The 288,358-nt window shown below is 38.2% G+C and overlaps 9 protein-coding genes across 16 annotated transcripts in view; 2 read left to right on the top strand and 7 right to left on the bottom strand.

Annotated features, from left to right (window-relative positions):
- Positions 1-6,319, top strand: part of Shaw (Shaker cognate w) — a 23,032-nt gene extending 16,713 nt beyond the window's left edge. The window contains exons 5-9 of one of the 4 annotated variants that reach the window (XR_003656567.1): positions 85-765; positions 1,562-1,697; positions 2,064-2,192; positions 3,602-3,856; positions 5,229-5,397. Coding sequence is in view for 3 of the 4 variants with exons in the window: in XM_028315991.1 (XP_028171792.1) it covers positions 85-765; positions 1,562-1,697; positions 2,064-2,192; positions 5,229-5,623 (1,341 nt within the window). In the remaining variant the exon portion in view is untranslated. Of the gene's footprint in view, positions 1-84; positions 766-1,561; positions 1,698-2,063; positions 2,193-3,601; positions 3,857-4,325; positions 4,403-5,228 lie in introns of all 4 variants that reach the window. The other 3 variants (XM_028315991.1, XM_028315993.1, XM_028315992.1) reach the window with 3 other exon arrangements.
- An 86,088-nt stretch (positions 6,320-92,407) lies between these two features.
- LOC114361069 (ommochrome-binding protein-like) lies at positions 92,408-93,232 on the bottom strand. The gene has a single exon (XM_028315988.1). It carries the CDS (start codon positions 93,230-93,232, stop codon positions 92,408-92,410), a length of 825 nt encoding a protein of 274 aa, XP_028171789.1.
- A 31,906-nt stretch (positions 93,233-125,138) lies between these two features.
- LOC114361068 (uncharacterized) lies at positions 125,139-165,922 on the bottom strand. The gene is made up of 10 exons (XM_028315987.1): positions 165,539-165,922; positions 145,714-145,890; positions 136,862-137,022; positions 133,594-133,696; positions 133,165-133,353; positions 132,746-132,919; positions 131,559-131,692; positions 128,520-128,741; positions 128,308-128,439; positions 125,139-126,182 (listed from the first exon to the last, which is right to left on the bottom strand). Exons 1-10 carry the CDS (start codon positions 165,864-165,866, stop codon positions 125,979-125,981), a joined length of 1,824 nt encoding a protein of 607 aa, XP_028171788.1. The 5' UTR covers positions 165,867-165,922; the 3' UTR covers positions 125,139-125,978.
- Positions 165,923-167,853: 1,931 nt separating this feature from the next.
- On the bottom strand, positions 167,854-204,362 carry Dlg5 (MAGUK family member discs large 5). Its single transcript, XM_028315965.1, is given in 29 exon segments — positions 167,854-172,940; positions 173,668-173,887; positions 175,021-175,181; positions 176,852-177,072; positions 177,594-177,706; positions 178,347-178,508; positions 179,661-181,609; positions 181,816-181,882; positions 182,437-182,510; positions 184,115-184,205; positions 184,514-184,619; positions 186,009-186,139; positions 189,845-189,924; positions 190,801-190,979; positions 191,494-191,657; positions 192,979-193,125; positions 194,405-194,500; positions 194,875-194,999; positions 195,510-195,616; positions 195,720-195,832; positions 197,010-197,133; positions 197,910-198,055; positions 198,501-198,618; positions 199,228-199,350; positions 200,326-200,441; positions 202,054-202,337; positions 203,649-203,704; positions 203,800-203,842; positions 204,227-204,362. Coding segments are annotated over 27 exon segments (6,093 nt in total). The 5' UTR covers positions 203,695-203,704; positions 203,800-203,842; positions 204,227-204,362; the 3' UTR covers positions 167,854-172,110.
- A 2,655-nt stretch (positions 204,363-207,017) lies between these two features.
- Positions 207,018-233,816, top strand: chico (insulin receptor substrate 1 chico). Its single transcript, XM_028315986.1, has 17 exons — positions 207,018-208,102; positions 213,811-213,994; positions 215,296-215,421; positions 215,858-215,991; positions 217,200-217,301; positions 219,360-219,599; positions 221,951-222,043; positions 222,731-222,836; positions 224,611-224,808; positions 226,001-226,178; positions 227,543-227,629; positions 227,923-228,153; positions 228,196-228,336; positions 229,073-229,334; positions 229,469-229,726; positions 230,201-230,323; positions 233,545-233,816. The coding sequence occupies exons 1-17, from the start codon at positions 207,730-207,732 to the stop codon at positions 233,790-233,792; spliced, it is 3,084 nt and encodes a 1,027-aa protein (XP_028171787.1). The 5' UTR covers positions 207,018-207,729; the 3' UTR covers positions 233,793-233,816.
- Positions 233,817-237,453: 3,637 nt separating this feature from the next.
- On the bottom strand, positions 237,454-251,503 carry ball (nucleosomal histone kinase 1). Of its 3 annotated transcripts, none has more exons than XM_028316003.1 (7): positions 251,414-251,503; positions 251,098-251,324; positions 250,737-250,806; positions 243,161-243,357; positions 242,849-243,065; positions 242,551-242,724; positions 237,454-242,469 (listed from the first exon to the last, which is right to left on the bottom strand). In XM_028316003.1, the coding sequence occupies exons 2-7, from the start codon at positions 251,317-251,319 to the stop codon at positions 241,574-241,576; spliced, it is 1,776 nt and encodes a 591-aa protein (XP_028171804.1). In that variant the 5' UTR covers positions 251,320-251,324; positions 251,414-251,503; the 3' UTR covers positions 237,454-241,573. The 3 variants fall into 3 exon arrangements, with proteins under 3 accessions (XP_028171804.1, XP_028171805.1, XP_028171803.1); XM_028316004.1 differs by having other exon boundaries at positions 237,454-241,472; positions 241,569-242,469; positions 251,098-251,484; XM_028316002.1 differs by having other exon boundaries at positions 251,098-251,484.
- An 812-nt stretch (positions 251,504-252,315) lies between these two features.
- Positions 252,316-268,934, bottom strand: spz4 (Spaetzle domain-containing protein 4). Of its 3 annotated transcripts, XM_028315971.1 has the most exons (7): positions 268,833-268,934; positions 256,875-257,054; positions 256,328-256,577; positions 255,766-255,928; positions 255,344-255,505; positions 253,701-253,966; positions 253,083-253,115 (listed from the first exon to the last, which is right to left on the bottom strand). In XM_028315971.1, exons 1-6 carry the CDS (start codon positions 268,857-268,859, stop codon positions 253,702-253,704), a joined length of 1,047 nt encoding a protein of 348 aa, XP_028171772.1. In that variant the 5' UTR covers positions 268,860-268,934; the 3' UTR covers positions 253,083-253,115; position 253,701. The 3 variants fall into 3 exon arrangements, with proteins under 3 accessions (XP_028171770.1, XP_028171771.1, XP_028171772.1); XM_028315969.1 differs by having other exon boundaries at positions 252,316-253,115; positions 255,766-256,577; XM_028315970.1 differs by having other exon boundaries at positions 252,316-253,115; positions 255,766-256,577; positions 256,875-257,065; positions 268,833-268,913.
- A 2,139-nt stretch (positions 268,935-271,073) lies between these two features.
- LOC114361054 (toll-like receptor 2) lies at positions 271,074-278,134 on the bottom strand. Its single transcript, XM_028315968.1, has 3 exons — positions 277,926-278,134; positions 274,502-274,752; positions 271,074-273,427 (listed from the first exon to the last, which is right to left on the bottom strand). The coding sequence occupies exons 2-3, from the start codon at positions 274,736-274,738 to the stop codon at positions 271,091-271,093; spliced, it is 2,574 nt and encodes an 857-aa protein (XP_028171769.1). The 5' UTR covers positions 274,739-274,752; positions 277,926-278,134; the 3' UTR covers positions 271,074-271,090.
- A 6,405-nt stretch (positions 278,135-284,539) lies between these two features.
- Positions 284,540-288,358, bottom strand: part of SmydA-1 (SET and MYND domain containing, arthropod-specific, member 1) — a 32,104-nt gene continuing 28,285 nt past the window's right edge. Inside the window, exons 19-21 of the mRNA XM_028315985.1 lie at positions 287,790-287,977; positions 287,384-287,496; positions 284,540-284,717 (exon numbers count right to left, since the gene is read on the bottom strand). Coding sequence (XP_028171786.1) covers positions 284,562-284,717; positions 287,384-287,496; positions 287,790-287,977 — 457 coding nt within the window. The 3' untranslated portion in view covers positions 284,540-284,561. The remainder of the gene's footprint in view (positions 284,718-287,383; positions 287,497-287,789; positions 287,978-288,358) is intronic.

Raw genomic sequence — 288,358 nt, 5'->3', positions numbered from 1 at the left:
TTGAAATGTTCTTAAGTTAAGATAATACTGTACATAAATAAATACCTTAAAGAACTATTGTCTAATCAATAATTTTCTTTTCAGATAATCGGGGTGATATCAGTGTTTTTCATATGCGTCTCCATCATATCGTTTTGCCTGAAAACGCATCCAGACATGAGAGTGCCAGTGATTAGAAACTATACAGTGACAACCGCCAACCAAACCCAGAGCTGGGCTCTGGACAAAGTGCAGACGAACGCGCACGTCGCCTTCTTCTACATCGAGTGTGTTTGCAACGCGTGGTTCACTTTAGAAATCCTAGTCAGGTTCATATCTTCACCCAATAAGTGCGAGTTCGTCAAGTCATCTGTCAACATCATCGACTACATTGCAACGATGAGTTTTTACATCGACTTGATCCTCCAGAAGTACGCGTCTCACGTCGAGAACGCTGACATCCTGGAGTTCTTCTCCATCATCAGAATCATGAGACTATTCAAGCTCACGAGGCATTCCTCGGGGCTCAAAATTCTTATCCAAACCTTCAGAGCGTCAGCAAAGGAGTTGACGCTTCTGGTGTTCTTCTTAGTGCTTGGGATAGTGATATTCGCGAGTTTGGTGTACTACGCGGAGAGGATACAGACGAATCCGCACAATGACTTCAACAGCATCCCGCTGGGTCTGTGGTGGGCTCTGGTAACCATGACCACGGTGGGGTATGGTGACATGGCGCCCAAGACTTACGTCGGCATGTTTGTGGGTGCTTTATGTGCCTTGGCTGGTGTAAGTATATTAAAATTGCCTTCCAAAAGTTTCATTGTATTAGTTTTAAATTTTTGGACCAAAATGTAACGGTAATAAAACCGCAATTACGACTCATGAATTTCAAATCATACACCACTCAAAACATGAACCTTTTATGATTCAAGACAGCGAGACCTTTAGATATTTACATCGGGAATATAAAAATGGCACGACCAAAAATAATACTGACAACATGAAGGGCAATGTTGAATATTTTATACGATTTTGAAAGGTTTCGGCCGCAAAAGATCACAATTATTAGATACGGGTTAGAGTCTGATCGACAACAAATCAAAGTAAACCGTGACAAGTTATGTAGTTCTATTATGTGATTTGTTTCAATAAATATGCATTGCCTAATGTGCTGCTCACGTTGTACACACACTGCCACACTGTTAACTATCCATGTCCGTTTTTGCTCTTGCTCCAATCAAATGGTGATTCTTTGCGATACAACGAGATGACATGACTGGCAATGGGCAGTTAACACTGTAGCCAATAGTACATTAAGAATCTGAATTAGATCTTTGAAACCAATAGAGTAAAGTTAATAGTAATATTTCTGGATATCAGCCACGTTTTGGTCTAAAACCTTTGACTTATTTACCTATATCAAATTCGATAACAGAGTGATGAAGGCAATTAAAAATTTTGGTTTATTGTGTTTACTTATTGTTAAAACTGCATTTTGATATTGATTAGATAATATATTAGAAGCTGTCGCTGTTTTTGCTTAGTAAATTGAGTAATTTTCTAAATATTTATAAACCAACAGGTACTCACGATAGCCCTGCCCGTCCCAGTCATAGTGTCGAACTTCGCTATGTACTACTCCCACACGCAGGCGCGGGCCAAACTGCCCAAAAAGAGGCGGAGAGTCATCAACGTGGAGCCCACCAGACCTCCTATGCGTAAGTATTATGAAGTAACATCAATCTACGAATAGGAAAACTTCTAACTGCTATAAATTGATAATTATGTGAATTCTACGTCAACTATTGGTCATGATTTGTAACCATTGAAGAAATGAAAGATGTAGAAAAATTCTTCATAACAAGTTGTTATTGTCTGTACTCCTACGGATAAGGAAATAACAGATCATCATCATTTTAATGCTTACTTGTAACAGTCATGTTGATGTTGTTTTGATGTCATGATTAACTTTAACATTATCGCATGATGAAATTAACAATGTTAATAAACTTAATATCTTAACATCAGAATCGAGAACGTTCGATTCCAAGTCCCATATACCATGGCAATATTTACTTCTATAGGTACTCCTGGAGTCCCAGGCGCCCCCGGCGGAGGTCCCATGCCTCCAGGGATGGGACCCCAGGCCGTGAACCGTAGAATGAACGCCATAAAGACTAACCACCCCAAGGACATGATGGGACCCAACATGGGTAAGATGTTATAAGAAGTGGAAGCTATGAGTATGGAAATAGCGAATCAAGATGGTCTTTTACTTGTAGCTTTAGGAAAGTGCATTCAGAGATATCCTTATAAGATGAAAGGTACTGTCATTTTTTATTGAAAAACACAGATAAGTACTTTAAAACACATAATTACAGTTATCAATTTAAATTACAGTTAAATCAAACAACTTTTTAACTAAGAAGCAACTAAAGAATTTGGATTTTAATGTTAAAATCTTTGGATCAGATTTGTATTATTTTGAAATAACTGACGATTAATGATTATATTTGTACAAAGTTTTAATTTTGAACGATTTGAGTGCAAAATTTCCTGCAATAATAGAATAGTCGGATAATTTATCCAACTAACTGATCACTACCGTAGGATCAAAGGATCTCTCTGAATGAACACCAAGACAAATATAGTCCTTAGACGAGTACTATCAAAACATACAAATACAGAAAGAAACCTTACAGGCTAATTTGGTTGTGTAAATATTCCAAAGAAATCTACTCGTAAAATAAATAAATTAGTTTCTAAGGTTCCAAATGATCCACTTGTAGAATTGGCACAATAAGTGTTTGAAGTCACTATGTAGAATTAAATTAATAAAGTTGTCAAAATTATACGTCATTGGCAATCCAAGATATTTTTTCACTACACCTCTAAAAAGGAACTAAATTTTTAACTAATTTACTAACAGTTTTTGACACTAACAGACAGATAACATGATATTAAATAAGGATTAGTTTGATGTAAATGATAGTGATATTTTATTTCTAATGTATAAAACGATGTCTTGTACAATACTTACTTGCATTAGAAGTGAATTATCCTTAACATGGATAGATTTGATCAGTATTTATTAAATTCTGGAGTATTTTCTATCTAAATTGTAAAATATTTCTGTTCAAAATTATACTGAACAAATCTATTCATGTGTTCAATGCCAGTGTAAATTTTAAACTCACTTTACTAAACATAGAGATTACAATCCCAATGTTTCACTACACCAGTATTTCCCATAAGCGCACTAAGTTGTATGATAACTATTTTGATACAATAGCTTAAAAAGTTCTTGTTGTTGATTGCCAAGAAGTGTGATACAATAATAAAACTTTTATCCTGAAAAATAGAATACCCTACAGTTTGTTTTGATAGAGTGTCATATATTTAAAATGACACATCAAGTTTGTAAGTGATTTTTTCATGTGCCTTCATTCATGATCAGTTCGCCGACCACACATTTGTTGTAATCTTTACTACAGCCCTCTTCATAAATAAGCGACCTCCCATGACACTTTGCCTATTGGGATTGTTTTCTCTAACCTCGAGAACGGTCCTGAACTGTAACCCGTTACCATAACCGTAGCTTATGCAGTGTAATCGTCCACAGATGGAGATCGTAGCGAGCTTGAGGCTATGATCCAAACAACACCAAACAACTGCAAACGAAAAAATTTAAACATGCTTTAGACTACACCCTGCGGGTCTCCCCAAGGCTCAATATTACGCCTGCACACGGACTTAGCTTACAGGAATGCTACTAACTCTCTAGTCATCACATCATCATCATTCTTATCATCTTGCACAAGGCAATCTTCAGGCAGCACTGTGGAAACTCCTAGGTCGTTCGCTTCGTGTAAGGAAGGTTCGGGATTACTTTGATGATGTTGTGTGGAACCCCTTAGCTTAGCTTTGCCGCTTCGATGTCGTTGTAGATAGTGGTGTCTTAGATTATTAGTTACTTTAAAACTTGATTCACAATCCCTGCATAATAATATCCTTTATTAAATTCTTGATATGAATTTTAGAGCTATGTTATAAACAGAAACTCACTCATTGTATGAAACGTTTTGGTCCTTATTTTTTTCTTGCTTAATCATCTAGGTATTAATGCTACTTTTTATTTGATTCAAGTCAAAGTTAAATCAAATGTATTAAAATTGAAAACGGTTTTATAGATTGTGAATCAAAGTTTATGTGACTATATTCATTAGAACTTTATTTTTGTCTGTTTCCTGCATCATGTGGACGTCACATTTTATTTTGAAATTTTGGATTGTGCGTTATAATGTGCGTGTCCTTTAAGTTTTTAGTGACATGACGGCTTTTTTCAGGCTACAAAAAAACAACATGGGCATTAAACCAAAACAACATTACACCATCGGAACCATTGAAATCACAAAACACAGTGGTACACATTTGGTATTATGTACACTAACACATAAATGTATTGTGTATTTAGTTTGACCGTTTGAACTGTGCCGTTCATGTGTAATACTTTAGGTAACAAATATAGACGACATTCTAAATTATTAATATCGATTATCAATATTCAATTTCATCAATTATTCATAATGCATTTGCTTCTATTCTTATTCAACAGACATACTCTTACAATTGACCTACATTTTTGTCTCAAAGTGGTTAAAAATACCCAGACGTATTGTAAATAATATTGTAATACAATACAATCTAATGTTCCAAAGCCCATTCGCACAATGTAACTAAGTGAGACAGTAACTTCTTAAAATAAATCGATTAGACAAATTGTTTATCATTACAGATACTCGGTATATTGTATCGGTACCTCGTGTATATTTCAATATCTACATAACGGCACAGGAAATGGGGTCAAACTTAACAATTATATGTTTAGTTCGTAGACATCCCTAATCGTCGTGACCGGCTGTATTACTCACCATTATAACGCTTCAATTATAGAAAATTGTCTAGCAACAGCAATTTTAGATATTCTTGGTGTCGTATTTTATGTTTCATTTTTGTATTGTCCTGTTCTTAATTGATGTTGTGACTATAATCCCTTCTATGAACTCCCAATTTAATTATTTCTTCAAATATATTTTTGGAACTTTAAATACCTAACAATCGAGCATGCATTCGCATGTTTGTTTCTTCTGTTAAATAAACTCCTTTTTCAAACTCTTGATGTGGTCTTGATAATGTTTTCATTGATACCAGAGGTCAGATTAATTGATTTTGTCTTTTATTTCGAACAGTCGCAACCCTAATGCCGGGGATGGATCTCTCAGTGACAACGCGTCTGACACCAAGTCCTAGAGACATGAGTCCAGCTCTAGCCATTGCTCTACCAATGATGAAATCCGTCAACATCGTCCCAGCTCAGTGCTTCGATAACATGGCTTTCCACGGAGAGAAAACAGAAGATCGAGGCAGCGAGCACAGCAGCAAAACATCGAGTCGCCACGAATCGATAACCAGCGACAACACCGTTCGAGTGAACAACTACAAAAACGAAAGGTACATCGATAAAAGTGACGAGAAAACTGACGCTCGGACTCCGCTCTTGAGAGATCACAAAATCGAATCGTTGGACGAAACGAAGTTACGCGATAACAAGATAGAGAAACGGAAATCATCTGCTTCTACATAACAATCACTCATCGTCATTGTAAATGCTACTGCTAAATTAAACAAAACGAACGAGACCAATAGTACTAAGGTTTCTTTACTATATCATTGTCCTTTTCTTCTAGTGGTAAACAATATGAAATAGATAAGTTGGGAAATTATATAGAATTCGTACCCGACGTGCTTTGCAAAATCGTTTACGCACAAACTGTTGGTGACAAACAAAGCGAAGTGAAGTCAAGGAGTTATTAAATGCTCTATTATACAACACCTACCTTTAAGTGACCTTTTGTGGCTGTAGCTTTATTTTCCAAATCTTCTTTAGTTACTTCTTTAGACATTTTTGTTGAAGTTAATAAATAATTGATTTCAAAAACCTCGCACACACAAAGACACGTTGGTACAATTTCTATACAATTCCTTTCTGTCTACTTTCGCTATGTGAGATAAATATAAGATTGAAAAATAACGAAATTATTTGCGTCAAGTTTATGTTCTGCACGTCATAACGATGACGTTTTACTGCGTAGTCTTAATCTAGAACAATTTGAGATATACTGAAACTAAAGTGAGATAATGTATTTGCTTATGTAAGTGATTGTTTAAGTGTTTTGAATTTTGATGGCTGATGTCGACTGCTATAACACTGTTTACATGTATCAGGTTTTTCCAAATTTCAAAAAGATTTTGCTACAAGTGCACTTAAGTACCTACCTATATGCAGTAATTCAAATCATTTTAGCTGTTTTCAGGGCACCTAAGTATGTCCCAAATAACTTAGCTAACCCACCACTTTGGGACACCATATCGGTAGGTGCGGAGAAGAAGTGGCGTAAGAAACTCATGCCTGCTTTCACCATCAATCCCTAATTTTTAAGTGACCCCTATGAAAACAAAATTCCTGTTGTGTTACTATATGGGTCACTTAAAAATTAGGGATTGATGGTGAAAACGGACATTAATATGTCATGAGTGCGTACTAGGCAGTTAGTTATGTATTAATTTATATCCAGAAATCTGATAAAATTAACAGTCTGACATCAACCACCAAAGTCCTAACGCAAGTGGTGTAGGATTGCCTTTATAACAGTGCTAGATTCACACTTGTGGACTATAATTAACGTTTCGTATGTAAACCAGCATTCGAGGGCCGTGATAGATGTAAGCTAGCGTAAGTGTTTGGGCACTTATTTCACATACATGTTTATGAATAGATGCCTGTCACCAATTAGCTAAGTCACCTATTGCCACTTCAACATAGATTTTGGTTTCGTTGGTAAAATTTTGAAAAAGAAGATTAATTAAAAATAGGTTTTGAGATACTGAAAGACTTTGGCGTTTTGTATAAAAGGTATACCGAGCAAAACATAGGGGAAATTTTGCGAAGCTGAAAGAAGCCAAAATTGAGTTTAAAAAAGAAAATCATCTATGTATTTAACTAGTAAAATAAGATCACTATTGGTAAAAAGCCAGCAAGGAATAATATTTCTTAGTTTACTATAAAAATGAAAACGAATGAATCAAAATTCTAGTTGAAGTGGTAATAATCATTATTATAACCATATTGACCAGGATTCGTAAATAATAGATCGTACGTTTACTGTCCATTAGAGAACCAAGGAGGCTTGTCTAAATTACAAAGTTGTTTTTATGTACGAGTATTTTATTTGTCAAAAACTAAAAGTTATAACGTATTCTATTCAACAATAAGTTTGAATTTACTTTTTAAAATGATTACGAATCATAATGATCCACAAAATAAAACGCATTAATAAAAAAAACATTTGGATCTCAGTCATAATCAACAGGACTTTAATGCCAACAGAAAATATTAAATCACTGAGTGAAATTTTATACCACCATCGCATCATTGAATCAAAAGGTTTATCCATCATCCTTTGCTCTAATTAATTACCTGCATAAATAATGTAATTAACGGGGCCATTAATGCGCGTTTAATGTATTGCACGTTTGCGACCGCAATGCAGCTGCGGTGTTTTATGGAGCGGAGCGCGGTCGTTTGGTTATTTCGTGATCATTTGTGGTATTTATGCGACCAACTATAGAGGTACATTGATTTATGATAGACAAATTAGGGCTCTATGAGAGAGACGTTCTTTTCGGCTAGTTTTTGAAAGCGAGTAAAACGTCGACATAAACAAAATACGTGTTTGTCTATTCGTATACGAGCGAACCGCATGCGACGCGTAGTGTTTTATAAGCACGTAATACGCACAAACTTGCTACTATGTTCGTATAGCTATACGTAAACCGCCTGGCACGCGTGCCTATAGTTTTTGTAAGCTTCAACCACACCAACGCGTGCAGGTCGCCATCGCCAGCGCGATCATGGCGCGATCATAGGGAAATGACAGGTCGCGTGAACTGTCATGGGTCGCGCGACCTGTCATTGGGCTTTGATCGCGCCGGCGATGTAGCATAATACCCACAAGATGCGCATTTTGCTGCTATGTTTACTTATCGCGTAATCACGAATATACGCGCGTTCGACTTATTGAAACTTAAAATGTAGCGCGTACGCTCTTAGGCTAAAACGAACGTACTTAAATCGCACAAAATACGCTAATGTGAAAGAGCCCTTGAAAGATCAGCACGTGAGAACAAGCACGGGTAGGTACTTTACGCGGTACCTACTTCAGTTGGTTACATACTTTTGCCTCTTATTTAAGTTACGAACATACAAAAGTACCCACTTGTACATTTTGCGTGAGTTCTCACAGTAAAAAGAATAATTTTGTAGCTAATTATCATAAAAAGCTATTAAAATATTAATGAGTTACAGAGAAAATCGTCCATAATTTTATTCGAAAATTGTGTAATAAAGGCAAGCCTTTTCACAGTTCAAGTAAGTTATTAATCAGTAATAAATAATGTAAATAGCAAATATGATAGTAGCGTTAATAATTTTATATCTTAACATTATATAAAATTAATAATTATACAAATCACTAGAAAACACATATCATGGGCACCTTTCTTTCATTGTCGGTGTTATATTGGTTTTACTTGTATATAATGCAAATATGTATATTAGTTGTAAGTATGTTAAGAGTAGATAGAATTCAAAGAAATAATTTCTTGGATGGTAAACATTTGCTTGTTTTGTTACTTTACGACTAACAAAAACTGAAAAGTACGTTACAGAAACGGTTGTGTTTATATTAAACTTTAATAAACTAGTCACTTGATAGACCGCATTTATTTTTCGTTAATTACGACATAATGCAAGCAAGAGCGTGCGGTGCTTGTGAGAAAAATAAGTTAGGCAGTATCTAATATCAAATTTATTTGTAAGTACTTACTGCCTACCTTGAAATAAAACTAATAACAGCCTAATAATTTACTGGACACATTATCAATTGATGTAATATGAATATCTTTATAACAATGAGCTGTCATGAAAATGCATAATACTTAAGGCTGTAGAAATTTAAGTTGCGTAGCAACTGTATGTTTCCCAAAAATAAATAAATAAATAAATAAAAACTATGGACCTTATTAAGTTGGAAGAATGTATTTTATTCAAAATTAAAGTCTAAATTCAGGGACCCTAAATATTTTAATATAATAAATGTTGCTATGTGTCGTTAAATTTTATTTAAAATCGTTTTATTTCGAGTGCTCGGTCTGTTTTTAACGCAATGTAAGAAAGTATAGATACGCATAAAATGCAATAATTTAATATTATGTAGATAGCACGAAACTTACTTAAACTGGTATAAACTTGTATATATATAATTTTAGTGTGATAAACTATCAGTCTTATACTATTAATCATCTCGTATCGAACCTGTTTCATATCTTAACGCATCATATTTAATTTTCAGCAAATTGTTTTTATTTTGGTTTACTTATACATTACTGATGACAGTTAAAAGAAAAACATTCGTTATTTCAGTAGCTTTTCTGGTTAAATCAAGTCTCATAAAGGTTAAAATCAAAATTGTCCTTTCAGTAAGAAAAAGTAAAAACATACCTTAGAATTTTCTAAAACGGTCGCCACCTGGAACAAAATATTCGATTGTAAGTTCAATGAAGTGATAAAATGTTTCTAAACAGTGAATTTATCAAGTGTGGAACTTAGGCTAGATCTAAAACAAATAGTTCTGGCTAGTTCATCAGTCCATCGAGCAGAAAATGATCTAAAGCGCCTTCCAACACCGGGGTACCAGATGCAGGTTAGCGTATAATCTATACATTGATACATTAAAGAACACACACACTTGAAGAATTCACTGTGTTTAATGCGTATCAAAAGCAAAAGCGGACCACAATGAAATTATAAGATGTTGTACGTAATAAGAACATACTCGTATGTAACTTTCGGTTGACATAATTTTGCAAACCCAATTAACTCCGCTGTGACGGATACTCGAAAATAAGTAGCTTATTAATATTTTCCCTCGGCAACAGCAATTAACGTAATAAATGTTAATCCACAGCTAATGTTGTTGACTGTACCTACTCGCTATGTGAAGTACATTAATAACATATTCGTTTCTGCACCTTTCATCTCTTATGACTGCTATTGAAAATGAAAATGAGTATTTAGCAAACCGTTAAGCTGTCTGGAAATTACAGACATAATTTTATATCGTAAAAAGAGGTGGCATTCCTTCTTAAAGTGTAATCGGTGCGAACAAACAGTAACTGGACATATTCACAAAATAAACCAAATTGTGAAGTTAACCTAATATACATACTCGTACCTACCCTTCGATTTAGCTTAATCACAATATGCACAAATCTAAAAAAAACTTAAAAGGCGTTCGTGATAGGTATGTGTTATTTTCTGTACGGAATAACATTTTAGTATCGTAAACCTACCTCTTGTTTTTGATACAGTGATATTAGTTACTTAATATTATCATATCCATTTCAAATTTTCATATAACACAACATTAGAAACATCTAAAAACACTTTATGTGATAAAAATGGTCTTCTACCTTTCTTTTGATTTGCATAACTTTGTAAAAACAGTAATTAATTCATGTTAATTTTGTTACTTAATTAAAATAATTGGGTAAGTTTTACTGTAGAACTTCTCCTATTCCTTAATCTTTTTAGAAGTAATATTTTTCAGCATATCACAATAAAATCTGCCATCAGTGTTTGATCAGTCCCTCACACTTACCAAGCATTTGAATTAAGTAACAAAAACATTAAATTCTTGGTTTTACTGATGGTATACCAAAATAGGTATGATTACTTTTTTCAAAAAATACACTGTGTGAGTTTTGCTGACAGGATCACTACAATTATTAAAAAAAGAAAATAATATAATTATCAATAATTCTCAGTTACGTTTAAATAACTTACAAAAATAGGATGACAAACGAGCACAGTGTCTTATTTGAAAAATAAATTTTGCAACGTAGATAATAAGGCTTACACAGTAAATAAACAGGGGCTTTGATCTTATTGTATAGCGTTCTATATATACATATACAATTTTGAACGATACAAAAAAAAAAACAAATTATTTGAAATATTGTTCATTAAACATGTGAAACTTACAACTGCGTTTCATTTACCATTTAAAAAAGTACGTACCATTTAAAAATATGTTCCTGAACACTTGCAAAAATGTATACAATAAGTGCTTTTTAAGGTATTTCGTATTTGACCAGTGAACTCTGAAAACATAAAAGCATCCAGCGCGAAAACCGGCCAAGGCCGCGCTAGCAGAACTCACATTAAGCTCGTTCAAACTACTTTAGACTCAATCTCATTGTTTTAGGGTTTGGTTCACAATAATAAATGTTAGGTAGTGTTAACCCTAACTTACCTAACGCGATTACAGGCGTTTATAATCAAAAGGGTGCGCATAAACTTGGGTGATTCTGGCTTAAAAGCCTATTAATCTGTCTGTACCTGAGAATGGCTGTCCCTAATCATTCATAAATTTATTGTTAGTGTTTTAACGTTGAGTATTTTAAGCAAACGATGTGCGAGTAAATTTAAACAACAATAATTATTAATTATTAATTATTAATTTAATTTAATAACAACAATGTTAACAGCATTATTGTGTTCCGACAGTTAGAGGTAAGATAGCCAGTTCCTCCGTGGTTGAGGATTCCGGGTGAAGCTCGCTTCCACCTTCGGCCTGATCGTCACTTACCATCAGGTGAGATACAGGTCAAGAGCTTCCTCGTTGTGGATAAAAAAAAAAAAAAAAAAAAAAAAATTAGGCATTTTCTCTGAAATTAGGTAGGTACTGATGCTTTCAGACACGCTGATCAAAATGAGAAAGCATTGGAAAGTAAGCTTTAACTCAAGGTAATTTTAACTGTTGGGTGATTTAACGACTTTGTCACGCGGGTCAAGTCATTATCCACACCAGCACACCAGTGTTAACAATCCATTTTAATAGCTCTCACTATATTTAACAACCGATACCAAACCAAAGCTTTTAACCAAATCCAACTTTTAAAGTGGCTTTTAAAGCACGAATTCTTGTACATTATGATACATATCGCATTTCAAAATGTACCTTATGCCTAGGACAATTTTATCATTACCTTGCCGTAACACAGTCTTGTACTAGTACGGAAGGTAAAGGATTGTGTTTCTGTACCTACCTACATTTTCTCAATAAAATTGTATTGCTTTAAATTGGTTTTAAGTTAAATAAGAGATACAGTTAGTTATTTAACTATTTTTCGGTTTGTACAAATAGTAACATTATGCACAATAAACTTATTTGTATTTGTAAACATACCACCGCAACGTTCATGATTGCATTACTAATTTCTAGTCGCTGCTAAAAATGAAATAAAAGAATACAATATTATCCTACGTTGGCTTAAGAGCGAAACAGGGGCATCATAATATGATGACAGGAACATCATACTAATATTATTAGTATGCACGTATTACAACTCTACCCAACATATCTCTGACAGAGCCCGACTAGCTTAAGTTAGTGGGATATAATTTCCCACTTGCAGAAATCTATTTCTTTCAAGCTTAAAAATATAAAGTAAAAAGAAACTATATAAAATCGAAAGTAAACGTCCCAGGAACGGTAGTATAATAGAAAAATAATCTATCTTATCTACCGAACGTGTCACGATCGCGATGGAGGCACGTACGTAGGTGCGACGCCTCGGGTTGATTTCCCAGCGGTATCAGTACATCTAGCCTGGATTCACTACCCTTCATGTATGGAATAACGGTTTGGGTGAAATATGGAATCAAGATTAGTGATGCTATTTGATAAGTACAAATCGATAAACGATAAAAGCCCTGAAACTAGACACTGGCCTATGTGTTATATCTATACGGATATCTTAGGTATGATGGCATATTAAATTAAATATTCGAGAGATTTTGCGATATAAAAGTTAAAACAAAGGTTTACTACGTACCTGTAATAATAGTAATTTATTACAGGTACATACTAGTTTATTGATACTTTTGTAAGTAAAACTTTTAGCAAATAGAGTTCGATATCACTATCTAGCTAACGTAAAACAAGCCCTGTTTATGACACCAGAAAAGACTAAGTATACAAATAGTCCAAAAATGGGCACAATACACACAACTGACAGGACTATTTTGTGGTAATAGCGCAGACAACAGCACATCATGCTAAAAACTGAGGTGTCTTATGTGTTAACATTTGTGTCATTTTTCAGCAAAATACCTGAGGTAACATTGACTGTACTTTAGTACCACCAGTGTAACCCAACCAATTTAAAAGCCAAAGCCTCCAAAACATCTTCATCTCCAAATAATTGCTTCAAAAACGAATCGCGGCTAATAATAATTCTTGTCACCTCCAGTCACAGGCTGTGACAGCTACAGAAGGGCCTAATTTGTCCCCGAGACGGATGGGGGCGGGCATTGTTCGGCTGTCCCCGTTCTTGGGGCAATCTCGGCAAATGATTGCCCATTTGGGGACAGGTCGATATTAGTTGGGTTGATGTATCACTGGTTTTAGAGACGCATTTCTAGTTCTTCTTTTGTTTTTGAAAGTTGTCTAAATATAGGTGGACAGACGACCTTGCAAAGGCTGCAGGAAGGCACAGAATGCACGCCGCTACCAACCGGCCGATCGAGAAATCATTAGGGAAGCCGTTCAGCAGTGGACGTCCAGTGGCTGAAATGATGACAATGATATTTAAACATTGTTCCAAAGAAAAAGTAAGTGTAATAAATAGTAGTTTCAAACAAATAAAGTTGGAATGCCGTTGGCATACGGTGGATATTTCTTCGATTTGGGTCAAATCGCTCCGATAGATTGATGGACGTCTCAGTTCGATGAACTAGGCGCCGAATGCTTAGGACTTTCGGTTGGAACCATATTGTTGATGAACATGATTTGTCTACGTCGTCTGAAATTAACTATTAAGGTATTCTTCTTTCAATGCTAAACTAAACTAAAGCAGAGCTAAATTCGTAATAATGTTGCATGTTATTATCACAACATTTGCCTCATATTCCAAATCAGGCAGTCATCTATTTATTTTCCGGAGAACGCAAAAAATTTAATTTGGGAAGAGCTTTTAATATGATACTGTCTGATTTTTGTTATTGGAATAAGTATTAAATTAATATTTTTATTATAATTTCATGGGAGGTAATAAATGAAGTGGGTTTTTTTGTCCTTGGATTTAGATATTATGATATTTTATAAGGTACTTGATACAAATAAGGCCTACGTTCTAATAAGGCCTATACATCAGAAAACACAGATAAACAAATCTAACCGGGATAAAACTTTAAGGACACGTACTCATATGCCCTACAACGCGGTAGAGTGCAAAAGCGTCCCGATCCACGATCCCAGCACCAATTGGCACGCGTTCTTCTAAGGTAGTGGGTGATTTCGTGCTCTCTTATAAAAATCTGGCGATTTCATCTTAAGTTTTCGGTAAAATAACGCTGTTTTAGATTAAGCTTTTCTTAGTAATCGTTTCTAAATATTTCTTACTAGCTAATAATTACCTTAATTTGTACTACTGGCTATAAATGCATTATTTGTAATTTTTTAAAGACAACAAGAGCGAAATATCTAATAAGGCCTAGGCCTTATTTCAGCATGGTAGGCCATATTGGATACTTATGTCAACACCTGATTACGGACAAATTCATTAAACTAAATGAGTCAAAGAGTAACTAAATATTTATTTAATAAGTATGTTACTAACAGCACAGAAAATAAAAAGAAAACAGAGTAAAAAAAATTACTAAACCTGTAAAAAAAAGAAACAAAATACAAAACCAATAAAAAATAAGAAAAAAAAGCCGTATGTAAGTATAATCTAAAGGATTAAAGCTGATATTATCATGCCTGTCTCGAAGACAATGTAGCAGATATGCTACCATAAAGGACTGCTTTTGGTGGTATCATAAAGATTGTGTAGGAGTTCGTAAAGTTGATTCAGAAGCCTTTTTATGCCCTGGTTCTAACAAAAATTTAGATCTCATTTTGTTTACAAAAAATCAAGACTAAATGATGTTCTTAAACTGATTTATTTAAAAGGTTTTATGTGTAGGCCTTATTCGAACACGGTGTTTTAATAAGCCCTACACGAAAAAATAATATTGTTTGTTTTTGATATTTTTTTTGATAATTTAAGTAAGGAATCATTACTTTGTTACTATGAATATTTAATTTTATCTATAATTTATGTATTATTCTTAATAAGTGGAATTTATGTTTATCTAGAGATGTAGAGTATATTTCTGTTTACTTGGTATGTAAAATTTTGATAACGCAAACAAATCGACGTGTTTAATGTTATAAGACTGCATTTTGTTTAATACAACCTCAATTTTAAGGTCTACAGGCATTTGAATCATATAGGCCTTATTCCGTGTAGGTGATTTAATAAAGCCAAAATCAGTGGTTTCGTAATTTGCTTATTTTGGATAGATTTAGTTAAAAATTGTGTTATTTTTTGTAATATTGCTAAAATTAAAGGATGAAAGAAGTTAATTAACCTTGTTTTTGTTGACTGGCGTTAATATTTATTGAAATATAAGCATTTAAAGTTAGGTAGGCCTTATTTGTATCAAGTACCTTACTTTAGACAATCGCCAAATGGACAAAGTGACAGTTAAAATGTTAATTTTAAACGAGTAAATTTAATAGTCTCAAGATTTTTCCCTTTCAGTCCATTAGATTTAATTCGGCAATAAAAGCTATAATCTCGAAGCTATAGCCGCCATTGCGCTTACAAATGACACTGTTTTAAAGATGGCCGCTTCATTTCTGCGTTTATAACGTACCTAATGCGTGTTGTACATAGCATTAAGATAATATGAAATTAAGATTGTACGATAATTTCTTATCATGCACGAACAATAACGGACGGACTTTAAATCTGGGTTGCACCATCTTACTTTGACTTTGATAAACGTCAAAAATCTGTCAAACTCCATACAAAAAACACCCGTTATCGTCAAAGTTACGGTCAAAGTTAGGTGATGCAACTCAGCCTTAATGTATTAACATTGAAGTGGCCGAACGTCATGAATGAACGCGAGGCATGATTACAATTGTTTAGTATCTGACATGTACGTCATTGACAATTTGTTATCAAAATGTTAGTATCAAAATTATTCCAATGTATTTAAATAGTCATCTTTACTACAACTCTACCATCGCAAGAAAATTAGGGAATCGAGACATTGACTCATCTTGTAAATCTTGAAGGGGGATGAAATATGGGATGAATTATTATGTATCTACCATTAGTATAATTTTCGGTGTGATCTAATTTTCAAATACGACACACAAATGGGTGCAGATCGCCATTGCGGGCGCGATCAAAGGCCAATGACAGGTCGCGCGACCCATGACAGTTCACGCGACCTGTCATTTTCCTATGATCGCGCCGCGGCGGCGATGGCAATCTGCACGCGTTGGTGTGTTGAAGCTTTACCCTACAACATAGGTGTAGAGAAACGTCTCTGATCAAAATGCAAGACTAAATTATATTTTTTTAATGTATAAGATTTTAAACTTTCGCGTTCCATTTCAACTAAAATAGTAAGACACGGGTCTTAACGCGACGTTTATTAATCAGTTACAATTATGTACTCCTTCTACTACTAGCCGTGAGTACATAATATAACTCATTAATGAACGTCGCGTTAAGACCCGTGTCTTACTATTTTTTTATGTGATTTCTCGCTACTTTTCTCGCACTCGCATCGCACGCAGTACACTCGGCGCGGCAAACGTCTCGCGACATTAAGCCGAATGAGATCAATTATTTAAGCCAAGATAAAGTATTCACGGCGAACGTGCGTGTGAAATATGACCGGAATTTAGGTACGGAACCAAATTTGGGTCGCTTGAGGAGGGTTCCCAGGATGAAGCCATTTGGGTGTACGTAAAAAATAAGGCTGACTGTATGCGGTAAGTTGAGTACTCTACATGTAGAGGGAAAATGTACACTTGATATACTAATTTTTGTTGCCATTTACAGCACATTACTAAGGCTGGGTTGCACCATCTTACTTTGACTGTAACAAAAGTAAAAAATCTGTCAAACTCCATACAAAAATCACCGGTTACCGTTATAGTTACGGTCAAAGTTTGGTGGTGCAACTCAGCCTAAGACGTAATATTATGACGTCAGTCCGACGACTTGAAGGGAAAGATTAATATAAAAATCTTGAATTAATATAAAAAAAATGCTGTTTAAACTACTTGTAGGTTCCACTAGTATTATTAAATGTTTGTACTAGGTAATAATGTGGTATAATAACTACTACTATAGAATTAAAATGCCGTTTATATCTCTATGCAAAAGTTTACTCATAGATCATTTACAAATACAAAACCCTAAGCAAATCTATAACAAATCAATACGTCTAACACCGTTGCTAGAATAGAGTCTATATTACCAGATCTGTCGCCAACGATAACCAACGTAATTTTCTCACATCGAGGTAAACTATCTACTGACACAAAAGAATAACCGCGTAGGTGCCATTTCATTATTGTATTCCACGTATTTCAATGTATGTCACCGGCACGTGTGCTCCAGCATTCAAACAAAAATTATGTCATAATGATATTTTCCATGAATTCGTTATTATATTAACATAAATTCAGGACAAGTATCAAATATTTTCTCTTTTGTCCATTCAATTTAATATTTCGGGTAAAACAGAGCGTTTGTTACGCATTTGAATGTAAATGTGCTCAAAATTAGCGTAAAAGAAAACAATTTGATATCCATTTTGATATTTTTTCTTCCAATTGAACAATTTTCAAATGACGAAATATTTACTTGATACTGGCTAAATGTGCAAACCGCACGAAGCCATATAAAAACAAAAAAGAAAAATAGTAAAAAGAACTCTTAAAAGAACGAAATTCAAAAAAAGAATCTAAAAACTGGCCAGTGTTACTCCGAACATTGAATTTGCACATTCAATAGTAAAATCGATTGGTGCGAAAAACCTTGTCAAGATAAGCTCAACTTACATGCCAAATTGAACCATAGGCGTTTCAGTTTCAGGGTTTAAATTCGTCTGAAAGCTGAGTTCCCGTAGGTGCGAGGTTTACAGGAAGGATTGCGGTGTCGTCGGTGGCCATATAAGGTTATCAGGCGCTATGATTTAGTGCCGGTATTTGTTAGAATTTTGCATGGAAATTTGGATAGAGCCGAAAATACTGCAGTGCGTAAAAGGTTAACACGTGAAACGCGAGTTGAGAAAATTAGAAAAGGAAATATTGATACTTCGTTAACTAAACAAAATTTATGTAGACAAAGATATTCTTTAGATATCTCCGTTATTAATAAAAGTTACACCCTAGTTGAACTCTGGCTTACATTATCATTTAGTACATTTTGATCCAGTGCTAATCCTAGGTGTAACTTTTTATTAATAAGGGGATCACTAATCGAACACTAATTTTGGACTAAATAAAAAAAAATCTTTCTTTCTTTCTTCTAATCAAATCCTATTCAAACTGACCAGAAACATAAATTAAAAAATGTTGCAGTAAAAGTTTAGACATTTCTTCTAAAAGAAGAGCAGTCTGTTATCTGTTTTCATAAATAAAGGATGTTATTTTTTAATTAAAAGTAGCTAGAGTCTGTATAAGCCATGCTTCAATTGTTTTAAAGCAAAAATCACGAAAACTCACAATTAAAATTCAGCCCATATCCTAATGACTGTGTTCAGTGCAGAATCCTATTAATCTTATTTCACCTGTGTCTCAGTACAATACCAAATAAGGATATCCGTCTACTAAATAATCGCACACTTGTCTTTGCACGCGGGAGTTTGGTTAAAATTACTGTAACTCAAACAGAAATGGTGAAACTATTTATTTACTTGAATGTATTAATTACTACACTTCTCTTATTAATGTATACTTTTTACAATAAGTATACTGTTTCATCATCATCATTTCAGCAATAAGTCGTTCACTGCTGGACATAGGCCTCCCCTAATGATTTCTAGATTGGCCGCTAAGTAGCCTCTTCCTGCTTCCCCTATTGGTCGTCTGTCCACCTAGCTGGTCATTTCACATTTGTCCAAATTATGTTGTTTGAAGAGACTTATTTTCAAATTGTTTGTTAGGTTTATTACTCATTTACCAAAATATAGAAGACGTTCGAGCTATTGAAAATGAATTATTGAGTAACAAAAAACATCCGTTGTGCTATAACTTATAACGTGTAGTTATTAATTAAGGTATCAGTAATACAAACAGTTAAATATCAAACTCAATAGCTCAGTAAACATCGCACCTCGCCGCTCAAAATGCGAACTTGGGAATTAATTAAGAGGAAATTAGCCAAGTATTTAACGGCTGCGGCCCAACCGATCGGCTCGATTAATCTTAGAACACGTTTCAATGACAGAACCCCGCTTGTAAGGCCGTGGATTGATAAAGTGGCTTATGGCTACAATGTTTTTGGATATAAAAATTAAAAAACAAAACTTGAAATAATTATCGTTCTATAAAATCAACCAGAAATCTCATAAGTGGCACTGCGGGGCAGGACGCATTTTTATCCCAAAACTGTAAAAAAGTAGTGAGCATTTCTCACTCGATAAATCGAGTAGGATGCGCGCCATGTTAAAATCCTATTGATGATCTTAGACGATAAATGTATTAGATTATATCCCTAGGGATATAACTATATTACGGCTTTATCTATCTTACTGCGACATAAAGACTTATCGCATACAATCGATAAACGATGACAACATGGCATCTTAGGCCTAAGTGAAGGTCACGGGAAGCGTCTGGATGCAGGCAGCATATGACTAACTGTTGTGGAATGTGTATATGATGCGATATATTTACGCCATGGGTCTCTTGTAATAGCGAACCAAATATTCCTTTTTTGTCACATCTAACATCTAACTAATAAGATTACCTACATTCGTATTAACGTTAGTATCAAACTACATAGATCGTTAGTAAGTCTATTGTTCTAATTTCAGAACAATCCTAATTAATCTCGTACTTATAAAGTGTAACAATAATGACAAACAAACGATCTAGCCCACAAACTTCGGCTAATAACGGACCTCGGACTGCGCAGTGAGATTACTTAAACTCGGCCGTAGAGACTACAGCCTAACAACAACAGTCAGGCAACAACAAAAAGACTATGACCGCCCAAGTAAGTATTCATATGAATTCATCATCATCATCATCATTTCAGCCACAGGACGTCCACTGCTGAACATAGGCCTCCCCCAATGCTTTCCATGTTGATCGATTGGTAGCGGCCTGCGTACCGGAAAACGCAGCGTGGGACGTCCACCTACAAGGTGGACCGACGACATCGTAAAGGTAGCAGGGAAGCGCTGGACGCAGGCCGCTACCAATCATATAATTCTATGATAATTAGACAACTACTACTTATTTAGTCTAAGACTAGACTTCCGCTCGCCATTGATATACGGCTCGGAATCGTACCCAGCCTCTCACTATAGGCCTTATAAATAAGCTCAAAGTTGCACAGCGTGCAATGGAGAGGGCTATGCTCGGTTTTTCTTTCCGAGATCGAATCAGAGATGAGGAAATCCGTAAACGAACTAAAGTTGCTGACGTAGCCTGACGGATTAGCTAGCTGAAGTTGCAATGGACAGGGCACATAGTATGCAGAACTGACAGCCGATGGAGCAGCAAGATTCTGGAGTTGAGGCCGCGTACCGGAAAATGCAGCGTGTGACGTCCATCCACAAGGTGGACCGACGACCACATAAAAGTAGCAGGAAGGCGCTGGACGCTGGCCGCTACCAACCGGGCAACATGGAAAGCATTGGGGGAGGCCTATGTTCAGCAGTGGATGTCTTTGGCTGAAATGATGATGAACTTTTTCAATGGCTTATAGTGTACCAGTCAATGGATGCTACGAGTTATTAGAAAAGACCCCTTGAAAGTTCTTAAGAATAATAACTAACTAAATAACTTGCAACACGACATAATATGCTTATAAAGCTACTAGCTGTGCCCGCGACTTCGTCCGCGTGGAATAATGACTTTGGGTAGGCACTTTTAATAATTTAGTCTAATTATTTTACAAATAGCTTTTGCCCGCGACTTCGTCCGCGGAGAAGTCGAAAACGTTCTCATTCGATTTTTAAATGTTTTTAACGTTATTATCTAAATGTTTGAATACTTATAAAATATAAAAATCTTAAAGGTTAAATTAATAAACATAAAAATAAAATTTTCTTATNTTACTAATACTGCTCTACTCAACGGTAAAATTGTGTCGTACGCTGATGACACAGCTCTATTGTTTTATGGAAAGAGTTGGAATGAGGTATTTGAAACCGCTTCTAGTGGCCTTAACACTGTAACCAAATGGCTAGACAATAATCTCCTTACACTGAACACAAATAAAACTAACTACATAACGTTTTCAATTACTTCATCTACTCAACCAGGCAGCAGTTGTCAGCTTACGGCACACACTTGCGATGATCCTAATCCCAACCCCTTGAAGAAATGTAGTTGTCAACCACTACAGAGAGTCCCCTATGCCAAGTACCTAGGAATTTATCTGGACCAACATCTGAACTGGCAAAAACAAATTGATATGTGCACTCAGCGCGTCCGGAAATTGTTATGGATTTTTAAATATCTGAGACACATCACTGACCGCGATCTTATATTATATATCTACACATCTCTGGTTCAATCCGTCTTAACATACTGCCTGCCGGTTTGGGGTGGTTCCCACAAAACAAAAATGATTAAGATAGAGAGAGCACAACGCTCACTTCTTAAAGTAATGACCTTTAATAAAATTACATTTAGGACCTCCCAACTGTATCTAGACTGTGATGTTCTGACTGTGAGACAACTTTACCTCTTAAAGTGTGTCCTTAAAACTCACAAATCGATTATTCCTGATCCCAAAATAATAAGTAAACGCAATCCTTTTTCTGTGGCTCATGCCCCAACTGTAAATACTAAGTTTGCTAGTATGCAATTCAAATCTCAATCTATCATCGTATACAACAAAATAAATAGTAAACTAAAATATTACAACAAACCTTATTTTGAATGCAAATTTTTGGTTACATCTTGGCTAAAACAACTCGATTATAACGGCACGGAATCATTACTTACAGTTATTATGTAATTAACACTTCTATGGCTACTATCTACAGGTTAAAGGTGCGAACTGTGGACATAGTGTTTTTTGCATAAAAAGGGTTACTATGAGCCAACCTTAAAAGATAGACATATACTATCGCGGACTTTTTTTTAGAACTTTTAAAGGGGAACAATCCTGTCATACATGATTTTTGCAAAACTTTAACCGGTTACGCAGCGTCAGCTCTCAAAAGGAAAAAAATCACTGATTTGAAACATTCTTCATTGGTGCTCCGCTCCTATTGGTCTTAGCGTGATGATATATAGCCTAAAGCCTTCAGGAACTAACGGGCTATCCAACACAAAAAGAATTTTTCAAATCGGTCCAGTAGTTCCTGAGATTAGCGCGTTCAACCAAACAAACAAACAAACAAACAAACAAACTCTTCAGCTTTATAATATTAGTATAGATAGCTATTTTCCTACGAGTACCTATCATAAAGTGGACTGGCTGATCTACCTGAGCTACAATTCCCCAGAGCGTTGATTAATGATTAGGCGCAACTTTCTATAGAACACACGCTAACTTCTTCAAGGGTTCATATTGTAAGAAGTTTGCAGGAAACGTGGTAAAAACAAGGATATAAAACTTTGGATGCGGAGTTCTGATGTGTATCGTTAAAATAGTAAAATATATTAGTTCTTGTGTATCTGTACGGAAAACGCAGCGAGGGATGTCCAACCACAAGGTGTACCGACGACATCATAAAGCAGGAAGGCACTGGACGTAGGCCGCTACCAATCGCTCAACATGGAGCTCATTGGGGGAGGCCTATGTTCAGCAGTGGACGTCCTATGGCTGCAATGATGATGATGATGATGATGAGTGTATCTGTAAATCTTTTCTACCTTTGAAATCTCAGGTAAAGCACCTTTTCTAAGCTACTGACTCAAGTAATAACTGTCTAGCTCGATTCATGCTTTTAAAATCAAGTAGGTATTCAATAGGAGAGAGAACAAGGTAAACTAACAACCTCATAATGAAATAGACTGGATGCAGACCGCTACCAACCAATCTATGGAAATCATTGGCGGAGGCCTATGTTCAGCAGTGGACGTCCTGTGGCTGAAATAATGATGATGATGAATAAGAAATTACTAACCACTTAACAAAATAGACGGAACGCGGGTTCGGTTCCCGGCGCCGCTCGACTATTGTGGTAAGCCCACTCGTGACTCAAGCATATTTAGCTTAGTACGAGGGGCTAACGGGACTATTAGTAATTTGTGCAATACTAATAAATAATAAAAAATGTTTTCAAAATGTTACTCTTTACAACTTAATATTTCTTCTGGTCTTATTTTATGGCTTAATTCCCTGGTCCCAATACAGTTCGCGATCAGAAGCTGGTTTTTACGTTAGTTTGATACAGTTTTGTGTGGGAAGTTACTTGTTTTGTTGCTTCCTTAACTGGTAGATACAATCTTGGGAATTAATTGATTGTTTGGGAACAGGACGTGTTAGGGTGTGACTTCTCGTTTACTCATGGGGATATTTTAACTTCGGACGACTTTTTTGTCACGTTTTTGTCTAACTATAAAGGCTGAGTTGTACTATCTAATTTTAACTTTAACGAACGTCAAAATCATGTCAAACTCCATACAAAAACATCGGATATTGTCAAAGTTATGGTTATAGTAAGTTGGTGCAACTCAGCCTTAGAAGTGTACCGAGTAGGTACGAGTAAAATGATAGTACGGTGATGAACTCAAACCGTGACGTAATAACTTTTATGACTTTTTCTAAACCAAAAGCGAAAATTTTGGTTATTTTGTAAAACAGAAATTGAATCACAGGTAGTAGAAATATCAAAAACTAGCTGACCCGGCGAACTTTGTTCCGCCTTAATGGCAATAAATAAGCAGACTTTTTTTTATTTCGAACGGGATAAAAAGTATCCTATGTCCTTCTCCTGGCTCTAAACTACCTCCCTGTCAATTTTCAGCTAAATCGGTTCAGCCGTTCTTGAGTTATAAGTGGAGTAACTAACACGACTTTCTTTTATATATGTTACTGTAAAAGCTCGAATTACAGTAAATCCTAAGATATTCCAGTAAAACCTAAGATCTACCAATGTCTAATGGTAAATGTCCCAAAAGGTTTGCGATTCGAACTCTTACCACCATTTCGTTGGTAAATCTTAGGATTTACATTAATGGCACGGTAAACGTTGAAAAACAAAACATGTCATAACGTGCTCAGCGCATCTCATCATCATCATCATCATCAGAAATTACTTCAATTGGAAAAAAACGAATCTATCTTAATATTGAAGTTGCCCTCTTTGTATTTCTAGTCGCTCACTTAGTAATCGCACGGACAGAATTTTACTATCTAAAATGGATTAAACATAACCCACTTTTTGTAAGCTCGTTCTGCATATTTTGATTATCCTATTAACCTTTAAAGTCCCAGACGGCATACATTAATGCCATAACAATTAATTATCTATTGTGTCTAGATTCGCGGGCCTTGAAGGATTAATCAATATTCGTCGTTAGTTCACTCGTCGTCACTCGTCATGTCTGTGAACAGGCGCTGCTTTCGGGGACTGGTCAATCCAAGTTTTTCAAATTTATGTATGCGAGTCATTTCTACTAGTATCTTAATATGTAAGTCTAGATATTAGCACGTCACTACCTTGTTTAATATACCACGCAATCTTGTATACCCATTCTTATAAGATACACTATACAAGAATGCATGGTAAATTCAGTGAACTGCTCCTGAATCGAATGTACCTACTACTACTATTTCTATTTATTTATATTAACCGGCAGACAGTGGTGACTGAGTTTGTTGCGGCGCTTCTTCTCAGCACTTGCCAAATGTTGGTCTCGAAGCGCTGGTAGGGTAAAAAGATTATGAGACATGTAGAGGCTCCTTAAGAGCAAAATGACGATTTGTAAGAACTATTTATTAGTCCAAACAAATAAAGAAATTTTGACTTTGACTTTGACTTTGAGTTAAGTTAATTTTTCGCTTACTCAAATTCATACCGTTCAAGTTATTAAAACAGTAAGTATGCCATCATCAGTCGCTAAGTTATTTTTTAGTCGATCGTGTTATAATTTCCCATTAAGAATTATTCATTGTTTTATTCCTAAAACCAACATATACCAGCTGACAGAGGTAAAACCTAGCATATACTGAATTCGAATGGTAAAAGCTCGAAAAAATCGTCGTATTTTCAGAAATACTTACATTTACCAACTCATGTCGGTAAATCCTAAGACTTACACTTAAATCTTAAGATTAACCGTAGTTCGAGCTTTTACAGTAACATATATATAAATAATAATTTCAAAGTCAAAGATGTTAGAAAATCAGTAAATGTATGATTAATTCACATGAATTTATTTCAATTATTACTATTTCTTAATATTTTTTCTAATTTGTTTTTAAATTATAAGTAATTATACTGACTAACGCACGTGCTTCCGACTATGCGATTGGTGGGGAACACCCACTCCACTCGCCCACTCTAACGGACATGATAAAAGGGCCGGGTAGCACGAGCGTTCGTCAGTGTGCGACGAGAAGTCAAAGTGTAAAGAACTTTGTAAAAGTGTAATAAAGTGTGTGAAACTACAAGGAGTCTCATTCCAGCAAGATCCCTTTTAGTTCAGAAAGCGGGATAACATTGAGATCGTGTTATTATCACACTCAATGTAAGAACATAACGCCCAAAAAGGTACGTAAGTGCAGACTTTTATTGTTTTAATTATTTTATTACGGTCTTTATTTTCTCTTTTTTTTTAATTTTACTTATAATATACATTATTACGATTAAACATAATTTATAACTTATTGTAATGAAAAATAATGCATGTTTAATGACATTCTAACGACTAAATTGTCCTAATTTTATGAAATATAAATATTTAACACATTATTTTATACCTACATAATAACTTTTTTTACTGACCAATAAAATTAAAACTGTTATTTTTTTTATATAAATCTTGAAAATAATGATTCCGTACTGTGTTGTATGTACTATTATAATAATTCGTACTTTTTTAAACTCTTCCTTCAATATTAAATTAATATATATGCATGCATTCTTCATTCATTACACAATATTTATGAAAAGTCGACAGCACATCTTTACATTTTTATTGCAAAATAGTTCATATTACAATGAGTTGAGACGCCACTGTGTTTTGTTCGATGTGTTGTCATCCGCATCTACTACAAATAAATTTATTTCTTTTAATTTAACAAAGTTGCTTAAATACCTACATGACGTTAATTAAATACATAGCTTGTCGTATATTCGTTAAATATGTGCAATTAAGATACCTAGATCAAGAACACATACTTTTTTTTATTTTTATGTCTTCCAGGGAATCATGGACAAACGAAGACGCAAAAGAAAATCGGGCAGCCCTTTGACGAATGAACCTGAATCTTCTGTACGGGATTCACGGTCACAGCAGCGTCACCGCAGCCCAGTAAGCAGCAATGACTCGTCTGATAGCGAGTTCGAGTCTCCTGTGCGCAAATCACGTCGCGTTCATCGGCGTGATGACTCCAGAGGGCGTCATCATAGAAAACGACACCGACGCAGACATCGCTCGAAAGGTTCTTCACGGAGAAGTCGCCGCGACAGCACCAGCGAGGTGGACCAGCCGGGCGCCCCGGAGCCGAAGGACAACCGCGAACAAGAACCAGGCGCAGCTGCTCCACAGCCTACCACAGTGAGTGCACCTTGTCCTAGTACTTCTGATTCTAACGTTTTAGTTAATGCATTCAAAGACCTGATACAAACTATGAAAACAGATAGCGGCAGTGAAAGATATCCATCACTAAATGTAATTCCAGAATTCGATCCTTCAAAACGAAACCAAACAGTTGATATGTGGATCAGTAAGGTTAACGAATGTGCCCAAATTTATAATTGGACAGAAAGACAAACCATTCATTACGCGTTACCTAAATTAACTGGTTTAGCGCAGAAATGGTATCAAGGCTTGCCTAGTTTATTGTTTTCCTGGTCTGAATGGCAAAATAAATTAAAATTGGCCTTTCCAAGTGACGAGAATTATGCTCAATTGTTGACAGAGATGCTTGCTTGTAAAGCCAGGTTTGGCGAATCATTAGAAGAATATTTTTATGAAAAGATGGTTCTATTAAATCGCTGTAAAATCTCTGGAAAGAATGCAACTGATTGTATACTGTTCGGTATTGATGACAGATCCGTGAGAACTAGCGCTGAAGCAGCTCAATTCACGGAACCAGATAAATTACTTGTTTATCTTAGAAATGTTAGAGTACCTAAAAGAACAGATAAGTCAATCACACCTTTACAACCAAGCAACTCTGAACCAAAACGTCAGAAATTTGTTAAAAATGTTAGTAACTCTAAGCCTACCAAATGCTATAATTGTGGTGTAGAAGGACACCCTTACTATAGATGTGAGCAGCCAATCAAGCGGTGTGACACATGTCACAAAGTTGGTCATTTAACTAACGACTGCCCAAATAAAAGTGGAACACAAAAAAGTAACACGGTTTTACGCATATCTAAAGAGCAAGATAATGATTCTAAATATTTTAAATTAGCCTCGGTAAATGGTCAGAATCTAAACTCTTTTATAGATTTTGGAAGTCAATGTACCATGATACAGGAGTCCATTGCTAAAACCTTAGTTGATTCTTGGTCAGTATCTGATTTGCCCATTTTAAGAGGGTTTGGTGATAGTGTTGTAAATTGTTTGGGGAGATGTGAGGTTGAGATTGAAGTCGATTCAGCTAAAGCCACAGTGGAAGCACTTATCGTACCCGATAAGTTGCTGCGCGTACCAATTCTTCTCGGACAAACGTTTACAGAGCAAGATCATGTAGTAGTTTACAAAACTAAAAACTAACTTAAAATTACGTCAGATTCATTAAAAACGATTGAACTGTACGTATCAAATCCTGTTTATATTAATAAATATACAGAAGTTGATGTTTACTCTAAACCTGAATACACTGGAGATTTATTTATTGAACCTGGCTTATGTCAACATCATCAAAGGCAATATCAATCAATTCAAAGTGTAATAAGACTGAACAAAGGACAAGGCAAAATCATAATTAAAGGCCTTGCACCTTCAGAGTTTGAATTAGTTAAAGATACTTTGATAGTTCGAGCATTGCCTTTAAATGAGCTAGAGATATTAGATGTAAACAGAGTCGAACATAATATTCAAAATAAACCTGAGATTTCGCGTATTGATTCTACTATGATGCATATTGATGATAGTATTGAGCCAGAGTACAAGGAACAACTTATAAATATGCTTAATGAATACAGAGACTGTTTTGCATTTTCGGTTAGGGAATTAGGATGCGTCAGTGGTGCTGAAATGGAAATCAATCTCAACGACACCTCTCCCGTTGTCTATAGGCCCTATCGTTTATCTAATACCGAACGCGAAGTGGTGCGAAATATGGTCCAAGAGATGGAAGATTCCGGTATTATACAACAATCTTCATCGAACTATGCGTCACCAATTATTCTTATTCGTAAGAAAACTGGTGACTATCGGCTTTGCGTGGATTTTAGAGCATTGAATAAAAAAACTATTAAGGAACATTACCCCCTTCCACGAATAGACGATCAACTAGACAATCTATCTGGTCATAGATACTACACATCCTTGGATCTTGCGTCTGGTTATTATCAGATCCCCATGGAAAATGCATCTAAGCATTTAACAGCTTTCATAACTCCGGACGGTCATTACGAGTTCAATCGGATGCCGTTTGGACTCGTTAATGCGCCGTCTGTTTTTCAAAAAACCATCAATAATATACTGGGAAACGCAAGATTCAAGGATGCGTTTGCGTATATGGATGACGTCATCATACCGTCAAAAACCGTGGAAGAGGGTCTCCAAATTCTTAAAAACATCTTGGACCTATTTCGAACCTCTGGTTTAACTTTAAATTTATCCAAATGCAATTTCCTTAAACAATCCATTGATTATCTGGGGTTTGAGGTTAATGAAAATGGGATAAAGCCCGGGAAAAAGAAGATAGAAGCGGTAGATAATTTTCCTAGACCTACAGACCAACATAAGGTCCGTCAATTTATTGGCTTAGCTAGTTTCTTCCGTCGTTTTATAAAAGACTTTTCCATCATTGCAAGGCCCTTAACACAGCTTCTAAAGAAGGACACAAAATGGAAATGGGACAAAGTGGAGGAAAATGCTTTTAATACTCTAAAGAGTAAGCTTGTTGAACGCCCTATATTATCGTTTTACAATCCAGATTATGAGACGCAATTACATACTGATGCTTCAAAAGTAGGTATAGCTGGAATTTTAATGCAGAGACGTGATAAAGATTCACCTTTTAATGCGGTAGCATACTATAGTCGTCAAACATCTCCTGAGGAGGCTAAATTTACATCTTACGATTTAGAGACCTTAGCTGTTGTAGACTCCCTGAAAAGATTTAGGGTATACTTATTAGGTATTCCCTTCACCGTGGTTACTGACTGTAACTCATTACGATCCACCTTTGAAAAAAGAGATACATTGCCTAGGGTCGCGAGGTGGTGGAACATAATACAGGAGTTTGATATAAATATCGTTTATAAGCCGGGGACATCTATGACCCACGTAGATGCACTCAGCCGGAATCCAATTTCAAACACGATTGATGAATTCCAAGTTCGACAAATTGATACAGATTGGGTAGCTACAGTACAACAAAGCGATCCCGAACTGCAAAGAATAGTTCATATTTTAAATGATAAAGAAAGCGACAACATAACTGAAATTAAAAATGGGTTTATCGTTAAAAGGGGCTTATTATACCGAAAAACTGAAAATGGAGATCGCTGGGTTGTACCAAAAGGAGTAAGGTGGCAAGTAATGAAATCTAATCATGATGAAATAGGGCATTTTGGGTTTGACAAGACATATGAAAAGATAAAGAGTAATTATTGGTTTCCTAAAATGAGACGTTTTATAAAAAAATATGTTCAATCGTGTTTGGAATGCGCACATGCTAAGATTCCGGCTGGTAAAAAGGCAGGATTATTACACCCAATTGAAAAGGTCGACCAACCATTTCACACCTTACATATAGACCACTTAGGGCCATTTGTCCGCAGCAAAAAGAATAATTCGTATCTTTTATTAATTATCGATGCATTCACCAAATTCATTGTTCTTGTCCCAGTTAAGAGTACCAAGTCCAGTCATTCCATTAAAGCCATAAAACACTATTTTCATACATTTAGTGTACCCAAGCGCCTGATTTCCGATAGAGGAACCTCTTTCACGTCTAAAACTTTTCAAAATTATGTTAGCTCTCTTGGCATTAAACACATTATGAATGCGGTGGCTACTCCACGTGCCAATGGCCAAGTGGAGCGCTATAATAGAACCGTTTTATCCGCATTAACGGCAATGAACCACAGTAAGCCCGATAACACTTGGGATGCGTGTGTCTCTGAAATCCAATGGGGTCTTAATAATACATTAAACAAAGGGACAGGGAAGAGTCCAGCTCAGGCTCTTTTTGGCATAAATTTGGTTGGCACTCCAGATTCACTGCTTCAACTTAATGTCGTAGATGAATCTGTCAATTTTACACCACCCTTAGAAGAAACTAGAAAAGAAATAACAGATACAATAATAGTTAATCAAGAAAAACAAAAGGAACGATTCGATAAGTCCAGGAAAAACGTTACTTTCAAATTAGGAGAACTCGTTAGGGTAGAGAGAGAAGTCCCATCGGTAGGAAAAAGTAGGAAGCTACTTCCAAAAATCAGAGGGCCGTATCGTATCACTAAAATTTTAGACAACGACAGGTATGTCGTAGAAGACACACCATTGTCCCGTAAAGGAAATAGAAAATTTAGTGGCATATTCTCTGTTGACAAAATTCATCCATGGATGGTATTTAATAGGGCAGATTCACAATCTGAATCGTCTAATAATGATGACAGTGAATAAGTCTCACCGTTTGATCTGCTGCAAAACATGTAACAAATATTTTAGCATATTATTCATAGTGATCTATTATTTAAGACTTTATGAAAATGATTAAAGCTTAGATACATTATTTTGTTTTATATATTATCATATTGAATATCTACATACAATACACGAATGATGATATTCTTATATAAGTATACTAATAAGTGATTTTTATCTTTATCATAAAAGTGATGAGGGTTTGACTGAAAACATGAAGGGGTCTCAGTTAAATAGTATTGAAGACATGAAGGGGCTTCAATAAAGAATAGTTAATAGCAAATTGTAATTATCTTATTGTTGTGGATATGTAGAGGCCTCAACAATAATTAAGCTATAATATTACTATGATGCAGATGATTTAATATTGTTTATATTTTGTTGTGGATATGTAGAGACCTCAACAATAATTAATCTATAATATTATTATGACGCAGATGATTTAAAATTGTATATATTTTGTTGTGGATATGTAGAGGCCTCAACAATAAAATCAATAATATTAAAATAATATTATTATGTACCTAGATGATTTCATACTGTTTATATTGTGTAGAGGTTTCAACAAATTTATTTATAAGTGTAGTTATACGATGAAGATTATTTAATACTGTACAATGTATGTACGTATAATTTCCCGAGACGGGAAAAATGTCAGGAAAGGCCGACTGTTAGAAAATCAGTAAATGTATGATTAATTCACATGAATTTATTTCAATTATTACTATTTCTTAATATTTTTTCTAATTTGTTTTTAAATTATAAGTAATTATACTGACTAACGCACGTGCTTCCGACTATGCGATTGGTGGGGAACACCCACTCCACTCGCCCACTCTAACGGACATGATAAAAGGGCCGGGTAGCACGAGCGTTCGTCAGTGTGCGACTAGAAGTCAAAGTGTAAAGAACTTTGTAAAAGTGTAATAAAGTGTGTGAAACTACAAGGAGTCTCATTCCAGCAAGATCCCTTTTAAAGATTTGCACAGTTTCAGCCATGATGTCTTTAAATTTATTTAAAGAAAGTAAACAATATTACATTTAATTAATACATTATTATTTCTCCAACACATCCCATATAATTTGGTTCACACATAATATTGTCAAAACGTTAGTCCCAAAGCACCGGTGGCTGATATTCATTAACCTCCCTAATTAGCCAAACCACTGTAATTATCGGAATAACTGTCCAAATCACACGGCACTTTATTAATGTAGCAGTCTACAACATCAAACGCTACACGACGCTACATAACGCTACACGACGCTACGCGATGCTACAAAATTTTATACACACTTTAAGTTACATCGTGTCTTAGAATGACATCATCATTTCAGCCACAGGACGTCCACTGCTGAAATTAGGCCTCCCCCAATGATTTCCACAATGGCCGGTTGGTGGCGGCCTGCATCCAGCGCCTTCCCGCTACCTTTATGAGATTGTCGGTCAACCTTGCGGGTGGACGTCCTACGCTGCGCTTTCCGGTACGTGGCCTCCACTCCAGAACCTTGCTGCCCCATCGGCCGTCAGTTCTGCGTACTATATGCCCTGCCCATTGCCAAGACTGACGACGTATGGGAGCGACACGGGAGGGGTGACATTGACATATTATGAAGTGACGAGCATACAAGTCTGAAACACATCTGAAGTCTCGCTGACGTTTGACATCACAAAACATCCTCCTGTGCCACTCCTCATACCTCAGGCACCGATTTAGTTAAACGCTAGACAAGGAATGCAATCGTCACGTAAAGGTTCGGCCAAACCAACGCGATCAGCCGGCTTGCAGCGATCGCGATCAATGCATTTAGGTCTGGTCGCCATCGCTGCACGCCGGCTGATCGCGGTGTAATCGCGTTGGTTTGTCCGAACCCTTAGACATAATAATAATGTAAACCATGAACTGTCCACAAACGACAAATAACATTAAAACACAATGAAATAAACTTAGTATTGTACCTACTGTATTGGTAATTTCGTATTTCAATCAAAACAGTTAAAAACTAAACTAAAAACCACCAGTTCTTTAAATTTCTTAGCTACTCAGTAGATCGTACATCGTGTAATACTAATAATGTACATCTACGTAGTATCACCTCCCAATGATCCTCGGGACTCGGGTCGCGGGATATCTCAGGTGTTAATCTGATTGCGAGCCAGTCTTGCGGTCCGTTAACAAATTACAGCCAATGGCAGTTGCTTGTACAAACGAAGGTAGGGGTGGTACAGCAAGGTTAAAGACAGATATAATAAACTAGCTTTTCGCCCGCGTGGAATTTTGTCTGTCACAGAAAAACTTTATCGCGCGCGTCCCTGTTTCAAAAGCCGGGATAAAAACTATCCTATGTCCTTTCCGGGACTCAAAGTCTATGTGAAATTTCATTAAAATCGGTTCAGTGGTTTAGGCGTGAAAGCAAGATAGACATAAATTACTTTCGCATTTATAATATTAAGTATTGACTAGTATAGATGCAACTTTAGGCATCGGAAGCTTATCTAGGATAATTTCATTATATCTCTCTCTCTCTCTCTCTCTCGTCTTGTTGTTTGATAGAGTGACTATTAGGATTGAGGGACTGACGACCTCAAGAAAGATAATGAGGCTGGATGAAGAGTTCGTGATTTATTGCTAGAAGGGTCTAGCACCACAGAAAGACGAAAATATGATGAATAATACCACAATAGACAAACCAAGTAACCGCCATTTTGATACGTAGGTAGTATCTAAATATGTAGATACAAAACAAACTGTATACGATTGTACATCGTCTAGACACCATAAAAGAAGGAGGAAAACGCCACGCTCTAATTCCCGTGTTAAAAGCTATCACTCTGCCTCGGATCGCGCGAGATCTATTTTGTACCGCGCGCAAATCCGGTCGGAGCCAATCTTGCGGTCCCTCGACAAATTAGCGCCAATGGGAGCTTATTGGATTCATTAAGGCACAAAAGCGCCAATTTGGCGCTCAATTCTGTTATCTCACTGGATAAACTGAACTTTTATATTGTGTTTAGCTGTTTAATTGATGGAACAGGACAACAGACTGCTGTGGGAACCGTCAAATTAAACACATTTCACTAACTTGCCTATATTCGATACGTTATTTAATTATTTTTGTTTGCTCCAGTCTTCCCAATCTGTACGTTAGTTACTAAATCCACCAAATATTGCCTTACGGACTCTACACACCCAAATACGGTAGCTAGGTGTCGGTGGCTTTATTTCAAAAGAATATCGACGACTTGTACTTTGACAACTTGTCGCAAGGTCGGCATATCTGTAAACTGCATTAAGTTGCATCATCATCATTTCAGCCACAGGACATCCACTGCTAAACATAGGAGCCCTATGCAATGATTTCCACATCGCCCGATTATAATCAAATAAGCTAGTATGCAATAAACATCCAAACAGCCTTTGTACCTACATCGAAATCCCAACTAGAATTCCCACTAACAAACTGCTCTAATAAAAGTATCAGATTTCTTAGTTACTCTGCTCCGCTCAATTTTCAACAACACGGCCCCATACTGGGCACTAGCTGACTATAAACTGTAAATGCCGGTTGCAATATGCCCGACATATAAACAGGGAAACTGTGCTGTAATAGTAAGGGATAGAACGTATTTTCTAATGCACTGTCGATGGTAAAAGTTCTGACAGTAAAGGTGTTGGGTTTTTAGCAATGATGTAGTAGTTTTCTAGTATAAAGATGAGATTTTGATAAAAAGGAAGCCTAGATTCGTTCATACCTAATAAATAAATAAATACCTACTTTAAACGACTTATTCGACCGATCGTGGCTCCCTTATTCCCCTCCTCTATGGTCTTGTGGTAAGAAAGTGACATTCACGCGATTCGGAGGTTCTGAATTCTATTTATAGCTGGGACAGCTACCCCATAGAGTATGACTTTATGTATTTAATTTTGTTTCCAGTTTGGTTAGGACAAAAACCTAATTTCAAAATCAAACATGGAATTTTCTCTGCTTGGCATTACCATAAGGTCTAGAAGTGTTAATAAATTAGGTTCTTTGTTTGATACGATTTGCTATTATAAAATTATAAAAACAATAATTTTTCACTTCGATCTCCCGTCCAGGCAGGAGTAAAAAGTATTTTGACTTTTCCTGAAGTACCTCAAAAAAGCATAAATTTTGGCAACATAAGAGGAGTTACCTCTTACCTACCTCCTTCCAAAATCATTGTCTGCAACAACTAAAGCTGCACCGGTTTAACGCCGGCTCGTAACCGGCGAACGGCTTACATTGTGCCGGATGCCGGCAAAGTTCGCCGGAAAGCTCTGGAAACTGGAACTTTTTCAGAAATATTCCGCTGAACTTTGGAGCTTTTTTATAGGTACTTCTCGTATGTGAAGTTTGCGGTTATGCAGTGTGGAACTAAGACTCAAAAGCGAGAGGAAATACCTAACTAGGTAAGTACATAATATTTTATTTCTTGCAGCATTATTTCTACCTTAAAGTTACCGCCTTCCCTTTTAATTTAAAAAACCGTCTTCTATGGATTGTTTGGAAGAAATAAGACCGCTTAAATGGTGCCATTCGATTGTATATTTCTTTGACATGCTTGTTTTATGTGGTGTGCAATAATTATCTATCTCCCTGACCCAACGACGTATCTCTGTACCACAATAAAAGAAAACCTGGCAAGGCCCACGAGTCTGCCATTGGGGTCACACAAATTAGATCGTGGTCAATATACGAGTTGTGCATTTAACACGAAAAAAAAAACTACAATCAAAAAGCAGGCGTTAAAAATGTTAATTTGTGGACATGTCTCAGCCAACTAGTTTAACTAAGCTCATAGCAGATTTATCAACTTGGAAAGGGATCAACACTGTATCGCCTTTCGCGATGTCAAACGCGAAGCGAGGCGTTTACGTTACGGTGCGGATAAGTGAGAGTTGCAGTATGGAGTTTCATACAAAGAATACTGACCGCCTCGAGTTGACACGGTTACGACCCCTTTCTGTGTGACGTGATATAGCGGTTCCATCATCAGCCTCCTTTTTATAAAACAGCGCCGTTTAACTAGACGCCTGAATGCTATTCAGCCGTAGCGTTTGTCACAACATCCCAATCCCAACTAATATTATAAATGCGAAAGTAACTCTGTCTGTCTGTCTGTCTGTCTGTGTGTCTGTCTGTCTGTCTGTCTGTCTGTCTGTTACGCTTTCCCGCTTAAACCTCGCAACCGATTTTGATGAAATTTGGCATAGAGATAGTTTGAGTCCCGGGAAAGAACATAGGATAGTTTTTATCCCGGTTTTTGAAACAGGGACGCGCGCAATAAAGTTTTTCTGTGACAGACAAAATTCCACGCGGGCGAAGCCGCGGGCGGAAAGCTAGTTTAGAATAAAAGCCCACAAGTTCACGGTCCAAGGTCCGCACAAACAAACATTATTCGTTATTCAAAGTATTAACATTAACAGCCGGGACGCTGTTTGTCGAGTTTCATACGGGCGCCGTGATTTATGCGCTTCATAGCGGCGAAGAGGACGATTTATGTCTGCTGATGGAAATCCAACGAGTCTAAATATTTATAGGATATTACATTTTTTGTTAAGTAATATTGGGTAATTTCACCATCTACATCATTAGCATCGATTACCAGTTGCAATAAATTATTGAATGTAAGAAACCAAGGAGCGTGAAAGGGCATGGAGCCATCTAAGGCTGAGTTTCACCGCCTAACTTTGACCGTAATTTTAACGATGACCGGTGTTTTTGTATGGAATTTGACAGATTTTTGACGTTTATAAATGTTAAAGTAAGATGGTGCAACCCAGCCTTAGACTGCATCTCACTTAACATCATGCTTCATTGCAGTCAAATACCTGCTTTTTCTGCGTAAGAAACCTCAAATTGTTTTCCAGCCTTTGCTAGCTACATTTTTCAGCACACTGGTCTGTGGAACTGAGGGGCATTCTACAGTAAAATTATCACTTCACGGAATTTAGTGCAACAATATCTATTTTAACGGTAAATAAAATATTTACCCTCCCGACGTTTCGGCTCGGTTGCACGAGTCATGGTCGCGGGCAGACTGAAGAGATGCGGCGTCGTCTGCTCCGGCGCGATGAGTTTTCTTCACCCACCCGCATTTGCACAATATTTTCGTCAGTGGTACAGTCAGTCCGACAAACTACACTAACAGTGTCCGGGTTTCTCTGAGACGAAAAAAAAATGCAACATAATAGTTTAAAATATTATTCTACAGTAAGTACATAAGGCGGCACTAAATGACATTAAAATCAGGCTGGGTACAACAATAGGTACAACTGTAAGGCGAAATGATAATTCACCTAGAACTTCCATGAAAAATTCCAGGTTCATGTTCCAGGTCCAAAACTCTACATATAATCTCTAAACTTAATACAAATATATAAAAAAAATACTAAACAGTTGTGTGCGTCAACTGAAGAAAACCTTGCCTATAAGGCTGGGATGCAGCACCATCTTACTTTAACAATCGTCATCAATCTGTCAAACTTCATACAAAAAACACCGGTTATCGATATATTTACGGTTAAAGTTAGTTAGTGCAATTCAGCCTAAGTAATCTTAAAATTTTAAGTTCAATAAGTAGTTTCATCTCTCTTTTCGCTGTCATCCATGTTCAACTCTATGCATGAGTAAAAGGGACGATTATTTAAAAATATGGAAATCGCTTTTGGCGAGTTGACTTCATGCAGCTATAAAATATTCTAATTGACCCTAAATAGTAGTTAATATAGTACCTACGTATTTTACCTTACAAATTATGTTTCGCTGACAATATTTGTTTTTGTCATAGTAATAACGAGAGTGTAGGTACGATTTAGTACCACCCCTAGATAAAACTGGTTTACGAGGTATTGCTGTAACGTACCTACACAATTCATTGGTAAACCAGTAGCACCAAATTTTGGTCTTCTTCTTAGTCTCTTTCTCTCTCTTGGCATAAGGTTCGTCGAGGTGTCCACGTCGATTGTAGAGATGGATACAGTTTTTTTTCTCCATATCCCGCCATCTCTCCCAGTTGGCAGACTGCCTGGTGCAGTCAAATACGCTTCCCACTGCGGATGTTGTATGTTCCTATGTTCTATGTTCTTCTGATTAATTTCGTTGCGGGTCCAATGACAGTTTAACTTTCCCCCGGGACAAACTTGACCTTCACTGGTTGGGTTTTATAGGCGGTTAAGCTGTACGGAACGAGAGGTGGGAACAGTCCCGTTCCCATTGCGGATTTCACTTGATCAGTCCAGCGCATAGGTGACCGGTCACGCCATTGGCTTCCTTCAACTTTGCCCATAACGACCAAAGTTGCTCAATGGAATTGTCATTCCGCCTTGATAGTCAGTACTAAAAAAAAGTGCTTCATAATTTTCGGAATATCTGACCACTTCAGTGTCTGTTTCGTATTTATTTACTTCTGATGCTGCAGTCCGTAGCGTTACTGCATCTTCAACTCTATTATTTCTACTCTGTTGAGTGGAGATTTGCTAATAAAGTAGAGTTGTATCTAGTTTCCGGTTTTCAACTAAAACATCCTATGTTTCCACTCTGGACTCTAGCGCGCACAAAGTTATCTGATATATTCCTTAGGGTTGACAAAATGGCACATTATTATTTAACACACCTAATATTTTGCCTAGTAACTAATTGTACTTTAAGTCATTGAACGCCGCGACGCTAGACACAATGGAAATTGTATTGTTCGAGGCTCACCGGTGAGCCGCGTGGCGTCCAACGTGTTAAGAAGATAAAACCATATTACTATTTAAACTGCTATTTCAATTAACTAAGAAGAACGGAAAAACTGTGCTGTACCGATCAAGAGAACTAACAGAAAAGCTGTAAATGCACAAAGTTGCTTGCTTGCTTGCCGAAAAGAATAAGGATATTCTCTTTGTGACTGGTGCAAACAATTCAAACATTCGTTACGGCATGGCATAATGTTTTCAATTTTGTAATACACTAGTAAACGCCCGTAACTTTACTTATTCATGAACATGCGGTCCTAAAGTGTAGTGAATTTGTTGAACTTGCCTAACTCTGAAATCATTTACTGTTACCAAGTTCTTGGAAATAATCCTTCGATTTTTTTTATAAATACTTTAAATATGTGTAATATGTGGCGCTGAGGTGCGGTGAATTTGCTGAACGTAACTTACCGACTCTCATTTCATTTACTATTACTAGGGAAATCATTTGATTTTTTTAAATACTTTAAATTGAGTGACAGCCCTACCGCCGTCTCACAGCCACCGCATCGAGCTGTAACTTGTAACGCCGGGATTGATGCAGGGCCAGTTTGTAATTAAACTAGCAAATATTTACGGCTCCAATCTGGTTCGCTACTTTATGTTCGTTTTGTTCCATGTGTCAACTACACTCGCGAGCAAAAGTATGGAATCACCCCATTAGGTTCGAGTGATCATTAGAACTAAATGACTAAAAAATTAAATAAAAAATGGTACCAGTTTAAGGGTTATATTATAAACTTTAGCTTAACACTATAGATACATAGATAATCATTGAGTTCTTCAAATCATTCGGAACAAAACACAAGATGGTGATTCCAAACTTTTGCTCGTAAGTATACTTCATTCCCATCATATAAAACCAGCTTCGGCCCGATTCGACCAAACTTTTATCCGATAATAACTACTGGTATAACTGGCACATTGACAGTTTCAGTATGGGAAATGTGTCAAAACTGACGATTTATTCTGAGATTAATATTTACTCTTGTTTGGTCGAATCCAACCACACTAACCATGAACACTAACCATGACAGCATACACGTACTTGGCAAATTCAACAATGACAAAAAAATTGTCACAGATTAGAAAATAAGAGCTTCCTCGTTGTGGATAAAAAAAAATACAAAAACCACAGGCTATAAATTACACATACCGAAGATAAATATACCTACCCTGATATAAACGCACAAAAACGTTAAATAAAGGTCTTAGCATACGTGTCGTGCTTTTTTCTCGTGCCGGACGGAACGGGACGATTTCTTAACAATTCGTTGTATTTAAAAACATAGCAATAAAATATAGGTACCTGGCGAGAAACAATCCGAGGAATTACTACCCGTTCGCGCTAAGTTTGCCAGTCCGTGGAATGCGCGTCCCCTCTCCCAACCGCGATTAAACGCAATTAATTAGTGATTAAACGCAATTAAGTGTCTTATTTTACGCAAATACTAAATTTTTATCAATATTAATAAATAAAAAATATTTTGAATATACATAGTTTGCTATAGTTATAGACGTTTCCTTCGAGTGACGTCATATCGCCAGCGGCAAACTTATCGCGAACGGATAGTACCTGTTACGTATGCTAAGACCTAGTTAGGAAAAAGAACAATTCCTTGCCAAACCATAATCCACAGCCTGACACAAGCCTATTAGTTCGTCGTAGCCTAAGACTCTACTCTGAAAATCACTCTCTATGCTTAACATAAAATATTCCAATCTACCTTCTCTCACACCCCTTCACAACTGGCAAAGATAGACAGATCAGATTCCACAGCGTTATCTGGAATACGCCCCTACAGGACAAATCCAGACCCAACTAATTCCAGGATTATTCCAGGATTATCGGCGACTTCGGCAAAGCTCTTAGTAAGTTTTTGCGGGTATAGTGTTAATTTGGGTTCGCACCCGCTGCCTGGAGTCCTTTCATTAGGAAAATTAGGTAAAAGGCTAGATAATGGGTTCCACAAAGTATTTTGGGGGACTTCGGGGAATACTGCGGGCTTGTTCATGTGGAATTTTCAATTCGTAAACTTTCCGTGCTGGCTTTTTAGGGTTCCGTACCGCAAAAGATTAATTTCGTAGAATCACTCTGATCTTGGAAATCATTTGGGGGAGGCCTATGTTTAGCAGTGGACGTCCTGAGGCTGGTGATGATGATGATGACGACTCTGTTCTGTCTGTTGGTATAAAGGAGACCCTTTTACTTGAGAATACGTATACACGTAAATGTCAAAATGAAACTAATTTGAAATATTAAACATGTGTCTACTGAAACTATAAAAATCAAACGTGTACTGTACCTATGTCAAAGCAATTAAATAGTTAGATAGGTATGTTAATATAAGTAAAGAGATAAGTTTACTTTGGAATCCGACGTAATAATGTCGCTAGATACTTAGTGAAAGATAAACGATGTAGTCATATTACGGAACCCTCTATACACACACAGTAACTACTAGCTTATGAACTTTATTTTCAAAATTTAACGAAACAAAAAGAATGTAACTGCTAACAAAGTTTTTAAAAAATGGTATTTACGAGTAATTTGTTTGAACAATTAAAGAACAGCCGGACACTTGGAATTAACTTTCTTAGGAACTTCCACTTTGAGAAAAATGCGAAAGTTAAAATGCAAAAGTTTAAAGGAATTTATTTAAACGTATTTACGTCTATTAAAAGTATCGTAATAAAGTGATAAGTATTTAAGTACCTGTACACAGAATCGGAATATTGTAAATAAATAACAGTGTTATTATGAATTTAAAATTGTTAGCGCAAAAAATGGAAAAAAAATGTTCAAAATTACATAAAGGTAGTAAGGGAGAGTCCGCTAATTTGGACCAGTTTTTTTCAATCCCATTTTACACATAGTTTTCTTTTGTTTTTGCTAATGTCCATGGTATATAATAAAAGATACATTATTCAACTTACTATTTCATAAGTATTAATTAACATGATTGTTGTATATTTAGCACAAATCAACAAAGTACGAGTTCAGAGCTTCGGTCCAATTTAGCCAACCGGTTCGATAATTTGTACCACAGGGTTACTAAATTGGATTTCAATAAATTTCAAGCCTATAAAAAAACTATGGCAAAATATTATACGATACATTCTTAACAAATTAGGAAACGAAAAGGAACAGTAGTTAATAACATAGACAATCGATATTGTTTTACACGTTATCACGATTTTGAGTACAAGTTTTGTAATTCCAATTATCGTAACGCACACCTGTACCTAATCTACTTTGCCAGTCTTTTGCTTTCATTTATTGTTAGTCAAACATAACTACCCTATTATAACTTCAAAATATGATTTACTAAAAAAAATTTCAAAATCCTTTGGTAAAGTTCCATACAACTTGATGTGGTACAATTTAGCCGACTAGGTGATAGTGCTTTTAAAAAATCGGTAAAAAATATAGTTTAAAAATACCGAAAAATGTTTCAAATAATTGTAATCCACACTAATTTACGCTTCTAAATAATATATTAGAAACATCCTGTGATTAAATTTAACAAAATTACAAACTAAACATGTATTGTCAAAAATTACTTGAAAACAATGAAAAAATACTATTCAAAATAAAACACACGTGTTTGTTGTCACGGCAAAAACCACATGGCCGATATTAATTGATTTTAGTTGTGTATCGCTGAGTGTTGCCATTACAGACATTCAATAAATACTTTACGAAATATGAGGGTGGTACAATTTACCCGGCGGTACAATATACCGAACTCTCCCCTAAGTTGCACCACCTTACTTTTACCGTACCTAACTATAACGATAACCGGTGTTTTTGGATTGAGTTTGACAGATTTTTGACGATTTTTAAAGCTAAAGTAAGATGGTGCAACCCAGCCTTAATGTAACATTACGGCAAAGCAATAAAGAATTTGAATATGAATTAAATAAGAAACCAATAATGGTCCGAACATTATTGTAATATCTTATGGGGTCCAATTACATTATACCAAGGCTTATGATATGATAAACTCATATCAATACAACATTGAATTCGATATTATAATAGTTTGCTTACATATTTGAGGTTTCTCGGTGAATGCCTTCTCAAAATTATCGCATAGGTATATTGCACGCCATTATATTAATACGTCATGCTTTAGAATCGATACACACATATCGTATGACATGTAGTATCTTAAATTCAACATAAAATACGAGATAACTTTAGAAAACAGACATAACTATACCAAAGTCTTATAAACATAAGGGAGAGTCCGCTAATTTGGACCAGTTTTTTTCAATCCCATTTTACACATAGTTTTCTTTTGTTTTTGCTAATGTCCATGGTATATAATAAAAGATACATTATTCAACTTACTATTTCATAAGTATTAATTAACATGATTGTTGTATATTTAGCACAAATCAACAAAGTACGAGTTCAGAACTTCGGTCCAATTTAGCCAACCGGTTCGATAAAATTTGTACCACAGGGTTACTAAATTGGATTTCAATAAATTTCAAGCCTTTAAAAAAACTATGGCAAAATATTATACAATACATTCTTAACAAATTAGGAAACGAAGAGGAACAGTAGTTAATAACATAGACAATCGATATTATTTTACACGTTATCACGATTTTGAGTACAAGTTTTGTAATTCCAATTATCGTAACGTACTTAATCTACTTTGCCAGTCTTTTGCTTTCATTTATTGTTAGTCAAACATAACTACCCTATTATAACTTCAAAATATGATTTACTAAAAAAAATTTCAAAATCCTTTGGTAAAGTTCCATACAACTTGATGTGGTACAATTTAGCCGACTAGGTGATAGTGCTTTTAAAAAATCGGTAAAAAATATAGCTTATAAATACCGAAAAATGTTTCAAATAATTGTAATCCACACTAATTTACGCTTCTAAATAATATATTAGAAACACCCTGTGATTAAATTTAACAAAATTACAATCTAAACATGTATTGTCAAAAGTTACTTGAAAACAATGAAAAAATACTTTTCAAAATAAAACACACGTGTTTGTTGTCACGGTAAAACCCACATGGCCGATATTAATTGATTTTAGTTGTGTATCACTGAGTGTTGCAATTACAGACATTCAATAAATACTTTACGAAATATGAGGGTGGTACAATTTACCCGGCGGTACAATATACCGAACTCTCCCCTACTATTAAACAGACTCCTGAAAATTTTCCACTTAAATCCACAACTTCTACATTTTTAACCGACTTCAAAAAAGGAGGAGGTTATATGTTCGACTGTATGTATGTTTTTTTTTTCTATGTATGTTCACCGATTACTCCGTCAATTGTGAACCGATTTTCAAAATCCTTTTTTTGTTCGATAGGGTACACTTCTGAGGTGGTCCCATTGTCACCAAGTCAGGATCTGATGATGGGATCCTAGGGAAATCGAGGGCAACCCTCAAATTTTATAGGCACGTATATCGTTTTTCAAACTTTTTCTTAAGTTATTCAAGTATTTGCTCCTGGAAATCATCATCTCATATTGATGAGCTGATGATAGAAGGTAAAACTCCTTAATGCTTAGGAGTTGGAGGATAATTCTTTTAATTTTATAGATAAGGAGAGTTTCTAAAGTTATTCAAGTGTTTACATCAGATATTCATCATCTCATCACGACGAACTGGTCATGGTAGGTACAACTCCTTAATGCTTAGGAGTTGGAGGATAATTCTTTAAATATTATAAATACAAATAGACCAACAGTTGTATTCTTTCATGTTTTTAAGGTGGACTGACGGTTTAAGGTCTTTTTAGGTTTCCTATATGGTAACCTGTATTTTGTAGGGAATATTATTTTACACTAGACATGAAGAATATGGTCTTAGTGTACTGCCTACCTTCAGTGGTAACATCAAGGTAATAATTAAGTAGTTAACTAAAAAGTAAGAAATAAGTAAAATTTTATTAAAAAAAAAATAAAACCGACTCCAAAAACCTACACTAAAAAGTAGAAAAATAATTACTAATTACCTACTTATTCATTAGGACGAATTAATATTTATGTAGGTATACCATGATTGATACTTAGTCTTTTGGAGTCGGTGCAGGCAAACTTTACATGTTTCATAATCTTGGCACCGACTCCAGAAGCATCAATCATGGTATACCTACATAAATATTAATTCGTCCTAATGAATAAGTAGGTAATTAGTAATTATTTTTCTACTTTTTAGTGTAGGTTTTTTGGAGTCGGTTTTATTTTTTTATTCACTCGATATCGAGTGAGCAGGAGAAGAGTAAGTGCCTAGAAAGGTTTTAACAGATAAAACTAACACCCACATAGCGCAATGAGGCTGTCATTATTAAATATTTTTGCAATTTTAGGTTATCTTAAGTTAACATCATTTACGTATATTCAATCCTGTGATTTACCCAATATATTCGTATCAAGTTCGACCAATCACCGACCTATACTTAAATTTAAATCGAGTTAATTAGGTCACAAACCGTCTGTAAACGTAAAAAGAATAATTCATTAACGTTCTTGTATTTCGCGCCATCATCCTACCTAAAATTAAACCATACGCTTACATACGAGTATAACCTCAAATGCCTTCACGAGTCATTACCCGCGGCGTCTCGCGAGGAATATGAAACCGCCCTTACTCCCAACTTTCCAGGCCTCCCTAAATTCGAAGTTAGGCTCGGTTTCCACCAAGCGGTGCGGAGACGAGTGCGGAGATTTGCGGCGAAGCTGGCAGGCTATTTCCACCAAAGCGGAGCGGAGAAGAGTAGAGTGGGAATAGACGGAGAAGGAGATGTACGGCGAAGCTGGCAGGCTATTTCCACTAACGTGGAGCGGAGAAGAGCGGAGTGGTGCGGAGACGAGAGGAAATGTGTGAACTGAGCGTAACTGTCAGCTGTCAGTCTATTCATCATTTCAGCGATAGGACGACCACTGCTGAACATAGGCCTCATGATTTCCACAATGGCCGGTTGGTGGCGACTTACATCCAGCGTCATCCTGCTACCTTTATGAGGTCGTCAGTCTATTGTTTCCTATGAAACACAGCACTGCTCCGCATATTTCCACACCGCTCCGCTCTTTTTCCTCTCTCCACCGCCGCTGTCAAATTCTATAGAAAAACAAGTTCACCCGACACTTCTCCGCTGGATCCATTTCCACCGAAGCGCAGCGGAGTGGAGATATGCAAATAATGGAATCAAAAAACTTCTCTGCTCCGCTCCGCACCGCTCCGCTTTGGTGGAACGCGTGCCTTACTAAACTTTCCAGGCCTGTTGAAATCGAAGTTACGGCCACTTTTGTATGCTAATGCACAAATTGACAGAGAGTCACCAACAAAAGGCCCCTAATGGGACTTCTCAATAACAGGGCAACTTTCCTTTTTTTACCGAAATTATATGACACACAAAGGCACCGAAAAGAACAATAGGAAAACAAAAAAGATTAGTACATTTTTTGTTATGGTTGTTTATTGACTGCTTAAATTACAGACTGTAAATTAATCGATTTGGGAAAAAAGCTCTTTAGCTACTTAAATGAAAAATATTTCACATCAGACTTAAAAATTAACGTAGGTTCCACAATTTTAAACTTGATATGCTGTCGTTAAACAAGAAGAAACCAATTAGGAACCGATTTTATCGTTGTCCAATTGGATATTTTTAATGTTCATTTTAAATCATTTATTGTTCATTTTAATTTAATTTAATTTTAGATTGACAATATATTTTCTATTTTATTTTTTGAATCGTTTAATGATAAATGCTAATGTTATTTTTAAGTTTTTGCAACGCCGTCTCTGGGCGTCACATATTATTTATACAAAAATATAATCTACCAACCCTTACCCATGTGACATGCAATAAATAATTTGAATTTGAGGTAAAATTTGTTTTAGATCAGATTTTTCTATGTATATATTTTGCTCTAGGAATTCAAGCCATTTGGCAGTTTCACTCATAAAATTCCAAACAACACTGACTCCGTTCAAATCAAAATCAAACCGTACTCATTTTAAAAGCTCTGTCGCCAAGAATAATTTAAGATTTCACAAAATTCAAAAAAGTGCACTTAGTCGCCATTTTCTTTTGTAAAAACAAAACCCTTCGCAGTGCGTCGGGAACCGAGGTCCGCCCGTGGAGATTTCTTTTTATGTATTCGATATTCTAATGGAAGTAGGAAAACACTCGATTCGAGTAATGATTGTTTAATCAACTAAGTGCTTTCAGGAAAGGGGATCGGGCACAGTCCGTAAAAAGGTTTGATGTATGAAAGTCAGACATAGATATTTTTACAGCTGTAGTAAAGATTGTTATGGGCTCAACCCTTTATGGAGTGCTCGCTCTTACCCGCTAATTCACCTGGATTTTGGTAAAGTCTTTGATACGTATGATTTCGAAATCGATTCAGACTCAACCACAGTTAACGTTCTTGAGTGCTAGTTAAAACTTGAATGTTGTTTCCTCGTACGAGCCTTTGCTCGTATTAAGGAAGCGAGTGAAATTATAAATTTATATTTTCATGTTATACTGATGTATAAAATAATACTCTAAAGTTTCATCAAAATCCGTTCGGTGGTTTTAAATTTCGGTAGTTTTAATTGTAGGATTTACTTAAGTTCTAATTTACATAATAGCCACCTATTGTTTTTGGCTTTTGCATCAAAATCTAAATCTACTAACCCTCAAGCAGAAGCACTAGCTTCTTACTAAAGTACCACTTAACTATCATCTAAGTGCTAGCCCAATTTCAGTTCTTATCGATTCAATATTCCATTAGGCGATTTGATCGCATTCATATTGTTTATTATTCATATTTATGTTATATTATCATTGCTGAGCGGAACATGATTTGCCACTTAGCAATATGACGTGTTCCGACTGGAGCGTTCCAATATAAATACATTTTCCTTTGTTATTATGAATGTATCACGAATAATAGGTGTGTTTATGAAAAAACCTGACAGCAATTTACACATCTATCATATTGGTTGAATGCTGTTTTCAAGTCAATAGGTACGTAGAGTGGAATTCATGTTATTAGGTGAATCGTAAACGTTTATATTTTTTACGACAAACTACTCATCATTATCATCATCTCAGCCATAGGACGTCCACTGCTGAACATAGGCATCCCCCAATGCTTTCCATGTTGCCCGGTTGGTAACAGCCTGCGTCCAGCGCCTTCCTGCTACCTTTATGATGTCGTCGGCCCACCTTGTGGGTGGACAAACTGCTACTACTAGTATTTATTTATTTATTTATTTATATTAGGGAAACAAACAATTTTGATACACAGACAAACAATCACACAAAAAATAGGACAGAAATCAGCAAAGTTTCCACAGTTAAAATTAATACAGAGTGCAGACTAAAAATTAATTAAATAGTAGTAGTATAATCTTTTAAAAATAGCTATAACATTTTATGTGAAGTAAACAGGTCCAGGCATTTAACCGAGACTATAATATTAACTAACTACAAATACATAAGGCTACAAAAAGGCCAAAAGCTATTAACACCACGTATATTGCCTAAGGAGGGACCTTATTATTATTTTCCAATCGCATTATCATGTTTATGCTAACGACGGGGCATGGGCCTTCATTTTTATTCATCACTCGATATCAATATCGATATTCGATAGAATTAATTTAATCGATTATAGATACGGGCTGTCTCCTGCCCTCGAAGGTTGGCATCTACGGCTGGAATCATCTGGGGATTGGATTCCTGTTTAATAGAACAGGAAAAGCAAATAGGAGCGGCTTTATTCAAATACGAGTAATTTTCTAGTGCTTCTTCCAATATTCCTGTCACATTAAAAAAAAATATTCCAGAATTTATATCTCAAACAAAAACTCACTTTATATGGGTTTTCAATTTAGTTAGGTCTTTATGTATGAGAGCCAAATCACGAGATGCGTCAAAGATTTCGCAGAATCGCGCGTCACGGCGCTGCTCGTGTGCCCGCCACAGTTACTCGTATTTCTATGCAAGACGACGCAGCGACAACGCTCCGGCGTCGCACCGTCGCCGCAACGCATCGGTGCTTTGGCTCTTAGAGAGACAAACTTTTACCTACTTATAAAGTTCTTGCAGCGAAAGAATATAACAGCCACAATAATCATCAACAAAATGGATGCAGATTCCCATGAATCTTAAATCAAGCACAGATCAAAATGCCTTCCCATAAAAGTCGATGACGATTTTAAAACGTGCGCTTACCATAAACCGTTTGAGTGAAAACAGAGGCGTGACAAATGGGCGTATCTGCTAAACTTTCCAAGTCAAATAAAGAGAACGTTTATTGGTTGCTCACTAGTGCTGTCACTCGATAAAAGACTGATAACCTATCGATGGTTCAAATGCAGGAAACACTATCGACTTTTTAAACATCTTTACATACCATCACATTTCAATGACCCAGTTGGATTAAGTCGTTTTATGGTGTAATGAGTAGGTACTACCACAGTATTAAATTACTTTATGAGTCCATGCATATCTATCTTCCTAGATTCTTTAAGGCAAAGCGAACTCGGAGATTCAAAATAATTGTTCGAAAATTTATTTATTTTCTTCGTAGAGCGATAAATCTGTCTCAGATTACAATAAACACACAATAGAAAAAAAAGTGTAAATATAGCATGATCTATAAATTTTATTTCAAATATTTGAAATCGATAAGAGATTTTAACCCTCGCTGTACGAGGTGGGGTGTGACACACCCCAGGCCTTTATAAATCGCCATAATTTTAAAAATTTGCTAGTGCTGAATTTGAAATTCTCAGTAGCTGGAATTATGGCGCTGCTGCTTCGATCAGCGCTGCAAAATCAGTCCAGCGGTGACTACCAACTGAGTTACATGCCTTTAAAGTGCGTGTGGGTGTCACACACCCCACCTGGTACGGGACGTTGTTAAAAAAGTTAAAAAATAATTTAACAGTTTTGGTATAATTTATATATTTTTAGCTTTGTTAATTGAATAAAATTCAATACAAATAATATTTTTCGTAATTTTCACGGAATCTGAAATTTTCAAGCACTTTTAGTCAAATGAGATGACTTTTAGTGCGAACCTGGAAGTTTAGTACTGAGATCCGAAGATGTATGTGAACATACACTTATGGGCTACAATTTATACTTGGTGATACAATTTATGGGCTACTGAAATGGAACAGCATATTTTATAAATAAATAAAATTGTTACGCTCCCATTTTATGCATTGAGCATACTCATTTTCTTTCATCAGAATTGTAATAAATTGAAAACCGATAATCAAAATAAATTTATACCCTTCCAGTTTTTAATTTACTTTTAAATTATAAGTAAATATCTTGTACTTTGTTAAATAATACGGTTGTCATAATTAAAGGCACTAATTATAAATTATACATAAGAAACTGATTCCTCAATTACAAGAACAACGGAAATTGTGTCTTTTTGTTATTTTATGATAAAAATGTTATAATACACATTTTCAGCTCAGAGCTTTTCTTACACCTAATTAGCATACGTAAATAAATCAATATTAAATATTAAATTCCACCTAAAAAAATGTTCAATGAAAATTTTATCACTTTGTATATTGGGGTATGTCATACCCCACCTGGTACGGGACGTAACTTTTAGTCACCTCGTACACGGAGGGTTAAAACCATCGATAAAAGGCCATCACTAGAGCTTTTCAACTTTTATTGAGTGTTCAACGTTGTGATTTTTCGCGACTTCGCGAGCTTTCACGCTGAATTACTTATCGTTAACGCGGACTTAACTTACGGTTATATTGGAAATCGATTGCGACGGTACAAATCGATGCTTAAGTTGATATTTTATTCAGTATCGATTGAAAATTGCTAAGTAAGGAAACTTGAGGCAAGATTTTGCTACGCTTTGGGAGCAGCCTTACTTGCCTTACCTTTTGTAGCAGGTATTGTTCTTTATTTACGCAAATTAACTTTTATTTTGTCTCTGAAAGCCTCCAATAGGAATAAGATCCAGAACCATCGAGATTTCAGTATGTAGGACTATACACTTCTCGTAACCTTGTGTCTATAGGGTAGGTTATAGGAATCAAAACATAAGAGACATGTAAAGAGCCCCTATATGCCTACTCTTTTTATTAACATTGTCATTCACAAGTGCCAAAATAAATATTGGTCTAAGCTGGATAAATTACATTTCGTTTCATATTTTACAATCTATTTGTTGCTGAAACCGGGCAGCATGGAATGCATTGGGGGAGGTCCATGTTCAGCAGTGGACGTCCTATGGATGATGATGATGATCAAGCTCTGTGTGAAAACCAGATGAATACATCTAAAAATACGAAAACAACTAGATAAATCTAACCATTCTAACCTGAGAACTACAATTAAAGTTAAAACACATTACTTGCGAAGGTAGATACTTTATCTCAAACTCCCAACTTTACCCCATAAGGCATGGCACAGATGTAGACAGTGAGGCGGCAAGTCACTCGCCTTCAGCTAGATAATAATCTGGATAATAAGGTGTCTGTAATTTTGACCCTACTCTTGGTTAAATTATGTGAACGAGTGATATTGTCTCTACCTATAAACGTTGGCAATTGTACATAACATTGATAAAAAATTACTAAAACAGAAACTCTACTGTATCAGTAATTTTAACATTTTTTTATTTTTTTGCATTCAATGATAAGTTTCCGAAAATAGCTAAAGTTCGATGTTAGTTGCTTTAATTTGATTATTTAGTAAAATTGACAGTTTGTTAGCGTGAATTAAATAGATAATACAAAAAATTGGTTAAGTGCGTGTCGTGTCACGCGCAGTGTAGGGTTCCGTAGTTGTCCATCGTTAACACAATATATTTCAGAAGCAAGCAGTTGTTTCATCTAAAGTCACTTTTAATATTTTCTTCTAAGGAATTTTTACTAGTTAAGAAATTTTATAATACATGAGTTAAATGACTACTTGTTACTCTTAAACTAACTGACATATCTTAACCGTTATAGTTTTCCTTGAAAGTTCATGAAAAGCAGTATTATTAAGAATTTTTCCAGATTTTTCGAGCCAATAGTTTAGTTTTAGAGGGGGGGGGGGGCTACTCGAACAAAAATTTGCACTTTAAGCTCTAATAATTTGCAAACAGATCCCTAAAAGTCTAAAAGTCCGGAAAAATAGTCTTAGAAAACCCTAAACCATTTTAAAAGACCTATCCAACGATACCCCACTCGATGGGGTAGAGGATGAAAAAAAAATCATCCCCATTTTACAAGCGAGCTACCCTAAAAACTTTTTTTTTTCAAAATTTTATATTACCGTTTTGTCGGCGTGTTTAATATATGACAGACAGACGTCTAAAATGACCCAAACGGGACCGACAAAATGAAATAAACAAGATTATGAAACATGTAAAGTTTGCCTGCACCGACTCCAAAAGTATCAATCATGGTATACCTACATAAATATTAATAATTCGTCCTAATAAATAAGTAGGTAATTAGTAATTATTTTTCTACTTTTTAGTGTAGGTTTTTTGGAGTCGGTTTTATTTTTTTTAATAAAATTTAACTTATTTCTTGCTTTTCAACCGACTTCAAAAAAAAGGAGGAGGTTCTCAATTCGACCCGTATGTTTTTTTTTTTCTATGTTTGTTACGCGATAACTCCGCCAATTACGAACCGATTTGAACCAATCTTTTTTCGGCGTATAGATAATACCTCAAGGGTGGTCCCATTTAAATTTAATAATAGAAAAAACAACCCCCAAGGGTGGAAAATTGGGGATGAACTTTTTTATACGCAATATCTCCGCCGATTATAAATCAATTTGAACGATTATTTTTTTGTTGAATAGGTATTATCAAAAGGGTGGTTTCATGCGAATTTGAAGAAAATATTTCACCCCCAAGGGTGGAAAATTGGGGATGAACTTTTTTATACGCAATATTTTTAATTTTTAAATTTTTTGTGTTCACGCATTTGAAGTCGGTTTTATTTTTTTTTAAAGTTAATTATTAGTTATCTAATTATTACCTTGATGTTACCACTGAAGGTAGGCAGTACATTGAGACCATATTCTTAATGTATATTATAAAAAAGTTCATCCCCAATTTTCCACCCTTAGGGTGAAATATTTTCTTCAAATTCGCATGAAACCACCCTTTTGATAATACCTATTCAACAAAAAAATAATCGTTAAAATTGGTTCATAATCGGCGGAGATATTGCGTATAAAAAAGTTCATCCCCAATTTTCCACCCTTTGGGGTGAAATATTTTCTTCAAATTCGCATGAAACCACCCTTTTGATAATACCTATTCAACAAAAAAGTAATCGTTCTAATTGGTTTATAATCGGCGGAGATATTGCGTATAAAAAAGTTCATCCTCAATTTTCCACCCTTGGAGGTTGTTTTTTTTATTATTAAATTTAAATGGGACCACCCTTGAGGTATTACCTATACGCTGAAAAAAGATTTGTTCAAATCGGTTCATAATTGGCGGAGTTATCGCGTAACAAACATAGAAAAAAAAACATACGGGTCGAATTGAGAACCTCCTCCTTTTTTTGAAGTCGGTTGAAAATCCAACTCTACTCTTCTCACTTATAATTTGATTGGAGCATTGCTGAATTAAATCTGATATACCATAATATTACGTGCTTCGAGGAGCATAATAATATGATGTAGGTAGGTAGTACAAGTAAACGAATATAATATTGTGTTGGACCAATCTTATTACCCGACTCGACAACAGCAAACCATCTCTGTTTCACAGATCATGATCGGTGTCAATGAAGCAAACAAACTAGGCGAAGGCATAGAGCTATGAATAGGTAGATACTATTATTATATTAATTTGCCTTCATCATCAGAACATAGGCTTCTTAGCTCTCCTCAGGTCATCATCATCATCTCAGCCATAGGACGTCCACTACTGAACATAGGCCTCCCCCAATACTTTCCATGTTGCACGGTTGGTAGCGGCCTACGTCCAGCGCCTTCCTGCTACCTTTATGATGTCGTCGGTCCACCTTGTACCAAGTAGGCATTACTATCCAACTGCTACTAAACTTGGCGCTTGTACTTATCGTTTCACCCACTCACAATGCAAATGCAAGTGCATTGTTCATTCATTCTCTAACAGCTCTTTTAGCATAACAATAAATAAATCACTAAATGAATGAATATTAACGTGAATGACAATAAAACGATTGAATTTCAATTTGCATATTTAGGAGCATAGATATATTTAGTTGTTACCGAATAATAACACAATATAAGAGAAGAAATGGACTAACTTTATGATTTAAGGCACTTCCAATCAATCTTTATAGAGAAACCTTAAAGATAGGGAGAAAATCTCTTCAATAGTTTCGTGAAACGCGCGTCCCTTTTTAACCCTTACTATAAGTCAGCGGTTCCCAAACTTATTTAGTCTACTGCCCACTTTGAGAATAAATAATTTTTAGCGCCCCCCATTTTTGTAGTCAAGAGTCGAGCTCAGTCGGTGTCTTAAGACTCCTCCTAGTAAATGACGCCTCCCAAGCCTCTACAAAACATCCCGATTTTTTTTTCTGGGTCTCTTACCGCCCCCCTTTAAGCCTGCAGCGCCCACAAGGGTGCGTTATCGCCCACTTTGGGAAAGACTGCTATAAGTAGACAAAAAAGGCATTTCTAAAGCTTCTTACCCCTACATAATGTACGTACGTGCCAAAAATGCGATGTTTGCCAATACGCGTCCGAATTGGCCCTTAACCCTGTATCGGGCCGTAACGAGCGTTCGCGGCTGGATGGAGTTACAACCAAGTGGGTATGTACCTTTTTACGACGTATATCCGTATGATGTTCCGTGATATGATGGCTTATTATTTCTTTTCGAGGTGAGATTGGTGGCAAAGGAATTCTAAGAAATGCTTATAGGTTTTCGCATGAGTGATAAATCAATGATTTCGTAAAGACATGAGTTAATGTGTGTAAAAATTGAAAGACTTTAGGTACCTAGAATTGTGATATAAATTCTTCATTTCTATAACTTCTAATACATTTCGTAATTTCAACATGTGGACAAAGAGCGAGAGAGTTTTTTTTAAATCCAAACCTATATTATTTTCATAAGTTTCATAACTGCTTTACAGAGTAGAGACTCAACACAGAGTAAAACACGTATTTTCACAAGCTTAAACTACACGAATTCAGCAAAATAGATAATTTATTTTAGTTACGCCTTACCTCGTACTCGGCAAAGTTATTTATACCTGAAAAGAAATAGAACACATTAATTTATTGCACATTAATAAGTAGGTACATCGTATATTGTTCTTGAATTTTCAGAAATAAATTCGATCGCCTAACAACATAGGTACGACAAATTAAGTCTGACATTTCTAAGGTAGCTGTCTCTTCTTATTTAAGAAAAGAAAAGAAAAGAACTGACAATAATTAATTACTTATACATTACATAAAATATTGGAATCAAATCCAATAACTTAACAATCTTCGTAATAAAAGGGGCTTCGTATACAAACATTGTCTAATAATTTCACGATATTCAATCAAGATTACGTACTATAAATAATATTGCTCGGTTTGTGCGCGTAAATGATTGATATTACACAGGATATTATATTTAGTAAAAACAAGGTTATATAAAATTATCTAGTCGATTATTATAGGACAATAATTATGTAAAATTAATCTGTAGTCTTAGGCGAATGCTATTTAACGATAATTTAATAAAATAATATCGACTTGGAGGCCAAATTAAGACAGTTACCGCAAAATGTTTTACTGTACCTAATTCCTTGGCTGTCAGTTCAAAATATTTATATTACTCTAGGCTGGGCCTAAGGCTGGGTTGCACCATCTTACTTTCACTTTAACAAACGTCAAAAATCTGTCAAACTTCATACAACACGCACCGGTTAACGTTATAGTTACCGTTAAAGTAGTGGTGAAACTCAACCATTACTCAACAATCAAATTATCGGTAAATGTCATTTGGTTAAGGCTGTTGAACGTCTCACAGTCGACGGTGACAAAAGCACAAACCTAACTAAATGGATATGGAATGGAAAAAACAATCAAGGGCATAAATTCCGTTTGTGCGTATTAAAATACGAGTGCTTAAAAGTTGTCACAGTCTAAATTCTAAGGTCCCTTTCAAATCTAATTGTAGAGAAATAATCTAAATCATTCCAGAACATTCTCCCACCCTCTTTTGTTATTCTATCGACAGCCCACAAACCTTACAAAGAACCAATTCAATCGTTTCAGGATCATTTTGCAGGTAAATTAATTGATCTGCAGAACACAACGGTCCTCTGTCCAGCAAAGCCATGGGGATTCGATATTTTTATGATTCGTAGACAATTCCCTTCTATTCTCTTTGAAATATCGCTTTTATATTCGCTGAATTTATGGATCAACCAATTCTTTTTATGGTCATTCCTGAAATTTATAGCTTGTTGAGTAACTTTTCAGCGAAACTTCAGGAAGTTGGTGAGATTTTGTTTGTAACAAACCATAATTTATAGGTTGTACCTACTTAAAATTTATATCAGTTTTAAATTTGTTCAGATAAGTAGTGCGGTTACATTACGTAATCAAATGATTTGATTCGTAAAATTTTTATTCCTAAGCTATTGATTATATGATCGATACGGTAGCATAACTATGTTAATTTGTCGAAGTTCGAATAGTAAAGACGTTTTCACGTTATTATGATGCGCATAAAGAAAAATACTACCTCTTCATATTTAAAAATTTGATATCTCGTTGTAGAATTTTTATTTATTAATTTATAGAATCCAACAGCGATACATAGATAAATTAGTTACAAGAATAAGACTGATAGTAGGTAGCCTATTTAATTTTATAATACTACTAGCTGACCCGGCGAACTTTGTTCCGCCTTTTAATGGCAATAAATAACGGGATAAAAAGTATCCTATGTCCTTCTCCTGGCTCTAAACTACCTCCCTGACAATTTTCAGCTAAATCGGTTCAGCCGTTCTTGAGTTATAAGCGAAGTAACTAACACGACTTTCTTTTATATATACAGTGTGAGTCACGTTAAAGTGTACATATGAAAATAGATGAAACTAGACCTATTTTTATCGACAAAAAAGAGGTCAAAAAATTTTTGAGATTTTTTTTTAATTTTTTATAGAATTTTTTTTCTTCCTATTACTTACTATAAAGAAAACGTTATAACTTTTAAACTAAGTGGTATATCCTGATAAAATAAAAACAGTAATAATGCTAAATAACAGGCAATACTAAAAAAATACATAAAATACACAAAAAAGGCCAACAAATAATAAAAAATGATACTTTTTGAAAAAAATGTGCTTTTAAATTCGTGTTTTTTTGGTTATTTGTTAAATTTCTCCAAAAAATGCCCCTATAACAGGTGGTTTTTATTACTTTGTATTATTCTCTAACGTATTATCTTTGTAAAACCAAAAATTGCATGTCTCTATCCCTATCACAACATTTGCTATGATCGTTTGAACAAAGGCCTGCCACAACATTATTCTCCGCTACAGGTAGAGACAATTTTAATTTTAACTAAAATGCTTATTTTACTTCGAAATCTTTTGTTTTTATTTGAAATCTAACTTGTCTTTATCAAAATTACTAATCTAGAGCCATTTTCAGTTTCGTTGTTAACGAAGCGTTGAATGGCTCGCCCGGAGAGGCTTAGTTCAAACGATCATTGCAAACGTTGTGATAGGGATAAAGACATGCGATTTTTTGTTTTACGAAGGTAATACGATAGAGAATAATACAAAGTAATAAAAACCACCGGTTATAGGGGCATTTTTTGGAGAAATTTATCAAATAACCAAAAAAACACGATTTTAAAAGCAGATTTTTTTCAAAAAGTATCATTTTTTATTATTTGTTGGCCTTTTTTGTGTATTTTATGTATTTTTTTAGTATCACCTGTTATTTAGCATTATTACTGTTTTTATTTTATCAGGATATACCGCTTAGTTTAAAAGTTATTACGTTTTCTTTACAATAAGTCATTGGAAGAAAAAAATTCTATAAAAAATTAAAAAAAAATCTCAAAAAATTTTTGACCTCTTTTTTGTCGATAAAAATAGGTCTAGTTTCATCCATTTTCATATGTACACTTTAACGTGACTCACACTGTATAGAATATCAAAATTAATGAACGTTCTCCATCACTATTTGATAAAATAATTGATATTTATTCCAATTATCCTTCGTCAACTCAAGAAGGACGAACAATCCTAATACCAAAACAATCTAGTCTTCCATTTGTATTAGGCCCGCCATACACGGACAGCTCGAGCAGTTAGTCAGTGATCAACATACACGGACCACTCTTGTAGTCAAGAGTCAACAGCTTGAAGCTGCCAGTGATAACTGCTCGAGCAGTTGGTATTAACAGCTCAACAAATTCACAAGCGCGCGCGCCGTGGAATGAAGAAAGCGGGCGGAGGTAACTGCGCGAGAGCTGTCGACAGCTCGAGCAGTCAGTGTATGGCTGGCGACTGCTTGACCGCACGATGAAAATTCACCGTGCTGTCGACCGCCCGAATCAGTTGCAACTGCTCGAGCGGTTCGTGTATGTGCGTCCATAGAACTCTGCAGTTCACTGTGCAATCGCAGCTTGAAGCTGTCGACCGTGACTGCTTCAAGCGGTCCGTGTATTGCTGGCCTTAGACTTAGGGACAACAACCGCGACCTAGATTATCGACGCATTGCGTACTGTTACAAACAACAATGGTTATGTATAGCGATCAGCATTATTACAGACATAATAGACGACATTGATGGCAATGGAATTGGAATTGATAATGCGAGTCATGTTTGTGAAATGGAAACAGCTAACGCTCGTATTCACAAACATTACTATGAGGATTATTATAAACTAGCTTTCCACCCGCGGCTTCGCCCACGTGGTATTTTTCGGTTTTTTATATTATAACCTGTTACACTCAGCAATAATGTGGCTTTCTATTGGTGAAAGAATTTTTAAAATCGGTTCAGTCTACTGAAAATTCATTTTAAAAATTCTTTCACCAATAGATTGTAGATAAATTGTAAGGGGTCTATCTCGAGATTACCCCTTACAATTTAACAAATATACAAACACACAAACTTTACCTCTTTATCATATTAGTAGGTATATCTCTCAGATCATAGAAGGGAATAGATGTGAAACGGGGGCGTGGCGCGTGTCTCCGCGATATGCACAGAAACGAACATCGGCCGCGTAGCTAGGTTAGTCGCGATTCAGTCGTACTAAGGAAATGTTCTCCGATATTTTGGATAATGCGTCGTTACGTGCAATAAAACAAGTGAAACGAAGAACTACAGGAACAATGGAGTCATTTACTACATGTAAGTATTGCAAATCCATTGGTATATTGCTTATAAATAAAAAAAACTAAACATTTTTACGAACGAATTCAGTGCCGTAACAGTTACTGCGATATCGAAATCAGTGGTGATAAAAATTCTAACACACTTGTACATTGACGATTTAGTTAGCAACCACTTTATGTCATGCTCAACTACTGCGCAATATATTTAATTTCTTCCGATATCCACTGTCGTGTGAAAATACACAGTACGGCCGCATGTGCCGGTCGTAACATAGTGCCGTGCTCGTGTTCTAATGCGGTTTCCTATTATCGATAAATAGAAGTAAATTATAATTTTCTATTTTGTAATTTTAAATAAAAAAATGATGTGTTACTTGCGATTATAAGATTTTACAAAAAAAAAAAAAAAACAGTAGAAGTAATTAGTAACTGTCAACTATGTAATTACTATAAGAGCTAGTTGAAAGCCTAATATAGGCATTATTTTTGATAAACATATGCGGTACGCAGATCGCCATAATTAAAAAGTAAATGCGTGATAGTAGTTAATAATAACGTATAATAATAAAAAGGTTTTCATACATAAGCATTTTGTGAAATCAGTTTCGAGCCTTGCCCCTAGCGATTTAAAGTATCGATATCTTGTCGACTCCATTTTATCTTTGTTCTCTCACTAGCGTTTTTTTAGTGTGCGTCACGTCACGCGGCCATTGATTGGCCATAAGGCATGCCTTCTGGCCAATCACAGCACTTTTAAGCCGGTTGCACATGTTGTCGTAGACTCTCAGTCGCTTTGTTTTTACACAGTTGAATGTGTGTGTGGGAGCTGTGGTGGGGGAAATGTGGGGACACTGGTTCTCGTTGTAGTTACGCGCGACTTCATATCTATTCTCTTTCTATGATCTGAGGTATATCTATACTGACTTGAGAAAATCGAACTGCCTAGTCGCCTGGCAAGCGGAAGGTCGTTGGTTCAATTCCCGCCTTAGGCAGTTCGATTTTTTCAAGTAATTTATAATTTTCAAATTAGTTTGAGATGCAACTCTTACCGCTAAAAATTAAATAACTATTACTATGAGGTCTCACAGTTCACAGAATAGACAGAATAGAGCTCTGTGATTGGTTCACACGAACCAATCACAGAGCTCTATTCAACGCTGTGCGTTCTATTTGCTGCTTCACTTAAGCAAGCATCGTTTATGAATACGGACGCAGGTGTTTTTGTAGGTAGTGGTGGGTAGTAATTATGACAGCTATCTGGTGTAATCATACATATGTAGTGGATACTGCAATTACAGTTGAAAAAATGTACAGTGTTGACTATTCAGGTCATTAATATGCAATTTTATTACACTATGAACCCGTGGTTTGTTACTTTACATGACTACAAAAATGCAATTTGTTATTAGATATCAAGGCAGGGAAAACTTCCATATACCAGCCCCTGTCTTAGGTATATCATATTTATCACAATAAATACAGGTACAACTACTATAGGAGCATTTTTATACGAAATTACACTTTATTTCTTTGAGTAAGACTCGATACCTACTTCAAAGCTAACTTGCCGAAGTACCTGAATTGCCGAAGTAGATATTTAATACTTTGAAAATGATAATTATAGATCGAATCTACTCCATTTACATAATTGGTAAAGGTATTGACAGCAACCCGAGTACCTCCGATAAGATCTTTGCCGCGAGCCAGACGCGTTTTCTACGGAATACTTTACTGAGGCGTGAAATGTAGCGCGCGTGTAAGCTCTTACGTCAAAATCCGCAGAAAAACGATATTCTGAAACCACTTAGGCAGTAAAGCTTTGTAGGGTACAGATCACCGACTTATTTCGTCCAAAAAACGGTGTATAATGGGACTACGAGTATCTCCACCTGTCGTTCCCACCGCTGCAAACATGTCTAGCCAAGAATTACAGCTAGTGAAAGCTAAGTTTGTCCCGGGAGTTTGAACCTTTGTTTGTCACCTGTCGTCTGTTTTGCATTGAAAATGGTATAAAACGACACATTCTTACCTCTCGTTCCCACAAGTGAAGGCTAAGTTTGTCCCGGGAGTTTGACACCTTTGTTTGTCACCTGTCATCCGTTTTGCACTGAAGATGGTGTAAAACGATGCAATTCCTACCTCATTAATAAACGTCGCGTTAAGACCCGTGTCTTACTATTTTAACTCCTACCTCTCGTTCCCACCGCTGCAAAAATGACATGTCTATCCAGGAATTATACAGCTAGTGAAGGCTAAGTTTGTCCCGGGAGTTTGACACCTTTGTTTGTCCCTTTCATCCGTTTTGCACTGAAGATGGTGTAAAACGATGCAATTCCTACCTCATTAATAAACGTCGCGTTAAGACCCGTGTCTTACTATTTTAATTCCTACCTCTCGTTCCCACCGCTGCAAAAATGACATGTCTATCCAGGAATTATACAGCTAGTGAAGGCTAAGTTTGTCCCGGGAGTTTGACACCTTTGTTTGTCACCTTTCATCCGTTTTGCACTGAAGATGGTGTAAAACGATACTATTCCTACCTCTCGTTCCCACCGCTGCAAATCCTGTCTAGTAGCAGGAATTACAGCTAGTGAAGGCTAACACCCGTATTCACAAACGACGCTTGCTTAGGTGAAGCAGCAAATCGAACGCACAGCATTGAATAGTGCTCTGTGATTGCTACGTGTGTCACCTTGTGCGTCCACACGCACTGTGAGACTTCATAGTAATGTTTGTGAATAGGTATGGGCGTGTGTTTGTCGCGGGAGTTTGACACCTTTGTTTTTCACCTGTCATCCGCTTTGCACTGAAGGGAAGTCGATCTATGTTCCTATATTCATAATATCATCATGATGTAGTAAAACCAAACTTGTATTTCGACCAAATTACATCACTGAAAATGCTCACATAAATGTGGCGCAGTGTGTATCGACCATCCAATATGTCACAAATGGTGCGTGGTTGCAGCGCGCTCCAATTTCCAAGCTGTCAACAAGGTTTAATTGTCAATCCCGAAGTCCCAACCCCCAACATATCGTGTGTGTGTGTGTATGTTTACTGAAAATAGGCGTAATTTAGGGTTAAAATTTTCTATAATTACTATTGAAAGCGACTGGCGACTGTCTCATGACCTTCAAACCCAGAACTTTTTCTTGCTGTTCCATAATTTAAGCTACTTTAGAGATTACATTAAGTTTTTCTTACACAATTGCATTTGCATAATTCACAGAGAGATAGAACAAAGCATTATGAATAAAAAGGAAACCCTTTTAATCGGGACAATTAAGCAAAGGTGCCAACATCAACACACTGGAAAGTTTTTTGTGCCAAAGGTTTTTTTACTCATATTCACAAAAATTGAATTAAAGCACATATATGTCATGTACTTGGTCTTCTCCTATACTGAAACAGCCTGTATTTATGCTTTGTATTTCTGTATGAAAAACTACTATGACCTTATCTCAAGAAAAGCTGACGAAGAGTTGAAAAAACGTTCTCGAATGGAAACCACTCTAGGCAAACGTTGTATTGGAAACGATTGAAAACGTTGTGTTGAACACCTACCTGCTCGATGGACTGAAGACCTACCTAGCCGTCAATGTCTAGATAAATAAACGAAAGATCGTGCTCTATGGCGTTCCTTTAGGGAGGCTTACGTCTAGCAACAGGCTGCAATCTTATTCCAGCACCACTACTGTCCACACTGCCATTTGCTGAACTGCTGGTGATAACGAAGCTACTGCATCTTTACTGACTACGCCAAAAGGGTGCTCTTCACGCAGATGGATGAGGCAAACGCAGTGTTACGCCCACCAGCTCGATGGACTGACGTGCCCTAGAGAAGTGGCAGAATCTGGAGAAGCTACTGCGTCTTTATTGGCTACGCCAAAAGGGAGCTATTCGCGTGGAGAAATAATCGAAAAGTAGCGTGGGACGCCCACCTGCTCGATGAACTGGTGTGCCCTAGAGAAGTGGCAGAAGCTGGAGAAGCTACTGCGTCTTTATTGACTACGCCAAGAGGGTGCTCTTCACGCGGAGGGATGAGGCAAACGCAGTGTGACGTCCACCTTCACCTTAAAGGCCGGCAACGCACCTGTAACGCGCCTGGGTCTACGGGTGTCTATGGGCGACGGTAATCACTTACCATCAGGTGATCCGTCTGCTCGTTTGCCTCCTGTCACATAAAAAACCAGCTCGATGGACTGACGTGCCCTAGAGAAGTGGCAGAAGCTGGATGAAGCTACTGCGTCTTTATTGACTGGGCCAAAAGGGAGCTATTCGCGTGGAGGAATAATCGAAAAGTAGTGTGGGACGCCCACCTGCTCGATGGACTGATGTGCCCTAGAGAAGTGGCAACAGCTGGATGAAGCTACCGCGTCTTTATTGACTGGGCCATAAAGGGTGCTCTTCGCGCGGAGGGATAATCCCGCGGACCGTTGCCGGCGCACGCTCTGTAAATGCTCTGTAATCGCGAGTGTAATCACTTTAATAAAAGAAAGGGTTAAGTAGGTATTCCCTTTTTGTTCGAAATATCAAAGAGTTTTCATGAAGAGTCATGACTCATGAATCATTTTAGACGACTGGTTAGTTGTTGATAGACGTTCATCGTTACGATACACACCTAAGTACTACTTAACACCACTGGTTCCGAAACACAAACACTCTTCTTTTCTTAGTCCCAATTCATGATAAGTCACCTAAGATTTGCACTAGACCTCAACTTTTTCCTAGGATTTAACTAGGCAACTTAGCTCAGAGATCAATATTTATTTGAAAAGAAACGTAAGAGTCTAATTTCAGCTCTATAAAATTGTCAGGCCTCCTACTAGGTGGACCGACGATCTCGTAAAGGTCGCGGGAAGAGCCTGGATGCGGGCAGCGCAGGACCGTGCATTGTGGAAAACCTTGGAGGAGGCCTTTGTCCAGCAGTGGACGTCATTTGGCTGAAACGAACGAACGAACGAACGATTGTTCAATGTTTAATAACAAAACATTGACAAATTATTATTAAAAAAAATAAAAAAAATAAGCATTTTTATTATTATTTTTTTTAATAATAATTTGTCAATGTTTTGTTTAATGTTTTTTTTTTTTAATTTAAAATGTTCGTTGGAGAGGCACCCGCTGAAAACCAGCGTCGGGGCACGCGTGCATGCACGCGTGGCTCTATTAATGCTGAGCGGGCGCCTTTTTGGCACAAAAATATGCGTGTATAGTTTTAAGTCCCTTTGTTCTGTTTTTTCTTTTGTTCTTCTTTTTGTGTCAAATAAAGTTTTTCTTATTTTATTATTATTATTATATCTGAATTAAGATTTGTGCCGTCGCAACTTTGGTATTCCTTTTATTTGTATTTTTTCTTAATACACGAAAAAAGTCAATCTTCCTATCTATTACAATAGTCTAGCGCTAACATTATCGCGGTCACATCCAATAAATAGTCCTCAAAGTTCGTAAAAGCCGTTTAACAGAATTATAAACATCCTTGGGCCGCCTTTGGGGCTTAAAAGAAAGCGCAAAATGAAGAATAATTCAGAAAATTGTGTTGTCACGAAAGAAAGATAATGAGCAACAAAATTTTGTTGTAATTAATGAGCAATCCTTAATTAATAATGACGCTAAGCTGACCATGAGGCAAAGACATTTGGGATACATATACAGGGTGACTTGGAATTAGAGCATAATCTTTTAAGGGGTTTATTGTACAGTACAGGTCATTTGCATTTTTTTTGTTTATGGACACTCATTATGCAAATTAGTGTAAACAAGCGTATGGCCAAGAGTCAGATTGGTGCATCAAGTTGCTACATACAGCAGTGACAAGACAAGATTTAGCATGCGATAATTTTAGCAAGTGTCTTTATCCATCAACGTTTCAACTCAGTTCTACCCATTTTAGTAAATCACCGCTTTGACCTAGTTCTAACTCTTAATACTTAATTTAGAAAGACTAATGTCCGTGTTCACCATCAATCCCTAATTTATAAGTGACCCCTATGAAAACGAAATGCCTGTTAAGTGTTACCATAGGGGTCACATAAAAATTAGGGATTGATGGTGAAAACGGGCATAAAACTAGGTCAAAAGAAAAGAGACAAACTACCTTCTAACTGAATTACTGAATTCGTTAATCAATTGATTGAGTTCAAGATGGGACTCCTATCGCTAGAAATTTGTACAAATTCTGAACTCAGATTCAAACACTGACTAGGGTAACCCGGTCTCTTCCGCGCCGGGGCAAAGCGGAGATTACATTTGCCGCGCGCCTTATTGAAAACCTTCATTCTTCTTATTCAATGACATTCTAGCCGGGAAAAAATATCGCCTTTTCAATGCATTGGAAATGGATTTGTATTTTTTTGTCGCAATAAATTAGAATGGGTTTAGAAGCTTGATATTGTTAATTAAAGAAGTCGGTTAATGATATGCCTGGGTCATTTAAGTACGATCTTAAACATAATTCAGTGTAAATTTTTCTTGCAAAATAATACTCGTAGCTATTTACAAACTTAATAAGCTTCAACGGATGCTAATTTGCAAGCAAATTCTTAGTCTGATATTAAAAAAAAATTACCATTAGACCTATGATGCGCGCTACAGTATGTTTTATATTTTATCAATTTTTGACCCATACATGTGTCATCTAAAACATCGATATGATTTTATCATAGTTACACAACGTGACCCATGAGACCAAGTTTAGAACCTCTGGTCAAAACTTATCCACCGCCCAAACCGTTGTCCGAAACACGCCGACGTCCGATGACGGGCAGTTGTCCGGCCCCGACACAATTTGTCCGCGGTTGTCCGGCCTGACAAATGGCCTGGCCAAGACAGGGATACCCCTGTCCGAACTTCTTGAAGTTTAGTCCAAAGTTGTTTGATAACTATCGAAAATATTACGTCATTACAATATTAACGACTTGGTTTTACAGTCGATTGATTTTGCAGTTCGTACTCTTATAGTTTTACATTTATGGCCGCATAAAATTCTAATTGTCGATATTTTAAATGAATGGTAGAAAAAGAGAGAGAGAATTAAATCTGTTTTTTTTTAAATAATTTCTTGTCGTAAAAACACCTTTGCTTTTAGTAAAATAAGGCTGAGTTGCAACGGCACCATCTTACTTTAACAAACGTCAAAAATCTGTCAAACTCCATACAAAAAACATCGGTTATCGTCAAAGTTAGGTTATGCAACTCAGCCTACGAGTGATAGCTGAATGAAGGAGAACACAAGAAGTTGTGAGACCTATGGCATGAAAATTTATATAGCGTAATTTTAGATTAGTTCACATTTTAAAACTCTGTTTATTACCGCGGAATACTTAGGCCTAAAGTTTATCTCACCGAAGTCGCGGGCAGAAGCTAGTTTAACTTAAGCAAATAGAGCCCTAACAGTTCCAACAACAGTAACCACATTGTATTTACACAGTTATCCAAATGAAGACCTCATTCTCTCCGTACATCATGGCACGCAATTTAATCTGATATTTCGCTTGCTTTGTTGATTACTGTTAAGATGTAAATTTTATAATACTTAATATCTTTGCGTGGTATTCTTAAAAAGGTAAATAGTTCGTTTGAATACCGCCAGGGGTTTGTTTTTGGTTCGTTGTTCGGTTGTTCTCGCCATGACTGTTTGATTTGTAATACGTTTTATTTTACTTGAAATATACGTGAGAAATCTTACTCAAGAGTTTATTTTAACCACACCTTAACAGGTTATGGGCCCAGGTACGTTAATACCTACGGATTGAGTAAAGAGCAGAAAAAGTGTCGTTCGAAAAAAATGGAAGTCACAAATTCCATGCGGATCGAAAAATTCAACGGGAAAGACTTTAGACAGTGGAAATTCCAAATTAAATGTGCCTTGAAGGCTAAAGGCTTGAATATTGATGAGGAGAAACCCATGGTGGGTGACACAAGCCAATGGGACAAAAACGATGGTATGGCCATGTTTTTGTTAACATCGTCCATGGATTTAAATCAAATATCCTTAATAGAAAATTGTGAAACAGCCAAGGAAGTCATGACAAAGTTGGAATCTATTTACGAGCAAAAGTCTGAGCTGAACAAAATGATGGTACATGAAAAATTTTATCAGTATAAAATGTCACCTACAGATGGCATCGCTCAGCACATTTGTAAAGTGGAGAATCTTGCTAAACAACTAAAAGAGAGTGGCGAAGAAATAAGTAATACGGCCATTATGACAAAGATCTTGAGTACGTTACCGTCAAAGTATCGCTCTCTACGTCAGGCATGGTTGTCATTAGACCCAAAATCTCAAACGATACAAAACCTAACAGCGAGATTATTGGATGAGGAAGCAAGCCTGACAAATGAAGAAGAAGTTGAGAGTGCTTTAGTGGCTATGAAAAATCCTGAAGTACAATATAATCAGCATCGATTTATATGTTATAATTGCAACAAGAGAGGGCATTTCGCAAGAGACTGTAGAGCCCCAAAGAAATCTGAGAAGAAACCTCAAGAGCAAAGTATGCTTGCATTTAGTGCTGAACAATCAGAAACATCAGCTTCATCATGTGATGAATGGATTCTTGACAGTGGTGCTTCGTCACATATGTCATTCAGGAGAGATTATTTCTGTGAGCTAATAGAATATGGCCAGAATGGTAGCAATAAAAAAGTGATATTGGGAAATAATAAGGAGTTGGCAGTGCAGGGATGTGGAAACATATTGATTAGAAGATTTGTAAATGGCAAGTGGGAGAAAAGCATAATAAAAGATGTGCTTTATGTGCCAGAACTAGAAAAGAATCTGTTCTCAGAAGGTATGGCAGCTAGAAAAGGCTATGTTATTGTAAAGAAGAACAGAGAGGCCCTAATATTAAAAGACAATATTGTTGTAATGACTGCAACATTGAAACAGAACAATCTTTATGGACTGAACATTAAAACCTTATTGAATTTGACATTGAGTAAGAATGGTGCAATTCCAGTAACATTGACAGACGTTGACAACTTCATTTGTAAAGGATGTCAATTTTATAAATCTGGTAGAGGAAAATGTGAACCTGATGAAAGTGGGAAAATAAGTAGGAATGTATACTTCAATAAGAACAATTTACCGGTCCAGAAGAAAAATATTACTACAATTTCTATTACTGAAGAAAAAGATCGAAATGAAGAAAGTCCAGAAATATCAGGAGACAACCAAGATATTTCTGAATCAAGTTTTGAAAGTGTAGAGACACACGAAGATCCCAATGATAGAACATACGAGCCTTCGCAGATAATATCTGAAGATGATACAAGAAATATTACACTGCGACCTAGAAGGCACAGAAATGAAGAAGCGAATTTCGTTGAATTTGATATACCTACTACATATGAAGAAGCTATGAATTGCAGAGATGGCAGTAAATGGAAAGAAGCTATAGAGGCAGAAATACAGTCGCTAGAAGAAAATAAAACATGGAAGTTAGTAGATAAGAAACATGAGAGAAGAGTGTCCTCAAAGAGGGTATTTTGTATAAAAAGAGATACAGAGGGCAATATAGTAAGATACAAAACACGTCTTAAAACGTAAACGTATGTATTGTGTTAAATATGTAGAAAGCTCAAACCAGCTCGCACATTTTTTTAACAGAAGCTGTGTCTTTCATAGTTATTTATTTATGTTGAATGGAAAGTGAGTTGTTTTGAAGCTTTTATAGTTAAGTAGGTTATTATTCTAAAATTTAAGTGGGAGTGTTAAGATGTAAATTTTATAATACTTAATATCTTTGCGTGGTATTCTTAAAAAGGTAAATAGTTCGTTTGAATACCGCCAGGGGTTTGTTTTTGGTTCGTTGTTCGGTTGTTCTCGCCATGACTGTTTGATTTGTAATACGTTTTATTTTACTTGAAATATACGTGAGAAATCTTACTCAAGAGTTTATTTTAACCACACCTTAACAATTACTCCAGAACAATGAAGATAAACAATTAACAGCAAGCTTAATTGCCCCGACCGCAACAGTGTTTGTTTCCCCGTGCAGAGCTGCAGTTGTCTGCTCCTGTTTCTTTGGGAATCGCTTCTCAAACTGTCAATAAGAAACTACCCCTCCCGCGGCGCCGCGTAAAAGACGAACTCAGAGATAAAAGTAATTTATTTTCTGCAAGTAGGCTTTTAAAAAGCACTTTTACACGTCTCAGTATTATTTTAACCCTACCACTGCTACGGGACAATAATTTGGCCAGTGCGGAGAAGAAGAACGATGAATTACAGTCTGATTTGCAACATCAAATAAAAATAAATATTTTGAGATTGCTTTCATAACTATACTTAAAGATTTTGGTAATTCGTGATGGCGTAGGTACCTATGTTAATTTTACTTTGATGTAAAATAATGTCCAATTTCACAAGTAAATCTGAAAAAAAAAACACTGCGTAAATACGTTCTGTGTGCCTACCATGAGTTTACGTTAGGTGTGCTCGCTAGCGACTGCGTAAGAAATTGACATTTAAATGTATGACATATTGTGCAGCGCCCCTAGCGGCTACTTTCAAGAAATAAAATCTTCATATAATTTTTTGACGTATTCGCTAGCGAGCTCACCTAACGTAAACTCATGGTAGGCACACTGAATATGAAGTCTCGAGAACAGCGTGAAAAAGTTTTCACCAAAAAATGTGTATCACAATTTTTTTTAGGAGAGAACAACACCTAAATATGAATGTTAGGAAAAAGTTGCTTTGAACAGTTTTTCCAACTTGTACTTCTCATTCAGATAATTACATACCTACATCATTAAACTTCCAGTGTAGCTACGATGTTAAAGGCCAAATTGGAAGCAACATAATGTAAATAAAAGGTTAAACTGTTGATTAAAAATTCATCGCACGCAATCCACTGTGCCTAAGTGGATAAGCCTCTTTTTTATCCGTTCTTCATTTGATAGAAGCGTAATGATTTTATGATTAAAAATAAATATGTCATTTTACATAAAACTATTTCTAACTATTTCTGCTAAATCGATTACCAACGCATTTTGTTCCACATTAGTAAATTTTGATATGAATTTTCTTTATGATTGAAAAGATAACTTTTTTCAGACGTATTTTGGTAAGAACTGTCACATTCTGAAACTAACATATTCGATTAGTTACTAGTAAAGTTACCTGCTTGTCGCGATTATAAATATTTAAAAAAATATAGGTGTTCAAGTTAAGAACTCAGATTAACTATGATTAATTTGCTTGATAGCACTAGTTAGGCTCAATCTTCAAACCCATCCATCTACCCTATTATTGAAGTTTGGTTAACACAATTTCTGGCAACAGATAACTGTAAATTACTGTACCTACTGTACTGCACTGAACAGACGCTATCTGGCGGAGTGTACGTCGCTCAGAGTAGCAATTAACGAGGGCAGAACTGACTGAATTCAGTTACCCTCACTAATTCATTACTGGAAATACAGGCAAAGTGAGCAACACACATACACGCTATCAAGCGATTTGTCTAGATTCCATTTAACTAACAAATAGTTAAATGGAATTTAAGTGATGTAATGTTTATTGCGAAAAATAGAGACAAGATTTATGTTACAAGTTTTTTAAGTGTCAATAATATTTCAAGTTCCAGTTCATGTTGTAAACTCATATTGTCTATGTCCATGAAAAAGGTCTCTCACTCCCTAAAGGAAGACCACGGTCATAAAATTTTATGTTATCCCTCCCAAAACTAGACAGCTCTAGAAAAAGGTCTTGCCTAGGGAAAAACGCTGTTGGCATCGTTAACCGTTAACGACTGATGGCCTTGAAAACCGAGTTAGTTTTCAATTTGATGTAAAGCTCGTTTTTAGTAGCTTTAAAATCAATCAGTCTGTCGAATTAGTATAGTCATAGCGTCTGCCGCATTTTAACAGGTCACAACAAATATTCATTCGTTTCGACCTAGTGGACAGAGAATGGCCTCCCCCAAGAATTTCTACAAAGGCCGGTCCTGCACTTCCTACAACCAGGTGCCCAAATTATTGGTGCTTTTATAAGTTCCTATCGTCGTCGTCATCAAAAAGGTAGGAAGAAAGCGCTGGACGCAGACCGCTACCAACTGGTCAACGTGAAAATCATTGGGGGAGGCCTATGTTCAGTAGTGGACGTTTTGTGGCTGAAATGATGATGATGATGATGATTTAAGTTCTTTATTATTTACTTGAAAATCGAATAATGTAATCCTTACAAAAGACATACGTGAAGCAAAGCAGATATTAGTGGTTAGCTCTCGATTGGTAAATTCTGTGGTTCTCTAATATCTTAACTAATACCTACGTCGCGGGAGATAAACATATGCCAATTCTCAGGCGGAGATTTCATTACGGGCAACTTTGAATTTGTTTTAAAGGAGTAATAATTTACTTTGAGGTTTTGTTGTTTATTGTATAAGAAGTAACAAAGTAGAAGTGGAACGTCACGCTTTCGTTCCACGAGACAACTTTTGAAAAGGCTCTTGTGCGTTTGAAAACAAAGATTGTTTAGTAATGATATTACACGCTTAATATTATGTTAATATTGGCTCCCTTATTTATGGTACGAGTATATCCTACATATTGTTTACACTTTGATTAAAAGGAAGCTAATTTTGTCTCAACACAATTACATAATCACAATTGTAATAATCTCAATGCTTAAGTGGCGGACTTTTTAGTAGATACTTTTTCTTTTTTGCTTGCGGGCTTAAATTTTTTTAATCACTAGTATTGCCAAGTTATGAATGTGACTGTGAAAAATAAAGCGCAAAACAAAATGGCTACTCCACAATCGTAATCATAACTATTTTCACGAAATAAGTATTGGCGTTGCCAATAATTCAACCTATAGAGATCCAACGCAAAAAGACAGGAACAATTAGCGTCAAAATACCGAAATACTACACCCAACAAAGGCCTGTATCCTGGGGGTGTATTCTGTAAACCTGTTCCATTCACCTACTCTATTTCTGCATTTGTATCAGAGTCCTGCTGCAAATACACATGGCAGAAAGCGAACGTATCGAATTCATTTTCCGGAATACAGCCCTTGATGACGGTTGGGCAAATTTGGGCAATTTGCCGCAGTCTCCCTCTGGCATCGTTAGCCGAAACAATTTGCACTGCACACGTTGCCTAATACGGGGCTCGAATTTAAGCCAAACATAGGCCTTGTTTTCAATTGCGGTGTGTTCAAACCGTCCCATAATACTGAAACATGACTGCGCTGAAACCTCGAATGGTAATGGCAATCTGCCAAATGTCATCAAATAATAAGGCCTTCTTTTTGGAAGAATACATTTACGAAAAAAAGCATTAACCTCAACAGTTGATAAAGTGTCGGTAGGCAATTACTGAGTTTCGGGTGAAAATTAAATCCTAATGGTTCAAATATACGCCTGAAAGTCCGTTGGCTGTCCACATTAGTATGTGCCTCAGTACACTAAAGTTGGTCATAGTCCTGCCCTTACTGCCACTTTACATTTCGTTGCTCAGTTTGAATTGCCTCACCGCAGTTTCAAATGCTATACAGTCAACAGATATCATGTCTATTGCAAAATGGCCCGTATTTCAACTACATAAAGTGTTGTATTTACCTTGATATGCTTGTATTTGACTAGCTCGTCCCAGTAAACATTCGCAGAACCATTTTAAAGTTTCACATGTTACAGCATGTAAAGCGACACTCGAGATATTGCGCAAACTGTCGCCATGCTCAGGTAGCTCACAGTCGAGCGACAGTATATTGGAAACAGCTGCGACTTAAGTCGGCGACAGTCACCGATAATCATCGACGACAGATTTTAAATTAGACGACGGTCGCTGACAGTTGCCGATGCATCGCGACTCTCGATGACGGGCAGTCACAATCATACAATCGCTGACCAATTATTGCTTGGTTTATTCCACTTTGTTCACCTGGAGTAGATTTTTTAGTATCCTCATTTCACCTCGGAACCATTTCACCCAACTTTATTTTTCAGGTGAATTGAGTCGACTAAAGCGGTCGCCTTTGTTCACCTAGGAATTAATTTACCCAGGTGAACAGATGCGACTTTTTTCATTATCAAGTGAACATGTCGTGGAAGAGTCGCTCGTCTGTAATCTCCCTTAGACGACGAAGTTCGAAATTGTGTTGCGGATGTGCTGCTAACTTTTATACTTAAACTTGACTTGATTTTCGCAGCTGGAAATGTAGAGCGTGAACTCAACATGATTTTTAGGACTGGGGACTATTCTAGAATCTTAAATGTTTACCAAGCTGTTTTCTTGGTGTGCCTGCAATTAAATTCGTAGAAATTGTTGACAACAGTTACTTTCATTCTTTATTAAATTTTTTAAATTTTTTTGCTGTCACCCTTTTTAAAACAAGTCAGTTTTCATCATCATCATCATCATCATTTCAGCCATAGGACGTCCACTGCTGAACATGATTTCCATAATGACCAGTTGGTAGTGGCATCTAGCGCCTTCCTGAAGACCTATAAGAGGTCGTCGGTCCACCTTGTGAGTGGACGTCCTAATCATCGCTTTTAACTCCTATGTCCTCCTTGTTTCATTTCTGATTCAGTCAGAATCAAGTAACTAAAACGTACAAAGTAGTTTGTAAATACGTAGCGTTACAACCACATCATCTGCGGCCGCAGAATTTGTATTTTATTTCAAAAAACGCCTCAATACATGAGTTAACCCCACACTACTATTAGTCCATCCCACATTATCCGTTTGACGGGTCTTTTCCGCTTAACCCGTGGCTGGTTTACCTGAAAACTTCCATCATTTCCCACCTTATACCCAGGGATCACAGTTCAAAATTTGTCAGCTACTATTCCCACTAGTTATAGACTACCCGGGTGCCCGGTCTTAATTGTGTCCGAGTGACCGGCCGGGATGTTTGCGAGTGACGGACGTGCCGGATCGCCCGGATCCGATCCGGTGCGGTTCGAATTGACGGACAGGTATTGGACGCGAATGAATAAGATGTTTCGATTTGGGCCATCTTTTATTTTTGGCGAAGAGAATAAGAGCGACCTATACAAATGTATAAAAAAATATAGACTAGATGCTGTCATTCTCTACAATCGTTAGAAGATAAAACTTTCATTTAGGAACACCAGTAGATTCAGAGGTCAATGTTTTGGATTGTTATAAGCACAGTTTAAGTCGGTTTCTTAGGCATAAAACTAGCGATTTAAGTTTTGTAGTCACTCACTACGTAAGCTCATGCAATTTTAAGAAGTCTTCTGCATAATTAAAGAAGCTTTTGACTTAAATGATGGATTCAAACTGAAGCATAGGTTTTAAAGCCTGTGATTGGTTCAATTCCAAGCTGTAGTTAGATCAATCCATCCAGGTAAGTATTCATAAGGGTAATTTCAAAACTATATCTTTTCATAATACCTACTGGCTTAATCGAACATAATTCACACCCAAAAACATTAATTCCACATCGTTTTATCTATGCAAATCCCGTGAAAACGGCGTGAAACCGACGCGTTTTGTTATTCAGTCTCAAGAACAACAAGATGCTAACGCATAACGTCTTCAACCCGTCTGTGAAGATGTTCATAATACACGCCATCAGCGTGATTGGAGGGTTTTATCATTCTACACAGCGTGTTTCATTATTCCATAAACCTCCACACATAATATCGACATAGTAAACATCTACAGTATACTCACTAACTAGTATAGTTCTTGCAACTCACGAAGGCGAGTGAGCTTTACATTTAACATCACATAACGATAGTGTAATATCTATCAAAACTATTCAAAAACGAACAGTAGCGAGCCACCACACATGTAAAGCTCACTTGTCTTCGTGAATTATTGCAACAACTATACATATCTTTCTAGCGACTACATTTTGTATTTCTTCTATATGTCTTTTCTGTTTTGTGCAATAAACGGCACTTATCTTTGTACAGGCGACCACACATTGGACTATATACTTTTATTCCAAAGTCAACCCAACAAGTGTACACCTAGGTACATAAGATGCACCAGTGTTTAGCTTAATGTACCTTCTTTTCTCACTTACTTAGTATTGTCGTGAGCACGCGATCTTAAAGATCTTACGAGATGTGATTAAGGCTAAAGGTTAAGTGTGTCCCTCTTTTTAAGGTAAAAGGTAAGTTGGTTGGATCCTTTTCATTTATATTCTACTTTAGTATTACTCTACACGCTAAGACAACTAAGTGATGTGGGAAATTACTTACGCTGTTTTCCGCAATTTTCGGCATCGAAACATGCATTTTTCATACCCGTCGATTTATGACACTATAATGTATATTTAACATCTCACCAGTTTTATTTTTTCAACTTATCTGAATACACTGAATGCATCGTGCAAGGTTCTAGCAATTCAGATGATAATAATATGTCGGATGCAAGTGCAAGTCAGACTGACTCATGTGGTAGTTCATTAAATCTGACATCAAATCTGTGACCTCAGTTTTTCCAACATCACAAAAATCTCTCAAAACTTTCTTCATCAAGCGTTAGTATACTGCAACATTTCTGTGCTGTGACATCACACTGTTTCCACATTTCATATGCGGGACGCCTCTGTGGTTTATTAATTTATTGAAGCCTTTGCGGGCAAATTGCTTTCTGACGCGGTTATCGAAATATTGTGCTGGATAGAGCTCCCGGGGGAAGGCGACGTAAGTTCTGTGAGCCTGGGATTAACAAAGTCAAACAAGATATTGGTATCACTAAGTACAGCTCGAAAGTAGATTTATGTAATCAGACTTTGTATGCTAATGGTTCTTTTCTATGACGAAGAAGGGGCTTATGTGGGAAGCGAACGAAAAAAGAGCGGCGAACGTCTACGATGCAAAGATCGCGAGTAATGTTCGCGAGTGAACTTCGTGATCAGCAAATTTTACTCCCTTCAGTGGAAAACAATAATCTAGATGCTCAATGACGTCATTTTTTAACGCTCACTTGGTAAAATACTTTTAAGTATTAAACAGTATAAGCACGAACTTAAACATGTATGTATATTATCTCCACATCCCCTAAGCCTCATGCCACAGTTAAGGATTCCAAGAAAACTACGAAAAACTCGAGCTAAAATCGGGTCAATCGCACAAGACCGAAAAGCGATTAAACTCGCTTTCTTATCGCACCAGTTTAGTAAGAATCGAAAACTTTGTACATTCTTTGGGCGACGTGGTCCGCGAAGTTTCTTCGGATCCTTAATAAGCAAAGGGTTTTAGGGATACCAATCAGGACGATAGAAAGATTTCCGCAGAAAACTTTAATGCGATTTCAGGCAGATAATTAGTGAGTCTTAATTAATTCTGTTCATAACTGAACCTAGTTTTGGAGCGTCTACAAAGTTTTGGTTAGAGTTAAAAAGTTTTAGGCTGGATTGAACCATCTTACTTTGACTTTAACAAACGTCAGAAAACTGTCAAACTGAATACAAAATACACCGGTTATTGTTATAGTCACAGTTAAAGTTAGATGGTGCAACTCAACTTAAATGTATGTTAATTCAATTTTAAATCTGCTGTCAATGAAGATGTTTCTATTTTAACCCACTTACTCCTACCAGGTGTTATAACACCGCTAAAAAGTAGTTCGGAATATCCTCAGATAAATTATAAAAATATCGAGAATTTATTTACTGTTCCTTGTATTTTCTCTTCATTACGAATCAAGCTGTAATTGAGTATGTTCGATATCGCATATTTGCTTTATTTTGTTAGTATTTTACTATTTTGAATTCTGTTATTTAGTTTTGTGCAAAAACGTCATATAAAAGCTAAGATATTTCATAAACTTGCTAGTAATACCTCAGATTATACTAGTTATTATTTTAGGTACTACTGTTAGCTACAAAACTATAAACTTATGTTTTTGAAAAGCTTTACATTTTTGAGACTTTTTATGACAAAATTACGATCGGTGTTTTAACACCTGGTCGCATAATCGACGTCTAACTTGTATATTCATTAAAAGTTTAGGCCACGATATAAAAGACCGCTGAGACTTCACGAAATAGTGGAAATATTAGAAAACATTGACGACGATGATCAGATACCGAATTACATAGCAATTTTACCACCAGAAAATGCTAATGCAGAAGCAACAGATGAAAATTCTGGTGAAGAAGACCACGTTACCTTACAAAATCTTCCAGGTTAGCCTGCTTCCGTTTATCTAACTACAGTTACTTATAGCGTGTAAGTTTTCTATTGCTATTTTTCGTGAATTTCCAGGTTCTCTTAGGTTAACTTAGAGCCGAGGCAGAAGTACAGTACGACAAGTCTTCTTCAGACAAAGAGGATAACATCCCGCTTTCTGAATTTTTTAAAGTAAGACGAAATGAATCTAATGATGCCTCCAATGCAGCTAGTTCTTCTGCCATGAAAGTACCTACCGCAATCACAATTATTACAACAATGCAATATAGTGCAAGTACCTTCTGTTATGCACGGTCCTAGGCCTTTGTCATGACGTCAATTGGCTGAAACGAACGAGCGAACGAACGAACCTTCTGTTAAAGTTTGTGCCAAAATGTCTAAAATATACCATGGCAAAGCAGTTATACTCGAAACAACATTTATGAAGAATGGCGCCACAACCAGGTTCTACGGAGCTTACATCCCTATGTATGTACTACTGTACTTACGAGTACTACACGCAACTGACATGTAAAATTTGCAAGAAAAAATCAATTTGGTGTAAAAAATGCGCCACGTACTAAAGTATCCTGGGTTATGATTTATGTCTTCACCATCCTCCTACCTCCTCTGAATAAGATTTTGGTATTTTTTAAATAAATGTGTATAACTTACAACTCGTTTTTAACTCTTAAACCTAACAAAAGCATAGTATATTTTTTTCTCGTAGTAGTAGTCCATTCTCCGACCAGGTGTTAAAACACCACCCATTTTCCGGCTTTTCCAGTTGACCAAGAATTTTTCTAAAATTTTTCTGTGGATACTTGACCTCTATTTAGAAACATACTAAAAATTTATAAAAATTGACAAGGATAAAAAGTTTCAGGAGTATCTGGGTTAATAATAATATTGACTTAATTACAAAATCTTTTTGGGTTTAAGTAGATAATAGTCACTAACCATCAACTTTTAACCCATCTTATAAATGCTTGAAAAATTGAGACAGCTAAAAACACAATTCAGCATCACAAAAAATTACTGTTCAAAATCTGTTTTCCTTTAGGAATACCTCTGTCAATCAAAATTAGAAGAACCATGAAACATTTAACGGTTCTGGATAGTGCAGGCTAGGGGTACCACCATTGTAGATTAGGATAAAAGTACGACGTATGAGAAAAACATTTTTACAGCAAGATACTAAGTGAGAGACCACCTTAAGAGACAAGAAAAAGTTCGACGCAACGTGCACAATTGTTTCTTTTATAATGTGAATTTTAACCACTTAAATCACATTCCACTTGTGTCTGACAACAGACAGACAGAAGTAGGTACTCGTACGAATCCGATTTTTTTTCAGACACCAGTTATTCAAGTCTGTCTTACATTCCAGCACACTTTCACCAAAACTAGTTAATTTCATCCAAAAATTCATTTTGCGGCAGTTGATCACCTCGCCACCATACAAGTCCCATAACTTACCCGCTGACAGCCCTACGCAACGCAGGGGCGCGAAACATAAATCATTTTAACAAGAAAAACGTATTTTTCTGCACAGATACTTTATACGGCTACAAAAAGGTTGTAAGGCTTTTAAGATGTTCACAATCGAGTAGATTAATGGGTTGAGCTGAATACACGTTAATAATTTAGTATACATGACTGATTTTTTATTTATTTGACGAGTAGGATACAGGGTTGGGGTCAATTTTATTATAGGTAATGATAAAATATAAGGTACCTACTAGCTTTCCGCCCGCGGCTTCGCCCGCGTGGAATTTTGTCATTCACAGAAAAACTTTATCACGCGCGTTCCTGTTTCAAAAGCCGGAAAAAAACTATCCTGTCTATGTCCTTTCCCGGAACTTAAATAATCTCTATGCCAAATTTTATCAAAATCGGTTTAGTGGTTTAGGCGTGAAAGCAAGACAGACAGACAGAGTTACTTTCGCATTTATAATATTATTATTATGTACTAGTATTAGATAGTATAGATTAGCGATTTGTCTGACGTTCTTTGCGTGAATTATTTTTTGTTTTTAGCCGAATGAAAATGATAGGTAAGTTAGTTGCACGCTTGTAGGGGTTCGGTTGTAAAGGGTTATCACTTTGCATGCCGAAAGGTGGAAGATGAAGATACTTAAAATCTTGTAAGAACTACTATATGTAAATCCATGTTCCCAAATAAAAATGATTTGATTTGATTAATAACACGTCCTTTCAGTAGGTACTTGTATTCTAATAGGTTCTACTCGTATGTAGTTTAGTTTATCAGACGACAGCACGCCAAGCTAAACACGGTGGTCTCTTATGTGCTAAGTAATAGAGGCGACTTTGCAACAAAAAGGTATATCTATTGTCGTCTGTACAACAAAATAAATGTGATAACTATACGTAGGTAGTCATCATCTTACGCAGTACATCTTAAAGTACGTGCGTAGTTTTCCGTATCACAGACTTAGTTAATCACGTAATTAAAAAGTTTAAATTAAAGTACTGCTTACTCTCTCTCACTGAGTGTGAATTTCCCAGCTCGGCCACATTTTACTGTCTTGTGATTTCCATTGGGAGGCTATACGAGATTTGGCGTATAAAAAATTGTTCTTTGGTAGCATATTTCATGATTATGATGATAAACGAATTGCATACTTTTGTGATTTGGGTCACTCGAAAAGCACTCTTTTGGCTGAAACGCTTTTTAACCTTTTTTGGGGCAAAATTTATTTGAGAAATACCTAAGTGTATGTTTATTTTCGATTATTATGCTCTTATCCAAAGAATTGAGGATACTGCAAATATTCCCAGAAGAAGGTTTTAAGAACTTCAAGGATAATTTAGGTATCGTACGCCAAATTTAGTCGGACATTAAAACATCCAATCTAAGATCCAATCTATGTAATCTAAAAACCTACAGTTGTCATTGTTCAGCCATATTTTCATAATACAAACAAAAAATACTGCGCAATTTGAACAACGACCGACTTATCACAAAAAGCATCGCTTAAAACCTCATGATCCTTCAAAAATAATATGCGTTTGTCGTGGAGATCATAACAATCAAATAAAAAGTCCGGGAAAAGAGGATTGAGGGAATTCGCCCTCCCAGTAATTACTGGATGTTGACAGGGACAATTTAATTCTATGGCAACACAGCTATCTGCGACTACAGGTGGGTCTAATGCGGGTCTAAATATTATCAACGGGGGCAGGTGTGTTTGTTATTAAAACAAAGTAAGAAACATTATTTTGCAGCGGATACTCGGTTGTTGTTGGTCGAACCGGAAAAGTCACAGAAAGTCAAAGAAATCAGGTAACTTTCAAAATAAAAGGAGAAGATAATCTATATACAGGGTGTTAGGTAAATGGGTATATGAGCCGACACTGGCCCATGTTAACATAGGCATATAAATGGTATGGTGAAGTCAGAAATTTTATATCATGATTTATTTATTTTTAATTTTCATACAAAATAAATTTTATAAAATCCGATTTGTATGAAAATTAAAATAATTAAAATGAAGATATCAATTTTCTGACTTCACCATACCATTTATATGACCATGTTAACATGGGCTAGTGTCGGCTCATATACCCATTTACCTAACACCCTGTATATAAAAGAAAGTCGTGTTAGTTACTCCACTTATAACTCAAGAACGGCTGAACCGATTTAGCTGAAAATTGTCAGGGAGGTAGTTTAGAGCCAGGAGAAGGACATAGGATACTTTTTATCCCGTTCGAAATTAAAAAAAAAAGTCTGCTTATTTATTGCCATTAAGGCGGAACAAAGTTCGCCGGGTCAGCTAGTGACATAATATTATGTGAGCTGAGACATGAACTTTATTTGCCAAGCGATTGTTCTAGTTACTGAGCTACAAAGACATTTTTAAGCCGGTGGAAATTTCCAAGTGTATTTGACGGCACTACATCGTCCCATAATTGCAATTGAATTTAAAAATGTTCTATCTATTTCTGAATATATTGATCGCAACATATTAATATTTGTAAGACATTTAAATTTAAAAGTTACATAAAATATCTCAGAAGTTAGCTACCGTAAGAAGTAGGTAGTTGTGAAATATAACGTAAATTCGAATCGTTTTGCCTCGCTCTCGAGTGGTTTCAGCGCCTTTCACACTTCTGCAAAATAGGATGAAAGAGGTTTCTTTGCCGATCGAATTGAGGGCAGAGGCGTTGGGAGTACCTAATCTGAAATATCATAAATACATGTAGTTTTACTTAAACGGTTACTTTAAGTCTGTACTAATATTAAAATATGAAAGTTTGTGATCATTACTTATCTTAACTGATTTTTTTTTTCTTTTCAACGCAAAACCTACTGTGTTCAGGCACACATGCTTTCAATGAGCACGGTACGATTGCGCGGGACCTATTTAAATCTGCCGCCAACTCCGTCCCGCCAAAACTTACACGGCGAGCGCGCGCGACTACCAGCAGCGCCGCGCTCCACGACGGCAAACGAACGAAAACTATGCAACGCGCTCTCCAGAGAGCAGAAATAACAGGAGTAGCAGCGCGCGTTTATTTCCATACAAAAAAATTTCGCCATTTCCTGAGGGGGACGAGGTAATGACATTTGTGTAACAGCTGATGGCGCTGAGACACTATCGATATTTTTGTCGATGAGATCATTGCTCTATGGTTCATAGTCTATGGCTCGTTTAAAAAAATGATTTGACTTAATTTCCAAGATGTAACAAGATAAAAATGGTGTAAATTAATAGCTTTGTAATCAGGCTTAAATTTAATTTAATTTGATTATAAAAATAATCAATAAGTGAGTTCTTATCCAATAATAAATAGAAGGTACATGATTCTTACATTTTTATTTTTTTTAACGTAGTTTTCTGAATAAAGAAAAATAAAATAAACTAAAAAGTTCATTAAGCTCCATTGGCGTTAGCGGGGATTAATGAATAAAAAGTTCACTAATCCCCGGGATTAGTGGAATAAGCCTTTGAAAGGCTTTAAAAGTGGTACCACGGTCTACTATACAATTCAGATTGAAACATCCTGATCATCGCTCTAAGCCCGGTCCGTTCACAATTTTAACTGACGAGGAAGAACAGATTTTTGTTGCCTGGATAAAATAAAAATCAGTAGCAAAAAAGTATTTCCGAAGAGAAAAGAAGATTTGATAAAAGTGTTTATGGAAAGTTTAAAACTATATTTAAATATAAGCGTTTGTACTGATATGGTATGTTCCTATACAAATAAATGTTACTTTTCTTATAGCATAGGATTTTATTTTGTTTATTTCTATCATGAATCTCTTTAAAACCTCTACATAAGACCTAGCAGCTATTTTTCAGTCTTGCGAAAACAGTGCCAATAATAGGTAATTATCACTGCCAATAAAAGGTTTGGCTATGCCAGGAACTGGTATTTTGAGGTATTTTTTTAAAAGGTACACTATATTGAATAAATAATTTAATTTATTAATGATAAGTACTTTATAATATTCTGAAAAGATTAAAAGACCAATATAAATGTTTTTTTCTTTGATAAAACATATTTTTACATGCAAATTTTACCGGTTTTGTGAAGTAGCTGCTTAAAGTGCCAATAATTGGGTAGTTTACCCTATTAGGCACATAATTTTCCTTTATTCGCATAATATCAGATTCTCAAAATATCAGATTCTTAAAATATCAGATTATCAAAATAGCAGATTCTCAATATAGCCAAAGTACAATCAAGACAACATTTATTTTTTAAATCAAATTTATTTTTAAATATGAGACAAACACTTATTGAAAACAAAAAAGATCACCATAGATTTATAATTATATCCAGCGGCAATCATACGCATAAATTATACAGGGTGTTTGGCGGAAGGTTAGGCAAACTTCGTGGGTGTATAGGTAAGGTCATTTTAAGACTACAAGTTTGCCCATTTGACCATAAAGCTAGGCACTAGGCAACATTTGTTGATAAACTGTTTATGACTAGTGTGAAACAAGTTTACCATAAACACAGATTTCTGAAACTTGACCGTCCACACTTGCTCTCCACTCATGGCGGGGAGCACGGCAACATGTATCATAAACAATGTTTCATCACCTATGTTTATGGACTGTTTATAAACTGTTTACAGAGATGATGAAACATTATGAAACATTTTTTATGAACAGTTTTCCGCCAAACACCCTGTATTCTGTGCATAAATTAACATTCTTCATATTTATTTTTNGTTGTTCTCCTTTATTACGTTTAATTTCTTTACCTCGAAGATTTACGACGCACCATTTAAATTAATTATTAGCCTAGTTTTTTTTTATTCTAAAGCGAGTAATAGAGTAATTAGTCTCAAGGGTAAGGAATAAAACGCGAACAAGGCTGTCTTCATTACTGAAAACAAATAGGTACTAGGCCTGAAATCGTGGATTCCTTCGCGTTGTATTCCTTCTTGTAACAAAATCTTAAAATTCCAATGTGTTTGGCTTTATTTGTACCTTACAAAAAAGTTTCGTCTTGACTGACTGATCACAGCTAAATTAAATACTCGTATTGATTGATGTAATACACTGTAACATTTTATATTAAAACCCCGGCTCCTAAACTAGTTGTTGAGTGTGTTGTCCTAGACTAGCAGTTTGGCCAAACTGCGTGAACTACCTGTCATCTAGCGCGCGGTGACATCTATCGGTAAACCATAAAACCTTAAACCGACGTCAACACTAGTGTAAACTGTATTTCAGGAGCCAGTGTTTTCCCAATAGGTGAATACATAATTTAAACCGTCATTTAAATTATTTTTATTTATTTAAAACATCATTTTCCTAAGACCGCTACAGAAATCAATTTTTACAAGATATTGCGAGATTTCTAAGTCCTTTCATTTACTTGAAAAAATCGAACTGCCTAAGGCGGGAATCGAACCCACAACCTTTCGCTTGCCGGGCGACTGCTCTTTCATTTGAGCTACTTAGACACTAGTCGTGGGTTTCCATTCAAGGTATTTTAATTTAGTTTGAGACGCTACTCTAAACGCTAAGAAACATCTTTGCTTTGTTCCAAAAAGTGATGAAAGCCTATAAGAAAATAATTTTTCATAACTCAGAAAGATAAATGATTTTAACAGTGCAATTATTTGGACAAATTTTGATGAATGGCCGATCAGTACTAAACACGAAAGACAAACAGTTCGCAATTTAATGGCAGCTCCTCATTGATCAAATTAAATGGATTTTGGTAGAGATGTCTAATCAATTTGACTTTACTAGATGTGACAATAAAACAGGAGTAAAAAGTAATATTGGGAATATGTTTCAGTTACAAAAAAGAATAGCTCGAAAATAATAATTTGTTCACCAATAGAAGGTTACACCTGAAGACCCTGATAAATGTTTCCTTTTTCAAAATACACGTGTAGTTCAACTACACGAGTTGTCAATTGTTACAACCATAATAATAACGATAAAGAAAGACGCATGTGAAAATATGTCTCTATATGTGTCTCTAAATTTTGAAGTGTCCTATACAATACATACGATCCATGATCTTAAGGATTAAAAACATATCTATAACAATCCTAAATCAATACTTAGGTACCCAGAAAATCATTTATAGCACATCAAGTCCAACTTCTTTACATCCCAAAAGTTTATTTAAAAAACGCCAGCCAGTCGGGTATTCATCATCCAATTCCAAAGTATTGATTACAGTCCAGGGGGATGAGCCAATCTACATTACAAGAGGTACTCTGGCTTTGTTCATTATCCATTATATGGAAATTGGTAATGGAAAAATAATTTAAAATTCCCCAAACCTTTCACAAAGGGAAAAAGATGTTTGTTGCATAAAAATTGGTTCATTCTCGTCAAATCTAATTTATAGGTAGGTACAGTTGTTAAAGAGGTCATATGTCCACCTTGTGGGTGGACATCTCACGCTGTGTTTTCCAGTTATAAAGGTAGCAGGAAAGCGCTGAATACAAGCCGCTACTAACCGATCATTATGGAAATCATTGGGGAAGGCCTATGTTCAGCAGTGGGCGTCCTATGGCTGATATGATGATGATAATGATGACAGTTATTAATATCTGATTGCCAGAAACTGGGAGCCAAAACTTAAGTGACAATTAGTGCAAAATTAGTTCCTCTGTGGTTGAGGATTCTCGGTGAAGCTCGCTTCCACCTCCGGAATAATCATCACTTTCCATCAAGAGATTTTTTGTTGTGGATAAAAAAAAATTCACGACTTATTAGTACTATAGGAAAAAGTAAGTTGCTAAAACCATCCATACTTTATATTAAAATTCACGAAGATGAAGTCGCGGACAAAAGAGTCTTACATAAACAGATATCGATATAAGCCTATAAATATTATTATACATCGTCGGGCTAACAGCATCTCAAGGTACAGAAATATTAAATTTCAAATACGCCGCAACTTTGTTTGATCTTAAGACCTCATTAGAGAGTCATCCACCTTGGAGCATCATTTATTTACGTTATAATTTCCTTTGCCTGAGGATTTTAACGTCTCATCATTAACGCCTAATGGTGAACTCCTCTTATGTTCCAATTAATTTCGTTGCGGGTTCAATTTCAGGTTAAATAAGACGTTTTTTCTTGGAATACTTTAGACAAACTTGACCGTTGAAGATAAGTTTTCTTAGCGGTCAAGCTGTATATGGGGAGGGTGACAAAATACAGGAGCAGGATACGGAAATGTTGCCCAACGCTTCTAGAATATCGTAGCTATATACGGGAGTTGCAGCGGTAGCAATGGGAGGTGGTTTATTAGTGCCACTGATGAACATAGATTGATTACATTGCCGCATGTAATTGATTGTTTTCCGTACTCTTAACCAAAGTTTCAATACGTATGGTGAAGCGAAACTGCCTTCTGAACCAATCTAAATTAATCCAGAGATTGTAATAAATACAATAATTATCAATTTAGCTTACTAGGAATAGTCGTAGAGACCATCAGAGCAGGAGTTCAATTCCAAGCTGAAGACTCAAGATGACAAATTTAAGTTGCTGGTCCACTGTAGCGAAGCTAAATTGATAAATCTGTTAAATAAACATGTCGAATCTTAACAATAATACACGTGTAGGTACGTAAGTCACATATTTTTCAGACCACATTTTTACAACCAATTCAGATTCGTTTCTAATCTGATCTGAAACTCGGAAACGGAAATTGGCTCCAAATTAGATATCTACATATAAAGCAGTAAACCGGCTTAATACAGTCCACATGAATATAAAAGAGAATATAAATAGAATATAGGTCAAAGTGGGGGAACTGAATTTGAACATCGGTTCACTTTAAAACGAAACTTTGCTACAAAATATTTTACTTAACTAACCCTTCGTATAAATTAGCATTGAACTCGTATAAAAATTTGATTTTAAAGGGTGATCAAAATAATACAGTTATGAAATAAGTGGTTGTATTCGACGTAATCGAAAAGTCCAGTTTAAGGGTACACTTAAATTTTCAAGTGTAGGACATTTCTGTAGCTATTTTGGTAATAGGTAGTCTACATTTTGCAGTAGGCCTTTATTCGCATAATATCAGATTCTCAAAATATCAGATTCTTAAAATATTAGATTATCAAAATAGCAGAATCTCAATATAACCGAAATTGGACACTCAACGTGAAAAATATATTTGTATTACCTATGCAGGGTGTCCAGAAAGTAGAGGTCAAGCCGAACTGAACATGATATCTACTTAAAAATAAATATGAAGAATGTTAATTTATGCACAGAATACAGGGTGTTTGGCGGAAAACTGTTCATAAAAAATGTTTCATAATGTTTCATCATCTCTGTAAACAGTTTATAAACAGTCCATAAACATAGGTGATGAAACATTGTTTAAGATAGGTACATGTTGCCGTGCTCCCCGCCATGAGTGGAGAGCAAGTGTGGACGGTCAAGTTTCAGAAATCTGTGTTTATGGTAAACTTGTTTCACACTAGTCATAAACAGTTTATCAACAAATGTTGCCTAGTGCCTAGCTTTAGGGTCAAATGGGCAAACTTGTAGTCTTAAAATGACCTTACCTATACACCCACGAAGTTTGCCTAACCTTCCGCCAAACACCCTGTATAATTTATGCGTATGATTGCCGCTGGATATAATTATAAATCTATGGTGATCTTTTTTGTTTTCAATAAGTGTTTGTCTCATATTTAAAAATAAATTTGATTTAAAAAATAAATGTTGTCTTGATTGTACTTTGGCTATATTGAGAATCTGCTATTTTGATAATCTGATATTTTAAGAATCTGATATTTTGAGAATCTGATATTATGCGAATAAAGGGCAGCCTTGTAGTTAGGATTCCTTTGGCAATGTGTAGTATTTTTACTAAGAAAACAATGTGCAAAGGGTCAAAGGACCCGATGGTGAGTGATACAATTCCAGAACCAATACAATGCCTTTAATTAGATAATCGTGCCATTTCTTTTATTATTACTACAGTAACAACTCTATCTTAGTCGGCAACTCCTCGCGATACCATCTATACATGTGCCAGCGCCCGGCTGCGGCCGTATTCGTGACAACCACTTATTCCCTGCCGCTGCAAACAAACCAATCTAACTTGCTCATTCTGCACGATAACTTAGCATGCTGTCACACCGTGGCGTAACAGTATTCAAGTCCATTTTAAAAGTATCAATAAAAATTTTAGTTCTTTTATTTCGCTTTAAAAACTTTTTGAAAAATATTCGCAAACATTTAGTTTTGTTTCTATCTGTTCAGATGGGTTTTTATGGAGCGTCTTTGGGAAAGTCCAAAAATGTTATTTTCTAAGAGTTATAATATCGGCAAATTATAATGCTATTGAAGTAATTCTTGCACTAATTTTACTATATAAAGGTAAATCTATGAAACGCCTAAATAATAAATTGACATCTCATACCTATGAATAAGTACTCTTTAATTTTATTTCCCGGGCAGCCATTTTTCAGGTTCTTTTTGACTGTTTTCTTTTAGGAATTATTTTTAACTTTTGTTATTATTTTTAACATTCACCTGACTCCGGTGTGACGGCAGCCCGCTTCGTTGAATGTTCGATCACGAGCCGGCGTCGCTTACGAAATATATTATGTACAACATCGATTTTCTACTGAAATCTGTTGTTACACATTCGAATTCACGCGCAGAACTTTCCGCTGCCAGAACAAATATATTTCGTCGGTATTCGAATAACTTTCAGCGTTTTTGTTTCGGATTTCAGTTTGACGGTGAGCATTGAGCAATTTATTAATGAATTTAATGGATTGTGTATTGCAATTTAACTAATTGCATGGCGCTATTTGATTGTAGTAGGTAGGTAATACCATCGCTGGCAGCGACTGGATAACAATAAATGATCTGAAATGTGATGTTAATTAAACTTAATCTACATCTACAGTAATAATATAATAAAAAAGGAAAGATTTGATAGTTCGTTGGTATTGACTATTCAATCGATCTATTCAGTCGATTTGAGTAATTTTTTCTTTATAAAAATCCTATCCGGATTTTATTTATTTATCCCTGATAGGAGATAGAATATGTCCAAAACAGTTAGTAACCTAGATATTTCGTGTTCAATGTTCAGTCATGTTTTCCAACAGTATTATTCCAAATCTAAATAAGGACTCTTTATTCTTCATGATGAGATACAGACTGTTATAACCTACCGTGAAACTATCGTACATTTTCCTGTATATTTATTATTAATGGAGTAGGCAGAGGGAAAATACAATACAATCACTTATTATCAGACAAATAGGAAGGTTCACACACGGCCCCTATACATAAGTATAATATAAAACATTATCATCCACTATCGTACCTAACAAATACTTATGGCTGCGTCCCGGGCTATTACCGTCAAAGCCTTATATCTATTGGGAAAGTGGAAATAATATCGTTCTTGGATTAGACACATTTATCAAAGAACGGATCGACAGTTCTCAATATATTATGTTCTGAGTACCTACTTTATTTTACGCCCAAAGTTACATGAAGAGTTTAAATTGAAACTAACGATTTGCCCCTTAAAATAAAATCAAAGAATAAATGAAACCTAGTTTTTGACGCTTTTGGCGTTTTTTTTTATCCACAACGAGGAAGCTCTTGACCTGTACCTATCTCACCTGATGGTAAGTGACTATAAGGCCGAAGGTTAGTGTTTAGGTTAAATAACATACTTTGATCTAATACTTTGATCTCACTTCTTTCACAGACCATAGCACTGTACCTAGCACTTTCTATGTAGATAGTTTTTCTGTAAAGTTATGAACTAGACATCTAATTTATCACTCATTTTTTTATGCATATCAAGGCAGGTATTTGACCACAATCGCACCTGATGTTAAGTGGGATGCAGTCTAGTATGGTACATATCTGCCCTGTAAGTGCTTATTCATTACTTTCCCTATTCCTCTTACAACCTATAAAAACAATACGATTACTTGATTCAGACACGTACCCATATAAAAACGTTATTTCCCACGCTAACCGATACTTATGAGCGTCCCGGGTTCGTTCTGACTAAGAACTGTCCCATATTTTGGGAAAATGGAAATACTTTATATTCCTTTTTAAAACTTAATTGGCTGAACAGAAACTGAAAAATCTCAACATTTTGTTGTACACATCTTTTAAATTCAAATTGGTAGCAATAGAAGAGTAATTTAATTTGCTGTCCTTTTGTCTTCTCTGTCGTGCATAATAGAGATGTAACATAGATGATTTCATCATTGAAAGATGTTTAAAAGCCATAGTAAGAACAATATCACAAAAGGGTCACCTTAAATTAAGAAAAAACCGTATAAATCCCCTACATTTTGCCCACGCCCTAATTAATTTAATAGGGACGCGTTAACCCATTTCCACAATGTAAAAACATACAAACCACTGAAGGAACTACCAATTTACGAAGTCCTAACTTTGAGATACAGTTTTTACGTATCTACTCTATATATAAAACATTTATGCCCGTTTTCACCATCAATGCCTAATTTTTAAGTGACTCTTTGAGTAACAAATTACATGAATTTTGTTGTCATAGGGGTGACTTAAAAAATAGGCATTGATGGTGAAAACAGGCATTAGGCTGGGTTGCACCATCTTACTTTAGCTTTGACAAACGTCAAAAATCTGTCAAACTTCATACAAAAAGCAACGGTTATCGTAAAACTGTAACTATAACGATAGTTACAGTTAAAGTTAGGTGGTACAACTCAGCCTTAGCATTTGACCCTTGAATAGATAGTTTTGTCGCCTATTGAGGTTGCATTATTCCTCATCGCAATAATTAGCCTCTATCATCATCATTTAAGCCATAGGACCTCTACTGCTGAACTTCAAGAACTCCAAGAAAACCCAATAACTTTCTGACCTAATTTAAAACACAAAAGTTTCTCATATTCTACATAGCAATAGAGTTGCTGGTTCTTCCTATATTATACATTATTGATCAAACTGACCTCTAACCCCCAACGCCTACCATTTCAACAAAATATAGTGAGCAATCGAATACCAATCGTAACGGTTACGGTTTAAAGTTTTAATTGTGTTCCTTTGCGGTATCATCAACCGTGGCTCAAAGCCGTGAACTCTAATCAATCAAACTTAATACTGTTTTAGTTTAGGTTTAGTTAAATCAGTTTTAAGGCCGGCCGGTTTATAATTTTCATGTACCTTTTGGGAAACGCATTAAATTACGAGACTAATGCCCGTTTTCACCATCAATCACCAATTTTTAAGTGACCCCTATGGTAATACATAACAGGAATTTTGTTTTCATAGAGGTCACTTAAAAATTCCCTTATTGCGCTGAAGCAGTGGTAGAATTAAAGTTGTTCTTGGACGCGTAAAAAGCGTTTTATAAAAGCATATTTTTTCAGAAAAAATATTACTACGACTTTATACATATCACCATCATACACTTGACCTCATATCCTAAGTAACGGGAACGATGGCTTACTTCGCTTAAAGTTATATCCATTTTCATAAAATTTTCAGACATTTTTAGCCAGACTTAACTACTTAATACAGTTCATTATATCTTCGATCTTATCAAAAATCTAACTTGGAACGTTAGGTTAATAGCTCCAACCTTTACAGTAAAAGCATTTTTAAAACCTATTTAGATAAGAATTGCATTATAAGGTAACAACATTATTACCTACTGCATTTAGGTGCACAATAATTATTATCTTCGGCTTAGATAACACAGTCATCTACTAGTATTAAGGTCAATTGTTATTATTAATATTAGTTAAATTAGATTCAATTGTCACTTAGATCTTTGTTGACTACGGAAACTAGGTATGGTGATAATGTACAAAATGCCCAGTTCAATTGGTACCCTGTGGTCATTGCATTAACTTTTTGCCCCTAATGAGACTCGAACCCTATTTACTTACTTGCTACACCAACCACTGTGCCAGATGGCCATCAATATAACCTTTAATATTATCAAAAAACACTACTTAGGCATTTGCTACATCGAAACTGGATCAACTCCGAATCCCTCCGATTATTAAACTTTATTGACTCCATTTATGGCGCTTACATGATGGCGTTTTTGTAGCCTGTTTATGGTAATCTCATTCCTCACAAGAGGTCCCGTCTTTGGATGACATATTCATGAGGAAAACGGAAATATTACGCGGAGCAAAATATGGCTGAATTGAGTGAGAATTAATAGATTTACCACAGATGTTACTTGTATTCGAGTGATTTTAAGGAAGATATTATTAATTTGGCTTTGCATGTAACCTACACACAATTGGGAAATCCGAATAACTATAATGAAATAGTCAACTGAAACGATACAAAACGTACCCCAGAAGAAATCACGTAATAAAGAACGTATTGTAAATAAAACCTTAATGTTACATTCCTTTATTCATACGAGTATTTAGGTAGATAGGAACACATGTACGAGTATTACGACGTTGCAGTAACCGTTTCAAATAAACTTAATGTTTTATTTCAGAGACAGATTATTTAATGTATCGTAATAATTATCATTTGACACTTGAAGAAGACGCACGATTTCATGCGAGTCCGAGTAGATTATGTTGTTGTTTCTGTCAAAAGTCAGGCCTAGCACACCCTGTATGTTCACCACTCGCTTCACCTTCTGCACCATCTTGCTCACCACAAATATGGCGTCGTCACTGCACACGTATATCTGGCCTTTGTTATCCATGGCCATCCCAAGGAACCTGGGATAGTCCCGGAGCAACACCGCCTCATCACTGTCCTTCTTGATCCCATACAACCCCGTGGTGTTGATAAAGAACACGTTATCATCATTATCAAACACGAACTGGTGAACCATCTTCGCACTCAGCTGTGAGACATGCTTGATGGTTCTGTTATCATAGTAATAAGCGTTCAGACTCGGGAACTTGATAAAATAAATCCTCTTCTTAACGAATAACCACCAAATATCCAGGTTTTCCATCGCCAGCCTCCTCAACTGCTTCTGCCCTGGATGGTACCTGTAAATACCATGGCTACCGCCGAAGTACATCTCCTTGGACTCCGTATCGTATGCCACAGCAAAAGCATCCTTGACTCCTCTTAATACGGTCACTTTTTTATGATCAATGTTTACGACAGCTGGCATGTACTCCCCTTGGCCGAAATCGAAACTGAAGTATAATGTGTTCGTAGATTTGTCCACTGCGAGCTGGTTTGGACTGTGTGCCATTGATACTAGGGTTTCTTTTAGATAGCATTGCTTTGTCAGATCGTCTGCTCGTATGTCACAAAATTTCTTTGGAAAAGTCACAGCTTGGGCCATCACAAACGTGCAGAAAAACCGATAGTATCTCATCGTAAAGTTTCGTGGGTTGTACGATCTTTAAACGCCGTTTGCTTCTTTCATTGTCGGGCGGGCACTGCCAATGGATATTGTCAACAAAATAATGGAACAACAAAATTGCATCTTGTTTTGATAAAGATGCTTACACACCAGCTCGGCCAATTCACACAACAACTTCGAATCCGAATTGTGTTATTTAATTTTGTAACAAAGAATTTCTCAACTCGTTCTTACTGCAAATTAGGTCTAACATAACGTAAGTAAAGATCTTCAGTACTAGTGCATCATAGTATGTTAACAATACTTTCTTATTTTTTCTCATGTAAATTTTTTAGCTGATCAAAAATTCTTGAATAAATAATTTATTGCAAATTAATACTTATATGTGTAGCCACCTTAAGGACACATTGTTATTAATATAGACGACATGCAATACGTAAAGAATGTTATACATATCAACGTATCGTAAACACAACGCATCGTTGACATAAATTCGATGCTCTGTTAATTTTTTTGTTAGTAAAACAAAAGTTATTTCAATACATAAGATTCTACATTTTTTCCGAAAATAGGTTTTGAATATTACTTGTAGGCAAAAATGCTTGTAATGAGGGCTATCGTTTTTATACTTAACAGTTGGCACCCCTGGTGATTGAGCTCCATCTTGATGAGTGCAAATGCGATAGTCCTCCAACCACTTTAGCACTTACCAGTTGGTGCCACTGTCTTCGCTACTAGCAAGTGACAGGACCTTACTCTACAGTGGCGCAAACTGGTTAGCGCTAAAACGATAGCCCTCATTGAAAGGCAACACGCGAAATGTTGTCGTGTTTCTTTTTTCTTTTATTTTTTAATGGAATTATCTTTTTTACATTTTAGCGATTTTAGTCATGAATGTGTTTAAAGAAAACAAAACTGTAAAGTCGCTGACATTTCTTAAAGTTCTTTCCATTCAATTTCATCATAATATTAGCCATTATCAGTAAATTCACTACTGGAATTATGACAGTACGACTAAAAGAGCACCACAGCGTTTGATCTCCCGTCTTTTTCATCCAGTCACTGCCACCTAAGTCTGATGCCTTCTCGAGATCGTCAGTCCATCAAGCATCAACACCCATGACGCGTCCATATTCACGAAATAAGTTGACTAAACAAAAACCAATCTCTTAGGCTGTTGCAAGCGTGTAGGTAAATGTTTATTTATTTAGGGTGGAACTGGGTCACACGATAAAATTACGGGCGAGATTTCTTAATCAGATTGCGGGTTGATTATGGGGAACCACGGCAGGTAATGGGTTTGGGGTAGTTTCATTTATTTTTAATGAACTTTGATTCCGTATGTTTAGTAGAACTTCTGTATTTCTTTCCCGCACACCTAGATAGGTACAGGGTAACATAACCCCACAATAATCCAAAATCGAGTTATTGAAAAATATAGAAATATGCGTCAAAAACTGGCTGAAATACTTGTTGTTCCTACAAGTATAAGAAAAGTATTTATTGATGTACCTACTATTCTTTATCTAGGTATGCGATGTGACTGTGTGAAGGTTGTTAGTGAGCCGTAGGCCGAATATCGTAACTTGCACAAATCTCTACAATATTATTATAATTTTAGAAGATTACAGCGGCAATTCGAATTTAGACCAATCGTAAATAGAAATTTGTATTCCAAGAGCTATTTTTATGTGAATTAACACTTCAAAATACGTCTTAAAACACACAGCTAGAGTCACAAAGGTCAAAATAGCTTGCGGTCGACATTGAGCTCCAACTCTATTACCATTCAAGATAAAGTAGGACGTTTATGACTCCAGAAAAGCCTTTTCTGTCAACAGAGCCTCGTGGAAGTCATTATTCTTTTGAGAAACGAAAAAGCCAGCTTTGCTTTAACTTAGGTGTTAAATATTTTGGAATGTACGGGAGTTTATATTTATTCAAAAAAAAAAGAAAATAGGACGTAATAGACAGGTAGGATTATAAATACACATATAAAGAAGTCACTGCAGTGTGATTTGATAAGCTAATTTGATTTGGTAAGCTGATGATACTAATTATGTACCTACGTTAAAAAATAGAATAACGATAATTCCAAATAGAACTGAAAAAAAAAACAGAATTTGAGCAGCTTTATTCTTGATGAAACAAATAACTTTCGCCTTTGGCGTTTATTTCAGATCTAGCTTTAACCCTAGATATTTACATAATTCTAGGAAATTAGATATTAAGTTAGGTACTTTCTTGACACTGTCTTATGTTAATAAATTAACTGAGGAAAAATTTGATAATCACATAGGCGATATTTTATACAGCTAATTTTAGATATTTCTCTAATGATTGTGTCACTTGTTTGAACAATAAAGCAAAAACCAATGAACTCTAGATACCTCAATACACTTGAATTGACAAATTAGTTGGACCACAAGGAAATAGCCCAACATCTTGGCGACCAACATTTACGAGCATTGAATAATTTATAAGCTGTCTTACAAATCTGGTATATCGAAGAATTTTAAACAAGTTCCATTGAACTTTTCAGCCGCAGAATTTCAAATCTAATTTCATGAGTGAAATGGCGGATAAAATCGTAGAGCTCGGTAGCGTGTAGCGTTGAGTGCAAATCCATATTCCGTGCTTCGAACGCGTTAACCCTTTCTGTGCCGTGTTCCGTGATTTTACATTGATTTTGAACAGTCTTACATTCAAGTTTGGCTGGTTATCGCAGTATCAAGAATATGATTTATGCAGTAAGATATGTTGAAGGTCAAAGGTTGATGAAACATTATGAAAGTATTTTATATATTTTGTATTCCGTAGTAGGTACCTACTTGTGTCTTCAGGCCTTCTACACATTTTATCAGTTACATTTCATTCTAGGAAAACGCAGCGTGGGACGTCCACCCACAAGGTGGACCGACGACCTCATAAAGGTAGCAGGAAGGCGCTGGGTGCAGGCCGCTACCAACCGTGCGATGTGGAAGTCATTGGGGGGAGGCATATGTTCAGCAGTGGACGACTTGTGGCTGAAATGATGATGATGATAATTAACTTTTAAAAAAAATAAAACCGACTTCAAATGCGTGAACACAAAAAAAAACTAAAAATTAAAAATATTGCGTATAAAAAAGTTCATCCCCAATTTTGCACCCTTGGGGGTGTAGTATTTTCTTCAAATTCGCATGAAACCACCCTTTTGATAATACCTATTCAACAAAAAAATAATCGTTCAAATTGATTTATAATCGGCGGAGATATTGCGTATAAAAAAGTTCATCCCCAATTTTCCACCCTTGGGGGTTGTTTTTTCTATTATTAAATTAAAATGGGACCACCCTTGAGGTATCACCTATACGCCAAAAAAAGATTTGTTCAAATCGGTTCATAATTGGCGGAGTTATCGCGTAACAAACATAGAAAAAAAAACATATGGGTCGAATTGAGAACCTCCTCCTTTTTTGAAGTCGGTTGAAAATATTGCTGAAGGTCGTGAAAAAACTTTACGTCAACACACTGCCCATTTCATGAAAATAGGTACATACCTACATCCATTCTAATTACCAACGTCATTCAACAGAAATTTTACAACACAAATACGAGTAACTAGTTGAGCTCTCCTCGCAGAAACTCTAGCTACAAACTCAGCGTATATCACTCCTACAGCAAAACGTCCATGTCAATATTTGTCAGTACCTGTCCGCAAATACTGAGTCGGCATAAATTTTTATTTACCCTCGCGTCGCCGAGTTGAAGCGAAAATGGTGACTGGTCCTTTTTAAGTTTATTACGATTTACGACCGCAAGGATTAACTTGAAAAACAAAACAGTAAAAGGTTAATTTACGCGAGACAGTTATGAAAATATTTGCTGTCGAGATGAGGTTATACTTTACCATTTTGTAACAAAGGAAGGGCTTTAGTACAATATCTAGCTGAGGACTCTTAACTGAGACTCTGACTAGTCGGAAAACGAAACACAATATTTTCTATTGTAGTTAGTTATATTGTAAGACTCACGACGAAGGCAACGGGTGTCCAGAGATTCAAATAGTTTATTCAGTAGGGACATAGGCCCTTTGTAGGGCACTTATACACGTCCCAAATATAGCTTGCCCTACCACCACTTCGGGACAACATATGGACTGGTGCTGAGGAGAAGTGGCGGAAGAAACTCAATCACCTTTGTCGGAAGAAACTTAGTCACATTTGTGATTATGTCACATTACACATTAGTGACATCCTAACTCTAGTTAGACACAGTGACTCTCTCGAGGATCTCTCCATCAACGATATGTCTGTTAAATACCTGAGACCATTAATAACATAAGTGTTCACCAAAACTTAAAGTTATTAAATGATCAACTACTTATTGGCATTTTATTTGTAACAAAACAAAATTAAACTGGACTTAGGTAATTCCATTTAACGACCCGGCCATCGGCGATGGCGATATTTAATAACTTTTATAACCTCGTAACGAAAGAAGTAAATACCATAGAGTACACAAGTTCAGACAAGCATCTGACTGACTGAGATAGATTCTAGAAGTTACCTAAATATTCTCAGTGCTCGTCTATAAAGAAAAATAGTGTTTTCACTTCAAAAGGACAAGGATCGTGGTCAGCTTTTGCTAGATAGAAGTTATTATAACCGCCCTTATAGCGACTTTATTTCAAATAACTTTCATGCAAAAATTATTTTCCTTAAAGCACATTATTCAAGGAATTGTGAGCTCACAAAAAACAAGCTTGTTTTTTCACATTTCAAGTATGTAAAAGCAAGCATAAGTTACGGCACATAAAAGTAAACAGTGTGCTGTCGACTATGGCGATATCGACTGAATGGGCAAAATGCTTCTTCTAGCGTTTCTACTGTACATTGAGTGGCTCATCTGTAAGCTAGCCATTCTATACTGCAATCGCCTTAGTGGCTCGGTGGCAGTAATCAGCTTACGTCCGCCGCTTCCGATGTGTGATCTTGTCTGCGCTGGATTAGACCCGACATCGGTCCGGGCCTGATATTATGTATTTTAATCACGTAAGTCCCTGGCTTCGCCTTACACGGCTTTTGTGGTGGGCTTAATAGTGCGGTCTACTACATGTAATGGGTATTTAGAAGACTCATTCAATAAATGTGAATTCGAAGAAGAGTCGAAGACCATGTCGTAAAACAGGCCTTAGCACTGCCAAATAGGTAATAGGTGGTCCACGGTGGGCAAGGACTTAGAGCTTGCCCAAACAAATGTTTCGACAGTTTCAGGACAGTGTTCTGGTGCAGCAGAACGAGGACAGCCGAACCCAAATAATGGGAAATTGCAAGGATAAAGAAGAAGAAATGGTTCAATAAATCTAAATTGATCTGCTATAAAATTATGTAACGGCTAGTACCAAAAGTTAACAATTCTTTTACCGGTAATGTTGCTGATGAACGACAACCCTGGGGACATGACAGTTGAAATAATAAGGAGAAGATTGTGAAGAAAGATCATAAGGGCTACCTTTTATTTTTTTATTTTTTTGACGTTCATAAGTGCCACTTGTGGTCTAAACTGAATAAATGATTTTGATTTTGATTGATTTTTTGATTTTGATAAAATTCATAATAATTTGTGTGAAACTTGTAAATCAATCGAAATATATTAAAAACTAGCTTTCCGCCCGCGGCTTCGCCCGCGTGTAATTTTGTCTGTCACAGAAAAACTTTATCGCGCGCGTCCCTGTTTCAAAAACCGGGATAAAAACTATCCTATGTTCTTTCCCGGGACTCAAACTATCTCTATGCCAAATTTCATCAAAATCGGTTGCGAGGTTTAAGCGGGAAAGCGTAACAGACAGACAGACAGACAGACAGAGTTACTTTCGCATTTATAATATTAGTTGGGATGGGATAATTGAGCTTAAAATTTAACATCGGGTTAGGTTTCCAAAACTCAATCGTAACTGTTCACAGAAATAATTTATTATTGTTTCCATGTAGACCCCGTGGGGGCTTATCACGTCCTGAGAAGGGTAAGTACTGCCTCAGGTTTCTGGGTAGGCTTAGTGACTGTACTAATCGCTCTTCAACAGCTACCCAAATAACCTTTTACCTTTTGAGTGACGAATATAAAAGTCATAGCAGACTTATTAACTCGGAAAGGGATCTACACCGCCTTTCGCGCACTGTCAACTGCGAGGCGAGACGTTTACGATATGGTGCGGAAAAGTGTGCGTTGTAGTATCAGCCGGCGTGCAGCGATGGCGATCAATGCATTTAAGTCTGATCGCCATCGCTGCACGCCGGCTGATCGCGTGTGATCGCGTTGGTTTGGTCGAACCTTGAGTTTGGCTGAACCTTAATGCATGTGTTTTAGAAAAAACATTTAAAGAATTATAGAACTTAAGTGAATTAACAAAAGCTGGATTAAAAATATACCAGTGATAAGAATAAACTTACTTATACCTATTTCATCGCAAAGTAAATAATCCTTATGATACCAAAACAGTTTAATCTCTCTTATCAAATGCTTTTACAAAATGGCCACTTTCCATTGGCGCAAACTATAGATAGCACTGTCTGCAACGACAACCGTTATTGACACAGTTAGCGATATCTAACGGCTTCAATCCAGCGATCGAGCCCATATTCAGTGCCCAGCGCAAAATGACAGCACTTTAAGCGCTTTAAACGAGCAGCTAACGCTTTCATGTAGAGCTTTGACGGGGATTATCGAAGGGTCTTTGTAAGATTATCAAGCTTATAGTTTATATTAAACTGGGTTTGAGGCACAGCGCCATTTTATTGTTTCATCATCATCATTTCAGCCAAGGACGTCCACTGCTGAATATAGGCCTCTCCCAATGACTTTTACAATGACTTGGTTGACAGCGGCCTGCATCCAGCACCTTCCCGCTACCTTAAAGAGGTCGTCAGTCCATCTTGTGGACGTCCTACGCTGCACTTTCCGGTACGTGGCCTCCACTTCAGAACCTTACTGTCCTATCGGTCGTCAGTTCTCTTACGTGGTTAATTGTAAGAGATTTCATAATTGCGATTTTATAATTTCATAATTTTGATCACCCATCCATAGATGACACGGCGTAGGTTGCTTAACTTCGGCACTTTGATTAACGGGTTAGCAAGTTAACAACTACTAAAGTAGCTTCGCCACGCAAGTACAATCAGGACCGAGATCGTTCAAATTATACAGTACAAGTCGTACAGTCAGCACCGGCTTTCATAAATGCAAATAAGAGTGGATCGCGAAATGGCAGGGTTGCCATCGAATAGTAATTAGCTACGTTATAAAAATAAACAATAATATCACTTGAAAACTTCGAATGGGAAAAAATCCTGAGCAGCTGTGTCAGTGGCTAGGGCCGAAGCCCGACAAATAAAGTGTAGGTAGTTCAAGTTTTACCGAAAAAAACATTTCTTTAAAGATAAAGAAGACGTGAGTCCAAATAAGATAGCTCAGTAAAATTGACAACACAAATTTTATTAAAATACTGTTAGAGCAGAAAAATACGAAGTGCCATCCCTAAGTAGTCGTTGGAAACTAGTAACATAAGAATAAACTTAACGATAAACATGGATAAGTTCAAATGTAAAAGATTCTTATTGGAAAATTCTAGAGCATTAAGTTCAGAAACCTTGAGTTGCCAACCCTAGAGTGGTACTTCGAATGCGTCTAATGCAGCTCTTACATATTCAGGAAGCAAGTTATTATAGTTGGCATCACGCGGAGTGAACGAATTAACATTTTCAGCTGGTTTCATTTCAGTCTTTGGATTTCTGCAGGTTTCAAGTCGTAGAGAAATAGCATTTAAAGTAAACACCCTTATGTTCAGCACGTAGAAAATGGGTGCGATAAGAAAAAATATGGGGTGAAATACAGGGAGAATAATTCATTTGAATTGCATAAAACTGTGTGTTTAATTCAAATATTTGTATTATGAGACAGGTAAATACGGAACCCTATACTATGCTTGGCATGACTCGCACTTGTTATACCTTTTAATTATTAGTCAAATGAATATAAATGAGTGTACGTTGACTGCAAGATGGACTGATGACCTAAGAAAATAAAACCTGACAACGACTGGATTAAAAAAGTGACGTAAATAACAACACCGTGCACGATTCACACATCTTTTACCTAAATCTATAAATTATAAAAACAGCTTCATAAGCAGCGCAATCTTTGCGTAAAACGTAAGAACGTTCCATTCCACGGAGCAAAAAACCCAGCACTTTGTTTTTATCTCATCGCGACATGTGCACGTGAGAGCGGAACGAAACTGCGCGGGAAAATATTATTATAAGGCTGGGGACAGGATGGCGAGGGGGATGGGGTGACAGAAAGGGGTTTGGGGGAGCAAAAGTTTTAAAAAGATTTTTTGCGGAGTTCCTAGCTGGTTTTTATTTCCATTGCATTAGAAGTTTTATTTTTTTATGAGCACCTTTCATTACTGTCGTCGCTATGTCAAAAAAAACAATACTTAATTTAGTACCCTTCTAACCCAATAAATTAATTATTTTATAGAAGAGGTGTGACATACACCAAAACTTATTTGTATACACAAATTGTGTTGATGTGTAACAAACCTTACAAATAAAAATATGGAATATCTAGGTAAGTAACTTTGACATCAGCTGTGTGTACAAAACGCTAAGCATTTATAGGGCATAGAACAAAAATATTGTAGACAACGACAAAAATGAAATCCTGAATGGTAATTTTACGTTATTCGTAAAAAGTAAAGTGGGGCCTACACAATGCGTCTCACTGCAATTTCTCTCTTAATTTATACACATACATCCATTTATCGATACTAGTAGTATAAAGCTGAAGAGTGTTCATTTGTTTGGTTGAATAGGGGTGGACCAGTAGAGAAAAATGTTGCAAAAACGGGAAATATTATTCAAACTATTTTTACACGTATGAAGTCGCGGGCCCAGCTAGTGTAGGATAAATGTCACAAATCATGCCAAAGCCTGACTAAAATATGACACGGAGCCAACTTTAAGTTCGTCTTCCGAAATTGTATAACCGAGCTTTTCATAAACTGTCTTCAGAATATACAGTGTGTCCGGGCTTGTAGTGATCAAACTTTAATGGCGTAATCTATAGACAATTTTATCGATGAAAATACTTCAAATTTGGGGCTTGACCCATTTGTCGCAAAATTACGAGGATTTAAGTTTTTAATTTTTAGTTTTCACCTCTTCCTTCAAAAACAAGTGAAAACGTGGGTAACTTAACATTAATAAGCGAATATTTGATATCATGCGATAGTCAATAAAATTATCTATTAGTAGAAGTAGAAAACGGACACAAGTTTCATACATTTTATGGAAGTAAGAATGGATTGAATTAGAAAAAGACATGATTTTTTTCACTTCTTTTTCAGTTATTTTCCAACACAAGAAAAACCAGGTCGTTAAGGTATGTTTTATTTGCATTGTATTAATAGTATTTGAGCTATTCTACAAAACGAATGTAAATTTATTAGTCTACGTCTATTAAATTTGACGTAATTGTTGAACAAAGATACCCCTTCCCAGCCGGTTCCATAGCGCGTCGGAATAGGTTGTGTGATTCTTTCAGGCAGTGCATTTTCGCATGTTAGCAGCGCTATGGAACCGGCTGGGAAGGGGTATCTTTGTTCAACAATTACGTCGAAACTAATAGACGTAGACTAATAAATTTACATTTATTTTGTAGAATAGCTCAAATACTAATAATACAATGCAAATAAAACATACTTTAACGACCTGGTTTTTCTTGTGTTGGAAAATAAATGAAAAAGAAGTGAAAAAAATCATGTCTTTTTCTAATTCAATCAATTCTTACTTCCATAAAATGTATGAAACTTGTGTCCGTTTTCTACTTCTACTAATAGATAATTTTATTGACTATCGCATGATATCAAATATTTGCTTATTAATGTTAAGTTACCCACGTTTTCACTTGTTTTTGAAGGAAGAGGTGAAAACTAAAAATTAAAAACTTAAATCCTCGTAATTTTGCGACAAATGGGTCAAGCCCCAAATTTGAAGTATTTTCATCGATAAAATTGTCCATAGATTACGCCATTAAAGTTTGATCACTACAAGCCCGGACACACTGTATTATTATGATCTAGCTTTTTATAAACTACTAGCGGCCGCCCGCGACTTCGTACGCGTGAATCCCGTTTTTCCCGCTAATTCCCGTTCCCGTGGGAATTTCGAAAATTCCTTTCTTAGTGCACCTCTACGGTACCTAAGCTACGTCCATTCCAAATTTCAAGTGCCTACGTTTAGCCGTTTAGGCTGTGCGTTGATCTGTAAGTCAGTCAGTCAGTTTCTCCTTTTATATATTTAGATGTTTACCCGTGAATGAAGTACTCTCCTAGTCTTGTGAGTCCCAGCTTTTCGTTTGTTCGTTTCAGCCGAAAGACTTCCACTGCTGGTCAAAGGCCTCCCCCAAGGATTTCCACAAAGACCGGTCCTGCGCCAGTTTTTACAACACCTAAAACTATTCAAGACAAAATTGTAGCTATAGAACATAAACATGTGACACCTGACGAAGTTAAAAGAGGTTACAATTTCACAACAAACTTAAAAAGTAAATCACTCAACACCACCACCATTATTGTTTAAAAACAATAAGAGAAAAAATCAAGACCATGTGTCCTGCACTTTACAAGTGACAATATGGGATATTGAGATTTGTAACATCTGCAATGGAGAGGTGGAGCACAAATAGAAATGCAGACCGATACGACGGCGAGCAGACGCAGAAAGCTCGTGCTGGCTCGTTATGGAACTTTCAAGAGACAATGCTACAACTAATGCTTGAGTAAACAAAAAAATATATTTCATGCAAAAAAAATAAACTTAACTCCTTTAAAAATTCAACACCTGCAAAACATATCTAGTATCGAAGTAAACAATAAAGCTTCTAACGAATTGTTATGTATCCCAGACCTACTTATGTGTAAGGTTGGGTTGCACGGTTGCACCTTCTTACTTTAACTTTGACAAACGTCAAAAATTTGTCAAACTCCATACAAAAACACCGATTGTGCAACTCAGCCTAAGTCTATAGAGTGCTTGTTGTACCCAAAAACCTTGAAGGCAAGACGTATTTGAAATACATACTTGAAAGTTTTAATGGAATCTATTTCAAAAGTTTACATGTAACAACTCCATCATGAAACGTGTGACAAAATCATTCATTCGAAGACAAAAAACCAATACGAAGGAAGCCGCATGCAGCTATTATTATTATACTAACGCCATCTACTACACAGCAGTTTTAATTTTTTTCGTTTCAGAGCAGTGCGTCGTCAGCAAAAAATGATTTATTTGACATCGGTAGCCGCTACGTGGTCGCGGGCGCGCAGTCGGCACGCTCCGTAGCTACGAGCCGTAGTCCGTAGCACGTAGCGGGTATTGTTTTGTTTTTGGCGCGATTCGTAGTCATCGCCTATCGTAGTCTTTATTTTTCTTCTATTTTTGAGTCGTAGATTGTTCAATAAATCTTTGCACTAAAGGCTGATTTACACGTGTGTAACTTGCAACTTGCTGCTAAATTAAGTGCTTAATTAATAACTTAAAATTAAGCTAAATTTTAGTTACCTACCTACTTAAAACAACTTAAAGGTCTTAAAGGTATAAACTTAAGCTAGATTTTATGCAAAAATATTACGATTAAATGGACACGTTTGTAAAATATCTTTATCCTTTTAAATAATATATCAGCCACACACGTTTCACAAAATAAACTAAACATTTACGATGACTGTCCAAGCCATCAAAACATTTAAATAATTCACACAGAGTCCTCCATTAGGGCCTGGAACAGTGTGAAATATTAAGTAGCCGATCCAAAGTAGGTTTAAAAAGTAAAACATCTTTCATAGTAAATGCGGGATCAAGCAAAGCCGGGCGGCGAGACATCCATCCAGTGTATTGGCTGCGACGTTCGCCGCTGGACAGGTCTGCATCAAGGGAGGCCTAGGGGCCTTATAAAGCTAGAAGCAGGGCCGTATTAAGACCCTATTTAGATTACAGAAAATACAATATATCAACATGAACACAATTGTTATAAATGGGAATTACGACCTCAACCTATCTATCTATCTACCTATCAAAGGCATTACTACGGGAAGACCTATGTCCAATTAAATAGGCGGCTTAGGACGACTCATGTAGGACTATTTCCATATGTCAACCTTGTTTTAGAATTGTTGGGATACAAAAATCGCTTTTAATAGGTAGCATTTAAAATAGGAACTTAATACAATTTAAACTCGTCCTTACTTTACGCCCTTACTATAAACCTGGATCCGTCCCTGGCAATATGCAGTCGCATGCGACTATCCGGATACATGTATCCGGATAGTTCCAATGTATTACCGCGATTTATAAGATTTACCCGGTTCGTTGGAGGCTCTTTGGCCGGGACCCGGTTCCGCGAAATGCGATCATCCAGCCGGACCCGGTAATACCTACTTTATGGCCGAAAAGCTCCGATTTAAGTCGGGTAGACTTTACAATCTGGGCTATGAGAAAATCTTGTTAGACGATTTTGTGCTTGTAATTTTTTGAACCGAAAATTGTGACAACGCAGTAAACACTTAATATGCAATAAAAAAATTGAATTTGAATTTGAAATATATTCATAATTTCAGCCATAGGACGTCCACTGCTGAACATAGGCCTCCCCCAATGATCTATAATTAATCATCGTCGCTGACATAGCCCGACGGATTAGCAAGCTGAAGTGGCAATGGGCAGGGCACATAGTACGCAGAACTGACGGCCGATGGGGCAGAAAGGTTCTGGAATGGAGGCCGCGTACCGGAAAACGCAGCGTGGGACGTCCACCTACAAGGTGGACCGACGACATCGTAAAGGTAGCAGGGAAGCGCTAGACGCAGGCCGCTACCAATCGATCAACATGGAAAGCATTGGGGGAGGCCTATGTTCAGCAGTGGACGTCCTATGGCTGAAATGATGATGATGATGATGAATGATCTATAATGACCGGTTGGAAGCGGCCTGCTTCCAGCGCCTTTCTGCTTACCTTTATGAGGTCCTCAGTCTACTTACCTTGTGGGTGCACGTCCTACGTTGCGCTTTCCAGTACGTAGCCTCATTTCATACCTACACAATACTACACATGTTGTTGTGATTTATGAGACGCAAGTAACTTCGCTAGTCTAGTAATTATGTAAACCAGGTACATAGAATATTTGAAAGCAAACTCATCCGGGCTGGGGCTTGCACTCACGACGTAGAAGTAATTATAGAAATAATTAACCACATACTACCGCCATCTAAATTGGAGATTGGTTTCAAATGTGAATCGGTACCTGCATGCAGTTTCCAAATTTCTATTAACTCAGAATATACTCGTAGCGATACGTTCTCAAAATAGCTTCAACAATATAAACGTAAAGAACAGACAAAATTACTTTAGCATTTATAACATTAGATAAACAACCAAGTCAGTTGCACAACATCCAGAAAGTTTCATCCCGTAAAAGTAAGTTAGCTGATAAATTATGAAAATTGCACGACGCCAACACTCTGCGGCCAACATTAAGGTTGCATAAGTTGCAGCTTAAGTTGCGCGACACGAAGAATGGCTCCAGCTTGTTAAATTAATATTAACAAGTGTTTGCAGAGCAGACACTGCTTAAACCGCATTTTAAACCTTTGAGAATACCTTCAAAAGAGCACTGAAAGACAGGTGCAAACTTATTTAGATTTTTTGATACACCACAAAGTCTCCACTAACTGGTCTGTTGATACACCACAAAAGACAAAAAAAAGAAATACGTAATACAGTAGGCACAATTTAGGCGGCCTTAACGCTATAAATCTTATATTAGAAGAGAACCTCCTCCGAGTTCTAATTCTTTAAGTGAGGTTTTTCTCTCTCAGGTACAGTAGTCAAACTTCTTGCTTTAAACCTATCCCCTAAATAAAGTTTAAAGTTCCAGGAAAGGAATCGTTTCAGCGAAAAATAAGAAATAACACTTCGTTCCCGCACCCACTAGGAACGTTCTTTGAATGAACAAAGGGAGATATCAATAGCTTTTGGATCTCTTTTCGGTTTGGAAAGGTGCTTCCGTTTAAAGGTGGTTTTGTCAAGGAATCGAGACTGAAATGTTTTAAAGTATTTTCAACGTATTTATCTTAGAATTTCTGTGAATTTCTAGTGAATTAAATAGAGTTCTTTCGTACTACAAGTACACAGTTTAAATTGTGAATTCCGTATTTATTTATATTCTTTTAAAAATATGTTAACCTTCTGAAAAGATCTGCATAGGACCAGTCGTTGTGTAAGTCCTTGACGGAGGCATTTATCCGGGTGTAGTCGTCTGATAATAGTTTAAATAAAAATAATATCTTATACGTACCTTTTTAAATCAGTCATCAACAATGAAAACTACAATAAATCCGCATTATGACAGCAAATCACTATTCACCTGTCGTTTCAGCCGAAAGACGTTCACTGCTGGACAAAGGCCTCCCCCAAGGATTTCCACAAAGACCGGTCCTGCGCCGCTTGCATCCAGGTACCTCCCGCGACCTTCACCAGATCGTCGGTCCACCGAGTGGGAGGCCTGCCAACGCTACGTCTTCCAGCTGCACTATTCACCTACTTCCCAAAAATAGAGTAAGAAGGAACAGTCTCAATGATCAAACCATAGGATTTACTCCACATACAAATAGCTTTTACAGTTTCAAAGAGAGCATTACTGACCACCAAAAAGGCATTTTTGTATTTCGAGCACAGGTGTAGAAAAGGCATATATCAGGTTTATTCGCTTGGAACCCCGCCAAGGAGCCTTTCAGTCCGTTTGGTCGATACCGCTATGGACACCAGGCTCGAGGACTTTGTTTTGTATAAATATAGGTAGTATCTTTAGTTTCGTTGGATAGTTTGTTTATTGATTAAATAATTTTCGATGCCGTAAAAACCATAGAAAGGTTACTTTTTAAACAAAAAAAAATTGTATTTTAATGATGATCATCAAAATGATGTTAAGTTATTGTGGATTATCTTAAGTAAGCTTTATTCGTAAATTGGCATTAATCTAGTTCATAATATTTGCAAATACGATAAAAGCAATCAAATTGGGTTAAATACATCTCATGTAGCCTCTATGCTCAAAATGACATAAAATTCAATGCAAAATAATAAAAATTGAAAAGTTATAAATACACCATTTTAGATAAATATACAAAAACTATTAGCTTTATTCCACGTACGTTTAAGTATTAGTAGTAGTAAGTTAGTATTTACGTTTCCACACCACCCAAATTTTAAAATGCATCTTCACAAATGCAAAAACTACGAGCTTCCCTGATCTAGCAATAAACAAACTGATCAACGGAACTTATATGTATACCCTTGGATGCAAGCCAACATAGTATGTGGTGTGTTTCAGGGATACCTACACTTGGCAAAATAATACAAATAATGTAGGAATTTTGAAAGGAATCTAAATAGCATAATAACTCACCCCATTTTTAATGCAGATCATAGCAAATATTTAACCGCCATCATACCTGAACATTAAGTGCGATGTAGTCTAGGATGCTACATGCTTGCCTTGAAGAGGCCCGAATTGTAGTAAATATGTAACAATTTCGTTGCAATGTTCTAAATTCCCTATTTAAATCTTCACCAACCGGTTCCTATCTCATCCTGTCTGTAATAATAATAGTAAAAAAATGTTTTAAATGGAACCCTTATCCTTTCCCACAGCTCGCACTTGGCCAGTTTTTATTAACAATACATCACACCATCGGTGTTTTAGGGATTCAGAGAGCTTTGCTGCGCTGCGTGTCGATTGATGGCCGAAAGGGATCACGTTTGAAGCTGACATTTCGGCGAATTTGTCAGTCAAACCCACACGTAGAAGAGAGGCTCAATCTATGTGGGGAAATATACCCCTATAATGATGAAAAAATCATGTGCCAGATAAAATATGTACTTTATTTTAAAATCTATACTATCTGTACTAATATTATAAATGCGAAATTAACTCTGTCTGTCTGTTTGTCTTGCTGTCACGCCTAAACAACTGAACCGATTTTGATGAAAGATAGTTTGAGTCCCGGGAGAAAGGACATAGGATAGTTTTTATCCCGGTTTTTGAAACAGTATAGTTTAGTATAATAGTATATACAGTGTGAGTCACGTTAAAGTGTACAAATGAAAATAGATGAAACTAGACCTATTTTTATCGACAAAAGAGGTCAACATTTTTTTAAGATTTTTTTTAAATTTTTTATAGAATTTTTTTTCTTCCAATTACTTATTGTAAAGAAAACGTAATAACTTTTAAACTAAGCGGTATATCCTGATAAAATAAAAACAGTAATAATGCTAAATAACAGGCAATACTAAAAAAAATACATAAAATACACAAAAAAGGCCAACAAATAATAAAAAATGATACTTTTTGAAAAAAATCTGCTTTTAAATTCGTGTTTTTATGGTTATTTGATAAATTTCTCCAAAAAATGCCCCTATAACAGGTGATTTTTATTACTTTGTATTATTTTCTATCGTATTATCTTTGTAAAACCAAAAATCGCATGTCTCTATCCTTATCACAACATTTGCTATGATCGTTTGAACAAAGGCCTGCCACAACATTATTCTCCGCTACAGGTAGAGACAATTTTAATTTTAACTAAAATGCTTATTTTACCAGGCCTGTTCATCTCCGCGAGTTTACATCGAAAACAAAACACGCACGATGGCCCACCTACAGGATACTATTCGACAAGGCCTCACATACGAGCGAACATTGACTCACGCACGCGTATTCTTGTGTATGATGGAAGAAAATAAAGAAAACGGTGTACTAAATACAGTATTTAACTGCCTAAATAATAATAAAAACACAGAATGTACTTTTTTAAGTTGCCTCAAGACACTAAGAGGTAAATAAGTAGTTAATATTATTTATGATAATTCATGCTAAATCATGTATTTACTCCGCCATTTTCCGCAGTTTGGCACCTCACGTCACATCATTTTACCGAAGTCAGCCCTATAGCTTCGGCGCAGTGCCGATCACTGACGTTTGTCAATAAAATGGGGCTTGACTCTTGAGACAGGCTAAATTACACCATATTGTTAATGACATTAAGCATACATTTTTTTAAATACCTTCGCGAAGTAAAACTTCTGTACGTAGTACTTATTATTATTCTGTGATTTTACTTCGAAATCTTTTGTTTTTATTTGAAATCTAACTTGTCTTTATCAAAATTACAAATCTAGAGCCATTTTCAGTTTCGTTGTTAACGAAGCTTTGAATGGCGCGCCCGGAGAGGCTTAGTTCAAACGATCATTGCAAACGTTGTGATAGGACTAGAGACATGCGATTTTTGGTTTTACGAAGGTAATACGATAGAAAATAATACAAAGTAATAAAAACCACCTGTTATAAGGGCATTTTTTGGAGAAATTTATCAAATAACCAAAAAAACACGAATTTAAAAGCAGATTTTTTTCAAAAAGTATCATTTTTTATTACTTGTTGGTCTTTTTTGTGTATTTTATGTATTTTTTTAGTATCGCCTGGTATTTAGCATTATTACTGTTTTTATTTTATCAAGATATACCGCTTAGTTTAAAAGTTATGACGTTTTCTTTACAATAATTAATTGGAAGAAAAAAAATTGAATAAATTTTTTTAAAAAATCTCAAAAACTTTTTGGCCTCTTTTTTGTCGATAAAAATAGGTCTTGTTTCATCTATTTTCATATGTACACTTTAACGTGACTCACACTGTATAGTTTTACTATGACAAACAAAATTCCACGCGGGCGAAGCCGCGGGCGGACAGCTAGTGCTACAATATACGAGATATTATAGAAATCTGTAATTACAGAGGCCTCATGCGAGTGCAACCGCCTAGAGTTTGATGGTGTAGAGGCCAGCGCAGAATTAGTTAAGTGCGGTAAAGCCTCATTTTCATGAGATTCAAAGCACCACCAGAAGCTATCGAGATCGTGGAGCGGCCACTACTAAAATTATAACCCTTATTTTTGACTTCGTCGTAGCCGGATAAAAACAAAATCCAAAGCGTAGTCTAATTACCGAAAATAGTCTAAACATCAGCAAACTTATCGCCAAATTTCGCTCACAGTTGCAAACTAATTCTCTAAACGCGCCCGCTCGCTCGGCTCGCTTAGTTGCCAATTTGCTGCGCGCCCGTGACGTCACCTCTCAGGTACAGTCAGTCGGAAAATTGTGCAATTACACTAATTATCTGGAACCCTGCTTCCGTTTTGCGCTCAGTTTGCCTCAGTCGAAGTTTGTACTAATAACGTTATCTTGTGTGGAACATAAATTCAGGGAACGGGCTTTGAATTTGTAATGGGCTATACTCGATTACTGTATTTATTTATTATTTATGTATGTATGTACCAATAGCAACGAATATTTTTTCTATCAGTCATTCATGAGTGTAAGAAAGTAAACGCTACAATAGAGGCCCTGTCAAACAACGAGTGATTAATAGCATGAGATCGAGACTCTCATAAATGTGGGACCGAAATTGAATAATTAGGAAGAAGCGATAACAACAAAGTGTTGTTAAGTTATTTTTTTACTTAACATTTGAATATACAGTAAACGTCATCGTAATAAGCGAATATACTTTTAATTGTGCTCATATCTAGACAGGGAAAAATAGAACATAATCACAACCTTTACGAGCCACTTTGTGAGTGGACTTTTTGTGTGTTGGAGACAGACGACCGTGCGCTGCCAACCTTTTAACTACCTTTCCCCCCGATTTGGCCTCCGGTACCCTGACTCACTCGGACTTCTCACTACTTTTGCTGTCTGTCGTTTCAGCCGAATAACGGCTACTGCTGAACAAAGGACTCCCACAAGGATTTCAGGATTCTCACAAAGACCGGTCCTGCGCCGCCCATGACCTTCACCAGATCGTCGGTCCACCTAGTGGGAGGACTGCCCACACTACGTCTTCCGGCTCGTGATCGCCACTCCAGAACTTTTCTACCCCTCTTCTTAATCGGGCACTCTTGTCAGAGTGGTCGTGGTTACGCTGACGAGGTACATGGTGGGGTAATTTCATCTTCGAGGGTAGCTCTCCTGGCGATATGTTTCCATTTCTGACGGTTAGAGACGTCGCGAGTACACTGGACCAAGGTGGACTCAGTGGTGATGGTGATGGCGTCAATCCAGCGGGTTGGCGATCGACCGCGTGCTCTCTTGCCTTCAACCCCATTTTCTGTCCCAGCGGCCATCTACTTTCAGCAAATTCCGCAGCCGACTGTCAACCGGGCGCAGCGGCCGTGATTGCAGCTAAATAATGCACGCCCACACGCGCGCTCCATATTTCATTACGACGCGCTAGTAAACACATCGCCTGCTGACTGGGAATCTATTTTACGGGGTCAACGAGCCGCATCCCACCGCTGGGCAACGAATAAACCACAAACGCACAGCTACGGTCACTGAAATTGATTTTATGTTGCGCTGTTGTCTGGTCAATGCATTTATCATCTAACGTACGCAATTTAGCTCCAGCGCATAACCATTATCAAACATCGATATCAGCACCTGATTTTAGTGATACTGAAACGTGCACTGTAGAGTTTATAGTAAAAAATTTAAAGTTCATTTATGACGAATATTTTTAGTGCATTAGGTTTGGTAAGTACCTGACTAATCTACCTATATAGTTTAGCACTTAAAATAATTTACTGTCTTACTTTATCAATTTATAGGCTCGGGTCTATTTTGTGCATTTTCACTTGTTCATTACGCATGTAGAGCCAGAGAAGAACGAATAATGTTGTTACAAAATTCGCAAACAAGAACTAAAAACTTTGAAAAAATGGCTTGATGTGAAATTATTTGCATGAAGAATTTGCTGAATAACAAAGATTTCGAAAACACTGTGTTTCCAAAACATTAGAATTTTAATAAATCGCGATCCAGTCGCTGTGTAAGAAATATTAAAATTATACGATTCTGAATTTTATTTTACACTTTTGGCACTGAATACAATGTGCAGGTGTATAAAAATTTATGTTATACTTTACGCTAGCGAAAGAATGCTTGTGAGTACTGTATTAATTCATGGGAAGATTTGGCATAGCGCCATTTAAAATTTTAGAGTCAGCTTAAATACAATTTCTTAGGATTTTCATCCTTTTAGGATTGACCTAAATCAGAAAAAAAACATTTAATTAACCTCTTACAATTTGCAAAATTCTTGTTCCACATTTGTACACACAGTAAAATTACATCAATATACAAACTTTACTCTATTGGGGGAGGCCTTTGTCCAGCAGTGGACGTCATTTGGCTGAAACGACGATAAACTCTTAACCCGTTCACGTCAATAACTTTCATTCAAAGAAAATTTCCAACCAATAAATAAGTGCTCTAAATTCTATGCAGTTCTTCCACTCCATGAAAGCGTGGGCATGTCCAATGATGCTGCAACAAGCAACAGACAAGTTCGGAATTAAAGTAGACGTCGCATCGAGTCGACACGTCCGGGAATTCTTCGCGCTTCGCTCGCGTGCGATCGGTATGCAGGATGCGGGCGACAGCGCATGCAGACATGCCGCATCGCGTGCGTGTAGGGTGGCCACGATTTACAGTTTCAAGAGGACATTAACTATAACTAGACACTATAAACCAGGCCTCTTCAAGGTGAGAGTGAATAGCCATTTACAGGGCAGGTATGTAGCTGTTTCCCATATTTAAAAAAAACTGTTCCTCTCATTTTTGTCTCAACTTTCCCATCTAAAGTCAAATTCTAACGCCCGTATTCACAAACATTACACAACATACAATGAGGTCTCAAAGTGCGCGTGGACGCACAATCACAGAGCTCTATTCAACGCTCTGCGTTCGAATTCTTGCTTCACTTAAGCAAGCATCGTTTGTTAATACAGGCGTTAGATTACTAAATAGATAAGGTACTCCCACACATTAATTTAGGGAAAGTGTTAACATTTCAAAGCATTGGCTACAACTTCCACTAATCTCAATCAGAACTGGTGAATATTAACTCAGCTATACCCATTCTATCTCACTTTACACGTCCCACGCACAGTGTTACTAATGTTACTTTTTGCTAGTGAAAGATTGTACCTAAGTAACACTTTGACATCACCAAGGTGATAAAAGCATAGAGTGTAGTATAAAAACATCCATGAGTTTTAAGATACTATTATCCACCAATTAGGGTTAACGACTACTAACATTTATCAGGTTATAGACCACGGCACATCCAAATAAAATTCGAAGCACTTAAGTAGGTAGTTGTAATAAAATGTATGTATAGAAGCTATTGTCCGACAAGTCTTATGTTCTATCCTGCACATTGTTCATGGCGTCCTAGGTGCCAAGTTGTAGGTGTCCTAGGTTAAAAGTATTTTCCAACAAAACTGTAAACTTAAAACAACCCACAGTGTCCTAAAAACTTCACCTCACTTGGTCACCCTACATCTCGTGACCGGCTGGCACGGGGATGGCTGGCTAAATAGATACCTCGGACGTGGCTTACGTACGTTCCGTGACATCTAATTCTGCTTGCGACTTGCTTCTCAGGTTTAAAAATAAATCCCGTTTATTGGACGTTAACGGGTTAACAGATGCAAATGTCTTATTTCCTATGTCGATGCAGGTAATCAGAATGCAATATAATATAAAAATCTGTATAAAAGTGTCATTCTTATAGCTATAATCTAAACTGATTTTCTAAACCCGAAAAGAGAGGATAGATGTTTCTTATTGCTTCTCTACGCAAAAACTACTGGATGGATTTTGATGAAACTTAAGAGTATTATTAGTTACAGATCACAGGCAAAACAAAAGCTGTCACAAACATACAATTTCTATGAAACAAAATCAAAATATTTCGATATGGCTTCCAAAATAAATAGAAATTATCGTATTAATGTTGGTTTTTTTCTAATGGGCAGTTCGTGACATTTTGATGGACTTCCCCTCGCGCCCTGCGTGATGTGACGTCACATCACGCGACTGTCAAGTCGAGTCTAAATGCCACGCCACGCCGCGTCTTTCCGTTCTATACATGGCGAGAACGCACCCATAGGAAACTGCTCGTGTATATTTTGGAGTGTCTCTTTGTAAGTCGGTTGTGCCGGTATGCACAATACTTAATCTCTTCATATCTTATCTTGATCACGTTCACAGTGTCAGCACATTTATCACGTATAGTGCTGATGCTGTGACGTCATTTACCTTTGATCTATATCGTATAAATAGTCGCGCAGTTCACATTAATAAACAGATTAATATCAGAGACTAACTACAACCCGTGTCTCATTTATACGGTCTCCCAACATGGCACATCGGTCACTACAAACTATACACGAATTTTGCGTACTGATCGTGTACGATTCCGTCTTCGCTCCAAACTATACTACACCACTTACAGTTGACTAGAGTGTGTTTAGTTTATTTGATTTAATAAAATATGGAATTATAATTAAAATTATTACATTTATTAGATATTATGCTCGTGCTTTGTCCTCGAGATTAGAAATAAGAACTACCTATGTAGATCACGTACGGTGATGCCATTTTTAAATTCATTAATTTTTACATAAAATATTATTATTTTACTGAATCTACATATTATTATAATAAATCTAGATTTATAACACTAATGTAAGTGGTTTCTGAAATTAAATTGATTAGGTAGATTTCAAATTAAATAACAATTATTTATTAGTGAGAGTGAATGAAGAAAGTTAAACGTGCATTATTAACTAAAATTGTCGACCGTTCGGTGTAGTGGTTCGAAACGGATAACTGTTCCGGAGGTAGCGGGTTCGATTCCCGCACAGTACAAACATTAATTTGTGTGCATGAACATATTTTGATATTTGTTTGTATTGGACTGGGTGTCTTCTATGTATAATAAGTATGTATTTACAAAAAAAGTATTTAAGTATGTTTATATCCGTTATCTAGTACCCATAGTACAAGCTTTGCTTAGTTTGGGACTAGAAGCGCAGTGTAAAATGTCCAGGGATATTCATTTTTATTTATAAGCTTTTATCTCAAGAACATACATAATTCTTAATTTCAGAGTTATTCAGCCCCAAAACAAATATCTTTTCTATGGCAGAATATGAAACACCAAAAAGCTCTTTATCAAAACAATGGCACGTGTCGAAATTGATTCAATGTTTAAAGTAGACACGCAGTTATGAATTAATATGTAATAGAAAGAGAGGTAAATAAGTCAAAATGACGAGCATGCAACTAAGTACTCGCGTATACATTGTAATCGCGAACTTATTACAATACATACATGATTAGTCCGTATGCGTACTGACGATGTATATTTTGGAGTAAGATAATTGACCTAAGTCACTACAAAGTATACGCGAGCAGTACGCAGCGTATGCGTACTGGTCGTGTATAGTTTGGAGGAGCTTAGTAAAAAAAGTCACATCCAAACTATACTCGATTAGTTTCACACCCTTGCGTTCTGGCTATGTATAGAATGGAAAGACGCCGCCACGCCACGCCGACGCTAATGATTAGGGCGTGGTCACAGTTAGAAGGGCTTGATATTTTTAAATTACCAAAATCAAAAAATTGTGTACCTACTAACCTACTTATGAATTGTTTTCTTACAGAGCCTATAATAATAATAAAATAATAATAATACCGCTACCAACCGGGCAACATGGAAAAACATTGGGGGAGGCCTATGTTCAGCAGTGGACGTCCTATGGCTGAGATGATGATGATGATGAAGTTTTCTTAAACAATTTTTTAGATAAGTTCGTTAAGACGCCTAATTTATCAAATAAAGAAACATTGACATTGAATTTAAAACGGGACGTTTCTCGGGGCGTACTTTGAAACTTTATAATTGCGAACTTATTTACAGATTCCGCTTAGCAATATCCAGCCAGGGATTCGAAGGAATATTGCTTGGACACGCTCAAGTCGTCCGGACAAAAGGGGGTGAAATAGCAACTGTCATGGCGACCATTAATACTTTTTTATTTTTCAAAGATTTTGTTCATATATGAGTCAGAAGATGCTAAATAATTTCATTATTATCGACTTCCCAACAATTTCCTTTTAAACCTTTACCTGGTAGTGGCAGAATTGTTGCCACCATAATAACCTTATTGAGAAAACATAAGGTTCAAAACTAATGAAAAATATTTTTCTCTATACCAGCCAATTAAAGGGTTAACCCCTTATGAGAAATAAGTGTGTATAGTACAATTTTTTTATTGCCACATTCAGCCTTAGGACGTGACTGCTGAACACACGCCTCCCCTAGTAATTTCCACTAGATTACCCGGTTGGAGAGGCTTGCATCTAAGTTATATTACTTTTTAGTTGTTGTGCAACCCACACGTTAGAAGATGTCGAACACAGAAAAATGCTATGAGCTACTCTAAAATATATAGAGTTTCTAATAGAAGCTTCAACCGTTCACTTCAACGCCTCTCAGCGAGTTAAAGTCCCAAATAAGTACATTACTTAAAGGATTTGAGATTTGTTTTCCAACTTAGTAAGAAGGTAAAAAATTTGTTGTTATTTTTTAGCTTTTATTAAATCCTATGTTAAATATCCATAACTTTTCAGACTTTCATACTGACTCTACATGCGGTCGAAGAAGCAACTTCCACTAAAGGCTGATTTACACGTGTTAAGTAGGTAACTAAATTTTTATCTTAATTTTAAGTGATTAATTGTGTGTAAACACACAATTTTGTAGCTAGTGGCAAGTTCAAATTTAGTTGTCAACTAAATTTTAAATAGCAAGTACTGATTACAAGCAATTTAGTCGCTTAAAATTGAGTTACAATTTAGTTATCTACTTAACTACTTAATAAGTGTAAATCAGCCTTTAAGTATACAGTCCATGGTTGATCGCGGTCAAATAGTATTCATTAATTACTAACAATTACCTGACGCTGTACCCCCATAAATTTCGGTCTTTCACACAAAGATTTTACAAAAACTACCCCACATAAGGTGCGTGAAAAAAGGAAAAAACAGGTAGACACAGTTAATTTCGCATTTAAAGAAAGAAAGATACATTTATTACAATGGACATCACACAAATACAGGCAATTACAGACATGACAGTGGCACATACTCGTAATAATGGAAGAAGAAAAAATAAAAACAAGAATAAACTTGAGCAGTGCCACCCATTCACCTACAACATGCCCACTGCAACGGGACCCCACTCAGCATATTCCGTGGCCCATGGTGACGAAGGCCACGGCGCTGGCACATTTATGATATTTGTATGGATCCTAGTGACAAGAATTGTTGAAATCTGAGAGCATACGACTTATCTCGAATCTTCTATTAGATTCTCAAATGTATCTATCTTATATTAGAATTCTCAAATGTTATAGTGTCATGCTTCTCAATCTGGACTGTTACTTAGCTTTATTATTAGTTTTTTTTTAAAGAGATAACTTGGCATTGTCATTCTCACTAAAATGTCTCTGGAGTGGTGGCGTAGTGAGGCGGGTCGTTACATTCCCTCTAATATGGTCGAGTGAAGCGATGGCTGGTTCACTCGTCATGTCTGTGAACAGGCGCTGCTTTCGGGGACTGGTCAATCCAAGTTATTCAAATTTATGTATGCGAGTCATTTCTACTAGTACCTTAATATGTAAGTCTAGATATTAGCACGTCACTACCTTGTTTAATATACCACGCAATCTTGTATACCCATTCTTATGATACACCATACAAGAATGCATGGTAAATTCAGTGAACTGCTCCTGAATCGAATGTACCTACTACTACTATTTCTATTTATTTATATTAACCGGCAGACAGTGGTGACTGAGTTTGTTGCGGCGCTTCTTCTCAGCACTTGCCAAATGTTGGTCTCGAAGCGCTGGTAGGGTAAAAAGATTATGAGACATGTAGAGGCTCCTTAAGAGCATATATGACGATTTGTAAGAACTATTTATTAGTCTAAACAAATAAAGAAATTTTGACTTTGACTTTATCAAGCTGACCGTACAGACGATAGTTAGAAGCATAGCCTGTGGACAAACTACACCCAAGGAGCATACAGGGCCCTGCGCACTCAGAATAATGACGCATTCAGGATGCTGATGGGGCTGCGACGATACTGCAGTGCATCAGGGATGCTGGCAGCTTTGCTGCCATTTTAAGAAAGCGCACGGCGTTTTGATCTACCGTGTGCGTGGCAGCTCCAACAGCCTCCTGCAGAGTGTCGCGGCGAGGTTGGACGTGGACAGTGCCATTATGCAGCACTGGACACGCGTCCATCTTACTAAAGACACCAAATTGTCATTCTTTAATTATGACGACGTGTAGGTTATTGTGTGATTTACTAATAACATAGTTTCTAAGACCTTTGTTTCTAACACTTTTATGGGCTATGCCAGAAATAAATACCTTTTTTTATTTATATCAAGTTAAAAAAACACTGTGACATCTTATGTAGTGGCAATAAGATCTATTTTGCACCAAAAACGTAGAGTCTGATGTACTATCGACTGTCCATGCTCTTAGTCGAACTGCAAACAGCCATCGGCTGTCCGTCAAGCCCTGTTTGCCCGGACCCAACGGCTCTAATTGAAATGGCAGCTCGAGCGTCCTCAAAGGCACGGATTCAAACGAATAGATGGCGGACGGCACTATACACAAAGCCGAAGGTTCGAATCCTGAATACGATTATGTGGAGCCAGCAGGTTAATGGATTTCGAACTAAAGTTTTGGTGTAAGTTAAAATTGAATTCTGTAAAAGGTCTTTTGATGTGCTGATCATCTACTACATTATATTTATTTGATACATGCAATAAATACATTAATTGTGATTAATAATCATTGTAGAATATTTGATCTCTCTCTATCGCGAGGTTTTTAACTGTACCTACCTAGTCAACACTCAATCGGGCGGCTAAAGATGCTTACCAAAAGCAAGATCATACCTATTCTTGATAAATGAGTTTTATTTAAGTTTTCAATTAATTAACCAAATTGTAATCAACCAAATTAAAGATACACAGTGATTACACAAACAGAACCCTCATTGAGTCAAAAGTCAAATCAAATCACTGGACTAAGAGTCCACTCGAACTACTGGGAAGCATACTAATCGGAATCATTCGATTAAAGAAATTACAAAGTCCCAGATTCAGTCAGTAAGGAATTTACCAAGAGTGTACTCGGCCTAGCCACACACGCATGCAAATGTAATTGCAGCTAGATTGGACTACCCTGTGTAGGGCCAGCTAAGCTCTGCAAACTCACACCAACGACAACGAACAAATAAGATAGAAGCCTCAGCTTCTGTTTTGTAATGATCTTAGGTCTTTTATGGTGTAGCGAGTAAACAATAGTATGTAATTTACACCCTATTGGAGACTGGATAATCAAAGCTTTTATTCTCATGAAGCTCACTAATTAGAGAAAAGTATGAGTTGGGAATACACGTCATAAAAAGTAGGTTAAGCACAAAATCCCGTTTCATTCTCATTTCTCTAAACGACAAAATAATTTTAATCTTGTCATAAACTGAAATTAAAATGCCGCCTTTTGCTATAAAACATAAGTAGATTTTAGGATACCAAACAATTATTTTAGCCTGCTACTTCGATTACGTAAATTTCGATTAAAAGTTACAACAATATTTTCTTACGTGATTTCATACTTCGATTCATTAATCCTACCAAACTTTCCTATCTACACAAATTTTGTAATATTTATAAATAAAATATTGACTACCAAAATACCTAGTGTTATTTGGAAATTAACTAAGAATAATTATTATTTTAGAAACTACTTTGATGCACCCATAAATTGCCGCATCCAATGATGCTAAATCCGTGTCCAAGAAAGCAATCACGTCCAGAAATATGGATGGTCGCTACACAAACTAATAAACTTGTGTTATCGGTTGTAATCTTCCTTCGGCCTTCGTGCTAACCACCCCGGTTATTGGATTGCTGTTGTGTTCGTTAACAAAGCTCGGTTCATCACTTGGAAGAAACCACTATGTACTTATTTCGAATATTCTGGTGTATTTGCTGATTTATTTTATCGATAAACTAGCAATTCACTACCTAGTAATTGCCCTTCGTTACGATTTTGAAAAACGCAAACACTTTTTATGAAAGTAAGCATTTCTGGCAGGGTGGATAACTGTAGATACGATATTAGTCGTTAAACTAAGGATAGTAAATACTGTTAAGCCTTGTTTTAAACCTACCCATCACCGTTAAACCTGAATCGTGGTTATTTATGAATCTGCATCATCATCATTTCAGTCATAGGACGTCCACTGCTGAACATAGGCCTCCCCCAATGACTTCCACATCACACGGTTGGTAGCGGCCTGCATCCAGCGCCTTCCTGTTACCTTTATCAGGTCGTCGCTTCACCTAGTGGGTGGACGTCTCACGCTGCGTTATCAATTATGCGTTAAGTATTTGTGAATGATAAAGATTAATTGATTGGTTAATAAATAGAACTAACAGAGTCCCAACCCATTTAAAGAAATTCAATCGCAAATTAATTCCGCTAATACATTCCGTTTCATTGATACGTCGGGAAAAATCTACCCACAAACAAATTTAGTGTGAAATATTTCCAGCAAAATTGAACCGTTCACAGCTGCGGGGACTCCCCGTGGAATTTCAACGAATCGTCGACTTGCACTTAAATAAACGTGGAGCCTTCGCCGCATTAGTAAGCGGCCAGCTGGAAAATATTATGTATTAACCCGGTCGGGAAAGTAGATATCTATAGAAATATAGATAGACATTTATTTATTTGCATCACCATAATGTAACATAGGGTAGATAAGTCTTAAAATTAATTTTTAGAAAATTCAATGCGTGTTTTCGATTCAATCCTGCTCATCCTACGCCTGTCTTCGTACAGAGTGCAAGATAATGAAGCATTTTATTTTGTACACACCGGAGTAGATTATGCTGGTCCCACCCGCATCACTCTTTCTCGTCGCAGAGGTCAGTCTTTTGATTGAACTTTGAAAATACATCACAAACAAGTTCATAATGGAAAAATACCTACCTTAGCGTACAAAATGAACAATAAGAATCTTCATTTGATGTAGGTAACTAAATACATATTTACCTAATCTTCTAAACGTGCTGTGCCGAAAGAGAAATAGCCTAGAAGCCTGATGGACTGTAACTTTACATCGCATTGATCGTAGTATGAGAGTAAGTAACTCAATTTTTTAGAAATCAGTCGGCTGATTATCATAAACCTTCTTACGTTATAACGTTGAAAAATGTATAATAATGACAAAAATTCCTTCTAAAATAGAGAAAAATGGGTCTCAACGCATTTTTTTTAAAAAGAGCTACTGAAATAGGTACTCACAGCTCGATGTTTCGGCTGCCATGCTGCAAAAAAAAATTAAATTATTTACCGATATTTTGTCGGTCATGGTGAAAATTTTAATGTAGGGAGGTACGAGCACACATAGCCAGAGGCTCTGGATTTCAGTTATGTCAAAGGAAAACTACCTCACGTCCCGAGGGAGTGAGTTTCCTGGTAAAAATCTATGACATTTGGCAACTGTGTAGCTTTGTACCGCATGAAAATTTATTTGTATCTTGAAATATCAAATAAAAATATGAAATGTCGACAGTTACGATGATTTTACAAACGTTTTCTCAGACATCGTAAGTCACGCAGGCGCCCGCGCAGTTCATTGAAAATTAGTTTGAGCAACGCACGCGGGTGCGTTACAAATCAAGGAACTAAAAATGTACAGGATTACGTGACATCATGACGATTTTTCAAACAGATAAGTATTACAAAATTACTACATACCCCTGACTCCGTCTGCGTCCTACAAATAGATTCCAGGAAACACTTCACTCCCTAAAATAAAAACCACACTCACACAGCACTAAATTAAACTTTTATCACAAACACAGAATTGTTTTAACAGTTTTTTTATCGAAAGTTTTATGTAAAATTACATTATTACCAGTAATTTTAGTCAAATCGTCGAGCAAACTGACACGACGCCATAGATTAATCAAAGCTACCTGCTTATTCCAATTTCAAAAATAGAAAATAATTACGGCAGGCAAAGGTGTTTTATTATTCAGCCAGGAATTCTACTATAGAAAAAAGTTTAGGCTTCGAGCAATTTCAAATTTGGAAGACGTTTCATTCATTTTTAAGTTAAAAGCGTTTCGTTTTATGCAGTATTTACCATTTATTTGATGAATAATAATGACGTGTGGTAAGTATTTGTAATTGTATTTACGTAAATAAATATGAATAATGTTTTTAATACTTTTTCATAGGACTAAAGGCGTGAAATAATTTTAATCACTGTAAATATTTTTATAGTTACTGAGACAGGATGATAATTTCCTCTGAAACTATTAAGTATTTCGTTAGTTAACCTGTCACATACCTACTCCAGATAAGATTGTATTTTGTTTCCATTTTAAAGTCATCATAACCCTAAATCTAAAGATTAAGATCCAGACAGTTCTAACTCGAACTGAGTTGGTCGTCTAGACGAGTTTCTCAAAATTTACAAACCCCTTATCTTTAGTCGACAGCAAATCTTATTCAGCCTAACATACTCGTAAAATGTCTGGGGTGATGAAATATACCTAACACTTTTCTTAGTTTTGTATCTTTCCACATGCAAGTAGGAAAAGGGGAAAGTAAGACCTGGCTTACAGTCATGATAATCATCATAAGCAGCAGTCATTAAGGCTTTGGTGTAATATGTAATCCTAACAGTCACCTGTAAAATATTTTCGAGTGCCTTTTTGTCACACTTTTTTGTAATCGTCTTGGTCTATAGATCGTTTCATCCACGAAGACGCGCCCCACCATTCTTCCGCTAATGTTTGAGTATTATCGGTACACGCTAAATCCTCCATGACTGCACACGCACACTACAATAATGACGCTCGAATTGCTCGGATCAAACTCCCCGCACGCCGCGCTTCCCTCGACAAAAAATTGGTGGGGCGCGTCTTCGTTGATGAAACGAATTATATTCTTCCTTTCACTCTCGTTCTGTTTTACACCACAACAAGCTCTTCGATCTGATATCCACAAATTCTAGAGTAAGCTAGCAGTTTGAGAATCCTCGGTCTACCCCAGTCCTTAGCATGCAAGTCGGCCATACCAGCTCGACCGCGTCAAATGGTGACAAACGACATGCCCCGCATGAATATACACTGGTTCGGGTCTCAGCTAGGTTTCACAATAGTTTACTGCGATAAACGTATGCTAAGTACTTGTGTTGGTCTGGGACGTTATTTATGTACACGGTCATTTAGTACTGAAGGGTCAATTTATCTTAAGAAGAATAGTTTTTTGAAGGTCTTGCTCGCTATTAGAATCCACCCGGAGGGTATACAGGGTGTTAGGTAAATGGGTATATGAGCCGACACTAGCCCATGTTAACATGGGCATATAAATGGTATGGTGAAGTCAGAAATGTAATATTTTCATTTTAATTATTTTAATTTTCATACAAATCGGATTATAAAATTTATTTTGTATGAAAATAAAAAAAATTATAATAATGATATCGAATTTCTGACTTCACCATACCATTTAATATATGCCCATTTTAACATGGGCTAGTGTCGGCTCATATGTATACCCATTTACCTAACACCCTGTATAAATGATAAATCTATGATGAAACGAGCTTGTACAGATGATGTGTTCTCGCTCTACATTTATACTTACTCATTTTATAGGTAGCATATTATGCTACTTTAGTGCTTTTAATTAGAAATGAAACAACTCTATTAATGTTTATTAAACAATCAATGTTTATCAACAAATATTTATTATTTAACTACCTACTTACAAAATAAGCATTGCTCAAAGTCCTTTAACAAGTGTATGTAAGAAAACCTTTTTAATAATAACATAGTAAAAATAAATTAAATAATATTATAGTTTAACATAAGGAAGTAACATTGCTTATTTAAAAATAACTATGTACAGTCGCTAGCACATCAAGCAAGCTATTTTTATTCCAAAATCGCTCTTTATTCGACTAATAATATAATTATGCTGCAGTATTTATTTATGTTGATGTGCCATCGAAAATTAATTTAACTAACATCATGACGCGCAAGTCGCAACAGTCGGATACAATAAGTTTAGAAACGTTGCACAACATGTACAAATTACATTTAGTTGCTTAAATAATTATGCAGTGTGGAATAATGGCACAGTTTGTTGTATTTAGAAAAAAATCTACAAAATAAAAATAAATACAATGTTGGCACCATTATTTAATTAAAATTGAGCATAAACAACAAATCCTAATTAAGTGTGTTGAGTGCTATTTACAGGTTAAATAAAGTATTTATTATCAGATATGAACAATTCTAAAAAATACAGAAACAGTACGGTTCTTGTAAGTACGGACGGGGATCTACCTTATTACAAGTTTTTATTTTTAATCTTTAGTATTTTTATTGTTAAAAGTACATATTCTGAGAAAAAGTACACAACCTGTCTACCTAATACTTTTCATATGAAATATCACGCAAACAGACAGAGGATGGGTGTAATCGGGTCCCATTAGCACCTTTGGGTTGCGGAACCACGAACACATTATATGAGGAAATAAAAACATTATTTGGGGTCCCATTGGCACCCTTCGGGTGCAAAACCCAGGACTTCTCCCCGGCGGTCACCCATCACACGGCAGCTGCGTGTACCGTAGACAAGCTCCAATATTCTCCTCGGGGCTTCGCTTGCGCTGCGGCGGGCCGAAGTGGACCGACACCGCGAAGGGAGAGATGGAGGTCTCCACGCGACAGTCAGACCCTGACCCTGGGCAGAAGCTGTCTCCACAGTGGTGAGGGTCGCAGACTCCGGGAATGTATGATGTGCTCTGGAAGTAAGAAATAAGGTACTTATGGATAATAACTTATACCACTGGCAAACTTAGGTGGGGATATTTCTCGTGGGACATTGGGACAGAAAACTTCTCGAGTGGAGACTTCGAACCAAAAGACGTAAAGCAGGCAGGCCTCCTAATCGATGGACCGAAGATCCGATAATGTTACAGGACGCGGACAGCGCAGGATCAGTAGTTGTGAAAATCCTTGGGGGAGGCCTTTGTCCAGCAGTGAACGTCATTTGAGACAAACAAATACCATTAGCATATCAAAAGTAAAGCTTAATTTAATCATTCTGATTTTAGTTGTTTAACCTACGTAACTAACAGAAAAAAGAATGTCGGCTTAGGCTGAGTTGCACCACCAAACTTTGACCGTAACTATGACGATAACCGGTGGTTTATGTATGGATTTTGACAGATTCTTGACGTTTGTTACAGTCAAAGTAAGATGGTGCAACCCAGTCTTAGTAGCCAGCTGCTGTTCTATTCTTGTTTATTCAGACATTAAAAATGTTTCAAAAATCTTTTCAGCAAAATCTGCCAACATTTACAAACTTGAATCTTACTTATAACAAAATGATAACGCCGAAACAAAGCCCTCGTAGACAAAAGACGATAAATAATAAAGCTGGTATAACAAGACGAATCAGTCTCCGAAGCTCCATCGCATACATTGTTCAAAGGTCTCGACAATCCGCGCCTCCCCCGGGACTCGAACTCGGCACCGCGCGAGACAATGTAACTCAACTCTTGCATGTAAATTTTTATGAACCCATTCAAGTTGTGGAACGACATTTCAAGTGGTATCTTGGAGTTTTATTTCGCTTTTGTTATAGACGTGACTCCGTGAATAATTGAGGAAAATCAGGTAATTCTGAGATATTCTTACCAAACTCAATAAAAAGAGCTGGTTTCACTACCCGCTGATAAAGTCCTATTGATATATCTTAATCTTGAGACTATCGTAATAATTTTGTTCTTTTAGCGGCATTTTGTTCTTTTTCTAAATAAACATAAGCTCGATAATACTTGCTTGCTTACTTCGCCGAAAGCGTGTACTACGTACCCATCTTCCCCGTAATGTGCCCGATATTAGTCAAATATCATGTAAAATGCATTCAAGTTTCCGCGTAATGTGGTGCTAACATAAGAAGGGATATGTTATACATCTATTTACCAATAGTAGTTTAATTTGGCGCCTCATTACCAGAGTAATTCAATACAAAGTAATAATAATTAAAGCTCTGTCATTACCCAGTTCCAAGAAGTGCTCGCTTGTATCCCTATTACTCGTAAAACATATCCCTACTTCCCTACTAATATTATACGAGTAAATGCGAAAGTAACTCTTGTCTATCTGTCACGCTTTTACCCCTAAACCACTGAACCAATGTTGATTAAAGGTACAGAGATAGTTTGAGTCCTGGAAAAGGACATAAGATAGTTTTTTACCCGGTTTTAGAAATTTACACGCACGCGACGAAATTTTTCTGTGACAGACAAAATTCTCACGACACAAAGTACTCGTTCTCGCAAGGAATCGTGATGCGATCCGTGCATCTCTGCCTGCCGTAGCCTTGCAGGCCGACTCCAAAGTTCCCGTAGCCATAGTATCGGAACTTATCGTCTTCTTTAGTGTAGTGCTGAACGTATTACGTAACAATCTTGCTAACTTAATATTAATATCCTCAAAACAAAACAGCAGTACTAACCGACACAAAATACTCGTTCTCGCAGGGAATAGTGATGCGATCCGTGCATCTCTGCCTGCCGTAGCCTTGCAGGCCGACCCCGAAGTTCCCGTAGCCATAGTATCGGAACTTGGCGTCTTCCTTAGTGTAGTGCTGAACGTATTACTAACAATCTTGCTACACTAAATAATAACAATCCTAAAAATAAAAGCAATACTAACCGACACAAAATACTCGTTCTCGCAAGGAATAGTGATGCGATCCGTGCATCGCTGCCTGCCGTAGCCTTGCAGGCCCACCCCGAAGTTCCCGTAGCCATACTATCGGAACTTGTCGTCTTCTTTAGTGTAGTGCTGAGCGTTTTACATAACAATCATACTACTTAACTAAATATTAACAATCCTCAGAATAAAAGCAATACTAACCGACACAAAATACTCGTTCTCGCAAGGAATAGTGATGCGATCCGTGCATCTCTGCCTGCCGTAGCCTTGCAGGCCCACCCCGAAGTTCCCGTAACCATAGTATCGGAACTTGTCGTCTTCTTTAGTGTAGTGCTGCGCGCATTACGTAACAATGTTGCTACTTAACTAAATATTATTATTAACATTTATCAGAATAAAACAGCAGTACTAACCGAAACAAAATACTCGTTCTCGCAAGGAATGGTGATGCGATCCGTGCATCTCAGCCTGCCGTAGCCTTGCAGGCCGACCCCGAAGTTCCCGTAGCCATAGTATCGGAACTTGTCGTCTTCTTTAGTGTAGTGCTGTGCGTACGGAGACCATCGGCTCCAGCCCCAAGTCCTGGCGCCTCTGCTCTGTCCCCACAGCCAAGACGGCCAGATAAAGCTCCAGATCTAGATAGGTTAGTTTGGGTTAGACTAGCTACGGGTCTATGAGGGTCTAATCTACTAGAATAAAGGGGTTTAAAAATAATTTGAAAAGGGGAAGCATCTATGAAATATAACTTTTATTTGTAAGAAAACCAGGACTGTTGTTATTGATATGGGTATAGATAAATTGTTTGAATACATTATTATAACTATGATACCTTTGATTTACCTTTTAGGAATATACACACACAGTTAAGATTACTAAGGACTGAGATTGGGAAATCAATAAGTACGTAAATATGTAAATTAAGATGGTATATGGTAGTTAGGCGGGTAACTAACTACTAAAGGGCCCAAACTTGATATAATATCCCAACCATTTTAGAAATTAACAATATTTTAGTAGCACAATTGTGAGCGATAGAATAAAATAATAATAAGTACTAGTGTCAAGCTATTACCAAAAAAAAACTATCCATAATAGTCACGATTTTGAATTAATAGTTTCGAAAATTCGTTTTGCATAATAGCAAGCAAATATCAAGAACCAGAAAAGTATTTTTTCTGAGTTTAAACACGATTTATTTAAGTTCCTATTTCCATAACATCTTTGTCGACTTTATTGGTGGTTGCCAACAGTCTAGATGACTGAACTGTATAATCTTGAACGTCTGTATTAATCACAAATAATGTATAGCAGTCATAGGCTACATTCCTAAAAACTTTCTTAGAAGATTCTGTTGAATGTAATTGATTTGAAGTGCAAAAATTAATTTACTGTTTATACGGAACTCCGTGGATAGCTTCCATAGAGCATACTTTTCTTCTTTGTGTTTTGATGACTGTCATCTTAATGTCAACTGATTCTTTAGACGGGCGTATAGTTCCAAAATACTGAACTGTCCTATCCATGACATTGACAGCGGGGCGCCACCGTCAATACCGGATCGCTGGTTCCGATTTTTGCCATGTTGGAAACCATATAGTTGAACGATGGTAGCGCCCCCCTGTCATTGAGTTTGGTGTAGGGCATGAATATCGGAATCTCGGAATCTCGTAATATCGGAATCTCGGACTGCGAGATCCGATATTTCAATTCCGATATTGAGCGACCCAATATCGTAATATCGGAATCAGATAAAAGTTTTAATTGAGGTTTTAAACAAAGCGTTTAAACGCGCCACAAAGCCCAAAGTACATGATTGGCAAAGACCAATGATTTTCTCATGTCTCTCACCATCACTTTTTGTTCCACTGCAAATATTTTAATATCTTTACTATTTATGGTTAATTTAACTTGTTCCAAATCAATTTTAGCATTTGCCATAGGTGGTCAACAAAGAACGACATCTCAACTCCCTTTCAAACATTAATTTTACTAGACTATGGACCGTCAGTTCTGCGTACTATGTGTCCTGCCCATTGCCACTTCAGCTTGCTAATCCGTCGGGCTATGTCAGCGACCTTAGTTTACGGAGCTCCTCGTTTCTGATTAGATCTCGTAAAGAAACACCAAGATAATCCCTGTCCATAACACGTTGTGCCCTATATTCAAAGGCCGTATATCATCAATGGTAACACACACTAATTGAAGACTTTCGTCTTCGTATTAGACGATTTACCTCTTTCTCGAAATTGCATCTAACTACCTAGCTGATCGTTTGTCCGAGATAGACATACTTACTTGTCAACAATCTCGAGAATCGAGCTCCTAACCGAAACTGGGTAAGGAGCAACATGGACATTCGACATAAGCTTCGTTTTTTCCATATTCATCCGAAAGCCTACCTGTTGGGAAACTCGATTAAGGTCTTCGAGCATTGTGATAAGGTCTTCCAACGGTTCTGCCTTAGTACGAAAAACAGACGGACGATGAGGCAGCAAGGTTCTGAAGTGGAGGCCACGTACCGGAAAGCGCAGCGTAATCAAATCCAATCAAATCAAAATTCGTTTATTCGTGGAACATAGGTAAATAACATATTACAGGTGTTAAAAATTAAGTAGGACTCATAACCACAAGGTGGACCGACGAACTCATAAAAGTAGCAGGAAGGCGCTGGATACAGGCCGCCACCAACCGGCCATTGTGAAAATCAGCATCGGAGCCTGTGTTCAGCAGTGGACGTCCTATGGCTGACATATGGCTGGCTAGTGGTTTTGTGAGTTGTACATCGATAATCAAAGGAACAAATTACAAGCATATTCAAGTTTTTTACCACTCTAAAATTTTTGTAACACGTGATTTGAATGACTCTAAAATTTGTTCCACCAACATAAAACAGGGTAATATAATGAAGGAGTAAAAGTTTGTTTAATACCTGTGATTTTACAAAAACACTTTAATTATTTGCTAGTCCATATAGGCTCATTATCAGTAACCATTCATTATTAGGTGATCCGTCTGCTCGTTTGCCTCTTGTCACATAAAAAACCAAATGCAATGGATACCCATAACGTAAAAACGGTTTTAAAATACTTCAATTTTATGAAATGCTGTTTTGTACCAAATGACTAAAATTATTCTTTTATTGTAAACAATCCAGAATTCTTACGAATATAACCAAATATTAATTTTATAGCACATGAACTCAATTCCGATATTAATATCGGAATTCCGATATTGAGATCTAATATCGGAATCCAATATCGGAATTGAAAACCTTCCGATATTACATGCCCTAGTTTGGTGGGACAGTTCAGCGTGGGTCATCTATAATAGCTTCTGGTGTTTTAATTGATGAAATATAAATTCAGTTTAAAAAGGAAGAAATATATTTTATTTACGCCCATATTTCAATAGATTCAACTGCTCTGGACAGCAGAGTAAGTATTCTCTCTCACCCTAGAAGCAAGACTAGGCGGTGCGACGTTCGCCTCAACCACTGGTGCCATCTGAGGGTCTGCTCCAGATCCTTCCTCTTCATCTTGCACCTGAGCGTCATTGACTGGCATCAGTTGTTCTTGCTGCATCACACCTGAAGAATGCCACCAAAGTTTATATTGGCATCGTCCTAGGTAGGTATCTATCTACATTTTGTTAACGCTACAATGGACGGATGGTGAATGGACGTAACTGAAAATCCATGGGTTGCATGCTTTCAACAAATATTGATATTGAACCACATGCAAGACGTACTTTATGAAAGTATGAAGGCATTATAAGTATTTTTACTTTGTTTTTATTTTTATCATGCAATGCTTGCCTTGTATCTAGCAAACTAAGACTACGGACTTGAAAACCTCAATGGAAAGAAGTCGAGGTAATTAGTTTTTGTGGTAAAGGATCAAAAACTACAGGGACTACGTTTCAGCCACATTATTAAATAATTTACCTACAACAACACCCGTAAGTTTCAATTTACCGGTTTCCCTATGCAGCTATGTTAGCTTAAAATTGTTAATATAATCGTGGCTTAACTTTTTTGTAGCAAGGGGGTAGGAACCTAACTACAGGAGCAATCAGGGTTAAAGTATATGAGACCGTTCTGGGTTTGATCGGCGACTTGGTCCCCGGTGACGTTGGTCCTCATGGTGGTGGCTGAACCTGGTGCGAAGGACCCGTCGGGCCCATAAAACCCTGTGCCCGGCCCGCCAGAGGCCCCAGGGCCGTACTGCAGGTCTGAGTGTAAGAGTATAATCAACTTTTCTTGTGAAACTCTTTAATATTTTAAACCATTCGCCTAGCCAATCTCAATCTTCACAAAGATATTTTCCAGCTGGTAAACAATAAAATTACTTTCTGGAAATAATTTACTAACTGGAAAATAAACAACGATTGCTAACGTTGTTATACCTACGTAATTTGAATAAGATTAAAATTTCAAACATACAAAAAAAACTGTGTCTGGTGGACGCGCGTTTTTTCGCTAACTGCTCTTTTTGCAAGAGACAGGTCGTAGGTTCGAGATCACCACGTTAATTTGAAGGCAGGCTCATTATCCATTAGGCTGCTTTGTAAAAATACATCAGACATGTTTGCGTCAAATATTAAATGCTAATTTATTTATTGATATAGTGTCTTAACTCACCAGCCAGGTCCATCACGAAAGGCGCATTTCCTCCAGGCCCAATTCTAAACGATCTGCTGTCACACGGCACGTATCTAACCGCACAGAATCCCACGTTCCTGCGTATACACGCCCTGTACTCCTGCCCTGCCAAATGACGGCCGTTGATGGCGAAATTGAAGGTCTTGATTGTACCTGAAAAGATAACACCTAGTAAAAATGTTGCGGCAATGTGTTTGTGTGACATTGCTGTGATGTTACGTTCAGGGGCTAAAGAACAAAGTACGAGCCAAAGCTCACGATGCGTTGCAGCAGAGGGGCAACGCCGGAGCGGTGTCGCTGCGTCGTTTTACATAGAAATATCTGGCAAAATAGTTGCGGTGCGGCGACGCAACGCATCGTGTGCTTTGGCTCTAAGGTTTCATATTGATAACACTTACCATTGTTATTTGTAAAATACTGTAGGCAATCGTGAGGTGCGGAATACGCAAGCGGCATTTGCGCTAGCCGCAGCAACCATAATCGTGGCATCTCGCTCCCTCTCATACGAATGGATAGTTTTGTACTCTTCGCGCTCGGGAGTTCTCCTGCCTCGCGGACTTCGCTTCCACTGGATAAAGAGTAGTATACTAGAAGAAGAAAGAGAAATGAAAAGAGCATTCAAAACTTTATTCAGATAGCAGTCGTTAAAGCCAATAACCGGTTTACGCCATTCAGTTGGGATTATAAAGCATAATTATGCGTAACCTACTGGATCATCATCGATAGATCATGTTGCATGAAAATGTGTGATACTCGTATATCCAAAAGACACAAACGTAGAAGTCTTGATGTCAGTTCAAACTTCATGGATATTTTGATATACTTACAATGCTGGCCATGGTTTTGCCCACAAATGACGACCTTCCCGCTGCCCTCCCCAAGCGTCATGGCGTCCTCATCGCACTCGCCAGTCGTTCTGTTGGGCTGACCCTGTGAAAGTTGATATGATAAGGCATCAATATTTTCTGTCAAACCAGTATTGTAATACAAGGCGACAATAGCCCAACAATATTATAGCCACGATAGCCAAACGGTGAAGACGGAGTGGCCGACTCGAGATCCGAGGAACGCGGGTTCGAATCCCACCGCCGCTCGACTATTGTGGTGAGCCCACTCGTAACACAAGCTTATTTAGCTTACCACGAGGGGCTAACGAGACTATTAGTAATTTGGGCAATACAAATTGCTAATAATCTTTAAAAAAAAATAGTGCCAGACTGCAAACTGCTACATTTAGCTTATCTGGAAGAGTTAACGGGACTATTAGACTTTTGTGTATCATACAGTATTACTGAAAATCATAGCTGGGCATTAACTCGTTAATCCGTTAATCGTTAATTAACGAAGTTAACATTTCTGTTAACGGATTAACTTTTAAGTTAACTTTAAAAAATGTTAACGGACTCGTTAACTTCCGTTAAATTATCCTAAGTCCGTTAATCGTTAATCGAGTACCTACTATTTACCAAAAAGATAAAGCAGGCATACTGAAAAACACTAGAAAAAAGCGTTCTGACAAGTACGTTCGGGCTTCCAGAACTTCCAGAACCCAAAACAACAGTTTTTGTAACCAGAAAGAAACGATATAAAAATGCTATTTATTTATTTATTTACAAGCTTATATATCACAGAACAATAATAATTAAGTACTCTTATATGTATATTATTGTATATGTATGGGGCAAATCTTGCAACTGAATTTAAGACCAGTTCTCCTCAACCGATTGAGCTGCAATTTTTTATACTTATGTAAGTACGATGAAAATGCAATGTTGTGGTACCATTTAGCTGGTCTAATGATGGAGTCAGGAGGCGGCCATAGGAACTCCTAAATGAAACGGTGGAAACTTATCGGAGTTTGGGTTTGTTGGATTTGTCTTTTCGAGCACATTGGTGCTAAATTGTATTGTAATTGAACCAAGGCTCTGAGATTGAGATACTATAGACTAAGAGCTGGTGAACGCCAGACCTACGTCATTTTATAAAAGCTAAAAGTTTGTCAGCGTATGCTCCCAATATAGGTTAGAATGTTGGTGGATTATGAAGTTTGGGTCATCGTGGCTTTGGCAGCTATGCTAAAAAAATTGGCCAAGTGCGTGTCGTGCCACGCGCAGTGTAGGGTTCCGTAGTTGTCCGTCGTTACCACAATATATATGCATTTCAGAATTAAGCAATTACTTAATCTAAAGTCACTTTTAATATTTTCTTCTAAGGAATTTATTAGGAATGAAATTTTACAATACATGAGTAAAACGACTATTACTCTTGAACTAACTGGTGTATTTTAACCGCTATAGTTTTCCTTGAAAGTTCATAAAAAGCACTATTATGATGAATTTTTCCAAATTTTTTAAGCCAACAGTTTAGTTTTTAGAGGGCCCCCCTACTCAGACAAAAATTGGCACTTTAAACTTCAACATTTTGCAAACGGATCCCTTAAAATAGAAAAATGGTCTTAGAAACCCCTAAACTATTTTAAAAGACCTATCCAACGATACCTCACACGATGGGGTAGACTAAAAAAAATCATCCCCACTTAACATGTACGGGAGCTAACCTAAAATTTTTTTTTTTCAAAATTTTATTTACCGTTTTGCCGGCATGATCAATATAACTACATACCTCTACAAACTTACAGCTCTCTAGTGCCAATAGTTTCAAAGCAAAACCTCGGACAGACAGACAGCCAGACATATCGAAACTATAAGGATTCCTGGTTAAAAGTCAAAAAGTCAAAAGTCAAAATTTCTTTATTTGTTTGGACTAATAAATAGTTCTTACAAATCGTCATTTTGCTCTTAAGGGGCTCCTTAAGGGGTCTGTAGAGGCTTCTACATGTCATGTCATAATCTTTTGCTAAGACTACGGAACCCTAAAAACTTTCTGGCAAGGAGTTGGAACTGTCAAAACTGTCTGGCTAAAAAGAGGAATAAATTCCATGCGCGATACAAGCTTTCGAAATTATTAGAACCTTGCATACAATTATTTTTTTCGTTTTATTATAATGTGTTAACGGATTAACGATTAACGTTAACTTGCGTTAAATCTTGCTAAATGTAACGTTTTAACGTTTAACGAAGTTAATTTTTTTATTAACGGTTTAACGATTAACGAAGTTAACTATTTGATTAACGGTGCCCAGCTATGCTGAAAATTCCCAGCTATTACTGAAAATAAAAAATTAAACTGTCCTGTACACTGTGTGTGTTTTCCATGTTGATCGATTGTCATAATCCATAAAATAATATCTAAAGTCAATTGAAATAGCCTTTATTTTAATTCAAGCTTAATCTTAGCCGGCAAATACCTAATATCAAAGGAGATAAGTGGAAGATTTCCACTATTCTTAAACCGTAGGACGAGAGAAGTAATTGGATCGTCTGCAGTTAAACGGTTTAATACTGGTTAGTGGGTGCAATGAGATCAGAGATCGAATATGGCGGATAATTCAATTATCTACTAGCGAGAGACGCGGCTGCGATGTGGTAAAAATATGCTATCGAGCGCTGCAAAAGACAGGAGATAGTCAATAAAATCTCCTGGATGCTTTGATTCAAATATACTCGTATAATATAAACTCGTGTACCTACTTGATGTAGTGCACAAAGTGATAAATATACCTACTCAGGTAATTTTACAATCACTAGGAAGTTAAATCGTCGGTTGATCAAGTTATTCATCTTCAATGTTATCAACCCATCAAGTTATGTAGATCAGTTCTTTCAGAAACGCAAAAGATGTAGAGCTGATTTCAAGCATAACTTTGAATAATTTGATAATAATTAAGACCCTTTATCGTTTGAGCTACTAAACCTAGGTCTCTCTTTCCCACCAGCAGCAGCAGCAGAATAAGAGCTTTATTCACCAAGAATCATTGTTTTAAAGTCTTCTAGTATTTTGTGGTATCAAATAAGCAATATTGGACTTTCCAGCTATGCTATTAAATACTATAATTATACTCGTAGTATGCGATCGAGCCTACGATCTATTGATTTTCGTAGTGTTTGTAGTAGACCAATGCTCTTGCGTCATATTGAACACTAATAAAACCGACTAATGAGAGCTGAGTTAGTCCCGACAATAAACACAACTTACAATAGTGAAGTGCACGAAGTCGACCCGCAGCTGCGTGATCCCGGCGTGCGTCTTTTCGATAGTGATGTCGCAGTCCCGCTCTCCCGACCACAGCTCCGGGAACCCCGGGGAAAGGAAGTACGTCAGGTTGTTCTGCACCACGCCCCCGCATGTCACCTCGACTGGAATAAGATATTTGTAAGAAACAAACGGGAAGATGGAAATGTAGAGTTGGGCTCAGAATCTAAGATATTGGGCACACTAATTCCCAGAACAGACGGTGAAACGCAACTGCAACGAAACTGCAACTGCTAGTTACTTTTGAGTTGCATCTAAGTTTCTGCCATAGCGTCCGTTGAGAGACCACACATGACGCGACCAGTTTGAAACTTTCAAACTAGCAGTTGTAGTTTCGTTGCAGTTGCGTTTCACCGTCTGTTCTGGGCCTAAGGCTGGGTTGCACCATCTCACTTTAACCGTAATTATAACAATAACCGGTGCTTTTTCTATGGAGTTTGACAGATTTTTGATGTATGCTGGTTATAGTAAGATGGTGCAACCCAGCCATAGTGTAAAAGGAAGATATTATAATACTTATGAACTTTTAGCTTATGGATTGTACCTATAATATGAATTCATAAATAATTTTTAATCCTGAACGAGAAAGTTCTTGGCCTGTATCTGACCTGATAGACTTTTGTCTGATAAATTAGAGAGGGTCGTGTTCCTGCTGCAATAGTTCCTAAATGAGCTGGTGATAAATATTTATATGATAAAGATGTGATAATGATAATATGACCTGACCACGACACAACGTCAAATAATTAAGTACGTCTACTTATTACATAATTATAGTTATTTAAGCCCTATCTCAAAAAAAGGGTTCCTTGTCAGGATTACGGAACCCTAACAAAAACGCAATAGATAATAATAATTTAATAACTGTAATATCGTAATACCTTTAATAGCGCTATTAAATTAATCACGCCACAATACCTGTCATTAAAACATTCAATAATCCCTTAAAACCGCACAGAATTTGTCATTATCCATCATTAATATCCCAAAAATCACTGTTTACAGTGCATAACGCAAATTGAATGTCATTTTATTCAGCAAAAAGCCGCTTACCGGCAGACGATGGACGTAATTTGGTTAACGGACCCGCAATCAGTACGCAGTCATTATGGTTTGATGCCGTTGGTGCTTATGTGAATAAAGAAAAACTTATTTGTTGCATAACTAATTTTACAAACGGTTCTGTAACGTTTTTGTACGTTGTTGTCAATGAAGTTGGTTGGTGGTAGGGCTTGTTCTAAGTCCGCCTGGCTAGCTACCACCATCTTACCTAAGTCTGTCGCCATAACAACAATGTTAACAGCATTGTTGTGTTCCGGCAGTTAGAGGTAAGATCCAGCCAGTTCCTCCGTGGTTGAGGATTCCGGGTGAAGCTCGCTTCCACCTTCGGCCTGATCATCACTTACCATTAGGTGAGATACAGGCCAAGAGCTTCCTTGTTGTGGATAAAAAAAAAGTCACATGTGAGACAAGCAAGGCTCATGAGAGCAAGGCAAATATTTTTAAACTGGAATTCATAATATCGATGTTGTAGTACATTGTTGGATAACAGACAATTTAACAATAATAAAAGCTCGTAAAATAACCAATATGTACCTAGGTTTCTAAAATAATTTAGCTATAGCTATACGCATACTTAATGTTACGTTATCTGTAATGTTAATCTGTATTATAGCACCAATAAGAGGAAACTTAGTTTCTGTAATTTTCGTTCGTTCGTTCGTTTCAGCCAAATGACGTCCACTGCTGGACAAAGGCCTCCCCCAAGGTTTTCCACAAAACGGTCCTGCGCTACCCGCATCCAGGCTCTTCCCGCGGGAAGAGCCTGGATGCGGGTAGCGCAGGACGCGTCCTTTACCAGATCGTCGGTCCACCTAGTAGGAGGCGTGGTCGCCACTTGAGAACTTTCCTGCCCCAACGGCCATCGTCTCTACGAGCTATGTGCCCCGCCCTCTGCCACTTGATTTTAGCAATTCTGCGAGCTATGTCATTTTATATCATTAAAATTAATCTGAAAGAGATGCGCGGCTCACGACGTTCAACATCTATAGCCCCAAAATCAAGACGCTAAGTATTCACTGATTTGACTCTGAAAAGTTACACGTTAAAAAGACCTTGGCTAATTTCCTCTTTGACAAAGCAGATTGAGGGCGATTGTGTCAAAAATGTTATAAAATGAGTAAATAACAAAAGCGTCACAACAAGAGATTATTTAGCTCTCGGTCAGTAAGTTTTAATCTGCGGAATCGCCTTCGAGCGATTTGGCTTTCCTCTTTGTGGGCAGAAACAATGCTACACCAACAAAAGGAGCGGACCCACTGTAATATTTCATGACGACCCCTTTATATTGTTTTTAATTCCGAAATATTTGGCACATTTCATTTTATCGGAGCTGTGAAAAAAAGCAATATAATTCTTGGAACCATATTTCAGTATTCATTGTCTTTTGATTCCAACTCTATTCGTGTACAGTCAACAACACATCAACAATGAAAAATTTCAGGAAATGTTTAAAATATTTCAGGAAATGTTTAATTTTTCAAAGTTCATAATCCATGTTTTGTAGCAGGTTAATGTTCCTTTTACTGAGCAATAACAACTTCTACGCGTTGCAATAGTATATTCGTGGAAGGAGACTGGCAGCTACCACACCAGACCACTACCAGGCATGGATGAGTTGTAATTTGCTATATTAGGTCTAGATTTCAACCAATCCTTACATGTACTCGACGCATTTCTTATTTCAGAATTAAGCCCGCAATTTTCAGTACACACTCCTATACAAACCTCATAAGTCTCTCTTTTATTTGCTTCAAAGAGAAGAGCAGCCAAGCTTTAGTATTTGCCAACAAGCCAATAACTAACCGCCAGATTTGTCAATATTTCATACGTGGCCAACTGCAACGTGTAGACACGGACCAGACACGTGCCAACAAGTGCCATGACATGAACCGTGCCATTCTGCATGTTTAATGCCCGCTACACGTTACACGTTTTATGGCTAGTCTTTACTAGTGATGTTTTAGTAACTTTAATATTAGTTAGAAATCGAAAAGTTTACGAGCAAGCTATAAAAGGGAGTTTAATATTGCTGCATATTTTAATAATGTTGGCTTTGAATATTGATGCAAAAGAAACATGTATGGAGCCAATACAGGCTGATGTTATCAAACCACCCTAGGAAGTCTATTCAATGATTCTTCTTCATCTTGTCAGAGTGGTCGTGGTTGCGCTGACAAGGTACATGATGGGGTAATGTCATCTCCGAGGGTAGCTCTCCTGGCGATGTGCTTCCATTTCTGACGGTTAGAGGCGTCGCGAGTATATTGGACCATGGTGGACTCAGTGGCCTTTGTGATGGCGTCTATCCAGCGAGTTGGCGATCGACCGCGTGCTCTTTTGCCTTCAATCAATTCAATGATTATCAACAACTTTTAACGTATTTTCTGAAGCATGGAGATTGTCTCTGCTACCAATAACCCAAGAGTAAGAATTATTAAGAAATAACAATTATGTAAGAACAATAAGCGCTACCTTTTGAATCGCCAAGTTTAAAATTACATTTCTGCATAAATACTCGCCACTAATGCTGCCAATAATTCAATTTATTGCAAGAAGGAGGAAGCTATTAGATAAACAATTAATTTAGATTAAAACGTCTCCACTGGAAATCCCTTACAATTTCCAGACTTGTCACTCCGATTATACCCACTAATCCACCTGTCAGGCCTAACGGGCTCGGGCTATCTCCTCATACCACTCCAATATTAGATCTATTGCCTTTGAATAAGGTCTGCAATAGTCCAGCACCATCAGTTGGTTGGTGTATTTAGTGTACAGACGGCAGCACTTCAGGCTAAACGTTTTGTTCCAAAATAACACCTATTACAAAGAAATAAGATGCCGTAAGGTAGCTTGAGTTACCGTGGGTACATCACAGTGATTGGTGCGGTTACAGTTAATCTAGTTTGGCAACTAATAGATTTGCAAATTGCTTTATGCTAAATCTGTTTTTACATTGATAAGTATTACGATAAACACAGTGTGTCAACTGTAAGATTTATCAGTGGTTTCTGTAAAAAGGGGTAACGCATATTTTTTAAATTATTATTTGTGACTGAATCTACGATCACAAATTTCGATTCGTGCGATTTGATTTATGCCCGTTTTCACCATCAATCCCTAATTAGGGTTCCGTAGCCAAAATGGCAAAAACGGAACCCTTATAGTTTCGTCATGTCCGTCTGTCCGTCTGTCCGTCTGTCCGTCTGTCCGTCTGTCCGTCTGTCCGTCTGTCCGTCTGTCACAGCCGATTTACTCGGAAACTATAAGTACTACAGTGATGAAATTTGATGGGAATATGTGTTGTATGAACCGCTACAAAATTATGACACTAAATAGTAAAAAAAAGAATTGGGGGTGGGGCCCCCCATACATGTAACTGAGGGATGAAAATTTTTTTTTCGATGTACATACCCGTGTGGGGTATCAATGGAAAGGTCTTTTAAAATGATATAAAGTTTTCTAAAAAACATTTTTCTTAAAGTGAACGGTTTTTGAGATATCAGCTCTCAAAGTCGTAAAAAGTATGTCCCCCCCCCTCTATTTTTATAACTACGGGGTATAAAATTCTAAAAAAAATAGAGGTGATGCATGCTAATTAACTCTTTCAACGATTTTTGGTTTGATCAAAGTATCTCTTATAGTTTTTGAGATAGGTTGATTTAACTGTAATTTTGGTTAAGTTATTGTGCTTACACTGAAAACGATGGCTGAACCTTATAAGATAGATCAAAAAATATACTACAGTATTGTACACCTTTTAAAATCCGCGATGATATAAAATCTTTATAATGTAGGTACTTTTTACGAGAAATATTAGCTTATTCAAGCAATACGCCATTAATCCTTATCCAGTAATGTACCTTAAATACATTGTGCATTTGATAAAGTTTAATATTACAAATGTGATTGTTGAGTAATAATAGGTTAAACATATCCATCGAACCAATATTTTTAAAACGCGTTAATCCTATAGATTATTATTACATCGATTCAAGAAGATCGGTCGCTCGCTGCGCTGCAGCGCGTGAGTTGCGGGGCGTGGTCTCGCGCGGGAGCGGGGATAAGATAGCTAACCGCGTCGACCCGAACGGGCAGACACGTGAGGGCAGACGTCGTTGTCACTTGTGCGCGCTAAGAGAATTTCATCGTTCCCATTTACTTCTTTCGCAAGTCGAATTTGGCGTTGAGACTTTTTAATATTGAATTGTACCTATTATAAAAAATAAGTAAGTAGGTATACTGGTTTAATAGGTGCTATTAAACCGGTCACGTACTAATAAATCCCCCAATAATATAAATTCCTTTGTTTTTGGTGCAAATTTTAGTGTTTCGTAGCAGGTTTTTAAAATTTCTAAAGCTTATTGTATATCATCTAACAATGGATACTTTAGATAATACGTTTTCCTACATTCTGAATTATAATAACTATATCGAAGATGATGTGGTTCGCGCATTTCATGAAAAGTTACTTCGGTGCACATCATTTAGACCGCGTGAGCTAGAATTATTTCAACACCCTGAACTGATTGAACCTGTACCTAAAAATGAGACGCACCTTCAAGTAATTTATGACGGTGACGTGGGATTAGTGGGGCACTGGAGTTGTATTTATTACATTAATGGAATACTGCGTGTGTACGATAGTCTTGTTGGTGTTCTAGGAAAATCGCAAAAAATATATGTAAAAGCCTTGTTTCCGTATCTATCGGAGTCATGTATTCAGTTTCCAAGTGTTCAGCGACAACCGAATACTATTGATTGTGGTTTGTTTGCCATTGCTTTTGCCACCTCTTTAGCTCGGAATATTTATAAATACATATATAAAATTAATATTCATACATAAAAGTACAAGGCAAAATATCGGGAGAGTTTAGGCTCCATTCACCAGGTGTATAAATTGACATAATAAGTTTATTATATTTGCTGCTACGGAACCCTTTGTGCGCGAGCCCGACTCGCACTTGGCCGGTTTTTTTTAAGTGACCCCTATGGTATTTTGTTTTCAAAGGGGTCACTTAAAAATTAGGGATAGATGATGAAAACGGGCATAAGTATCTTTATCTTCTTTGCCTTAGCCCTTTCCCATTATTTGGGCTCAATACTCAATACTCAATACTCAAATCTTTATTTAATCTCGGCTCCCTTCGGTCGGCGGTTCGATTTGGTAGGTACTTATAATTACCTCTAATTACTGTTCGCAACCTACGAGAAGGTCTGAAATGAACTATGCCATTTTCAGAAACTACAAAATACTTAAATATTCTGTATGTTCGTATATTTCCAATAGCATCGCGCATGAGTTGCTCCCGTCGGAAACGCAATTGCATGAATAGTTTATTACTTACAGAATATTTTCACTCAGACAAAAAATGTGCAGGTGAAAACTCAATAAATAAATTGCAGGAGGTTTTATTTTACAGCCATTTTGGAAAACAAAATTTCGCAAAACGATTCGAATGTGATAAAATATTTTAGTGAATGTCTTGTATATTCGAGTGTACAGCAAGTTATTTCGGAATCAATGAATTTTACATGAAATGATAATATTGAATGGAAACATAGTGAGACTATCACAATCAATATACCTACCTATCTACATCGTCGGCCGTTTGGTGTAGTGGTTCAGAACGGACTACTATGCCGAGAGGTCCCGGGTTCGATTCCCGGCCGGGGCAAAATTGAAATGATGAATTTTAATTTCTGTGACGGGTCTGGGTGTAAATATGTATAATATGTATGTATTTAATAAAAATAAAAAAAAGTATATAAGTAGTATATCCGTTAAGCTAGCACCCATAACACAAGCTTTGAGTTGCTTACTTTGGGGCTAGCTGGCGCTGTGTGAAATTGTCCAAAGATTTATATAACACCTAATGTTTCACAATAAATAATCTTGATTTTGAAAAAAATTAAGCGCCCTGAAAAAGCCTCCGTACTATTAAAGTAAGAAGTACCTATATGAATAAGGTCGAATTGGTCCTAATATCAATATTAAAGTCGAAATCACGATACGTTACATAACACTGTTATACACAGTGTGTAAATAACATAAGCTAATCAAACGGTACCAATATTAAAATCTTCCTTCACGACCGCTTTATAGCCACACGTGCTTACATAGTTCCAAAGAAATCCTACAGCGTGCCACTTCTACGAGTTCGAGTAAAATCAATTCCATGAAACAAAACGTCTTATTTGAAAGTTGGCCGCAGGTATACTTTGAAACAAATGGTCGTATTTACACGTAGCACAATGGAACATAAGTTTCGACAATCGAAACGGCAATAACTTCAGAACAAGAAAGTAGGCACTAGTAAAACTTTCTTGCATGATCGATTGCTTTTGCTAAGAGAGAAACGAATATAAACGTTTTTTTTTGTTACGCACTGGTCAGTTGTAGTTTTTAAGTTGCACGACCGCCTAATCTAGCTCATATAAATCTCGTAGTAGTAACCTATGATGAGTTATGGATCTATTTTATAAAAAAGTAAATAAGTGTATAATTTATTATCACTTAGGTAATACTATTATCTCAATATCTATTCAAATCGACTCTACAAGTTTTGCAGTTTGCTTTCTTTCAATAAAACCGATAACTGATACATGAAATAAATATTGCGAATACTTAACAGTAATTATCTTTGTAAATGAGTGCTGTGTGTAATTACAGATGTAGCAAGGCATTAATCTACCCCGCTATTATTCAGGATTAGGCGAGTACAATCAATCCGCCCTTTTTGTTGCGCTCGCGGAATTACGCAGGGCTAAGGAGGCACTTAATATCAATCAATCAACAAAAACCCTGGAGGTGGAGCCCCATACGCTCTTCGTTAGTGTGATATTACTAAGGAGCACGTCATTTATACACAATTTATGGTATATAATTTAAATGTGAAACCTAGTTAAGTTATCATTGTAATCTTATTGAATTGTATTCTGTGGTTGTGCCTTTAAATAAATAAATAAAATAAATACAGCAAATAACTTCAGGTGTTCAGTTGGATAACGAGATAGAGCTGTGCTACCAAATACGATGAAGCGCGATTCTCATAAGCCTAGATCTTCGGTAAAACAAAGGCATTTGGTTGCGTGTAACTCCTATTGCATGTGTCCTTCGCCAAATGCAATAATCTGTAAAGTTCAAGTGTGCAGTCAACTTACACACACAGCAGACGCCAAGTCTGTACGCGTAGTCACCAGCGGCCGTGGCCGTCCCTCTACCGGCAGTCCCTCGAGTTAAGTCAGCTGCAAGCGCGGCCACGTGAAGTGAGCTCTCCTGTAGCAGCTAGTATATGTACTTACACACACACAGCAGACGCCGAGCCCGTGTGCGCAGTCACCAGCGGCCTTGCCGTCTCGCTGCCGGCAGTCGTACGGGTTGAGGCAGATACCAGCACGAGCGACGGTGAAGCTGGCAAGCACTGCTACAGCAGCTAGTATACTTACACACACAGCAGACGCCGAGCCCGTGCGCGCAGTCACCAGCGGCCTTACCGTCTCGCTGCTGGCAGTCGTACCGGTTGAGGCAGATACCGGCACGAGCGACGGTGAAGCTAGCAAGCACTGTTACAGCACCCAGTATACTTACACACACAGCAGACGCCGAGTCCGTGCGCGCAGTCACCAGCGGCCTTGCCGTCTCGCTGCCGGCAGTCGTACGCGTTGAGGCATATACCAGCACGCGCCACGGTGAAGCTAGCAAGCACTGCTACAGCAGCTAGTATACTTACACACACAGCAGACGCCGAGCCCGTGCGCGCAGTCACCAGCGGCCTTGCCATCCCGCTGTCGGCAGTCGTACGCGTTGAGGCAGATACCAGCACGAGCGACGGTGAAGCCCGCCGGCTGGCATTCCCGCTCGCCGCCCACCGGGAAGAAGTTGAGCACCTTTCCCAGGGAAAATAGGCCTGGAAATAATATTGGAGCATTAATAAAATGATCTTTGTCTTCATTTACCCTACACATAACATAGCAGACCCTACCATTACTAACTAGAGACGTACGCAATCACAAATCTGAGATATTACAATAATTAACACAGATCTGATAGCCATTGTCATTGTCCAATGACACTCTCTATCTATTCCATTGCGTGAAAGACGATATCGTTATTTTACTAGGTATCTATTTTGCTTTAAAAGAGGCCTCTTTACAAATACAAAATTATGTCTCATGCAAATAAAAGTACAAAATCGTACCGCAAAAATATAACAAGGTAACTTAGTTACAAAAAATACTCGTTGTTTAACCAAATTCATGGGACAAGAGATTAACGAAAGAAAACTAAATTATTCAAGGAGAGCAGGCTTTGAACAACCAGTTACACAGTTTATTACACGGCCGCGGACAATTTGCATAAGAAAAATAACAAGGAAAGTGAATCTGCTCGCCATGTTGTAAAGACGGGGCTCTACGTAAAGGATAATCTTACTGAATTTAAATATACAATTTGTATAACCTTTTTATTTTAATAATACAATACAACCCACAAAGTGATTAGCGTAATGCAAGATGCTTAAACCCGAGTAAGATTAGTTGATACTTTTTAAAGACCTTACTACTCAACTTTGCATTTTTGTCATTGTGAAACTAGAACACAAGGAACCTGGAATACGCTGTGTAAAGTTCACGTTGCCCCTAGTGCAAGCTGCCCCTTGTTCACGATTTTTAAAAGTACCTTGCATTTAATGTACTTTCATCTGTGCTTTTTCATGCTACTACTGTAGTATGCGTTTGCTCTTGATAACAAATCTCATTAGGTCTCGGACAAGAATCTCATCTCTCATTTTGGTCTATGTTGGCACGAGGCTTATTAGGACTATAGAATCCTAAAGATAAGCTCCTAAAGAGTGTAAAGATAGCTTTAGCATATTTTTCCAAATTGACTAAAGGCAGGCATTTATCCCCAACCTAAGGTTACGTTATGCGTAGATAGAGTCTAGGGTAGTAGAATTTGAAATTCATAAGGGTGCAATCATGTTAGCCCCCGCTCGTACCAAACCCCGGCCTACAGATGTTTTATATAAAACAAGTCTGACCCGGGGAGGCGGGCATATCGCTAGGATATCGTCCGGGATAGATACCCATCCGTCATCCAGGACCGCATTGAGGTCGCAGCGCGTAAATTATGACCCCGGGCTCGGTTAATAAGAAAAGGAAAGTTTAATAAGAATGTCATTGTGACGGGATTTACGATAGGAGTGTGATGAAAAGGTCGGCGACATCATTGGGGGAAGATAAAAAATTAAAATTATTTTTAGGTTGTTTGTTGGCAGTATAAAGTTGTAACAGTCCCTCTTTATGAGTGCTCAATTTAGATTAAATAAGTATAATATTAAAGATCTTACTCAGAAAATTGTGCTGGTAGGTACCTATCTAGATGATGCTTGGAAGCTCCGAAAAATTCATGACTGGATTAACTGAAGTTACTAAATTAAAAGAAATTAGTAGTAACTGAAGTTACTAATACTAGGTAAAATTGGTTAAATGTATGTAGGTAGGTGTATCTGCGATCCCTAAACAAATACAAAAACAACCTGCTCATGCTTATCAATAAACCTTCTACAACATTCGTATAAGAAGATATCTACATTATGGGTAGGAAAATAGTGGTAGGCATACGTAAGACATAAAATTTATATGACTTTTCTTAGACAGCGAGCAAATGGAGTCATGCTAGCATAATGATAGTGATGCTCAGCGTTTAGAGACAATTCGAAAACGATAAGGAAACGTCCGCAATCGAACTCGCCCATAAAGGCAGTTACTATAAAAGCGTATGGAGACAGGAGCGAAATTAACTTTGCTGTTTGAAATCTGACATCGGACGAAAAATACTCTGAAATAGGATACTGTTAAACAAAAAGACCTTTGCATAGTTTAAACAAAAATAATCAAGGTCATATAGGTCAAGATACTACTTAATTCAGTAGAGGCCTTACTCTATTTTATTCAATTCTGTGGTGAAAAAACTAATCTTTGAAATTGTAATGCTCGTGATTTTGTACTGTATAGTTTTCTGGTAGGTTCTAGAACCACTTTTCAGAACTTTTCATCCTGTTACTACTTTCATGGAAAAGTTAGAGAGGCTTTTTATTTCTTTTCCTCTGTAGCTCAGTGGTTAGGAATGAGAGTTTCATCTGGGACCATAGATTTTGTTAATGAAAATAATGTTTGAGATTTTTCAGCCTCCTAAATACAATAGTCATAACAACAATCATAAGTGAGAATCCGTTTATGAACTAACAAAACAACGAAATGAAACCGCGACACTACCTATTGTATTACTTTGTAAACGGACGACAGTCTAAACACAGCGGTAACTTTTATAGTTATAATAGATGCTATTTGCTACAAAAGTTGGCTGTACAAGAATCCTACGGACCGTTGTATCATTTTAGACATTTTGTATGCCGGTTTATACTGCATTTTGCCCCGTTTCTGCTATACGCGAAAAAGTCACAGCAAATAACTGTAGCCCTAATAAAGTGTGAACGCTATCCGCTGCAGCGCCGTTACCAAGCTAAAGTTCGTTAACTACTTTTAGTAAAGCAGATAAGAGCTTCCTTAGTTTTTGTTTAACTTTAAAAGCTGTATTATACAGAGTATTTAGATACCTACGTTATTCAGGTACACTTTTAGAGAAGTGCGGTTAATTTTTTTTTTTAATTTTGTTGCAAAAAAAATCCACGGATGGACATAGCAAATTTTAGTGACGATCACCAAAGTTGTGTAGTAGGTATCTGACAATTCTGAGTTTCTAGATTTAAGCATCTTAGAGCATCATAAAGCTCAAATTATAAAAAACAAGTTTCAGTCACATGCAGATACCATTCTTTTCAGTCTTTTTGTTTAGCTATCAAAGCGCTTGGAGAAAAACAGCATCTGGAAAAATGGAAATATTTTTCCAAGAATAATTGAATCTCTTAGTTCCCCAGTTTCCATTTCCATATGTATTTCTTAGCTTGTCTCCGGGCAATATTGAAAGACGGCCCGAACCGCGGTTCTTGAAAGTTTAGTATAATACTGGAACAGGGATTTTGTTGCTGCAATGGCATATACCTGCAGTTTTAAAGAATCCTCGAGATGCTTTATTGCATATTTTGTTTCTGACAAAACAATCTTTCATCATGGCCATTTCATGTGCTACCATTTCATGTGCTACCCCGAATACTACAATTTGACGATTGTTGTTAAATGAAGAGGATTGAAATCAAGAAATCTTACGTACGTTTCTGTCCATAAGATTTTTACCTGGTTTGTTGGTGCTTCAGTAAACGAGTATTATGTAGATCTAACAAAGCTTTAATGTATCGAAGCTTTTATGGTGTATTAAGTTTAAAGGCTTTTGTTTGTTTAACGCCAGACTCAATACAATGAGTAGAAAACTAATTAATTTATGTTTGTTTCACCAAATTGAAAGTAAACATTATGTTTGTTAGTTAAAACTAGCTATAACAATAACAATACCAACAATTAGGTTTGCGTATCTGTATTCACAATTCGTAGCGTATATTTAAGTCCAATCTCTTTTACAGTAAATAACATAACAGCTGGGTGTAATTGTAAAATAATTGCACATTCATTGCTCGGCCTGTCAAATTAATACAGACATGATGACTGGCATACAATACATGAATGCAGTGGGCTCACTAATATGCAACGAAATATAAAAGCTCTACATGACACGACTTGAAAAATTCTAACCCACATTAATTGAACCCTCGATCTTAACTTGATCTTCTCTCATCATCATCATCATTTCAACCACAGGACGTCCACTGCTGAACATAAGCCTTCCCCAATGACTTCCACACCGCACGGTTGGTAGCGGCCTGCATCCAGCGGCTTCCTGCTACCATTATCAGGTCGTCAACTCTTCTCTAAAATTACTAAAAAAAATTTAACCTGACTGTGAGCTAGTATGAAAATTAAATTAAGTACATGATTTTCAACCGTTTTGAAATGCCGTTATGTTTGCACCAAGTGAACTAAAAAGGACACCAAAGTTGAGAACAAGATTCATCTGTAAAATTGCTTGGGGCTACTGCATCAATATTGCGTGTGGGCCTACATTAAGATTAGCAGACAAAAAATTGAACGGTCGTCCGTATTTAGAGCGTAGTTTTTAATTCGGTACAACTAATGAATTGTGGGTTTTCCTTATTCTGTTTTTAGACCATAGTAAAGCAAGAAACCGTTAGGTGATAGATATATTATATGTGATAAAATACTACTAGTTTTACGACTTGATATATTTATAGTCGTTACACCACCTGTTCATTCATAACCTATAGCCTAAAGCATCAATAACCTTAAACATTAACAATTTATGTATATTAAATTTTTATCGACATATTAACTACCTATACAAATTATGTTGCAGGTGTTTGTTTGAATCAACACAATCATCGTTATGTTATTTAATATGTAGTCTCGAATATTATAAAAGCGAAAGTAATTCTGTCTGTCTGCTTTTACGTGCCACCTCACACTTAAATAGCTGAAGTAATTTTGATGAAATTTAGTATAGAAATAGTTAAATACCAGTAATACCAATACAAAATACAGGTTAGTTTTAACCCCCATTTTCGAAAGGGGAACAAGCGCGATGTGATGTGTCACTTTCGGTGAAAGACTGAAAAAAAACACATACCTAGCCGACGATGAAGTTTTATTACCCTTTTTCTGACATTTAAAGATTGCTGAAAAGTAATGCAAAAACCCAATTTGAGAACAGAATATTGCACTCAAATTCAGTTCTCTACAATTAAATTCCGTAGCTATAAAATTCTGTTACTACTCGTAGTCTAGTTCATTTGTTTTCAACGTTGAAAATGGAATTTCACTTTCGAACTTTTTTGTATTCGGGGTCGACTCTGCAAAACGTTTTCAATGTAGCGCCATATCGACATCACCTTCTCTCTCGATTGTCTCGATCATGCCAGCATTCCGGTAGTGCAAGAGAGACAAACGCATATAAATTTTTTTGGAGGGTAGGATTGGTACCCAACTTAAAATTTGGTATTCCAAATCGTCGTTTTGCAATCATCCCGCGTATTTTCCGAAACAATTCCATTTCCAATCAGTCTGATGTTTGCTTCAGTTTTTTGGAGCATTTTGTGGGTACAGTTGCACTCGAAAATAGTTTTTCTCGCTTGAGAAATGCTTTTAAAAGCCTATTTGCAGTAAATAAATTGTGCCGTTTATTTATATCCATTTTATTAATTGAACCAATATCCAGAGATCATTGGCTAATAAATAAATAAATAATTGACCTACAAACTGCAATAATAACACACTACTCTACCTCTTTAACAGAACGTCGACTTAAATCTAAATTGAATCTAATTTTTTTAAAGCGCAGTAATAACTAATGACTCTGTACTTTCAAATTAATTGACGTTTACAACTTGATGAGTAATTCAGCTAATTGTGCAATACAATAATATTTGTGACTTGCGGCTTTGCAATCTCGTTAAATGCATCTATTTTCGTGCTGGACTGTACTGTGTACAGGCGAATCAAAAGTGGCCACTGCCTAATTGTTGTTGTCTTTTTTGTAACGGTCTGTGCGATTTGCGCACTCACTCACTGACCGTCCAGGGTTGCCAGAAAACAAAGTTTGAACTAGAGTTCCGAGGATATTCTGAACTATTTGTTTGTTTTTTTTTTTTCAATTATAATTTTGTATTAATAATGGCGTTTAAATGATAAACCGTAGTAAGAAAGAAATAATAATCGTTCCTCCCTTTCTGGACACATTATTATAGCAGTATTACTAGGTATTGCGTAAGGTTTCTGAACACTAGTTTTAACAAGTTGCATTTCCTATGTTTTTCTTTCTAAAAAAAATCTAAACGAATAAATACATTTTTGAGCCTTGTACAGATGCTAATGCATCCTAACACTAATGTGTTACATTTTACTGTATGTCTGTCCCTCCCTAACCCTAATCTGTTCATTAAAATGACCTCAACTTCATTGACCTCTAAATTATTTTTTTAATTTTACATTATTTACAAAAAGTGTCAGCCCTAATGGTGGAGCTTGAAAAACTGGGTGTAATAAGCGTCTTATTTGGTTTTTTACTTGTTGGGATTCGCTTTCTCTGTAATACAGAATTATTATTATTACGTTCGTAATTTTGCTTTCAAAGCGGCTGCCTCAGCCGAATAAAATGTATTGTTCATGTACTTCTACAGTATTATGAATTTATGTTGATTTTAGGGCAAGAGAAGAATATAAACATCACTGAGGTAGAGAATTTACAGAAATATTCTAAAGAACATTATAGACTGAGTCGATTATAACAAATCGTAACTCAGGGTCCAGTCACGTAAAAGATTGAAGGTTAAATCCCATTTTAAATCGATTCTTAAAGTGATAATCATTTTTATATTGATACGATTGTGAAAGAAAGTGTTATATTTTGTCATTAAATCATAGAGAAATAGTCGGTTGTATTGATAGTTTAATACCCTATTGAATTTCAAAATCCTGAAGACCAGTAGACACAAGAATAATAGTCTAAAGCAGTGTTTCTTAACCTGTGGTCCGTGGTTCCGAGAGCATATGTATGGGGATCCTTAGCCTTATCTATGGACCATTAACAATCGTAACTAAATGCCACCAAAAATCTCGTAATCGCTACGCACGCTGTGCTTTTTTATTAAGGGGGTCCTTAAAACTGTGCTTAATTTCCTAAGGGGTCCGTGGACAAAAAGGTTAAGAAACGCTGGTCTAAAGCACTGATACATAAAATCCCCGGCTAAAATACACAGCCTTAACGTGCAAGCGCATTAGCGTGCACATATTTTATATCGCGATGCAGGTCGCTGCATTATTTATATCGAGCCATCGAATAGTTCGGGGAACGTAATCGATTCCAGTGGGTCCGGTTGTTCCTCGAAGCTTCCTGAATATGAAAGGTTTTAAGGAATCACGCGATAGCAAGCTGTCTTAGGTAGTAAATAGTAGCATGATGAAATAATTATATGAAACTATATGAAATATTATAGCAAACACGATAGTTAATTTTATAGTAAGCCTGGTTTTCGTCTATCGTTTGGATTGTGGCCAACTTAGATCATAAACCCACGTTAAGATTCCTTAATTTACTTGTGCTTGAGTCATTTTAAGTTCAGAAGAATGTTGATAATGTAAAGAACTAAAAATAACAACCATGCCCTGTTTTACTTACTTTGCTCAAAACCATGAAACCTTAAATTTTATTGACATCCCATAAAATGGCCAGTTCATAATAAAGGTAATTCACTCGTAACTTTATGGCATAGGGTGCGGCCACACGACAATGTTCATTTTCGACACAGTATAATTAAAGTACCTTTCTTCGCCTAAGTTACGCAGATATTGCATTCTTAGATTGCCCTGATCGTCGGAAAAGTATTTTTTTTATTTGCATTAATATGTCTAAGAAGACTCTTAAAATCTGTCACCAGAGTTGGAAGAAAATAAGGTAGCACATGGAGCCGAAATATATCAGTCCTAACTAACCATATAAAGTCAAAGTCAAAATTTCTTTATTTGTTTGGACTAATAAATAGTTCTTACAAATCGTCATTTTGCTCTTAAGGAGCCTCTACATGTCTCATAATCTTTTTACCCTACCAGCGCTTCGAGACCAACATTTGGCAAGTGCTGAGAAGAAGCGCCGCAACAAACTCAGTCACCACTGTCTGCCGGATATAGGGTTGCCAGGTCCAAAATCATAAAAGCCGGACTTTGTGTTTCATTTGGCCGGACATTTTNGGGGGGGGTGCAATTAGTGTCAGCTCATGAGTGAGTACTATCATCATCGGTTGCTAACCAACATCCTGATGCGTGCGCTTCATATGATTCTGTGGCTCGACTTTCGCCTGGCAAACCAAAGGCTTTTTAAGCCTAACAAAAGCCGGACAGGCCGGACAAGAACCTAAAAAGCCAAACATGTCCGGCCAAAGCCGGACGCCTGGCAACCCTAGCCGGATAAAGAAATAGTAGTAGTAGGTACATTCGATTCAGGAGCAGTTCACTGAATTTACCATGCATTCTTGTATGGTGTATCTTATAAGAATAATATATCTGAACTCTACCACTATTTCGGGGCATCAATATACATAGGTCAGATCTGAGAAGACGCAGCGCTCCAGTTGTTCTCAACGACACCTGCAGAAACCAGTCATAAATGAGTCATCGAAGCGTGGCCGGTCCATAATAAAGGCACGTTATGGCTCAGCCATCGCGATGGAGGAAACCGGATGAGTGTGGTACCGCGGGTCCATAAAAGTAAATGACCATCATCTAACGCAATGACGGCGAAGACATAATGACGCGTTACTTTGAATGGGCTAACTGGAGTCATGAAATAAAAATGTCGTTTCATGGCGAAGTTTAGAAATTTTTTATAGCAAGATTGTTGGACAGTGTATCTAGAATCCTAAAAATATCACGTGTTCATCGATTGTAAAACTCAAGTGTTGATAAATACAGGTCGTCTCAAAATTTGTACGTCACATTGACACCATACGAGCCTAAGGAACAAGTCTATTAAGTCCATTTTAAAATGACTACGATATTATTAGACATACCTCAAAACTCATCAGACTTTTCTATGGACATTAATAACTAAAATATTGGTCATATCTCAAAACTTATGAAACTTTTCTATGAACATTTAGGCTTGTTCGATGCGTCTTAGGTTCAACTACCTCTGGTGTCAGTGTGAAGTGCTAATTTTAGGCACACCCTGTATAGTGCGTTATTCTCGCAGTTTATTATTATGCAGTTTCATATCATATTTACAGACTTCAACGCAACTTCGGTATACTTTTCTAACTGCGCGCGTGGGGAAGCGAGTTGCGAACTCATACGGCGTACTTTGCAGTTCCTTGAGTGTATTTTGAGGAAATTGCAGCTAGCTACCCTCATAATATGCATAGCGACGCCGCCAAGTCGTAACTTAGTACACTGAAACTTGTCGGGAAGCTTTGCATCATAGTTAATATTTTCATGATGGGATTGAACATAGTATTTTAGGTCTTTTTCAAAAGCTTTAAATTCGAATTATTGAAGGTCTTAATAGACATAATTGAAATGTTCGCTGTCTACCTACAAATTAAAATTTAATGACCCCATTAATTGCTTCCAAGCAGTAGTAGCTTACTGGGCAACACTAACAAACGGCTTACTTACCGTCTGCCGCACAGTTAGCCGTGCGAAGAAAACTGATTACATATTTTGTCGGCCGTTTGGTGTAGTGGTTCAGAACGGACTACTATGCCGAGAGGTCCCGGGTTCGATTCCCGGCCGGGCAGAAGTTGAAATGATGAATTTTAATTTCTGTGACGGGTCTGGGTGTTACTATGTACTTATAATATGTATGTATTTAAAAATAAAAATAAAAAAGTATATAAGTAGTATATCCGTTAAGCTAGCACCCATAACACAAGCATATTAATTGCTTACTTTGGGGCTAGATGGCGCTGTGTGAGATTGTCCAAAGATATTATTATATTATATTATTTAAACCGGACGTCTATGTGACATGTTTAGGTAATTATTATCTCGGTGGTAGAGTTCAATTTTGAATGCCCTGAAGTTCAGAAACTAAGCATACTTGGAGGACATATGTAGTTGAGAGCACATCCCTGAAAACGAGATAATTGCCTTCGATTGATTTTGAGCCTTGTAATAAAGTGATACAAACAAGTAAAACCTTAGTGAACCGACTATCTCTTGTGAAAACATGTTAGTGCAAAGAAAAAAAAAAGAAAAATAAAGTTCAAAATCGCTTTGGGAAATGTATTAGGTAAGAGCCGTAGTTAGTTTGCTTACCTACTAGCTACAACAAAGAAGACGAGCTAATTGTTGCGTGTCTAAGCAAAAAAGGCCTGCAAATTACATCCCTATTTATTTTCCTGTAGTAATTAATTCCCTGTCAAGTTACGGGTCTAGCCATTAGGGCCGCAAAAACTGACCTCCGTCAATCAGAATCTTACGAGCGAACGAGACGTTAGCTATAAATTAAGAAAAGAAATAGCTTTCTGCTTTTGCGGTTAGGTTTTAAATATATTGTGCAATAATATTCTTTGCATACATATGTATTTAATTTTACACTGACAAGTATCTATGCATTTCCATCTATCTTACCTTCACTTCTTTCTGTGTGATATAAAACATTTTAAGAAAACTGAACCTGCGATGGCTGAGCTTTAAAATACAGAACACGAACTACTAGATTTAGTCTTTGTCTCGAGTTCCGGGCAATAAAATCGAAATACGACTTATTTCTGCACTAAGTAAGAAACTTGACCCGAGCTCTCCAATATATTGCAATAGAACTCTCTAGTACCACAGTTTTAATTAAACTGTCAATTAATAGTGGTAACAAAAAATTAAAAATGCGCACAAATAACCGGACTGGAGCAAAAAAGCCTCACTTATTAAAACCTGTCAAAAGTCTAAATCGAAAGCTAATGATTGGCTGGACTTAGGCTAACCAGGCAACTTTTTCTCACGACCTACAGAGACGTCTAAATATTCCACGTAACTAGTAGAAGCAGTTCATCAGTTTCCTCGTAGCGCTACTGTTTATCCTTATAAAGTCGGTTATTTAGAAAGTCAGTGGGTTAAAACGTGAGTGCGCGTGCGCTGTCTCACGCGCATAAAAACACAGAGTAAGGGCCGACGGTCAATGGACTTTGATTCGCAAAAGACGCAAGATTGATCAGATGAAAACTGGTTAAGATAGCTCTGCTATCTCCATCAGAATGAAGCAGCCGAGTTCTAAATCGTTTGTTTCAGCCAAATGGCGTCCACTGCTGGACAAAAGCTACCATAAGGATTTCCATAGTAACCGGTCCTGCGCTGCCCGCATCCAGGTTCTTCCAGCGACCTTGTCCTGACCTTCTTCATAATCATAGTTTAGTCTCATAAAATGGCATCATATGCATCGGTCAATGCTTTGAATACCCATATCATTATGCCCAATTCATAATGCCAGGGCACTATTTTAGCTCTACCCAAGATTCATTAGTTGAGTTTATACATAAATGATGCAGTCAGAATATTTATGTATTTTAATTAACCTTTTTTATGTCGAGTCTAGGATTAAGTTTGCATAGGCCCTTAGTATGCGAGGATAGACCTGCGGTTGCGGTTAGCTCGTCCACAAGTCATTTGATAAAATGATTAAATTGAGTTATGGAACATAAAAGTAACCACAAATTATATTATTAGAATAAAGTTTCATAAAGAGATTATAAAAGAAAATGCTGAGTTGAGAATTTTAAAACATGACAACGTATACTTACTCTGTCTATTAACGTGGTCGACTATTTTACAAGACAGTGTTTTAATTTCAGTAAATGTACAGTCACAGAATGAAAAGGTTCGTCAGTTTTCAAATTGATTCCTTCAACGAATCGCGAGCACATATTACCTTTTGAAACTATGATAGAGAATAATCTCGAGTTAGAGAAAATAATCTTTAACTGTTCGTCAGTAAAGTTCAAAATTATTCAGATCAAAGTTGTTTGATGATTTAACTTGTCAAGAGGATTATTATGATTGATAAACTAAAACCTTCTTGTTGGTTCAACCTGCCATTATCTATTAAATAAAAAAAACTACATTTTGTAACATTGGCATTGCACTGATGGGATAGAAAAATAAACAAGCAAAACCTTATTCGTTAGCAAACGTCATATTTATTTAAATGTTAGCAGCACTGTTTCTTGCACGGTTATGTTGGCAGGTTTGACTCTTACAGTACCTAGTGCAAGCGAAAACCGACACTAAGGTGACGAACCTTTTCATTCCGCGACTGCACAACGTACAACATTATGGCGCTCTGTGTGTTCTAGAACGAATAAAATATAAATCAGTTCACATTGCTAAATTACTCTAGTACTGAATGACCCTATTTTAAAGTGGGAAGAGGGGACCTAATATGACCACAATTTGACGTTGACGTCCCTATTCCCGAGACCCCGCATTCCCGCGGGACAGGTTTTACGGTACACTTGCGCTGCGCAGGAGCACAATATTGCACAACCAGTTTGAACCGCTTCTGCTGATTCATTCAGCCTCGTGTGCACGTGCGAAGATTGTATCTTACAATGGAACTTGCTATTTGAACATTTATGTTGACCAAAATATGTTATGATTAGACCAAAGATACAGCTTCTGCACTTCATGAGTCAAAGAGAACCAATTTCATTTTAATTTCAAGTAACTTTATGCCCTGTAAATTACCTACATACTTATTTATCTGGCGAATATTTTATTTCGATTACACTGAAAATGTAAGTTACTGCATAAGTGACTTGTTTTCTAAGTACGTGATTATCTCTAAATTATATATAGCTCGACCCATTTGCTATACCTGCGTAGTATCATACCATACCTGTAATCATGTAGGTATGTATGTATACCTGGAAAATAATTTCCACGCCTTACTTCCATGATTTACTATAAAACAAAGGTACTCGAATTAATTAAGGTAAGTAAGTCAAGTTTAAACAGATATTTGTATGCAAACGGCGGTGTTTCCATGATGTAATGTGTTCACTACATTTTACTTTCTAGGTGTTAAATTTTCGGTCCGAAACTTATGGTTTAATTAATTTGACAAAAGCGAAAGTTTTGGCCATGTATGTAGTTAACTGTTTTACCATTTTTATCTTGCAATTAACATGGCGTGTTGAATACATTATTACTTTTACTCTAAAGATAACCGAGGTAGCTATAGTTACCCCATTCCTAAAAATGTTTGACGACAGTAAGAAGAGACGGTATGCGTACTGCCTTCTTAAATCATCATCATCATCATCATCATTTCAGCCATAGGACGTTCACTGCTGAACATAGGCCTCCCCCAATGCTTTCCATGTTGATCGATTGGTAGCGGCCTTCTTAAATGGTTGGTTTAAATCCCGCATGTATAAAATGTGATTTAAATTATTTTATAAAACAAGATGTATCCAATTATTACTTACATAAAACGCAATAATGCCAAGTATGTAATTACTAATTAGTGTACCTTATACGAGTAAAATACCTTCAAAACTCAAACCCATATAAACCTAAGCAGTCGCACGAGACAACGGTAACAATTGATTTCTATTCGCGGGTAGGTACTTGAAGGGTTAAGAACCAGATGTATAGCCAATCATTATCGTTACAGTTAAAGATACCAGTTAAGCTGCACCTGTCTTTAAAATTACTGTAGTTAGGTTAATCCTCTCATACTATATCAAACTATACCTCAAACACAGACGCCCCAATTGCTTGCCTTTGCCTGTGAAAGCCTCCAAAAGGTCAGCTTAGGGTCGTGGGATCGCTTTAATCTAGATTCTAGGTCTAGGCCGTACCTTTTTGTTACTGTATTACCCACTTAGTTATATGGAAATGGCTTATAAAGATGTCTGCGTAGACATTTCGCCGGCACATACTAAATGTAGTCAATTTAGGTACTGTCTCAATTGCTTGAATAGCTTACTAACATGCTATCTTATCATCATATTAACTAGTTTTAGGTTTGATTATAATTAATGATTAAAACTCTTATCGTCCGCGGGAAAATCTAAAACGTGTGTGCTTCAAATTTTCTATTTATTATAACTATGCGGAAATTGTTTAGGATAAGTTGATCACACTCTCTTATTTATTTTTATTTTATTTAAAATCTTTATTGCACACGTATAATAAATGTCGGTACAACAGGCGAGCTTAATGTCATGTGGTATTCTCTTCCATCTAACCAAAATTACCTTTACACCAAAAATAAGCTAACTTTATGAATAGTGAGTTAATTCCCATAATTGACCTCACACATTATGTTCATTTAGAATTTAGAGGTATACATGATCACTTGAGTCTTAATCATCTAGCATAATACCGGTTGCAGACCAAGAGCTAAGCTAAGTTAGTGTCGTTTAGCTCGCATAGCTGACGCAGTTTCCCATAGAATTGGCATAGTTTTCAGTCTACACACGACTATGGGAAACTGCGTCAGCTATGCGAGCTAAACGAAACTAACTTAGCTTAGCTCTTGGTCTGCAACCGGCATAAAGGAGAGCGGTAACAGCTTACAGTCCACATGATGAACAAAAATAATTGCTAGGTTCGTGAAATGAGTTGAGATTGAGACCCTATAAACACCTTATTGTCGTATTCAACTCTACCGGATTATGTTAATAGATATATCCAAATACGAAAGCACTAAGTAAATAGTGGCGCTATAAACCGAAAACTACGAGCAGCATGAGGTGTGAAACTTAAAGCTACTAAATAAAAATCTAGGTCAACGCGAATGTGTAGTAAACCCATAAACAAACATACAATAAAGATTGTTATTTGTTTATTACGTAAAAGCAAAGCTATATTTGCAGAACAAACCGCACGCACCGCTAGGCGTGAAGTTTTCACTATCACCATAATTACACCATACATGAAAGTCCACTAATGTAATCTAAGGTATGGGGTAAGAGAATGAAAGAAACATAGAAACGCTTTTATTGCCTACTCACACGCCAACATAATGTTCAGAAGTTATTCGACCAAATGACAAGGCTAAATCGTTCTCATTAGGATCACTATGAAATATACAGTGTGTTTGGGATAGGGCTAGCGATAATTTAAGGCGATGTTGTGATGTCAATTTTGTCGACAAAAATGCCCCCATATGTGGGCCCACATCCTCTTGGAATGGCTTAATTTTTTATGTGACTCTACATAAAAATAGTTTGTATTTCTTATGTGCCTGTCTTACAGATAAATAATAACAAATTGCATTTGTAAGCAAATAATATGTGTCATTAAAAAAAAACAAAAATGAAAAATAATGTCCAAAAAACTTAAAAAAAAAATGAATTTTAGTTTTTGTCAACAAATACAGTTTTGACGGGCACGTTTTTGGGGGCATTTTTGTCGATAAAATTGACATAATAACACACCGCTTTAAATTATCGCTAGCCCTATCCCAAACACACTGTATATTTTATTTAAACCCTTACCATCAATTTGAAACCTACGATTGAAGATTATGACTTAACACTTTTAGGAGTTAGCAATGACGATATTTTCATTCATTTCAGGCTCTACAATAAATGCAATTCATGTAATCTTGTAAAGATAGAAGACTTAGATTATGAAAAAACTATCCAAAAGTATCTAAAAGTGGCTTGCCATGCCTTGTTTAGATATCATATAATTTCTCTTAACGTCTACGTTTTTCTCGTTCCCCGCATGGCGCTCGTTTTGATAATTGCCAGAGATACAGCAAAAGTGAGAATATTATTATGATGCGCACTCAAGAGCGACATTAGATAGGGCCTGATAACGTTTGAAAATGCAGATGCGACCAAATTAAGGGGACCCGCATTTTGGGGAGTTTCCATTCCACAGGGGAAATCGATCCATCCATCAAGAAAAACATGATTGCCAGATAAAAGTATATGGTATGATACCTTGGCTAACATACAACTTTGACCTTCACTGGTTGGGTTTTTATTGGCGGTCAAGCTGTAAATCCTGGCTACACAGGAGTTGCGGTGGTGGGAAAGAGAGGTGGGAATAGTCCCGTAACATACAATACAACTTTATTAATCTAAAGCCAGTGAAAGTATTTTTTTTTATTTTGTTTAATTTATTCTTTTTACGAACCCTTTGATTGATATTTTGTCTTGGAATCATAATTCACATAAAAAACGACAAAGATAAGGGTAAAACCACATCGAAAACGTATAGGTGTTTTTTTTTTCAGACCCAAAATAAGATGACTCTACCTACGATTTCCTCAAAAGTACTCGTATTTCCGCCAATCATGTTGTTTATAGAGCTGCAAATGTAAACGTACACCTAGTCTTGAAATAATTTATATCGTAAAACACTGGTAAAAACGTATGCTCGTCACGAGCGCCGCTCAAAAAAGGTTAACATTTTGCGTTCGCACAGTTTTGCTGTAAAATAAAATATGTAAAACGGGACGTTGTTGCCCCTAACAGTTTTTGTGCTACGTGATACGGCCGCAACGACCGCCCGAATCGTCCAAATTTATGCGAACCATTGCGAACGTATTGTTTTTTCCCACGGAGCACGATGATTGGGGTCCCTTATCAGTTTGGTCCCCCGCCCGAAGAGTAAGATAATCGGTATCTATTGATTTTATTCGGAACCCTTTGTTCAAAATGTCGTCATCGGCGAGACACTTTTACGAAAGTACCTACTTAGGTATGTAATTTAACAGTAGTCTACTCTGTACTCCATATACTACTCCGAAGCTTGTGTCCTAAAAAGGTTTTCTTTATTTTATGTATCTCTATCATAAAGACCTGTTTAAAGTTGAATCAAATAGTGTTTTAATACATAGGTACCCAGTTTACCTAAGTACTTGTAGTACATAAATATACGTCAAAAAGCAACAAACATCAATAAATATAGTCCATTAAACAAACATTTCGCGTTTAGTCTAACAGAATAACACTTTTGTAACAACTCATCAAAGATTATTCGTGTTTACTAACTAGAAATTAATTCCAGGCAGATTTGAAAGCCGCCTGAATTCAATGGCTGTAGTAAATTAATCATTGGAGCTCATTAAGTAAATGTAGTCGTTGTTTTGTCGCAACTTTCGACCGCAACCCTAAAGCCAAAGAGGGAATGAAGGGCACCTTAAAGTTTTTACTCCTACCTCTATTACATTGAGTGCCAGAGGTCCCGCCTTCAATTACCGGGTCAGCCAAGCCGTTACGGTTTATAGCTCACACTTTGTAGGATAGATTCAACGACTGGACATTCCGTTGGACCTTGGTAATGGGGTTTTTATTTGCTTTGTTTATTTGGGAACTATTACTGAAATGTAGGTAACCTTTAAGTTTACAACGCACTTCATGTTCATGCTGTAGGTACTAATACCTGCCTATGTTGTAAAAGAACTTTAACCATAAAAGTTACAAGATGAAAGTGTCTTCAAGATGACCGTATAATAAAACAACCTTGTGACCTTCAGCAGGACAAAAGATATAAACAACAAGGAAAATAAAAGTGCATGACTGTGTTTAATGTTAAAATGAAAGAAGTATGATGGTAAACATAAATCAGCAAATAATAAGCATGCAATAATGTCTCCCGCCACCCGATCGCCTGCTTTCTTCGAGCAATAAATAATGAAAATTCACAAAAAGCGAATAAAAATCCTTTATTATGAAGATGCGCGAAAGTGGGCGTCCCCGGTTTGGGCAGGACAAGATAATGAAACACCCGATGTCTCTGGTATCGGGGTTTTGGGGCCTGTGACTAATTTTATTTTTATTTCAACTGTAAACACACAATGAAACACAACTGTTTTATGGAGCTTATACATCGCGTAAGAATTAAGTTTGTTTATCTTTCAAATATCAAGCAGACAAACAAAAGATACTCGTACTTATTATGAAAATGCAAAATAGAATGCAGCTCCAGACTTGAGTGTACGTGGCATAGCATTAAGGAAATTAATTACGTAGCAAGCCTTAGCTCGAGCAAAGCTAAAAATAACTAGGTATGTATGTACTCGTATAAGTATTAATAAGCCATTCTTAAGTAAAAGATATTAACTTTTGTATACACGTTCTACTGAGGTATCAATGTAGGTAGAGTTTTCATCGTAAATGAAAATGCTTCAGTTATGTCTAAACTTTTCAGCATACTCTCGTTCCTATTCATAACGAAATCGACGCGACTTTGAAGTCGGTTCATAAATACTTCACAATAAATTGTTAAAAGCAATCATGGTTATCTTTATCTGAATTTGGGTTTTTACGTTAATTCTTTTTTGTACCCCAAGGAAAGTAATACTGATTGATCTATTGATATCTCTCGGACCGGCAGATTTCCGTTCGCCATTCACAAGTTGGACTTCATGCTGCGTTTCGTTTTATTTTATTTTTAAACCAATCACTCTGGCTTATGACTCAACAAGGCAAATCAATAAGTTTATCGGGTCCGTTAATAATAAATAATTCGCGTTTAGACATCAACTCGTTAAAATTACAAATACTCAGACGTCTAGACGTTGCTACTTAAATCTGCGCAGTCATTTAAAGCGAAAAATAACGCAAATCATCTCAGTAAATGCGTTTAATAGGTAACATGGGCTACACACTTCCCCACTTACAAACCAGACGCGCTAACCAGTAAGAATAAGGTTAACCGCTTGCGAACAGGACTTGGTTAAAACATGGCTGATTACATGAAATGAGAGGATAATGTAGTCATGTTAGGCATTGGGTAAATCTAATTGAAGGCTGTGTAACAGATGATCGATTAACGGGATCTGATCGCATTTCTATAGGATGGAATTCAATTGCGAGCTTATTGCATATTAATGTATGACCAAGTTAAGCTTCTTAGTATGATTGAAACAAGGTGAAAATTATAGTAATCAGTGCCACCCACAGAACATAGTCTATGTTCTGTGGTGCCACCGATGTCTATTGCCGATTTAGGCTATCGTCGACTTTACATTCTGATTGAGCGAAAGCTCATTTAATCGTAATGATTTCTAAAATCATCTTTCATTCGATATCCTGAAGACTTACTTCGGACTTCGAGGTGACCTAAAAGACGTAGTTTGACGACTAGTAGAAGTAGCATCAAATGCTGACCTTTGAACCAAGCTGGAGAACTCACCCCAGAGGGAAAAGCCTTAAAATCTTATAATTAAGGTATTTACTGCAAATTTTTAGTAGAAAAAGCAAGTTTCACTAAAAATAAACCAAACACTAAGGTGAATTTTCGTAGAGCCCCGTCCAGTTTAGTTCATTTAAAAGTAACACCTCGCCGCGATAAAGTTCGCCGGTTGAAGTGCAAGCACTTAGCGCCTCGTAAACTGATTAGCTTTTACTAAACCAACTTAACAAATTCACTAGCTTTAAGGTAAAACCCCCAAGTTCGGCAAGCGCTTACAATTTCGTTTTACGTTACTGGAATGAAATTAAACACTAGTCAAGAAACCTACCGGTATTGTTGTTTACGTTTATAAGTATTTATAATAGTACTGAATACTAATGATCAATTTATTGATATTAAATATTTTACCATTATTTAACCAATTACAGACCAATCAAGCAAAATAAAATCGTGAGCAAAAATTGTGAACCAGACTATCGTTATCTTTTCGATTCCCACGCGAATTAAAGTATTTCAGCAACTTTTAATTGTTATTTTAATAAAGAACTACAAGACGAGCTTTATTTTTTTTTTGAAAAACGATCGGTCTTGTGGTCTAAAAGAAAACTGCATAAAAGGCATTCATTTTTCATTTCAAATTAGGCAAAGTATTTAACTATTAATGATTTTGAACCAATTATTATTATTGTGTACTTATTTCGTAAACAAACCGTAAACAATTTGTGCGCGGCCATACTTAATATTATGCGACTTTAAATTCGAATGCTTCAAAAAATGTCGTCAGCTCAATCAAACGAGAACTGGGTCAAAATCAACTTGTAACTTGATTACACCGGGACATTATCAAGATAAATAAAAGCTTATGTAAAATGTTTCACTTACCGGGCGTAAAGAATCCTCTGCTTCTCTCATTATTGGTCGAATTCCTCACCACATTCTGTTGCAACAAATTATTTTGTTTCAAATCTATGTCGTCCACTTTTCTCTTGAACTTTTTCACTTGATTTTTGGCACAATCACATGTCCTCACTAGGAGATAAATAACCGCAAGCACAATTAAATATTTCAAACAATTCTTAGGCATTTTAATCGTCTCATACTTGCTATGGAAAAAATCTTTGGTTGTGACATTACTGGTTGTTTTTTTTAAATTTATTATAAGTTTTCGCGCGCGAATTTGCGGTCGGCCATGTTGGTCAAGGCGACGCATGCGCGCAGCCGCGATCCGCGAACGAGTGATAATGCAGTTGCGGCGAACCGACCCAACCAGTGCACACGGAATTTATTCAGATACTTAGGTAGGTATATGCTGTAACTTATTGGGATGGGATCCTTAATTACACTGCACCGACCGTAAAAACTGCATCATTATTATTTTAATGCGGGTAGGTGTGACACTTAAATTCAAGGTTATTTTATGGATTGACAATTTATTTGACATCATACAAAATTAATTTCTATCTGCAAATTAATATCGTATCTACCTACTATACGATTTTTTTTTACCTATTTGAAATCAAGACCAAGACCTAGCATATTATGTCATTGTAATTCCTATCATTGCGAGCGTTTTCGAACTAACGTATTATTTAATACATAGTATGTTTTTATATTATTTTCATTATTTTATACAATAAGTCTATGAAAATATTCCCCTTACTTACGTGTGTAATTAACGTTTCAAAAATAAATGCCTTGCATAAAAAAATTAAGTCTCCTACATCCTCCTAAGCGGCCTACCTATTTGTCTAAAACGTAAGTTATTTACAGCAATATCTGCTAGAGCGGCTAGGTTGTTGGCTAGGCGTTCGACATTTGGCACTACCACAGATCTCGCTATCATTTATTTGGCGCCACAAAAAGTTGATGTTTTGTAACTACGATACGCTCGCTTTCTCTGCCTGGTCGCGTGTAGGGTGAGATTTCTAGAGCACCCATTACACTGATCATCGTGGAATTAGACTGGCATTATGGTGGGTCACGCTGTATAATGATGTGCTGTTCTGTATGCAGGCTTCTACAGAAAGTTGCGTGCGTGTCATACAGATTACATACGACAGAACAGCAAGCTGAGAGATTGTAAAAAGGTGCTACTTTTCTGTCGTGGACCGTGGCATACCTTATTTAGTCTTGAAGATGGTAGAGCAATTGAGAATGTTACTAGGTATGCAAAATCACTTGAAACCTATGTTACAGTTAGGCTTTTACATTTACAAATACATTAGTTTTTATTTCATTCAAAAATACCCAGTAGTTATGATTTTATAGGCATTCAAAGTTCGCTTAAATATTGAGTCCCGCCGACGGTCACGTGACCCCGCGTGACGTACATTCACAGTGTCCGCTCACTAGAAAACGGATATAAACATACTTAAATACATTTTTTTTTTGTAAATACAAACTTATTATACATATTAACACCCAGACCCATCACAGAAATTAAAATTGAACCAAACCCAAACTTGATGCGATTGTGTCGTTTTATTGCGAATTACCTTCCAGCTCCATCATTAGACCCTGATAACTATATAGAATTAAAGTACTCATCAATACAAAACGAACGAGCCCAAACTCGATGGATTTAAGTCGTTTTATTATAGAGTTCCTATGGCCACCTTCCAGCTCCATCATCAGATCAGCTCCATGTCATCATAATATTGCATGGTCATCCAAATCACATGTGTTTGCGAAATTTCAGCTTAATTGGTTGCCTGGAAGTGGGTCTTAATTCAGCTTGCAAGATTCCACCCATACAAATATGAGCCAGTCACTGTAATATGACGTCACGCGCATAAAATGGTGGGCCGGCCGCCGCCCGCACTTTTAAAATTCAATATCTTGGAAACTAATTGACGTATCGAAATAATTCTTTCACGTGTATTTTTTATTTTTAACAGAGAATACAGAAAGCTAAAAAACAAAATTAGTGAACATTCTTTAGGGCTGATTTTTCAATCGTCGCATAACTTTTAACTGAAGAATAAGTTTGTCATTTTGACATATTTTCCATACTGAAAATGTGCCAAACTTATTCTTCAGTAAAAAGTTATCTGACGATTGAAAAATCAGCCCTTAGACTAGAAGTCCATTTAGAAGAGGCATAGCATGGTAGTTCGTGACTTCGTGTATAACACTAGATCTAGCTGTTTGCGAGTTCAAATTCCAAGACAGACAATAAAACACTTGTATTTATTTCGTATATTGATTTATTGCTTTTTTCTATATTGTAAACAATTCGTTGAAACATTATTGATAAATATCTCTCTAGGAGAACATTAGATACCTACTTGGCCGTATAGAAATATACATACAATACTTAGAAGTAAAACGAATCTACATAAAATAATACCAATACAGAAATAATAATTCAAACTTTAACATATAAATATTCTCCAAAAACAAGAAATTACATTACACTTATTGTAAAAGTGCTAATAATTTAAATACTGATTATTGTCGTTTTCAAAATACATTTTTTTCTCTCAGCGATTACGCGCTACATAGTTATGTATATAATTTATAAATGTACAAGTAAATAAACATCGTTAGCAACCAACTAATATAACTTAATGTATTTAGTATCAGATCAAATTATTGTATTCTTACGCCTAGCCCTGGCTTAGTAATGTACGTAGCAAAATTGAACTCGATTTTGTGCAGTTTTGTACACAAATAATAATGGTAACTACTTCATTCCACTCTGTACACTGTAACAAACATGTATGATGTATGCATAGTAACTTCATTAATATGTGTGCAAAGGACCACAATACTTCACATAAGTTTATAAATAATAAACAATAAATATCATTTCACTTCACTACATCTATTCTCGTCAATATTTATTTAGAAAAAATAATAAAAATGCAATAAATAAATGATTTCATTTTCGATTAAATAAAGTCTCATGAAATACCAATCTCAAATATTATTCTTTGCACAATAAAAGCTGTAAATCTAACTTGATATTGGAAAAATAAAACATAACATAGCTGAGTAACCAACGATTTAAATCATCTCGCCAAAAAGCAGGAATAATAAAAACTGTGAAAAGCGTTATTAATTTATAACGTAATATAAACTCATTAAAATCTCTGTACAAAAACTTAAACGCTAAATGTGCTGAAAATAAACGTAAATGCGCTCATTCACTTGGAACATTTACATGTAATGTAACAGTTCACAGTTATATTCTGAACTACGTGTCCTTTTGGGCACACAGTTCTTTTGAACACTTTCAATGTTGCAATACTCGTAAATGCTTCAGGTGTATGAGCGGCTTCAAATCGTTAACATAAAGCCTCATCACACGATAATATCAATGAGATCGCGATATCGTATTTTAGGAGCTTTGCTTTCGAATTTGACATTTTGTTTTTATTGTAAAGGCACCGACCCGACGCGATGGAGTGTTGCCTGCGGCCATTTGCAATGTTTGAAAGGAAGACGACTACCTTTCTGAATCTTTGACACCACTATTAGGCAATTCTATCAAGCTTATAATTATATGAATGTAGATGTGTTGTTTTGAAACACTTAATATTCTTATTCGTACGACATATTACGTGCACGTGCACGTTAACTCCTACGGATCCGGAGATACACTCGGCCGTTTTCCTCGAAAAAAATATTAATCGTAATCTCACACTCCCGACCGCGACTTTGCTAATACTTTCCGAGTTACTTACACTGCGAAGTATAAACAAAAAGAACATCAAACATAATGATTCAAAATTAACAATTAATTTTTGTATGAACCGACTCCCCGACTAACTATGACCTGTTCTCCACTTCTCTATTAACACTGTCCGGGAAAGTGTTAAGTCAAAGGCAAATCTTATTAGGAAGCCAAATTATAAAGCATTCAATATAACGTGTACAACGTGTAACTTAGACGGAAGATTAAGCCCTATCGTAAATACAGTGCATACAAAATTTCAAAAAATTCTAACCTATTGTTTCACATTCGTTTAATTTTTCAAATAGTAATAACTAGGCTGAATCCGTAGTTAACTGCTTAAGTAAAAAAGTGTTTTAGACTTTAAGGTTTTAAATGATTCTTAATAAATATACCAAAATAATTCCGTATCTGCATTTCGTTTCTAGTACAACCACATTTGGCACTACAAGTATTGGACAGCATGATTGTAGGCATATTTAAAAATATTTTTAAATCGTATATTTTAAGACGGCTCAGTTATAAGAATGAATGTTGCCACTTAAAAGTATATAATAATAACATATTTCAGTTATCAACATAGACGCAAAGAGGATCTGACATCCGTCTTTTTAATATAAAATGTACAAGTAGACAAATCACAAAACTTAATAATTAACAAATGTTAACAATAAGTCTTTACAACAATAACACCGGAATACTTCACATTTACAACGTTTTATTATAGTATTGGAGGAGTTTGTAAGCAATGGTTTATTATTTTGATTCGATCACAAATAAACTTGAATTCTCTCAGAAAGTTACACCTACATTACATAAATATAATATTTAAAATACGACAGTCTAAGAACACTGTACCTAAGTATAATGCTTGGTATTCACTGAGGATTGGATTCTCCATGACAGTGTGTCTCAATGTCAGGCAATGTCAGAGAAGTTATTTCGTTGTTCGACTTTAAAATTCATGCAATTCGTCCTCCAGTGAATAAAAAGGTTACAAAGTTAGTTTTAGCATATAATGTAAACATTTGCTGTATTAGTAAAGTTGTTAAAAGATGATCAATTTTTGTTTTTTCGTTCAGATTTAGGGATCAATGTAGCCCCGAAGTATTCATACATACTAAAACCAACATTGCTTCAAGTGTATACAGTACATTTTCCTACAAAAAGAACAGTCCATAACAAAGTTGCTACTTATCACTCGTAGAGTGTCTACACTTTTGTAAATTTAGTATTAAAGAGTATATAATTATAATATAAGAAAATTTTATGGTTTATCACCAACACGTCTAATGGTAAAACCATCTACGAAGACTCTCTTCTATTCTATCTCTCTCTAACACCAAGCAAAAATATTAATGTTGGTCTCTATGTGATTACAAACAAAATTTTAATACGAAAATCATCTTTTATTAATACAATTATTGTTGCAAATCACAAAATAGTTATGAGACATGTCATTAGAAATGTAATACTGAATCAATTTTTGTAAAATTATTTCTCAAATAAATGTCTTTACAATGAAAAACTTCCGTAGAAAATTTTACCATCTATAATACCATCATGCGATTGTAAATCACTATAAAACTTGATATATTTCACTACGCTATACATACTATGTATAAACATCTACAAACACAACAAGGAAGGGGTTCTAGTGCCGTTGCTAGTGATCCCTAATCACCTATGGGTATGTGAATCTACAAAGTGTATATTTTAATATAATTATTAGTGTTTCTATATGTATTTAGGCCAACGAATCATTGCGTAATATCTACTGTAATACTTCAGTCCATAATAATCCGTTTACACAATATTCACAATGAGTCATGTTCAAGTCTTTCTCAGTGGAAACTCAGCCTAAAACAACGTTTCCGTATATTTAGGCAGAAATTTTTATTCATTCTATACAACCCAATCAAGCAAACCTCTGCACACCTCCCCGCGTTCGCTCCGTCTGTACCAGAGTCGATGTGACGTCACGACTACCAGGTGCGCAGTGAGATGTAAAGCATTTAGCATTCTAAAAATCACACATTTCTCATCCAATAGTCATCCAAATTACATATTGTTTATTGTTCAATACACCGTAATGGTATATAACTGCCTTTCAACAGTAGGTATTCCGCAATAACTTCCTATAGGCCCATTAATATAATAAATACTATATTTTAGATATGAAGTGCCTACATTATGACCGACTATGCAACATGCTATGCAGATTTTATAAAGATATATTCATATAACCTGAAAGTGATTTTTTCTTAGATGAAATAGTCCATAGCACAATAAATAGGAAGAAAAGAAAACAATTATTAAAGAAAGAAAGATAGCATCAAGCTATATGAAACAAAAAGTATGGACTATTTCATGCGAGCATTCCTGTAACGAGGCAACGCCATTCGTGTCTTATTGCACCATGTACAGTAAAAAAGTCGTAAATATAAACAGTATAATGACAACGTCTCAAATCCCACGCATACAGCATGATGCAGCAAAAGCTTTGAGCTCGTGACTCGATAGCACCAAGACCTTGGCTTCTATACATTTTAGACCACTTCTGAACACTTACGTTGTTTTAGAATGAGGAGAAACGAATTCGTACCGCAAAGAAACACCAAACGTTTCCTCGTTAAATAATATAACCACAATGTAACGCTTTATGAGGCAATCTCAAGATGTACGTTTGTGATCCGAATCCGAAGCTTTCGAATGTAAAAAGAAACGAAAAGCACCAAAAAAATTGACGTAAACAAAAGAGTATAATTGAGAATTTTCAATAAGATTTCCACAGACCTTTGATGGCTTTCAGTTTGGGAGATTTCTTGGTCGCCTCGAGCTCCTGCTTGAAGCTGGTGATGAACTTGTCGCGAAGACTCAGCCGCGGCGGCGAAGGTTTCAGGAGGAACTTCTTCAGGTCGTTCGTGAAGCTCTTCGCCGTGTAGTTCGGCTCGTCCTTCGTCTCGTCGGTGCTCGACTCGAGGAACGAGACGGATTTGATCGACTGGATCGAGTTCTTGCGATCGCGCGGCGAGCGCGGGGCCGATTTCGACCGAGTCGTGGTGGTCGATCGGCTTGACGGTTGACTGTAGCTGCGCGAAACGAGCGAGTACTGATCCTCGTCGACCGAATCGAGGGTATCCGTCGAGCGGTTGCAGGTGCGACAACAGAGCTGACAGTGTTCTTTATCGCTGTGGTAGCGGCCGCCGCAGTAGACATACGTCTCCTTCATACGAACGCTCTTCTTATCTTTAGTTTTCGACTTCTCCTTCTTAACCTGCGGATCGGTGGTCTTCCGGGACCTCTTGCGCTTGCACTTCGGGCAGTTGTTGCGGGCGATGCGGCGCAGCTCTTTTAGGAACTCGTAGTCGATCTCGAAGTAGTTGTGGGCGTCCGGTTCGGAGTAGTAGCGGCGGTCGGACGGCGGGCGGACGCGCGGGCGGACGCGGGGGCGGCGGCGGCAGCGGGCGCAGCGGGCGCGCGGCGCGGGGGGCAGGGGTCAGGCCTGCACGGACGGCACCCACAGCGTCTTGTTCTGCTCCTCCTCCACGGCTTCCTTGATCTGCGTGCACATGTATGCTATGTTCACGCCCGCGGGGATTTCGGCTGCGAACAAGTGCGAAGTTGGTACACAAAACGTTTTTGTGGTGTGGGTGCAGACTTGACTCCCTATTATGTTATGCCATCGACAAGAAGCGTTATTGAATAGGCTACATATTACAAAAGTATAGGCTACATAGAATAAATAAATTACAGCCTCTTCTAAGCACTGGGCGAAGGCCTAGTTGTATGCTTTACAAGAGGTTTATGATGAACAGCAGAGAAGTAAAAGGATATTAGTCATAAAATGTCGTGCCCTAAGTGCCCGAACAACTGCACTCAAGAGGATTTGATGAATACTGCTGACAACGCCACTCTTGTAGCAGAGTTTTGGGCTGACACTGTGTAGGTTTGTTGTCTACACGATAAGAAGAAGACATAAAATTAATATAAAATAATAATCTCCAATCAAGATAACATACTTTGTCACCAATAATCACAAGCTCATCTTGCTCAAACACCAGCTTTATGCCGATTGCAGACCAAGATCTTAGCTAAGTTAGTTTAGCTTAGCTCCCTGTTGCAATTTCCCATAGTCTGCATAGTTGGGAGTGTGCACAGAACAAAAGGCAAGAGCTATTAAAAATACATTTTTTACTTTACAAAACAATGTATCACTTTATTCGTCTAACTAAAGCCTAGTCCATGAGCACGTAGAATTTTGTCCAATGACCCCAAGCTACGTGCTCACGAACCCGGCTTTAGCAACATTCATTACCAATTCAACACTGACCTGAGATATAATTCCTATATTCGTTCTCGACTTTCAGTCCGTGCTCGTACATTTCCTTGGCAGCCTTGGCGGACACCTTGTCAGCCGGGTAGCGCGTGTCCTTGACCTCCTTGATCTGCTTGAAGGACTTGAACTTGATGAACAGCACGATGGGGTAGATCTGCTGTTTATGCAGCTTTTCGATAGTGCTGACACTGATGTCTAGGAGGCAGTGGATGCCCTGGGGGTTAAAAGGTAGTGTTAGTGCTTTCTGAGGCAACATGGTTTGGAATTGTTTTGAAACAAAAGCATCGATAAATATTTTTTCTGGAATGCTACACATCACTATATTTATGCTTGTGCGATTGGAAACATTTCGGCTTCGTCGTATTCGGCGTCATCAGCTTCTACAAAATCTATGGCAGTCTCGATTTAACAGTTTTCAAAAGTATATCAATGAGAGCTATGCCTATCGTTTTAGCGCTCACCAATTGGCGCCACCGTAGAGTAAGGTCACTGTCACTTGCTAGTGGCGAAAAGAATGGCACAAACTGGTGAGCGCTGAAGCGATAGGAAGATTATCGCATTTGCACAACTGTTAAGTATAAGAACTTGGTGTGCAGTGCAAGTGTATTTGTGTTCCCCAATCAAACAAGCACATGATGTAGTGCTTTGCGTGCCCAATAAACTGCACGCAGGCAAATGTAATGCAAGCTATTGACAACGCCACTTTTGTAGCACTGACTGACACTGTGTAGGTTTGTTGTCGACACGACAAGAAGAAGAAGTGTAAAAATGATAACTATCATTGACTGGTGGTGTCAAATACCCTATTCTATTAGCTCACCTTCTCGGCTAGGTCGCTGATGATCTGCGCCGAGACGGTGTCGCGCGGCGCGTAGCAATCCCAGCTTGCCCACCACGCACTCCCACAGCGGGCCCAGCGTCACCACGGGCCGGTGTCACCTGTCACTGTCACCTGTCATCACGCCTACCTTCTCGGCCAGGTCTTCGGTCCTGCGTGGTACCCTGATCTTGTCAGCTCGGAGGCGAACTTCGCGCGGCTGCGAGGATTCGCGCACGCGTGGCACAGAAGGCAGAACAGCCAGACGCCTAGCGGCCAGGCACCGGATGGTGCCAACGTTTCAGTAGAGTCCATGCCCCAGAAGGGGGAGAGTGGCAAAGGGACAAATGGACGAAGAATAAAGAACTTGTAGAGAGTCAAGCATTGCGCGCGGTGGAGTGCAATCTGCCCTAGGCAGCCGCAATTCCGCGCGCATCTCTCAAGATTCAGCCACAATAACCGCGAGGTTGGTATGGCCATGGGTGGTGGTGGGATTTGTCCCCTGTCACCTGTCACCTGTCATCACCTACCTTCTCGGCCAGGTCGCGGATGGCCTGCGCGGAGACGGGGTCGCGCGGCGCGTGGCGCGGGCGCGCGGGCGGCGCGAACACGTGCGGCCAGTCCGACGCCAGCTTGCCCACCACGCACTCCCACAGCGGGCCCAGGATCACCACGGGTCGGTGGTTGCCGTCTGAAAGAACAGTTGCCATATAAGGATTGCTCGAGCGGTAAAATCGAATATGTGTAAAGCTCGCACACTCACTGCTGCCGCCCGTCGCAGTCACGACAGCAATATAATTACGCGCGAGCGATAAGGATAGGTAGCTTGGGGTCATTGGACAAAGTTCTACGTGCTCAGTGACCAGACTATAGATGAATGTTCGGAGAAAAGCCGAATATATTATAGATCCTTCTTGGCAGTTACTATACATAGCGGGCCGACATTACCGGGTGGTTTTTCGTTCTACATTATACTGCAGAATGGTATGCTGTATCGACCCGAAATACTGCCGAGCCGATAATGCCGACCTGCTTATGCATGTAGCAACCAATGTATGTTATATTATAAGCAAACATAGTAACTTCGAGTGGAGATCATATCTCGATAAATCTCGACGTGCTACTTGACGAGATTGAAGTTCGACAGTAGACTGTAGCTGGATTATGATAGAGTGTAACGCTCTTCGGTAAGAAAAAGATAATGAGTTTTATCGAGAATATGAGGACCATAGGCGATGAGCTCACCACCATTCACTTTGCATCTTATCTTAATACGCTGGGTGAGCCGTGGGCACTCAATTTTTTCTTCTCCCTGTGTTAAAACACTACTCACAGTGCAGCCGCTCCACCCGCTGGTAGGACAGCAGCGGCGGCTCGTCTAAAGATATGAAGACCATACGCGCTGGGCTCACCACCTACGCTTGGCGAACCGGGAGCACTTGCTCAAGGCTAAACTATCACAGCACTACTCACAGTGCAGCCGCTCCACCCGCTGGTAGGACAGCAGCGGCGGCTCGTCGGCCAGCGCGCCGGAGTCGCTCCAGCAGCCCAGCTCGGTGTTGGAGAAGGACGCTTGTGTACCGGGAGCACTTGCTGACTAAACTATCACAGCACTACTCACAGTGCAGCCGCTCCACCCGCTGGTAGGACAGCAGCGGCGGCTCGTCGGCCAGCGCGCCGGAGTCGCTCCAGCAGCCCAGCTCGGTGTTGGAGAAGGACGCTTGTGTACCGGGAGCACTTGCTGACTAAACTATCACAGCACTACTCACAGTGCAGCCGCTCCACCCGCTGGTAGGACAGCAGCGGCGGCTCGTCGGCCAGCGCGCCGGAGTCGCTCCAGCAGCCCAGCTCGGTGTTGGAGAAGGACGCTTGTGTACCGGGAGCACTTGCTGACTAAACTATCACAGCACTACTCACAGTGCAGCCGCTCCACCCGCTGGTAGGACAGCAGCGGCGGCTCGTCGGCCAGCGCGCCGGAGTCGCTCCAGCAGCCCAGCTCGGTGTTGGAGAAGGACGCTTGTGTACCGGGAGCACTTGCTGACTAAACTATCACAGCACTACTCACAGTGCAGCCGCTCCACCCGCTGGTAGGACAGCAGCGGCGGCTCGTCGGCCAGCGCGCCGGAGTCGCTCCAGCAGCCCAGCTCGGTGTTGGAGAAGGACGCTTGTGTACCGGGAGCACTTGCTGACTAAACTATCACAGCACTACTCACAGTGCAGCCGCTCCACCCGCTGGTAGGACAGCAGCGGCGGCTCGTCGGCCAGCGCGCCGGAGTCGCTCCAGCAGCCCAGCTCGGTGTTGGAGAAGGACGCTTGTGTACCGGGAGCACTTGCTGACTAAACTATCACAGCACTACTCACAGTGCAGCCGCTCCACCCGCTGGTAGGACAGCAGCGGCGGCTCGTCCGCCAGGGCTCCGGAGTCGCTCCAGCAGCCCAGCTCGGTGTTGGAGAATGAAGCCAGCTCCTTGCTGTCCCGGTGCTTCTTGCGGCGGAAGAACGATCGCCGCGCGGTCGTGGCGGCGCGGCGTTGCGCCTCGCTTTCTAGGCTGCCCATTGATCTTCGGAGGATTTCTTCAACTCTGCGAAAAATTTAACCTTATCTAAAATACTGATGCAAGGTCAATGGCCGAAACCCACTTAATTTTAAGCTGCATTTATCAAACAAGGCTGTTTCTTTAATAAAGATAAATAAATAAACTACGTCTTGAAGTCACAGCGCGAAACGGCGGAGTGGCTAATGTTCTAACTTCCACGATAGTTTCCTCTATCACTGTATTTCTCAAACCAGGTGTCTGTAGAGTCACCAATAAAATATAGAATAGATGATAGCCTATGCCCTAGCACAGTTTGCTCTTGTATATCTCAGGCGTTTACAATCTGACCAATAATTTAAAAATTTGAGAAGATTGAATAGTTACAGGCCTACAGGGTTAGGATGCACGCTACGCTATGACATAATCTTATCTGACCTATCTTCGGGCCCGCAAAGAAATAAATATACTGTTGAACTCATGATGATGATGAATCTGGAAATCATTGATGGCAGGCCAGTGTTCATTAGTGGACGTCCTGTCTGAAATGATAATGACGGTGTACTCACTTGAACTTGCTAGGGATGGTGCCCCACTGACGCTTGACGCCCTTACAGTCCAACTGCCAAGCGCGCCACAGCCCAGGCGCGCCGTTGAACAGAGTGTTGTCCACGAATAGCACCTAGAGACAACAGGTTACGATCACGAATTGATAGAGAATAAAGTCACTAAAGACCACATTCTGAAAGAACACTGGAACTAGGGGCGGTTTCGCTGTTGGAAACGCACGCTAGGCCCGGTCTCTACCAAAGAAAAGCGGAAAGGAGCAGAAACGGGACTAGCGAAGAGGAGGGACGAGAGAGGAGATGTGAGCTATGCGTTGCTGTCAGCTGTTCTTCTATTGCTGTCTACGAATCGTATGACGCTTTCGGAAGTGCGAGGCGCGGGGAGAAAGCAGCGGGGAACGAGACACGCCACTGCTGTCAAATTCTATGGAAAAATAAGTCCACCCAATACATCTTTCTTCTCCGCTCCTCACCGCATGGATAGAAACCGGGCCTAGGCGCGTATAGCAGTACCTTTGTCACACGAGCAACAGACTCATGCTAGCGTTGATGCACTTAGAAATTCGTATGTCGACAATGACTCGTCACTACCGGTTCGAGCGAACACGCGACCCTGGTTTTTTATAGCGCGTAATGTAGAGCGTGTGTAATAAAATAACATACGCTAATCTGAAAACGCTCTTGAATCAAACTTTAGCGTAGATTCTGAAAATTATAAAAGGAATTAATGCAATCTTAAAGTGGAAAGTTAGTTACCTCGTCCTTGCGGAACCACAGCGGGTACTCGTCGATGGAGTCCATGCCGATGGCGGTGATCTTGGCGCAGCGGTCGAAGCCGGCGCGGATGTAGAAGGCGTCGCCCGGCTTGTCCTTGATCTCGTGGTACTGCTGAAGGTCGTGCCGCACCAGGACGCTCACCTGGGGAAAGGGAGGGTACTAGTTATAGCTAGACAATCTTATGTAGACAATTTTTATTTACGTATACCAACATGACATACAAAAAATTACATAACAACCTAATTAAAGAATCTTAGTGTAGAGAAAGATAACTGGACAGAGTACGACTAATACTTTAAATGCGACAGAAACTTAGTCTATCTTGAAAACGAAAGTATGCAAAGTGATAAAAGAGGCAAAGGAAAAAACGTAAGGTACCTCTCATCCCAAATATAAGAGAGCAAAGGACAATGACCAAAAGTGGTCCAAATGTCCACCACTAATGAGACCTATATTGGCTTATAGTCCATTAAATAGAGATTAACTTTCAGTATGGGACGAAAAAAAAATAAGTTGTCAGTAAAAAGTTATGACTGTATGAAAAATTGTAGTAGTTTACGCGCTAATCTCGGGAACTACTGGTCCGATTTGAAAAAATCTTTTTGTAATGGATAGCCCATTTATCAAGGATGGTTTTAGGTTACATAACTTCACCCTACAACCAAGGGATGGAGCAGCGACCACCCGCCAATTATTCCAATATTGTCGTCTTTCTTCTGAGTTCATTTTTTTTCTTTTAACGAGAATGTAACACGGCACACTAAGCGACATGACATAACATGCATAGATTAGTCCAAAATGTGCGATAGATAGAATGATATCAAGAACATTTTTCGGATGAAAAGGTTAAAAACATGGCTTTTCCTTCAGTCATAACTTTTTACTGACAGCATATTTTTGATTGCGGTTTGGTTATACTGAATCAGTATTTAGTAGACTATTTTACTACATAGGTCTCGTTAGTGGTGGACATTTGGACCATACATTTTTGGTCATTGTCCTTACGAGTGAAAATAAAATAGCTTAATTTTTTTTTCCAAAAGCATTTAAAAAGGGTGAAATAAGGATGAAAATAAGATAATGAGGGTTTTCGCGTATGAAAGATCCGCTAGATGGCGGGACGTGGATGTGGGGTCTGACTGCTGCGTGATTGGTGGATTTTGACATATCTGTCAATGTCATGTCAAAAATAACCAATCATGCAGCATTTGGACCTCGCGTCTACGTATTGCCATCTGGCGGATTTCTCATACGCGAAAACACTCATTCGATGCTAAAAGAGTTTGTACCCACCTTATCCGCAGGTTTGGCTAGCTCCAAAGCCGCCTGCTCGGCCGTCGCTCTCCTCAAGTCCACGTTATTGTACTCCAAGATCTGGTCTCCTGTTCTCAATCCCGCGATATACGCGGGCGAATCCATCTGGACACTGTGCACGAAGATCCCCACAGCGTTGCCGCCGACCAGACTGATCCCCAAGTCGGCACAATTCCGCATCTCTATCAAAAGAAACCTAGGCAACTCCTTGTTGACCGAAGACTGTCTCAGAGTGGCCACGTCGGTCGGAGGCGGCTCCATCCTCAAACTCTGCTGAGGACCGGGAGAATTCCTCGGCGTCGGGGACCCTGACAACGAAACCTCCTCGTCGTGAGAACTCTCGCCCGAGGACGAACTGCCCGGCACCTCGACTTCGTCTTTGTATTTCTCCGGGCTGTATTGCACTAGCATAGTGATCGAATTACCGATCTGTCTCAACACGCGGGCGGCGAGCGTGTACGTCGCCGACCGCATATTTATTCCACAAACTTCTAGTAACTGGTCTCCGACTTGCAGACCGACTTGGCTGGCTAACGAATTGTCATTGACGGTCGACACGAAAACTCCCCCGCTACTCGGAGGGCAGTATATCTGTATTCCTAGCGGCTGCTGACTTTTGTCTATGTGCACTCGTCGCAGCTCCCCCGGCAAAGGCTTGTCCCACCCCAACCCACAATATTCTGGCATCGAGTTTCTCGTACCCTTGTGCGTCAACTGCTTAGCACCTCTCCCCGGACTCAAAACCTCGACATGAAATGTCGGCATCGGCGAATTCCTTTCTGAACTTCGCTCTATCGATCCCGTACTCAGTTTTCCCGCTGAGTTTTTCGATGTGACGCTCGGATTGGACGGAATACGAAATCGCTGGTTTTCCTTCTTCCTAGGAAACGTCCCGCCTTCGTAGGTGTGGTGATAGTCCCCCGCTCGATTCGCTCGGGGCACCGGTTGCAAATCGGACATATTGTGGGTGTGGGATGTGAACGAATGCATGTCGTAGCTGTTCCCGATACTTTCTCCCGATTGACTCTGGGGGATATTCGTCGGACTCGCTAAATGCGGATACCTAGACGGATGAGGATTCGAATTGACGAATGGCCCTCGATAATACTGAGATTGAAGACGCGACTGAGTCGGCAGCGTCCCTGTCATGGGGTAATTCGCATTACTATTCAAGCTGTCCGGCCCGAAACTATCACTATCTGAGGGGTACTTGTTTACCGTTTTCGGCGACGAGGACTTTTTTCTTGAGTAGTACTGGTCTAAGAGATCTTTGCCTGGGTGGTTTTTGATAGAATGATCTAAAGAGCTTGGCGATTTTCTCGTCACGAAGTCTAGAGAGCTGGGTCCTTTGTTGACCATGAAGTCTAAAGAGTGGGGGCTTTTATTTCTGTTTCTCGTCACTGGCTGGTAGTCCAGCGAATCGTCCGAGGGGTTCAGAACTAGACTGAGGCGGTTGGGGGTGATGTCGTGCTCGGAGTAATCGCTGATGGACATCTTGTCTTTTTCAAGCGTTCGAATCTTCTCGAAGTTCATGGTGTTGGGCGACGCGAACGGGTTGTGTATTGCGAGGGGGGCGGGTTTGGGAAAATGTTCGATAACATTGGGTGAAGATTCTATGGATTTGTATACGGAGTGTCTCGCGGGAGCGGTGGCTTGCGTGAGCGGCGCGTGCCCGAGCGGTATGGGATTCGAGTTCCTGTTTATATTCGACCGCTGCGGCTCGGGCGGCAGCTTCGTTGGCGGACTGAGTAGTATAGACAGAGGCGGTCTCTCTTTCCTCGACCTAGGCTGGACTATGGTTCCAGTGGAGTTTTCTTCTAGAATGAAGTTGGCCCGCGCTTTAGGCCAGGTGCCTCCGTTTTTGGCATCGTGCTGCGCTTCTTTGTTTTTTCTCCGCGATCTTTTTAGAACGCTACTGGTTTCTTTGACTGAAAACAAACAAACACATCAAAATGTAACAACACACTTATCTTTACATTAAAATGATTTTACTTTACCTACATCAATATAACTTAAGAATCAGAATAACTATACACGAACGAACTCACGAGCGTCCAATAGACATCTCAAGAAGGTGTATTATCAATTGATAACGTATGCTATACGCGTATGTTAGTAAATAAGTGCGACTCACTTGTCTTGCCGTGGTGATAGCTGTCGATAACTGAATCCAGCTCCGCGATAGCATCGGATTCTGGCACCTGGAATAACGGTATCAATCAATATCATCGAGTAAACAGAACTACATAAAAATATATTGACGCTCCATTTTCTTAGATTCTACTTTGGAATAGTAAATTCGCTTGAACCATTTTTAATAGCGTAAAAGCCTGTGTGCAATTTTAAGTCAAATAATTATTCATAAAATAAAAGGCGGAAAAAAATTGGCGCTCCAATATCAGTAAGATAAACAGACATGTAACTTTATCAGTTGTGTTAAGATCGAAAATAAAACAATTTTACCTACGGCATTGCGATTTATGGACATAGCGATATTTTTCATAATTTCTATTTGAAAAAAATACCTATCGATACGTTACGTTATTCTGATGAATATAATATGTCGTTAGATTTTCTCTAAAACCAATAGATTGGTTGGAAAAAAATATTTTCCATTTTCAGTCTTAGATTAATCTAGCTTCAAGTCAAAACATTTCTTTGTTTATAAAAACAAAGTGTTGATTTGATTATTTTAAAGCTGAGTAAAGAATGCCGTAGTCTATGGAAATGGGTGATAAAGTAAAAGCATAAATACCTTGTTCTGTTTATCCTTGGATTTGCTGCGGCCCGTGACCGCCTCGATCTTGCCGCGAATCATGTCCCATGTACCTGCGCGTTATCATCAACATCAACACTATCTCAAATCGAGTGGTGTTTACACAGAAAGCCACTTGACACGAGTACATCTAGCCTGTGATGAATCACTATCTCTACAAACAAACGCCAGTATAACATATAACAAAAAAAAATAAGCAGTCGTCAACAAAAATCTAAGAGACATTATTCATAGACAGAATTTTCGAATGTGTCTACTCACGGACATTGCCCGCGGGAGGCGTGACCGGAGGGAGCGGCGAGCGTTCGGCGAACGAACGAGCTATGATCCGGTCCTTCGAGCCGGATCAATATGTTACTTCGATAGTGAGTGTAGTGGAAGTTCATAAATAGAAAGAGTGGACCGCATAAAATTAATTGTCTATTCTGTATAAATTTACAATAATATCGAGACCGTTTAGTGCAAGGTCGTTGAAGAGAGTGCGTCAGGATCGTCTTCTTGGTTGTTCGCTCGCGAACCGAACATAGCTCGTTCGTTCGCCGAACGCTCGCCGCTCCCTCCGGTCACGCCGCCCGCGGGCAATGTCCGTGAGTAGACAAATGAATTTGCAAATTTCAGAGTCCAGGCTGAATTTGATAGAAATAGTGATCATCCTAAAATAATATTGAACCATATTCTATCCCACAACATTACTTTATGGTCTGCTAAATTGTCACAAACAGTAATCGTATAGTGTAAATGCCACTGCCAACTCAATCGACATTTATCTTATCCGAAGCGGCCGATAGTCGTCTCCAGCAATAACAAACATAACGTTAGTTCCTAAAATAAAGACTTAAGGTCTAAAATCCAGTGTTTTGTCAGTCTTACGACTGTTATTGATACAAAGCAACTTGATACGATTACGCAAATGTCACTACAATAGTACCTGTTTATTTAATTCTATGAATGGAATTACGAAACGGATAAGTAGGTACAGTAGCTTTGGCCGATCAAAAAATTTATTTGAGTTTACAAAACCGAAGTTACAATAAGTGCACTCGTCACACTAAGATTTCCGTTGCTTACTTTGCGTTTTGTTAATTAGGCGAATTGCTGGTCTATATCTTTAAATTCTGGTTTACTCCACTTCGCATTTGTGTGTGTGAGCCTACTGGCTCTTTTTTACTAAAATTAGATAACATTTAGTTCTTAGTATTTTTTATTAATGGACTAATCTTTTCTCCTGCATGCGCTTAGATAAATGGGATTATTATACACCTCACAGATATCCTGTCAGATCCGTGTCAGTATATATTTTTTTCAGTATATCAGTTCTAAATAACATTACTACTTGTTCAATGTCATTTAGTCTCTAGTACAGAAGCAGGACCCATTAATTTACTAGAGGCAAATGGATGACGGTTCCAAGACAGTCAGGTGTCAACGTTTTTTCTTGGCTTTCGCGGTTTGCGTTTAGCTACAATGAAGATGTCAATATTAGAGCCAAAACACACGATGCGTTGCAGCGGCGATGCGGCACCAGAGTGGAGTCGCTGCGTTGTTTTACATAGAAACATCTGTGGCGGGCAACGCATCGTGTGCTGTGGCTCTTACTCTGCTGTATTTGATACACTAATAAAGTTCATATTGGCGCGGTCGCTAGTGAGATACCGACCTCTCTCCTGGTGTATCTTGCCCTGACTGCCGGCGGCCACGTGGTACACGTAGCGGCGGTCAAAGTCCGGCGCGCCGTGGTCGATGTGCACCTTTATCATACACACATATACACATTTGTATAACCGAACAAATGTATAATATACATAAAACACAATCTAGTCTTTAATAATATTTGGAAAGGTTTCGGTTGTTCCAACGGGTCTAACGCAGAATGTGCGTGCACTTCGCAGAATGTGCACTTTTCCATACTAATATTTTATAAACAAACTCTTTGGCCTTTTAATTTTATTATACAGAAGTGCGCATTTGGGAATTGTACATGTGTCAAACCCGCTTCTACAGATTAAAAATGTTTTGAGAGAAAATTTTATAAGAATTAAAGTATTAACAACTATACCTTGGGCTCAGGAGGTGGCGGAACGAACTGACAGTACGACTCCTCAGTCTGTGAGCAGATATTCACCATCTTGCCGTCAGGGAATGTGTGCTCGTACATAGAGAACCTAAGGACATAAATAAGGCACAATCAACAAAAGGGAGCTAACAAACGAGCGACAGAATACGGCGAATGCTTGCGACTTCGGCGACAGTCACCGACGCATCGCGAGTTTCGAAGACGGACAGTCACTAACGTATAGCTTCAGAGTATCAACATGTCATGACAGCGAAAGGCACGAGTCGGAGACTATCGCCGACAGTCGCCTACAGTCGCTGACCGTCGCCTACCACTATCGCAAGCAGTCGTCGATATAATATCGCTCGCATGTGAGCTCTCTAAGCCTTCACAAGATCACAAAGTGATAATGAAACATCTTAAGTGGTAAGAAAGAGCGGTAATCACAAATACGGTTACCCAAAACAATGCTTGTTTGTAAATAAACACTTGCCACTAATCAGGAATGTAAGCAACTTGTAAACATGATTTTTACACCAAATATCTGTCTCTCTTGTTTACGCTATACCCGCAATTCAGAGTTTAGATTCTAGGAAGTGCACAAAAATTTAACTCTTGACACCAGGGTAATGACCTTAGTACACCGTGATAGAAGAAAAGTGGCCCAGTGATCAACTAAAATGTCGTTAGTAAATTCCATTATTTAAAAAATTTTGGGCATAATATTAATAAAATCTGTCTCTATTTTGCCAAAGTATTGCCAGCTAGATAAATTACAATGGGACTTCTTGTCGGGAATGTGAAGCGTCATGTTAGCGGTTTTGTTTTATTTTCTAAAATTCGTGTTAGAACGACTATTAATGTGTAATAATGGTGGATTATTAACCATTAAGTGTCTAGGGCAGGTAGTCCTTGGCGGCACATGCTGAGCGCCACCTCCATTTGCTTTTTCTTTTAGCATATAAGAAGGTAGATAATAGTAATTAAAGTAGAATTTAGATCTAAGATAACGGTCAGCGGTAACGCTAACCGTTACATTATTTTAAGCTTATAATGTAATTTTGTTTCTTGTAATTCCTTTTATGTGTAAAAAGCAATAAACGTTTTTTTATTTATTTTTTTATTTAAGTGTTCGTGAACGTGCATGAGTGTGGGCAAATGAAACATAACAGTGCAGAGTGATTCTTCGGATTCTCTCAAATAGTCCATTATGAAGTCTCAGTAAAACACCACAACTTTACTGAGACTCAAAGGGTAGGAAGGGGTATCATCTATCAACCTTCATTATATCATTTAATTAACCAAAGTCCCATCCCACTTGGTCCCATTTTGTAAATCGACTCACTTAAAACTTGAAAATGGCACAAATCAAGTCGGCCTTGACGTGTATTGCCAACATCAAAAAAGAAGAAGAAGAAATTACAATGCATCACGTGAAAGAAGGAACTTTATATCGGCGTCTCTTTCTTTTCCCTAGCGAGGGAAAGGGATACACTACCTGTCTCTGGCGGGGCTGCAGGGATAGAGCGGGCGCAGCACGGTGAGCAGCACGGACTCGTAGGCGCACTCGTTGAGCATCGCCATCGCCTCCGACACGCTCTTCACGCCCTCCAGCGACCGGTTGTTGATCTGAATGGAAAACACGGCTTCAAATCTAAACTCCGACAAACGTTACTTCGACATTACGTTAGGGTTTGGGGTGAGATGGTGCAACCCGGCCCACGTTATCACACAGAAGAGCAGTCTCATTCTAACACAAGTTTTATAAACTTCATCATCATCATTTCAGCCATAGGACGTCCACTGCTGAACATATGCCTCCCCCAATGCTTTCCATGTTGATCGATTGGTAGCTGCTTGGTTTATAAACTTAAAAGAATGAGACTCACAACATCATTGTTAAGACTTTTATCGATAAATAAATAATTTTGAATTTTTTGAATCTTGAATTTTTTACTCCGACATTACTGAACATCGATATATTCAGTAGTGTCGGAATAACGTAATGTCGGAGTAACGTAATGTCGAAGTAACAAACTAGTCGGAGTTTATTTAGGTAGCCGTAAAACAGTCCTTGTCTGGTTTTAGTGCCACGCGGACCGTCAGTGCGGATCCGCTCTACACAGCCGATCTGTATAAACTTCTACTCCCTAGAAGTTTTAGAGTATAAATTGTTAATTAAAAAAAAATTGTTTACATCACAACTCATAAACTTACGGCAGGCCTGTTCATCTCCGCGAGTTTACATCGAAAACAAAACACGCACGATGGCCCACCTACAGGATACTATTCGACAAGGCCTCACATATGAGCGAACATTGACTCACGCGCGCGTATTCTTGTGTATGATGGAAGAAAATAAAGAAAATAGTGTACTAAATACTGTGCAGTATTTAACTGCCTAAATAATAATAAAAACATAGAATGTACTTTTTTAAGTTGCCTCAAGACACTGAGAGGTAAATAAGTAGTTAATATTATTCATGCTAAATCATGTATTTCCTCCGCCATTTTCCGCGGTTTGGCACCTCACGTCACATCATTTTACCAAAGTCAGCCCTATAGCTTCGGCGCAGTGCCGATCACTGACGTTTGTCAACAAAATGATGCTTGACTCTTGAGACAGGCTAAATTACACCATATTTGTACGGGCGGGAGGCAGTGGTTGTAAGGCACCGCTCCCGTGCCCGGGATATGCGGTCAGGAAGGGAACTAACTCCCTAGTGAGCCCTNAATGTTCTTCCGTGTTTATGTTAGCGACTGCTGACACCGACAGCGGCGTCATTTTGCACTACAATGTGTCTTAATTTCTTGGCTATAGTGTACAAGATTGCATGCGTGTTGTATAGGGTTAAATCGACTGATATAATGTTCATTGCTTATCTTAACAATACGATTTCTTTACAGGTATATTCATCAACAAAATAGCATGTGGAAGTGTAGCCGCCAAAGAAGGAACACTTTTCGTCGGCGATCGAGTTGTGACCGTAAGTTTCCGAGTTACAATGTTAACAAAATTTTGATTTTCTATTACTTCAGTAACTTTATTTGTCACATTTGATTATTACAATCAGTTGAACAGTAGTGCTATACTTTGAGGGCCTACGCTAAAACTTGAGATAGTATGAGCAGCGTAATGTGGCGCGGACGCGTCCGATGGGGGTGGGTGCCTGCTGCTGGTATAAAGGACAACAGGACAACATGTAAAGCTAAATACTGGCTTCTTATTAACTTGTAATAGGGGCGATAATGCTACAAGTTCTAGCGCTCACCAGTTAGCGCCACTGTAGAGTAAGGTCCTGTCACTTGCTAGTAGCGAAGACAGTGGTACCAACTGGTGAGCGCGAAAGTGGTAGGAGGACTATCGCATTTGCACTCATCAAGATGGCGCCACTGTAGAGTAAGGTCCTGTCAATCGCCAGGGGTGCCAACTGTTAAGTATAAAAACGATAGCCCTCATTGTGTAAAACAATCGTAATCATTTGACAGTTCATAACGTACGATAAAGTCAGTTAAACAAAGCGTTTGACAGAATAATCGTACGTTATGAACTGTCAAATGATTACGATTGCTTTACACAATTCCACCTCAGGTCTGGTGGCAAGTCTCACAATCCGTCGCCATTCCTCCCGTACCGCAGCCTTTCGTGTGCATTCGTGGAGTGGACCATTGAGTGCGGTTTTGATCTGGTCAGTTCAGCACGTTGGCGACCTGCCGCGCGCTCTTGTGCCCTCAACCTTCCCCTGCACGACAAGTCGACAGTGTAGGTCTTACCACAGAATAATAATAAGTACTACGTACAGAAGTTTTACTTCGCGAAGGTATTTAAAAAAAAGTATGCTCAATGTCATTAACAATATTGTACGGGCGGGAGGCAGTGGTTGTAAGGCACCGCTCCCGTGCCCGGGATATGCGGTCAGGAAGGGAACTAACTCCCTAGTGAGCCTAGAGTCCCTATTTCCTAAGACACTAAGTCCCTAGAGCCCTAGCCCTGCCTAACAATAAATACTTAGACATAATAAGGTTGGATAGGAAGGAAGCTGCTCCCAGGTCGCCCAGGGCAGCAGCGTTAGGACGGCAGGTAGGCGGCGGGGACCCGCTGCCAGCCCGGCAGACTCACCGGATATCAACCGTCCGTCGTTGTGTCTCATTTCCCCCCGCTGCGGCCAAGACACCCTTAGCCGTCGCTATGATCAGTCCGGTGAGTCTGCCGGGCTGGCAGCGGGTCCCCGCCGCCTACCTGCCGTCCTAACGCTGCTGCCCTGGGCGACCTGGGAGCAGCTTCCTTCCTATCCAACCTTATTATGTCTAAGTATTTATTGTTAGGCAGGGCTAGGGCTCTAGGGACTTAGTGTCTTAGGAAATAGGGACTCTAGGCTCACTAGGGAGTTAGTTCCCTTCCTGACCGCATATCCCGGGCACGGGAGCGGTGCCTTACAACCACTGCCTCCCGCCCGTACAATATTGTTAATGACATTGAGCATACTTTTTTTTAAATACCTTCGCGAAGTAAAACTTCTGTACGTAGTACTTATTATTATTCTGTGGTAAGACCTACACTGTCGACTTGTCGTGCAGGGGAAGGTTGAGGGCACAAGAGCGCGCGGCAGGTCGCCAACGTGCTGAACTGACCAGATCAAAACCGCACTCAATGGTCCACTCCACGAATGCACACGAAAGGCTGCGGTACGGGAGGAATGGCGACGGATTGTGAGACTTGCCACCAGACCTGAGGTGGAATTGTGTAAAGCAATCGTAATCATTTGACAGTTCATAACGTACGATTATTCTGTCAAACGCTTTGTTTAACTGACTTTATCGTACGTTATGAACTGTCAAATGATTACGATTGTTTTACACAATGAGGGCTATCGTTTTTATACTTAACAGTTGGCACCCCTGGCGATTGACAGGACCTTACTCTACAGTGGCGCCATCTTGATGAGTGCAAATGCGATAGTCCTCCTACCACTTTCGCGCTCACCAGTTGGTACCACTGTCTTCGCTACTAGCAAGTGACAGGACCTTACTCTACAGTGGCGCTAACTGGTGAGCGCTAGAACTTGTAGCATTATCGCCCCTATTACAAGTTAATAAGAAGCCAGTATTTAGCTTTACATGTTGTCCTGTTGTCCTTTATACCAGCAGCAGGCACCCACCCCCATCGGACGCGTCCGCGCCACATTACGCTGCTCATACTATCTCAAGTTTTAGCGTAGGCCCTCAAAGTATAGCACTACTGTTCAACTGATTGTAATAATCAAATGTGACAAATAAAGTTACTGAAGTAATAGAAAATCAAAATTTTGTTAACATTGTAACTCGGAAACTTACGGTCACAACTCGATCGCCGACGAAAAGTGTTCCTTCTTTGGCGGCTACACTTCCACATGCTATTTTGTTGATGAATATACCTGTAAAGAAATCGTATTGTTAAGATAAGCAATGAACATTATATCAGTCGATTTAACCCTATACAACACGCATGCAATCTTGTACACTATAGCCAAGAAATTAAGACACATTGTAGTGCAAAATGACGCCGCTGTCGGTGTCAGCAGTCGCTAACATAAACACGGAAGAACATTCGCATCCTACACTCTACTGCTCAGTCAATAAGGCGCATTGAGCACAGTCTAAGGCTTTGACATGCGCACGCGACTGTGCACTATACTGCTGTAACAATAAGGTGCACTAACCGTGGTGCAGGATGATACCGCGCATATCTGCCAGCCGCACGCTAGTCTTAGGCCTCAGCCTCGAACTTAGCGGGCAGCGGGGCGGCGGCGGCGGCGGCGCGGGAGCGGGGCGGGCAACGCAGACCCGTTCTCGAAACCAGCGGGCAGCTCGCGCGGCGCTTTAGCGGCGAAGTGTTGTGTTCGGGGTTGTGTTGTCGAGATATTTGTTTTTATTCGCGAACGAAATGTCTGAACAACGGCGACAATTTTATTTCGATTCAAATTTATTCCTTACGCTCGATTTATTGTGGGCAAAAGAAGGAGTGCGCTGCGCCCGCTCGTTGCCCGCTCTCTCGCCGCTGCCCGCTCGTTGCCCGCTCCGGCGCCGCTGTTTTCGAGAACCGGTCTATTTGATTTTACGCATAAGATCCTGCCGCTCCCGCCCCGCCGCCGCTCCCGCGCCGCTGCCCGCTAAGTTCGAGGCTGAGGCCTTAAGGGCGCGCGCCCGTTGTATCCACAGCGCCGCGTGGCCGTGCTTCGGCGCGTGAGCCTGCACTCTACTGCTATGACAATAAGGTTTAATAATACTGCTATGATAATAGCACTACTAACCGTGGTGCAGGATGATGCCGCGCGCGTCGGCCAGTCGTACGCTAGTCCTAAGGGCGCGCGCACGCTGTATCCGCAACGCCGCGTGTCCGTGCTGTAACGCGGCCCGAAGCGCGCTAGACGCAAGCGCACCGCTGCCCCATACGCACACGCCGCACGCTTCTGTCACGCGATCTAGCACTCTGTTGAACAGGAATAAGGGTTACAATTAGGACTAACGTACATGTAGGACCACGCAGTAGGGCCACGGGCTATAAAGGTTTGTGTTCACCTGTTGGCGATACTAGCGATAGGGCTGACCCTCACTAGTGGTTTAGGCGTTGGCGTAAAATGGTGAGCGCTAAAGCTAAGCCGTCGAATTTGCACTCGCCAGGTTGGCTTCACAGTCAAGTAAGGTCCGGAGACATTCATCATTGGCATCAACTAGTGAGCTCAAATTCATTCATTGATACAACAGGAACCGAGGAATGATTTACATATGGAATATAGTTCGGACACATTCCCCGCTAAACTATCATTAACGAGATTTACGACTCTTTTTTGTGGCTAAAATATGTACGTGACTTATTTTAAAGACAGTAAAATGAAACTTTTGAAACGATTTGATTGAGGTCAAAAAATACACTATGACTAAAGTGCCGGTGCTCGGCGACCGGACTTTAGCTTCTTAGCCCAAGTTCTCTATCAGAATCTCACTTGATCTTGCCCTCGGCCACGGAGCCCTTCTTGACGCTGGTGACGTAGACGCTGTAGTCGTCGGGGTAGTAGGGCTCGTCGCGCCCGCCCGACAGCTCGAAGCCGAGGTCGCCGTCCTTGCCCAGCCCTGATAGTTCCACGTCGATGATGTCCCATTCGTAGTCCTGTGGGAGAACAATGATATTAAGAATAAGAATAAGAATGTCTTTATTCAGCATAATTATCATTTAAGGTATACAAAGCAAGAGTAAGTACATAAAAAAATATAAAAAAACATAACAAACAATAAATAAAAACATATGCTGAATAGGCGCCCGCTCAGCAAAAATCGCGACATGACACAAACGTCATGCCGAGAAGCTGGTTTTCAGCGGGAACCAATGCGTGATGAGGGTTGGATATTCTAAGTGGACTATTCCAGTATGTTCACCAGGGTGAAGATAGTGGTATTTTTAGTGTCTTCATATCAACTCAAAACCATTTCACCCGGTTTCATCTCTCAGATTGGGGAAGAGAGAGAATTGGGGTGATAAAGTACCTCAGGGTAATAAGTCCACAAAATTAATAAAAAAAGTCACATTTGTTCACCTGTGTAACTACATAAATTCTAATGCGAACAAAAACGTTCGCATACGACGAATCATTTCACCTGGGGATATGGTTCCAAAGTGATGAGGACATTAAAAATTCCACTTTTTTCACCCAGGTGAACATAGTGTTGTAGTATTTCTCGAGTTTCGGCGGGCAAATGAGCAGTCGTCCCAAGGATTTCCACAACAACCGGTCCTCGCCGCCCGCATCCAGGTACTTCCAGGTGACCTTTATCAGATCGTCGGTCTACCTAGTGGGAGGGGTTTTTTTGTGGAGGTCCTTTACCATCACACCCCCTAGTGGGAGGCCTGCCTACACTACGTCTTTCGGCCCTCCATAAGTTAAATTAAGTGTATAGTATACTGTCGCGGAAGTCTAAGGCTACGGCCGAATACTCGCGACACCCTCACTTGGGCGATGACGAAACGCCGCGCCTTGGAGGTTTTAGTGGGTATACCCTGTCCTTTTTAGGCCGGAGCAACGCCCTTTTCACCCTGACAGTGGTGACGGTGCCACAAAGCATTTCCTCCGCGACAAAAAAAGTGTAAAGTAGAATCCCGATTATCCGGACTTCGATCTTCACGGCTCTAATTACAGATTTAGGGCATTTAGGGCCTGGACCTATCAATACGGCATGGCGCCACCTGTGATACGGCTCGGCGTCACCACCGTAATACGGTACGGACACCGTCTTGGTTCATTGTCAAAAGAAATGGATTCACCCAATGGTCTGAAATGATGTTTAAGAAACAATTTCTATAGTAAAAAGTTAATTATTGTTTCATTTTACTTTGAAATCGATTATCCGGATTTTCGATTATCCGGAATACCCCTGGATTTAATTAATCCGGATAATCGGGATTCTACTGTATAGTATACGGTGTAGTATCTAACCTGTAAGTCGGGGTCAAGAGCGCGGTCTGCCTCGTGCAGCAAGCGGCACTTGTCGTCGTGCTCGCGGCTGCTGCGAGCGTCCTTGCCTTCTGCTTTCTTGTTGCTGCGCCGGGAGTCTGCCAGCTCGCCCACCATTTGGTCGCGCTCCTGGATAGAAAGGGACGAATTTGTTTATCAATTCATAATTTTGTCTTGTATAGTTAAGTTAAGTTAAGTTATTGATCATGGCTATGAAACGAGATGTAGAAGATATTATTTCCTACCTTTAGAAAAAAGACGGCAAGTATCCGATATTTCTTATCTGTTGAAAATTGTTAGTGGCGATGTCGACGGTCCAGATCTATTACAAAAAATAGATATCTGGGTTCCAAGAAAACTACCAGTAAGACGTACTCAGCCGCTAGCAATTCCCAAAGTTAACACAAATTATCGCCCCAACTCTTTTTTTATTCGTGCGAGTAAATGTTTTAACGATATATCAAAAAATTATAGTGTTCTAGAATTATTTCGAACGAAACCCACTACTATAAATAAATTATTCAATTCAAACTTTTTCGACTCCCACTCCAGCGGCGCTTAAAAAGCATTGTTGACTGTTAAGTTTTCACTTGTAAATTCTATAAATGTCTGCTATGGCATATGGTCTATTTGCATCTTAACTTCCATTTGCGATTACCTATAAATGGCTAAGCAGATACATAATTTAAGGTCCCATTATTTGTATTGTATTGCTGTTGGTTATCCGAATAAAATAAAATAAAATAAATAAAATAAAATAGCTGCGACCACCTGCTCTTAGGTGTGCAAGAAGTCAAGCGTGCCTCACGAGCCCTGCTGGGCCGTGTGGACTCGGCTTAAGCTGCGTCTACATCGGGATATACATGCAAGACACACTTGTCATCCTGCTCACCCTACTTTTGACTGAGCAGGATGCTCATCATGCAGGAGCAGCCGGGGTGAACGCAGCTTTACCGTCATTGCGATGCTATCTCACGAGTCAGACTTGCGGTGTGAAGACGCGCTTGCTTAGCGAGTCAATTTGAACGATGAACGAGGCTACCTCTCGGCTTACTGCTCAGAGGTAGAGAGGAAAGTCGCGAGCGAAGACTGCTCTTTACAAGTGTTGCAAATGTAATAGGTATGGTGTTGCTATTTACAATTTTATTAACTAACTAGCTTTCCGCCCGCGGCTTCGCGCGCGTGGATCCCTGAACCCTATTTTTTTCCAAAATAAAATTTAGCCTATGTTACTCGTGGATAATGTAGCTTTCGAATGGTGAAAGAATTTTAAAAAACGGTCCAGTAGTTTTTCAGCCTATTCATTACAACCAAACAAACAAAGTTTTCCTCTTTATAATATTAGTGTAGATGTGTTTTTATACCTGAAGTTTAAAAGCAAATAAATGTATGGTATTAGTCTGCTTACCTTTCTCAGTCTATTACACAGTGCTTTGACACTTTCCCGTTCTTGTAGCAGTTTATCTCTTTCTGAAAACGCCCAATCCCTTCTTCGTTTTGACACCTGAAACAGAAATAAAGAACTTAACGATCAGAAAACTTGCAAAATTGAGATGAGAGAAAAAATAATAATTTGAAATTGACAAATAGTGAACCAATTTAAATTCAACCAAAAGTCGCAAAGTGTGATGTGTTTACATTAAATCTACAAATGATTTTATACGATACATTTAGTAAATGTTATTTGTTTTGATTAAAACGTTTCGGTGGTGTGCGTTACTTTGTATGTGTCAATTTTTAATGCGACACTGAGTTTCGAACCCAGCGCATTAGTTGGCATCTCTCAATATCTCTATGAGTGCGACGACGGGACGTGGCGGTGTGTTGTGCCGCTGTAGCGGTGTGACGGTGTGACGTGGCGGCGGTGACGTGACATACCTCGGCCTCCTGCTGCGCGTCCTGCAGCTCGGCCTGCAGGCGCTCGAGCTGCTTGTGCAAGCGCTGGAGCTCAGGGTTGGCGTCCGCCTCGCCGCGCTCCACCTCCCCGCCCTCCGTCGACAGCCCTGCAGGACATAATAACATCAGGTCATTGAGGCGACATAGCCCAAGGGTATCGGTATCGGACTAGGCAACTCGAGATTTTAGGATCGCTAGTTCGAACTTCGCTCCATTCTCTTCGTTGGACTATTGTGGTTTTATCGGAGACAAATGGAAACCTCAATTTTTAACAGCTAAACCTAATAGACCCATTCGTGAAATGTCTTAACAGCGAAAATACTTTATGTAGCTTTTTCAGCTATAGCTAAAGTCCGGTCGCCGAGCAGATAGAATTTCGTTCAATGTCCCCAAGCTACCCATTCTTATCGCTCGCGCGTAATTATATCCTCGCTAGCACACTCACTGCAGCCGCCGCACAGTGGCGACAGCAATATAATTACGCGCGAGCGATAAGGATTTCGTCCAATGACCCCAATCTACCCGATTGGGGTCATTGGACGAAATTCGACGTGCTCAGCGACCCAAATGGAGGATTTGGCTAATCCAACCTCCAATATGTAACAGTATATTATTACCTTGCAACTTATCCAATGAGGGATCATTGGAGTGCTGCCCGTTGAGAAATCCGTCGTTACCCACACCACTTGCTAAGCCCAAATGGTGATACGCGGAATTGTCTTGCCTGTCAAATAATTGTACACATTATAAAATTTTCATACATCTTTGTATCATAGCTATATTTTTTCGTTGCAAAATAACACTTATTACGTCGACATACGACATACCGTGACTTGGCGAGCGTGTTTGCGTTCTGCGGCGTCTTGAGGTCGCTGCACTCCTTGATGGCGCGGTCGCGGTCCACCAGCGCCGATTCGATCTCGCGACGCAAGCTCTCCGCCTATAAACATTGTCTTGTTAAAAACTTGTCTTTGCTATGCTGGAAATGTTCTTGCTTTTAGCAATATCATGCGAAAAAGAGATGGTAACCAATCAATTAGAATGAATTTTACTCTTTTAGTTCAGACGCGTCATGTGTCGTGCCAAAGAGCAGAATCTTATCACTAAAACAATGAACAGCTGTAATACAGCTCGCTTCAGAGTTGGGCACCGTTTCATTTAGATACCTACCGAGATCCAAAATTAAACGTTATCTTTTTCTTTCTACTTCTTTCATTGAGAGAAAAGATGAATAATAGCGCGCGTGCGTCTCACTCCACTCCTTGCGAGTTTCTCTCGAATTAGCCAACCGCGTTGGGTCACCGCGCATAAGCATATTTTCGATACCTACACGGTGAGTGAGACAGGTCTGGCAACAGCCACTTAATATTCACGTGGCGATCATGAGCCGGAAGACGTTAGCGTGGGCAGGCCCCCCACTAGGTGGACCGACGATCTGGTGAAGGTGGCTAGAAGAACCTGGATATGAGGTCTTTGTCCAGCAGTGGACGTCTTTTGACTGACACGAGCGAGTGAGCGAGCCACGTAGCTAAAGTCCGGTTGCCGAGCTGATAGAATTTCGTCCAATGACCCCAAGCTACCCATCCTTATCGCTCGCGTGTTTCAAATTGTGTGTGATATTGCTATCGCGCTCGCACACTCACTACGGCCGAAGTCGCGACAGCGATATACGCGCGAGATGGATAGCTTGGGGTCATTGGACGAAATTCTATCAGCTCGGCGACCGGACTTCTGTAGTACGTACCTGCAGGGCGGTGGCGCGCTGCTCGCGCTTCATGGCGGCCTGCAAGTCGTCCGACAGCTGCATCTGCTTGTCCCGTGTCCTGTACCGCCGCCTCGTGCTAGTGTTAGTGATGTACAAGGCTCGAGGCTTCCGAGTCCTTTTGCCGAGAGCTCAGAGTCGTTTACCAGGGCTCGCCTCGTTTGTATGAAGCTCAACGAATCGGAAGTCTTTTTTAGAGTGCGAGCCTTTTTCGGGGCTCGCCTCGTTTGTATAAAGCTTGGAGTCTTTCACAGAGCTCAAGCCTTTTTAAAAGCTCGAGCCACCAAACTCACTGAGTCTTCAAAATTAGGACTCGACGCCTCGAGTCTTATACATCACTAGCTAGTATCCGTACCTGCAGGGCGGTGGCGCGCTGCTCGTCGCGCGACGCCTGCAGCGCGGCCTCGAGCGCGGCGACGCGCTTCATGGCGGCCTGCAGGTCGTCCGACAGCTTCTCCATCTCCTTGTGCACCGTGTCCCTGTAACGACGCCTTATCGTGCATTGCTCAATTGTGTCGAACAGAAAAGAGGACATGACACCACCGGATGGCTGGGATACACAATTTTAGCTGACGTTTCGGGCCTTGTACACTTATCTGCCCAATACACACGTATACGCGCCACACAGATGCATTTTTGTAAAATGTTGTAAAATTAAATTAGAAAGTCAAAGTTTGCCGACCGAAATTCAACGTTTCAGCTGATTCGGTGAATGCGCTGGCGCGTGCCATCGTCAAAAATTTTTCAAATCCACTAAACATAAGATAGTGGTGTCATGTTCCAAGAAAAAAAATAGGATGAAAATAAGAAGAGAAGAAATTGAAAAAAAAAAAGAAAAGTATTTGGTATGTTGCAGCAGACGTAGTGTCTGAAATACCATCCGTAGGTGGCGAGACGTCGATTTCTTAGAAATTCACAGAAATCAGTGCGTCGTGTCGTGGCGACGTGTCGCCTGCTACTGCGTGGAGTACGAACTTGTATTGATCGTCATCCACGAAGACGCGCCACATAGATCTTTTCATCCACGAAGACACGCCCCACCAATTTTTGGTCGAGGGAAGCACGGGGTGCGGGGAGTTTGATCCGAGCAATCCGAACGTCATTATTGTAGTGTGCGTGTGCACTCATGGATAATTTAGCGTGTACCGACGACACTCAAACATTAGCAGAAGAAAGGTGGGACGTGTTTTCGTGGATGGCACTATCTATACCTTTTCTTGTGACCTTTTTATCTCTCCCTCTCTCAAATACTGACCTCTCGCTCATAATGAGCGTGTACTCGTGAATGGCGGCGTTGCGCTCGTCCGTCAGCCGCTTCATGTCGGCGCGGTCGCGCACGTTGCCCTCCCACTGCCGTACCACGCTCGCCACTTGCTGTTTCAGAGCGTTGCGCTCGCGGATCTAAAGTGAATAGAGATATTACAGTGCAGAATCACCCTAAGAGCATTAAGGCCGGATTTTTTAGAAACAAATCAGACTCCGAGCGAAAGAAAAAATGTGGAAACGAAGTAAAGAAGTAGCCCTTTTAAATTAATCTACGCTTAAGATCAGTACAAATATGTAAATTTTTAACACATGCGGCTAACATGCTATTCATGAATTACGTAATAATTACATCAATCAATCGCCCACATATTATTGAAATCGAGTTTTATTTATGATCACAAGAATGCAGAATATGAGTCAAAAAGCCAAAGAGCCTCGATAGAAAAATGTAAATATTACATCCAACAGATGACCGAAAAAACATCTATAATGTCAAAACAAATTGAACAAACTCTTTAGAACAAAAAAGATACCAATTTGTATAATACATCAGAATACTCAAGATCTGTGTGAAACTTACCACAGAATTCCTTTCTTGTGTGAGATCATGTAACTGAGTTTTAAGTCTGCTGTTCTCTTCCTGAACTATTCGCAGCTTTTCCAGCGTCGTATTGTGGGTTTCTATTAGGTCCTCGTACCTAAAAATAATACAGAACATAAATAAATTCACACGGTGATATTTTCAGTGATAATGTGAGATGTTTTGAAACGTGTAGATAAACTTTACCCAAGGTGATGCATATTAAACTTTCAATTAAACCAGTAACTAAGCTTATGATTTTGAATAGTTGTATCTTCATAATATAAACTTCAAATTGATGTGGGATCTATTTACCCCCTGCCTGGTTATTACGGGACAATACTAGTGCAATATTTTTTTGGTACAGTCAGCGTCAAATAGTTCGTGACACCCAAAGTGACCAAAAAGTTGATAACACAACCTTGTTTCAATGAGGGTTTTCGCGATTGAAAAATCCGCCAGATGGCAATACGTAGACGCGAGGTCCAAATGCTGCGTGATTGGTGGATTTTGACATATCTGTCAATGTCATGTCAAAAATAACCAATCATGCAGCATTTGGACCTCGCGTGAAGACGTGTTGCGAACTTTATGGCTACTTTGCGTGTCCCGTACTATTTGACGCTGACTGTAATAAGTTGAAATGCCTGTGCACAAAAGGCCAGCGGTGGCAGAGTTCAGGGCAGAGTTCACCGTTGGGCTATTATCACCTTATCTACAGACTAACCTCTTCTGGAAGCAGTCAAACTCCTCCTTGAGCGCTTCGTGCTTCCGAAGCGTGTGCACCAGCGCCTCCGAGCTGGTCTCCGGGTTGCTGCTCTGCTGCAGGTGCTGCACCTCGCGCTCCAAGCTGGATGATAGAAGGAAAAGCTGTAGTTTCATGATAAAGACTAGTGGATACCCCCACGTTGGTTTAGATGCGGCGGAGCCAAACCATTTAGTGCCGTGGAGTGATGCGACATCCCTATCACTAATGAAGATCCATACTGCTGTTTTATTCCGCCCGGTGACACTGCCTCGCTGTTTCTTCAGTGCATGTGCCACGAACGAAACGGTAACTAACAGAAATAAAATCGTAATTTCGGGGATATCACCATTTACGAAAAATTTTGCATGTGGAATTTCATTCCTACCGGATGCCTACGTCATATTTTTTTTAAGGGACGCGCGCTGCTAGCTTTAAACTGGAGGGTTGCCCACCGCGGTGTTGGACCAAAGTCCAGCCAACGGCGGGCTCACTCTTATTACTTAAATTAGAATTTTAGTCAAGCTCCACTCACCGCTGGTTGTCGTTAAGCAGGTCGCCATACTTGCCGCGGAGGCTGCTGGCCTCGGCCGCGGACACCTCGAGCTGGTAACTCAGTACATTGCTGCACTATCAAGTCTCCCCATAAACAACTGTTCTTCCCACCACTACCCTACGTTCTGCAGTCAATCCCACTCACCGCTGGTTATCGTTGAGCAGGTCGCCATACTTGCCGCGGAGGCTGCTGGCTTCGGCCGCGGACACTTCGAGCTGGTAACTCAGTATATTGCTGCACTATCAAGTCTCTCTACAGAACCCTTTACTTCCCACCACTACCCTAAAGTCTCCTTATAAACAACTGTTCTTCCCACCACTACCCTCACTTCTGCAGTCAGTCAAGCTCCACTCACCGCTGGTTATCGTTGAGCAGGTCGCCATACTTGCCGCGGAGGCTGCTGGCTTCGGCCACGGACACTTCGAGCTGGTAACTCAGTATATTGCTGCACTATCAAGTCTCTCTACAGAACCCTTTACTTCCCACCATAACCGTCAGTTCTGTAGTCAGTCAAGCCCACTCACCGCTGGTTATCGTTGAGCAGGTCGCCATACTTGCCGCGGAGGCTGCTGGCCTCGGCTGCGGACACCTCGAGCTGGTTCATGGCGGCGCGATGTTGTCCGCGAAAATATTCCAGCTCCTGGGGACAAACAATATTTTATTTTAATGGGAGTAGAAATCTAAAACGACACTAAAATTGAGAAACAGAGGCGTGAGGAAGCGCTGCAGTGGCGCCTCTACGCCTCAGTCAACCTTTTGAACGCACCCCAACTTGACTGGTCAAACTGTACTAGATACAAAACTGTGTTATTATTAATTATTATCTTCATATCCACTCAAAATTTCCCGTATGCTGACTCATTCGGCTGAAACGAACCACTGCTGTCAAGTGTTGTCTCAACTTGTATAGTCTCTCATTGGTCTGCTACTGATGACGTCACACTACAGCTGAAGACTAGAGCCAGAGCTACAAAGTAACCGGTACCTTCATAACATGCTCGCAGCGGCGCGACGTCTCCGTGTGCTGACGTCGTAACTGATTCAGCTCATGCAAGGCTTTCTCGCATTGCTGCTTGAGGCTCTCGTTGGTCAGCTACTGATGACGTCACACTGAGGACCATCCGGCTTCAGAGACTGTAGCTAAGGATATGAAGCAAGAGTTAAGGTTATAAAGTAAACGGTACCTTCATAACATGCTCGCAGCGGCGCGACGTCTCCGTGTGCTGACGTCGTAACTGATTCAACTCATGCAAGGCTTTTTCACACTGCTGCTTGAGGCTCTCGTTGGTCTGCTTGCTGATGACGACACACTGAGGACCACCCGGCTCCAGAGACTAGCTAAGGATATAAAGCAACTGCTACCTTCATAACATGCTCGCAGCGACGCGATGTCTGCATGTGCTGATGTCGTAACTGATTCAGCTCATGCAAGGCTTTTTCACACTGCTGCTTGAGGCTCTCGTTGGTTTGCTTGCTGATAACGTCACACTGCAGCCGCTAAGAATATAGCCAGAGTTATACAGCCAGTTGTACCTTCATAACATGATCGCAACGGCGCGACGTACATGTGTGCTGACGCCGCAGTTGATTCAGCTCATGCAAGGCCTTATCGCACTGCTGCTTGAGGCTCTCGTTAGTCTGCTTGCTGATGACGTCACACTACAACTCGCGAGAATATAGCCAGCTATAAAACAAGTGGTACCTTCATAACATGCTCGCAGCGGCGCGACGTCTCCGTGTGCTGACGTCGTAACTGATTCAGCTCATGCAAGGCTTTTTCGCACTGCTGCTTGAGCCTCTCATTGGTCTGCTTGCTGATGACGTCACAAAGTAGCTCCTAAGACTAGAGTCTGAGCTATAAAGAAAGTATTACCTTCATAACATGCTCGCAGCGGCGCGACGTCTCCTTATGCTGGCGTCGTAACTAATTCAGCTCATGCAAGGCCTTCTCGAACTGCTGCTTGAGGCTCTCGTTGGTTTGCTTGCTGATGACGTCACACTGGGTACCCCCCATGTCCCGAGACTATAACCAGAGCTCCAAAGTAATCCGTACCTTCATAACATGCTCGCAGCGGCGCGACGTCTCCGTGTGCTGACGTCGTAACTGATTCAGCTACTGCAAGGCTTTTTCACACTGCTGCTTGAGGCTCTCGTCGGTCTACTGCTGATGACGTGACACTAGACACCAGCCGGCTCCAGATACTGTAGCTAAAGATATGAAGCAAGAGTTAAGGTTATAAAGTAAACGGTACCTTCATAACATGCTCGCAGCGGCGCGACGTCTCCGTGTGCTGACGTCGTAACTGATTCAACTCATGCAAGGCTTTTTCACACTGCTGCTTGAGGCTCTCGTTGGTCTGCTTGCTAATGACGTCGTACTGCCCCAGCGGTTCGTACGGCCCGCTCATAACGTGCGAGCTGTGAGTCTTGCCGTAGTTCTGCTTCTCATAGCACTGGCTCGGCGTGAGCACGTCATACTCGATCGGAATCGACGGCACGGGCCGCTCGTTGCTCACGTAGCTGTGTGATATTGATTCTGCAAAGGTTTGAAGTTGGAGTACTGACAAGTTTATTGGTTTATTTAGCTTTTGGTGATTACCCACACAGTAGATAATGTCTCTTTTTTTACATTTAATATGAAAGATTTGAATTGTTGAAGATTATGTCCAAAAGCAGTCAGCTATTGTGTCCCACATTATGTAAGGCTTTGCTTCTTATGTATCACTCTTACAGCCATTTATTTCATATAATATTAGTAGGAAGTTATTCAAATAAGGTTCAGCCGCTTTCGCGAGATCGCGTTGGTTTGACTGAACCTCAACTTGTTCAAATAAGAAAATCATCAATATTTAAAAATGTACCTTAACCTGATGACAATCAGGACAAAATAAATCAATAAACTTGAATAAAATGTGTCAAAATTCAATAAGTTCCTTTTGAAAAATAAGTAGGTAAGTAAGTACTAAGTTTGCAGCAGGGGAAATAAACATCAGCACAAAACAACACATTCTCTATTTAGTATGAGATTTATTGTCCAATTAACTCAATTAATTAAACTGCAGAACAGAGCATTGAGCAACACTTGAAAGTTATTCAATCATCCATAAATTGTTACTACAAGATAAGTAATTTATATTAATTATTGGTAAAGAAAAATTAAAACTTGGTCACTTTTTCAGATTCTAGTTTAACTTATAATCTGATCCTCTTTTAAACTGTGGACTGTAATATAGATGACCCACGCTGAACTGTCCCACCAAACTCAATGACAGGGGGGCTCTACCATCGTTCAACTATATGGCTTCCAACATGGCAAAAATCGGAACCAGCGATCCGGTATTGACGGTGGCGCCCCACTGTCAATGTCATCGATAGGACAGTTCACTATTTTGGAACTATATCAGGGAATTTCACTCAAAAGATGTCAGACATTTAATAATTAATTAAACCGATTTGCCATACATGTAGCTCTATCTCACATTATTATTAAGTTTGACCAAAAGTAGATATTATGTGACAAAGGCATATTTGAAAAGTTTGTCACAATCCAGGAGTGACAAAAACTTTGACCAAAAATCTCAATGGAACTTTGCACTTAAATACCTACTAGCCTACCTCTTTAAAAAACTATTAAGGAAAATGTTTGGTGAATGAATGAGCTCACACAAAGCAAGAAGCAAATTAAACTGCCCCATTTTATAATTGAGCAGTTGATCATATCATAATTAAAGTTAAAGAACCTGTGTTTTAATGAGAAACGATAAATGTTGCACACATTTGATAAGCAACAAAAATTTATTAATTGTTCTTGAATCAATCAGTTGAATAGATAGTTGATTATACAAACCATTGCTTCCATTGCTCTCCAAAGATGAAGTCCCAGATGCCATCATATACCTGAAACTATAACAAACAAATTAATATAATAATACAATACTCATACAAGTCACATAACAATAATGACACATAACAGAAATAATTAATGGTGTTCACATTACCTCAGACTGTGGGGGCAACATCCATTGTCAGCAAGTGTGGCACCTGCAAACAGAACAGGGCTTTAGAGCTTATCACTGCTTTTGTTGTCCATTACACAGGGTGGCTACTTGACACATTTTCTACGCTCGAATGATTGTTGCAAAACCTAACCGCCGAGTAGGTACACTGTTGCAACTGTCGACAGGATGAAAGGGCAATGCGAGTAACAATCTGAAGCTTTGTCGCAAATATCGAGTAACAGTACATCGACACGGTTCATCAATGCCACCACTGAACAACCGAAACACTTATCGACCACCGAAAAGGCAACAAAAACTGTCCTTTCGCTACCAAAATGAATATCACGGCAAAAGACCAAGGAAATTACTATTTTACAATGTAAACAACAACCACAGCCCACAAAATCATACACTGATCGATCCGTACCTCAATTCTCACAGAATTACTGTTTGTACCAAGTGTAACTTGAAACAAAAAGATAACACGTATTTATCGTCACTAATTTGCCAACATTTCTCGCTTCTACCTTTTTTAGCAAAGCGAATGAATGAATGACGGATGGTCGGACATATTAAATCGATGTTACCAGTTGTAAATAGGCCAGTGTTGTACTTAAAAAAAAGGGTAACTAAAATCGGTATCGACTCAATTATCGATTAAACGTGATTATGATACTTTTCTCGTCAGCTGCTAATTACCGTTATTTCCTGTTATTTCTTCTTTTTTGTTTCTATTATATGGGTACTTAAGTGGGTACCACCAACGGCACCTTACATGCCTTATTCAAACCATTTTCAAACCGATAACACGGCTAGACGTATCTTCTGAAGATCATACAATCTTATTTTTAACCGACTTCAAAAAGGAGGAGATTCTTGGTAATATTGGTATGTTCTTAATTATTTTAAACTACTTGTTGTCCCAACTGGGAATCAACGTTCACGTCGAGAAACTTAACTACCTACTTACTCTCCTCTTTTAATACACCTCAGGCAGATAATGATAGGTATTTTTTATTTCATAATAACTTAGCATTACTAACGGCCGAATACTGAAACGCCATTTAAATATTTGACGGCTTCTCAAATAGTTAAGCAGCTCCTAAACTTACATTTCGCATATCTTCCACATCTAACAGCCAACTGAGTCTTTTGCCTACTATTTTATTATTTTAACAGCCCTCTTGGCCTGTGTGGCGAGTGTAAGGCCAAATACTTATTTTTGTTCGATTTCCTTTAATTTCTCTCTTTTTACCATAATCCTCACGGGAAAATCGAGGTAGTTCTTTTCTACTTTTCTCATTAACTCTATGACTTTTCTGGAACCATACGGGCCATTACACAAGCTAAGGCCACAAGCAAGCAGAGATTATTGTATAACGATAGTGTTGTTGGCATTAGTCGAGTAATTTAGTCGAGTGGCGAGTAATTTAGTAGCTAGCTACAGTCTTATTTTTTAGAAATCAGCAGAAATGTCATCAAAAATGGCCAACTGACATAAAAATATTTTTAGTCTGTGAACTAGTGATGCGACAAAACCTCTCGTTAATCGCGAAGTGAATTTATTGTAGTACTTGCGTATCATCGCCGGGTGATCGTCAAAATACTAAAAATATGCAACAAAGTCGCAACATTGAATGTGAACTAATTATGAAATTTTCGAGAACAGAAAACAAACTGTATGCACAGATGTAATCAAAAAACACACTGGACAGTAAAACAATCAATAATATCCGTAAAGTTATTAAACTTCAAATAGTTGCAAAAAGTTCTGTTTGACAGTGTTGCTACTAGTGACATCTCGCTCGCTCAGTTCTGTTTAAATATTGACATGTGAATAACACCCGGACTGCTCACCACGCGTCCCGGCTCACTCGCTCACTTGCTATACGAGTCCTAACTGGGTATTTTAGTCGAGTACAAAATACAAATCACAATTAATATGGTCAAAATAATTCAAAAGCACAAAAAAGAAAATAATTTGAACTTCAGAAACTATACTATTCACTTAACTGCTTGTTAAGTGTGATGAAGTCTTGTTTATATTAAAGCTTTGTTCGTCTAGTCGAGTAATTATTTCGAGTAGCGAGTAATTTAGGCTAAAGGTGTCCGAACACCACGTAACCAAGTTACTATAGTTCATAAGTGCCACTTGTGGTCTAAACTGAATAAATATTTTTGATTTTGATTTTAGATTTTGATTCGCGTTGAGAAAAAATACAGAGCACTGCCAATAGAGAGAGATGGCATGAGATCGTGCGGAGAGTTGTATCCTCCTCTACAACCGATGTGAACAACGCCTCAACGTGACCACGACCGCTCTGCCAAGAGCGTAACGAAAAAGAAGTGTAAGGCGTATAAAATTGTGGTAAAATAAAACCATCAACATTCATACAAAAAATCTCAGAACTTACTTACTTCAACTGGTCAATGTGAACTCGGTTTTCTAATTCTACTATGGCCTAAGTTAGCATAATTGGTCAAACGGCATTGCTTATTGCACTAAAAATAGTGTAAACAACTGAACAAAGCTTGAATTGGCTCAACTAAAAGAACGATTAAGTATGTTTCATCGCACTAGTAGAACAACTCGTTTTTAGTAACTAAACTACTTGCTACTGACCAAATGAAATAACCATTTTGCACTTTGGTTTAGTACAATATATAAAATAAAAGATTTCAAAGCCACTAGAGGAGCAGGGGTGCATGGTGGAGTGCGCTACTTGCCTGTCAAAATAGAACAAAATGGATCTGTATCTACTCGACTAACTTTTTGGTATTCGGGCACATTTAGCTAAACTACTCGCCACTCGACTAAAATACTCGACTAATGCAAACAAGGCTTGATTTAAGTAGGTACGTAGACTTTTACTTATTAAATACTGACATGGTACTTGCACTTGCTGCTTCATTTCAAATGTCTACAGGGAGAATACGTTTTATCACTAAAAGAAAATTCTACACTTTATTTATATAACGATCCAGTGCAAATAAATGACTATTTAAAGATAATTATTGTAATAATAACAATAGGGATTGATTTAATTGCATGTGTTAGGTATTACATCTATGTTATAATACTATGTTAAAATAATATGCTGTATAATAATAATAATGTTTTCTAGTCATTAATCGATTCATACTTAAATATTCGGGTAACCTAATGAATGGTTTATGAATGATACTAGAACATCACTAGGTATGTACTATTATTTCGATTTCGTTCGTCGTACAAAAATGACACGCAATAGCGAGAACCAATAAAAAACGACGCGCAAATACATGAGTTTTTATATTCAAGTGATCAAGCATACAAACATTGTTCACTAATTTGATCTGCGTTAATACATTATCCTAGGAGTTTGTGAACAGTGCAGGATACCCCAATAAATCGAATGTTTTGATGTCGTGAAGCATGAGCACGGCGTGACTTCCATGCCCTGCGTGCCTACGGACACAGCCTACGGAAGGGCGTGCGGTGCGGATTACGTTTACTATGAATGATTTTATCTCTTTCTAAACTTGAGTGTCTGTGAATGACCGAGTGTAATAGCGAGCGTACCAAATTATGGATTGAATAGTGTTTGTTGTTGATGTATTATGATATGATTATTTCGCAAAGATAAAAATCGCCGTCGACTGTTATCGTGTCGTCTTGAATTCGTGGCGCCCACCAAACAGCAGTCATATGGCACGAGTGTAACTACGCGGGACGAGGTGAATTCGTTACGCTGTTCGATTTATCATAAGCGCTACTATTTACGCACTATACGAAAAGGATAGTACGTATTTTTAGTTGCGACGCGTGTTCGACAGTGGTAGCGTAGGTTCGACAATTCGGGTGACTTTCATCAGCGAAGTAAACAACTTCAAGGTTATCGGTCGGCATGTGCCAGCGTTCGTCGGGGATCGGGATGCGGGCGCGCTAACATGTCCGCGGGAGCGGGCGGCGGCGCGGGCGCCATCGTGCGCCAGGGCCATCTGCGCAAGCTGAAGACGATGAAGAAGAAATACTTCGTGCTGCGCGCGGAGACGGCCGAGTGCTCGGCGCGCCTGGAGTACTACGAGTCGGAGAAGAAGTTCCGCGCCGGCGCCTCGCCGCGCCGCGTGCTGCCGCTCAAGAGCTGCTACAACATCACGCGGCGCCTGGACCTCAAGCAGAAGCACGTGGTGGCGCTGTTCACGCGCGAGGAGCAGTTCTGCATCGTGGCCGAGAACGAGACGGACCTGCACGCCTGGCTCACCGCCATCCTCAAGCAGCACCGCTCCGACGACGCCAGCGCCGAGCTACTCCATCCCATACGTGAGTCCGACCTTACTATTAGTGATTGTATAATAAACATTGTCTTGCACAATGATTTGTAACGAGTGGAGCGATCAAAACAACTCAACTCGCTGCACAATTGTATTATAGCTGTACGCGCCGAGTGGCCTTTCGGTCTTGCAATGTTTACCAATTTTATAAACAGCGTTCGACCTTAATTAAGGATCTAATTTTATTAGTCTAAATTTAGAGAAGTGCCTAGGTGCCTTTACCTAGTTTAAACTGCCAAAAAGTTAAATTGGCAAATGTAGTGCAGCTGTGTTATCATCTATTTCACGAACTGTGAGGGGCCTTTATGGTATCACATTTGTTTGTTACAAAAACAGATAATGGAACTCTAGTGTTATCAGCTCCAATCACAAATGAGGAAAGAACAAAACATGTTTACCTAGTACAGTCATAGTTACAACAATAACAACAATTTAATGGACTTTTCTCATTTAAAGTTTTTAATTAGCAAAAATTTACTTATTAGTAGTGTTGAACTTATCTACATAATTAGTCACAAAAGAGTAGTAATAAATATGTAGGTACCTACAAGCCCAAATTCATTCACTCATTAGTTTGAAATTAACATATTAATAACAGATACCTACTTGGTTATCAAGTACCAATAAGTAACTAGGTACATAAATACTTTATTTGTATTAAGTTGTTCCATCCTGTCTCTCAAGTTAAATAATCCTTAAATAAAACTATTTTCTTTTAATAACCTTTTAATAACAATATTTTTTTAAATAGTTTTGGTATTTTTTAAATTGAATAATATTTGTTTTTAACGAGTTACACTTGATATCATGGACCTATTAATATCTTCTCTATTAATGTTTTTTTCACATTTCTTGTTAAATCTCAAACCAACATGTCAAATGGAAATTTACAGATAGTGAACATAAATTCGAAGGGCAATGACCTTTAAATTACTGGTAAAGTGCCACCATCATCAATCACAATGAGTGCTCCCTCTTATGTTTAAGGGACAATATGATAATTATTATACTGTTTTAAATCAGTATTAATGCACTTTTTCCCAAATATGTATTACTATTTTTTATATTGTTGGGAAAGTAATCAGTCAATAACAAAATTAATTTGATTAGGTAATCATCAAATTTCATGTAAAATTAATTGACATAATTATTTTTTTCCTTTTTTGTTCTTTTTTTGTTTTTTCTTTATTTATTTTTTATAATTTATTACTTTACAATTAAATTCAGACTTAGGTAATATTATAATCATCATTATGTTAGGTTATTTTACAATGTTTCTACAAAATTCAAGTGAAGTACTAAAGATCTGATAGTCCTTTTGTGGTATGGCAAAGGTTGGCTGACACAACTGAGAGACTGGGGTCAGAATATTTATGTAGGTACCTATTTAGGCGAGGTATTATTAAAATTAAATACCTATCTAAATAAAACTACATACTTAGATTATAGTAACTTTTGAATAAGATAATTTAAAATAGATTTAATTATCAGCAGATAAAGAAAGAAAGAAAGAAAGAAAAACATTTATTTGGTTCCAACTTAAAATATAGCATACAAAATCAGATAACAAAAAAACAGATAACAGATACAAGTTAGATAAAATAACATGTATGTTGTTTATAGCACTAATGTTATCAAGCAACTCTGTTACAAAACTTATAAATACAATGTGGATTTTGTAATGGACAAGCTTGGTTGGATATCATTACTAATCACAGGTCATGGGTTAATTCTGATAATTAACTGTTTATCGGGCTAATTATCTAATTTGTAGGGGGGTTTGTTTTTAATTGTTTTTTTTTGTTATTATGTAAATATGTGCTAGTGCTAGACAACCTACTTTGTAGTGGTTTGAGTACTACATTTTAATAATAAATGGATATTGATGCCTTCAGTACACCTAAATGTTAGACTATCTCAGAAACGTAGATTATGACTCGACGGCGAATCGAACGTGCATCCGCCAGAGTCGCATCAAGTTCCCTTATGACCAACGCTTCACCAGTAAAAATCATTGTCAAGGTTAAATAAACTATATCTGGGGGCACGGCAGTGCCCCCACCAAGTCGAGCAAAAAAGCGGCACGGCCGTACCATCCTTTTCTCGAAGCAATTCAGGCCATTTTCGACCGCCTGTAACTTCGTTGTGGATAAAACTAGAAGGCTGAATTTTCATTAGCTATGTAGGAATTGTAAAGACACGGTATATTTAAAATTTCATTCAATTTGAACCAGTAGTTTAAGAATTATAACGGGTCAAAGTTACTTAATTTTGTCACTCACTGACTCATTGCTACCTAGTGCAATATTTGTATTAAATTGTAATAACGTAGTTAGATAAGTGTTTCTTTAAAACGGAAAACAAAAGTTGCTAATGTATTAAAAATAAATAGAAACCTATTATAGGTTTTTTTATTTACATTCAAGGATTTAAGAAAGTTATTATGAAGTTATCTTACAATAATTCTTTTTAAGCCACAAATATTCCTTAACTCTTTACTAATTAATTCAATAACATAATATTGTTTATAAATTATAAGTTCCGAATAAATTAAATACCTATTAAATAAGTAAAATTCGAAAGTAAGTAACTAACTATATGATTTTGTATTTCTCGCCTTAACTAGCTAAACTAATATCACGAGATTTACACTCTTAATCTTAATATCAACAATAATTATAGAAAGGGCTACTTTTTTCTCAGGAAATTGCACAGTTACCTCGGAATGTGCGATACCAATTTTGTGACCCGAGCGGGCAATCGCTAGTTCAAATTTTACACGAAGCCCCTTATAATATTTTGTAGCGATTCTTTATTGGGTTTCAAATTGACTAAAATGCGACGTTGCCAAACGAGCGCTACGGATGCGGGTAATAAGCAATACTCAATCCTAAACGCTTTACATAGAGCTTGGTTTGCAAGGGTAAACATCTACAGTGGTGCGCCGACGCTGCTTAGACGCGAAACATGAATGAAGGGGGCGTAGCATAATCGAGCGTGTGTGTGCAAACAATTTAGGCCCTTAAGGTGTCAAGGCGTTCGAGTCCCCGATAGTACATACTTTGAACCCTATCTACCGTTTACTATTCGACTTTGACCCACCTGAGTCACCGAAGTGAGCAATTTAGATAATTATCCTGTTGTTTATCGTACAAGTCAAAAACGGGCATTATATTTCGCCAGATGTGAAATAATGTTTGGCGCCAATTGGCGTTCTGCAAGTCATTAATACCGCGGTGCGGCGTTCCCCGAAAACGGAACTGCACTGCCGGTAAACATGTTTTCCTGTTTCTTTTGCATGCTGTCAACAACAGCTTTGATAAATGTTTGATCAAACATTGGTTTTCGTTTGCAATGACAAATCATACTATTATTACTTGTTTGTTACAGTTGTTATTAAAAATATTATTATTGTGCTGCATGTTTATCTTTGTATATGCAGACATGAATTCTCAGAAGTTTAAAAAAATCCCTAATCCTTTTGTATGAGATACGAAGCAATCGCTGTTAGGCCCTTTCTGGGATCATAAACAAATTAATAATGCTTGCAGTAGTACATACTTACATAGTAATAGGGATATTTATTTATTTTAATACATACCACACCTTTAAAAAAAACTGAGTTCATCCAAACCACTTTGATTGATGAATAGGCAATTTTCACAGAAGGTACTTTGAAAATTGATTTGAAAGTTTCAAGTTAGTGTCCTACTAAAGGTTTTGTTAGCTGTAAATAACTTGTAACTGAAATGTTTGTATGTAAACCATTTTTTTTTTCTTCCGATGGGCGGACCGCTTTTTATTCTTATTTGAGCAGTATTCGTTTAAAGAAAAAAAGAAACAATCTAATTATCCAATAATTTTAGTTATTAATACCTATCAATTTGTATTGTAATAATACTTGGAATTATTTAAATTATTTAGTGATTATAATAATTAGGTATGTAATAATTTTATTATTTTAATATATTATTTTAATTTTTCAATTAATATTTTCCTGCGACCTTTTTAGTGCCTATCACTATATGTTTAAATCTCTAAATTCCATCGCCCTGATATTGCGGCAGCCTGTATTAAAATAGTATTGTATTTTCCTTCTTCTCTTTTTATTAATTACCATTCTGGAATATATTTCTTACTTGGGGAATCCCGACAGATAAAATAGAAATGAGGAAGGAAATCACCATAATGCACTTGATAAATGTATTCAAAAACAGGAAAAAGGGGTGAAAAATAACAAAATAATATTTTATTGAGATTTTTAACACTTGAATTTTAATAATAATCACTAATTGATTTGCTTAAATTACTTTCAAATTGTGTATTCGGGTAGTTACACAAACGCGGGGTCTGTGTAAAAATGTTCTCTAAAAAAAAAGAAATTACATAATATTTGTACCTATTTTTCTTCTCTAACACTATAGCCTACAAAAACCTTCAATATGCATTTTCACATCTAACTTACTCAATTCAAACTTACATCTTCTGATACCAGTTACAGTAGCACAGACCTTTCTCTAAAACATAATATTAATATATTTTTTACCCGACTACGGCAAAGCCAAAGGAGGGTTATGATTTTGACAGGCTATGTATGTATGTATGTATGTATGTATGTTCATGTGTTCCCTCGTAACTTCTAAACTACTTATCAGAATTCGACAAATGACATATCATTAGAAGCGTCTCAATTGTCCGCTGGTTATAGGCTATATGGGGTTTCACAAAATCGAATGTGGCGCCCTCTAGTGGACAAAACATACAGAGTTAAAAAATAAAGTTAAGATAAATAAATATGCCGTGTTTGGTATCATTTGAAAGCGCTTAACTTGTACATTTTGAATATATATATATTACTAGCATTTGCTTGTGACTTTACCTGTATTCAAGGGCTGATTGCATATAATTCACATCTTTTCGTTCATAGCTTCTTTACTACTTATTAGTTCATCAATTTAATTTTTGTTAATATTATGCGCCACAAATACACTTTAACACCAAAATAGTACAAATAATAAATAAAAAGTAAAAAAACTAAAACCCAACTACGACAAAAAACGACGCTGAAAAAGTATAAAACAAGATTTTCAGAATACTGAACTGAACTTATTTCCTAATGTAGTTGCATAGTAATTTTCATGTTTGGAAAGGCGTAGTCACACGTTACATATACCTACCTACCGTAGCACTTTGACAACGTGTGACTACGCCTTTCCAAACATGAAAATTACTATGCAACTACATTAGGAAATTTGTTCAGTTCAGTATTCTGAAAATCTTGTTTTATACTTTTTCAGCGTCGTTTTTTGTCGTAGTTGGGTTTTAGTTTTTTTACTTTTTATTTATTAGTTCTCTTGACGATAAGTATCGTCCAGAACCTTCCAGAACTATCAAAATTGTTTCCACTTTATACTACTGACTGAAGTATGTAGTTTCACAATTTTATTTTTATTTTAGCGCAAATCGAGCTTGTAACCTTAACCATTTCGAAAATATCTATAAAAAATTGTAATTTAGCGTTTACTTATTCAAAATGCGTGTATTGTATTGCAATGAAAATGTAACACTGCACGCGATTTTAATTCGCACTTGACCTGTTTTCTGCTGTTCAATAAGGTTCTAAATTTTAGGTGTGTTAGGTATTAATTATTTGATTTGACAAGAAACATTGTGTAATCAATCCAATAAACTTTTCAGAACACGTATGGCAAGTGAACGTTCAGAAGAAAGGTCTGGGGTCTTCCAAGAATATCCAGGGGCTGTACAACCTGTGCTTGACTGACAAGACCCTCACCTTGGTCAAGATCAAAAGCCACAACAATGTCATCAGCGACCTGGGTATACCGGAACGGATCGAGTACACCCTGAAAAATATCAGGAGGTAAGACTCCTAGACTACAATATTTTTGTCGGCAGATGGTTTAGTCGGGCTGTTAATTAGTATGAACATGAGGTGTGCACATTACATTGATATGTGACTTTGTTGGTGTACCTAATAAATAAATAAATATGGCGGCTGATTACTCATACAAATTAACAGAAGTCGATCAAGCTATCGACCGATATACTGTGTGGACTTTTAGGCGAGGCTACTTTTTGTCACCGTGACAGTATATTTTTGTCTTTTACCCTTTTATAAAGAGAGACACAAATTAACAGAAGTCGATCAAGCTATCGACCGATATACTGTGTGGACTTTTAGGCGAGGCTACTTTTTGTCACCGTGACAGTATATTTTTGTCTTTTACCCTTTTATAAAGAGAGACAACACAGTACTTATCTATGGAGAGACATACTGTCACGGTGACAAGTCACCCGTGTGTGCGCGCCTTTAGTTGTATAAAATATCTCGTACGCAATCGCGGCTTCCGCAGTTTAAAATTTGGATTATCTGATTATACTATTCACGATAACGCTCCAACGATTGTAGATAGGTTTTTAGCGATACTTATCAAGCCTTAAGTGTTTGTCAAAATAGATTTTTTTATCTAATTATAATATTTTACCTTTTAATTTTAATTATTATGGTAGGTACCAACTTAGAAATTAGAATTATGTATTTACTTTCCCTTTTGACCCCTTTCGTTGCTTGAATTGCAGTTAATTCGAGTATAGCCAAACTTCACAGTTTAGCTGTGGTTTAGCTGCCAATGTAGCCCCCACCATTGAAGGTTGAGCATTTCCAGGGATTTTTAACTGTTGGAATCCTTACTTACCCATATGGTTCAACAACCCAAAGTGTGTCTTGCTCTCCGATAGGAGTACCGTACAGCACAGGACCGATGACTCTGAAAATTATTTAAGAAAGCCTTTGTCTACCTACAATGAAAAGTTTTCCGACAGAGAAGAGACGCTAACCGTAGCGTTTTATTACCTTAGATACGGGACTATTCCCACCTCTCGTTCCCACCGCTACAACTCCTGTGTAGCCAGGATCTACAGCTTGACCGTCAATAAAAACCCAACCAGTGAAGGCCAAGTTTGTCCCGGGGGAAAGTTAAACTATCATTGGACTCACAACATGTTATCTTAGATGTCGTCGTCGTTTCAGCCAAATGACGTCCACTGCTGGACAAAGGCCTCCCCCAAGGTTTTCCATAATAAACGGTCCTGCGCTGCCCACATCCAGGCTCTTCCCGCGACCTTCTATCTTAGATGTAACCTATGTATTTGTTCCCTTAGATGCGGCGATTCTGAGTGTTTCTTCTACATGGAGGTGGGCCGGCAGACGGCGACGGGCGCCGGCGAGCTGTGGATGCACTCCGAAGACTCCAACATCGCTCAGAGCATGCACTCCACTATACTCCTGTGAGTCTTGTAATTTAAACCTTTATTCACTTATGTAAGGTCGAAAATCAATTGTCATGTTGTACGCTGTAAAGGGTACAAGTCTACAAAATAAAAATACAAAAGACGATCTACCCTGGTTTAATGAAAGATTAATTAATAATTAATTTTTTAATGATTCTATCGCCGGTGTCGAATAGAACCTTTTCGTTAAAGCTATCATTAAACACAGATATTGTTTTTGTCGACGTCCGACGACATCATAAAGGTAGCAGGAAGGCGCTGGACGCAGGCCGCTACCAACCGGGCAGCATGCAAAGCATTGGGAGAGGCCTATGTTCAGCTCCAGATGATGATGATGATTGTTTCTGTCTCCATTTCTCCGCGATTCAATTCGATGCATACGCCGTCTATTGTCTATTGACAGCAACTGAATTTTTTTGGACAAAACTTCCAGCGCAATGAGGAACTGCGCCAAAGAGTCGGAGAACGAGCGCGACCACATCATCCTACCCGTGGACGCGCCGGCACTGGCGCCGCGCAGCCAGTCCTACTCCGACACCAAGCACGGCCGCGCCGGGCTCTCCAACGGTGAGCCTCCCACAGGTCCCAAGGGCATCCGTGAGCCCCCCACCCTAGTGACGAGAGAGACGAGAGTTCACAGTGTCAAACGTTGGATTGTAATAATGAGGGCTATCGTTTTTATACTTAACAGTTGGCACCCCTGGCGATTGACAGGACCTTACTCTACAGTGGCGCCATCTTGATGAGCGCAAATGCAATAGTCTTCCTACCACTTTAGCGCTCACCAGTTGGTGCCAAGTAAGTGACAGGACCTTACTCTACAGTGGCGCTAACTGGTGAGCGCTAAAACGATAGCCCTCATTGGTCAAGAACGCAAAAAGACAGATTCATGAAATGACACATTTGCAAACTAAATAAAATTTTGAGTATTCATTCTGCGAATTTGGCATTTTACGCCTCCTGATAATATTATTGATATTTGCGGTTCTGACTTTTTGTACATCTGACATTTTGCATTTTTGACGAGCACCTGTGAGCCCCGCTCCTAGTGGTCCGACGAGCGACCAGGGCTGTGTCTAGGTAGCCAAAGGCCACAGAGCTAAATGGTGCATAAAACTGGAGCCCTAACTAAAAAACTGTAAAGTAAAATTAAGACAAACTCAATGAGGAAATGTTTTATTTAATTACACATTTGTGAACCATTTTTAAGTGTGAATCTGAACCTAAATTGGACATAATGAACTCTAGTCACGAAATCTGCTGGATACATTTTGGAAGATGACCATTGTAATTTTAATTACACATTGCACCTGGACAATAGTCATAGTAGTGTAGTAGATACTTCGCTGCAGTAGTGTGGTATATTATATTAGTAGTGTTTATAGCATTATGTAGTTTTAGAACATTATTATGTGACTAACATGAACCCATTTAGATAATTTGCTCTGTAGTTGCCATGCCTTAGCATCGTGCCCCCCACCCTGTTTTGAGTCCCTACGATTTACCATTACATTGTAATTTTGTCCTCTAGCCGATGTCAATGTCATTCGGAAAGAGACTTATTATTGTTGGTCGAAGCGAAGCGATGTTTTATTTAGTCCCTAATTCGTAAAAAACATTGGCATTAGTTGATAGGGTATCTGAATTCACTTGTTTCGGCAGTCGAATGTCGAATTTCTTTGATATGGCCGTTGCTTTGGCGTGTCTCGCGACGTCTGCGACTTCTGAGTCGAGTGTTGCCGCGTCTGCGACTTCTGACTTGGCGTGTCTTGCAGACGTGGGCCTGTGCGTGGGCTCGTGCCTTAGGCCGTGCGCGACGCACTCCATCGACGACTCGGCCGCTGCGCTGGCGCCGCTCGCCTCCCCGCCGCCCCCCGGTACGGAACGGAACCGCCTCGGTACGCCGGCGGATCGCAATGTAAACGGCCAATGACTGTCTAAAAGATGGACTTACAAAAATAAGACGAAACTCACACAGACAATTTACAAACGCGTATTGTGGAAAGCGGATGATGTGACGTCCACAAATGCTGTATACTTACACACTAGTATCGTAAATAAGTACACATCACATAAAGTTACGCATATTTGATATTTCGTTTCTCCTTCTATCATGGATTGTAACTAAGATCACAAGAATAGTGTGAGACATAATCTGACTCAATTGACCCGCCGACGTGCCGCCAAAAAAAGGCAGCATATTATTTATTTTTTAGGCAACTGTAATGCATGTCTGATAGACACTATTACAATTTCAAATTCAACCATTGAACCTACTTTTCAATACAGCAATAATGTGTATTGATCTTATAGAAATATTTAACTTGATGTTCAGTGGTAATCAAACTTACACCGCTATACAATGACTAACAACACAATAAATACCTACTAAACTCATGATTGAGTTTTTAAATTAATTTGCACCGTTTTACATTGCGATTCGTTCGGAATAATCGTGGACAAAAACACATGACTGGTACTAAACACTTATCATATCCGCTCGCGACCGCTAAGTGTCAATTTCTAACATGTCCCCATCCCCGCCTTAATATCTTGACATGCCAGAACATGCGCTTGATTTCTTGACATGTTGACCTTACAACAATTCTTCCTGACTCACGTGTGTATCTTCCCTTCGCATGTCAACATGTTATTCTTTTCCAAGCTACCTGTGTTCTTACATGCGTCAGTAAGTCCACGTAATAATCGGTCGCGCTTTGTGCTTACGTCATGGAAATACTCTGTGAAACTGTTGTTGTCGTTTGTAAAACAACTTAACAAAACGGAGTCCAATTAACGTTATTTAATAACGGATCGACAAAATTGCGTTTCTATTTCGTATGTCTGCTTCACTGGCTGCGCTTTTTGTTCCGCTTTTAGTACATTGTTTGTTTTACATGTTTAATATATCGTTTGAAATATGTTTATCATGTTTATTTCTCATTTGAATCATGCTTTTAGAAATGCTTACGTTAAAAAACTGTTTATGTTGTTTTATTTATGTTTGTTGTCTCGTCGCTTTCAAATAAATTGTTTACTCGTACCAGGTAAATTAAATGTAAAGCACGATAAATACAAACGTGTTTTGAACTTATGCACTAGAAAAATATAAAGAAATGTTTACTTCTTACTTATGATAAATCTTAAGTTAAAAGGTACTGTATTGTTTTATTAGATATCAACTTTTCCTCTTTGTAAAATGTGTGCTGATATCCTGTTAATAATAACGGTAACTCACAAGTTTTCCTAAAAAAATGTTTTTCTTGTGTGATTGCATACACTAACAGTTAACTTAGAATTTTTAGGTATAAGCATGACGGTTGATGTGGTAATGTAAGGGTTTTCGGATATTGGGCACTCACTTGCATGTATGGTATTGTAACTGGTGCGTCCAAAACATGAATGGTTTTTGGTGACGGCTGTGTCGTGCAGTGTGGTTCAATTAATTAATCAAACATGGTACTTTGAAAATTGTATTGGCATGTGTTTATTTCTTTTTTAAATTTTCAGGGAATTAAACACTGTTGATGTATTCATGCACCAATTTTCAAGTTACCAAGTTATTTACAGGAATGTTCACATTCAATCAATACTTAAAATATGGCAGATATTAACCATTTTCTCATACATATTACATTTTGTAATATTTCATCTTATTTTATTTAACTATTTGCCATATTTCAGTTCATTGTAACATTTATAAAGAGCGGCGGTGACCTCGAATAATTAATACATTTTCCTAAACACGAGTGCGTGCAGCAATTCGGCAGTCCTTGATAGTATGAATTTTGTAAGCACTCACTGTCTACCGAAATAAAGCGCCACATACTGTCACTCGCTCGACGTCACCACCGCTCCGCATTACATTTAACCCCCATCGCACCGGGTGACGCTTGGTGCCATTGTTTACGTGTCGCTTCTCATGTCTTTCGCAGCCGAAAACCAACCGCCGAATAACTCATTAAGTATCGATAGCCGCGAGAAGGCGCGCGTGGTCAAACACCACCGCACGGTGTCGCTGCCGGCCGGCTGTCCCTGCGCCGCGCCGCGGGTGGTTCACGAGCGCACGCGGTCCGCGCCGCTTGCCGGCGAGGCCGACCGCGAGCCGAAGAGCTGGGCCCGCCGCGCCTCTACCGGCGCCCGACACGCCAAGCTGTCCCCAGCCCATGCCAAGAGTACGTATCCGCCCGCCGTCTCATGCCAAGCTGTCCCTCGCGCACGCCAAGAGTATGTACAGTCGCGGAATGAAAAGGTTCGTCACCTTAGTGTCGGTTTTCGCTTGCACTAGGTACTGTAAGAGTCAAACTTGCCAACATAACCGTGCAAGAAACAGTGCTGCTAACATTTAAATAAATATGACGTTTGCTAACGAATAAGGTTATGCTTGTTTATTTTTCTATCTCATCAGTGCAATGTTACAAAATGTAGTTTTTTTTATTTAATAGATAATGGCAGGTTGAACCAACAAGAAGGTTTTAGTTTATCAATCATAATAATCTTCTTGACAAGTTAAATCGTCAAACAACTTTGATCTGAATAATTTTGAACTTTACTGATGAACAGTTAAAGATTATTTTCTCTAACTTGAGATGATTCTGTAACATAGTTTCAAAAGGTAATATGTGCTCGCGATTCGTTGAAGGAATCAATTTGAAAACTGACGAACCTTTTCATTCCGTGACTGTACCCGCCCCGAGCCCGTCTCGCCACCACGTTAAGGGTACCTATCCGTTCCGCCGCCACGTCACTGTCCCCTACGCACGCCAAGCTGTCCCCCGCCCACGCCAAGAATACGTACCCCACCGCCAAGCTAAGCTGTCCCCCGCGCTGGTCTATGAGGACAAAAGTGGCATAAAGTGCAGCGAAAGCCTGAGAGTATGTATCACTCACCTGAACTCCTGAAGCCGAGGATGGAGAGATTCACCACAAATGCTACAGAAAGAGTAAGATGAAAGTCATTCAAATAAAAGAAGGCAGCGCGCAGCAGTTCACAGTTCACACCTCACACATTGGTTTACAGTACATCGGTGTTTACACATCTACTAACACCACATCACTATCATGTTGACAGACTTATTTATTTCATACTAATGTATTGCAATAAAAAATGTCACTGCGTTTTACTGTGCACGTATTATCCGATTAAAAAAATCAAAGTAACAGTCAAGAAAGAAGTAAATCTGTCAACGTAAAAACCCTATTTTATGTTGCAAGATCAAGGCACGTGGTAAAAATGTTTATGTTGCTTTTATGTTGTAATTTGTTGCCAATATGTGTTGTTATGTTCATAATAATATTTTATAATTATTAATACAAATCTAACACTTTAAACATGTGCATTTGAAGATGCGTTATGACTTCACGGGATTAAACACATTACAAATTGTATCACGTGACGTGCTTTCTTGTTTCGTTATCAATGTTTGTTCTTACTTCGTTTATAAAGCTTTACTTTCTTAAATACTTTTAATTACATGAGAAAAATTTCTGTTTTAAAACACTTTCGAATTTGATTTTATTGCTACACAATCAAATTAGGTAACGGTACACTATGATACAGTACTTGAATTCTGTAATGCCAGGTCAATTAATTTCCTGAGTTTTGCCCTAACGTGCGACTGAGACAGCAAATATGTAATAAAAAATGTACGTAACTACGTACCATTGTATGTGCTACTTGCATGAATCTCACTATCTACTCTATCTGCTTATTTCTGAAAAACTTTCCTTTTAATCTAAATTAACTATGCATTTTTCTTACTTTTAGCAGTGAGTCATCATTCATCTGGAAGTGCAAAGCGACATACGATATCCACTAATTTCTGCTTTACACTGGACAGGCAATACAGTAACAGAACTGAGAGTTTTTGAAACGATAAAAACGTTACAGTGATGAGTCTTTGACGATATCAGCCGGCTAGGATGAGCACCATGGTAAAATCTTATCGATGATATTACACGTCAAAATGTATGGGCTTATCTAATAAAATCGATAAAATGGCGTGATAAAAGCCTATCGCGGCGCTTATCCTAGGCCTACTGGGGCCTTAGTACGAGTTTACACCAAACGTAGTCGCTAGTGCGTAAAAAAATGACATTAAATGTATAACAGATTGTACAGCGTCCCTAGCGGATACTTTCAAAAACTAAAACCTTCATAGATTTTTTTGATGCACTCGCTAGCGAGGACGTTCAATGAAAACTCGCATTAAGCATACTGGTAATAGATTTTACTGCACAAAAATTGCGGTATTTGAAACTCACGCTATTATAAGCTGTATTGCCGTCCAGTATAAAGCCGAGAGTGGCGCGATTATCGTGCGGAGCGTTAGGCTGGTTTTAGTGTCACGCGGACCCGCTCCGCACGGCCAGTCTGTATGAACTTCTAGGGAGCGTTTTAGAGTAATGCGGTCCGGAGGAACCGCTCCGCTCCCTAGCAGTTCATACTGATCAGCAGTGCGGAGCGATCCGCACTGACACTCCGCGTGACACTAAAACCAGCCTTTAGAGTGTGAGTTGTCTGCAGATGCAGTCCGCAGTCGCTGCGACAGTATGCCGTCGCGAGTGTCGGTGTACGAGGTAGTGGAAAGGCCTCCACCGAGGTTAAACGACATTGACGGTGAGTGACAATAATGAAGCTGCCATACTTATTATCCGAATTTGTACATCAGTGGGAATATAGTTCCCACTATATTTTGAACTTTATTTCCTTGTCTTAGCCTAGGTGCAGACCACCGACTTTTAGTTGGGCGATAGTTGGGTCGGTCTGTTAATCAGTATAGATAGAGATGTATGAAAGTGCGCACATTATACTGATTAGGTATCGGCCGATTCTTCATACAAATTAAAATTGGGCCCAACTCTTGGCCAACTAAAAGTCGGTGGTCTGCGCTTAGGCTTAAGGTCCAAAAACTTGTGTTAAAGGCTGCAACCCCCCTAGACAAGTTACAAAATGAGACAGCTTTCATTTTGAAATCGCTTCACGGAATTAAGCAACTCCAATCAAAAATAACGCCGGAGCGTTACAACTTCTAATTTACAACTGTCCCGTTTTGTAACTTTTCGAGGAAAAATTGGCCAACTAATGGTGATTTCTTTACACATTTTCTGGTTCAAATGATTCAAACTACACCATAGTTGCAATCATTTTCGAACGCTCTGACTATACGCAAGGGCCTTCTGTGCGGCATCGCATATACAAGTGTTAAAACCAAATCGAAGACCTTTTTTTAGTCGATTTGAAAGTAGATAGTAATTTTAAAGGATAGTAGGCGGAGGCGATGACAAACAATCCCGCTCTGTGCAGGTGTGGAGGCGTCCCGCGACGAGCCGGACGCGATGGCGGAGTGGTCGCGCACGCCGCGCATACCGGAGGAGCCGGACTGTTGCGACGTGTCACGGGACTTCGTCAGGTAAAGAAGCGTCCAGTAGGCCTAAGATGCGCCCCGTGATAACTTTTATCGACGTCAAAGCCTACAGTAGGCCTAAGATGCACGCCGCGATAAGCGGTTATCACGCCATTTTATCGATTTTGCCCATACGTTTTGACAAAAGTTTCGATAAAAGTTAGCATCTTAGGCCTACAGATGTCCTTGAGGAGTTGCACGCTTAGCGGAAATACTGTCCTAAATTGTTGCAATAAGAGGGTAAATCCAATGATAAGTCATCATTGTCAATCCCAAGATCCAGGGTAGGTAATCCTTACCATGCTTTGGATATTTATGTAGAACTACAGTTAATGAAGCATAGTTCATGAACAGACATTTTCTAAAAAAAAAAACAGGAAGTTGAATACCCAATTAGTTCTAAAAATAACTTTTAGTAGCTTTAATTTTCATTTGTATTAATAAATAGTAAGTTAATGAGGAGTATCGTTCTGCGTTTACCAGTTGTTGCAGGACTACAGTAGCGCCACTCTAGTGAGTGCAATAATACGATAGTCCTACCGCTTTAGAGATTTCCATTTGGCGCCACTGTCTTCGTCAGTAGCAAATGACAGTGACCTTACAGTGGCGCCATCTGGTGAGGCAGCCTTAATGGACTGGCGGTGTCAAGTACACTATTATAGTCTATCCAATATAGCTTGATTAGAATGACGGCTGTCAAACGAATGTGACTAGTGATGGGTACGTTTCGTACGGTTCACATAGATGTATCGATAAGTTTTCGAAAAAATGATATGAAAAAATGCACCCAATTTTTCTTCATATATCTTTATTCATAAAAATGACAATTATGATTTAAATTTAAAGACAGTAAAATTTAAAATTCATGTCAAGGGTGTACAACCTAAGTCGTAGTCATTATCATCAGTGTTCTTCAGTGGTTTTTTCCTCTCGCTAGAGGGCGGTGGGCATCTCTTCTAGAGCAACGGTGCTATGAATACCCAAAAAATTACCGGTGATTGATTTCCGATGTTTGATTATTTAAGAATGAAATGTTTTTTGGTTTTTAATAGTGAACATTTAGAAAAACGTATAACTTGACTTAAATATGTTAAAAAATTAGTTAGAAAAAAAAATTGTTAAATATGTTTAAAAAATAGTTTTAATTTAATATGACATTTGTCGATATGTCCCAACACTAACATTTTTGTAACTCGAGATAACCTTGTAGAGACGTCGTTAATACTCTAGCTTGATTTTTATAATTTCGAATTACTGCTTATTGGTGTAATTTAACGCTGCATTTACACGAAATTATTATTTTTATTGGAAGCACTGTCGTCGAAAATATTGTTTGTAGGTCAGACGTGAATTATTTCTTGTCCGCCAATATTTAGCTCTCATTGATCGCTACTACAAAGTTATGTCGTTACTTTTGATGACAGCTGTCATTCTAATCAAGCTATGTTGGATAGACTATAATTAGTTTCTGTCGTTGTAAGGCAGGGTACTCACCTGTCATGTAGCACGTAACGTAGCATGTAACGTAACCAACCTTCAAGTGAGTATGGCTCGTCCACGGTCACCGCGTATCTGGCTGCGAGCTTCTGAATCCTACTGCGAGCCGCCTTTGTGCTCGCAGTGATACCGCCACTCGGCGGGTCGCTGCTATCTCCCTGCGAACCACGCGCGAGCAGCTCGCAGCGGGCTTGTGCCTATGTACTCACTTGATACAGTATCTGATACATTACATGCTACACGGCTAGATGAGTACTCTGCATAACAAGTCTTTCTTCCGCAGTTCGGGCGGGCGGGTAGGCGGCGCGCTGCCGGCGGGCGCGTCTGTCCACCACTCGCGCACGTCCTCCTTCGGCGCCGAGGACTCGGTCCCCGACGGGTACCTGCCCATGGCGCCCGGCCACGAGCCGCTGCCCGCGCTCGTGTCCGCTTCAAGCGGCTCCGTGTGCAGCGGGACGCCGTCCACTGACCCTAGGTTTAGGTGAGAGACAGTTGCTTAGATCCTTTGTACTCACACGCACTCGCGCACGTCCTCCTTCGGCGCCGAGGATTCGATTCCCGACGGGTACCTGCCCATGGCGCCCGGCCACGAGCCGCTGCCCGCGCTCGTGTCTGCTTCAAGCGGCTCCGTGTGCAGCGGGACGCCGTCCACTGACCCTAGGTTTAGGTGAGAGACAGTTGCTTAGATCCTTTGTACTCACACGCACTCGCGCACGTCCTTCGGCGCCGAGGACTCTGTCCCCGACGGGTACCTGCCCATGGCGCCCGGCCACGAGCCGCTGCCCGCGCTCGTGTCTGCTTCAAGCGGCTCCGTGTGCAGCGGGACGCCGTCTACTGACCCTAGGTTTAGGTGAGAGACAGTTGCTTAGATCTTTTGTACTCACTAACATTTTTTAGCTTTTAGCTCAGGCTCGCCATATAAGGACAGCTTGAAGCAGTTAGTATCGACAGCTTCAAGCTGCGATTACACAGTATTCTACATATCGTCGTTCATATTGCAATTTGTTCAATGACAAAAAAATTAAAAAAATTCTAACAAAATATAACTGCTTAGGAAACATTAGTTAAAAACATTTTGGTATCTTAAAAGATTTTTTCCCGCACGCTGTTCTGTTTTTTTACTCTTCTGTAAACTTGTAATTTTTGACATAGAACAAATTGCAATATGAACGACGATATATGGAACTGATTGAGCAGTTGTGACTGTTTATAGCGATTAGCAGCACGAATATTTTATCGTACGGTCCCCAGGCATGCACTAACTGCTCAAGCTGTCGACTGCTCTCGCGCAGTTTCATGCGCACGCGCTTTTCATTTAAAAACGCGCGCGCTTGACTTGTTGAGCAGTTAATTTAATAATAATTGCTCCAGCAGTCATTAATGGCAGCTTCAAGCTGTTGTTAATGCCTTTTTCGGATTTCGGTACCAGCATTTCTTTATTTGAAAGAAAGAAAGTTTTTTTTTATTTGGTCCAAAACAATTTTACAATTTTACAGTTCAAAGTATTTGTACATGTTTGAACCAAAATGGCATCCGCTCAGCATTGTGTCCTGCTCTGTGACCCCAGAACAGGACGCTGTTATTCTGCGTATATTTCGTACACGTTTTTCCTATTACGCGGGCCTTGCCCGTCATTGCATGCCCGTCAATAAAATTTGTTATCTATCTTCCAGTGAATACCAGCTGGAGCCGGCGATGTCGCACATAGTAGAAGGCGAGCGGCCGCCGCGCGCGTGGAGCGTGGGCTCGCGGGCGGCGCTGGGCGGCGCGCCGGCGGCCCGCGAGCGGCACCGCGCCTACAGCGTCGGCGCGCGCTGCCGGCCCGCGCACCACCACCCGCCGCACCCCAAGGTATCTTATCTTCGTCGTTTCAGCCGAAAGACGTCCACTGCTGGACAAAGGCCTCCCCCAAGGATTTCCACAAAGACCGGTCCTGCGCCGCTCGCATCCAGGTACTTCCCGCGACCTTCACCAGATCGTCGGTCCACCTAGTGGGAGGCCTGCCCACGCTACGTCTTCCAGCTCGTGGTCGCCACTCAAGAACTTTCCTGCCCCAGCGGCCATCAGCTCCTTGAGCTATGTGCCCCGCCCACTGCCACTTGATTTTAGCGATTCTGCGGGCTATGTCAGTCACTCTGGTTCTCCTACGGATCTCCTCATTTCTGATTCAATCACGCAGGGAAACTCCGAGCATAGCACGCTCCATCGCTCTTTGGGTGACCTTGAGCCTTCTTATGAGGCCCATAGTAAGCGACCACGTCTCAGAGCACGTATCTTATTTTATCTTATTTAGGGCCGCGCATGAGCGCAGTGCACTTCGACCCATTGGGATCTTTTGTTTTCCGGAAAGATCCTATCCATATAGTGGATCAAGAGCTTGGGTGAGAAGGACCTATATTCTTCTGGTGTCGGATAAGCCGACCCCAGGAGACCCATTCTAGTTCTAGCTAGCGCGTCACATTCGCACAGTAGGTGTTTCATGGACTCCGCATGTTCTCCACATGCTCGACAGCTGTCATCCGTAGTTAGGCCCATTTTGTGGAGCATGTGGTTTGTAGTGTAGTGTCCTGGCAAGGTAACCAGGCGGCTGTACCGGCCGACACCAGGCGGGCTCGCGGCGAGCGGCACCGCGCCTGCAGCGTGGGCACCACCACCCGCCGCACCCCAACCAGGTTCACGGTAACCAGGCTCACGTAACGGGGTGAATACGCATCCCAAGATACGCTCTTACGCAGCTATCATATTGAGGCAAATCAAACACATTCCAAAGTACGTTCCTGCGCAGTGAATTCCAACCCCAGTCAGATGTACTCAAACTCTAAAATAAAGGGACCGTTCATCTCCTGTGTGGCCAGGATCAGCTTGACAGCCAATAAACACCCAAACAATTCGTCCTGCGGGAGTTAAACTGTCATTGCACATGCAACGAAATCTATCAGAACATAGAAAACAAAAGCCCAAATCCCGGGTCAAAGAACTCAAGGATCGATTTTTCTCTAGTGCAAAACAAATCCAAGAACGATATAATATCACCCATCCCAAGATCAGTGAATGGTATCAGTAAATTATTACTGCTGCTGGAGGAACACTACGTGATTTCGTTATGACTTCTATTGCGGTTTTTTATTGTGCCTAACTTGACATTGTGTTTTCTTTGTATGTTGTAAATTAAATCATGTCTACATTCTTGTAAAACTCTTATGTTATTTGTACAGGCACCATCATCTGCTCCACTACTACCGAGAGCATCTGCTGAAGACCTAATGGAGCTGGACTTCTCAGCTAACTCGCCACAAGCCAAGGTAATGAAATTATTTTATCTTTTGCAGTTTACACTACTAGGACGTTAACAAAGTTACCGATCAAATTAGAGGCGTGAGGAAGCGCTTCAATGGCGCTACTAGCGCTTTTCGCACCACTGCTAGTTTTCATACAATTTGTAAAAGCGCAGTCACAGCACCATTCCCATTTAGGACTGTCGCGGTAGTTGCGATGCAACTGCGCTTCCTCGCACCTCTTAATTTGAAGGCGCTCTTATTCGTTTTTTACACCATCAAGACCGTGCAATTAAATCAACTTTTTCTCTTCTATCCAGGTGATAGTGTCTCGAACACCACCGACGGGCGGCTTCGAGGCGCGGCGGCCGAATGTAGACGAGTACGTCGACATGTCTCCGCGCAACGCCGCGCTGCTCCCGCGCCGCTCGCCGCCCGCGCCCGCGCAGGCCCCGCCCGTGCCTGATGGATATGTGGAGATGAACTACACGCGGGCACCTACCAGGCCCATAGCTATTACTGCGGTCCGCCCGCCGCAACCTACCACGCCGGTAAGTGTTGCTAGTGCCTGTGTGTAATATTGGATGTGTAAGGGGTCATGTCCTCGCGTAACGCTGCCCGCGCCCGCGCAGGCCCCGCCTGTTCCCGATGGATATGTGGAGATGAACTACACGCGGGCGCCTACCAGGCCTATAGCCATTACTGCGGTCCGCCCGCCGCAACCTACCTCGCCGGTGAGTGTCTGTTTAATATTGGACAAGAACGGGGTCATATCGCCGCGCTGCTGCCGCGTTGCTCATCGCCCGCGCCCGTGCCAAACGGCTACGTGGATATGAACTACACGCGGGCACCTACTAGACCGATAGCCATTTCTGTCGCGCGTTCGCATCGAAACAGTAGCAATGTGATCGCTATCTGTGTGCCCTCGCCCACATAAACGCGCTTCTGTCGCGATGCAAACGCAATACTGACGCGATGCAAACGCAATACTGTAGCGATTCAAAAACGCGGCACAAAATTACCATGCGATCGCTCCATCCTCTCTCCGCTCTCTCCCCCATGTCGTCCGTTTGTGCGTTTGTAACGATACAGTTGCGATGCTGTAGGGCGTTGCAAATGCGACTAACGCGCGTTAGTAGCGATGCTGTCGCTCGCTTACGAAACGCGCATCACTACAAAAAGTGGCTGTGGGCGAGGGCCTTTTTTTACCCGTACCCGCGGCGGTTGTGGAATTGCGGTTTTAAATTAAAATTCACGGGAGTGGTTATTCTAAGACTGACGGCGCGATTTTTAAGTCACTGGTACAAAATGGACGCCCGCCGATCGGGCGGTTTTCGCGCGGGCGAATCTGCATTCTACAGAAGCTGCGGGCCCGCAACCGCCGCGGGCGCGGGTGAAAATCGCGCCGTGAGTTCTTAGCCTAAGATATGTAATACTTTTCATTATACTAATACCAATCTGTATGTGCAGGTGATGCCGGCGCCGCCGCTGGTGTCGCCGCCGCGCCGCAAGGAGACACGCACGCCGCTGGGCTCGCAGACCATCTTCCCGCTGTCGCTGGACTCGCCCGCCTCGCCGCCCGACCTCGACGACCTCAAGGGTGAGTGGCTCCACACTCGATGGACCGACGACCGTCGCGCTGGACACATGTCGCCGCCGCGGGGCTCGCAGACCATCTTCCCGCTGTCGCTGGACTCGCCCGCCTCGCCGCCCGACCTCGACGACCTCAAGGGTGAGTGGCTCCACACTCGATGGACCGACGACCGTCGCGCTGGACACATGTCGCCGCCGCGGGGCTCGCAGACCATCTTCCCGCTGTCGCTGGACTCGCCCGCCTCGCCGCCCGACCTCGACGACCTCAAGGGTGAGTGGCTCCACACTCGACGGACCGACGACCGTCGCTGGACACATGTCGCCGCCGCGGGGCTCGCAGACCATCTTCCCGCTGTCGCTGGACTCGCCCGCCTCGCCGCCCGACCTCGACGACCTCAAGGGTGAGTGGCTCCACACTCGACGGACCGACGACCGTCGCTGGACACATGTCGCCGCCGCGGGGCTCGCAGACCATCTTCCCGCTGTCGCTGGACTCGCCCGCCTCGCCGCCCGACCTCGACGACCTCAAGGGTGAGTGGCTCCACACTCGACGGACCGACGACCGTTTTCAGTTGTATCATTTCAGGTGATGTATAATCAAGCAGGAAATATTAGCATTGTCTTTCGGTTAACTTAACTGGCACAAGTGCTAGAATTGGTAACGCCCAAGTTTTTTTTTTTCAATTCTTCACAGTCGTTACACTCTTGACAAAATGGTCATGATCGTCAGGAGTATGATTTGTTGTGGGCAGATGTCGCTCATCATCATATAATTTCTAGTAGCACAGTTGCTGCGCCACTACCGTTTGTTCTTGTCACGTAAGAGGCGCTGCAAAATTTTATGAAAATTAGCAGTGGCGCCAATGCAGCGCTTCCTCACGCCCCTTAGGATATCTCCTCATCTTTTTGATTAAAGATTAAAAGATTAGCCTTATGATGTTTCGATTTCTTTCTTTTCGGTGGTCTACTCAACCCCTTTCAATGCTCATGGTGAATTTGTTTTAGACGAGCCGCACCCGCTGACGACGGTTCGCGAGATCTCGGAGGAGGCCCGCGAGCGCCGCAGCCCCGCCGCCGCCTCGCCGCAGTACGTGCGGCTGGCGCCCACGCTGCCGCCGCTCTGCAGAGGTACCATCATCATCATCATCATCATCATTCAACCATAGGACGTCCATAGACACAGGCCTCCCCCAATGCTTTCCATGTTTGTCTTTTGGTAGCGGCTTGCAGAGGTACGCAAGAGGTACCATCATCATCATCATTTCAGCCGTAGGACGTCCATAGACATAGGCCTCCCCCAATGCTTTCCATGTTTGTCTTTTGGTAGCGGCTTGCAGAGGTACGCAAGAGGTACCATCATCATCATCATTTCAGCTATAGGACGTCCATAGACATAGGCCTCCCCCAATGCTTTCCATGTTTGTCTTTTGGTAGCGGCTTGCAGAGGTACGCAAGAGGTACCATCATCATCATCATTTCAGCTATAGGACGTCCACTGCTGGACAAAGGCCTCCCCCAATGCTTTCCATGTTGATCGATTGGTAGCGGCCTGCAGAGGTACGCCAGAGGTACCATCATCATCATCATTTCAGCTATAGGACGTCCACTGCTGGACATAGGCCTCCCCCAAATGCGTTCCATGTTGATCGACTGGTAGCGACCTGCAGAGGTACGCAAGAGGTACCATCATCATCATCATTTCAGCCATAGGACGTCCACTGCTGGACGTAGGCCTCCCCCAATGCTTTCCATGTTGATCGACTGGTAGCGGCCTGCAGAGGTACGCAAGAGGTACCATCATCATCATCATTTCAGCCATAGGACGTCCACTGCTGGACAAAGGCCTCCCCCAATGCTTTCCATGTTGATCGATTGGTAGCGGCCTGCAGAGGTACGCAAGAGGTACCATCATCATCATCATTTCAGCCATAGGACGTCCACTGCTGGACAAAGGCCTCCCCCAATGCTTTCCATGTTGATCGGTTGGTAGCGGCCTGCAGAGGTACGCAAGAGGTACCATCATCATCATCATTTCAGCCATAGGACGTCCACTGCTGGACAAAGGCCTCCCCCAATGCTTTCCATGTTGATCGGTTGGTAGCGGCCTGCAGAGGTACGCAAGAGGTACCATCATCATCATCATTTCAGCCATAGGACGTCCACTGCTGGACAAAGGCCTCCCCCAATGCTTTCCATGTTGATCGGTTGGTAGCGGCCTGCAGAGGTACGCAAGAGGTACCATCATCATCATCATTTCAGCCATAGGACGTCCACTGCTGGACAAAGGCCTCCCCCAATGCTTTCCATGTTGATCGGTTGGTAGCGGCCTGCAGAGGTACGCAAGAGGTACCATCATCATCATCATTTCAGCCATAGGACGTCCACTGCTGGACAAAGGCCTCCCCCAATGCTTTCCATGTTGATCGGTTGGTAGCGGCCTGCAGAGGTACGCAAGAGGTACCATCATCATCATCATTTCAGCCATAGGACGTCCACTGCTGGACAAAGGCCTCCCCCAATGCTTTCCATGTTGATCGGTTGGTAGCGGCCTGCAGAGGTACGCAAGAGGTACCATCATCATCATCATTTCAGCCATAGGACGTCCACTGCTGGACAAAGGCCTCCCCCAATGCTTTCCATGTTGATCGGTTGGTAGCGGCCTGCAGAGGTACGCAAGAGGTACCATCATCATCATCATTTCAGCCATAGGACGTCCACTGCTGGACAAAGGCCTCCCCCAATGCTTTCCATGTTGATCGGTTGGTAGCGGCCTGCAGAGGTACGCAAGAGGTACCATCATCATCATCATTTCAGCCATAGGACGTCCACTGCTGGACATAGGCCTCCCCTAATGCTTTCCATGTTGGTCTTTTGGTAGCGGCCTGCAGAGGTACGCAGGAGGTACCATCATCATCATCATTTCGGCCATAGGACGTCCACTGCTGGACATAGGCCTCCCCCAATGCGTTCAATGTTGATCGACTGGTAGCGGCCTGCAGAGGTACGCAAGAGGTACCATCATCATCATCATTTCAGCCATAGGACGTCTACTGCTGGACAAAGGCCTCCCCCAATGCTTTCCATGTTGGTCTTTTGGTAGCGGCTTGCAGATGTACGCACGCTACTATTGCACTATGATGTTCGTGGTGTGCTGCTACTGGTCATCATCAAGCCATTTAGTTATCACTGTAGGAGCATAACCCTCTAATGTACCAGAGGTGATGGAAGGTTTGGCCTACGCTCTCCTCGCTGGTCAGACAGATTGGACTCCTCTCTGATCTGATATACAGGGTGAAGTTTTGTAATGCCACCTGGAGGGAAAGTACTCTTAATATTGTAGATAGAATTTTTGTCTCAAAGAAAACATTCCTTTATTTTTGAAAAGAAAAAGAACTGCATTCAAATATTTTCGAAAATTTTTCGAGAATTCACTACCATAGCATACAATTTTCTGTACATAATACCTACTATTTCTTTTAAAAAATAAAGGAATGTTTTCTTTCAGTAAAATTTTCTATGTACAGTATTAAGAGTACTTTCCCTCTAGGTGGCATTACAAAATTCCACCCTGTATTATGATATTATCACGAATTGTTAAGTTTTCGTAGGTGAGCTTTTAGTCTCATCTATTAATAATACATATATGCTGTTTGTTTTCAATAAAATAAATAAATAAAATAGTTTTTAGTCATGAAAATTTCTATGGTATCATCAGTTTTTGAACACCATTAGTACGAGAGCGACCAATATCTTCATACAACGTGTGTCTTACGCGATTATATCAACAATCACTTGAAATTTTCACGTGGCGTTGCATGGTAACCATATTTAATTTTGTCGTTCACTTGGGTTAATGGGTCACTGACCCAAGATCAGGGGTGGCCAACTTGATTAGACATAAGATCTATTGTTTACTAACAAAACCCTGGGCGATCTGTCGCTTACATATTTCTTGAAATTTATGAATCAGCATAGTTTAGTGCACAATCATGTAGTATTTTTTGCCTTGCCACGATCGATTGGACTAACATTGGACCGGTTGGCCACCACTGGTATACAGAGTGTTAGGTAAATGGGTATATGAGCCGACACTAGCCCATGTTAACATGCATATAAATGGTATAATGAAGTCAGAAAATTGATATCTTCATTTTAATTATTTTAATTTTCATACAAATCGGATTTTATAAAATTTATTTTGTATGAAAATTAAAATGATGATATCAAATTTCTGAGTTCACCATACCATTTATATGCCCACGTTAACATGGGCTAGTGTCGGCTCATATACCCATTTACCTAACACCCTGTAGATAGATAGGCTACAATAGTTGTGTGTTGCATTCTAGCGGCGGACGCGAACAGCACAGCGACGGTAGTGGTTGCAGGCGTGGGCGGGGCGGCGCCGGCTCGCTTCAGCGTGGCCACGCCCCCCGCCACGCCGCCGCCCACGCCCACCGCGCCCGCGCCCGCGCCGCTGCACTACGCCGCGCTCGACCTGCAGCCGCGCCGCGCGCCGCAGCCGCGACCGCCGCGCACCTACACGCAGATCGACTTCGTGCGCAGCGAGAAGCTGCACGCCGCCGACGCCACATAGGCCGCCTTTTATACTGCCATCCGCTGGCATCTTCGACGAATAAACCACTGGACACGAAACCTACAAGATTTCTAAGGAAACACGATCAACCACTTTTTGCGGGGGGAGAGGTTTGACAATTGTCAAATAATGACATTTAGTGCTGGGAAAAGATCGTAAATTTTTATCGATAGTTATGTAAATGAATGAATGAATGAACCTAACGAGATAAATGAATTATGGATTGATTTAATATTGAAAGTTTCTTTAATTGAAAGACTATAATTAATTATTGTATCGTGTTTATTATAATGCCATTGGTAAATCATAGGTACAAATAATATTACAAATTATTCATATAGGTAGGTAACTAGGTGAAATATTTTTTGGCTGTGTTATCATTATCAAATTCGTAAAGCAATAAACAAGTAATATTCTGTTCCGATCGACTGCTAACTAGCTTTTGGTCTCAACAAATGTTATAATCTGTCTCACGTCACGGACAAAAGTTTCATCAATAGCCTATTTCTATACATTTCATGAAACACAATTTGATAACATTATGACAGTGTATTGCTTTGTAGCGCTTGCAGTACGGATGCACTATCTGAGAATATTTAATTCTTATCTAATGTTGTTGATATTCTTATGTTTAGGTCATTCGAGAAGACCTCCTAGTACTTATTTCAGTTTTGAAGACGTCGGTATATCCTAACTTCATTGATTCCAGAGCAATTTCGCGTTTCCGCTGTAAGCTGGATATTATCTTTGGTCAGTATGACATGTATACCTCTAAACTCAGTCTGAACTGAGTTACGAGCATCAGAAGTTTGATGATTTTCATACTAGATTTGCTGTTTGGGCGCAAATTTTGTAAGAAATTGCAACAAAATAATGACATTTTATGTGTAAACAAACAATACCATCCATTAAAGACTCCAGACATCAGTATGCAGCAGAATCAGCGCAATAAAAAAATAGCGCAATATTTTGTTGCAATTTCTTACAAAACTTGCGCGCAAAAAGCAAATCTAGTATGAAAATAATTAAACTTCTAATGCTCGTAACTCAGTTCAGACTGAGTTTAGAGGTATACATGCCATAGTAAGTTTGGTTTAAAACACTATTTTGAAATCAAAAAACAAAGTTTGGTCGATGGCCGCGCGAAAAAAAAAAGACGCCACCTTCCATACAAAATCTGGCATTGCCATTTCAAACATATGTAGTGATTCCAAGTGTTCACGTACGAAACGCAGGTGCGGTCTAACTAGCGGACGAGCTAGCGACTGGTGCGCGCGGAGCGCTCGCGGTAATTTCAACGCGTGAAGATGTTTGTGTGTGTTCATGACGCGACGTCAGGTAAGTTCAACGAGTTTGAACTTGTCGCTAGAAACGATAGTACGTCACACTCGCGCGAACGCCTGGTGGTTAATGTGAACACGAGCTCGCAACGTTTCCCGCGCCCGCCCACGCCCACCGCGCCCGCGAGTCAACGTGAACTTACATAAGGCGTCGAAAGCGCTACAGCACACCGACGTTTTCATATGGACGGGCATCCGCCGTCATATAGTGTGAAATTATCGGCGCCGCATCTATATCGCTGCTTGAGTCGCCTAAATGTGAAAGCTACATCTACGCCCCCGCTCGCTTGGCTGAATCGAGTTTCAACTCGCTAGCGATAACCGCGCGGTCGAGTTTGCGATGTGACGCAGTGAGTGCAGTGGAAAAGTGATACGAGTGACTCGGAACGATGCGCGAATCGAGTGTATGCTGTCCAAAAGTAACATTTATATTTGACTTGTTGCGATCGACAAACACCATAAGGTGATCGTCGTATAAAATTCAACAGATAATTCAAACGGCTGTACGTTGTTTGAAATTGAAAACGAGCAGCAAACTCGTTCGCGCATTTAGGGAATTAGTGAATGACGTTTACGAACGTTCCGCACGAACGTGAAGCGGTGCAGTTTGCGGGAATCGAGTGACATGATGATACTCGGTTCCCGGGCGAGACTCGTGACGTCGTGATCTGTGATTCAGCTGTGACAGTGACGTCAGCGAGAAACAGTCGAGTACTCATCGGCGAAGGACAGAACTTGACAGTGCGAGGGACCGATGTTCGATGTATGGAACGGTCGGGTACTTTAGTACAGAGCGGAGACTTCTTCATTTCTCAGATCGTGTTTTCTGCCTCTAAGACTCGATGTCGCTCGCTTCTGATTCTATAAGATAGTGATTATGTTTCGTTATTAATTTTATTAATTATTACTACAGTTTTATTATTATAAACGTTTATTGTTATTTGTGACTCGGGTCTACGATATACGTGTTTGTACAGCAAACTGATATTTTAAAAATAATTATAATGTGACATTAAGAGAATGAAATTATACTAAGTCTAACTCCAAAAATGTTTCTCTAAATGTAAATTAATTGCGTATTTTATCTTCATACTATTTTAACGTTGATTAAAGCGTTCGTTTATTAGGTCTACTTAGACTTTCTCAGATCTATCGATTGATTCACTTCTTGAATAACTCACTTGTACAGTCGCGAAATAATAGTGAAATGGATGTAAAAGAAAGTGCACGGGAGGTCCAAAGGATGTTCGCAAGCGACGTACCACGTAATATTAAACAATGCCACGGTTGTGAGAGAGGCCTAAAGCAGTGCACTCAGATTATCTTTATGTTCCCTAATAATATACTACCTATTGTGTTCTTAGGATACTCTGTTCACTAAAGAACTGTGCAATTTTTACCAGACATATAAAGTAATGAAGTTATTTCTACTCTGTTATTGTTTGTTGTCTACGCTCGCTGCGCGTCCGTGACTGCACTGACATGTTGTTACTTTTAGAGTTATTCATTTGAATTTACCTTGTTATACACCCTAGATATTTTGATTGCATTCTTGACGTTAATATGGACTCATGTTCATGTAAGCTGTTATTGACTTAATCAGATTAGAGTCTTTTGAGGGTTTATGTTTGTTATTTTGCTCAATATGTTAGTCACGGGCGGCCATCGATTACAAAGTAATCATTTGCAATTACGATACAAATGAGAATATTATGTATTTTTTATTTATTTCAAAATGATGACTTTTTAATCGGCCGCAACGAGTGGTGGACGTGGTCGCTCTGAGCGTGTTATTTAGAATTTAATCGTGTTGAAAATAGAAAGCATTTATCAGTGAAATTTTAAATTTATACTTTTGAATGTGTGATGTTCTGGAAAACACGCTTAGACGACATATTATTACGTACGTAAACTATGTGTTCATACATAAAATAAATCTGTTCATATTACATACATACTGTTTACATACCGAAATTATAAGAATATTAAACAAAAATGTTAACATTTAAAACACAGAGGTGGATATTATTATTTTATTTTTTATTTATGGTATTATTACAATGGTATAACGAACTTTTATGTTATAATTACGACGTTGAAGTTATTGTGTATTCATACGATTTGTTATATTATATGTTATACAATATCATGTAGAACAGACTTCATTTTTACAAAAAAATTAAAATACCTACTATTGTTGTTATCGAAAAAAAATAGTTCCGGAAATACATAGTACCTATTTGTTTATTTACATTGTGTAAGTGCAATTAAAATTGCGTAGATGCCTCTGATATTTACGGAGATTTTGTTTTAATTCAATATTAGAGACGTTCGCAGAAAATAAACAAAATGGATGTTACATTCCGACACTGAAGCGATTCGACTAGTCTCGTGTGTTCAAATACTTCCTAACATCAGTAATAGCTTAGTTTCATAGATAATGTGCTTATTTGCCGCGCTCGAAAATGTTAAATAAACGTAAGAAGTAATGGGACCTGTATTATTAATGCCTGACTGAGTCAACACCAAATTTTTATATTAAAAAAGTTATTTATTGTGAATCCCGCGTCAGCGCCGCGCGGCAGGGCAGGCGGCGTGCCCGCGGCCGGCGCACCCTCTGCCCTGCGGGTTATATTACGGTATCAAATAAAATTGTAAGCTTTAAAAGTATGCCAGACATTAAAAAAAACAGCACAATGGTTTTTTGTAATGAGTTGATAGTTCTAAATAGATGTATTGTGTAGATGTAACGTTTTGTGTTAGCGCAAAGTCAAGGGAAGCGGTCCCGGGGGATTCCCCGGACACAGCGAGGCGGGGAGGAGAGGACACTAAGATGTTTATGTCGTAGACATAATTTTTACTTTTGTTTCTTGTTAAAAGAAAAAGCCTTAAACTTCAGTTAGACCACTCTAACAGTTAGAGTATAGAATCCTTTTTATTTCTGTTGCAATAAGTTGTTTCGAACACGGGTAATCGAACCACCGTTATTGTTTCATCATTTTGTTATAATTATACTTTCTTATAGAAACACTGCATACTTTTTAACGTGTAGATTAAAACTCTCCTCTCCTGGTTGGAAGATATCAAGCCCAAAGTGAAGTAATTCTCAAGGTTGATGATTGTATAATCAAGCTTGCTGTTCACCAGGGTTATAATGACGAGAACGTGATCCAAGATGGGCGCTGAACCCAGGAAAAAACGTGACACCCAAATCATTATGGATAAGGAAAATTAAGATAAGTTGAGATTCGATTAACATAATGTTATCGTTGGAAAACACCTGGAATAAGTTTGCTAAATGTCTCCGATGCTTTCTTGTGTCTATCGCCCTAGTGAACAGCGAGCTTGGGAGCTGTCGCGGATCGCTGCCTCGCTCGAGTGCTGCCTGTCGGGAGGTTGTAATAGAAGTATCGCTTAGATCAAAGTTTTAGGAAAATTTTCTATCAAAATACCATTTTTGCAAAGCGAATATGGTATTAGCTAAATAAAGAAATACTTGAAGTACGACTTTCTAGGCAACACAAAAAGTTAAGTATACTTTATATGGAAAATTTCGAAATAACTAGGACATTGTCGTAGAAAAATACGAAACTAATTTGCAGTGTATGCAAAAAAATCTAGTGGAATGTACTGGTGTTTGGCTACAACTATTGCAACCTCCCTAGAGTAGCCTTTAGATAAGCCATTACGCAGATAGTGCCACCTCGCAATTAGTACCATGTTTAGTAATATAACTAATATAATATACTTTTACTTTTATTCCACATAGCGAAGGCGCGTTGAGTTCTACAATCAGCATCAAAAGTGGCACTTCCAAAGTATTCAAATTATATTACAGAAAATTAATTATAACTGCGTTTGGTAGAGTTCGTGACGATGTTATTGGGCAACGGCTGCTTGTGATGCTGACGGTACGAGCGCCGAGTAAGCATAGACGGGTACGGAATAAGAAATAGTCTTTATGGTTATTCTTAGTAAAACGTTGATAGAACCTCCTTTTAAAATATGCCTCGTTACAGTCAATTGTTATACAAATTATTTTATTTTTTTATACATAAAAATAGCACAAAAATATACTAATCGCCAACATAGCAAGGTCACAAAGCAGGTTTGCTTACACATTTGAGAGAATATACGAATATAGCATATTCTAAAAGGAGCTTTCGGCTTCATTTACATTGGTGAGACTTGTATTTTGCGACATCGAAAGCTAGTGTGAATGCGGCCTTATAAACGTATAATAAAATTGTATACAAGATACAAACTCCAACCAATGTGATGGCGAGAGTGGATTATTTAGGGAATCTATACTAGTCCGATTGCAAGTTAAACAGATTTTTGCATAAACATGTTCCTGTAAACGGCGTAAATAGTGGTTTAATAAGGTTAAATAAATAAGCTATGTAACATTTAGATCAGTTATTATGATATGAATAGGTATATCTAGTATGTACGGTCGAACTTGACACGCTATGCTGCGAGGGCTTACTGGACGCTGCTCGCCGTGTGCAAGCGAGTTCTCTTGGCGGTGCGCTGGCTGTACTGTGGGAATAGCACCAGAAACATTGTAAAATAACACCTTTTATAAGATGGATTAATTAATATTGATATTTTACTGAAATATGTATGTATTTCTGAAATTATACGTAGAGCATACAGCACTTGTGTAACGACGAATCGAAGGACTAATTTTTGTTTTTTACTTTTTCCAGTTGTCCCTTTTCAACTGGCAATGCGCGATTTAAAATGCGTTTAGATTATTTTTAGAATGTTCACCCAACTTGGGTACCTTCAAACTGTTTAATTAAGTTGTTTATAGCTAATGGATATAATCCTTCAGCCGTACGTTACCACTAGAGCTGAATGAGCTTGCACACGGCAGCGGGTGGCGAATTCGAATGTGTCGCCGAGGGGAGTTCTGTTGTGTTTGAGAAAAATTATATTTTTTTACAAATGGTGCTATTGTTTTGTGTTTTAGTCAATGATAGCTGATCGCTGTTATACTGCCATTGTAGATATGTGACGGAGACGCTCATATCACACGGTCGATCGACGTAGGAGTAGAACATCACCAACCCACAAATACGATAATTAGGTGTAGTTTAGCTTTTGTAACGCCCGCGCACGCGCCCCGCGCGCCACTTCGCCTGAAGGCGTTCCATTATTCAATTTCTAAATCTAATTTTTAGTAGGTTACATTTTGTTTACTTTCATATTACGATTATATTGTAAATAAAAATAAAAGCTTTGGATTTGCGCATTCGTTTGATTATTTCACTTCAAATGAAATCCCTCGTTTTAGAAATATCCTTTATTGTACACGATAACTTACATCATTAAATTCAACACTAGCGAAACACAACCACGCTTAAATGCATCAACGTTAATCCGGCTGTCAACATTGTTACAGCAAAACACCATACATACCATTCATAAACAAGGTAACACAATTTCAATTTTCATAGTAGAATAATTAATGAATTAAAACAAGTTTTGTAATAATAAACAGAGAGTACAGATTGTCTACATTAAGTACTCGTTAAAATGTAACCATTGGCATATAAAAATACTATTATTGAGATATAACTTGCTACCTATTTTAATTATAAAAATATTCAACTTATCAATTTGACACAAAACATTTTCTTCAAAAATTATGTTTATTTATATGTTTTCCAATGCACAAATCATTTCTGTATGATAGGTACCTATTTATTTTTATTACAAAATTCTTACAAATATGGAATACATAAGCCAATACAAACTTCAGTACGATATTCTAGTCCTAAACACGCGATACAATTTTCAGGACTAAGCCTAGGCGCAGACCACCGACTTTGAGTTGGCTGATGGCCCGATTCTAATTTGTATGAAGAATCGGCCGATACTAAATCGGTGTAATTTACGAGTATAAAAGCCGGTTGTCTGCGCCTGAGCTAACAGTTTAGCATCTGTTGTAATGTGTGTAACCTTATTACAACTAAGGTTGATGTGCCATATCCCGTACAAAAATATAAAATTACAACTTCAATGAGGACTGCATCTTGTGTTTGGTTATATTTGTGACAGTACAGCTGATATCAATTTTGATAGCATCGCCTATTACTTTGTACTAAATTTTGTTATCATGGCACTTTAATATACGCGAGAAAAAGCAAAGTGTGTAAAGATTTAATTACTTCGTTAAAAAAATCAAGCAATGTGTAAGTTCATTGATTTAAAATTAACAACAGGCCATTAGTTGAGTTACATTATTATTATTACTAAAATGTGTTGCCTCTTTATTATTAATTCTGATTTACAATGGTCTGTGCACAAATGGTCCAAGAGGTGGAGTCGTCTAAAAACAAATAAATTAAAATGATAAGACTATTTAATTCCAGTTAACAATACTATGATCATCATGGGTTTTGAGCATATTCTTATCAATACTCACTCAATTCACTTAGGCGGTGATCTACCATTGATAATTGTGGGGTAGTCTTTATACGACCTACCTTTCGGCTTTACTGTGGTGACCTTCTTTTTAACTACTCTCTTAACCACCACTTCTTCATCAGACAACAGTCTCTTTTTGGGCTTTATACGTTTCTCTTCTATGGTGAATGAGTCATCGAAAATGTCTCCACTTGAATTCACAGACTCATCGTCTTTGGATATCTTGAGGGGCTTTTTTTCGCCAATAATTTCACAAATCGGACTGTCAAACGACACTTGTCTGGGACTCCTTCTACATTTACCTCCCGAGGTCTGCGTCGCTATGTTAGCATGGTTCTTTTTGGCGGGTGGCGTCGCTTTCGGCGCAAGCTTTGCTTTTTTCATTTTGACCAAAAGAACTGGTTCCAAGGATTTCCTCTTTTTACTAACTACTTTAGCATCTGTGCTTTCATTAGGTTCTTCATTTTCAATTTCGGGACTTGATTCTTTTGCTTTTGGTTTTCTACCTCTTCTCACAACTTTTGGTGAAGACCCGTTTTGTTTGCCTTTCTTTGGAACAACTTCTTCTTCTGCAGAATCTGCATCTTCAGATGCATCCTCATCAGATTCAGTGTCTTTGCTAATTTCTTTTGCTTTTGGTTTCCTGCCTCGCTTAACTACTTTAGGTGCTACACCATTTGCTTTCTTTTTCTTACCAACATCACTATCTGTGGCATCTTCATCATCTAACAATTTCTTATTTGTTTTTCCCTTTTTGTTCGGTGAAAAATCCAGTTTGCTACTTCTGTTCTTCCCTTCACTCTTAAGATAGCCTTCGAAGAGTTGCCGACATTTTGTATAATCAGGTACGTCTTTTGGTTTCATTGTGTTTATGTATTCAAAGAATTTGATCAGAGCATCTGGAAGCAAAACAATGTAAATTATTTTTTTGGATTAATACTACTGATACAAGTAAAACATTAATAATGTGGTTAACTCACCAGGAACATTGCTGTACTGCTTTGTGATGTTACTCCGCACATTCTTTAAGAATGCCTCCTTCATGTCTTGCACTGTCTTTGGCACCTTGAGGGACTTTTCCCAAGGCAATTCTCCTACCAGCCACTGCAACATGTTGTAACCCAAGATTTCCAGGTCTCCTCTCATAGTTGCCACTGAAATAACACATGTAACAAAATAAATATCATTGAAAGAATAACCAGTCAAATCATAGAGCACTCCTAACAAATAATAACCAATTTGAATATAGATAGTTCTAGTAAATATTTTTATATTCACCTCCTTGATGAGCATCCCTGCTTGTATACTCAATAGTGCCATTATGTGCAGACTTAGGGTCAGGCTTGAAGTCTTTCTCATTAACTCGTGTGGCCAATCCGAAGTCAACAAGGTATGCTTGGTTCTCTGTGCCCTTCCGCAAGCCCATGAGAATGTTAGCTCCTTTGATGTCTGCATGCACATAGCCTCGACTGTGTATATATTCTAGAACTTCTAGCTACAAAAAAATGAGTTCAGAAATACACTAATCCTGTTCTATTGGTGTTATGTAAAAAGTACCTTTAAATGAATCGGCCAATATACCATACATACCATTTGCAAACCTAAAAGGAACACGGTAGCAGGAGGGAACGAGCGCCCGCTCTCCTTGAAGATGCTCCACACATCCTTGCCGTAGCGCTCCAACACTAAGTACCTGTACTTCTCGCCTTTGTACTCATGTGATCCATTTCCATAATATGATGGCATTCCTAAGCTACTCAGCTTTTTGGCCTTCATGTATTTAGATACTAAAAAATAATAATAATGTAAGATATTTTTCAATGTAATCAAAATAAGATTTAACCCAATAAACCCCAAGCAGATTGATTGATTGATTGATTGATTGATTCACCTCGCGCGAGTGCTAACGAACGCACGCAATATCAAAAGCTCCGTAAAATTTTGACGTTTAAAGCGGTAAAAATGTGATATTAAGGACTAAAACTTATATAAATGTGTTCCTTGTAAAAAACTGTGACGATACATCTAATTATTTAAATGAAAAAGAAGTGACTTATGTGTTTTAAAACGGTGCAAAGATATTATTTTGTACTAACAAACGATCAGCTGTGCCGGGTGAAGTGACTCATCGAGTGTTAGTGATCGAAAACATTACCAAATATGGTCACGCACGCACCGACTCGTAGCTGATGATTCATAACATCAGCTGATTGGTAACAACCATACCAAGTTTTCGGCGAACACGTCACAGAGGCCGTGGAGCAGTGGCTACGAATCTAAGCTTACGCTAGGAAGCGTGGGTTCGAATCTTGACTTTTGTGACTTTTTTATTTTTTAATTTTATTTTTTGATTTTGTTTTTTCTTTTTTTTCTTTTTGATATTCATGACATTTTGATAACAAAAACAATGTCTGGAAAGTGCGGAAAATGTAATAAACAACTACCTAAGAAACAATTTTTGACATGCTCGATATGTAATACGAACTATGATATAGATTGCGCTGGAGCAGAAAAACGATTTTTTATTATGAACGACGAACACAAAAGGCGGTGGAAATGTCTTCTTTGTCCAAAACCTTCCTCGAGCACTGCAATGATGGTCTCGACTCCCATCATGGACAAAGTTACACTGAGAAAGAAACAGACCGTAAACATAACAACAACTAACTCATTTGAATCGTTAGCTGAAACCTTATCGGATGATGAAGATGAGGATGACATGTATTCAAATACACAAGAGGAGAAATTAAATAGAAGCTGCCCGGAATTGTCATGTATTAGAGCAGAAGATTTGGACGAGGTGAAGGAAAAAATGTTAAGAATGCAAACGAAATTAGATATAGCTGAAAAAGAAATTGAAAAATTAGTAATAGAAAATTCGAATCTTTTGAAGGAACTAGCTGAAAAGGAAAGAAAGATAAATAACTTAAATCAAGTCTGTAACTCAAACCGAAAACCTCGAAAGAAACGAAAATCGAATCAATCTAAGTCAATGATTTCATTTGCGATCAATGAAAGTCTTGAAGGATTGAATATGGAATTACCGGAAAAACTTATCAAGGAAGCGTCAGCCAGTGAAGATGATGTATTGGTGAAAGAAAATAGTACTTTGCAATGCAAGAAAAGCATACATATTTTTGGAGACCAATATCTACGCGGATTTGCTATAAAATTGCTCGATTCCCGAAAAGGAAAATGGAATGACTTATACAAAATTTCAAGTTTAATCAAGCCGCAAGCAAGAAGCTGTGATATTCTACCAAGTTTAGACACATTGACAAGTAATATTGGAAGAGATGATATAGTCATCATATGTGTAGGCTCGAATGATAGAGACCCATATCTGCTTTACAGTAATTTATGTAATATATTATGCAAATTTCACTATTGTAAATGTTTTGTTATAAGTGTTAAATTCAACAAATATTTAAATACTAATAGATTGAATTATGAAATTGACATGCTCACGAAAAAATATAATAATTGTACATTTATTGACATTAAGAATGATTACTATGGTTTAAGCTCTTACTTACACATGCTTGCTTTTAAAATAAACATAGAGATAGACTTCCCTAGATACAAAAAGGAGTTCATTGATGTTCTATTTGAAAATAAAAATAAAGATTGCAGAAAAAACATAAATAAATATATTAAAACAACAAAACAGAAAACAATTACGCATTACTTTAAAAGAAACAATACATTAACAACAAAAAATACTACCGATGACATAAAAAAATCACAATATTTGCAGAACACTATTCTACACTATTTCCAAAAAATTAAACGATGCGATGGAAATAAGGTTAATAAATCAGTAGGACAAGCTAAATCAAACTTAGATGAATCACAAAATTTTTTCTCACAAGCAAAGGAGAATTTATTTTTAACATAATTCATCTAAATACACAAAGTATAAAATCAAAAATAGATCAACTAGAGATATTGTTGCATGAAAGACATATAGATGTTTGCTGCTTTAGTGAAACTTTTTTAGAATGCCATGAAATGGACATTCTTCAAATTGACGGATATAAAATCGCAGCTTATTTTTGTAGAAAACGTAAAAAAAGAGGAGGTGTTGCAATATATATAAAAAATACAATTGATTGTTCCGAAGTCAAGTGGATATCAGAGATGTCCATTGAATGCCATTTTGAATGCTGCGGTATCGTTATATCTGGATTTAACTACCTGATAATATGCGTATATAGGACTCCAAACAGTGATTTTGATATATTCCTAAGCAACATGGAGTATCTCTTGCAAAAGGTAATAATTAGATCCCGAAGTAGTTACAAAAATGTTTTCGTCTTAGGTGATTTTAATGTAAACATTCTTGAAAAGAGTAATAAAAGTGAATTGTTTTTAAATATGTTTAGGACTTATAAATTGCATCCAACAATTAAAGATCCAACCAGAATCACTTCTCATTCGCAGACCTGTATTGACAACATAATGACTAACATGAAAAAATATCATACACATATTCTGGATGTTGGTATATCGGATCATACAGGACAAATAATATCAATACCTTCATGCCTTAGTTTTAATGAGAAGTTTTGGTATATCTTAAAGAGACAACCAAGTTTTTATTTAGAAATATTTTTAAAATATTTATCGCAAATACACTTTACAAATGTTTATGCTCAATCTAATCCTAATAATGCATATAACATATTTATTAGTGAATTTTGTTTAATCTATAATTTGTGCGTACCGGTAAAGAAAATTAGAATGACATACAAAAGGACTCCAAACTGGAAAACCAAAGGCATAATAATAGCAAGTAAAACCAAAAGAAAATTATACTTGCAAAACAGATATACAAATAGTAATGCTGCCAAATTAAAATATAAAAGATATTGTAAAATAATGAAATCGGTAACAAGGAAATCAAAAAAGATTGCAAATACAAATTATATAAATAAAAGTACAAATAAGAGTAAAGCTACTTGGGAAATTATAAAACAAAATACTACTAAATTCAATCATATTAAAGAAACTATTGACTATATTAAAAAAGATGACATTTTAATTAACCAACCTAGTGACATAGCTGAAACCATTAATAATTACTTCATAAATTTAAATAATCCATTAGAGACTAAAAGTGACTTACAATATAAACCTATTACTCAACCAAACGCAAATAGTATTTTCATGTACCCAGTAAATACAGGGTGTTTGGCGCATCGTGTGCCAAAATGATTTGGCGGATAGAATGGGTCATTTCCTATATTTTCAGCCCCCATAACACGTTCCATGTCAGGCGGCTACTTTTATATTAAGTTTTTTAGTAATTTCACCAAAATACCCAAATCGCATCATTTGATTTCGATTTAAAAAAAAACTACTAAGCGTAGCCTCAAAGTAAATATTTTGTTTTGACGTGCATTGATATAGAGTTGCATCAAATCTAAATTTACTGGCAAATATCATCTAGTTTTTTTTTAATTCAGCTTTNGATTCCGATATTACGAGATTCCGAGATTCCGATATTCATGCCCTAATGTCCATTTAACGCCTAATCATTTCATACTACGGCCCTTGTTTGTCACAATTAATTGACACCAAGGCTACAGGCATTCTGTCAGTATTTATTTAATTTATTGAGGCATACCAATTATTATTAGTTTATTATTATTGAGTATTAAGCCTGGTTCCCACCAATACGGAGCGAAGGGGAGCAGAAAAGAAAAGTGTCGGGCCGTCAAATCTATACTAATATTATAAAGCTGAAGAGTTCGTTTGTTTGTTTACTTGAACGCGCTACTCTCAGGAACTACCGGTCCGATTTGAAAAATTATTTCAGTGTTAGATAGCCCATTTATCGAGGAAGGCTATAATACCATCACGCTACGAGTAATAGGTGCAGAGCAAAAATGATTTTCTCGCGTACGAAGTCGCGGGCACTGCTAGTTTTTCTATAGAATTTGAGAGCAGAAATAATGAAATCTGTATAGTTATTTAAAACACTTCTCCGCTCCACTCCGCTCTGCTCCGCCTTAGTGAAAATCGAAAGCGGGCCTTATCATTTCCTTTTATTGGTGCATCCATATCTAATCAATCTGCAATGTGACTGTGGAAATAATTATTCTGAAAATATTGCATTCGTTCAGTTCTTTAGGACACACCTTGTACTTTAATTATATGGGTTAGTTAATGGAAGCATTTCAGTCGTCCGGTTGAAAAAATTATGATGAGGAATCAAAGTTATTATTATAGATACATACACTAAGCCACTAGAAAGTTATTTTCGACTTTTAATTCAATCTCAAGAGAGCCTTAATAAATAAATACTCACTAAATATTTCACGGTGCTACGAGTATAATCGCAGCAGACATTGACACGGCAAATACATTAAACCAACGAGAAAAAAGAGTAATAAAAGTGAATTGTTTTTAAATATGTTTAGGACTTATAAATTGCATCCAACAATTAAAGATCCAACCAGAATCACATCTCATTCGCAGACCTGTATTGACAACATAATGACTAACATGAAAAAATATCATACACATATTCTGGATGTTGGTATATCGGATCATACAGGACAAATAATATCAATACCTTCATGCCTTAGTTTTAATAAGAAGTTTTGGTATATCTTAAAGAGACAACCAAGCTCTTATTTAGAAATATTTTTAAAATATTTATCGCGAATTCTCTTTACAAATGTTTATGCTCAATCTAATCCTAATAATGCATATAACCTATTTATTAGTGAATTTTGTTTAATCTATAATTTGTGCGTACCGGTAAAAAAAATTAGAATGACTTACAAAAGGACTCCAAACTGGAAAACCAAAGGCATAATAATAGCAAGTAAAACCCATTGAGTTATAATGTACTACGTAATATTACTTCAATGGTAAAACCAAAAGAAAATTATACTTGCAAAACAGATATACAAATAGTAATGCTGCCAAATTAAAATATAAAAGATATTGTAAAATAATGAAATCGGTAACAAGGAAATCAAAAAAGATTGCAAATACAAATTATATAAATAAAAGTACAAATAAGAGTAAAGCTACTTGGGAAATTATAAAACAAAATACCACTAAATTCAATCATATTAAAGAAACTATTGACTATATAAAAAAAGATGACATTTTAATTAACCAACCTAGTGACATAGCTGAAACCATTAATAATTACTTCATAAATTTAAATAATCCATTAGAGACTAAAAGTGACTTACAATATAAACCTATTACCCAACCAAACGCAAATAGTATTTTCATGTACCCAGTAAATATAACAGAATTTAAAAAAGTTATAAAAGACTTAAATAACAAAAAAAGCACAGGCTATGATGGAATTCCGATAGCCGTGATAAAGTCATGTGTAGATTATATAGCTGAACCGTTAATATATATTATAAATTTGACTTTAGAGACCGGAATATTTCCTGACGACTTAAAAAAAGGACTAATAAAACCATTACATAAAAAGGTGCCAAAAATGATGTAGGAAATTACAGACCGATTACTTTGTTGTTGCTTTTCAAAAANTTGTCAAATTTTTCCAAAATTTTTGAAAAGCTTATAGCAAATCGAATGACATCATTTCTTGATAAATATGAAATATTAAACACAAATCAATTTGGATTCCGGAAAGGGAAAAACACGACATTAGCTATATTCAAAATTCTCAAACAAGTCTGGACTGATCTAAATGACAAAAAAAGTTGCATCGGCCTTTTTTTGGACTTATCTAAAGCTTTTGACTGTGTGGTACACAGGGTGCTTCTAAAGCAACTTGAACATGTAGGACTACGTGGTATTGCCCTAAAATTAATGGAATCATATTTGACAAATAGAATGCAGTCCACGATATTGGATACATATGACAAAAAAACGAAAAGTATATTAACAGTGCAATCCAATTACGATAAAGTATCCATTGGTGTACCGCAGGGCAGTGTACTGGGGCCTTTATTATTTTTAATCTACATCAATGAACTTCCCCTGATTATAAATCATTCCTGTGTCATGTTTGCGGATGATGCTACATTGTTTATGTCACAAGACCGAGCAAAAAATGACGAACTTGTTGGTGAAATTCATAACACACTAAACATTGTTATTGACTGGTTAAAATCTATAAATTTAAATGTAAATCTAGAGAAAACCAAATTATTAGAATTTAGAAATTATAAAAATGATCCACTAGAAATAAGTATTAAAATTGACAATAAATTAATAGAAAAAGTGCCTGACATAAAATTCTTAGGTTTAAATATAGATACTCATATGAACTGGAAGGCACATATCGAGACAATAAATAAAAAATTGTCAAGTGGTTGCTATGCCTTGTCGATTTTAAGCAGTATTTCCTCAGAAAATGTAACTAAGAACGCATACTATGGGTACATATATCCTCTATTGACATATGGCATAATATTCTGGGGCAACTCTGTTAATGTTCAATCGACATTTATACTTCAAAAGAAATGCCTTCGCGTAATGTACCACATTGACAAATATGAAACTTTGAGAAATGTATTTAAAGATTATAAATTTCTGACTTTGACGGGTATCTATATACTTGAAACATGTGTATTTGTAAAGAATAATAAGGATCATTTCTGTGAAAAAAGTAAAATTAAAAAGAATCTTAGATCTCAACATGCTTATAACATTTGTATTTTGAAATCATCAAGTTATATTTATAGCAAGAGTACCTTGATTACAGGAACTCGAGTGTTTAACCATTTGCCTAACTGTATAAAAGCACTAGAAAACCCGCAATTCAAACAGAAATTGAAAGAATGGTTGTTGCAGAAATGTTTTTATAACCTAGATGAATATTTTAATAACTTTTGACATAATATTATTTATTGACATTTGTTTTTTATTATTATTTTAAATTTTCTTATGACCAGTAACAAATATCTATATATATAAAAGAAAGTCGTGTTAGTTACTTCGCTTATAACTCAAGAACGGCTGAACCGATTTAGCTGAAAATTGTCAGGGAGGTAGTTTAGAGCCAGGAGAAGGACATAGGATACTTTTTATCCCGTTCGAAATTAAAAAAAAGTCTGCTTATTTATTGCCATTAAGGCGGAACAAAGTTCGCCGGGTCTGCTAGTTAATTATAATTATCTATTATGTATTGATTGATGGGCTTGAAAGTATGGATACTCACTTTCTTCACTGCTTGCATTTCTGACATAAAAATGTTTTTCAACAAATAAAGGCCCATTTTCATGTGGTTCCTGCGAACATTCATGACAGATTTATAAATACAGATGCCAGTATGTCAAGCGAAACACTGTGGCATCTTATGTAGTTTTAATAGGTGCTATTTTGCATCGAAAATGTGCTATCGTCTGTACATTACCTAACTAGAGATAAAGTTTGAGTCACAAGTTAAATTATTAATGACAGACCTAGACAGAAACAAACACAATTATCAGCTGTAAAACCAAACAATTTTAGGCATAATTATGTAATTTACACGATACTTATAGCAGTAAGGCAATTAGTTTTATATATTTAGTACTCACAATCTTCACAACAAGCGGATAGTTAGACCCCTTCTTGGGCGAGTTTTCATGTTCACACGCAGAGTATATTTCCCCAAAACCACCGACACCAATAGATGGCCCTATCCGCCACTTCTTTTTGGCGATCGTATTGTGAATAACTTCTCCAACAGGAATAGGAGCGGGCATTTTATACCCATTTTTTTTAGGGGCTGCTGCAGCTTTTTTGGCTCTTCCAGCCATTATCGCTAAAATGTATTATGTAAAATAATTTACTTATAACAAAGCGTAATATAAATTGCACTTGCACTATTTAGTAAGAATTATTCATAATTACAAGTATCAATTCAAAAACTGAAAACAAGCAAGCAAGCCGCGTTGCGTTGTTGCTCAAAAAATGACACACACAAACATTGACAGTTGACTGTTGACTGCCTGTCTCATCTGTGGTTGACTGTTGACAGTTTGCACTCCTATTTTTGTTTATGGTAAAGCGTTATTAACGCCATCTATTTTTTCATAGTGAACACTAAATCAGATTTCCAACGCCAACTCATTATGTAAAAAAAAGTTTAATTTTGAATATAAAATATAGGTGGAGCTGTAATCTATTATAGACAAGTGGCAAAACTTGTAATTTCAAAAGGCAATTTATTAATATTTATAAATAAAAAAATCTTTTAAAATCGCTCTGCGAGTTTTGCGAAGGGATTTGATTTTTCGGAGCAATCAGAAAATGCCAGTTGCTTGTCTGGGGGGCTGTTATCATCATCAGTGATCATCAGTTGTTATCATTTAATGTGTGGATGTGACGATGAAACCAGTTAAAACGAACTTTTTAGCGGGAAAGTGCGTGAGACAATATCTATTTTTAATAAATAAAACAAAACATCATTAAAGTTAGAAGGTAAGTAACTTATGTTTAATTTACAGAAGTCTCTTGTAGTCAGTTCAAATAATTAAGTAGATACTTTAGTTAACTTTGTTAAATTGTTATTGCTCTCATTGGTAGGTACTTAAAAGTATTTTTTTTACCGTATGTTTTTATACCGTGGCATACCGTCTGTAAGTATAATTATCTTTAAATGTAGGCTTAGGCTTTAGGTAGGTTACTTATTAGCAACGCACAATTTTACTATCTATAAATTGAATAAATTAACCAAGTTTCAACCAAAATTATATTAGGTAGGTAAGTAACAAAAGTAACACTAGATTATTTTTAAACAAATCTTTATTAAATCTCTAACAATCAACGTTAACATGACATTTTCCATTTTCACTAGCCTTAAATTAAGTAACAAGTTAAACCTATGGCACACAGACCGTCAGGGCAACGCGACGTTCAGCGAACAAGAACGCGAGAATACACTACTAGGTACCACAAAAGTATGACGTGCTCTACTACCTACGATTCCATACAATTTGATTTTTCGGTCTCCTCTCCTCTCAAACATAACTGACAACCGACAAAAAGTTGGCAGGAGCTACAGGCTACAGCGACAGATGGATACGGAATTAAAGGCTTTTAAAACTACCTCTCTCTCGTGGCGTTTATTTACTTAGCTAGGTAGCTTGCGGACTTCAAGTTCAGCTTACTCAAGTAAGTCTGCGCTAAGTCTGCGCACAGTCTGCGGACTTCAAACTTCGCGTACCTACTTACGGAAGTTCGCAGCTGTCAATTTGTGGAAATGTTACGCGCCAGCTGTGTGCCAGAGGTTTTATACTTACAGATATTTTTCTTTCCTTACAGCTTACAGTATGTTAGCTTACAAATAAATAATAAATACTTACGAACGAGTAAATAATCCATCTACAAGAAGACTGAGTACTTAATATATCCCTGTCTTTAAATAAACATAAATTACAGGTACCAAGGTACTAGCTACGAGTACTAATCATGATTATGATTACAAACATCTGACCTGTATCTGACACCACAAATTAGGTAAAGTACAAAATTAACAAGAGTTTAGCATGAGATAAGGTATAGTGACTATAAAATAATTTTTCCAATAATCCATGTGGTTCGCATACGTGATCTGAAAAGATTAAAAGAAGATTTATTTTTTATTTTACTCAAAAAGCAAGTTATAGTAGGTACTTATTTCTGTTTTGACGGAGAATCTATCTACATACTTTATCTCCTTATTTCAGGAACTAACCAACAAGAAGACGACACCAAGTAGAAGCTACAGTTTCATGTAGGTAAGTACCTTCTTCTTAAAGTAGTACCTACTCGTATAAACTGACATTGATTCATTGGGTTCAACTAGCTCTTTATTTGATTTGGAATCAATAATCATTGAGTTACATCTTAGTTGACTTCGAAAAACAAAATCTTCGTGTGACGTTAAACGTAGACCATGGAAGTGGACAAATTCCGCTTGTACAAAGTATCTCAACTTCCTGGCGGCATCACATTCACATCCCCGACGATTCACAGTTAAGTTAATTAAGCCAGTATTCACAAACATTACTATGAGGTTTCACAGTGCGCGTGGAGCCGTGGACACAGGGTGACACACGAAACCAATCACAGAGCTCTATATTCAACGTTGTGCGTTCGATTTTCTGAAGCATCGTTTGTGAATACGGGCGTCAGATAGTATACGAACAGCAATCACCTCAAAGCAAGTCATAATCCTCGTCGTCCCCATACGCCGTCATGGAGTACCAATCCCTCGCCACATCTTCATAGATGATCCTCTTCACGTCTTCCCCGTATTGCGGGGGCAGCAGGCGTGGGGAACGCGCGCGGAACTCTAGAGGCACGTCGTAACATCGGCACACGCAGCACGCCGGGAACTTGAACCAGTCAGAGAAGATGCCCCGGCAAGGGTTGTGAGGATCGAAGGCCAGCAGCCGGTGCAGGCGGTAGTGCTGCTCGCATCTGGAAAGGTAAGAGATAGGATAGAGTTTAGATATTTGTTTTTCGAACTCTTTCTGTATTGTTCTGGTTAATTTCGTCGCGGTTCCAATGACAGTTTAGCTTTCTCCCGGAACAAACTTGACCTTCAAGTGAGCTACAAATCCTGGTTACACAGGAGTTGCAGCCGTGGGAATGAGAGGTGGGAATAGTCTTGTTTAGATTTTTAGATTGTTCTCCAACTTTAAGGAATGGGTGACATAGCACATTTAAGTACCTACAGTTGAAGAACAAGATGATTCTTCAGGAGGTGACAGAATTTACGGTTGATGAATTACTTGAGAACTCTAGTTTCAGAAAAGAGTTGTGAGTTGGTTATATTCTTTCACGTGATATTATGGTGATTCTGCTCCGGAAAGTTCGACTTTAGATTGTTGATTAAATACCAAAAAATCCTTCAAAAATTTGCTGACATCAATTCATTAAAGTGTATCCTTACGTTTTACAATTTAGGGAATGTTTATTCGTGTTTCTATAAATTAATCGTAGGCAAGGTATTGTCGGTCATAACAGGCATTAGTTTTGTGCCTGACTAGGAACATAAAAAACCTCGCCATGTTGCGGAAATCTAATGGTACTAATTTCTTTTAATGGCAACAATAACTAAAAACTTCATTGACATGTCACCTTGCATGTCAGTCTATTGCTGTCAAAGTGTAAACAAACTTTATTTTAAATGTGCACAATTGATTTTGTGCATGAAATTGCTAAAATCTTTTTATAGTCGTGAAAGAAAAGTGGTTCACAATGTGTTAAAGTATTTGTCGAAGAGAAATACCAAGGGTTCGGACAATATTTTCATTGAATAATGTTTCCAACAAAGGTTGTCAAATTGACTGACATGTTTATCGTATAGTACAGTCCACTATGAAAATTAGCTGTGGTTTGTTTCAACTACCTATTTTAAAGTTTTTTGTCACTTTCTAAGTGTTGAATTTTATGGAATTGGGAAAGAAGTACCGAGTTTGAAGCGTTCATGAGCAGACATTGCAGTTGAATATTCAAGTTCTGAATTTGATTATATGAATAATAAAATAAATCCTACTAGCTCGATTGATGGTTTAATTTAATTTATTTAAACCAGGTTACCTATAATAATATGTTTTCGTTAATTTATGAAATTATTAAATTAGCCCGTAATCCTGAATCCTAATACATAAAGTTAGCCTATTAACACAGGTACGACTGTACCTACTCAATGTTGCACTATCAAATGCAATTGATGCGCCTCTATGCCAGGGTTTTTATGTTCCTGGTCAGGCTATATTAGCAATAGGATATCTAAAAAGCTCGAAATACTCTAAAGTGCAATACTTAGTTTTAATTAATAGATAGTGTTACCTGCATCCTTCTCGGCAGTACATCTGCTTGCGCTCGTGCACACAGGTCTCCAAGTGGATGTACTGCTCGTACGGGTACATGTTCACCAGCACCAGCTTCTCGCCGCGCGTGTTGTTCGCCCAAAATGGCGCCAGAAGCTCCTCCTTTGTCTCACAAGCATTTCTGGAAGATACGTTGGGTCAGGCAGGACAAAAATTTAATAACAGTGGTCTTTGCAAAACGATTGAAATGATATTTTGAATACGAATTCTAGGTCAAACCAAGTAATCTGGAAACATTTCTGGAAGGCTCTAAAAACGGCTGCTAGTTTGCCAAGCAAGCATATTTTTGAGAGATTCAGATGCCAAAGCGTAACAATGATACCATAGAATAGAATGATACTTTATGTTAGTTGCAAGCATTCCGAATGTTATGAAACTTACGCTCCTCTTAATTTAATAACAGAAGGCCGTATCTTCTCTTGCTGGTGCGTGGGCTTCGTTGGCGGCTCCTCTTTCTTGTCGTTCACTTTCGTGTCTACCCGGTCCACCACTTTCACCTTCTCGTGCTCAGAGAACAACAGCGTCGGGGGCAGTGTCGACGCATCTGGAACAGGATTCATAGCTTTCCAACCGCCTTTATCCGATTCTGTAGTCGTATCATCGTACTGCTCTACAGTTGTCGTCTCCGTAGCGTTCATGGACGGTTCTGTAGTCAAAGTAATGTTTTTATCTGATTCTGTTGTTGTGTTATTATTCCCACCACCACGCAAAGCTTCGCTCTTAGAATTATCAGAGTTGTTTGGATAAATGCTATTTGTTTCTATACTTTGTTTGATAACTGCATCCAAAGTGATGACATCAGGATCTAGGTTATTGATCTCGATGTGCGCTATACTCTCTAGTTTGGTTTTGTATGATATCCCTTTATCGCCACTCTGCGTCCCGTTGTTAGTAGAGCTTGTTTTATTACCAGTTTCTACCCTGTTGAGTTTGGTACTATTACCGCTAGCATCTAAAGGCTTAACTCTTAAGGAGTCGTTTTCAACTTTTTTCTTGTCACTACTCTGGATGGGTCTGAAGTGAGGTTTGTCTTTCATGGCACGTCCTCGCTTGCTGTACATCATCTTGGTTTTGATGATGTCCTCCGCGAAATCAGGCGGTGAGTCTAAGTCGTCGTCTTCTATGAAGTTGTCTAGCTCTGCTTTCAGGACAGAGATGTGACGCTCCTCCCCGTACATTCTTCTCATGAGGCCCTGGAATGTAAACATATTATTTTTATTAATTAACCGATTGAGTCCCAGACGGCATTAATTAATGTCATAACAATTGATTATCTATTGTGTCTAGATTCGCGGAGCTTGAAGGATTAATGAAAACCTTCAGCAAAGTTTCTAGTCTATAGAATTGGATAGAGATCGGTGGAATGATTTGGCAAAGATATCCTTATCAGAAAGATCATTTCAAGAAAACGTCGTAGATCTACTTTGTGACATTGGTGTAGTTTATGTGGGTTAAATCTGTTTGTTAATAACTATTGCTGTAAATCTCACCTGATTCTCTCTTACGAATCTCCTGATAGCCTGCCAAGGGTAGCTGCTCCCAGGCGTAGCACAGTATGCGTGCTTGGTCAGGTCGCAGGGCGCGTCGGGCGCGGCGTGCGCACGCGTCGACCGGTAGGGCCGCGTGCACGCCGACGCGAAGTCGTAAGCCGACGCGGGAAGCGCGCACGCCTGCGGGGTTGCTAAATTACGTTACTGATACAACTGATTGGATGAAGAACAGATGTTATGGATGGCGATGGTGGTGGATATCGTCGGTAGCTCCTTTGGTAGATTACATCTTTATCGTTCTGGTATTGCGCAGTGGATAGTGTTAATGAATGTAACGGATACAAATCTAGTTCGGTTTCAAACTGTCTTATTATCTAGCCTTTTTTAAGCAACGGGATATGTATATGAACGGGATATCCATATGAGAAAATATTGGCATTTATCACTCGTAAGTTTCGTGAAATTATTGATATTACCCTAAATTATTTACTAACATAAGTAATTACTTAGTTTAACTGGTTGCACAAAGTTAAACTGAATATTAAATACTCTACATGTTAACGGTAGTTAGATGCGAGTATAAGTAAGCAGGTACTTTAGAAAGTTTAGAAAAACAAACTTCTTTTGAATATTTGTTAAGTTATGTAAACAAAATGCAAATATTTGTGATTTTGCGTCGTTAAATATGACAAAACATTTTGTAAGAACGTTAGAAAGTGCCAAGCGTAATCTTGTATTCAGCATCTGCTGAATATTTTCTTACAAAAAGCAACTTTCGTAACAGCCAGCCTTAAAACAAGAAACTTATTCAAGACAGGACAGGGATTTTTCTCACCACACTTTCCCCACCACTGTAACTAGTGATGGCTGTAACTCCTGTATTGTCAAGATCTACAGCTTTGGCCTCCAATGAAACCCAACCAGTGAAGGTTGAGTAGTCCCGGGGGGATAGCTAATTGTCTTGGAATCAGCAAAGAATTAAATCAAGACTCTTCTTCTTCTTAGTCGGGCACTCTTGTCAGTGGTCGTGTTGCGCTGACGAGGTACATAGTGGGGTAATTTGGGTAATTTGGTGGGGTAATAATCAAGACAGGTGTATAAAATTACGACTCTACATTGTCTAAGGATCTATCTAGTTTTCCATTGATGATGGTTAAACCACAGAATAAAACTAAACTACCTTTAACAGCTTAGGCACGCCGTACACTTGACCAATAATTTCGTTGCAGCGAACAATAAATATTGCTAGTGGTTTAATGAACGCGGTGCATTATAATTACGGGTCGTTCACCTCGCTTGTTTATTAGCTTTCACTGATCTCGCATTTGGGTCGCATCATTTATGATACAGCATTTGAGATCTGATTGTAGATATTTATTTATCTATCGGAGATATTTAATAATTAATTTATCTGCTGATATTTTCTGAGACGTTTGAAACGACTTAATTAGTTGAGTTTGACGACTTTTATCAGCTCATCTTTATCATTGTTACCAGATGAAGGTATATGTCCATCCAGTCCTGCCTGTCTGATTAATGATTAAAAAAAAAACATACCCTTATTATTAGAAAAATTAACTCGCGTTGATCACTAGTTTATTATGGAAATGTCATTTTATACCAGTGTAGTAAATCTTTGAAATCGATTCGGTCAAATTGAAAGAAATGACATATTATGTAAATCATATGTCATTTCTTTCAATTTGACCCTCGTATTTGGTGTTAAACAGAACCTACTTACCACCTCGTTTGACAAGAAACATTATTTTGTTGCATTCATTGTTTTAATTTAATTTGGTTTCTAATAATCCCTGGGGCATCTCTGGCACTAAAGGTGTTGCCTCATCTCGCTAATTAATAGCACATTGGCTCTAGTTACCCACTAGCTGGCTGGCTGGCTAAAGTATCATCTATGAGCTATGCTATCCCTATACGTAGGTACACATGATAAGAGTAAAAACTAATTACGTGCTAGTTGGAACTGTGGGCACTAGACAAACAACCCATGAGAAAGCTCCATTTCCCACAATTCCCACATCCCTTTTTCCAAAAAATAAAATTAGAACTTTTTCAATTGGTTAATATTTACCATGCTCTAAATTGGAAAAGGTAAGCATTTCGCTAGCGACTGGGGCACGAGCTCGCTGTTACGGTTTATGGCATCGAGGACGGCCGCCGGCCTTCGTCAACGAAAGTAAAACGAACCTGCGCGCTTTGGCTGGCTCGTGGCTACAGTAGCACCTACGCAGAATGCAAGCCAAGATGTGGAGAATGTGGACCGTCGACATCTTATGAACAACAAGTCCTATTACAAGTACTATAAAGTCGATGATTATTTAAAAGATAAAAATGTTTGGGATACGTTACTGCCTAGCTCGCATAAATATTTATAACTTTGTACATTTTAAAGCATGTAAACCTTTGAAAAAGAGGCTGACAATAGTGACTGAGTTTCTTGCGCTGCTTCTTCTCAGCACTGGCCCATTTATTGTCCTGAAGCAGTGGTAGGGTTAATACTGGGACGTGTAAAAGTGCTTTTTTTAAGCCTATTTACAGAAATAAATGAGTTTTAATTAGTTTTTAGTTTTTGTAGAGTACTAACTTATATTTAAAGAAATCATATTGAGATCGTTGAAATATTCAAAAGATTTCTGGCAACCACGATAGCCAAACGGTGAAGGTTGGACTGGCCGACTTTACATTCGAGGAAAGCTGTTTCGAACCCCGCCGTCACTCTACTATTGTGGTGAACCTACTTGTAACACTACTTGGGTATAGTAATTTGTGCAATACAAATTACTAGTATTATTTAAAAAAATCTTGTAGAGTTGCGGAAAGCCGGTGGATGGTCACTCCTCTAGAGAGTCGCTGCCTGAATCATATACTTAACTGTGTTTTTAGTAGACTTCTAATTTATAATGAATAGGTACTTTACTTTTGTTATTTATTTACGCTAACTGTGGTACGAGTATATGCATAACTTCAGTGGTACAATTATTAATTCTAAGCTATACCGGTAGTATTCAATTCTATTCTAAAAAGTAGTAACAGATGTAGGTAGGATGTAGGCGTTGGACAGCTTGTTTTAGCTTGGTCAGACAACTTGACTCCGTTTGTGGTAGGTACTTGAAGCAGAAACTATAACTATAGTGAGTGGCATCGATGAACCAAGAACTCAAATTCTAATTCATTTATTACCTTAACCGTAGTACTTATTATTATTCTGTCTTAACCCTACCACTGTTTTGGGACAATAGATGGGTCAGTGCTGATTTTAGGTAGGTAATTGAGAATGTTACTAGGTATGCAAAATCACTTGAAACCTATGTTACAGTTAAGCTTTTACATTTACAAATACATTAGTTTTTATTTCATTCAAAAATACCCAGTAGTTATGATTTTATAGGCATTCAAAGTTCGCTTAAATATTGAGTCCCTCCGACGGTCACGTGACCCCGTGTGACGTACATTCACAGCGTCCGCTCACTAGAAAACGGATATAAACATACTTAATTTTTTTTTTTTTGTAAATACAAACTTATTATACATATTAACACCCAGACCCATCACAGAAATTAAAATTGAACCAAACCCAAACTTTATGCGATTGTGTCGTTTTATTGCGAATTACCTTCCAGCTCCATCATTAGACCCCGATTACTATATAGAATTAAAATACTCATCAATACAAAACGAACGAGCCCAAACTCGATGCATTTAAGTCGTTTTATTATAGAGTTCCTATGGCCACCTTCCAGCTCCATCATCAGATCAGCTCCATGTCATCATAATATTGCATGGTCATCCAAATCACATGTGTTTGCGAAATTTCAGCTTAATCGGTTGCCTGGAAGTGGGTCTTAATTCAGTTTGCAAGATTCCACCCATACAAATATGAGCCAGTCGTTGTAATATGACGTCACGCGCATAAAATGGCGGGCCGGCCGCCGCCCGCACTTTTAAAATTCAATATCTTGGAAACTAGTTAACGTATCGAAATAATTCTTTCACGTGTATTTTTTATTTTTAACAGAGAATACAGAAAGCTAAAAAACAAAATTAGTGAACATTCTTCATTAATCTTGTGTAATATTACACTAAAAACATTCAAGAAAACAGTAAACGTTGGGCTACGTCTACTCACCTTCAAAATGAAAAATAGTAGAGTTCGAAAGATTTCGTCAAAGTCGAGTGCTTCATTAAACGAATTGTATCAACGTTCTTATTTAGTAAAAGCCTTTTTTAATAGCAAGTTGGATGTTTTAATTTGATTTCTCCACTAAATCAAGTCATGCGAAGGCGTCGCGAATATTCGTAGGTGTCCAAGATCCGTTTTCACTTTTGCCCGGACTTTCTCGCGGAAGGCACGTAGCGGGGGTTGCGCAAACGCAGCCTAATCCGAATGATTACGAGCCTTCGCCCTACAAGGACGTCACATTGTTCCATTCTTACCTTATCTGCATTCGGGGAAGGGTCGATTCGGAAATAGAGTAGAGATAAAATAACACTACTTAATAAGACCTATACAAGCAAGCATATTTTATGTTGATGACCATGCCATAATTTAGCTCCATCGCGTAATTCTAAATTTAAAAAATAAATAAATTCAGAACCTGGAAATTACGTCATCATCCTTTGAGCCCACATGAATTTAGCTCCCATGTTTGGGTGCTTTTAAGTAATTAATTTTGTCTTCATGCGACTCTCATTGGTCATAAAACAGACTAGTACGTCGTGTAAATGGGTACCTACTAAGTCGTCTTCAATATCATAATCGTCTCTTTCTGCCATTTTCATTCGAGCCAAATATCCCAAGAATAATGAAAAGACAGGTAGAGCCAAATCGTTTTTTCAGAGTAGGACCTTCTATTGTAGCGGTATATTACCACCCAAATTCCAGCGCTATATGACAAACAGATCTTATCTCACAATCTGCCGGTATATTGTCACTAATGATGTAATTACAATACATCAACGAGATCTCTCATGCGAGTTATTAATGATTATTGTCAAAAGCGCGTTTTGTATGCGAGTCGCGAACAACATAAATTGTGTGTGGCGCTGTAGCGGTAACTCGCCACCCAAACTCTTGGGCCATCGTCGATGATCATCACAGGGTTGTCAGGTGTCTTGAATTATCGTACCAGTGAAAAACCTGGCCCACGCGAATTTTCTGTAAAATTATCCGTCACATAACGTTGCAAACCGTCCAGAAATCATCAAATTTAACTGTATTTCAGGCTCTTACTCGTAGTTCTTCTATCCTGTTGCTATTTTCAGCAACTCATTTTGAATTTATTAAAGTATCTTTGCTTTGTGCTGAAAGCATTTGAGTTTCATATGATGGTGCTATGCGAGACCTTTTGAACGTCAAGGTTCAACAAAATTTTTGAATCTGCTTCATCTTCATTCACGGCTATGCAATTTCAACTCGTCGGTATACATATTATGTATAGTAGCGGCAGGTTTAATATTACCAATTTCACGTCATATCATTTATCTTTTTAACATGAAAAAATAAGCCAACAATAAGTTTTCCTATTTTCTCAAAAGGCCTACTAGAACTGTTAAAGTCAATAATGATTGTACTCTTCATCAGTTTACATAGTACTGTGACAATTAAGTTTTTTTCTGATGTTATAGTTATTTTGGGGCTTTCCATCCACTTAGCAGCCCTGCCTGCCTCAGCTGACGTGATCTCGTCCAAAATCGGTACGTGTGGGCACGAGGGTACCGTTGGTACAGTCGGGCACGTCGAGCTTGACAGCTTTAGATGTACCTTAATTCCTGTGCCATAAGAGATACAGTGTGTCAGTGACAAGCCTGAACTGTCACGTTTTTTGGACCTCGATTAATGGCCTTGATAGCTCAATGGAGGGTTTGTTTGGGCATCATCGACAAACTGGTTATTTTTATTTGGCGATCTTTGTCATTTTTGGCAGTTATTTGTATATTACGTACATTTCTTTGGTTTTATTTTTATGGTTTTGTGTAAGGAAACTTCTATGACAAATTGATGCCTTGTAGCAAGAAAAATATTTTTTATGGTTTGTAGATAAAGTTTGTTCGTTTCAGCCAAAAAACGTCCTCTGTAATTGAGCATAACTACTTATTTATCAGGTGATTCGTGTATACTTAGGTCTTAGCTTAAGCAATAAAAAAATATTAAAATTATCATTTTCATCTTTAACGTTTCGAAATCCGAAGCTATATAAAACAAAGAGTATCTAAATGTATTGTAGAGTTCCTTTTACTCCCAAAGTTGATTTAACAGCGCCGGAAGTTACTACTACTATCTACGACATCGTATTTAACGACGAAGCGATAGTAAAAGTTGTCCAAATTATCCATGTCATAATCTGGGCCCAGCCATCAGTCAAGTAACAAGTCCATCCGACACGTGCGTGCAGTTATAGAGACGGCATGGTGTAACTAGTTTAAGCCCGAAACTTTAAGAAGCTTTCTGAACAGTGTAGGTACACCATTAGTAGAGAGTTCGACACTCTTGAGTTCTTGACCACAGAGATCCTGGGTTCCATTCCCAATTTTTCCCAGTTTGGTTAGATATTGTAAGCTTGAATCAAATCATGTTAAATCTCTATTGTCATCCTGTCATCATCAGGTAACCCATTGTCATCTATGAAGAGGAAGGAAGCACCATGAAAAACATTATTTCTGAGCCTATTGTTGGCAGTATTGCTTGGTAGCTCATCAGTTTGGTTAGAGTAATACTCAAAACGGTAAACTTCTTCAAACCCTTGAGTCGTGATCTTTACCGGCATTTAAGACCCTGGCTTTTGTTATGGCTACCAGGAGTTATGAACATGAGTTTTATTGGGACTCACAGCCACCAATTATTGATAAATGAATACATCAGTCAAAGAACTGACCGGGTCTAAATTCGTCAGTCGTAACTGGTTTCGAGCGGCCATTAGATCTGTCTGTAACAATTTCATTATGGTGTTTGGCGATGGCAGCCGTGGTCAGACTGCGTACAGTCGAACGGAAAAACCAGATACAGATCTACGACACTGAGTTTCACTGTTGATTTTGTCTCTCTACATGGGCTGTAGATATCTTTCAACTGAAGAATAACCTTGTCATTTTGACATAATTTCCTATACTAAAACTGTCAATGTGCAAACTTATTCTTCAGTCAAAAGTTATCCGAAGTTTCAGTCCTTAGTCAGTCGATTCTCTCTCCCTAATAAGGTCTGTTAGGTCCGTGGCCAGTAACAGACTTATTTGGTTTTCTAATCATCCTGTGTGACACAATCAACTTTACCTATCAACCTATGAGTCAAGCAGAAGTAATTACTTACTTATTTGTTTTAAGTGTTTCAACGTTTGGTTAATTATAGGATGTTAATTGTTAGGTATCGGAGAAAAACTTACTAATGTATGACTCAAGGTCAATTTATGAATAATGGTATTACACACATTTAGTGCAAGACTTTTCTTATCGTTTGTTGAATAATTTCGAGTCCGTCGATATTAATTTGTCAACTGTTTTTGTCGTCAACTGTACAGGTACGGACAAGCATGCAGTGAAAGTGACATTGGTTTTGGGGCAGGTGGTGACGTCACGCGAGAGATCGCCATCTGTGTTGGAAATGGATGGCTCTATTTTGGATGACAGTGCTTACGTTATGAGGCTTTAATGTTATAGGTTTTGTTTTGTTTGGTTTTGGTTTGAAGTAGTTTACCACAAATTGCGAAAGTACGTACTTTAATATCGTTAAATTCATTTTGGAGTATTTCGTAAAATTATACTTTTGCATCCTACTAATATTATTATAAATGCGAAAGTTTGGATGTCTGGATGTTTGTTACTCTTTCACGCAAAAAATACTTTACAGTATTATTGTTTATAACGCGGAATAACATATAGGCTATAATTTACAACGATCTGTGACAAACTGAATTTCACGCGGGTGAAGCCGCGGGCAATAGCTAGTTAATTATAGTGCAAAAGTATAATATTGTAAAGACAGCAACTAAAGAGTCAAGTATAAATACTGTTAGCGCAAACTTCGCCGAAATGGGAGAACGCGCATATCAAGTGCGCAATCGCTAAAATGTGCGCAGAAAGAATGCAAATTTTACAAAGCATGGCGTTTGTAATGGCCCAGTAATTACAAATATTACAATAAATGCTTTGTACCAAATGGTCTTGCATTTTGAATTTATGAATAAGAAATGTATGTATAATGTTTCAAATTTCAATTCTACTTTGTTTCGACAGTTAGGCCTCGAAATTGAGAAATTGCGGGATTTTATTGTAAACTTGATATTATGAACTGTAAGTTTTGTTCTTTTATACTTAAAGTATTGGTTTTCTCCTCTAACTTCAGGGTCAGTGGTGTTTTTCCCAACCTTAAATATTCACATAGGTACTCCTAGTGTTAAGTCACTCGTTCTCTAGTCTAACTGTAGTGTAGTCGTCCACTGTTAAGTTATTTGGATACTTTATTTTCTTTGATATAATGCTTGCATTACTTACTTGGCTGAGATGTTTCACTTCCATTTGTCTTAATTTCGTCTGTCTCCATTATCATATCACGTAACTTAAGCAAATATAATGTTATCGAGGTTACTGTTGATCGAGCCTGTCTCGGTGAAACCGCGCTTTCCCCGCAATGGCCGCTAATGGTGTTATGTCATCGCGAATTGAACTTGACAATGGGTATGACAAGAGCGGTTTAAGTGACAGATAAAGTGCACTATCAATGTCATTGTTTTCTTTGACTGATCATCGGAAATCCGCATCGAAAGCTGCGCACGCGCGTGATGTAAACGCGTTAATAGTTTTATGTCATCTTGGATTGACTGACTGCTAGCTGAAAGCTTCTTCAAAAGCTTCCGTAAGCTTCTGCTCGTTTTTCAAGCTGCAGTAGAATCTCAGGAAGTCATCGGTACATTGAGCTTAGTGCGTCTTAGGCTTGTGAACTTCGCGTCAACCATACCATCTCCATTCGAATTCTCCTTTTCTTTGATTTGGATATGTTTGTTCTGGTCAACGCACAATGGAAAAGTATAAGTTCGTAAGTGTTTTGAGTCATCGTACCTATCTTCAAATATTGATTTAGTTTGGTACTTTGGTAACGATGACACGCTTGGATAAAAGTAGTTTACCAATTCATCACTACATTGCAACACATTTATTCTTATGAATTGCAATAAAAATAGTAACGTTATTCAACTTTTCCAAATTAAGTTGTCAGAAAGTAAGTACATTGCGATGCCATTTTTTACAGCAGATTTGCGATCGCATGATGATAATAAGTAATAATGGTTAATAAGTATAAACTGTTCTGCTTCGGGTGCTCTTTACAACAATAATTACTTTCTTGTTGGTAAAGATAATGGTAAAAGAATAGATAATACTTATTATTAACACTGTAATTAAACAAGTTAAAAACAACAAACAGTAAGCTTGGGTAATTTGCTATATTTAGCGCTACCTGTAGTGTATCGTATCTGGTAATTAGTTACATTAATTTGCTCAAACAAATGAATTACCTAAATATAAAAATTGATACTACGACGTCATAATAAATACTGGATCTCAAGTTTTAAATAGAGTCTAGGGGTGTGTGGATCACGGCGTCAAAATGTAACTGATTTTCACAGGCTGTGTTTTCTTTGCTCTGTTGTGAGATCGAAACAATCAATCAGACCATTAGTATTTTTTACTTTAAATTATGTCTATCTAGCTGTACTGGTGAATTCTCCATGCATTGATTTATATGAAAATCAAACACCAAACTAATATCGTATTTAATAACTAAACATTCGGCTTCGTGAAAGCACATATCGAAGTCAATATTTATCTTGTATGTGATTGAAAAATAAACAAGCAAATTCGCCGGGCGTTTGATCGGCGCGGGCGCAGGTGCGAAGCAATTAAGTCGCGACCCGGTTCCCACGGGCCACGCCCGTCCTAGCTGCAAAGCTGTCCTGATTTAGTACATAGTACTAAACACTGAGGACTCCTATTTCGTTGCTATAGGTGCAATTTTGCAGTAAAAAGTATATACCTATTGATGCGCGATACCTACGATGTCTGTACCAACACATGATCAAATCGCTGGTCCCCTGTCCTGATTTAGTACAGACAGAACTTCTAGCTGAACACTAAGGTCTTCTATGTCGTTATAATAGGTTGTATTTTACAATAAAAAGTGTAGACCGATGTTCTGACGTCTGTATCAATACTGGATCAAATTGCTGATCTTCCAAAGACCATGACAGTCCACGCGACCTGTCATTGGCCTATGATCGCGACAGCAATGGCGATTTGCACGCGTTGGTGTGGTTGAAGTTTTGTACAGTGTATGTGAGTCGAGTTTCGGCAAGGTGAAATTCCAAAAAGATTAGACCAGTCCATCGTACTTATTGCGGGAGAAGTAACTATGTAGCGTTCCTACGTCCAGCTACGGTTAACCCACGATTATTATGGTGATGTTTCTAAACTTTTAGCACTTGATGATACCTCTATCGTTCAATTAAGATTTCTCTGTCATGATTGTAGATTTGAAGTCATTCGTAACAACATAAAAACCATCTAGATCTTTTGTAGGCGTTCCTCAAATCCGATTTCAAATTAAGTTATGTTCTCATCAGATTGTATATCCATTTTGTGAATATTATTTCTTCTTTTTTGTTGCCATTCCGTTTTCGCGATATCAGGCTCAGTTTTTTAGAAATCGTTTATTAATACTTTCTTACAATTGCTTTCGTGAAATCGAATATTTTGTATCTATCTGTAGAGTTGTTCCAAATCAAAAGTACTTTTCTGGTGGACAGTTTGATATTTCTGTTATCTTAGAAATTGTAAGAAACCGACATATTATGTCATAACTAAGTTAACTTCAATATCACTATCCCGTTAAAAATGTCCTCAGTATGCTCTTCAAGTATGGTTCACAATTTAGGGCTTACTATGTAGTTTATAGCTCATGCGACAAGAATTCGGCAATGTTATGTAAATAACATATTATTACGGTAAAATCTGAGAAACAGACGTTTAACTGTTTCGTTGAATGATGTACCTACACATTATTTAATTTTGCGTTAAATTATAAGTGTAGAGTTATAGATGGAAAATAATTTTTCCTTTACCTAGAGGAAGAAGCTTGGCACAGTTGTTTTGATTCCGTGAAAACCTTCTGTTGGTGAATCTTATCTTGTGGAAAGTGGAATTTGTTTTTGTTTTAATAGTGCATTAATAAGCGTCAATCACCTATAATGAGTAATTTCGCTGTTAATTGCTTGAGTCATTACACTCTATATTTAGGTGTTCGTTAACCACAATAGGTATTTGGCTCTCATATGGAAGGTTCACTGACCTAGTGCTGGCAACAATAGACTCGTCCGTGTGTTTACAGCCTACTACTAAATGGACAGAGAAAGCTTTGTGCATTTCTCGTTTTGCTAGTTTCATTTCTTAATTGCCAATCTTTTCTGCAGAATCTAGACTAACATTATATTAAAAGGTATTAATAGAAGCTACTCCATTTTTATTAACATTGATTTGCAATTCGTTTTCATCAAATGACCTCCTATCTTTCAAGTCTGTCATATCTGGGAGGTCATCATCATGGATAATTATTTTTATTCTGACACCAAGTTTTTGTCAAGACATGACTTTATTTTATTTGATCGACTTAATTTCCCTATAACATTTAATTTATGTTATTAATAATTTTCTTAATAGCTAACTTAAACTTCCTTAATTATAACTAACACAACACGCACATTTATGCGTGTATTGCATAAATTTCCCTATCCCATGCAGTGTTATTAGCACTTTTCTCCTAGCGGAAATTGCGTACGTCCAACATATTTTGCCGTCAACGTGACCAGACTTTACTACCAAAGGAGACTTACTTCCCGATACCACTTGTAAAACTGTACCACCATCCGCACTATCCGAGCACTGCGCACTTCACTCACCACAATCACAATCGCGATCGCGAGCATTGCGGAGTCAACGCGCACTGGGCATGGTGTCGCGTGCGCACCGCGTCGCGGCTGGCATCCGACTGGCGGCGCCGGCTGCAACCCTGGCCTTGCACGTGGGGTTGCACTGAGGCAATTTTCGCGGGTTTTCGTCTCGTCATAATAAAGCCCTCTGCTGCAAAGAAATCGATGTCGATCCTTGGTTGCCCTTAGCCCACTGGTAGCGACTTCGATTGTGTCCTACATTCAGCTAATGTTTTCTGATCCGAAGGTGTGCTTTAGGAAGGACCTCTAATTTGGAAGTGATCAGGAATTTGGAGATTTTCTTTGTGGGTGCTTTGGGTGCAGTATACGTAACGAACTTTAAGAACTTTAGAGGTTGGAAGAGGAAACTTTTCATTGTTGTTATTAATACCTACTCATTTATTTGCCTGCAACGTTATGTACGTCAAATGATTAGTATCCACTTCCAGCTTACTCGCAGCAGCAATTACATTCGCATCACCTGCTTTGTGCTCTAAATCATTCACCTCAGAGTCATCTATCATAATAGTTTGAGTTATTTCACGCTATTATACCTACTCGAACGCATCGCGTTACATTGCAAATTCACACGGTATAAAAATTAGGTTCCGCTTGCTAGCAAGAAAGAGTGTGAGCGACTGAGTAGGTCAGTCGAGTAATCGTTTGCCAGCCGCTGTCTGCAGCTCTCTCTTTTTCGCAAGTGTGGAAGTCGAATGAGCGTGAAAGGGATGGAGCCGATGCGCGTGCGTCGCACCGTTATCCCGCGACGATATCTTGAATGAAGATGGCGTTTTCTCTCGCGCCAAAACAATGGCGCCCACTGCAAATTGACCTGCCACTTGAAAATCGAAAGGCGAGCGCTAATTATATTAATTAAATGCACACAATTAGTGTCAGCATGTGAAGTACTGCGGTGCAGCGCCCGGCCACGACACAATCTGATTGTTGAAGGCAGGGGAAATTGCCTTTAAGCTGTTCAATTTGCATTTTAGTTAGGAATTGAAATTGAGTATAGCAATTAGGTATCATTACTTTTATCTCTAACAGTGTCATCATAACTGTGTTTTCAACCGACTTCAAAAAAGGAGGAGGTTCTCAATTCGACCCGTATGTTTTTTTTTTCTATGTTTGTTACGCGATAACTCCGCCAATTATGAACCGATTTGAACAAATCTTTTTTCGGCGTATAGGTAATACCTCAAGGGTGGTCCCATTTAAATTTAATAATAGAAAAAACAACCCCCAAGGGTGGAAAATTGGGGATGAACTTTTCTATACGCAATATCTCCGCCGTTTATAAATCAATTTGAACGATTATTTTTTTGTTGAATAGGTATTATCAAAAGGGTGGTTTCATGCGAATTTGAAGAAAATATTTCACCCCCAAGGGTGGAAAATTGGGGATGAACTTTTTTATACGCAATATTTTTAATTTTTAGTTTTTTTTGTGTTCACGCATTTGAAGTCGGTTTTATTTTTTCAAAAAGTTAATTATTTGTAAATTTTAATTCTTTTCGTAGGTGTATGCATTGATTGCTCTTTTTCTAAAGTGTTGCAAATTATGTGCAATTAATGTTTACCATTAGATTTTTGCATTGATATCATTAGAGTGGGATTACTATACTATTTCTTTTCGCAAATAACATTCTTGAAGTAAATTTTAAAACTCTAGTATCATCTAACACATCAAAGGGTTCCTATACTTTTATTTGCGGTAAATTGTATACCTCCTGTCGATATATTTTCACCAGACAACATCATAATTTGATATTCTCAAACTGGCTTAGTATTTGTCATCACAGTCTCATAAATGTAAATTTGCGTCTCGCCAGCTAGACATCGGACACTTGCGTGAAAATGAACTTGTATATGACCAGTGGCCCACTTATTAAGTGCGGGTAAGTAACGTTTTCCTTTTGGTGCGCAGATCGAGTAGAAAGTCTTGGTGAAACTTGAATGGATACTGCCTGATGAACAAATAATCTTGGATGCACTTTCGTTTTTTCAATATTTAACTTTCTCAAGGAAGAGGCACTGTAAACAAGCTTTCAAATTGCAACTTTCCTTATAATGGCTATTTAATTAGCATACATATTAAACGCTGTGGGCGGCTGGAGTACCAATCGCTGGTTTACGATTGTCTTAACGTCGTTGTTAATTAAGTGAGTCTAAAGAAACACAGTTCTTTACAAATAATTTATTTAGCCTTAACTTATACCTCAACACAATCATATCTGTTTTGCCAAAACATTTCGCAACTTCTTCCAAAAGTCTTCTGCATTATTTTCGTCCCAAGAATGGTACACCTTTGTTTTCAACAAATATTTCAAAGTTGTAGTTAAATATTTACTCTCAATATTTCCAATTTTCACTAACACTAAAGGATCGTATGCAGTCCCGTCTTCTAAAAACAACCTGTGGTACTCGGCGAGCTGCGTTTCCCATCGACACCACTGTGATTTTGCAAAGTTATTACTAATTATTAGTATTACATATTTACTTTCGTTAATACAAGTTAACACTGATTCTGAGATAAAGGAACCTATTTCGAAATCCCTCTCATAAACACATAGCTTTAGATTAGACGGGTGTGACTCTAGCTGTACCAACATCTCGGAAACGAATTCTCTATCTTCATTACAATATGATACAAAAGCGTCGAATTTATACCCTCTAGGAATACTTTGAGAGGCTGTTAAGGATTTTTTAATTAAATTTCTACCTAGAGCTAGTTTTGCCAAAAAAATCCAGTACCTGATATAAATTCTATACTTATACAAAATTATAACTACAATTGCAACTAGCATTATTGAAACCAAAGATGGAGCAGTCCAGACCAGAACCATTAAATTGGAGATTTGGTGGTAGACGAGGCACCGCAAGTTTCTGATGGACGACAAGTACTCGGCCACTCTTCGGTCCTCCCAAAGGTCTGGACTGCTGCATTGGAATTTGGAGTGGTCAAAGAAATTCTTAAGACTAGTAGTTCCATTGGCCTGGAGCCATAAATAAGTTTTGTACATTGCACTACAATCACATAAAAATACATTATCCATAAAATCTATTTCTACAGTTTCATTGTTTTTAGTCTCTAATAAATAGCTAAGATCTTGAATCATACTTATTGAAAAATGAGAGATTTTATTGTTAGTAAAATATAATTTCAGGGGCTTTACTCCCGACTCTAAGAATAAAGGCCTCCACCAGGATACTAGAAGGTTTTCACTGAGATCTAAAACTGTCAACAACTTCAACGGCTTTAAGGTTTCAGCTGTAATAAAATACAGGAGATTGTTTTTTAATATCAAATGTGTTAAATTTGGCATCGTTTCGAAAATATTGTCGTCTTCATAAAAATGTCTTATGCCACAATTTTGCATGTTTAGGATTTTTAACTCATTTAGCCCTTCGTATTGAGAGCTTGTCAAGTTTTCGTTAGCCGTTAAAGGGTTGTTAGCCAAGTTGAGGACTTCTAATTTTTTCATACTTTTAAAGGTGCCATCTCCTATATGATATATCGTACCGTTTTCTAAGCTTAACATTCTTAGATTAACTAGACCGGTGAAAGTATAGTCAAATATAGATTTGATCCGATTGAAAGATAAATTTAATATTCTCAGTTCTTTGCATTGTAAAAACGTGTCCCTGTCTATTTCGTAATACACTGGATTTGCAGGATTACCTTTATTTGAAGATATATCTAACAGCAGAAGCTGGTCTGATAAATGTTTACTATGGATGCCTGGTAGATTATTACCACCTAACAGTAAAACTTTAAGATTCGGGAACTTAGTAGGATTAAAAGCGTTTCCTCCAATCGAAATACACAACACTTTCCTTAAATCCAAAAGTTCTATATTAACCATCTTAGGAAAAGTATCATCGTGAATTATTTCAAATTGATTTTGAGATAGCACTAAGCTCTTTACTGTGCTCTTGGCAATTATTTTCATCAGTTCTCTGGGTGGTTGTTTACGAAAACCCATCCCTGATAAATCTAAATTGGTTAAATTAATGCCAACTTCTATCATTCTAATCAAAAAGTCTCCAATTAGGGTTGCGTTCAAATCATTGTCTCCTAAGTGCAATTCTTTCAAATTCTTCAAAATGTTGAAGCTATTTGGATGAATCTCATCCAGTCTACATAAATTAACATCGAGTTTCCTTAATAAAGTTCCACTCATTGGATAAAAAGCGTTTTCAGGAATTACTTCTAAAGGATTTTCTGATACATCAAGCCATCGAAGTGAGGGCAGGATACTGGGTCTGAATGCTGGTGTCAGCGCCAAAATGTTGTGGAATCCATTGTTGACCAACGTTAAGTTCCGTAGGTTGGTAAGTCCTTCGAAGAGTCGCTCGTTGATAGAGCAAAGTTGAGTGTTGTAGGATATTGACAGGTGTTGAAGATTCTTCAAATTCTCGAAAATTCCTGGCTCAAGGTATTGCAATTTGTGATTCGCCTCTATTTCTAGTATTTTTAAGTACTGAAGATTATTAAGTTGTCCTCTCAATATTTTGAGCATCACTGTTGTTCTCACTCGTAAGATTTCACTTCGCAATTTTACCTGAAACATGATAAAATACAATTAGGAATGAAGCTCGGAGAACTTCGATGTCACGAAAATCCTGACTATGATTCTAACACATATTTTCATTCTTATAATCCTAAGACATGTCCTGGCAATCAGTAGGTATTAGTAATTTAGAAACGCATCATTATTTTCCATTGAACCAAATCAATACTTATCTTCTTTCTCTAGACTTGGTTATATTCGTGTTAATATTTGGCACGTTTTAGACGAACATTCAGTTTAGTCGTTAGACAAAATTTATTGAAGAAAGGGATCCAACTTGAGTTTTTAATCCTAATTTCCAAAAGAAAAGAGAGTTCAATCAGCATGACTATATATTGTAACATCCTGATCTCTAGACGCAGACGGGGTCCATACTAGTATAGGTATAACACGCAAGTGTATTTAGCCTGATAAGATCTGTTTGTTTACATCGCTATTGTAATTCTTACGATAACAATTCTAGAGATAACGTGTTACGTCGTGGATAATTAAAATACTCCACATTCGCATTAACAAGAGTTCGGTTAAAATTAGAATTTGATTAATCACCTTTGCAAATTAGCCCGAGGATTAATGCTGTTAGTTACTATACACATTACACGTACTTGCAAATTTTCATCTTTTATCACTTAGATTGGTAGGTATAAGAAACAGGGCATAAATTGGGAAGACGTTGAAAGTCATAGCCCTTAGCAAGTAATTATTTAAAATGCAGTAAGTTTTGATTATCAAAATGTGTATGTATTCTGTGACATTGTTATAAGTATTATTATAACTGTACTGCGTTCAATAAATAATATTATCAAGAAAGTTATATTTGTTACTTTATCTACAACCTTATTAAAACAATGATACTCATGTAGCGGATATGCGTCAGTGAATTTAAAAATTTGATTGATAACTAGCGTCCCGCCTCGGCTTCGCTTGGGTGCTATGTCTTAGGTATACATGAACCTTCCTCTTGAATCACTATTGCTGAAAACTACATTAAAATCGGTTGAGAAGTTTGAAGAAGCGCACAGAAAGCGGGAGCGACTTTGTTTTACCATGTAAAGTTTTCCTAACCTGAGGAAATCTCCTGCACTCATAGTTCCCAAAGCAAACGACCAGCTGCCTGTCCCGGCTGGCGCGGCAGATGCACCCGGAGTATCGGTCTACCCCCAGCTCCACTGGCAAAGGCTCGCCCACCCTCGTCTCAGGCAGTAAGAAGTGGCGGGATATCCCCTCATAGTCTTCCAGCAGGTTGCTCCGCGCGTTCTGTGCGTAGCAGAGAAGGAGCCAGAGGTAGCCGATGAGCAGCATGCTGATGTGGGTGACTGGAAGTTAAGATTGTATGTTTTAGAAAATATGAGCTGGGAAGCACATCAATGAGGGCTATCGTTTTTATACTTAACAGTTGGCACCCCTGGCGATTGACAGGACCTTACTCTACAGTGGCGCCATCTTGATGAGTGCAAATGCGATAGTCCTTAGCGCTCACCAGTTGGTGCCACTGTCGTCGCTACTAGCAAGTGACAGGACCTTACTCTACAGTGGCGCTAACTGGTGAGCGCTAAAACGATAGCCCTCATTGCTATTGTCTTAAAATAAGCAACTAATATTAATGAATAGACAACTGAATTTTATATATCTACTGGGAACGATTTAGACAAGGTTTATAGTAGATTTTTGGCGTCACCTGAAATCAGACGACCTTATGATAATTTTAACCCCGGCACTGTAAAAACTTCACCCTATTTTGTGTAATCATACAAAGACGAGGTTTTCACATGGCTATAATTATTATGCAGAAAGGAGGGTTATGTTCATCTCAAGACACGTCTAACATTAACATTTAAACGCGGACGCCTAACATAACGTTTGTCACCTGCTTGCAGCGTTATTTAAGCTTTGGCCTCTGACTTAGCTTCGCTTATAACCCGACTGCGCCAGAAGGAGGGTTATGTTTTTGTAAGATACGAATCGAGTAGAATGTAACTTCTACGAGGATCGACGAGAAGAAATGCGTAAGTGATAGGAATGATTGCGTAGTAAATGGCGTAGTATGATAATGTGAAAGATGGTAAATACCCATTAAGATTATTTATATGAAAGAAATGAATTGTTACTGATATCTACAGACAGGGAGAGTAGAGTCTTAAAAGGATGCCAACGATTTCAATTTCACCCCGTATATTGTATAGTTTTGAGCAAAACGGATGCCCGGATGCTGGCTGCTTCAATATACCTATATTTTAAAGTGTTATTTAAGGCTTCGTTGTCTTTTAAGGGTTTGTTGCTTCATGAACGCTAACATACCAGTATGCAGGAGAAACTAATAAAATAGCATTAGACAAATTAACGATGGGTTAAGTAGCAGTACTTGTTGTGCCCACAATCTACACGCAAAGACACGTTAAATGTATTTGTATTTCATTAACGTGGATGAATCTTGCGTCAATGGGAAGGTACCTACAATTATTATGTATGCACATACGACTAACGCCGCCTATTGACTTCTACCATTCGTGCCTTAACGGTTCATAAAAAAATATTTTCGGATTGAATGATGATTTCGTTCGTTCGTTTGAACGAAAGACGTCCACTGCTGGACAAAGGCCTCCCCTAAGGATTTCCACAAAGACCGGTCCTGCGCCGCCCGCATCCAGGCACCTCCCGCGACCTTCACCAATGATTGATGATTTAATAATAAGGAAGGTTATGTTAATATATATCTATGAAAACACCGCGAATACAGCGTAGATAGAGCATAGAATAGAGCTATATCCGTAGTCGTAGTTGCTCAATGCGAGAGATCTGTTTGCTAACACCTCTCGATATTTAGCCAAGCTATTAACAGCGACATGGAATAAAGTGACTCTGCATTCATAATGTAAACTTAAATAACATATGAAGAGATTGACCAAATGCTCATTCAAAAGTATCGATTATTTTTATTCTCTGAGCTAAAGTAAAATCTAGACGTGAAGTCATTTATATTTAGTCGTATGTCCCGTAAAGGACGAACATCATACATTGGCACTTATATTACATGTATATTAATCTAATGTTAATAAAAACGCGTTATATTTGTTTGGTGTAAGTTGAAAAATAAGGTTACTAAAAGTCATAATGAAGCAGATTTGCATACCTTAATTAACAAACAATTAAGTAAAGTTTAATTAACGGTTAACTCTCTTATTCTTCTTAACTGTTGTCTATGTGTAATTTCCTGGAAATTTTCATAGCTTTATATTTTCTTACTATTGTAGCTCCAGTTACACTACTTACAGTATGAACTATAGAAACCCGAAACCGCTCCTAAAGGCAAATGTTTTCTATCATATTCATAGTAAGTGAGCATGCGATTTTGTTATGCCAAACAAATCATCATCATAAACCATATCGCCTATACGTAATATCAATGTAGAGTCATTTTATGGTGCTACAATACTTATTTCCTGAGTCCTATCTAAATAAACACCTCTATCTATTAACTTAATAATATTATTTTGAAAATGAGTTAAACACTATTTAGAAGGCCGTTGAATTTATGGAGAACCAAAATCAGACTTTATTTCAAAGATTCTGTAGACCTGCAATGCTTTCTTTTGTTTTAGGCTGAGTTGCATCACCTAACTTTAACGGTAACTATGACGATAACCGATGCTTTTTGTATGGAGTTAGACAGATTTTTGACGTTTGGCAAAGTTAAATTATGATGGTGCAACCCAGCCTTAAAGTTTAGTGTTATGCAGGGCTTCGGCGTTTTTTACGACACGCATGTTTGAACGACTTTTGAAATGATTTCGTACAATCGTGGTTACCCAATTCGCAGACATATCAGGCGGCTGCTCGCTAGCGAGTTGATGTTAAATGATTTTTTAATGTCATTATCAACATGGTAATTGCTATAGTCGACGTATGTGCACAACTCATAACGTTAATGTGTTTTTGTTTCGCGTTGGTGATCAAAACTCCACAAGGATTAGAAGATAAAAACGTGTTAATGAACCACCGTAATCTTTTTTTATGCAAACAATAATACATAAATCATCATTTCTTGTTAAAAATATGGGTATATGCTTAATTTTCTTCTGAGATGTGAGAGATTATCACAAATTCAACGAAACACTTTTCAGGCTGAATGATTTCAAGTATATTCTAGCTTCCATGCCCGAGCTAAACTGGAAAGCACAAAGTTTTTTCCTGAACCACTAGCTTTCCAAGCTTTAAGCTAAGTGGCTTACTGCGTGTTTTCAGTTACAACTTATATCTGTAATTCTATCATATTAACTAACTCTAACTCCAATGGATCAATTTTAATGAGTTTTTTTTATTTAAATGGGACTAATAACTAGTTCCACCTAATGTAATTAATCTCTTAAAAGTTTATTTGAATAGCCGATTTTATTTTTTCTCACGCTATTTACAAACGAAGCCGTGTATCCTGTTTATCCATTATACAAATACAAATAGATCACAATAGGATTCCATTCGACAAACTTACTGTTCAAAGAAAATCCTGAGTATTACAAAACTTTGCGGTCACCAATCTGCATTCGATAGCCATATCTAACACTGTCACTCACAGTCCATCACGAATTACATCATACACAGACACAGAACGTTACGAACACGGAAAGTTTCGGCGCCTCCTAACGCGCGAGAGGCACTGATCTCGCGCGACTCGTACGCCAGATGTTTGCACAGCTTCAGCCACTCATTGGTCGGTGATAAGGCGGCGAATCTCCTAATTTGGGGTGCTAATTCGAATGCAGACGGGTGTCAAACTAGTTCCTTCCAATTCCAGGATAACGTCCTGGAATTGGAAGGAACTAGTTTAGATGCACTGTACACCTGACGATTAGGAATGTCGTAAGAACAGAGGAAAATCTTTTCAGTGCATGTAGCTCAGTTGTGATATAATGTTTTAAACCGATTTCAACAAGAGGAGGAGGTTCTCAAATTGGTATGTTTTTTTTTCGTATATTTACTTCTGATTATCGTAACGCGTTTATGTCTTTTTTATGGTAAAACTTAAAGTTATCCATATACTTAATTATTTTTGTCTCTATAATGTAGTTTACATGTAACACTCTCCTAGCTTTCCTCAATGAGGGCTATCGTTTTAGCGCTCACCAGTTGGCGCCACTGTAGAGTAAGGTCCTGTCAATCGCCAGGGGTGCCAACTGTTAGGTAAAAAAACGATAGCCCTCTATGCTTGATGATCTCATGTGAATCTCGTGGTCCGGAGACTGATAGTCATCATAGAACTGAAATTATCTAAGATTGAGCAAGACGATATTACTTTTGCGATTTTATTAGTGTTCTCATTGCTGTATTCTTAGTTGTATTGTTGGAATCAAAACTCCAAATTTTACACCAAACTAGACCTTAATACGTCTAGTTAAGATCACACAAGCGATCTTATGTGCAAGTTCACACCTCAACCAATGGGCTACACTCTCACGGCGCCTGCGCATGACGTCCATAGGTGTGAATTTAGTCAGCATATTTACTCGTGTACAATGACCACCTAATCTATATTCTTTGTTAAACCTTGCTTTGAACTTGACCATATTCAGGAAACGTGATTTTGCCTTTTGAACTTCATTTGCAGTTCCGTAACTCAAGGATCATTGATCCTTATGAGTATTTTTTTCATTTTTCTTTGACTTAGGTGTAAATATTAATGCGGCAGCGTTTATCGCGAAGTACTTTTAATTCTATGATACGTCCAATTATACGTCTCATTGTTATGTCTGCATGTTGATTTTGACCCACCTCTCGAACTTGAGTCGAGATGAATGCAATATAGGATATTATGCTTTGATGATAGAATCATATTTAGATGTTAAAGGCTGATTTTTCAATCGTATGATAACTTTTAATTGAAGATTCTGTTCGGAACATTGGCGGTTTCAGTATGGGAAATATGTCAAAATGACAAGTTTATCCTTCTGTTAAAAGATATCTGACGATTGTAAAATCAGCCCTTAGGAAAGGTTTTTTCCTTATTCAATGGCGTCTACTTACTTAACACACATGTTAATTTATGTATATCATGTTTGCAGAGATATGAGGTTGTTTGACTATTGTTCTCACTTTATCAGTTAAAGATTTAATATTATCTTATCATAGTTAGCGTTTCTGAATAAATTCGTTGGCTTGAGGCTTTAATAAGTCGCAGAATGGTATATTGGCACGAGTTTCAATCGAATTGCATTGCATCAGAGATATTTTTATAGGAATCTAATTTATACATTTTTATATTGTGCCGCACAAACAATCATAATCATTTTTTTTATTTTAGGCCGACCTGATCAAATTACTACACATTTCATAATATTGGACAATTTTGTTTACCTAATAAAAATATTTTATACATGCGCCATATAGAGATATATGTAGAGCAGTGCCTCTTACGTTTTGGCTTGCCTGATTAATGATAATAATAATAATAATTAACGCAATTTTGACATTAAAGAAAATATCTATATGACTATGCAAAAGGCAGCGATTCTCAACACCTGTCGTATCGTCAGAAAGTTCATGCAGGACGACTCCAACTCCGCAATCAACTCTGAACACGTAACTCACTTGGCATGAGCCCGTGAGTTAACGTTATACCGAAGAACTTATGGACTTCGAGTAAAAAAAAAGCCTAAGAAATAATAATAATAATGGGTGAATATCCCAAACACGTTTTTTACGCGGCGGAGCTGAGAATCGATGGGAGAAATGTAACTAGAGTAGAGGTGGGCGCCACGCCGGCGCGCCGCCGCCGCCGCGAATTTTTTCACGCCGCCGCCGCCGACGACCAGCTGTCGGCGCGCCGATACTGATACTGTACAAACTATTTGAAATTCATTTCTCTCCTTACTGCACTAATTTGTGTTTCGAACGCAGAAGAACTATTTTTTTATTGAGTTGAGCGGCTATTCTAGTTCAATAAAGTCCTAGTATCACTGCGACCGGACCGATCTATTGTGATCGCCGCTATTTTCCTTACAGTATCTTTTGGGGGGCGATATGTTTTACATCTTGTGGGCTTAGGATGTATTTGCCCAGGTGTAAGCTCCGCTTGCGCATGAAAGATCCTACTCAGTCCTATGATCTGCTTAGAGCATTTTCGGTCATAGGTTTTTATGAGAGCTTTGGAATGAGTTAATCCTGGCGTGTCTGACCATGCCTTAAAGGATTTGTTCAAATAAATGTTCTCCAAGGTCATTCGAGCGAGACTTTTGGGAATGCCACAAAAGGGTTCTGGACCATATTGTGTTCCCTCCGCTCCCGCTCTGGCCAGTTCGTCGGCATTTTCACTGTCCACGATTCCCGCGTGAACTGGAACCCATCTCAGCGTTACTCTGTTACGTTTTCCTAGGGTATTCAGTCGACTCATGCAGTTTTCTACCAACTTTGAGGTGATTAAAGCCATCAGCGCGGCCTTACTGTCTGAGTTAATGTAAATTATGTGGTTGGCATAATTTTTTCGCAGGTTAGCTTCCGCACATTTAATAATTCAATCAAAAAAATAAGATCAAGCATTGGACTTGATCTGAGACTTGCAACAATCCCTGCCTTTGATTCCTACTGATGATGATGATTCATCCGACCGATTACGGTCATGGTGACCACTTCGACTTAGCTGTCTTAGCGGCGCTGGTGCGCCCGAAGATGGCTTACATAGCCGATCTTCGCGGTACCTAAACTTCTCGCACATTGAGAGTAATTACCCGCCGCCAACATAATTATAGTGAATGGCGGCAGATGGACGGGATTTACATCATCGCGTTTTGCGTCGAATTCAGTTGTGCGCTGCTCGTTGAATTCGCGGACTCGCCTCTACACAACACAATCTCCCGCCATTCTAGGTGCTGTGCTGCCAAACCTTCCCATTGTGATTTGAGAGGGCTCATTTAGTATATTTTCATATGCTGCTTCTGGACATCTTTGTACTTGACTATCTGAGGAGTTGACCGCCATGTTTCCGCTTACCCACCTCAAGTTCAAAGTAAAAGATTGATCCCTACTACGCTAATTGAGGACGAAAGACGCAGGAGGACAAAGTGACTGACTTAGCCCACAGAATCGCTAAAATCAAGTGGCAGGGGGCGGGGCACATATCTCGTAGAGCTGATGGCCGCTGCGGTAGTAAAGTTCTTGAGTGGCGACCACGAGCCGGAAGACGTAGCGTGGGTAGGCCTCCCACTAGGTGGACCGACGATTTGGGGAAGGTCGCAGGAAGTGCCTGGATGCGAGCGGCGCAGGACGTCTTTCGGCTGAAACGAAAGAACTAACGCTAAGAGAGATGGCTAAGCTAAAGAAATAGCCAAAATGGACCCTCGTAAAGCACTTGCATTTGATCTGATCACCATGAAGTCCATGGTCTTGACGATGACCACACTGAGTGTGAACCTCGCAAGTCTCTTAACTTTGGAAATGATCCATAAGGCTGGCAAGTCGCCTAACGAATTCTCTTATCGCTCAATTAATCTGACATTTGTATTGTAAAAATTATGGAAAAGGATCATTCTTGCTCGTTTATTCCCTTGCCTAAGTATGACCCATGTAATATAGTATAGTAGGTATACCCGAACATAAATTTTGGCAGAAACCATATCAACCATAATCAGTACAATGTTTGGAAAAGAAAAAATCCTAGACGTCTGCTTTCGCTGCGGCTTCGGCTGGGTTTATCATAAAGGACTACTCTATGAAATTTAAAAGTACCTTCTAGCACACTTCTACTATCTGCAGATGGATTCTTATCTCAGTGACAGACAGTTTTAAATCAAACTCGGTGACAAAATCTACTCTTTTTAGCTGCAGAGCTAGAGTACCCCAGGACTCTGTACTTGGTCCGATACTCTATAACATCTTCTAGTAAAGTAGCCCAGACACCAGAAAGCTGCGGCCTTCCTCAAATGTAACTGTGATCTTAAAGTGACTAGACTGTTGCAAAGTCAGCTGCTTGGCTGACCAAGTTAGCTAAACTCTGATTTTTAATTCGACGGAATTTTGACATTTCAGAAGTGTTGTCAACACTGAAACATTCCCACTAAGAATGGAGAGCATTTTCATAAATTAAAAAATAATCCTTTCTTGAATTTAAGGTTTCACTTGAAAAACTAAGGCTTAAAAATGTACCGATCATTTCAAAATGGTTAATTGAATTTTTATTATCATACTTTTGAAGTTACAAAAAAAAATTGGGAAATTATTTTTCTATTACTGGTCTCCCTGGCCAATAATCCATGGGTTACAAACCTTTTTTATGAAAATCCTTTTGTTAATAAAATCTTAGCTTCATAAAATAATCAACTTAACAAGATGCCAATTTTATAATCCAAGTTGATTATGATGACGATAATGATGATTGATGATCAATACATATTTTCGTTTATGATAATATGTTGTTTTACTACGTTAAAAACACGTTTTTTTCTATTTAATCTCTAAAATGTACATAATAATTAGTGTTCATTGAAATCACAAAACAAAAAATAGTTCATTCTTGTAAATTGTACTTGATGAAATTTCATTTCATATTATTTATTAATAATTCAAAGCAAAAAAGGCTTATTACATCTGAATTGTCAAAAAATGACAGCTGTCAGAATTCCGTCGAATTAAAAATCGGACTATAGTAAAAAAATATCTTTATAATATGCTCCTAGATACCTCGAGCAAGGTGCCCAAGGAGGCCAGTCGACATCAGGGCGCGGGCGCCGCGTTCGAGGAAGCGCAACCCGTCGCGCCAGCCGCGGTATTCAGTCATTTTTTGCTCAATCTAGCTCAAGAGGCTAGGCTTTCGTCTGAGCTTAGATTTATGATACCAGTAAATTATTTTTGCTTTAAGTCTGATATTATGATGGAGGCGCAATTTTGATCGGGTCCCGGGTTCTATTTTCAGTTTAGATTTGCTGCTGCATAATATCGCCTTATTATCCCTCTTCAAAACAAAATATCGTAATTATTTCATTGATGTTATGGATGGATTCAATGAGAGCTGTGATCGTTGCAAAGTTGTTGAGTAGCGATTGGCGACCTTTACATGGTAGGGAAATGGTATACGGGGCAGGCAAAGTACTTAAAGCTGGGATCGTAATCAGTATCTAAGGAGATTGCTGATCCTAGTTGGAAATTGGTGTCAAGGACAAGTTGCACCTTCTCATTATTAGTAAAAGTCAACTACGTTCTTGCTATATCGGCTGTGAAATTGGTTATTGGGACGAGTTTTTTAAGCAGTGGGGTCTCAATGTGTGGCCGATTTTAGACTGACGTAGGTATCAAGGAGATGGTAGTGGACTGCTGGCTGTTAGGACAGAAGGAGAGTTGTTATTAAAAGTCCGAATAGCTTTCAAGCATTTCCAGTTTATTCATATTGGCGCGGGCAGGGTGGCCGACAGGCTGCGGATGAGCTCGTCCATCTGCACCAGGTTGACGCGCGCCTGCTGCGACAGCCGGCCCTCGGGTAGCTCGGGTGGCTCGTGACAAAGAAGGAAGCCACCTTGGTTTTGGAGATGGTGGTCCATCGCTTTGGGAAAGCTTACGTCATTGGCCAAGACTAATGGCTAGATATAAGACAGGAGGATTGTAATTAAAAGTTCGAATAGACAGTACAGTTTATTCATATTGCCGCGGGCAGGGTGGCCGACAGGCTGCGGATGAGCTCGTCCATCTGCACCAGGTTGACGCGCGCCTGCTGCGACAGCCGGCCCTCGGGTAGCTCGGGTGCCTCGTGACAAAGAACGAAGCCACCTTGTTTTTGGAGATGGTGGTCCATCGCCTTGGGAAAGCTTACGTCAGTTGACCAAGACTAATGGCTAGATATAAGACAGAAGGAGGATTGTAATTAAAAGTCCGAATAGCTAGTACAATTTATTCACATTGGCGCGGGGAGGGTGGCCGATAGGCTGCGGATGAGCTCGTCCATCTGCACCAGGTTGACGCGCGCCTGCTGCAACAGCCGGCCTTCGGGTAGCTCAGGTGGCTCGTGACAAAGAAGGAAGCCACCTTGTTTTTGGAGATGGTGGTCCATCGCCTTGGGAAAGCTTACGTCAGTTGACCAAGACTAATGACTAGACATAAGACAGAAGGAGGATTGTAATTAAAAGTCCGAATAGCTAGTACAATTTATTCACATTGGCGCGGGCAGGGTGGCCGACAGGCTGCGGATGAGCTCGTCCATCTGCACCAGGTTGACGCGCGCCTGCTGCGACAGCCGGCCCTCGGGTAGCTCGGGTGGCTCGTGACGCAGGAGCGATGCTGACTCCACCAGGATCTTGCGGGATTCCTGTAAACGAACGTAATGGACATATTATATTCAACTTAAGACGATCGGTCATTTTAATGGAACTGTCGCATTTTGTGTTCGTTTACGTTTATCGGTAATAGGTACTCGTAAATAAGGTTGCAGTCACACGGTGCGTTAGAAATTATAATACTTCGGCAATTTCGTATTAATATTTTCGGGAATACCATTCAAAATCGAAATCAAAAATATTTTACTCAATGTTGACCACTGGTGGCACTTATGAGCGTCAAATACAGTAAAAAAGGCAGTCCTTAAGGGGCACTTTACATGTCTCCTTATCTTTTGGTTCAGGGACTTTTCATTCAGGGGTCTCCGACAAAGTTCAAGGAACGCACCGCCACGAAGCCTATTAGCGGTCGGCGATTTCACTCGCGAACTAAAGTTAATGCTCGGATTTGCTCCAGCTGTGATATAATTAATTCGCCGTATAATATGTGTGTCAGACTGTCATCAATTCGGGTGTGGACTGGTATTCGCGAATCGCTCGAAACTTTCTGCTTGACCAATAAAATCGTCGAGAAGGTTCTATGTTAACTTTTTACAGAATCTATTAGCGACTATTGGACTATGATGGTTTAGATACATATGGCACGCTAACAGAATATCCAAGGACAGACGATTCTTAAGAATTTGCAATGGAGTTCATAGATGGCTGATAAATTATGTTATGTAAATTAGCAATTCACTTTTGGTCTAATTTACAACATGCCGTTAATTCAAAACTTGCAGAAAAATAAGTAAGTTTGGCTTACAATAATACTTAAAAGTAAATCTGTCAAAAAAGACCCATTTTCATGTGTTATTCTGTGCATCACATTATATAACTTCTGAATCGTAGATAGGTTATTCTGGTCTACATTTTAACAATCTTCATTTCATAAGTGTTCGATGCGAACACTAGCCATTCATTTCATTTATTTATTTGGGTGCAATGAATCACACAAAAAGGCCTATAAATTCCTTTTTCTTTTCCCTAGCTCTTTTTCCCAATATTTGGGGTCGGCCTATAAATTTCATTCAAAAATATTAATTTACAATGTAAATCAGTCACTTTAAAACGACTACAAGAAGTGAAGAACCTAACGCACATATCGATCGAATATAAAACGAATGTAAATTCGATATCGATAAATTAGCGAGCGATGTGAGCATCAGGCAGATTGCTCTACTTGCGCAGCGCCGGAGCCTCCAAAGCGCTGCATTGTGCGCGCGCGCCGCTTCTCGGAAGCTGCAGCTCGTTACGCGGCTTTGCTTCGGTACAATTAACTGCAACTTTTACTAATATGGTCGCAGCTTTGGTGTACATTATAAATATATATCTACATTAAAATATTTTTAAATGCTTCGTACATTTTGAACACCTTTAATCTTGCAGACCATAGATTCGCAAACTCTACTACACTGTATTTCCACGTGCAACAATTTAAGCTAGCTAATTGGTGCTACTCTATCATTTCATATGGTTTTTTTTCAGCATGCAGCAGCATCAGGGTGAATGTTTTTATTTTTCAGGAAATCTTTGTTTTCAGTTTTCAACCGACTTCAAAAAAGGAGGAGGTTCTCAATTCGACCCGTATGTTTTTTTTCTATGTTTGTTACGCGATAACTCCGCCAATTATGAACCGATTTGAACAAATCTTTTTTCGGCGTATAGGTAATACCTAAAGGGTGGTCCCATTTAAATTTAATAATAAAAAAACAACCCCCAAGGGTGGAAAATTGGGGATGAACTTTTTTATACGCAATATCTCCGCCGATTATAAATCAATTTGAACGATTATTTTTTTGTTGAATAGGTATTATCAAAAGGGTGGTTTCATGCGAATTTGAAGAAAATGTTTCACCCTTAAGGGTGGAAAATTGGGGATGAACTTTTTTATACGCAATATTTTTAATTTTTAGTTTTTTTTTGTGTTCACGCATTTGGAGTCGGTTTTATTTTTTTTTAAAGTTAATTATTAGTCAAAAATTGTTTGTCACATTTTCCAACTTGCATTTAAAGTAAATAAATAAATAAACTTAATTAAGGATGATTAGTTAATCAATTGTATTCTAAAGTGGTCTAAAGTCCTTGAATAGGTAAAGAATTCATTTAGTGTTTACCTACGTATTATTTTCTCAATTTATCTTATGCGTCAAATAAGTTTTTAAAGGAAAATTGTAATTTGGTAGCGCTCAACTCGATCACAATAAGGGCTCCGCTTAACATGCGCGCGCGCACAAAGCAGTGCAGACGTGCCGCGCATGCGCGACGCGGTACAGTTTCGGCGAAAGTCGCCGCGGGAGCTGCCCACCGCGTTATTAATATAGCTCATTTATTCGGCTTTACGCTCGGCTTCCTCTCATGCTAACTAGATTGTCAACTCTTATGTGGGTAAGCTAAACAGGTTGCATGGTTGGAGTTGCAGTATTAGTTAGCTAAGTATACAAATGACGCTTCCGTTGGGCAGTTTGAGAAGGATATAGGCACTTTGTCTTATGACTATTGGTAAATAGCCTCCTTTCTGATACAAGGTCTAAGGCAAGGATCTAGACACTAAGGTGTTCACAATTAGGTCTCATCTGACAAAAATGAATGATTTTTTTTCAACTTTTCGCCGTTTTTCAAGTTATTTATCTAAAAGTTTGTTATAGATGGTTCTTACCGTAACATGACCAAGCAAAGCCAGTGGTCCCTCGACCATGGATCTTCGTCTGCCAGTCTCGGCTATGGCGGCGTGAAGCTCAAAGAGCAGGGACCCTCGCAGACGCGTTTCCGCTGCAAATAAATATATCTAATGAAGTTAAATGTAGTTATTGCAGTCACTTTTACGAGCCTCATGTTGTTCTTTAGCACACGCGTCTGCTTCTGAAATAAAATTATTACGTGATTGTAGTTGATCCAGACACTTGAAAAGGCCATCTACTCGTACATATCTTCTTGCAGAGCTATCGCCACAGTTGCCAGCCTTATCCTAATTGTAGAGATCAAGAGTAATCACTGTGGCAACTTATGTAGTTGTAATAGGCGCAATTTTGCAACAAAAAAGTCTGATCTGCTTTCGACTGTACCTGGTGCAAGCGTCTCTAGAAGGTCAGCAATCTTCTTGCAGAGCTGCGTCTTGAGCAGCAGTCTGTCATCGGTTACTCCCGCCAGCCCTAACTCGCTGTCCTGGCCGATCATCTGCGCGAGCGCCAGGCTCACGTCCGTCATGTAGTAGTGCGTCGGGTGCAGGTAGCTGCTGCAGTGGCTGATGAATCTGTAGCAAGAAAGGAATTGTGTTTGACCACCGACTATCAAGTCCCAAACTCATCGGAAACTAAGCTAGAAAAATACTCGGAAAATCACCTTTGGCTCCAAGGGTTACCAAGCAAGATGCATGTTATAAAAATAATCAACTATCTTAACTTATCGGTTAGTGTACTATTCAGAATAAGAGAACCTATATGTATAGGAAATAGAGTTTACACATTTTTTTTTCATAGTTTATGTGCTACTTGTGGTACGAATACAAATGACTTCTTATAATATGCGCTTTATTATTATGAAGAATTTATTAATTTACATGCTTAGCTGGTGAACTACGAAAACAAGTTTTGCAAAAACAATGGCTTATACTCTTAGTATATTATTGTTACGT

The sequence above is a fragment of the Ostrinia furnacalis genome, unplaced genomic scaffold, assembly GCF_004193835.3.
Source record: "Ostrinia furnacalis isolate ACB-3 unplaced genomic scaffold, ASM419383v2 OfSCF5400, whole genome shotgun sequence".
Classification (NCBI taxonomy): Eukaryota; Metazoa; Arthropoda; class Insecta; order Lepidoptera; family Crambidae; genus Ostrinia; species Ostrinia furnacalis.
This window is presented reverse-complemented; position numbering and strand designations above follow the sequence as displayed.

What these genes read in the sequence shown, in the direction of transcription:
- LOC114361069 (XM_028315988.1), bottom strand. Translation starts at nt 93,232, where the DNA reads ATGGCCCAAGCTGTGACTTTTCCAAAGAAATTTTGTGACATACGAGCA.
- LOC114361068 (XM_028315987.1), bottom strand. Translation starts at nt 165,866, where the DNA reads ATGCGTCGCCTTGACCAACATGGCCGACCGCAAATTCGCGCGCGAAAA. An exon ending in GCTCGGCGTCTGCTGTGTGT is followed by an intron (nt 137,023 to 145,713) that starts GTAAGTATACTA and finishes ATCTTATTCCAG; the next exon opens with TCGAGGTGACATGCGGGGGC. An exon ending in GTATTTTACAAATAACAATG is followed by an intron (nt 132,920 to 133,164) that starts GTAAGTGTTATC and finishes TTATCTTTTCAG; the next exon opens with GTACAATCAAGACCTTCAAT.
- chico (XM_028315986.1), top strand. Translation starts at nt 207,730, where the DNA reads ATGTCCGCGGGAGCGGGCGGCGGCGCGGGCGCCATCGTGCGCCAGGGC. An exon ending in CGAGCTACTCCATCCCATAC is followed by an intron (nt 208,103 to 213,810) that starts GTGAGTCCGACC and finishes TAAACTTTTCAG; the next exon opens with AACACGTATGGCAAGTGAAC. An exon ending in GTCCCCAGCCCATGCCAAGA is followed by an intron (nt 219,600 to 221,950) that starts GTACGTATCCGC and finishes AGTTGTCTGCAG; the next exon opens with ATGCAGTCCGCAGTCGCTGC.
- ball (XM_028316003.1), bottom strand. Translation starts at nt 251,319, where the DNA reads ATGGCTGGAAGAGCCAAAAAAGCTGCAGCAGCCCCTAAAAAAAATGGG. An exon ending in AAATGCAAGCAGTGAAGAAA is followed by an intron (nt 243,358 to 250,736) that starts GTGAGTATCCAT and finishes ATTATTTTTTAG; the next exon opens with TATCTAAATACATGAAGGCC. An exon ending in TCCTTTTAGGTTTGCAAATG is followed by an intron (nt 243,066 to 243,160) that starts GTATGTATGGTA and finishes ATTTTTTTGTAG; the next exon opens with CTAGAAGTTCTAGAATATAT.
- spz4 (XM_028315969.1), bottom strand. Translation starts at nt 268,859, where the DNA reads ATGCTCGCGATCGCGATTGTGATTGTG. An exon ending in CGATCGCGATTGTGATTGTG is followed by an intron (nt 257,055 to 268,832) that starts GTGAGTGAAGTG and finishes GCAACCCCGCAG; the next exon opens with GCGTGCGCGCTTCCCGCGTC. An exon ending in GATTCGTAAGAGAGAATCAG is followed by an intron (nt 256,578 to 256,874) that starts GTGAGATTTACA and finishes TTTACATTCCAG; the next exon opens with GGCCTCATGAGAAGAATGTA.
- LOC114361054 (XM_028315968.1), bottom strand. Translation starts at nt 274,738, where the DNA reads ATGCTGCTCATCGGCTACCTCTGGCTCCTTCTCTGCTACGCACAGAAC. An exon ending in AGTGCAGGAGATTTCCTCAG is followed by an intron (nt 273,428 to 274,501) that starts GTTAGGAAAACT and finishes ATCATGTTTCAG; the next exon opens with GTAAAATTGCGAAGTGAAAT.